Source organism: Heterodontus francisci, chromosome 14 (genome assembly GCF_036365525.1).
Source record: "Heterodontus francisci isolate sHetFra1 chromosome 14, sHetFra1.hap1, whole genome shotgun sequence".
Lineage (NCBI taxonomy): Eukaryota > Metazoa > Chordata > Chondrichthyes > Heterodontiformes > Heterodontidae > Heterodontus > Heterodontus francisci.
Genome location: NC_090384.1, coordinates 93,313,328 through 93,557,120, shown reverse-complemented (window position 1 = coordinate 93,557,120; position 243,793 = coordinate 93,313,328). Strand labels below are relative to the sequence as shown.

Below are 243,793 nucleotides of genomic sequence, written 5' to 3'. Positions count from 1 at the left end.
ACCAAGTATTTGCGTGGTCCAGCTTTGAAAGAATTGAAGGCCATGTCTGTAGAGGCACGAACATTCATTTCATACCATAACCGTGAACCCCTCTGGGTAATGCTACCATGCAGTTATCTATTGGGCAATACAGGCAGGGTCCCAACATGTCAAATGCTTATGGGAGTGTTTAGTGCAGCTGTATTGGGGAGAATATCTAAGGCAAGATTCAATCTTGTAATATGTCTTTACACAAATAACCTGCTGTCCGTATCCAGTCTGGGTATGTAGCCCTTTCAACTGTTACTTTCCATTCAAGCCAGAATCAATGTCAAATAAGATATGTTTACAACTTGATGGAGAGACAACACCACCACCAGCAAGATCCCCTCCAAGTCACACACCATACTGACTTGAAAAGTCACTGTCGCCGGGTCAAAATCCTGAACTCCCTCCCTAATGGCACTGTGGGTATACCTACACCCCAAGAACTGCAGCGGTTCAAAAAGGTGGCTCAGCACCACCTTCTCGAGGGTAATTAGGGATGGGCAATAAATACGTGGCCTTGGCCTTGCTAGTAGCACTCAAATCCCACAAATGAATTAAAAAAAAAAAGCATTGAGGGATATGATATTGCTTAAACACTGCCACCAGAGGAATCCAATAGCCTTTTCTGCTCCTATATTCCTATCAACATCGGCCAAATGACAAATTTGTTCTGGTGGAAATGGTATCATATTGTTCAAACATTTCAGTGGGTATACCCAGTATAGTCATCTGATTCTGATCAAATTGCAGGTTAAGCAAGTTTGCAATGATTACAGGAGGTTGTAATCTGGAGGATTGCTGGAACACCAATGAGAATTTGTAGTCAGTCAGTACTCCTCATGCAACAGAAACTGCTCAGCCTTAACAAAAAAAGTAGAATGTCAAATTGGTCAGTGCACAGAACTCAACTGAGCTAAATCACTCTGATGGAGGGAACATGCATTGGGCAACCCTGTAGTAAAATTAGCCTATCAGCAAATCTAATCATCACATCACACTCTTGTTGATTTTGTTGTAATCTTCACACCTCTAGATGTCAGAATGGTATCAGTTCCTAGAAAGCATTCATTGATATACATAGACCTTTGAAAGGGAGAGAGAGAAAAAAAAAGTGGCTAAAACACCACAGTTGTTGTCCAAAGAAAGAATGGTGTCAAAAATTTGGCAAAGCTTTTTTATTTCCAAGCTGTGGAGATGAAGTTCAATACAGAGAAGTGTTAAATGATTCATTTTGGTATGAAGGACATCGAGAGACAATATAAAATAGAGGGTACAATTTTAAAGTGGGTGCAGGAGCAGAGGGACCTGGGTGTATATGTATATAAATCATTGAAGGCGACAAGAGAGATTGAGAGCATAGTTAATAAAGCAAATAGTATCCCAGGCTTTATTAATAGGGGCATAGAGTACGAGAAAGGAGGTTATGTTGCACTTCTATAAAACACTAGTTTGGCCTCAGCTGGAGTACAGCATCCAGTTCTGGGCTGCACACTTTGGGAAAGATGTGAAGGCATTAGACAGAGTGCAGAAAAGATTCATGAGAATGATTCCAAGGATGACAAACTTTAGCTATGAATATTGATTGGAGAAGTTGGGACTGTTTTCCTTGGAGAAAAGAAGGCCAAGAGGAGATTTCAAAATCATGAGCAGTCGGGACGGAGTAGATAGGGAGAAACTGTTTCCACTCGTGAAAGGATTGAGAATGAGAGGGCACAGATTTAAAGTAATTGGCAAAAGCAACATGAGGAAAAACTTTTTCACGCAGCGGTTAAGGTCTGGAATGTACTGCCTGAGTGTGTGGTGGAGGCAGGTTCAATCGAGGCATTTAAAAGGGAAGTAGATTGTTATATGAAAAGGAAGAATGTGCAGGGTTACGGGAAGGCGGCGGGGGAATGGTATTAAGTGAATTGCGCATTAGGAGAGACGGTGCAGTCGAGATGGGCCGAATGGCCTCCAACTGCACTATACAATTCTGCAATTCTGTGAAGTCTCTTTCTTTTTAAATAGAAATACCTACAAAACCGGGGCACTACCATGAACATTACTACCCAATATTGTTAAAGCTTAATCAGGATTAAACTTTTTTTGAATACAACTGCTGCTGACCACAGGAGGGGAGAAAATGCAAGAATGTGAATGTGGAGTGGGGTCATTTCATAAACAAGGGGCTGGATTTTATAAGGGCCTCAATGTCGGAATCCATGGCTGGGGGTTGGTGTGGGGGGGGGGGGGGGAAAGGGGGACCTCAACACCAGAAGGCCCATCCCATTCTTGCCAGCGGCGAGGCCTCGTGGCATTAATGAAGTTCCTGTCGCCTCCTCAAGTGCCGCCGCAATCTTCATCCCGGCGGACAGCAATGCCGCGCCTTCGAATCCCCGTCCAGGGAAACGAGGTAAGTTTCTCAGTGTGGGAGGGGTGGGAATGGGGTCAAACTCTTTGGATTGGTGGGGGGCTGAGGGTTAAAGTTATTAAAAGGACAGGGGGGGGGGTGGGATCTGCATGAAAGTTTTTTTTGGGGAGGGAAATGTCCAATTAATGAATCGATTCTTCATGGGGGTGGAGGTGAGGGGAGTGAAAATGTAATTCCGTGCTTAACTACACTTTTACACATACTTTGACTTTAAAAATGCAAATGCACCTAAAGGGCTTGTAGCCCTTTAAAAATGGTGCCTGCACCCACCGCCTCTACATCAGGAGGTGGGGGGGTTGGTGGTCTGCCCCGGCCATAATAATGAGCCGCTGCGTATAAGATCGCGGCGTTTCCGCTGAGTAAAACCTGTGCGTGCGGGCTGCCATCTTTTACGGCCGCCACTGTATTTGGCGGCGGCAACATAAAGTCCAGCCCAAGGAATTAAATCCTTGAAGGGACAATGATTTTCCCCTGCTGTGATGATGGCCAGTCCTATTTGTATGTGGAGATTGATATGCAGAGAGGGATAGACATTAAGGATAAACGAGTTATAACTGGTTAATGAGTTGAGACATGTTGACACATCATTAAGCACGTGTCCTATGGAGGGAGTAGAGTAAATATGAAGTGTATTTATAAGAGGTACGCCAATACAGAATAGGATAAAGAACATCTTCGATTAAAAACCCTAAAACTGAAACTTTATTTTTTTCCAGCATATTTTCATTATTCATATTATTGTTTTGCATAGTTGTATAAAGATAAAATTGTCAAAATCATTACAGTACCACTACAGTAGAATCCTGCCATATGGTATAGACCAGGATAAGAAAATAGTTGCTCATAAGCAGACTTTTGTTTTCAACAACAGATTGGTTACATCGTTAGTACACTGATTATGAAAGGAGCAAAATTGGGACATGGTAACAAGCTGAACACAGCAAGATATTGACAAGAATTAAGTTAGGTTGGGTTAATGAATGTACGTGTATGCATTTGTACTTTTTAACAGGATATTACTTCAGCATATTGTCAAACTTAGGATCACTGTTGAACTGCAATTGGGAGTGCTTAGTAACCTTTTCAGGACTATGAATAGTTTTACACAAAAATATATAAACAGGATGAGACTTCTTAAAAGATTTTTCAGAATTCTGAGGTGTCATCTGATTCCCGCACTTTCACATTTTTCAATGTGCATTTGCACAAGTTATACAGTAAAAACACATGTGAACTGGAAACAAAATTTCAGTGCACAAATGATTTAGATTTTTGCTTGAAGAATAAGATTTATTTTTTCTCTCTCCAAAATCTATTGCAGGCAGTGAGGAACAGATCTAAATATAATTTTTTTTGCCAAAGGGTAAAAGATTGTATCAGCAAAACAAGAAAACATGGAAGGCATACATTTCAATTTCAATACCATGTCTCAACTGTAGTCCTCAGTAAACAGAAATATATTAAAATAAAACACATAACTGGTAGCAATGTTATCACTTTCAAAAGGATGATCTAGAAATTAAGAGCTCTCTGGTCTCAGTTCTTTGGTTTTAAGAACTATAGAACAGTTTGCAATGTAATCTGCTCCAGTAGAATGGAAATCAGAATCTACAACCTACATCAGAACAGTGAACTGGCATCTGAACTTCAGTTCCACCAATTTGTATCAGTTTTACACATAACAAGCAATTACTGTGATCACAGTATAATGATCCCTTCCTTCCATCATACCCAGCAGAACTTTTAAAGTCCCCATCTTTAATAAGATGCTTCAAAATCTTGCTTAAAAAAGGAAAACAAATCTATTTAAAACAGTAAATTTTAATTGTTTATGTGCAAACAGTCCTTCAAACTGTAAACCAATGTGTAGAAGAGAAATGGTGCTTGTAACATCCCTCACCCAATGCATTCTCAAATAGGCCACGCTGGTCACATGATCACCAGTCAATGTGTCACATTGAAATTCTTGGATAATAGTTTGGCAATTTTGATTTAAAAAATCAAAACATAATTAAGGGAAATAGTTTACCTTTTCGAAAATAGGAATTCTGCAAATTGTTAGATTTTACTGTATTAAACATTTAGTTCTCCATTCGCTTTGGACATCTGCCGAATTTTGGATTGGTGGATGCTTTCTTTCTTACATTATTTCTGACTTGTTCATTTTCTTTCTTTAATAGCCCCCTGTCAGAGAAACTTCCACCCAATAATGCAATGGTTTAAGATGGAAGACATTCACCTCATCAACAGCAAAGTTATGCACCGTAACTTGATACAACATCCATTCTACACGAGAGTTCCTACTACCAGGGTTATAAAACAAAAACAATTATTTCAAAAATATAAGAGAAAAAATGTTCCCCTGTAATTTTTTTTTTAGGGAGAAAAAAAACCAACTTGCAATTAGACAAAAAGAAATAGAGTAAAGAAAAAGTAGATCTATTTTCCAACATGTACATGTTCAAGGCACCTTTGTAGTTTTATTCAAAATGATGTTGGTTGCAGTACAAAATAAATGGATCTTCTGTGGCTGTCAGACTGAAAGCGGGTAGCAGAGAGGTTGCATGTAAACTGTACCCAACAGTGAGCAGTAAAAGGCGATGCCACACCAAGCATTCAGCCCAAAGCCCAAGTTGGTGATCTTGGGCAGCAAAGGCTATCTGGGATGGGACTGATACAACTACAATACAATAGTTGCAGAATGTACAAGAAGTCTCAGTCTATTTTGTATGGATGCCAGCTAGGCTCAAAATGGAGGCTGTTTTCCCTTGACTTCCACTTTTAAGCTCAATAGTCAGTCTGTTAGTATAAGGGTACTGCCTTATGTTTGGAAATCAACAAGGATTAGATTACTTTGCTGCAATTATTGAAATGAATGCATTGCAAACAAATTAATGGCAGATAGGGATGTGATGTATAATTTGTGAGCAGGTTTGAAGTGCAGCCTCTGGGAAATGTACAAAGGAAGCCACAATTTCAAGTCTTTCCCATTTTAGTATACCTTGCTTTAAAACCCTTTCCAAGCAGGCAACCTTTAAAAGGTTCTTTTACATCAGGCTTCTACATCAAAGAAGGACACATTCTGATAACCCTCTCAGGGGAGTCTTCTATTGACCTGTTCTCTTTTGTGGAGGGAAAAACAGGAACTCTGATAACAACAAGATACCAGAGGCCATTCAAGATTATGCTGAAAAGAGCTACAAGAATTATGGAAGCAGTCTTTTGTGTTTTTGAACACAGTCAATCCAATTTATGCAAGTTTGATTTATATGCTGAATTACATGTTGCCTTTCCTTTTGATTATATATATAAAATCATATCTGTTACTTTTAAATCTAGATAAGTAGTTTTTAAGCCTGTATGAAATGATCTAGCAGAGGATTACTTGTGCACCCTCAGATTATGGGAAAATCCATTTTCCAGTGAGCTATTTACCATATTTCTGGGTTAATTGCTATGTCTGGACTATTCTAACATACCAACAGCGATAATAATTAGGGTTCATAAAGGACTCAGACTGCTTAACCAAACCAGAGACTCACTGTGAACATGAAAAATGTGTTGGGAAAAGCCCAATTGGGCACTCATTTAAAGCAAGATTTATTAATTTCAAGATGTTATTTTTTCTGGAAGGAAATGCAAGTGTTAAATATTATGACCTACCTATTTAACTTTAGTAGTGGCTGGTATGAGGGAAGCTCACGATGGCTGTGTCACCAGAATTTGTGTTGGTAATTAGAAATTAAACTGTAGGAGGTGGATCACAGATAATGGGGACACAAATCAGCAAACTTCTGCATGAGACTCTGGACAGAAGAGCTATACAAACATGGAAAGAAATACATGATCCAAAAATACATTAAGTTGTGCAAAAATAAAATCTATAAGACTACACATTACACCACTGTGGTTAATTACTCAGAATGCATTCAATGAAGGACATTCCATACAGCTGAGATACAGTGTTACAGGTGACAATCCTCTACAGTGAAATTCACCCAGTTAGGATGGATAATGTTCTGCTTTGCAATCATATTTTCTTCAGCTATAATCCAATTACAAGACAGAAAAGAGTTAAAAACACTAAAGTGCTCATTATTTAAAAGTTGCTAATTTTCAAAATTGAAACATAAAACATATGGTGATTTTAAACATTGACAAAGTAGCTTTTATGAAATCTGAAATTACACTTTTCTAATTTGATGCCTACAGCAATTGTGGGTGGAGGGGTTGGTGAGGTGGTCAGGAGATAACAGCTTTGTCAATGGCATCATCTTAATTAAACAGTTATCATGAGATCTGTTTAAGAGAAAAAAAAATGTAACTACAATCTAAGTTTTGTTCGTGATCTATGGGGGAAGAGAGATGAGGTTAAGAGAAAAAAAGAAACAGAAAACAGAGAGAAAGGCGGAAAAGTGAGAGAGATAGAGAGACAAAGGCACAGAGATGGAAGGTCTATTGAAGAATGAAGGGACAGTCTTTTGCTTTAAACAATTTAGTCTCCTGTATCAGAACAGTAACATCCAGAAAGTCTACTGGATGCAATTCTGTCTCAATTTGAAATGGGATCCTAAAACGTGTCCCCACTATTTTTTTGTAGAAACAATTCTTAGAATTAGGGACTTCACAAGGAATTAATCCCCTTTATTCAGCCAATCATTGAATGCTAGTAACCTATCTACTCATAAGTCAGTAAATGGTTTATACTTAATTCAGGGTCTTGCTGGCATTTATAAAAGTTAAGGTGCATGGTTTGAAGCTAACTCCATACATGAAATCTCTTCCTAAGGCCCCTTTGTGAAAACCGTCAGATGGCAGGTTTCATTGCAACGAAAAGGAATTTGGGTTTGTAAAACATCCTGACATTAGTGATCACTGCCATCGAGCTAGCTGTGTAAAACTAGCTGCTTCTCTGCTCATTTTAGCAGTGTTCTGGATGAAGTCAAAAGAACAATGTTGCTATGGAAGGTATTCCAGCATTTTCCATTGATTACATAAATGCTCAAACTAGCAGTAGGGTGATCGGTTAGCGAAGTTGAAATGCAAGTGCCATGCAGCTTTTGGATTATTGCAATCGTCTACTCCAGCAATAAATTACAAATTCCTGATTACTATTGCTTTGCCCACATTTGCTTCCCTCGAAACCACATTACCCAAATTGGACACCCCTTTCAAAATGCAAGCAATGTGTTCTCAACTGATAGCAAAGTTGCTTTGAATTGAAGTTGCCATTTAATTTGTTCAAATTTTAAATAGACTACAATAGAATAAAATATTTTAAATTGGGGTGGGGGTGGAGTGAAATCTGCCTTGACGCAAACAGCTAAGATAACAAAAAGGAGACTCAATTACTAATTAAACTATAAATATTAATAAAAAAGCACAGTACATTTTAATTTCAGCAAAAAAATTAGCTCTAAAGGAAACTGTTTCCATCATCACTATGAATTCTTTCCCAAGCTAATGGCTGTTACTGTTGTACTGTTACTTAGGAAATGGAAAATATCTGAAAAAGCATTCCTGTGGAATGCAAAACAGTGACACTCCCTGCATTGCACTGTGTGTAAAAATACAATTATTTTTAAACAGTCAAATCATGGTCCGCCTCATCTGCAAAGTAGTTCTTGCATCAACATTTTCAAAATGGCAACATGAACAGCAGCAAACTGAAGCCGTCCGCCAAAGGTGCTGTTAGTATGGACCAGTTTTTTGCTGCTCCTTTTAAGTGACACCTTGCCATATTGTGGAATGCCCCAACTAAAGAAACTTAGGTTTACTTTAAAGCATCAGTTTTCTAAATAACTTCCGCTCCTGTATTTATATGTTGGGAGTGGTAAGAATCTGTGCCGTCCATGCAGTTTACGGTTGGCTCTAACGTATATTCCTTGGAGCTTTCATCCATGTTTTCCTCTTTCCTCTCTTTCTCTTGAGAAGAAAGTACCTCCACTATATGCAGTTTGGTCTGTTCTTCTTTCAGGAAGAGATCCACTATTAATGACTTTTCTTTAGACATGCGTTCACTGATTTCCTTTGGAATGTCTGGTATCATCCAGTCCACAAAGTCACTCATAAACATAACCAGGTTCTGTAAAGACACAGGACAGGGGAGGTTAGTAAAATTGTACAGGGAAAGGGCTGATGTCAAGTTCTGGAAGATAAACACGGCTTGAGGAGATCTAAGAGATCAGAAATTAAGTATTTACAACTCCTTTAACCTCAGCTCAACAAAATCTGGCATCAAGTGCTTTGCAATTCCTCAACGCTTAAATGTTTTTGCGCTGCTCAAAAGAGGTTATTTATAAAAACTGTACCACTAAAATTAAACCAGTAAACCTCCTGTACTTGTCCTGACGGTAACTGAAGAGGTTATTAGGTAATAAATAAAGTGAGAATGTGGCCGGGGTGGGGGGGTGGCGGAGGAGGAGTTTAAGAATGAGGTGGGAATTGGAGAGAGTAAAAGAGGCACAACGGAGTGTCAAACGGGGAGAGGGTTTTAAAAAAAAAACAGATTAAGGCGGTTTGAAGAAAAAGATTGGGTTGCAATTGGGGGTTAAAAACAGGGATGGCATTAAAAGATAAGTTGAAACAAGAGGAGGGGAGAAAAGATGGAGTAGATAAAAATCTGAGTGGGTCAGGAATGCAGTTGACCCTGGTGAATAAGGGAAAAGACGTGAAAAACAATTAAAGGGCAAGATCAACTTGGGAGTGATGCAGGATGCATTAGAAACAAAATCAAAGTGGGTCTGGAAAATGTGACAGCAATGAGGATATGGGGCTGAGAGAAGAGCTTGGAGATTTCAGCATCTGGCAGGGCCATTGGGCCAGTAACAATCCTCGAGCAGGACGGGCTCCCATACTTCAAGAGTGCTGATGTAACAAGGTCGTGAGTGGGGCTAGTGTGAAGGTCCCAGTTGGAGGCATAACGATGACAGACAGAGGGAGGGAGGGAGGGCGAGGCAAAGCAGGAGGGAGGGAGGGAGCGGCAAAGTGAGCGGGAGGGAGGGAGAGACAAAGAGAGTAAAGGCCTGCTACTCGGCCCGAACAGCACTACCAATGGTGGGAGGCCTGCAATAGCACAAAGACTTAAAGCTAAAAAATCACATTACAGCCACCTACTGCTGTAATGTGATATAGATTCAGGCAAAGACTAACAACTGCCTGTAGACATTATGTGAATGTCCATGCGAAGATTTACAGAGGATACTGATCTAAGTTATAGATGTAACAAAATGGAAAAATTTCATAAACACGAATTGAAATTATATACATTTCCCCAACCCCCGCACCCAGTTTAAATCACATCAACCCCATCTTTCCACCTCCCTGGGCCTGCCCTCTTTCCACTCTAGAAGGAAAGCTTGGAGGTTCAGGCCATTCTTTCGGGGTTCAACACAGTGTGATCAGCCAATAAGGGCTGTTCTTCATACCACTTACTTGGAAAATAATGACAAAAGCCAGTCTGGCTGCTAAGACAGACCAGAATTCCTTTGACAGATCATATGGCTGAGAAGACCATGGAGGTTCTCTGTAGTCTTTATACCTATGAAGAAATGTATTAAATATCAAACACTGAACAATGGAATCCCATGAAGGCGTGTGTTGAGAACATTGCTTATAACCACTATTGACGGCAGTAAAGATTTAAAATAATATTCAAAGGACATATTGGGATTTGATTAATAATAAGGAACTTGCTTATATCGGACTTACAACCGAGCAAATCTTCCTGCATGCATTCTAACTGCAACTTACATGGAAATTCAGGAGACGAATACAGCACAGAAGAGGAGTTTGGAGGGGAGGGGTAAAAGTGCTTATTTTTCTTATTCTTTTATTTCCAGAATTACAAATTTGTTTTGGAAATTAATCCATATATCATCTACATTTGAATCTAATTTACAAATATCACTTTCTTTGAACTGCACACCCATGTCTTTGTCAGAATTTGCATCTTTTACATCAGACTGAAGGAATTAGCCAACTTGTATCAAACAGATAATTGCATCAACCTCTTTTGATGCAGTGCTTTGGATGAGAGGTCAGATGGGACTAATTGTTTCATTAACTTGAAATCTGTTCACATGATATGGTGACATTGACTTGACTGATGTACTGTCCATTCCCAGTTGTTGAGATGGTGGTGGTTTCTTTGAAACAGAAGCAACTGACTGGCTTGCTAGGCAAGTCAGAGAGCATCAAGAGACAATCATTTAAAATAATATACTGAAAAGTGTAGATAGGAATTGCAGGTAGATGAGACGAGCGAGGTATGTCAGATTTCCTTAAAGACTATTAGTGAACTAGTTTTTAAGTGACAAAAGAGCAGTTATCAAAATAGATTCCAGCAGACAAATAATCAGATTTCTTAAATTCAAATTCACAACTTGCCCATTTAGTAACTAATCCAGTATCGTAATCAGTATTTCAACAGACTTGCTTCATAATCCATAGGAATAACCAAAGCAGTAAGTAAAGTTATCGTAAACTAAAATTTGAGCTTTTTTGACTGTTTGCCCAATGCACAGCTAATGTCTAAAGTAAGCATCTTGATTAATAGCGTTAGTGGTATTTAAAAAAAAGTTGGTTCAGATTAATTTGAATAAGTTAAATGATTTAAAACTTTGCTTTATTATATTCAGTTATTAAAAATATCTCAGAACTCTTTCTAGATGTGAATTGCAAAAGGGAAAATTTACTCTGAAGAGATTCAAATAACAAGACAGAAATTCTACCTGCAGATCTCAACCTTGTGTCCGAGTGCCATTGGTTCAAGTGGCTCTGATCCTTCTTCAAAGTGGCTGATGTTGAAGTAGGACAATGTATTATTGGTGAACCCGTTCAATGTGCCGTCTGGACTGTACAAGTACATGAAGACAAGGCGTGGAATGAAGTCGGAAGTGAAAGAAATCACAAATGCCTGCACAAATGAAAATGAACAACTGTTGTTTTACGATTTATGACCAAATTAAAAAGGCAAATGAAAACTGAATGACCAACCCAAAAAACTTCTCTAAGTTCATGAACCAGGTATAAATTGTAAACAGCAAATTGACCTAGAGTACTTAAACCTAAATGGTCAATCTAGACCCCCAAGCACATACCACAGGTAAACTACACAAATAAATAGAAGCTATAATGCAAAAATCTGCCATTCTGTCCAAACCAGTGTTTATCTTCCATTTACCCACCCTATTCCCACATCCCTTCAGCCTCTTTCTTTATCCATCTATCCAATCTAATCCACAATGTTGACAGTTCCTGCCTCTACCCCTAACCCTGGAAGGAAGGTTAAAATTGCCTTGGAGACACTACAGCCAAGGTTTACTAGATTGATTCCTGGGTTGAGAGGGTTGTCCTGGGATGACAGACTGACTAAATTGGGCCGATACTCTCTGGAGTTAAGAATAAAAGGTGATCTCAGTGAAACATGCACGATTCTGAAGGGGCTCGACAGGGTAGACACTAAGAGGTTGTTTCCCCTGGCTGGGAAATCTACAACACGGGGGCCCAGTGTTAGGCTTACGGTCCAATCATTTAGGACTGAGATGGGGAGAAATTTCTTCACTCAGAGTTGTAAATCTATAGAATTGCTTACCCCAGAGGGTTGTGGATGCTCCATCGTTGAGTATATTCAATGTTGAGAAAAATTTATTTTTGGTCCCTCAATCAAGAGATATGGAACAGTACAGTGGCACTGAGGAAGATCAGTCATGATTGTATTGAGTATCAGAGCAGACTTGAGGGGCCATATGGTTTATTTTTGCTCCCATTCCTTATGTTCTTATGAAATTTCTAGCCATTTATGACCAAATAACTTGGTACTGATGCTACCAAATCAAATCTAGGAAGAATAAACTAAATATTTTGTCATTCAAACTCAACATTCAGTCAGATTTAGATATCTTCAAGTGATCAAATTTACACAAGATTGGGTGGCTAAACAGCAGTCCCTCCAAGCAATCAGACAGGAGTACAGCCAAAATGCTAACACTCCAAGCAAGTTAAAAACAAGACAGCCCGATCAGAAGAAAACAAACATAGCCTTGACATAGAACTGAAAACCTATACCCAATGATATCACTGTACAAATCAAAGGCTTCCTGAATGCTGGCAATCACCACAATCGTCTCCAAAAACATTAAAACTGGAGACTTATGTCACAAGGTTAACTACCTTAGGTACAGTCTTCTTTTCAGCAAGGTTAAGCCTTGATATACAAATGTATGTGTTGTCACCCAAAATGGAAGAGTCCTAACACAAAATTTGTTACAATACATATTGTATTTTATATCTGGAGATGGAACCATAGTTAAAAGATGAGCAAAATTAGAATATCTAACATTTAACTTATTGTAATTAAATTATATAGAAAAAGTAAGTGGAATCTAAGCTAATATTGAAGCCGATTTGATGGCAAAATACTTTTCCTACTGGTCCATGATAATACTTAGCCAATTGTAAGGGAGGTATTTCTTATCCCGAGTCAAAGAAAAGATTTCTCTCTCTATTTCATATAAATTCTGTGTACTATGACACTCAGGCAACCGCCACCCATATTAAATGTTCTCTGATTGTTGGGTTCCTACATCCCAAAAATGAAGGACATTTTCTCTTGTACCTCAGGTAAAATATTCAATACCTCTCCCACATCCATAGGTCACAGGAGCAGATGATACTAATCGTCTGAGCTAACAAAGACTATTTATGTTTGCCTAACTCAAATTCATTGAATGCTGGTGGTATGCATGCAACAGACATTGAGCCTCACAATAGGTTGATGATACAACATTCAAAACACTCACACTGCACCCCAAAATATTGTATCGGCAATATTTCAGTTGGCATTCTGTGGGCACCAAAATGAAAGGCATTTAATCCCATACAATTACATGTGTGCTGTGCAGGCTTTATAGAGAATGGATTTATTGAGTCGAAGTTCTGGTATTAAAAAAGAAACCAACGCTTCTGGAGGCAGCTTGAGGAAATGTAGAAGCACCACTGGAGGCCAGAACGTGAATAGATGAATGAGGCCCAAAGATGGTGCCATCAAGAAGAGTTGATAGCTGTTGATTATTGGCCCAATAGCTTGAAAAATCCAAAATACAAAGATCATCAAAGCCCTGCAAGGCAAAGAGACGATCAAGATGTGATAATTCAGCCACAGAGTTTGTAAGAGGTTGTTTGGACTGAAGATTTGTGATCTGAAGAAACATCAACCAGAGTGGATGGAGTCAATTAATGAGTGGAGAGAGTAATTGACATGAAGAAAGAATGGGGAGTTATGAAAGAGGACAGAGCCCTAGAGTTGCCTGGAATTTATGAAAAGTGAGTAAGAGGATAAGCTATCAAATGCAGCACTGCAGAGACGGGAGAGGAAATGGACTAGCCAAAAGAATAGCCTTTAAAAACAATTCTCGGGATAGGGGCCAACACTGAAGGCCACATTTACTGCCCATCCCTTATTATGCCGAGATGATGGCAATCACTTCATTGGACATTTCAGCATCAAGACTGGAGACATATTTAGGCCAAACCACAAGGGTGACAGGCTCCCTTTTCTGAAGGCTACTAGTGAAGCAGTTAGGTTTTTACAACGTTATTCTGGCACCTGTCTTGGTGAATTTCAGGTGCTAGTCAAATTAACAAATTTACAGAATTTGGTGTTACAACTTTCCATCGTGAGATTTGAACTCTCGGATTCTGGGAGGCTAGCCCACTACCATAACCACTAGGAATCCAAAACCCATAGATTTTTAAAATCAAAACTAACGTTTAAGAGTGGAATCTGCAACAGTCAGTCTTCCTAAGCCAGGAGAATGCAACACTTTTACTGTCTTTGAAAGAGATTAAAGTCGTCTTACAGATGATTCCATTTCATTAAGGAATCAAGCAGAGCGATGCAGCCCTCAATCAATGCTAGCTGTAGTAAAGTTAAAACTCATTCTGATCAGAAGTTGATATCAACGAGTCCAAAATAAAAACAAATATGGAAATTTGGATCCCAACTTTTGTAAATGCTTTGTATAGAGGTGCGCGACGAGAGGCGGCAGGGAGGGAGAAAGCGCTGAGGAGGGTGAGGAAAATGCAACGCAGGACAAATAAACTCGCAGGGCTACGGGGATCGAGGCGACTGCAAGGCTGGTGGAGAGCCGGCATGGACTCAACGGGCTGAATGGCCTCCTTCTGAGCCCTAAATGACAATGACTCACTGCGGGAGGAGGGAAGGAGGAGAATAGATAATAAAAGCCTGATACATAACAGATGAATGCAATCAATATTGATATGATATAGCATGATTTCAACTTAATGGTTTGAAAACATTATGGCCCAAGCATGATATTGTTATGCATTAAGTAAATATCCATAATTTTAAATATCAAATACAAAAAATCTGAGTGCAAAGGTAACTGAAGTCTTTCTATTCACTTCAACTTGCAGAAGTTCTGTACCCATATTTCTGGTTAAATGAATGGACAACAGATCAGATAATCAGCTTAAAAAGTTTTAACAAGGAACCCTCCACTTAAAAGTATTTAAACCTCTATCTTTGGCTGGAAGTACTTCAATGTTGAATCACAGGAGCAACATCTGCTGCATGGGGTTACGGCGGAGATGTCTCAAGTATCATATTATCAAGTATCATATTAAACAGGAGACCTAAAAATGGTCAACATGTTTTAAAGTTAGCCAGATGATATACTGCACCAGAAGTATTTGAATTACCCCGAGCTAACAGGATTAAATTTTCCTCATCAGGTTTCTATGTTCTGATTGATTCGGACAAATCCAATTTTGAGCATTTGTTACATAGCAATGCAAGTGTTCTTGGTGCATCACAGATTCTGTTTGATTAGATGATGAGGTGAATGGAAAGTGAATAAGACATGATATTTTATTCATTTACCAGGGGCAAGGAGAAGCAAGGAGTTTCTCTGTGCAACATGTGTACCACTCCCCATTGAGAATGTTCTGATGACTATGGATCAAAAGTTAGCTGAAGCAAATAAAGCAAAAGGTGTGGAGCTGATTTGGCATAAAAGGAGATAATTGGTGCAGTGCCACAGGAATCAGCACCAAGGCCATTGCAGTTTACAATCTACATTTATACTTGGAAGTGGGAACAGAAGCAAAACTCTCCTAGTTTTCAGATGATACCAAACTGGAAGGAATTGCAAACAATGGTGAGCAAGCTGATCACCTACAGAAGGACTGGGATACAATACCCTTGGACCACTGGACATTACAAGTGATGCATTTTGAACTAACAACATCCTGGGGGTCACCACTGACCAGAAACTGAACTAGCCACATAAATACTGTGGCTACAAGAGCAGGTCAGAGGCTGGGAATTCTGCAGCGAGTAACTCACTTCCTGTCTCCCCAGTGCCTGTCCACCATCTACAAGGCACAAGTCAGGAGTGTGATGGAATACTCTCCACTTGCCTGGATGAATGCAGCTCCAACAACACTCAAGAAGCTCGACACCATCCAGGACAAAGCAGCCTGCCTGATAGTCACCCCATCCACAAACATTCACTCCATTCAACACCGCTTGTGGCAGCAGTGTGTACCCTCTACAAGATGCCCTGCAGCAACTCACCCTGGCTCCTTTGACAGTACCTTTCAAACCCATGACCCCTACCACCTAGAAGGACAAGGGCAGCAGACACATGGGAACACCACCACCTGCAAGTTCCCCTCCAAGCCACACACCATCCTGTCTTGGAACTATATTGCTGTTCCTTCACTGTCGCTGGGTCAAAATCCTGGAACTCCCTTCCTAACTGCACTGTTGGTGTACTTACACCTATGGACTGCAGCTATTCAAGAAGGCAGCTCCCCAGTACCTTCTCAAGGGCAACTAGTGATGGGCAATTAATGCTGGCCTCGCCAGCAATGCCCACATCCCATGAACAAATAAAAACACAGGATAATTTCGCAAATACACTGATCTTGTGATATCTGGTGATGTTGGCTCATTTGTGCTCAAGCACAAAGAACCAGAATGGTGTCACAAGGTGGGACATATTACCTGCCCCATTATGTTGAACAGGTTTATTTTTAGTTCTTTCACCTGTAACATTGAGATGTGGGCTTATTCCTGAGTTTGGGGGTGGGGAGGGGGGGGGGCACAGGTTATTTATTGCTCTTAATTATTCTATCAACTGCATACAAATCCAGCCTCCTTTACAGTACTGGTGCATTTCAAAGACTGCCTTCCTACCTATAATCAAGAGAGTTCTTCTCCCCTGATTTGATCTTGGTCTAGGTCTGGCACCCATCATTGCATCTCTCCATGGCACCTCTTGCTACTGGCATTGCAAGACCGTGGCCTTCAAAGTAGACTTCAATTGGCTTATCTCTTGGACTAGTTTCACTAGCAGAGGAATTTCCCAGATTCTTGCCCCCAAATTGGTTTGGGTTTTTAAATCTGTTTTTTCACCTTTCCTAGATAATCCCATGGTTTTTGGGTGGGATGGGAGTGTATTTGTTGCGATGACACACAAGGTATCACAATTTTGTGGGATAGCTGGATGGAACGGAGGGTCTTTTCTTGCCCATCATTTTTTGTACGTTTTGTCTCCCAATAGTTTCTCGGTATAACTATTTACTCGTTCAAATGAACCGCCTGCATTTAAAGTGGATGATCGTTATTTTTAAATATTCGCTCATGGGATGAGAGTGTCTGAGCTTATTGCCCATCCTTAATTGCTTTTGAAAATGTGGTGGTGAGCTGCCTTCTTGAAGCCCTGCAGTCCATGTGGTGTAGGTACACTAACAGTGCTGTTTGAGAGAGAGTTGCAAGATTTTGACCCAGTGATGAAGGAATGCCGCTATAGTTTCAAGTCAGGATGGCGTGCAACTTGGAGGGGAACTTGCAGGTGGTGGTGTTCCCATGAGTCTGTTATCCTCATTCTTCTAGGTAATTGAGGTTGCAGGTTTGGAGTGTTCGCACCCGGCATCTGTTGCATCCAAGTTTGCAGCTCAGTATGAATGTGGATTGACCAATGTGGATTGACCAATGCATGTTGCCAAGTGAGCCACTTCACTCACCATAACTCCATTTATAATGTGCACACTTTGTCACATGGGTCTTACTGAGCTCAGTTGGAGTGGATGCCTTGAGATGGGGACTCTGCTAAAGCTCTGATGCCCTACAAATGGGTTAACCATAACTATGCGACAATATTCTTTCATCCTGGAATACTGAACAGCTCCAAATAGCTCTTGCTTAAAAGGTTTAATGGTTTATTAAAATAACCTTGAGCTGTTATGGGACAAACCTGTTCAGCTTCTTAGTGTAAAGCAGAGTGAACTGCTAAGATGAGTTCTGCAGGATTGGTAAAACATCATTGCTCTACTCAGCACAAAACTTAGTAGGTTGTCTGCCTGCCCAAAATTGAGGGTGACACGGGTCGTTAAATTTCTTTAAGACCGAACAGTTCATTCAACTCACAATGTTTATAGAATTCTAGACTTTCTATACTGAATGCAAACAAAAAAAAAGGCTCGACTATGTGTTGAAAGTTAGTTTGAATAAGTCTATTATGACAGTAAGCTCATGCTTGGAGCACTATTTCCATTCATCTTCGGTCTCTTAACTTTTTGGAATCTTAATGTAATTGAATGATACATTATTCTAACATTTTTCAAATTGACGGAAACATACCCATGTTTTACATGAATATACATTACAGAAACAGGCCATTCTGCCCTACTAGTCCATGCCAGCATTTATGCTCTACTTGAACTCCCTTCTGTCTTTCTTCATCTAACTCTAACAACATAACCCTCTATTCCCTTTGCCCTCATATGCTAATCTAGATTCCCCTTAAATGCATCTATACTATTCGCTTATACTACTTCCAGTGGTAGCAACTATCACATTCTCACCACTTTCTGGGTAAAGATGTTTTGCCTGAATTCCCTGTTGGATTTCTTGGTGACCCTCTTACAGTGATGCCCTCTGGTTTTGCTCTTCTCCATAAGTGGAAACACACAGGGCTGAATTTTATTGGGGCCTCGATGTTGGGATCCGCGGCGGGGGGGGGGGGGGGGGCATAAAGATTGCCCCGGATGAGGCCCGCCACCGACCTCGATGCCGGCAGTGCCTGTCCCGATCTTGATGGCGGCAGCAAGGTCTCGTGGCAGCCCTCTTCGCCGCTCGGTGACGGGCCCGTCATTTAAATATTCAGTTAAGTTACATACCTTAGTAAATGAAGTTCCCGGCCCCTCCTGAAGTGCCGCCGTCAGCTTCATCCAGACGGCCAGCACTGTCCCACCTTCGAATCCCCATTCGGGGAAACGAGGCGTGACACCTGTGGGGAGGGGGAAGGAGGCAAGTTTATCAATGCCGGGTGGTGGTGGTGGAGGAGCAGGGTCAAACCTACTTGATTGGTCCGGGGAAGGGGTAAAGGTAATAGGTTCCGAACTTTTGAGGGGTGGGGGGGAGGTCATATATACAAGGTAAGTTTTTAAAATGATTTTTATTAACTTTAAATTCACTGTCTCTTTAAGAATTTCAATTGTCATTTAGTGGTCCAAGCCCTTTAAAATGGCATTAGCTCCTGCGCAGTGGCACCGGACGCCGTTGCTGGGGATGGCTCGCACGCCCCCTCCACATCATCGGAGGGGCTGTCCGCCCCGGGAATGTTAATGAGCCACCCGTTTAAGATAGCGACAGCTCCACGGAGTGAAAGCCGCGCGTGCGGGCCACCATTTTATTTACAGGTGCCATTGCATTTGGCGGCGGCCACATAAAATTCAGCCCACACGGTCACTCTATCGAAACCTTTCATAACTTTGAAGGCCCCCATTTGGTCACTCTCAGCTTTCTCTTTTCATGAAAGGAGATATCCACAAGAAACAGGAGCAGGAGCCTACTGTATGGCCTGTTTGAGCCTGCTCCACCATTCAATATGATTGTGGCTGATCTTAGGCTTCAACTCCCCTGTTAATTCTCTCCTGATAAGTATAACCCTTCATTCCTGAAAAGTCTTGTAAATCTTTTTTACACCCTTCAAAAATCACAAGGGGTCTGGACAGAGTAAATAGGAAGTATCTGTTTGCAGTGACAGAAGGGTCAAGGACCAGAGGACACCGATTAATGGTGATCGGCAAGAGAACCAGAGGTGACATGAAGATTTTTTTCTTTTTACACAGCGAGTGGTTAGGATCCAGAATGCACTGCCTGAGAATGCGGTGGTTGCAGGGCTATGGGGGAAAAAGACAGGCGAGTGGGACTAGCTGAGTTGCTCTTAAAGAGCTGGCATAGACGCGATGGGTTGAATGGCCTCCTTTTGTGCTGTAACCATTCTATGATTTTCTTCAGTGCCTCCATCTCCTTTTTAGAATATGGCGGCCGGAGCTATACACAACTGTGCTCCAAGTGTAGTTTAACCAAGATTCGATACAAGTTTAGCATAACCTCTCTACTTTTCAACTCTATCCCTCTACAAATAAATTCGAGTGCTTGGTTTGCTTTTAATGGTCTTAACCTGCATCACTACTTTTATTGATTTGTACTTCCAGATCCCTTCGCTCCTCTAACCCATTTAGGTTCTTATTTTCCAAGTAATATGCGACCTCCTTATTTCCGTTACCAAAATGTAATCATGTAATCTCTCTCACTTCTATGCGGAAATTTGTTTTTATTCGCTCATGGGATGTGGGCGTCGCTGGCTAGGTCGGCATTTATTGCCCATCCCTAATTTCCCTTGGGCGGCACAGTGATGCAGTGGCTAGCACTGCAGCCTCACAGCTCCAGCAACCCGGGTTAGGTTCTGGGTACTGCCTGTGCGGAGTTTGCAAGTTCTCCCTGTGACCGTATGGGTTTCCTTCAGGTGCTCTGGTTTCCTCCCACAGCCAAAGACTTGCAGGTTGATAGGTAAATTGGCCATTGTAAAAATTGCCACTAGTGTAGGTAGGAGAATTGGGGGAAGGTGGGCATGTGAGAGGGAAAATGGGATTAATGTAGGATTAGTCAAAATGGGTGGTTGATGGTCGGCGCGGACTTGTTAGGCTGAAGGGCCTTTTTTGGTGCTGAATCTCTCTATGACTCTAAGACTTCATTTGCCAATTATATGCCCAGTCTGCACATTTGTAATAATGTCATCTTGTATATTGTCGCAACCCTCCTGCACCCGCCCCCCGCCCCTGCTGCATAATTGGTGTTATCTGCTAATTTAGAAATTGCATCCAATTTCAAAGTCTAAATTAGTTAATATAAATTGTGAACATTATTTTTAATGCAGGCGGGTTGGGGGAGGGGTGCCGGTGGTGGTGAATAAGAGACATTTTTGTGCAGTTCAACTATCAACGGCTTCAATTGACAAACCCAACTCTCATCCCAGATGTTTGTCATTAAAATGTCACCCATTTGATTTGAATTGTTTAACACATGACATATTTAAATCTCATGATTAGTATTAAATACTGAGCAAGTTGCAAATATTTTTGATGCAATTTTAAGTCTGTTTTATATCCTGCTCATTATACTCTAGGCTTATTTTAGCCCTGTCTAATTTTGCAGGCCCACTTTTTTTTTCCCCCAGAGTTTTTATTTTCTTTGTAAACTTTTGCACTTATTTATGCCCAAGAATTTTGACTCCTTCGTCACTGCCATGTTCTGAGACCCGAATGATCAGATGCACATCCAGAGCAGATTAAAAAGGATCCTGAAAGATCCTGAAATGCTCCAACACTTAAAAGGTCAACTTGAATTTTTAAAACAAATCTTGCCTGGATTCGACTTTGGATCATTCATATCAGCAAAAGAACAAAAGTTAAGACTTTTATTTATATAGCACTTTCCTGAACTCAGAACATCCTTTACAGACAGTCAATGAAGTATTTTTCAAGTGTTGCCTCTGATGTAATGTAGGAATCACAGCAGCTAATTTGTGCACAGCAAGCACCAATGTGATAATGAACAGATAATTTGTTTTTGTGATGTTGGTTGAGGGATAAATATTGGCCAGGGGCTCCCAGGAGATCTCCCCTGCTCTTTTTCAAAACAGTCTTGTGGGATCTTTTACATCCACCTGAAAGGGGCCAAAAGGGCCTCGGTTTAACATCTCATAAAATAGACGGCAACGTCTGCCTGCAGCATTCCCTCAGTACTGCAGTGAAGTGCCAGCCTAGGTTTTGTGCTCAAGTTTCTGGAGTGGTCCTTAAATGCAAACATCTGACTCAGAGGCAAGAGTGCTAGTAACTGAATCACAGCTGCACTACTCTAAAAACTGAATGGCTGTCCCCTTGATAATTGTGGAGTTTCTGTTTCCTTTCCAATAATTGGAGCCATTTTGGTTGGTGGAGGGTGTGTGCGTGGAGGGAGGGAGAACAGATTCGAGCTATTCCAGTCTTGACTTATTTTTCATGCTTATAATATCCAAGCACATCCGGGACAAAATGGTATTGCACTTGAAAGGCAGCATTACTGTAGAAAATGTGCATGATTTTAAATGTTTTTATTAAGTACAATTTTCTGGGATTAAGAGATAAACTCCCCCCTTCCCATATCTTCAGCCCACCCCCTACAATGCAATAATAGGTTTGGCTACAGCTCAAGTTCTGACGAGCCCCTGTCTCGGTGCACTTTCAGTGCAACTCCTTTCTTCTACAGGTCCTATTTTGGAGTCATCAGCTTTTTGTTTTGGGGGCCATGCCAACTTTTGCAGGCTTTCTGGTTGGGGCCTATATGGGTGATCCAATCACATCTAGTTCATGTACCCAGTTAATAACATGGCTGGGGTTAACAGAGTTGGTTAAACAGGTTGCAAAGTGCTTCATCATTATCTGGATGATTTTACTGGTACTAAACAACTGCCTGCACCTGATCTCAACCCTTTCGAGTGATTTCATTGTTTAAACTCTAACTGATTCAAATTCATTTTGCTGGCCAAGTAATCGTAGGCTGATTTTTATAAATGAGATAAACAGAAACTGTTAACCCTTTCTTTCCCACCCAGTCAAATGCAGAAGTGTTTTCAATGGTAAACATCGCTCAGGGTCCAGCTGGTAAATAGACCTACCTAAGATTTTCATGACTGCTGGGAAGGGGGTGTGGTCAGCTGGTGGGGGTGGGGGCATGGGAGCAAAGCCTACTCCCATAGCTTTATACAGAGCAGATTTGCAGAGAGAAAGGAGTAGTGCAAGAAAACTCAAGATGTTCAGGAGATACAATGATCCAAATCTCCTACCCCTCGCTTAGAACAAAACAAACGATATTTTTAACCGCAAAGTATTATTTCAACTCTTCTGGGAACTGCATATAAAAGATAAGATTGAAGGAAAGGAGAAGAGAAAGGAGGAGGAGATGACAGAAAGAGAAGTTCCAAAGTGTTGTAATTTAACAGGAACATTTTAATTTTTCATAGTTCTGTGTTTTAAGATCTACCTTTTCCCTTACCAGACCTTAAGCTGCTTCTTTCATAGGCCTGTGATCATTTCCGTATTTTGATCTGTGGCCACCCCGACTTGGCTGCTGATCTAAAGGCCTACGTTTTGAGACAGCTAGCAGAGAAATAAGTCAAGGAGAGAAGAAACCAACAATGTACCAAAAGATTTGGCATTTTTCCCAAAGGAGGAGAAAAGGTCAAAAAGCCGTCTTTGTTCCGTTCCCAGTAGAAATTTTGATTTAGAGAAAGAAAAAAAAAAAAAATCACACAGCTACACAAAGCCAATTTCCTTGGAAACATTTCCCTTGTCTACTCGAGTACTCTGCGGTTTGGAATTCTACAATAAATCATTAATGAGTTCCAAGACAACAAATTTTCAGTATTATCATCCAACCACAGACATTTTAAAGGAAAGAATCAGGTACAAATGTTGTACCAGGCTCTTTCCTCCACTCATATTCCAAGTTCTCTACAGAAGCTGCCAGCCATTACAAATACGTGAGACAACACCACAATCTCCATCATTGTCATTTCTCCCACAAGTGACTTGAGGCGTTGTCGTATCTGAATTTGCCAATATGTTCATCCTCACCTCCCTTGATGGAATATTTTGCTAGAATGAGGTGACTTGGCACAATAAACCATTTGCAAGCTGGTGTCATTTACTGCTCAATAGTGATGGTAACTGAACCTCAATGCAATTTGGTTGGGATGGGCTTCCAGTGCCTGAAATACTGAGCTGTTTGAGCTGGTAAACTGGCTGTAACTTCAAATCAATGCAACACCACCAGCTCAAAATGATTTACATCACATTGCTCTCCATTGTCCTTAGCTGCATCACGTGACCAGTTTCACACTAACACTCTCCCATAATGTAGAAAACCCCATGCAAATGTGGAAACACTTCAATAAAGCTGAAGATGTGAACACTGTATATTGAACATTTAAAAATAAAACAAATAAAAGTCAACAGCAGCACCTCCATGTGCTAATAGAAATCTTCAATACGGCACATTGAACTGATGAACTAATACCCGATGTGATGTTAAAACCTAGTACCAGCAACCCAACTGAAACAGATGCCCTTGCCTCTGCAATGCCCAGAGACCAAAAAGACCAAACCATCATGAAACTAGCTACTATGTACAGCAATGGTATATTAATGAGCACAGATATAAGGCAGGTTCCCAATTTTACTAAACCATCAAGTCAGGCAACTGCCATTGAATAAGTAGACCATTACATGGCTTGCTGAAATATATTTATACAATCCTTGGATCCACTCATTCACGTAACATCTGAGTCCCGAAGACCCCACCTGCCAAGAATGAGGCATATTAATTTTGTCACATGAACATTCATTTTAAGTTGTTGCTGGAAGGAAGAGATGACTTGTTTAAAGAGATCAGCAGTGGCTGGAAAACATTTGCATACTAAGAGACAGTGCCTGGAGACAATAGAACGGCTCCCTGATCCAATTAGCCCAAATGGATTTTGATCACCAGACAGTGAATGTGTAAGAAAGCCAGCATTCTAGGGTGTCTGCTAAGACGGAGAATCCACAAATGCAGGAGTTTGTTAAAACAGTTAGTCACATGACTAACCTGCTGGCCCAGGTTTTTTTTTTGAACTGCTCACAGGACAGTTTGGGAGATTGCAACAGAACTTGGAAGAAGATAGCCCCACTCCTGGCTATCTTTCTCTCTCACGAATCTCCAGATCTACTGAAGTCACCTAAACCTCAAGAGAGAAAAGACTCCTACATCGAAACAATTCTTAAAGCGTGTACTGGACCCCAATGAAACAGCAAGACTTACTGGCAATCAAAGACTCTACATCGAACTCAAAGGACTGTAAATAAATCCCAGCTATTGCCTCAGACTTTTCCCCTTTATTGTTTCTACTTCTCTGTCTCTATCTTGTGTGTGTTTATCACGTACGCATGCCAGTGTGGTCACATTGCGTATTCATAGTTGTTAACCAGATTAGAGTTGAAGGTTAATAAACTTCCATCTGTCTTGTTTAAATCTAAGAAACCTGTCTGGTTGATTTCTTTGCCTTACAATTGGAGAGCAGTGAACAAGGATTCAATGAGGGGGAGCTAAACACACAGTGCTTTTAAGATTAAACCCAGTTATGGTCAAATCAGGCAAAGGCTGAGAGGGAACCCCTAGACCCCTTTCTCACCTGGTCATAACATCTGTTACATAGTTGAACCCATTCACTTTACATGTTTCATCACACTGGCTCATGTAGCATCTCTATTTCCAGTGAATTTGTACACATTGTTCCTATTTTTAAATTAGTTATTCCTTTAAGATTGCTCTATTCAAGAACTCTGCCTAGGAAGCTGAAAAAGCTGAAAACATGCTGGAATAATTTGCCCTGCAGTTTTATTCCCTCCCCACTCCACCCATACCCCTCCAATCTCCGCCTCTCCCCCTCCCCCCAACCTTATCCATTGGCCCTGCATGACAACTTCCTTTCATAACGCAAGCAAAGTCATGAACTCTCCACACAGGATGGATGGCATGAGCTTGTATCTCACCATTCGTTCACGGGATGTGGACGTCGCTGGCTAACCAGCATTTATTACACATCCCTAATTGCCCTTGAGAAGGTGGCGGTGAGCAGTCTTCTTGAACTGCTGCAGTCCTTGGGGTGTAGATACACCCACACTGCTGTTTTCTTAGACTTTGTAGCGGTTTTGATACAACTTAGGGGCGGCACAGTGGCGCAGTGGTTAGCACCGCAGCCTCACAGCTCCAGCGACCTGGGTTCAATTCTGGGTACTGCCGGTGTGAAGTTTGCAAGTTCTCCCCATGTCTGCGTGGGTTTTCTCCGGGTGCTCCGGTTTCCTCCCACAAGCCAAAAGACTTGCAGGTTGGTAGGTAAATTGGCTATTATAAATTGCCCCTAGTATAGGTAGGTGGTAGGGAAATATATAGGGACAGGTGGGGATGTGGTAGGAATATGGGATTAGTGTAGGATTAGTATAAATGGGTGGCTGATGGTCGGCACAGACTCGGTGGGCCGAAGGGCCTGTTTCAGTGCTGTATCACTAAACTGAGTGGCTTGCTATTGGCATTTCAGAGGTTTTTTTTTTATAAAAGAGTCAACCACATTTGGATCTGGAGTCACAGGTAGGCCAGATCAGGTAAGGACAGCAAATTTCCTTCCCTAAAGGAACATTAGTGAACCAGATGGGCTTTTACAACAATCGACAATGGTTTCATGGCCACTATTATGGAGACTTGCCTTTAATTCCAGATTTATTAACTGAATTCAAATTTCACCATGTGCTGTGGTAGGATTCGAACCCATGTCCCGACAGCATTAGCCTGGGCCTCTAGATTACTAGTCCAGTGACATTACCACTACACCACCACCTCTCCTGCATATTGAGGTATCAATGCCCTGTGCCACCAAATGATACCTTTCTTAATGCTGTAACCGTGCAATGACAATGAACCAGCTTGCCCTTAACCCAACAGCTGAAGGAGTTACATTTTATTTGACTCAACATAGTTTCCAAGTAAGGTAAAATTATCACTTTCAAAATAGTCAAATCCAAACTAAAGCTGGATCATAAAGATGCATGAACTGACTGGCTCCAGTTCATAAATCTAATTTAAGAAAAGCACCATCAGTCTTGATTGTGTATACAATGTGCCATTATTTATACAAAAGGTATTTTTTCTTCTGCATAAATCAAGTTTAAAACTTTTAAAAAAGGTCTAAAAAGAAATAAAACATGTGGCAGCCATCCCATTACCTTCAAAACAATAGAACTCCCACACATTAGCCTTCATTATTTGAATGTTCCACTGTCAGCCATGAGCAAACATGGGTCAATAGGCTGGCTTCAAATCTTTTACGTTGATTCCACTTACATAAAGTTAACTATGTGGAGTTGATGAACTGATAATTTAGCCCATTTTGCCTTGGTTAATATTTTATTGACTGTAGTGTTGTTTGGACAACTTGTTGATTATGCAGAGCACTGCATTGTGGTGTAGCAGAACATTGGAGTACAAGGGAGCTCCGCAGAGTACTGGAAAGGAGTTTAGTCATTCACTGTATTGAGCTCTAGATCTCAGCCATATTGCTGTAGAAAAGCAGAGAGTGACCAGATTGCTCTTCAATGAACAGGAAGGATTTGGAAAGGTAGCTGTCGTTGTATAAGTGTCGTGCACTTGTGTGCTTCTTAGCAGTTTGCTCAAGATGGGCAAAAATGGAAGCCTAGAGTCAGTTACCATCAGGTAGTATGTGCTTGATGTTGCATAATGACCTCATATAACCACAATCATCTGTACGCAAAATCAAATAATGCAACCAACATAGCTGCTGGAGGTGATTTTTTATGTAGCAACTCACAGTAGCTCTTGTTCTATGTAACGGTATTACTGAAACACAGCTTGCAGAATGCTGAACACTGACAGTGTTACTGGGAAGGCTCAGTGCGGTAGTCTCTATGTCTAGCCTTGGGAAAAGCTACTTCAGATGGCTCTGAGAAAGATTAAACATATAACAGGCACAGAGAGATCCCATTCTCTCAGTTTCACAGATCATCAATAATTAGTTTTCACCCAAAGCTTAATTTGCTAATTTTTCTCATGTTTTTGGACATAGTCTTGCCTCCAGCTTTGTTGTTGTTCTGAGCAGAATATCCTCAAAAATGCCATGCAATGTTTTCATAAAATTGAATGAAAATAATTGGCAGACACAAGTGTTGAGATACTTAGAGCAAATGTACACATTCATAACCAGTTACGTTGGTATTAAACAGTGCGATGGGAAATTCATGAAGTAAGGGACACTTTATCTTTCAAATAAACACATACTTACATTAATGATGACTGCCAACTTCCCAATCCCTCTGAGAATGTTGTACCAGATACCTAAATGCAACAGGAAAACCTTTACTCGCTTTTGCATCAATTTGGGTATTGTCAAGTTTGTTTCATGCTACTTCCCTATATGGCAGCAATATCTTACATTGAATCAATTACTGTCAAAAAGAACAAATCCAACCTGAACTGAATTCTTGTTATTCATTCATACAGGTAGTTACACAACACTGGAAAATGACTCAGCAGGTCAACCTTAGAATATATAATCATAACCACTGATAAAGCTATTACATAAAACAACAGTCAACTGAGACAGCACCACTACTGCATTGTCCATACATTTTGATGGATTCCAACTCAATGGACTAGGTGCCATAGTGGAAGTGCATAATAATGTACAAAAGACCTTAACCTGAATAATTGAGATAGAAAGCCAAAGACCACTCTTCGGGTTTCTTCTGTATTGGATGACAATAAGCTCAAATGTCTCACACTGAACACTGGTAAGGCTTGGAAAATTGTTCTGAGTTTCAAGCAGTAGAAAGTTTGCTCACAGGCTAAAGCATTCTCCACCAACTTCTACTTTGGTAATGATGGTTGGACTCTGAATAACAAGGGTCAGAAAACACTGGTGGGAGTAATTTATAGGCCCCCGAACAGTTGGTATACTGTTGCGTGGAGCATTAAACGAAAATAATTGGAGCTTGTAACAAAGACAATGTAATAATCATGCGGTACATTAATCTTCATATGGACTGGACCAATCAAATTGGCCAAGATAGTCTGGAAGATGAGGTGGTGGAATGCTTTTGTGAATGTTTTCTGGAACAATACAGTGTGGAACAGACTCGGGGTAAAGCTATTTTAGATTTAGTATCGTGCAACGAGGCAGGTGTAATTAGTATTCTCGTAGTAAAAGATCCGCTGGGAAGAAGTGATAATACAACTGAATTCCATATTAAGTTTGAAAGTGACATACTCTAGTCCCAAACAAAAATCTTAAACTTGAAAAAAAAACAATTACACAGGTATGAAGGGAGAGCTGGCTAAGGTTGATTGGGTAAAAATGTATGGCAGTAAATAGACAGTGAGAAACCTCTAAAGGAACAATTCAAAGCATTCAGCAAAAATACATTCCATTAAAAAAAACTCAGCAAGAAAGATCCATTGGTGGCTTACTCAGGAGGTTAATGATAGTATTAGGTTAAAAGAAGTGGCTTATAATGTTGCAAAGAATAGTAATAGGCCTGAGGATTGGGAGTGTTTTAAAAAACAGCAAAGGGTGACCAAAAGTTGATAAAAAGAGAAAAAAATAGAATGAGAGTAAACTAGCCAGGAATATAAAAACAGATTTTAAGCATATAAAAAGTGCGAGCAAATGAAATAAACATTGGCCCCTTAGAGGCAGAAACATGGGGAATGAATAAAGGCAGAGACATTGAACAAATATTCTGTGCCTTTTTTTGTTCGCTTGTGGGATGTGGGCGACAATGGCTAGGCCAGCATTTATTACCCATCCCTAATTGCCCTTGAGAAGGTGGTGGTGAGCTGGCTTCTTGAACTGCTGCAGTCCATGTGAGGTAGGTACACCAACAGTGCTGTTAGGAAGGGAGTTCCAGGATTTTGATGCAGCGGCAGTGTAAGAACAGCGATATAGTTCCAAGTCAGGATGGTGTGTGACTTGGAGGGGAAGATGCAGGTGGTGGTGTTCCCATGTATTTGCTGCCCTTGTCCTTCTAGGTGGCAGAGGTCGCGGGTTTGGAAGATGCTGTCTAAGGAGCCTTGGTGCAGTGCATCTTGTAGATGGTACACACTGCTGCCACTGTGCATCGGTGGTGGAGGGAGTGAATGTTTGTGGATGGGGTGCCAATCAAGCGGGCTGCTTTGTTCTGGATGGTGTCGTGCTTCTTGAGTGTTGTTGGAGCTGCACCCATCCAGGCAAGTGGAGAATATTTCATCACACTCCTAACTTGTGCCTTGTAGATGGTGGACAGGCTTTGGGGAGTCAGGAGGTGAGTTATTCGCCACAGGATTCCTAGCCTCTGACCTGCTCTTGTAGCCACGGTATTTATATGGCTACTCCAGTTCAGTTTCTAGTCAATGGTAACCCCCAGGCTGTTGATAGTGGGGGATTCAGTGATTGTAATGCCAAATTTCCAGTATGCTATGAGGAGGATACAAAGAGGCAGCAAAGAGATATAGATAGGTTAAGTTAGTAGGCAACAAGGTGGAAGATGGAGTATAATGTGGGGAATTGTAAGGTTATTCACTTTGGTGGTAAGAACAGAAAAACAGAATATTTTTTAAAAGGCATGAAATTTCCATATGTTCATAAAGACTTGTGTGTATGATATAAGGGACACAAAGTTAGCATGCATGTACAGCAAGGGGATTTGAGTACAAGAATAAGGAAATCTTGCTACAGGGCTGTTGTGAAACCACATCTGGAATACCTTATGTAGTTTTGGTGCCCATATTTAAGGAAAAATATACTTGCCTTGGAGACGGTACAGTGGAGGTTCACTAGATTGGTTCCTGGGATGAGAGGATTGTCCTATGTTGATAGGCTAAGTACACTGGGCCCAAACTCTCTGGAGTTTAGAAGAATGAGAGGTGACTTCTTTGAAACATAGAAGATTCTGAAGGGGCTTGACAGGGTAGACACAGAGGGGTTGTTTCCCCTGCCTGGGGAATCTACAGCACGGGGACACAGTTTCAGGATAAGATGCTGATCATTTAGGACTGAGATGAGGAAAATTTTCTTCACTCAGAGGGTTGTGAATCTTTGGAATTTGCTACCCCAGATAGTTATGGATTTTTCATTGTTGAATATATTTAAGTCAGAGATAGATTTTTGATCTCAGGGAATCAAAGAATATGAGGAGTGGGTGGGAAAGTGGAGTGCAGGCAGAAGATCAGCCGTGATCGTACTGAATTGCAGAGCAGGCTCGAGGGGCCGTGTGGTCTATTCCTACTCACGTTAAGCACTTCCAGTGAGTGATGCTGAGAGGAACTACCACAGGCAGAATAATGGGCTGTATGGAGCTTTTCTGCTTGCATTTGGTGTTCAAACTTTTGAATTGATACAGAATGTGGAGGTGTAGGAGCAGCTAACCTGTCCCTAAATGTGTTCCTAAATATGGAAATCTGGCTGAACAGCAAGTTCAGTCCTAATGTTGCACAGGATTAATCAGCTGCTCACATGTCCAGGCCCAGGGAAGGGTGCCATGCTCATGGTTATGGGCCAATGTCGAAACCAGGGAATTGTTTGGTGGTGTTGGAGGAAGAGCTAGATTCCTCGAGGGACTATGGCTGTTTACAGGCAGAGGATCTTTCAGGAAGAGGACTTGTGTTTTCTTTAAAACAAAGATGAGGAAGGCAATGGAAAACCATCTCACGTACTCTTTCCCTAGTCATATTGCTCAATTCTCATGGAAGTTTAAAAAAAAGGGAAGCACTTACGAGCAACTAAGAGGAAAGCGCAGGATCGTGAGGCACGAAGAAATGAACAGAGGGCCTGCCCTTAGGCAGATCACTTCTATTACACATGCCCAGTATGGAAAAGGATAGGGAGTCATAAGTTTGGGACATTTTCCCAAAAGGCAGCAGGTACAGAAATTAATTAAAAAAGCTAATGAAACATTGGCCTCTTTCTAAAGGGGACTGAAATAAAAAGGGGTAGATGTTGTTACAATTATACAAAGCTCTGGTTGAACCCCAATTTATAGCATGGCATTCGGTTCTGGGCATTGCACCTCAGCAAGGAGATACTGGCCTTGGAAGGGGTACAGTGCAAATTCATCAGAATGATGATACCAGGGCTAAAAGGGTTGAATTAGGAGGACAAATTGCATAGATGATGCTTGTACTCCATTGAGTATAGAAGATTAAGGGGTGATCTAACTGGGGTGTTTAAGATAATTAAAAAGGATTTGATAAGGCAGAGAGAGAGAGAGAGAGAGAGAGAGCGAGAGAAAGCATTTCCTCTGGCGGGAGAGTCCAGAACAAGGGGGCATAACCTTAAATTTGGAGGTAGACCATTCAGAGGTGATGTCGAGAAGTACTTCTTCACATGAAGCAATAGCAGAAATCTGTCACCCAGTCCTGCAAACCTTGTTCTATGCTTGGCCGACTGAAATTTTCAAAACTGACTAATAAATTTTTGCCAAACGAGGGCCTTAAAAGGTTATGGAACCCACGGTGGGAAATAGTATTAAGATGCAGATCAACCAAGTTCTAACTGAATGGCAGAACAGGGTCGAGGGGCTGAATGGCCTACTCCTGTTGCTAGGCCCAACTTACAAGACCATGCTTTTCTCTTCTGTCAACTAGGTCAACATTGCTAACACCTGCAATTTACTCATGAACTCCATAATTTGAGGGCTTTTAAAAAAAAAAAAATACTTTCATGCAGAAATTTTAGATGTCTTTATTTTTATTCCTGCAAAAAGTTATTTTGTGAGGGTTTTTTTTGTGTTTCACAAGCATTTAAAAAAAAACTTCCACAAGTCACAGCACTCTCAAGTAATCACATCAATGCTGCTGCTAGTTTAAGCAAGGATAATTATTCTAGCTGAGTTAGATAACAGTTAATGTTTTGTTGACCAACCTTGGAATATTGGCTATTTCTAGAACTTCCCAACATATGGTGTATGAAGCCAGAAAACCTGATGGCTGATATCTCCCACAAAGTAAAATCTGGGAATTAGCTTAGTGACTAGTTTCCATGATTTACAGATGCTACTGAAATTTAAACAGCTACTTTTTGTCTTAAAATGTGTTAACTCCTTGTTTACGATGTAATACATCCCAGCTTCAGACTATAGGCAAGTTTCGATTCCAGTGTAATGCAAACTCAGAAAACAAAGTAAATACCAAGGGCCGCCAATCTCCCTCATTTATCGGTTGGAGACTTGGGCGGAGAAATGGCAGATGGAGTTTAATCCGGACAAATGTGAGGTAATGCATTTTGGAAGATCTAATGCAGGTGGGAAGTATACAGTAAATGGCAGAACCCTTAGGAGTATTTACAGGCAGAGAGATCTGGGCGTACAGGTCCACAGGTCACTGAAAGTGGCAATGCAGGTGGATAAGGTAGTCAAGAAGGCATATGGCATGCTTGCCTTCATCGGTCGGGGCATAGAGTATAAAAATTGGCAAGTCATGCTGCAGCTGTACAGAACTGTAGTTAGGCCACACTTAGAATATTGCGTGCAATTCTGGTCGCCACACTACCAGAAGGAGGCTTTGGAGAGGGTACAGAAGAGGTTTACCAGGATGTTGCCTGGTCTGGAGTGCATTAGCTATGAAGAGAGGTTGGATAAACTCGGATTGTTTTCACTGGAACGACAGAGGTGGAAGGGCGACATGATAGAGGTTTACAAAATTATGAGCAGCATGGACAGAGTGGATAGTCAGAAGCTTTTTCCCAGGGGAGAAGAGTCAGTTACTAGGGGACATAGGTTTAAGGTGAGAGGGGCAAAGTTTAGAGGGGATGTGCGAGGCAAGTTCTTTACACAGAGGGTGGCGAGTGCCTGGAACTTGTTGCCAGGGGAGATGGTGGAAGCAGGTACGATAGCGACGTTTAAGAGGCATCTTTTGACAAATACATGAATAGGATGGGAATAGAGGGATACGGTCCCCAGAAGTGCAGGAGGTTTTAGTTTAGGCAGGCATCAAGATCGGCACAGGCTTGGAGGGCCGAATGGCCTGTTCCTGTGCTGTACTGTTCTTTGTTCTTAAGCATCTGCGTTTGTGGGAATATTTCCTATTTCCTTGAACTACTTACTTGCTCTCCTTTCTCTCCCCATCCCTTGAATGTTATTTTAGTTTAATCGATAATCCTTATTAATCTGATCCAGAAAGTTATTTCTTTAAGGTACATGGCTAACAAAATGGAAGAATGGGCTCATCAGGCCGACTCTGCTTCTGACACGATCTTAAATGGGCCTTGCATGACTGACTGGCCTTTTATGATCTATTTTCTTTTCATTGCAGAGAACCAGTACATTTGTCCCTTTGTGTTTACTTCAAAGTGTGCACTTTGAACCACGAGACTGATGAGTCAGGGCTTCCTATTGATCTGATATGGGATACTTAAGATGTTTAACATATTTTCCTAGTCAGACTGATCAGTCGTCACAGATCCACCTCTTCAAACTAAAGGCCCAAATATTTTAGCAAAAGATCAGACCCCTCATCCTTGCTTTAATTAAGTTATGTAATTTATGGTTCCTGTCTAGATTGGCTTAATTAGCAGGGACTTCATCACAACATTTCAAGGTTTTAAGTCTCTCTGTTGAAGTTAATTTACAACTAAAAAAACAGCTATCTGGAAGTAAAACAGAAGTGCTGGAAATAAAAGTAAAATCACACTTGCCGTAACTTTGGAGAGTGGTTACTTGCTCCTGTGAAGGGACCTTTTTCCTTTCCTTTGATCTTTCCACACCATAAGCACACAAGCAGTTAGATGACCTGCTGCTAGGCATTTTATTTTGCCTCTGAAGTGAATTGCCACCTCCCCTCCCCCACGTTTTTGAGGGTAAGGGAAAAGGAGGAAAACTTGTTTTCTGGTCAGTTGAATGCAAAACGAATGAGACTGCCAAACCCCATCCAACGTAACCATTCTGGGTTGCATTGTGATGGGGCTCCTAAATGCTGCATTGCTACAGTAGCCAGAGGATCAACTTACTGGCCCTTGTGTAGGCCCATAAATATAAAAGCAGAAAAAGTGCTCGCAAAGAGTGATATGAGTGGAAAGGAAAGTGCAGGATTTACTGAGCCCGACAGTAAAAAGTGATTGGAAAAGCCCCAGACATTAAATCAAACTTGTTTTTGTGAGTGCAAGTGATCGTTGCAATTGCATCCATTTATTCATCTTGCATGGCGAGGCATTGTAATTCCAATTTGTAAAACCAAATTCCCCGTTAGTGGTATCATCACTACTTAAATCAAAATTAAGCAGCATGAACAAAAGCTTAACAGGATAAATACCAACTATAATTGAATTCTTTAACACCACCTTTTTGAAAAAAAAAACAAAAATGAAAACATTTTAGGTTGGTTATAGTAACACCTAGTTTGTAAATATCATTTGTTTACAAAATAAGTTCTTGTAGTTCAGTTGGACATCATGGATTTTACAGCACAACACAGGCCTTTCGGTCCATCGCACATGTGCTGGCTCTCCTAAAGAGCTGAGCAGTTAGTCCCATTCCCCTGCAACCTTTTTCCTTTTGAAGTTTATATCCAATTCCCTTTTGAAAGTTGCTATTGAATCTGTTTCCACCACCCTTTCAGACAGTGCATTTCAGATCATAACTCACACATAAAAACGTAGCATTTATTATAAGGAGACTAAGTATCTAACTGATCAGTAACAGATATGTCCTAAAATGTGTCTAGTCAGAAACCACAGTCTCTTATTTTCTCTCTAACAATAATAATTAATAATGATAAAATTTACTGACCAATATCCTTTGCTTTTGATGCATTGGGTCTTCTGAGCTCACTGGTAAATTTTTTAGCATCAAGACGAATTTCAATGACGTTGTTCAGTAGTGCAAATAGTGGAGCGAGTGGGAAGGAGGCAACAAACAGGGTCACGAATCCAAACTGGATAACTGCAGAAAGGGCAATTCACATTTTAAGTGTTCAGGATGGCAACAATTTAGCAGTTATGTGTATTCAATAAAATGGAGAATTTAAGTATTGCTGAAAATAGAGACATGTTGTCTAAGCTTTTCGTCTTGTACTCATCAGGACAATCGCAAGAATACCAATGTAAGGGAAAACAACTTATATTACATGCGAAGAGAGTGCTGATTGGTTGGCAAGTGAACTCTGATTGGTAGAGGCATTGCCATGGAGAATGCACCCATTTACAGTGACTGACAGTTAACGGCCAAGCTTACATGGAGAATTACACCAGAGGCTATTGGCTATTTCTGAATAGGATTTTAGTGCCCAAAAAAAAATGCAATGTGCACTAATTTTGACCCAGATTTTGTGACCAATAGCAAAGTGATAGTGCTCGCCACTGAGCTTGAAGAAAGCTACCCACAAAGCTCTAGCGATCTCTGTGTCGTGGATCTGTCCCTTCCCGACATTGGTCTGAATCTGGCACCAAGGCAAAGGAATCTCCGGGTTTCCAGTGATGTCATCAAGCAGGGTAAGCAGCCAATCACATTGAAGAATTCTCTCAGACAACAAACCAGGAAATTAAACACACTGATGATCCTTTCACTAAGTTTTATAAAGAGCAAAATGTGTGTGATTGGCAACATCAAACTTGAAATATCAAACTTGTAAAAAAAATAAATAAAAAATTTGGAATTTATCATACTGGAGAAATTTGACATTCCACAAATAGCGAATTTAGTTTTCCAAGGCCTGAGGGGTTTTCCAGCAATAATTTTGAACTTAATACACCGTTGAAAAATCCAGTTACACCTCATTCGACAGGGTGTAACTTTTTCAAGTGTTTTTACAGCAAGACTAATAGCAGAAGTGTAGAAGTCAACGTCAGTTCAGTGATTTCTAATTTATTGCAATTTGATTGCCACTCGGTGTACTTCAACAGCGTACCCTATGGAAGAATCACTAACAGCAGCTGCTGGATTTCCACGGTTTGCTGTGCATGTGCAGACTCTAGAAATGGCTGTCAATTTCAGAGGAGTAATAATGGCAAATCGTTTTGCTGTCATCATGACTGTAAAAATTGGGCCTTTTAAAAAAAAAACAGAATGACAGTGAATGGTATCAAACAATATAAAACCTCTGCTGTATTTTGCACTGCACAGATAAACCAATATATTTCACACTAGTGCTGTAAAATTTCTCATTGCTGATGGATTGGATGGGCATGGAGAACTGCAAATAAAATGTCAAGCTCAGGTGTAATCTGTAGCTTGTGACAGCCAAAGGACACTATTATTTCTTCAGCTTAACTGTACACAACAGGTATTTAAGGTTAGACATTATGCCAATTCTAAACCCTTGGTCCCTAGGTGTCCAGGTGTGTACCAGTCTGAATAACCTTAGTTCCGAATCACTGCAAGAATTGCGGAATTCCAGGAATCTCTCTAAGATCTTTCTTGTATGATTTACTCATCATTGAGCATTCAGGGATGAATCAGTTGGATTGCTAGTGTTTCAGTGACACTGTAGTTCCCCCTATCATGTGGGATGCTGGTCTGAGACAGGCAAAGTATTGACTTACACATTATGTAAAAGGTGAAACTTAAGAGGGGTGAACTGAGATTCTAAATTTTGGAGATACAATGCAATTCAGTTTAGTCTGATGATTAACACTGAGCTTTTAACCAAAAAAAAACATAGAATTTAACAATTGGAGGAGTGAAAAAAAATCTAGGTTTTTGCATATAAAAAGATTAAATCATGCAGAAGGAATATTTAGGTTATACTACAAGGCAGCAACAAGTGGAAAGGCTCACCTCAACTATAGCTGAGCCAAAGTAAAACCTCTGAAGGAAACGAATGATTAGTTTGATATTTTATCCACTTTCTCCCTTAGTTCAATTCTTTCTCACTTTCAAAACAACAGCTGGCTAAAGCCCACAGGATTAGCATCCCTGTTGCACATTCCAAAACAGAGCATCAATTCAGGTTTGAAAGACAATTTATAAATATTTGGTTAGAAACTCTGGAGAATGTAATCTGTCAGAAAGCTGGATGAGGCGAGGAAGTTTCACAGTTTCGCTGTTACTGGGAAACACTTTTGTGAATGGGCCATCATTAAATAAGCATTGCTGTTTAATATTGTTGATCCAGTCAGCAGAAAGCAGCCCATGGAAGACTTTACAGCTTTCTATGGAAAACCCACCATCGAAACAGGAACGAATGTTGCATTTATAGCGTGCCTTTCATGTACTTGTGACATCCCAAAACACAGCCAATTAATTACTTCTGAAGTGCCGTCACTCTTCTTTACTAAATAAACACAATTGCCAATTTACAAACAGCAAGTCCCACATGCAACAATGAGGAAAACAAGAAATCATATCCATTGTTGATTGAGGGATAAATGGATTCTGGGACACCTCCACCGCTCTTCCAATAGGGCCATGGAATCTTTTATGTCCACTAAACTTGGTTTAATACCCCATCAGAAAGACAGCACCAAAGACATTGCAGGATTCCCTCAGCCTAGAGTAAGACTTGAACCCACAACCATCTAATGCGAGAATATGGCCGAGCCAAACTAAAAGGATTAGTAAAATGCAGTGGGGGTCTTGGCACTCAATTTATATGCATCGTTTAGTTTTGGTGCAAAGGTGATCTTATAGTGGGAATGCACCTTTAAGATAATTTGATGGTTTTGTTCTGAAATTGATCCAGAAGAGAAGAACAGTGGACAGCTTTCTATGTGAGAGAAAGCAAGAGACGTACAAATGTGTGATACTGTTGAAAAGAAGCAGCTAGCTGTTACCATCTTGAAAATTTTAACTTTTAGGTGGCGCTTAGGCATGATTCTCTACACTGGAGAGCTAGTCATCTGTCAGGAATTTCACAAGATTTTGCTTGCTTTGAGAAGAAATCACTTGGCAAGAATTTCTAAGGATGCAGTTTTAATAAGCTACCAGCATGAGAATCTACATGCATGTATAGTGCACCACCTCCCCTCCACCATCCCTGACAGTTATTTTCCAAAGTTAGAACAGACAGGATGTCAGTGTTCACTTCTCAGTACTGTTTATAAAGTGTCCAGAAGGCCCAACAGTGAGATAGAGTCTCACTAGTTAGCCAGAATGCATTTGGGAGTCAGGCATAACAGCACAAGGCACGATTCAAAACCATTTGCTTAAGCAGGTCAGAAGTTGCGCATTGGAGGAGGAAGATTTATACGGCAGTTAACAACCATCCCATCTGCACGTATGAGCCATGGCCTTTTAATACGGTCGAGGGAACAGATTTCACAGAAGACAACTCTCTGAGGAAGATCTAATATCACAGCAAAGTGAGTCAAACTAACAAACTGTGAAATTACAGGCTGTAAATGATTTAATAAATTTCACAAAATGCTTCCTACTCACAACAAATTAATTTTTCATTCAAGTCCTTTGTTTCTCACATTAAAGCGAATAAGCAACAGAGAGATCAACTAATTGGATATTGTTTCCCTTAGTCTTGTGAATTAGATCATAGATATTGTGAGGTCAAGAACCTCTTTCCCACATGTGGTATCTCTGGATTAACATCTGGATATTCAGAGCAAGATTCCAGGAAGCTGGAAAATTGGACCAAAAATAGTCCACAAAAATAGGCTGAACTTTACATTTTCAATTCCAAGCCCAAATGAAGAAGCAAAGATAATGTGAGTACGTGAGTATGGATACATCACACAGCTGGTGCAATATCAAGGGTTTTGATAGAATAAATAAGGAGAAACTGCTTCTATTGGTAGAAGGGTCGGTAGCCAGAGGCCACAAATTTAAATGTGACTGGCAAAAGAACTGGAGGCGAGATGAGAATTTTTTTTCATGCAGTGAGTTACAATGATCGGGAATGCACTGAAAGGCTGGTGAAAGTAGATTCAATAATAACTTTCAAATAGGACTTGAAGTAGAAAAATTTGCAGGGCTATGGGGAAAGAGCAGGGGAGTGGGACTAATTGGATATCCGATTTAAAGAGCCACCATAGGTATGATGGGCCAAATGGCTGCCTATTGGGCTGTATCATTCTAGGATCATATCTATATAACAGAAAACAATATTGTTTTATGTGGTGATAATTACTTGTGTCCTATAAATATAATTACAAAATGGATACAGAGTGAATCCTACTTTAAGATCAATGGCTTCACAATAAGTCTGAAATTTACTCAATAGGTGGGCAGGAATGCAGCACTTCTAACCAATACTTATTGAGAAAGGAATGAAATGCAGACATTATACCAGCCTAACATTATTTAGCAACACCTCTGGAAAAATGGATGTTTACAAATTAAGCAGCTTCCAAGCAGGAGTCCTGCTTAAAAGGGTGAAACCTAAGTGAAATTTGCATGATGTTGACAAGACACTGTCACTGCATCATAACATCAGCTCATCACATTCTCTCCACACTTTTTACGAAACAGGAACAGGAACATAAAAAATTCTGAGACCATTTCACACACATGGAAAACCACACTGTAGTTTAGGGAATGTGGAAAATTAAGTCATAGAAATTAGCACAGAGAAACCCACATTCAGAAAGCTGGCAAAGCCTCATTATGTAGTTGCATTATGGTGTGAACTTCGAGGAACCAGGACCAAGTTGCCACACTAAATGCAGTTTCTGTGCCAGCAAAAGACAATTACATCTGAAATTGGACTTAATAGGATGCCAGTTTTAAACTTTGCTCAGCAGTACACAAGCTCATGAATCTTTAGTCTTAATGGCAACTACACCCTTAAGACAAGCTTTAGAAAGCAATTGGGAGATATTTGTAACACAGCTAAAATAAAACCCCCAAAATAATAAAAGTTACTGAAACAAAATTAAAACTTTGAGAAGTAGATCCAGCAACTCAAAAAGCTGAGATTTCACCACTGCTAGAGGTTTATGTGCAAAATTCAATACAAAACTTCTTTCTCATCAAAAATATTTATTGCTAAATTTCCTAGGACATAACATTGTCCTGTTAAGTTGGTAAATTTCAGTACATCAACTTACAAATTCTACATCCCAAGAAAAGACCATCTCAAATCTTTGCTTTCCCTCAGTTTTGTGTGCTGAAACATTAGGCATCAAATTCTGACTGGTTGCTCTACTGGCAAAGCAGCAATGAAGCTGACCTCAAGTCTGCCCAAATTAGGAGCCCCAGGAGCACCTTTAAAGGCACAACAGCAAAATGGAAGTATATGCATGATGCTCTGACAGAGAGTAGGAGGCTCAGGAAGTGCCTATCTATAAAATAAAATTTTCCAGTCTTTAGCTCCCAATTGTGTCAGCTGCAAAACTCTCTTTTGGAAGGTGTTCAATCCCCTCTGGGATTAATTACCCTTGTCTGCAAGACTTCGGTGGCCTCTCCTGGGCCACATTGGAACTCATGCCAGCTTTCAGCTGGTGCAGATTCCACTGAGGCCTTTAAAGTGCATGCTGGGCAAAACTCCTGGGAACACCCCCAGATAGGCAATGGACCTTGTTTTAGGCAGGGGGAAAGACAGAACAGGGTGAGGCTCTTTTCTCTAGAAAAAAAGAGAAGGCTGAAGGGTGATCTAATTGAGGTTTTTAAAATTACGAAGGGTAGACATAAAGATGATATTTTCACTTGCAGGGGTTAGGGGGCAGGTGGTCCAAAACTAGGGTTCCTAAATATACAGTAGTCAGTATAAATCTAACAAGGAATGTTGGAGAAACTTCTTTACCTAAGGAGTGGTTGGAATGTGAAAGTCACTATCACAAGAAGTTGTTGAGGCAAAAAGCATTGATACATTTATGAGGAAGCTAGATAAACAAATGAGGAAGTAACAGAAGGATATACTGAAAGGGTTGGTTGAATTAGTGTGAAGAGGGTCATGTAGAGCATGAGCACTGGGATAGACCAGTTGGACCAAATGGCTTGTTTCTATGTAATTTTTGCCCTGTTACATTCAAAAACTGAAAATGGCTCAGTTGTAGAATAAGGTGGAATCATAGTACTGGGGTCTCCACTTTCTTCAGAGCCTTCTTCCAACTGATATGCTAAGTTTGCACCAAGGGCCAAGTCAGAATTTTGGGTGTATAATAAATTAGTTTCTTACCTATGAGGATTTTATAAGAAGAGTGATGACCTAAAGCTCAGATGCTCAAATTCAATCCTCCCTGCATCTCTATCATATTAACTTCTCTGCACATTGCAACTTAGTGCATTTCCTAATTTTTTTTTGATTAGATTTAACATTTTACTATCCTGCCTGAAGTTATTCAATGTTTAGGTCCAGTGTGGTGCCCCCTCCCTCCAAATAGTAATTGCTTGATTTGGTGATCTGATCAAGGGCTTTAAAATGTTAAAAAAGATTTGATATTTTCTCTGTATCGACCCTGTTTCCTCTTGTGGAGGAATCAAAAGCAAGTAAGAGCTCGTCAATTCAGCAGCAAAATTCAGAAGCAATTTTTCACAAAATTGTAGAAATCTGGAATTCTTTTCATCAAAACAACATGGATGCAAGAACAATTGGAGAATTCAAGAATGTGATTGATATATTTGTTAGGTAACGATATCAAGGGATATGGAGCAAAGGTGTATAAATGGAGTTCGGATGGAGGTCAACCATGAACTGATGAACAGTAGAATAGGCTCAAGGTGTTCAATGGCCACTCTTATGCCTATTTCTGGTCTGACTCTGTGTTTGATCACATCCTGAAAATACCACTAGCTGACAGATGCACACATAAAAAGGCACCACATTCAAGCTAGAACTATTTAATCGAGAAAACCTAAATGAAGGATCAGGCCAGCAAAGCAGGACACCATTAAGCTTGAAAAGAATAATATGATGAGGCAGATCAAGACATAGTGCTTAGAAAAAATTCCAAAGCCTGGGCTGTAAAGTTTGTAGATTATAGCAGAGAGGAAGGGATGAGGGAGATGAGTTGCTCCAAGGTTATAACGTCTTAGGAAAGCACAATTTAGTATTTATTTACAAGCAGTTTTGATTTCAACAGAGGGGTCGGCGGAGGGGTGGGTGTTAGAATAGTGTCTAAGAGTATTTATACTATTCTAATCTAGACCCAGAAAGACAACTTCTCACTACTGTCACTAACATCACCAGGCGCAGGCTTGGAGGGCCGAATGGCCTGTTCCTGTGCTGTACTGTTCTTTGTTAACATAGCACTGCTCATGTAAAAGGAACATTTCAGCACTTTACAACAGGTGGATCCCAGACAGGACGTAAAGGAAATAAAGAAACGGAAGATGAGAAATGGCATGATGGAGGATATTTCTAAAAAGCAAACAGAGACATAGTAAGTTGAAGCAGTTTTGAGAGGAATTCACACAGATGTGGCATTTAATGGTTGGAGAGAATGAAGCAGAGCAGGTACTGAATGGAGTCGCTACAGATCACTCATTACTAAAGAAATTAACACCTTATGAAAATGACAATGACTATGACTGTTACCTGATTATCTTTCTTTGTGCTCACCAAGATAAACACATGGATGCACTATACTGCAATTTGAAGAAACATACTCACTCATTTCCATGTATTCTGGAGTGAGACCAGCATATGGCTCCAAGTTGTAGTCAAGTTCATATTGCCGGGGTGCCTTGCAATTGCTATCAGTTTCCAGTTTGGCCTCTCTTTTTGCCTTTATATATCGTATTAGTTTCTTCAGTTTCCTGAAAAAGTACAATTCTATTATTAAAACCTGCACATATCTACTGAAATCAGATCCAAGTTTCAACAATGTGGAATGCTGGTGCAGCAAGGAAGATAGGGAGTAGTTTCTTCCCCATCATTTCTCACTTGAGACATTTGTACATACATAATTTATCAGGATGAGGGTGACACTTGCAGGATTGCATTAACTGCCCATCCCTAGTTGCTTACTTACTAGGCCACTTCAGAGGGCAATAAGAGTCAACCAGGGTGTAAACCTGGAGTTATGTAAAAGGTCAGACCTGGTAGGGGTGAGAAGAACCCTTCCCTGAGCGTCATTAGTGAACCAGGTAGATCTTTATGACAAAATGATAGCTTTTATGGTTATTCTACCCTCACCCCTCCTCCCTCCACCCCATGGTGCCAACCCACAAATAATTAAAGTTAATTCAATTCAGTTTTACAACCATGGGATTTGAACTGTGAGCCATTGGAGTACTAGTGCAGGACCATAACCACTACACTGCTGTGCTCTGTGTTAGTCATAGTTAAAGCTAAAAACTGATATAACTTCATGCAATGGTGTGCATGCATGTGGGTGTGGAGGAGGGAAGCAGGTGGGGAGGTGGCAATGAAGGGAGAAAGAACAAATCTGTCTTAGTTGCTCCTCACTTGCCTTCACAAAGTTGACTAAAAAGTTGACTAATAGAGGTTGACCAATGCTTTGGTAGAGGAATGGTGTGAAGTAGGAAGAGCTCCAAATTGATATTGGGTACAAACAAAATATAATAAAATGCAAAACATAAATGGAATAAAACTGCACTTTATACTTGAATACATGCACCTCAGCAGAAGCAAGAATACAGACCAGCCAGAAATCCCAAGAGATAGAACAAAGAAGCAAACCAGGCCATGACTAGTGTCTCAATTGATGTCTAAAGTATTCATTCTAACACTTTTAAGATAATCAGCCTTTTACGTCGTGGTGACTGAGTTGAGGAACAGTGGTTGGGATTTTATCTGGGTGACAGGTTTTCTTAGCCACCAGCTAAAGCACTGGCGAGAGCCCTTTGTTGCCTCCTCTGGGAAAGGCCTGCCATATTACGTGCCAATTAGCCACTTAAGTGGACAGCGGCGGGCCTTCCCGGGGATTAAGGACCCCAGCGACGGAAGTCCTGCCTGCTGAGAGCTGGCGGCCAATCAGAGGCCGGCATTTCTTCAACTGAACAGCGTCACATCAGAGGCGGTGGATGCAGCCGGTACTGGACTCAGGAATTAGGGTGGAGGTCATGGAGGAGGAGAACATAGGGTGATTGGCAGCAGGGGCAAGAGGGTGGCTCTCAGCAGGCCCCACTTCTTGATGCTGGGTCCCTCAATCAGGAACCAAGTTCATTTTAACAAGGGACCATGGCCCCACCACCAAAGATCAAGCCATTGCTTCCAGGACTGTCACTAACCTCATCTCCTCTGGAGATCTTCCCTCCACTGCTGCCAACCTCATCGTGCCCCCAACCCCAAACAACCCACTTCTACCTCCTTCCCAAAATTCACAAACAGGACTGGCCTTCAGTCGTTTCAGCCTGTTCCTGCCCCACTGAACTGATTTCTTCCCATTTCAACTAGGACTGTCTGAGAGATCTCCGCTTCTTCTTTGAACAAAGGCCCAACCAGTCCCCATCCACCACCACCCTCCTCCGCCTGGCTGAATTTGTTCCCACATTGAACAACATCTCAGTTAACTCAACTCATTTTCTCTAAATAGAAGATGCTGGTATGCTTGCCTTTTCATTGGATATGTGGAACATTCCTTGCTCCAGTCCTACTCAGGCTCCCTCCCTCACCTCTTTTTCCAGTACATTGATGACTGTATCGGTGCCGTTTCCTGCTCTTGCCCTGAACTGGAAAATTTCATCAACTTTACTTCCAATTTCCACCCTTCTCTCACCTTCATATGGTCCATCTCCAACTCTTCCCTCCCTTTATTCGACTTCTGTCTCCATTTCTGGTGATAGGCGAACAACAAATGTTCACTATAAGCCCAATGACTCCAACAGCTACCTTGACTACACTTCCTCACGCCCTGCTTCCTGTAAGGACTCCATTTGATTCTCCCAGTTTCTCTGTCTCAGTCACATCTGTTCTGATGATGCAACTTTTCATACCAGCACTTGATGTCTTCCTTTTTCCTCATCTGAGGATTCTCTCCAACTGTGGTTGATGGAGCCCTCACCCATGTCTGACCCAGTTGTCACACCTCTGCTCTCACCCCTTGCCCTCCTTCCCACAGCCACAATAGTGTTCCCCTTGTCCTCACCTTCCATCCCACAAGCCTCCATATTCAACAGACCATCCTCTGCCATTTCTGTCACTTCCAGTGTGATGCCACTACCAAACAAACAGATCATCCCTTTCTACTTCCTTTCAGCTTTCTAAAAGGGACTACTCCCTCCACGACACCCGGTCAACTCCTCAAGCACCCTCCACACCCCTTCCCCCTTCCCATGGCACCTTTCCAGGCAAGCACAGGAGATGCACCACCTGTCTCTTTAGCTCCTCTGTTCTCACCATTCAAGGCCCCAAACACTTTTTCCAGGTGAAACAGCAATTTGTGTGTATCTTTTATGATTTTGTATGCTGTATTTGTTGCTTATAATGTGCATGCTCTACATTGGGGAGGTCAAACGCAGATTGTATGACTGCTTTGTGGAACACCTCTGTTCAGTCTACAAACATGGCCCCAAGCTTCAGGTCACCTCTCATTTTAATTCTCCACATTGCATATTTCGGTCTTACTCATCTTATTTTTGCGTTTGGACAGAAGCTGATCATTCTGCCATTCACACCTCCTCTAGACACATCGGGCTGGATGCACCTGCAGGCTGCCAAGTCGCCACGATCTACCGCGCGGCGGCTCATTTAAATTCCCGGGTCGGCCCGCATTCCCGCCCCACCCCCAAATCATGTGGAGGGGGCAGGGTGTCTGACACTGACAATGGAGTCAGCTGCCTGTGCGCAGGCGTGGCGCCATTTTTAAAGGGCAGCCAGCCCTGCCAGTCAATTTAAATTTTGAAAGAAATAGCTCCCCAAAATGTACAGAATAAAATTCTAAAGCCCCTTTCCCACCCCCTAATGATTGAATGAAGTATCTACCCTTTTCCCCCAAAACACTTAGCTTTGGAATATGACCACCCCCACAAACTGTACAAAGTTCACAGTTCACTCCTTCCCACTATCCCCTACACTCATGACGATTATTTGACCCCGTTTCCCCCCCCCCACCCCCCACCTTTCCCGCACTAGAAATCTCAATTCCCCACCCCCCTCTCCACCAGTGTCTCGCCTGCTTTCCCCAGATAGGGAAGTGAAGGTACGGGAGTGCCTGCCCACTGCACTGAAGATTATGGTGGGCCATAAAAATGGGAACCTCTCGTGACCTCAGTTACTGTTGTAATGCAGGAAACGTTGGAGCCAATTGGCACACAGCAAGATCCCTTTAAACAGCAATGAAATAATGCCCAGATAATCTGTTTTGGGTGTTGGTCGAGGGATAAGTATTGGTCAGCACAGGGGAGAACTCCCCACCTCTTTAAAATAGTGCTGTGGGATCTTTTGCATCCACTTGATAGGGCTGTCTCCTCTCAAAGATAGCACCTCCAACAGTGCAGCTCTCCCTCAGTACTGCACTGGAGTGTCTGTCTAGATTTTGTGCCCAAGTCACTGCAGCGGGATTTGAACCCATGACCACCTTACTCAGAGATGAGTACTGCCACTGAGCCATGGCTGATGCCTATCAGATAAAGAACTGAGGAGCAAGTATGGATAGAATTTGTATGTGGACGTTGTATTATGTGCCAAGGAAAAGGAAAACCATTATGCAAGCCAGGTAATTCTCTCTCACTCAGTCAGTCAACTTCCACATACAAATGAGCTTGCCCAGATGTACAGAGTCACCATTCTGTTTGACAGAATGGACTTGGGGAACAGCATCAAACCAATCATCTTCAGCTGCCAAACTAAACGGACAAAGCTTTGTAAAAATACACATTAACGCCATGCAGCTGATGTGCAGATGTAACTACTTTGTATGTCAGCCTATGATACTTCAGTTATGTAGACAGGTTAGAGAAGCTGGGATTATTTCTTTAGAGCTGAGAAGGTTAAAGGGAGATTTAGCTGACATGCTCAAAATTATGAACGATTTTGACAGTTTCCCCTGATGCACTCTGTTTCCCTGGCAGGAGGGTCAGTAACCAAAAGGACACAGTTTTCAGATAACTGGCAAAAAGAACCAGAGAGGAGATGATGAGAATTGTTTCTATATAAAATGCAGTGTGTTATTACCAACTGGAATGCACTGCCTGAAAGGACAGTGGAAGCAGATTCAATAGGAACTTTCAAAAGGAAATTTGATATATATTTAAACAGGGAAACATTTCCAGGGCTATGGAGAGCAGGGCAGTGGCACCAATGGATAGCTCTTTTAAAGAGCCAGCACAGGTATGATGGGCCAAATGGCCACCTTCTGTGCTGCAAGAGTCTATGATATGGTCACAGCATGAGTAGAGTAGGTTTTAGCTTTTTCTGATGGTTCCCAACAAGTCCAGGAATAATGCAATGAAGCACACTCGATGATCTATTTGGCTAGATGATATCTTGTGGTTTATCTCTGTCTGGATGATGACCTACTCATTGGTATGTGGAGGATGAACTACTGAGGAATAATTTGAGTCATCTAGTTGAGTATTTTCCTTATTCATTCAAAATATACTGATTTAACTGTAAGTGCTGATGATATCACAGGAACTGGCCGGGCCGGGTCACTGTTTGGCAACTTAAGGGAGTTGAAACAACATACACAAGGAGACAAGATTCCTCAGATAATACAGGCAGACGTTAAATCAACTCCTTTGTACAGTGATGCACAGTAACTCTTCTTAACTAGTTTCTCCAATAACATGTCCGCTTTTTAAACAAAAATATTCAATAAAACCCAAAATAAGAAAAGACTAAACAAATAAATGGCTTTTTGTCACTTACCAGAAGGCGAAATCCTGCCTTTCAGAATTCGGAGGCAGATGTTTGGCGAGATGGCACTACTGCCACTGACTTCACCCCACCCCAGCACAAGTTCCAGAGAGGGGCGGGATTTTCCCTGGGGGCTTCAGGACCCGGCTGTCAGCCTCAAATAGGGGTCAGAAGCCTGCATTGTGTGGGGGAAAACAGTCAGCCAACTGTGATTTTCCCCAGAGTGTCCAGACAGCGGGTTTACCATCCAATTCACAACAGTGGGTGGGCTCTACAAGCTGGGGGGGGCCAATAGGAAGGCCTCCAGCTCAGAAGCAGCAGCGTGATGCCTTTTCAGATAAGTGAGAGCGCGCCCCAAGAATGAGGCACCTTCTCTCCAACTTTAAATTTTAAAAAGCCCTTTGTAGCCAGGCCACCATTGTTCAGAGGTGGGGGTGTGGGGATGGTGGTGACGGTCGCAGGAGCCCCTCCTGAGCTGTGTGCGGCTGCAGCTGAAGCCAAGCAGACAGGGCAATCCATACAGCCTGCCTGGAGCGCTGACCACCCCTCCTGCCTTGTTTCTGGGAGGCCGCTAAACTTTCCCTCGCCGCTTACGAGTAGCTGCAGGCAGACTGGAAAATTCTAGTTGGCTTCAGACAATCGGCCTTTAATTAGTTGGATTGACTACCTGCCATTTGTGGGCAGTTGGCCCTATTGCTACCCCACCCCATCACCCCCCCCCCGCCCTCCACCCCCATCTTGCCTCCAGGAAAATGGCCTGGGGGCAGGATGGAGCCAGGGAACCGGCCTGCTGCCTGGCGGTGTGAAATATCACCCATTTGACTTCGTGTCTGCCCCAACTCGGGGCCTAAAAATGCAACCCAGGGTCATGTAGAGTCAGGACAGAGGCCCATGGCTGTAGCAAAGTTACTTCAAGCCCAAGGACCAGATGGGACGAAAGGAAAAGAGGCACATTTTTTTCTTTGTTTAGTTCAGAGACAAATGGGCCACTTAGAAACTGCAGCCAGTCCTTCAATGATCAATCACCATTTGCTTTTGGATGAAAAGGCCCCAATTTAGGGGTACAAGGGGACCAAGGCCTACTCTCACCATACGTAGGTCTAACTGGGCAGTATTTCCAGGGTAGTTCGGGAATGTCTTCAGACACACCCTTGATATGTCCACCGTGGATCCTAAGCAGCACCTGGGTTGCACACTAAAGTACAGCAACAAACCCTCAACACCCTCTTCCACAACTGGGCTACTTGTTCTGCAGAATTTATTCCCCTCCTTATTTAAGCATCAATACAAATCGAAGAGATACGACGGAGATCTGATTGAAATGTACAAAATTTTGAGGGGCCGGGATAGAGTGGAAGTGAAGGGCCTATTTAACATAGCAGAGAGGTCAGTGACTGGGGGCATAGATTTAAAGTGATTAGCAGAAACATTAGAGGGGAGATGAGGAAAACTTTTTTCACCCAGAGGGTGGTGGGGGTCTGGAACTCACTGCCTGAAAGGGTAGTTAAGGCAGAAACCCTCACCTCATTCAACAGGTGTCTGGACATGCACTTCAAATGCCGTAATCTGCAGGGCTATGGTCCAAACATTGGAAGGTGGGATTAGAATGGGTGGATTGTTTTACGGCCGGCACAGACATGATGGGCCAAGTGGCCTCTTTCTAGGTTGCAAACTTTCTATGATTCTATGACAGCAGAGTGTGGAAAACGATTTAAACCTCACAGATGCATTGGCTCGATACTTCACAAGTGATCAATGAATCACGGTGATCTCTGCAAATGAATTATAAATCATACAGCAAGATTCTTCATTGAATGTGCCTTTTCGACCACTTTGGCCAAGTATTAAAATGATAAAAAATTATATAATATACACACACAAATACACGATATGTTAAATAGGGTCTCAATTGACAGCCAGCTTGTAGAATTCACTTGGCCACACTGCCATGAAACCTCTTCCTACACTCCAGTCCACACACAGTCTGTTCTAGGGTCTCATGTCAACTTTATGAAACATAAAAGATAATTAACGGAGGTGACATCACATAGTATAAAGCATGCTAAAAGACAAAAATTTAACCTGCAACAAACATTCTACTGTCGGCATTTTAGGGTAGAAATGCAGCTCAGGAGGTTGCGCAAAATGAACAGTGCGGCATATTTATGCGCCCAGGCGCCTGGTAGTCAGGGCATATAACATGTGGCCAATGCAATAATGCCCTTTATGTGCTGCCACCCAAAACCAATTTCAACCCCATTCACTCTTGGAACAATGAAAATGGTGGACTTGAATAAATGGTGAGCAGGTGGTTTTGTATTTTGCTGATGCATTGTGTTAGAGCAACAGTTTGCTATTCCACAAAGTATTAGGAAGGTTTATGTGACTATCACTCTTCCCATAGTGAACTTCTGCTTACAGCCTTTCCATCGGTGAGAACTGAACTGAGCAGAAGTCACAAAATCACCTTGGGGTTGGACTCATGCAACTTCCAGTGACCATTTACCAAGAGACACTTGCAAAGGCCAGAGAACAGGCTGACCACCCGCTCTCAGCTTGGACATGAAGCCTCTGATGGGAGACCTAAAAAAATGTGGAGGAAGCTTGCAATAGCAGGGGAGAGGGAAAAAAAAACAAAATAGAGGCAAAGAAATATACAACAAGAAGCACATGCTCTTTCAAGTAATTTATCCACAGTCCGACATCCTCTACAAGCATGTCCAGTATATAGTTAAATGCTTACGGAATGCCTATTTCAAACAGGTTGTTCTGAATCAGTTGTTTGCCCAGCATGATGATGCTCAGTTGAATGCACAGTTCCATCAAGCAGCCTCCAGGAGCACACTGGACAAGAAACAGGATAAGAGTCAGAAGTTTCTCACTGTAAAGTGGACCATGATTTTGAAGACCAGTTTTAATTTGTATTTAGAATAAAAATCAATTACTTCTTCCGCTCTCATGTTGTGAAAGATATAGGTATATTTTCCAGGTCGACCCGTGAACCTAGAAGCAAATAATATTTGGGTATGACTCCACTTTTACAATAGAAAGCATACAATGTCAAATAGTAATCAGGTCAAAACAGTCTCAAATTAAAGTGGATTACATCAGTTTATCATAAATCAGTTTTATCTCTACTAGCAGCACTCCCCCAGCCTTTTTTTAAAAAAATATATAAGAGATTCATTCATTCATGGATTTGGGCGTCACTGACAAGGCCAGCATTTATTACCCATCTTTAATTGCTCGAAAAGGTGGTGGTGAGCCGCCTTCTTGAACCACTGCCGTCCATGCGGTGCGGGTACACCCACAGTGCAGCTAGGGAGGGAGTTCCAGGATTTTGATCTATTGATGAAGGTATGACGATATACGTCCAAGTCAGGATGGTGTGTGACCTGGAGGGGAATTTACAGGTAGCGGTGTTCCCATGCGTCTACTGCCCTTGTCCTTCTAGTGGTAGAGGTTGAGAGTTTGGGAGGTGCCTTGGCAAGTTGTTGCAGTGCATCTTGTAGATGGTACACATTGCAGCCACAGTGCACTGGTGGTAAAGGGAGTGAATATTTAAATTGGTGGATAGGGCGTCAATAAACTGGACTACATTATACCCTCACACTTGTGTGGCATGAATATTACTTATCACTTATCAGCTGAAGCCTGGATGTTGTCCAAGTCTTGTTGCATTTGGGCACAGTCAGCTTCATTGAGCTGAATTTTATCAGCGTGATTTCGGCGGCCTTCCAACACGGAAGCACTGCTGCAGATTCCCCATGATATTAGACGCGGGGGCTCATTTACTTGGAGGAGGGGGGGAATGGCCATCCCCGATGACGAAGAGGGGGCAGCTGCTGGTCCCCAGCAAGAGCGTCCGGCACCATTTTTAAAAGGGCTTCAAGCCCTTAGATGAAATTTCAATGTTTAAAGGGACAAGTTTGTTAACGAATTTAAATAAAGATCTGTTCCCACCTGCAATCCCCTCTCCACCCCCTCCCCCCAATGAATAAGCAGTTAGTTTTTTTTTACCCTATCCACCCCAAGAAGTGCGTTTTCACTCAAGACCTTCCCCCTCCGAACTTTATTCCCTTTGACCCCAAGCCCCTTCCCACCATTCCCACAGCCAATAAGAAATGTTTTTCCTGCTCCCACCCCCCCATGCCCCCTGCCCTAATAATTTCAGTCCTCCCCCCTCCCTACCAGTGTCTCGCCTCGGAACTCTGCACGGAGTTCTGAAGGCACACGAGTAGCGGCCGTAAAATTGGCGTGGCACGGCCGCCGGGAGCTGGTAGGGCAATTTGCATTCGATTTAAATTAAGTTGATTATTTAAATGAAGGCCCTGCCGCCAAGCGGCAGGGGTGGGGCTGCGTCAGGGCCTCGCCGCTGCTGGGAATATGCGGCGGGACCTTCTTGGTGTCGTGGGTTGTGGCGGGCCACTTCCACGAGTATTTTACGGGCCTCCCTGCCCCGATCCGTGACATCGATGGGGCTGGTAAAATCCAGTCCATTATCTGAGGAATTGTAAATGGAACTGAACAGTGCAATCATCAGTGAACGTCCCCACTCTGACCTCATGATGGAGGGAAGTAGCTGAAGATGGTTGGGTCTAGGATACTGCCTTGAGGCCACACTTTATAAGATTTCACATTACTTTAGACCACAACTCCAACCCATCCTGACGATATTGGGTTTTCATTGTCTCACTGAATTCTTGCTAGGTTTAGTCACATTTTTGTATGAGAGTTGCGCTAAAGCCACTCACCTGCCTTTGAAAAATGCAACATAAAAGATGGGGGTGTAGGCGTTCACAAACTTCAGCAGAAAAGCCTTAAAAATTAGTTTTTCTTCAAAATTTTTATCTGTTTTGGGAATTTCTGTAGCGGGAACAAAACACAAATGGAATCACTATTTGACAACAGAAAATAAACCGTTGTCAGCAGTATCTGACTAATAAATTACTGCAACATCCCACGTAAATTATTCCAAAGCTTTCCTGGCCAGCCTCCCACCTTACACCCTTCATAAACTGCAGCTTATCCAAAACTCTGCTGCCCATATCCAAACTTGCACCATGTCCCGCTCACCAATCACCCCTGCGCTCGCTGACCTACATGGGTTCTTGGTCGAGAGACGCTTCGAATATAAAATTCTCATCCTTGGCTCAAATCCCTCCATGGCCTCACCCCTGCTATTCTGTGTAACCTCCTACAATGCTCTGAGATCTCCATGCTCCCCCAATTCTGGCCTCTTGCGCATCTTTGATTTCTGTCGCTCCACCATTGGCGGCTGTGCCATCAGCTGTCTAGGCACTAAGCTCTGGAATTACTTCCCTAAACCTCTCTGCCTTTAAAGGCACTCATTATAACCTACCTCTTTGACCAAGTTTTTAGTCACCAGTCCTATTATTTCAAGTGGCTCGGTGTTAAATTCTGTTTGATAGCAATCTTGTGAAGTGCATTGGGATGTCTTACTATGGTAAAGGTGCTATATAAATACAAATTGTTGAAAGCTAAGAAGAACAGGTTTATTTGAATCCCTGTCCTTTTTACTGACCTAATCCAAATGGCCTGTTACCATGCGACACTGATTGCCTATTCATAAGATTTGAGAGCATCCATCATACGTCAAAGTGCCAGGAGTATTAAAGAAAAAGATCAAAACAGTTTTATCCTGACCTGGAGCTTAAAATGTACAAGTAACTGGCAAACTTTTCTCATCAAACAGCAACTAAAATTCGATTGACCTCAGGACCCAATTAAGTCACTTCCCCATAGGAAGCAACAGAGTACGAGCTTTAAAGGGCAAGGCCTGGCAAACAACTAAACATCACATTGTACTCCTCACAGGTAATCTGGAATGAAGAGCAGCTAATGTTTAGAAATAAGGGAAGCACAGTTATCATAGGACCATTATTCTTGGCACTTTCTCACTACCAAGAGCTAACATAACTAGACTGGGGGGGAGGGGGCGGGGGGGGGGAAGAGTGAAAGGAATAGCATACGAGAGGTGTCAGGGCAATGACAGTCTGTCAGGTTTCATATTAGACTTTGTATATATTGTTTTAAATACCTGAACCATAATCAGCTAAAGGCTGAACAATTTTTAAATATCAAATGACAGTACATTTAATTAGAGACTGCCACAAAATGACAATGCTTTACATCAAGTGTAAATGTTAAACTGATGAGTGCATTAAAATAACTTGTTCAATAACAAATCTTCTGTCTGTATTAAATGGATTGTTTGAAAATGAGGTAGTGGAAAGCAAGTTAGACTCTGATCTCCATATTTTTACTTTCCTTTCGCAGAAATCGTGTTACCTCCATGATATAGTAACGGGCCAGCGTTCTGATAGGAGTTTCCACCAATACTCAAATTTTAGCAATTTTAACTATCGACTATTAAAAATTCAGAAGTTCCTTTTTGATCACATTGAGGGAGGAAAGTGACGATTTAACTTCAATCGATATTTCAATGAAATGTCACTACATATTTTGTGCAAACACATGATCAAATACAATGCATGAATGAGATACCAGGTAGCAGTAGTGTATGGAGCAGCATGTTACAGATCACCGAATTCAGGAAAATGGAGGGGAGGGGTGAATTGGAGGGAAAATTGAATTAAGAAAAAAATCAAATCTAATACTATTACTTCAATGAAATAAAGCAATACTTCTGACAGGCTATTCATTTGCATCAGATAATACTCGGCTTTGAAGAAGAGAAATTCAATTGAATTGCTGCTCCAGTAAAGAGAACTGGCACAGATGCAATGTGCTGAATGGCCTCCTGTTTTCTAAACTTCTGTGCTTCCAGTCAATCAGCTTAGAAACCTCATTTGAAAATTGTGCATCCGAAACATTTAGGAGCTAGTACATTATCTAAAGTCTTCTAAGTTTACTGTAGACAACCAAGGGTATCATTCAGAGTTTTGTCCTTACCAATTACTGTCAGCCATCTGGCAATGGAGCCATACACTTCATCCAAAATGAGAATGACCACCAGATTGATGACAACTGCGGTAGCCGTGACGATGACTCTGACATTGGCTTTGACGTATGCGTTAGAGCTCACAGCCATAGCTGCTGCAGTGGAGATTCTGTAGAGGACCACTCCAAAGACTATAGCAAATGTCAGACCAATCTGGAGAAAACAGACAATTTTGGTTAAAAATCGGGAAGGCTTTGGGCCTCAGAAAAATCATTACAGACAAAAACTAAAGTCAACTAGTGTCAAGGGCATGTGCTGATAAATACTGGGGATGAGGTCTAGTTGCTATGTTTACTAGTATTGTAAATACATTTACATTCATAATAATAGCAACTACAGCAAGGGTCCCACTGAGCTGACATTCAGAATTAAATCTTGTACAACTGCAGCAAATTAAAACTTCTAGCTTCCCGAGAATATAGATGTTTGAGAAACAGATTCAAATTGTACCTTATATTGAAATTGTATCAAGTTTCAGTTTATTAATTAAAAGAGTGTTGCATCTAGTGTGCAAAGTCAGCAGCTAAATAAAGTTACATTTACATAGTGGGGTGGCACAGTGGTTAGCACCACAGCCTCACAGCTCCAGGGACCCGAGTTCAATTCTGGGTACTGCCTGTGTGGAGTTTGCAAGTTCTCCCTGTGACCGCGTGGGTTTTCGCCGGGTGCTCCGGTTACCTCCCACAGCCAAAGACTTGCAGGTTGATAGGTAAATTGGCCATTGTAAATTGCCCCTAGTGTAGGTAGGTAGTAGGGAATATGGGATTACTGTAGGGTTAGTATAAATGGGTGGTTGTTGGTCGGCTCAGACTCGGTGGGCCAAAAGGCCTGTTTCAGTGCTGTATTTCTAAATAAATAGTTCTGAGAGACATCTCAGAGAATTTTACTGGGTATTGGATAGCAGGCATCAACTTAAGGTTGGAATTGATCACAGAAATCAGGTGGGAAGAGGTTGTGAGAAAGTTTTTAAAGGTGATGAGGAGAGTCTTAAAGTTGGTTCTCAGACTTGAAAACCCAGCAGAGCTTGGCAGGGGTAATGGGGACGTGGACCGGGGAGGATACTGTGCCCAACAAGTTGGATGACTTGTTTATGAAAAGATAGAAAACAAGGAAGCATTGGACAAGATTCAAAATTGGCTTAGCTGTAGGAGACTGAGAGTGATGACAGACGACTGTTTTAGTGACTGGAAGCCAGTGTCCAGTGGCGTACCACAGGGATCTGTGCTGGGTCCCCTATTGTTTGTCATTTATATAAACGACATAGATGACTATGTGGGGGGTAGGATCAGTAAGTTCGCAGATGACACAAAGATTGGCCCAGTGGTTAACTGTGAGGTTAAGTGTCTTGGGTTATAGGAAGATATAGACCGGATGGTCAAATGGGCAGAAAAGTGGCAGATAGAATTTAACGCTGAAAAGTGAGAGGTGATACACTTTGGAAGGAGTAATGTGACACGGAAGTATTCATTGAATGGCCTGACGCTGGGAAGTTTTGAGGAACAAAGGGACCTTAGTGTGTTTGTCCATAGATCTCTGAAGGCAGAAGGGCAGGTTAATAGGGTGGTGAAAAAGGCATATGGGACTCTTGCCTTTATCAATTGAGGCATAGATTACAAAAGCAGGGAGGTCATGTTGGAGTTGTACAGAACTTTGGTAAGGTCACAGCTGGAGTACTGTGTGCAATTCTGGTCGCCACATTATAGGAAGGATGTGATTGCACTGGATGGGTGCAGAGGCGATTCACCAGGATGGTGCCTGGGATGGAACATTTAAGCTATGAAGAGAGGTTGGATAGACTTGGGTCGTTTTCGCTGGAGCAGAAAAGACTGAGGGGTGACCTGATCGAGGTGTACAAGATTATGAGGGGCATTGACAGGGTGGATAGGGAGCAGCTGTTCCCCTTAGTTGAAGGGTCAGTTACGAGGGGACACAAGTTTAAGATGAGGGATGGGAGGTTTAAGGGGGATTTGAGGAAGAACTTTTTTACCCAGAAGGTGGGGACGGTCTGGAATGCACTGCCTGGGAGGGTGGTCGAGGCGGGTTGCCTCACATCCTTTTAAAAAGTACCTGGAAGAGCACTTGGCCCATAGCCTTGAATGTTATGACATGCCAAGTGCTGGCAAATTAGATTAGGTAGACAGGTCAGGCATCTTTAATGCATCGGTGCAGACTCGATGGGCCGAAGGGCCTCTTCTGCAATGTATTATTCTGTGTGATTCTATGTGAAGTCTATTTGTAAGGTGGTAGAAGTAGAAGTGGGTTTTCCATAGAGAGATGAAAGGGCGATGGATGTGGAAAATGAGGCGACGATGGTGCCGAGGTGAAGGAAAGTGGTCTTGGTGACTGACTAGTTGATGGCAAGGAAGTTGTGCTCAGATTAGAAGTAATAGAAGTACATGCAAATAACATTCACGCCATTAAGTGTGTAACTTTCGTGAATCCAACAGGGGATTATAGAGAATTGATTCCTTTCTAGTTACTGGGAAGAGTGCTCCTTTGGCAGCTGCAATAACAGATTATAGACAACAGTGCCTCAATTGTTGTAAGGGCTATTAGGTTTGTTCCCCTATATTATTTATTTGAATTGTATCTTACATAGATGCAATAGTATTAACACAACATAAGGAACAAAGACTACAAATGACTATTTGACCAATTCAGTCTCATCACTCCCAATACCCTAACTTTCCTTTTACACTATTCAATTGCATTTTGGACATCCATAATCTTTCTGGCTCTGCTACTCTGCTTGGCAGATTTTTCCAAACATTGATCAAATGTATTCTTAATAGTTGTTTTTAGTTTTGCTTTCACTAATTTCCTATGGTTCTATTCTGCAGCCTTACTTTCCAGTACTGATTTTAAATACTATCTGAACATGCGATATTACATCTATCTCGATGAGGTCCCTCTAATTCATTCCAAATTGTAGAGGTCCTTTCAGCTTTTCTCATTGCTCATCCCTATTCCACTTGGGACCAGCCTTGATTCTCTTCTCTGTACCATCTCCAATACTTGTCTATGGTTTTTACAGCATGGTGCTGAATGAAACATCATACTCCAAATTGTGCCTGACTGAAGCATTACAACATCATAGCAAGATTTTAAAAATGTTGTACTCTACCGCTGTAGCTGCATATTGTAGCATATACACCTGATGAGGGGGTTTTAATAGAATAGATAGGAAGAAAGTGTTTCCACTGGCAAAAGCATTGGTAACCAAAGGACACAGATTTAAGATAATTGGCAAAAGAATCAGAGTGCAAATGAGGAGGACTTTATTTTTTGCGCAGCGAGTTGTGATGATCTGGTGACAGGGTGGTGGAAGCAGATTCAAAAGCAACTTTTAAAAGGAAATTGGATATTACTTGATGGGGAAAAATTTCAAGGCTACGGAGAGAGAATAAGGGAGTGGGACTAAATAGATAACTCTGTCAAAGAGCAGATGAGGGCTGTGCTGCATCATTCTTTAATAACACCTTGACTTGTATGTACAATGTAACTTTGTGAATGTGCTTCATGTTACAAGATTCCAAAAATACACCATAAATATATCTGAAATACAGAATACTGAGACTTGTAAAACATCTACATGTATTCTCACCATAAATAGAACAGCGACGATATTTGTTACGTAAGCTGGGGTACGATCCTTCCAAGTCAGCTTCTCCTTTTCAGTCTGTAAATATAAGCAGAACCAATAAAAAAAAGTTAATCCCTGAAGGCTATCTTTCAACTCGAAGATGTGCTAGGAACTTCTGCTCAAAATAAGTCCTTAACTGAATCATGAAGTCCATCAGATTTCACCTGGACAGCAAGGTGGTTAAATAATAGACTATTAGACACAAATGACACCTCATATGTGTCATGGGATCTATACATTAGGACCAAAACCAATGGTCAATCCATTCAAATGACTGATCTATGTCTGAGTGTACTCTGCCATTCATTGAAATTGCTTGACAAACACACACTCTCCAGTGTTTGCACAAGACTTCCTCTTCACTGTAATATTCCAAACAACTTCTTTAAAAAGGCAAGAGTGGAACAGATTACAGAGAATTTGCAGCACAGAAACAAGCCATTCAGGCCAACTGGTCTGCGCTGGTGTTTGTGCTCCATGAGTCTCCTCCCATCCTGCTTCATCTAATCCTACCTGTAAATCCTTCTATTCAGTAACTTAATTTCACCATGACCTAGGTTTTAGTTTGTTTGCACTATATTATTAAATGACCATGTCATTATACTATTGCTTTCATGTTGAAGCAAACTGATTTTGGATGAACATCAACACTGGAGGTGATCTTACGCTCAAACAGATTGAAGTAAAGGTTGATATACCAGTTAGCGTGAAGCCTAGCTTAGAAAATTTACAGCTGGTCCAGTTTTTTTTTAATGTTAGGAGACTCTAATCACTGAAGGTTCTGTTTGCATAGTAAAAAGTACTGACAGACGTCTATTGCTGGACAGAGAGTGATGTGTAGTATTGCTGAGGTCTGTCCACTGTGAATTATTCCTGGTAGAAAAGACGTAGAAAGTTATTGCTTTTGAGACTTTATGTGAGGCAAGTATTGATGGACAAGAAAGAAGACCTCTATCACCATTCAGTTGACGCTGCTTTTGCATTCAATCAATAATACAATTGGAGCCAGAGCATCTCCAGCAATGGCTTCTCTCCCTGCTCCTGCAACATAATCTCCCCGAGTCTCCAGAGGCTTTACTCCCCAACCCCCCACCAACTATATGGTACCACCTGGGAAAGTCATCACATAGATGGTGGTTAACTTCCACATGAGCACTGATGACACCCAGCTCTCCATCCCCTCCACCCCTTAACTGTCTCTGAGCAGTCAGACTGGGTGCATGGTACCCAGTCTTGGATGGACCACATTTTCTTCCAGTTGAATATTATCTTCTTCCAGTTCAGCATCATCTTTGAATGCTGCCACAAATTTCATAAGCTTGCCATTGATTCCATCCCCCTATACTGGACATTGTTTGACACTGAACTAGAATGTTGTCAAACGCTATATGCGGCTGTTAATTTTGTTCAGAACACAATGTATAGTCAGGGTCATTGTGGCATAGAAGGAAGCCATTCAGCCCATCTACTCCATGCTGTCTCACTGTAGGGCAATCCAAACAGTCCCATTCCCCCGCTTTATCCCTGTAGCCCTGCAAGTTTATTTCCTTCAAGTGCCCATCCAATTTCGTTTTGAAATCAACGAGCATCTATGCTTTCACCAGCCTCAGAGGCAGCAAGTTCCAGGTCATTACCACTTGCAGTGTAAACATTCTTCCTCTCATCACCCCCTGCATCTCTTGCCCAAAATCTTTAATCTGTGTCCCATAGTCCTTGTACCATCAGCTAATGGGAAAAGCTTTTCTTTGTTTACCTGTTGTAATCTTATACACCTCTATCAAATCTCCCCTCAATCTCCTTTGCTCCAAGGAGAAAAAACCCAGTTCTCCAACTTAATCTTGTAGCAAAACTCCCTCATCCATAGAATGATTCCAGTAAATCTCCTCTGCACCTGCTCAAGGACCCTCACATCCTTCCTAAAGTGTGGTGACCAGAACTGGATGCAATACTCTAGTTGGGGCCTAATCAGAGCTTTATAAAGGGTTCAGAATAACTTCCCTGCTTTTGTACTCAAAACTTCTATTTATGAAGCCCAAGATCCCATATGCTTTGCTAACTACACTCTCAATATGTCCTGCCACATTCAAAGATCTATACACATGAAACCCATGTCCTTCTGTCCCTATACACTCTTTAAAACTGTACCACGAAGTCTATATTGCCTCTCCCTATCTCTTCTGCCAAAATACATCACCTCACAAATGTTTATACTAAATTCCATCTTCCACTTGTCTGCTCATTCTGCTAGCCTATCTATGTCCTGTTGCAATCGAATGGCATCATCCTCACTATCTGCCACACCTCCAAGTTTGGCATCATTGACAAATTTTGAAATTCTACTCTATATTCCAAAATCCAAGTCATTTATAATATAGCAAAAAAAGCAGTGGTCCTAGCACTGAACCTTGGGGAACACCACTGTCTACCATCCTCCAGTCTGAAAAACAACCGTTGACGACAACTTACTGTTTTCTGTCCTTAAGCCAATCTTCTATCCAAGCTGACACTGACCTTCAATTTTGTTAACCAGCCTTTTATGTGATACTTTTCCAAATGCTTTCTTAAAATCCATATAAACAATTTCCATTGCTTTTCCTTCATCAACTTCAGTTACTTCATCAGAAAATCTAATTGGATTAGTCAAGCACAATCTGCCTTTTACAAATCTGTGCTGGCTCTTCTTAATTAACTCAAATCTCTCCAACTGTCTGATTTTTTCCCCTGATGATTGTTTTAATATCTTACCCACGACTGATGTTAAACTGACCAGTCAGTAGTTACTAGGACTGTCCTTACACCCTTTCTTGAATAAGGGTGTCACATTTGCCACTCTCAATCCTCTGGCACCTCCCGCATATCTAGGGAAGATTGGAAGGTAATGGCAAGCCTTTCTGCTATCCCCACTCCCACTTCCTTTAGCAATCTGGGATGCAAGCTGTCTGGACTGGGTGCCTTATCCACTCATAAGCATAGCCAGCCTTTACCATACTTATCAATTTTCACCACATCCATTACCTGTACCATCTCCATTTCTACCGATATTTTGCCTGCTCCCTCTTCTTCATTAAGCACTGACAAAAAGCGCCATCAAGTATTCTAGCCTTGTCCTACGCCTTTAAGCATATATCACCCTCTTTGTCCCCAATCGGACACACCCTACCTCTTACTATTTACATACTGGTATAAGATTTTTGGATCCCCTTTTATGTTAACTGCTATTATATACTCATTCTCTCTTTGCCAGTCTTATTTTCCTCTTCACTTTCCCTCTCAACTTATTGTATTTGGCCTGGTTCTTGCTTGAAGAATTCACCTGATATGCATCATACACCCTTTTTATTGCATCATATTCTTTATCTCCATCATCCAAGGAATCCTGGCTTTGGTCCAGTTATCTTTCACCCTTGTTGGCATGTACATACCCCTGTACCTGAAACATCTCCTCCTTGAAGGACACCCATATAGCCACCAACTTGGGACAAATGCAACAGCTTCTGTACAGTTCATTTTTATAGTTCTAGCAACATAATGTTACTAGAATACTCAATGTAAAATGGACAATTAAACTAAACACATTATACCTTCCCAAGGTGTGTATTATTGAACACATTAAAAATACAAGTAAAGAATCAAAAATTAGAGGTGAATTCCCACCAATCAAATGCATTGGTTTCTTCCAACAATTTAAATTCTGAAGTAATGCAGCAAAGCTTTCTTCTGGAATATTCTTTTTATATTTGCACATGACGAAATTAATTTAGAACTAGAGGGTTATTGAAATATTGTACAAACAGGCAAAATATTCAACTATCAACTCAAAAATCAGTGGAAACATAGGGTCAAGTCCTCATGATTCATTTCAGAGGTCACGGCGAGTGAGGTAAGATGGAGAACAGGAATTGTTTAATGCCATCTACATTGAAAAAATATTGGCAGGATCAGCTGCCTACATTGATACGACAGATAGATGGGCTACCCCTAGTCTTCTGTTGTTAATTGAGAGATGGTGTTCAAATTCAGAGATCTTTTAATTAGAGTTAGGACAGAGAAATACAATTTGGATTAAGAAACTGGAGAATAAATCCCTGTATTAAATCTGCAAGGTTTGTTTCGAGCTCTCTTTTATCCTTTGGCATGATAAAGGCTTGCAACACAAATACAATCCAAAGTTTGAAGCTTTCTTACTTTGAAATAAACTGGTGGCAAAGAACGACTCATTCACAAAGCCTTTTCCATTTTAGCCCGCCAGCCTCTGCAAAGTTTTCCATCCTTGAATTGCCCCCTACTGCCAGCTGCTGTGCCACTTCTTCCTTCAGCTGAGGATGGGATGGTCAGGAAGGGCACAGATCTCATCCCAGCAATTGAATGGGCAGGAACAGAGGGACCTGGGGTGCATGTGCATCGATCTTTGAAGGTGGTAGGGCATATTGAGAGAGTGGTTAGCAAAGCATATGGAATCCTGGGCTTCATAAATCGAGGAATTGAGTACATACACAGAGAGGTTGTGCTGAACCTTTATAAAGCTCTGGTTACACCACAACTGGAGTGAGCATTACATCCAGTCCTGGTCACCACATTTTAGGAAGGGCCCTCGGGAGGGTGTACAAGAGATTTACCAGAATGGTTCCAGGGATGGAGGATTTTATTTACAAGGTTAGGCTGGAGAAGCTGGGCTTGTTCTCCTTGGAGCAAAGGAGATTGAGGGGAGATTTGATGGAGGTATACAAGATTATTACAGGCTTAGATACGTTAAACAAGGAAAAACTGAAGAACTTTTTTAAAAATGCAGAACTCGCTGCCCATTAGGGTGGTAGAAGTGGAGACAATCAATGATTTCAAAAGGATATTGGATGGGCACTTGAAGAAAACAAACTTGCAGAGATACAGGGATTGAGCGGGGGAGTGTGACTGACTGGACAGCCAGCATGAACTCGATGGGCTGAATGTCCTCCTTTTATGCCATAAATGACTGACTGTTTCCTTGTGCCAGTGATGAAATAAGCCTTTGTCCAATGATGGCCTTTTTTTGCTAGTTTCTCTCCCTCCCTTATTCCATGCCGTCCTCAGTTGGATGTTCCTGCCCTGGCATATTTGAATGACTTGTCAATTCTGTACCTCATTTCAGCCAGCTATGTAGTATTGCAAAAGGAGATGTCACATGCAATCTACAGCACAAAAACAGGCCAGCTGATGTATGCTGGTGTTATGCTCCACTTGACTCTCCTCCAACTCATCCTCATCTAACCCCACCAGAATAACCTTCTATTCCTTTTGCCCTCAATTCATTATGTTATTAGTCTGAGCTACTCCTTAAGGTAGCGCATTCCATATTCTTGCCACTCTCTGGGTAAAAAGAGATTTCTCCAGAATTCCCTATTGAACTTATTAGTAACTGTTATATTTGTGGCTTCTAGTTTTGGTCTCCCCCCACCCCCCCACAAGTGGAAACATGTTTTCCACATCAGTCCAATCAAACCCTCCCATTATCTTAAAAGACCGCACTACTCAGGTTTTTTTTTCTACGGAAAATAGCCCCAGCCGGTTTAATCTTTCCTGATGCTTATAACCTCTCAGTTCTGGTATCATCCTTATAAATTTTTTTGCACCTTCTCCAGTGCCTCTGTATCTTTTTTATAATATGGAGAATGGAATTGTTCACAATACTCCAAGAGTGGTCTAGCCAACGTTCTACACAAGTTTAACAGGACTTCCTGCTTTTCAATTCTATTCCTCCAGAAATGAACCCCAGTGCTTGGTTTGTCTTTTTTTTTTATGGCCTCATTAACCTGTGCCACTACTTTTAGTGATTTGTATATCTGTACCCCTGGATCCTTTCCCTTATTTAGGCTATTATTCAAGAAGTATGTAGCCTCCTTATTCTTCCTACCAAAATGCATCATCTCACACTTAGGGATATTTAAATTAATTTTCCAAATACACACCCATCCTGCAATTTTTAAAAATTAATTATTGCAGAAAGACCAGACGAGATACTATTTCTTCCACAAGCCCAAGCCAAGATAGATGAACGCTACTTCAGGTGAACCTGAAGTACATACATCAGTCAGTATTGTGAATTCAAATACATGTCGGTAGCCACTTTGCAAATCTTGCACTCCAGCATGGTAGTTAACAGATTGTTGCCATCACCTCCCATTTAAGTCATGGGACACTTATTGTCATTACACTTTCCACTAAACTTGGCAATTACATAATGAAGTTTTGTTTAGAGTCCTTACCAGCAAATGCAAATTCAAGCTGTTTGATGTGACCAACGTGTGATATTAAATAAGGACAAACTTCAAAACTAGAAGCTTAGCACATACAAGTCCCTGAGTGATGACGATTACAACTACAACATGTTAAGCTACTACTGGTCAAGCATCACAAAACAGGTCGCATGGTGCACAAAGATCACTAATTACATGCGCAGTGGCAACCAAACTAAAGTGACTGGGAACAAAACTGAATTAAAGGTGTCTATACAATTACTCGCATGCACAGCCATTCTAAATGCGCTGTTTTACCGACTATCAGATACATTTAACAAAGTGAAAAAGTTTTGAAAAATAAAATCCATTAGCTTGTTGAGAAAGACTGGCACTTCAAATGCAATTACGCGCCTTAGAAATTTAGATAAATTTTGATACAAATGCTTCATTCACTCATTTATGGAACAAACGTTTTCATCTAATTTAATGATACATTCTTACAAATGAAAAACTCACGATGGTGAGCCAGCATCTCAGAGAGATAAGCCGAACAAATATCCCTTGAAGATGTTGTTAATTCTAATGGAAGCAGTTCAAACTAATATCCCTAAACAAAGCAAACTATCTTCATTTCTACACTTAGTTTATTTAGAGACAGTGAACTGAACCTGCAAGAGTTGTTTGATGAAATTATATAGTGGAATGTGATAATAGCATCTTAAATTAACCAATATAATTTACTGCAATGAATGGCACTTTATTTTTTTTTTAAATAAACAACCTTGGCCCCATGTCTTTCTGAACAAACTTGGAAAAAAAAAAAGTAGTTTTATTTTCAACTAGTACCAATTTCACCCCAGCCATGGCAGACCAAACTCTGTTTTTCCATTTGTTTGGGTATTCTTCCATTGGTTCCGGTGACTTCTGAGTTCAGGCAGAGAAAAGGACCACATAGGCAGTATTAATTTCAGTCACACAGCATCATCACAGACTAACAAAGGGATCCAATACCAAGCTACTTAAATTATTGACTTTTAGTTTTTTCCTTGGACTCAACATGGTGAAATGTAGGAATCCATTTTTAAACCCAGCATTAGTATCAAACCCTTTCAGGTCAGGTTGAGAATTTTCCAGATGAACAGTGAAGCTCCATCCACTTTCTTCTGTCAACATTCCATAACCCCAACACAGAAAGGCACCTCCAACTGTAACAAGAGTAAATTTTCCCCTTTACTTATGTAGCCAACAGTGAGGCATCTCTCAGTAAGGCTAACAATAATAGGCAGTCTCACGTTGGGGTTGAAGCTGCCAATCTTATTTAATGATGCAGCCAGGGAGAAAACGCTCAATTCAACAGGCTGCAAAGGATTCAAACCAGAATCTCATATGTGGAAGGACAATATTACGACTGACAGTATTGACCAGTCCCTTAATATCAAGTTATTTAATACAGAAGCACAATAATTAATACACAACTACAGTAGCACTAATTCTTTCTTGGAACAATACATCAATCAATTAGAATTGTGAACACAAAAACTCTGGCATTTTTCAAGCAGACTTTTGTAAAAATATTTCATTAAGACTAAAAATAAAATGCAATATTTAATTGTATTGAAAGTGCATCCATACCTCTTCCTTTCTTTGCAGTTCTTTCTTCATAACTTTATTCAGAACCATGGCCTCATATTCAGGCCGTGGATGATCCTATGCATTTCCAAAAAAAAACTCAGCATAAACAAATTGAAAAAACAAATGAAGTGAAAAGCTATATAAAAAGCATTACTAAAAATAGGGCCATTTCTCTCCACTCACCCTCCCCTGCCAATAAATTACCAAAACCACCCTTATTATTTTTCTAGTCCTGGTGTAAGAACCATTATAATCACTAGAGTAATTCAAACTTTACCAGGATGAACCAGCAAAAATTGTCTCTCATCAAACTTCACCAACTTGGAATTGCCTGTGACCACACAAACACGGTTGAGAACCAATGGCTGACTCCTGATTTACATAAATATGTTTGTTATAAAGCCATAACATTTACCAGTCACTGCCCAAAACCTGTGCAGCATTCATTGTTCAACACAAATTATTTTTAAATCAAGAACATTTTCACCTACTGCATTTGGTTTGGTGACACTAGAAGCAATAGCCACCATTCTACTGCCAGCAGGGCTCCTGCCCCTTGTTTTTAGTGAGCAAGAGTAAAATAAACAACCTTCTTAGGTGTGACAACCACTTGCATCAATATCTATGATCCAAGGGTACAAACAAGATACCATAGAGAGAAAACATCAGATAAAACTCAAGTCATGAACTGGATGTCAAAATCCTTAATTCAGATTCTGAAATTACTAGAGGAGAGAGGGAAGCAATCCTCGTTGTGGTTATGTGAGAAAATTTGTTGCAATTATCGTGCTGCATTGGCAGGAGAGCTTATTAAAATATTTTTACATTTGATGCCGAGAGTGGCCAAATCACCAAATAGATCGGAGAGGAACATGTCTCTGAGGCAGTAATGACAGAGGATACAAAAAAAAAAGTGAACTGAAAGCCCTCCACCAGTACCTGCCTCACTAAAACAAAGCCATTTCAGCACTATCCTTTTTATTGGATAGTGTGATGTTAAGAGCTTATGTTATGTTAAGTCCTTACTAAAAATCATGAAAAGGGGAAATTATCCATGAGCAGCAATTAGCACCATCACATCTGCCAGTTTCTAATTAACATAACATTGCTGCACTAGGGTTAGTCATTATAATATTCTTAAGATCCCAATGGAAAAAGGTATTCTGGGAAGACAAGTCAACCTACTGAAATAGTCGAGTTGCCCACAGGAAGAACCCCTCATTCTGGAAGGTAAAGATCCCACATTAAAGAAACTCTTATCGATTACCAAAATTTCCTACAATGGGACATGTCGGAAGAACAGCAAAAGTACCAAAGCTTAAAAATACATTGGATTAAATTCCACCCCCCCACCGGCCAATACAAGTACAATAGAAGCATAACTAGGCAAGCATGTAAAAGATATGCAGAATTTAATTTAAAAAATTTCCAACCTTTAATCGCTCCTTCAGGCAGTCAGCAACAGAAGAAGAAACAAGTATTATTAAACTGCAAAAATTGGTGACAAAAGATAGTTTATTTAATACGAATTTAAGAATTCTTAGAAAATACTTTTGAAAGCTAACCTCCTCCTCTTCAAATCCGGTAAGATCCCATTTGTATATGAGCCTCATTTGGCATCTTTTCCAGTGTTCCAAAAACATGGCAGCTGGAAGCAAAATTGTCCTCTATTAAAATACAGCTCTCAAATAAATTGAAAACAACACAAGGGATTGCTTAATAAACTAAAAGGGGTTTTTGCAAAGAAGAGTTTAAAATCATTCTTGCATGATCCTCTCTCCTCTTGGCGCATGGGTTTCAGTGATAAGACGATTATCCTTAAATGGAAAAACAGAAGATCATTTCTGGGGCCAGTATCATGGTATTTGAAGTATTTTCAGAAGAAGAATGGAAACATGTCAGATAGCTAACTTAGGATGTATTCATATTACAGCTGCAGTCTCAACGTAAGGCCTTCAGTCCTTGACACAAACTCTGTTCCCTCACCACCGACTCCAATATTCTCCTTGAAAATAGAGACTGCACCAGACCTTTCACAATCCTGGTGCCATTTTTGACAAGTTAAGCTTCCAACCCTATATCTGCTCCATTACCAAGATTGCTTACTTCCATCTCTAACATCGCCCATCTCTGCCCCGCCTCAGCTCATCTCCTGCTGAATGATTTTTTTTTTTTTAGGAACAGTTCTATAATTCTAATATGCATACAATTGGAAATGTCCAAGTCTGGCTATCCAGATGCAGTAAATTCCTGCTTTCCCCTATTTCCATAAGCAAGGTTGATGTGGGGATAGAAATGTTTCTTCTGGCCAATACGACACTGATTTGAACATTGCGTCCTTTTAGAAAGAACGGATTCCCAAATCAACAGTTCCTCCCTGCCACGAATATCACAAATTCAACCAATGAGTTGGGGCAGGTCTACTGAACCAACAATTGGGCAGATCTTGTATAAAAAAATTGATGCTTTTGCTAAATAATGGAAATTATTAGTGAACCAGTACACTCCAAACTCTGCTCTCTTCATTGTGGACACATTTCATTTCTCAATGTGCAAATTTTACAGCTATAGTATTTACACCTATCACTTCTTAGGACATATACTTAAAATGCAACCTGGTGAACTGTCCACACACAGAATTTTTTTTTAATAAGGTGTCCTACATGTTGTTTACAATACCACAGCCCTCAGAACAAAGCCCTGCGGAGTTCTTCTAGTTACTAATCCCCAGTCAGAACTTCTCATTTGTCAAATGAAACTGCAAACGTTTTGCTCTTCATTATACTTCTGAGCTTAGATAATACTGGCAGCAGGACACTGGGCCATGACCATCATGGTCCAACTTTGATTCCTTCTCGTGATCAAGCATGACTATGTGCACTGCTTGTCATTCAGAAATGCCAACACCAGTGGACAGCTACAGCATAGATGGACGAGTTTGGCAAGCAGCTAACTAATTAGCCTAAGCTCAAGCGAACCAGTTATTAGGACCAATACTTTTGAAGAAGGTATTCAAACATTTGTGGCTGCGAATTTTGACACAAATATAGCATTCATGATTTTCATAAATTATGTCTATTCTACATGCGTGGATCAAAGATTAAGGATAACAGAATTGGCATCAATCTGGAAACTGTCTTCCACATGCTCTTAGCATCTGTCTGAGGATCAAGGCATTTGGATCCAATTTTAGAATTGCAAGTCCAGTGAGCTGATGGTACTGACTTTTCATCTCGATGTATATGGTGATGGGTCTGCCCCTGTCCTCTTGATTGTCTGATCTTTCATTAGAGCTATGCTATGACCTGATGCCAATATTTAGTTGCGTTGTTTGACACGGATTATCTGATTTGGGCTGAACCAAAATACAGTCCGACCTTATTGATTGGTGGCTGGAATGTTAATCCAGATTAGAAACTTCCTGTTTAAGGTCACTACCACTGGCCTAATTTCATGATTAGATCATGTACATAGTATTCCTTTCAAAATGCTAACAAAAGGATGACAAGATAGAAACCAAGTCTTGCCAATTGAGTACTTTCCGGTCGAGCTAAATATTACTTCTAGTTTTTATTCCTGTTTGAGATCTTTCTGTACACAAATTGGCTCCTGTTTTCCGAAAATGCAAAAGTGACAACACATCAGAAGTAATTAATTGCCAGTGAAACATTTTGGGATGTCCTGAGGACATAGTAAAAGTACAAATTCCTTCCTGCTAAGTTTGACAAATAGAAGAATGCAACAGTAACTGTGATGGAGCGCACAACATTTTCCAATGGTTTTCTTGTTTCCTCATAGACCATTCTTTCAGAAATTAATATTTTGGGATGCAGTTATATAATTTGAGATATGACATATGATAAATGGAGCCTATTTGAGAGGAACAGATGACTTTGGACAATCGTTCCTAAAGCTCTCCACCATGTCCTGCACCTATAGATTAATGGAACGAATAGCGCAGACTATAAACAACCAACTGGTCAAAAAGCCTCTGTATAACAAGTTAGCTCGACTTGTTTAAATTCTTATAAATACTAAAAGCCCTATTTTGATAATATTTAGCACCCGTTGCACAATGCTAGTCAAACTTTCTACTACAACCATCCATTAAAACCATTTGTTTTACTAAGAGTCCATTATCTTACATAAGCTAGCTTTAAATCAACTTCTTTGCACTGTGTAGCTGAATCTCTCGGGAAAAGCAATAGGAATACTTGATGTGACATTCTATTTCTGACTACATGACTCTCAATTACAGGAACATAGAACTGAAACAATATTGTTGCATGGCTCATGTACATGAGATTGAAAGCTATTCTTCACCACAGAACAGGGCAAGACTCAGTGACCAACGTAGATGTTACTTCCCTGGAATTTAAGGGCAACATTTTCTTAATTTGGGGCAAAATCAAGAGCCAGGTCATAAAGAATACATTTACGATTTCCAATCTGAAAATAGTCACCAGAAGAAATCTGATTGGTTGAACACCTTTGTTTTGTCTGCAGCCACAACCTGTCACTTGCCGTCCCACTCTGACCTCTGTCTTTAGCCTCTTACACTGTTCCAAGGGAGCTCAAGGAACAGAACCTCATCTTTCCATTAAACAATTTGCAGCTCTCTGGCCTTAACACTGACTTTGACTTCAGACCCTAACTAACTCCTATTTTCTCTCTGGTAGTACATATTGGCCACATGGGATGAATGTGCTGGCATTTCCAGGTTGGGCGATGGTTGGTTGGTCTCCACAGATGTTGCCTGAGCTGCTCAGTGGGGGAAACTTCCACTGGATAGTCTGCACACTTGGTGCAAGCCTCCTAATTTTCTTCCACCAGACTGCCTGGTCTGTTTTGCTGATTTCTTATGCGTCTGTTTCTACTGATCCCTCCATGGATATCCACACACTGGGTCGTTTAAACATCTTATTTCTCTCATTCTTTCATCTGCTAATACCACTGCTTCCATTTAACCACCTTCTGTCCTGCACTGAAACACGTCTCATAGAAATTAAACAGAATGATTTGTGGGGTTTCGCCCTGCTTCCCTCCCTATTGCTTATCAACTACTGTTCATCTGTAATATCTGTGACAATTAACTCATCTCCTGACTACCCAAAGTCTGTGCACCATCTACAAGCACAAATCTGGAGTATGATGGAACACTCACCACTGGTCCAATAACACTCAAGAAGCTCGACACCATCCAGGACAAAGCATCATACATGATCAGCACCCCATCCACCACCTTAAACAGTCACGCCCTCCACCACCGATGTACAGTGGCAGCAGTCTGTGCCAGCTACATGTTGCATTGCAGCAATTGCCAAGGATCCTTGGACAGCATCTTCCAAACCCACAACCTCTACCACCTAGAGGGACAAGGGCAGCAGGAGAATACCACTACCTGCAAGTTCCCTTCCAAGTCACACAACATCCTGACTTGGAATTATAATTGCCATTCTTCACTGTCGTTGGGTCAATATCCTTGAACTCCGTAACAGCATTGTGGGCAGACCTACACCACATGGACTGCAGCAATTCAGGAAGATTCCCAAAGGCAATTAGGGATGGGCAATAAATGCTGACCCTGCCAGCAACGCTCACGTTCCATGAATAAAAGAAAACATTCCCGTCCCAAGGAACTTAGACCTGAAACATCAACTTCTGTTTCTCCACAGATGTTACCTGACCTGCTCAGTAGTGCCTGCTTTCTTGGTTGCGGTTTTGAGGAAATTCCCTCCCATTTCTGCCCTGTGTTCTGCTGGCAATACTTCAGTCAGTGGCCTTGCGCTGATGGCAATACTTCAGTTAGTGCTGATGACATTGCGATCATGAAGACACATAGAATTTGTGCTTTAGGTTTGATACAAAGCTGGTTTAAGTGGATTTAAATCTCTACATGTGATGAGATCTATATTTAGCTTTTGATTAGAAAAGAGAACAGCTGCTCCACTTAGTCAAATAGATTCTACTTCGTATTCCTACCGTTCTATTGGCTTTTCTTACCATAGACAATACAGAGTAAGCATATTACAGTAAAACAATCTCTCCCCAATATTCGATTCCTAAATAAATTCCTTTTATAATTTATGACTTTACTAGAACTTCACTTTGATTTACTTTTTAAATTCATCATATCATTTATAGAGAGTCATAGGTTGGTTTCCAAGGTTAAAACAGCATTATATTACACTTGGAACCACAAGCTCTCGACAAACACACTAACAATTTACTTCAACTATAAATGTACACTGTCCAAGTGTAACCATCCCACTCCTTGTACTGAGACTAGCCACATAGTGCTAGAGACCACACTTATAATCACGGAATCACTTCCACTTGCATATATTTCTTATTTAAGGATGTGGCTGGACTGATAACCCAGAGGCGTAAACTAATAATCCAGAGAACATGATCGGATCCCACCACAGCAGTTTGCAAATTTGAAATTAATTTAATCTGAAAAAAACACTTTCATTAGTAAAAGGGTTGAGGAAGCTGTTGGATTATTGTAACAACTCAGCTAGTTAACCAAACGTCCTTCGGAAAAGAAACCCGTCATCCTTGCCTGGTCTGGCCTACAGATGTGACTTCCACGCCATTGTGGTTAACTTTCAACCACCCTCTAAAGTGGCCTAGCAAGCAACTTGGTTACATCAAACTGCTTAGTTCGAGAAAAAGGCCACCACGTTCTCAGGACAAGTAGGGACAGACAACAAATGCTAGCCTTGCCAGAGACACCCACATACCAGGAATAAATAAAAGAACAAAAATCTATAACATGTTGTGTTAAACTATTTAAGGCAGGCTTGTATGAAAATGTTCCTTAGATGTGGTCATTTAATACAGGCCAATTCTCTTGCTGCTATACCTACTCCACTTGCACAAGATGGAAGAGGCACCAGCAGATAATTTCACCTGTGCAGTTGGTGTAAAGTCATGTTTGCAACTATACTGGTCTGCTCTGATGTCACAGGAAGTTGTGCATAGTTAGCAATGCCAAAAGAAAAGTAAGTCCACGGCCAGGCCTTAAAATGGTGGATCCAACTTGACCTTGCTACCATTAGCAGCCACAGTTGTTACCTGCACAGAGCAGTAAAAGGATCTTAGCAAAACCCTCTCCAATGGAGTATTGGAGCCTTTATAGCACTGGAGCCCTACATTTAGTTTATAGGTCAGAGGCAGCCTTGTAAAAGGAAGTGGGAAATACGAAGATCATTTTTCGTAAATATGTACACACAAGCTTGGAATCTTCTGAATGCAAAAATCTAAATCTATAGTTCAATATGTGTTTAGACAATTCCATAACCAATGAGTTAGGTCAAATATCATGTTATTGAGGAAAATGAATTCTATTTTACATCCTGTAGTGGGGAGAAAGAATTAGTCCCCAACAGTAGCATCTGACTCCCCAGGAGGGCATTGAACTCACTTGCTCACTTACCCACATGGGAAACACTTATGAGAGAGGGAATAAGTGGAACAGGAAGCATAAGATATGGAAAATGAGGGTGGGAAGGGAGAACAAGATGATTTCTGACAAGTGTAGTGTTTCATTTTGCTGCTACCTCAATTAATTATTTTCTAGAGACATCTCTTAGGTTGACAGCTCCTGGAAACAGTTATGTAACTGCTCTATGGAAAAGCAGGCACTTTATATAATGGCATAGGTTGTGATAAGTAATATGCTGGATAACAGAGACCACGCACAAATAGAATTTCCTCCAATTAGGCAAGCTTCTTGAGGCATGCCATCTTCAGGGAAATGTTCTTTTTTTAAAATGGGAATCCCACAGCAAACTACAGCTCAAGCAGGTATTGAGTGAACTCCAAGGAGGAGGAACAAGGTAAAGCCACATCTTCCAAAAAATGTTTAGACACAGATGTTCTGCAAACATTTGCCAAATAGTTGGGCAAGTGCACAAGGGAGCAGGAAGGGAGTCCATGGAGTAATAAAAAGGCTAGCCTAGACAAGCAAAACAAGCACAACAAGAATGTCTGCACAAAATATTTTTCTGTTGGAGCATCTGGTTGAATGTACAACAGCCCCATTTTTTTTTTCTTGCTGTTTTTAATTTATTCCATCAGAAATATTCAATCAGAAATGGGTTCATATATACCAGGAGATTTCATCTGTCCAGAAATATACAATAATGTACATTTAGACTGTTTATACATCTCAAAAATCGGAATGTGTTTTCATTCCATTTGTGTATGTTAGATGTGGAAAATGATTGGTGCAATGCTATGTCGTTAGATAAATGGAATGTGCCCTCACAACAAAGAAAGGAAGTCAATTCAGTTACATGGTTTGGAGATTATTTTTCACATTCTACACATCAACATTAATGAAATTTATGTTGTATTTCTTGCCATATTAAGTGCACCTACTTAACCCAGAGACAGTGTCAAAACAGATCTTGTGGAATGCAGGAAATCAAAGGAAGTTATCCCATAATGGACATTGCAATGAATTCAGCAAGCAATGAATAGATTAATGCTACCTGCAATTTAAAAACCAAAAAACATTTGATTTACCTTTCCTGGCTTTTCGCTCAGATGGGGATTTTATCTGGGCAATGGACATTTCGACCACTGAGTGAAGCGCCAGCAAGACCCCTGCATCGCCTCCTGTGGGGAAGGCCCACCGCAATATGTGCCAATTAGGCACTTAAGTGGTCAGCGGCAGGCCTTCCCTGGAATTAAGGACTCCAGTGACGGAAGTCCTGCATGATGAGAGCTGCCGGCCAATTAGAGGTTGGCAGCTCTACCGCGGAAGTGGTGGCTGCTGCAGGTACTGGACCCAGGCCACGGATAAGACAGGGCAAGTTGGGTTTCGTGGGATGGGGATCACGGGGGGGGGGGGGGGGTGGCTCTCAGCAGGCTCCCCCCCACCTTTCCCGGGTCCCTCGATCAGGCACTAAGTGCCTTTTAACAAGGGACCCCACCCCATCCCCTGGAGTTGGCAAGCAACCCGCATGGGTTTGCTTGACATGCTCCCTGTGCGGTGACAGGCCCGCCTGCTGCTGGGCTATCAGCAGTGGTGGGATGAGGTCCTTAATTGGGCATTAATAGCCCACTTAAGGGCCTCAATTGGCAGCAGGACGGGAACGCCATTCATAGGCCTTCCTGCCCCCTGACTTAATTTGTGCGGAGACGGGAGATGGTGCGGCTCTTTTCCCTCTTAGTGCCCAACAGTAACTGTTTTTAAGCCCTGAAGGAAATTATGCGCTCCCTAGACCAGCCTGACTTAATTCTTTTTTGAAAGGTCAAAAACCATACAATACTAAAAATCCTCCAATCTTACAGCAATGCTACTCTCGAGGTCAGAAATAGCAATTACAATATTAAATACAATAACCATTTGAAAAAAGATCAACATTCAAAAATTTATTTCACCCTTCCTCTATTCCATGCTTCTTATTCTCTCCGAGTTGAGTATTACATTGTTAACTGGTTAAACATTAAACATACCATTCAGAATCATGAACAGTTTTGATAGAGTAAATAAGGAGAAACTGTTTCCATTGGTAGGAGGTTGATAACCAAAAGGATACAGATTTAAAAGGTGATTGGCAAAAGAACCAGAGGAGACATGAGGAAACGTTTATAAAAAAAAAAAGATGCAGAGTTAAGATTTAGAATGCACTGTCTAATGGGCTGGTGGAAGCAGATTCAAAAGTAACTCTCAAAAGGGAATTAGATAAATATTTGAAAAGAAAACATTTACAAGGCTATGGGGAGAGAGCAGGGGAGTGGGACTAATTGTTCGAGTGGTCTCCTTCTGTGTTCTAACATATGACTATGATACTGGTTTCCTTGCTCATCTGGGCACTCACTGTCCGTTCTAGAGCAGGGGACAACATTTTGACATAAATACGTCCCACGTAGTGAAAAACAGTCAATTGAGGCAGAGGACATTGTAGTTTGATGTAATCAGGACAAATGTGTGACTTTTTTTCTTTGAGTATGACCTCAGGTTGTCTTCTGTTTAGTTATTTTAACTTTGCAGGTTGATCATCAGTAAAATATATTCTTATTGGCAGCAGCGAAGGCAGCACCTGAAGGGATAATTTAATCCTAACATTCTAGAAGAGTGTTGTCCAATAGAAATTGTGGACTAGCTACAGCAATACAATACAATCAGCAAAAACACCACACACATTTCATATGTATATTTCCTGAAACATCTACCTGTTCTTCAGTCACCAAGGAAGTAAAGCACTCAAATAAAAAAAAAGCTCATTCACTCTGCTTTGCGTCTTACCATTTTACCAACACACAAAACAAAGTGAGCATGCATACATGATCACATGCTCACTGACTGTTTTTGACTCATATTTTAGTTACTATCTCAATGTAATTAGCCACATCTGCTTTCCCAATTAGCCACATGTGAATAGCAGCTTATGCATTGGCCAACACTAGTTTAGAATTGAGGGTTTTCATCCAGGTTTGCTCTGGGGTCTCCTGGGAAGAAAACAACCATCTTTTATAATTTACTGAGTGGACAGGCGAGATTGAATCCATATTCATCTAGCGCCCAATGGGGCAATACGATCATTGGTTATTATATGGCGAGTGCCCACTCGATGACTGCCAGTCTAATGGTGACATGAATGCCCTTCATTGTTTCATTGGTGATGCCATGATATAGTTTTTTTTCCAGTCGCCAATGTCACCAAATTGAAGGTGAAGCCAAAAACCATTTAATATCTCAAATACTCATCCCTAGTATTTGCATTAAATGTTTTTCTAAGCACAGAGCTGTTGTAAAAATATTATATTGTGGCTCAACATACATAAAAAAATCAACATGGCGTTTAAAAAAAAACAGCTTTTTGTTTCCCTTGTCATTACAGCAGAGACTACACTTTAAAAAAAAAAGTACTTCATTGGCTGTAAAGACCTGGGGTTGCCCCAAGGAGCATGAAAGGCTGTATGTAAAATGAAATTTCTCTCTTATAAACTCACTTTCCAACCAGATGATTCAATTCATTTGGACACAATTATACAGAACTACATAATTTTTTTTTTAAAAAGAGGTGCTTCACAATCAAGACATTTTCAATATTACAAGCCTTTGCGCTAGTTTACCAAAGGATTTTTGGTAGCTCATTAGGATTCTCCATTCAAAAACACAGCAACCGATGCCTTTATTGCCCTTTTCCAACAAGATCTTAACATAGCACATCCCACTTTTTAATAAAATCTAATGGGAACAAAGCATCTTAGTACTTCACTAAAGCACCTCAAAAAGGAGATTCCATCATTGCTCCAAGGCCAAAGCACACATCCATCAAGATATCAGTGCAATGGACATATACAACATCCTGTAGAGGCAGATGATAGAACAGATACAATTGTTTCCATGCAGTTCAGGCCATGGAATTTGGTTGGGGGGGGGGGGGGGGGCGGGGGGAAGATAAAAGGTGAAGGGCAGTCAGCCAAGACTGAATACTGGTGATGTGGGGATGGGTAATATCCTGGAAATTTTTTTGATTACCTTGGGGGATCAGGGAATATTTACATGAAAATAATTTCTCCCGGGAGAATTAATGGGTGGTTATAGAGTCCCCTATAGAATAGTTTGTGCATGGCCCATGGAAGCAGTGGGTTTTATTTTATTTTCTATATCATGATACTGAAATAATTCTACGCACCATCCGACATGCAGTTGCCAATCAATTCAACTGCTATTCTCAACAGTATTGTAGGGTCTTCGTACTGCTGAGAGTGTTGATTGCAGGCTAAGCATAAAAAATGTCAGCCTGTCTGATGCTGCATAGAATTCCTTCAGCACCATGGCATAGAAAATAAATTATTATTTTTGGAATATAAAAATCAGACAGAATTACAAGGATCTCTGTTGCTTTAAAATATTCTACAAACAGTTGTCTATTAAATACTATGCAGTGCAATTTAGATTTCAACACAATGGACATTTTAGAGTGCCCAGTTAGACTTTCTCCTGCATGCTCTAGGTCAAAAAATATTTGCAGTGTAACTTGCTGGAAGTGAGAGCTGATAACAGTGTGGTGAGGGGAATTGGACATCTGGGACCTCAGTGAATGATGGGACCAACAGTGTCTTTCCTCAACCAACAAACTTTATGGATTGAGAAATAACAGGAAGGGCTGAGAAGGAGGTGCATTAGAGCCAAATCAGGTATGGAAAGAGAAATGGAGAGAGGGAGAGAAAGACTGGATTGAGAGAGAAAAGGAGATCGAAAGAAAAGTAAGAAAGCAAATTAAACTTAAAATTGGACATTTGTAAAATCGATTTTTAAAGCATCTGAAGGAATGAGACTCCACAGTTTAACTTGTTCAATTTCTGGGCCAGAGAATTCGAATGACACCGCATTAACAATTACCACTTTGTTGAAGAGCATAAGTACCTTTTTATTACCAGGTTTACCTTTCTGTGCTGAGTTTGAAGGGCAAATCCAGCAAGTTCTTCAAAGTTGAGAGGTTAGGGAGAGAGGTCATTTGTGTGAAGCACCATACATCAATCAGCAGGTTCTGGAGATTCGCAACTCTGCATATCTCAATTGCCTGAACTTGGTGGCAGATACGTACATTAACAATAGCGTGTGCCGACAACACCATTATTTTTCCAGCACGATCTTGCCCATTACATCTGTGATTTAGCCAGTCTGCATCACAGATAATGACTTACAAACGTGCATCATTAAAGCAAGCCTGAAACAACTACTCTTTGCAATGTCAACGTGGCCAAGAAATTTCCAGTTTTCGGTGCACAAGCCATTTCTTCTTAAAAAAATGTGCACAGAGCTTCCAATCAGTGTGACAACTCAACTGGCAGGACCAGTTTTAATTTTTGAGCATGCAGTATAAGCACATTCCCAAAACCAACAAACTCTGATTAAACAAACATGACCCTAAATGGATCAGTAAACAAATTAAAGCTGAGATAAAGAGCCATAAATGGCATGTACAAATCCTACAGGGAGAAAACTCAGGACTAATATAAGGAACTGCAGAAACATCATACAAAAGGTGATGAGAGAGAGACCTGGAAGAATGTAGCTGCTGAGGCCAACACGTATAACAAAGTTGCTTGCAAATAATGGAGATTAATTTTCAGTTCCTGGATGGTTGGTAACCACAACTCCACACACACCTCCTCTCACACGCACAATTATCTCTTCTCAACTTGGGGCGGTACAGTGGCGTTGCCATTAGCACCGCAGCCTCACAGCTCCAGCGATCTGGGTTCGGTTCTGGGTACTGCCTGTGCGGAGTGTGCAAGTTCTCTCTGTGACCACGTAGGTTTCCGCCGGGTGCTCCGGTTTCCTTCCACAGCCAAAGACTTGCAGTTTGATAGGTAAATTGGCCATTGTAAATTGCCCTAGTGTAGGTAGGTAGGTGGTAGGAGAATGGTGGGGATGTGGTAGGGAATATGGGATTAATGTAGGATTAGTATAAATGGGTGGTTGTTGGTTGGCACAGACTCGGTGGGCCGAAGGGCCTGTTTCAGTGCTGTATCTCTTAAAAAAAACCTGCTCCCTTATCCACCTATTCCCTTCAGCATAACAGCAGCAAGAGGGCAGTCAGAGAAGAGATGAAAAGCATATTTCGAAAAAAAATGAAAGCCAACCCAAAACCAATGTGACACGCCTACTTCAGATTTAATCATGGCATGTTTGGGGGCATCCGCGTAACTGACCATGGAAAGGCAGGTCCATGATTATATTATAATGAGGCACCGCTCCTCCAATTTTGGGAAAAATTTGAATTTAACAGCTGCGGTCCTAGTTTCCCAGGTCTCAGGAAACCCAGCAGCTGAAGGCAGGCAGAAATAGCTAGATTCGGCAGGCCAGTGCTTTTCCAGCACTTCCTATGGGTCAGAAGCACTTGCTCACTCACAACTCCTCCCCCCACCTCAAGTGGCCCCTTAAGCAAACCTGCCATAACCACCAGACCTCCCTGTGCCCTTCAAGAACCACATCCCACCACCCCCACAAACATGATCAGCCTTCCTCCCAGCTATCTTCAGATCCCCACACCATGATCGCTTCCTCCTTGCTGACACTCTGAGCCTCTCACTATGCCCCATTATTTAACCACTGGATATCCCGGAGTAGCAAATATTTACGTTCCATGTTTCCCAGCCGCAGACACATGCGCCCATTCGCTCCCCCCAAATATAAGGGCCTTTATTTCTGTGATGTTATGTGCATTTTAGGATAATAGCGTAAATTAAAATAAATGGCCAGCCCAAGCTGCATGCCAGTCCCAGTGTTGAATGAAGTTTAATTATTTTTCGCTGCTTTGGGTTCCATTGCTTTTTTTTGGAGAAGGGAACAAATTTGAAAAATAAGATTGCCTTCAGTCTGCAGAGTTCTTAGCTTCAGTTGGCCGATGCAATTCTTCAGCATTAAATGAAAGTAGACAACCACCGGAAGACTAACGTGGTCCAGAGTAATGAAAGCCACTGTAATGGCTGTATTGGATTACACGTCAAACCTACAACTTGTATGCTGAGTGCCAGCTAGCAAATGAATTTTTCACATCACTGCACTAGTGTGTCTCCTGTGCTCGCGACCAGTACATAGCCACGAACTCAAACAGGTCCCTGCAGGTCATTGCATACTTAAACTCAGGTGATTACATAAAACAAACACACAGCAGCAACATCCACTTATAAAATAAAAAGAAATCCTTTCACTTACCCTATTGATGGCTCAAGAGCAAATATCAGCACCAGAAACTTAGCTGATCGGGGCTATATGACAATTGATCTCAAATAGAACTATGTGGAAACAAATTTACATTTTCCAAACTCTGATTTTTGTAAGACAACAAATGTGATCAAGAGGGGGGCAAATCATTTACTTTATAGGTGCACAGTAGCATTAGGAATCCAAAACCTTTTGCATCATGCACTTAGATAGCCTGCAGGCAGACTAAAAGACAACCTAATTGGTGTACAAAATTAAAAATAATACTCACTACATAGTTGCTTGTCTATTAAATGGACATTAAAGCTTGTGAGCATCAGTATGTGATGATTACCAAACACAGAATAACTATGGGGATTTCTATTACCACAAAATTAATTGGCCAGAGGAGGCAGCTAAAAGGGTTAAGGGAATGGAGCTCCTACAATATGTACAGGACTCTTTCTAATCCAGTGTGCAAGAAACCCAACAAGGGAGGATTTGCTACTGGATCTGGTAATGGGAAACCAGAGTGGATGAGAGAAATAAAAATTGGGAAACATCTAGACAACAGTGAGCACGGAGTAAAACAGCTTAGGATAATTATTGAGAAGGACATAAGCATGACAAAGATCATGTGAATAGATTGGAAAAAAATGATTTTGAGGAGCTTAGAATAGAACTTGGGAAAATAAAATGGACAACGATATTGGCAAACAACAATGTAGAATGTTACGACTGAGGCAGGAGGAGTGCATCGTTTATTCTTGCTCCACTTCTCCATGTGTCACAACATATATATAAATTTTCCCACTGACAGATACGGTCAATCATATAATCTATTTTTCCCCAGAATAAAACACACCAACCAGGTTTCTTTAATAACCACAAAAATTATCAGTTTATTATAAAAAAAAAGTCTTAACCAGTAATGAAATAATGAAACAAAGCATAAACACACAGATTTAAATTTTAAAGTTCCCTTTTAACCTTAGACACACCCAAACACGCATACCACACACACACACACACACACACACACCCCAATTGGAAAAATAAGAAGGGATTTTTGGTCAGAGCTGTTACAGACAAAAAACATTTGGGCTGAATACTTGCACATTCTTGAGGAAAACACAGATGAGATATGTTGTGTTCCAAAACTGGCATTCAGTCTAGCCTCTGAGTGCATGTAGACAGGTCACTGGGATCTTTTAGAACAGCTCTTTTCAGGCAGCGTTGAGAATTAATTTAGCAGGCTTTTCTTCAAAGACAGGAGACGAGATGAGTAGACACAATGGAGTTCTCAGGGTCTTGTCGAAGGGTGCTGGAAAGCTGAGCTGGGTTGTGGTCTTCTCTCCTTCCTTGGGAATTCTCTCCTCCTTCTGCAGGTTTGACTCTTTAAACATTCAGCAAGAATCTGGTTTCTTCCTCTGACACTTCAGCAGCAGCAGGCACTAACTTTATCTCATTCCAGAAAGCAAACACTGACACTACAACCAAAGGCTCATGAGTTTGCTGCTCTCTCAGGTGAGCTCTGCCGCTCCTGGGCTTGTCCTGTCAAGGGGCGCGCGACTGCCACATCTCTGCACGCATCTTCCCCAGTTACCAGGGTTTCTGTTGTATTTTTAACTTGAGTCATATGACAATCAGTAAACATTGTTGCCAAAAAAGCTCTTTGTGTCTTCTTGATGACCCTCTTGAAAAAAAACTGGTCCAACATTTCTTCAGTTTGGCTATGAATTTCCTCAAAAAATATTTTAAACAAAAAGCAGCACTTTCATAACAAGAACAGCAATGGGAAACATTGTTCAACAAAGCCCAGGAAAAATATATTTCACTATTAAACAAAAACAACCTACATACTAATGAGATGAATACTAATAGATGAATAAAGATGCAAGGGAAATATCAAGGGTAAGGAAAGGGACCCACACCAAATAAGTGGACAATTGAGGAGATCATGACAAGGGAAAATATGAAAAGACTAGGACAGAAGTCAAGAAACTACTCGGAACTTGGAGAGGAAGTATGGAATTAAATTATACAACAACATAAAATATAGTAAAGTATTTTACAGGCAAATAAAATAAGGAAAGTCAGTATGGGAACAGGGCCATTAAGGGATAGTCAGGATAAAATCACAGGCAGAAATATTAAATAATTATCTTGCTCCAATGTTTATGATCAAGTGGATGTGACATCGGAAGATGAGATTTGAAATGATATAACCATGTTTAAACTTAAAGGGGGATAAATATTAAATTACCTGGTCAAACTCAAAGGATAAAATCCCTGTGCCAGACAGATTGCGTCCACGCATTCTAAAAGTATCTACGGAGGTGATAGAGGCACTGCTGCACATACTTAATAATTCATTAGAAAAAAGGTGTAATGCCAGATGACTGGTGGATAGTTAACAATATGCCTATTTTTAAGAAGGGAAATAGAACATGTCCAGGGATCTATGGACCAGTCAGCTTAACATCGGTAGTTGTAAAAATAATGGAATACCCATTAAAAGGAGGAAATAGAAAATCAACCAAAAATAATCAATAATTAACATGGATTTCAAAAGGCAAAGTCTTGCTTGATCAACCCTATTGAGTTCTTTGAAGAAAGTAGACAAGGGTAATGTAATAGATGCAATATATTTAGATTTCCAAAAGGCCTTCAATAAGGAACCGCATAACGGACTAACGAATAAGGCAAGAGCATGAGGAGTCAGGGGACGAGTAGCAGAATGGATAGCTAGCTAGCTGGCTGAAAGACAGAAAGCAGAGAGTAGGGGTAAAAGTGTAGGTATTCAGAGTGGTAGAAGGTAAGAGGTGGGGTCCCATAAGGATCAGTGCTGGGATCACTGTTGTTCAGAATTTATATTAATGACTTAGAGCTTGGAATCAAAAATATAAATTTCTAACTTTGCAGATTATGTTAAATTGAGAGAGATAGCCAATAATGAGGAAGATTGCAACAAAATTACAAGACGACATTAATAAACTGCAGAACTTAAACAGATAGGCATGAGGTATTGAATTTTGGTAAGAAAAATATGATCATATATTACTTGAAAAATAAGAATCCAAATAGGATAGAGGAGCAAAAAGGATCTGGGAGTACAAATCCACAGATCACTAACCGTAGTGAGGCAGTCTGTAAGGCCAGACCAAAAGCAAACCAAGCACTAGGATTTATTTCTAGACGGATAGAATTGAAAAGCCATGAAGTTATGCTAAACTTGTATCCAACCTTGTTTGGATCACACTAAGCACTGTGTATGTCTCTGGTTGCCATATTATGAAAAAAAGGATATATAGGCACTGGAGAAGGTGCCAAAAAAAAAAAAAAAGGTTTGCAAGGATGATCCCAGAACTGCAAAGTTATACCTATTGACAAAAAATGAACAGCTAGGGCTCTTTTCTCTTGAAAGAGAGAGAGAAGGCTAAGTAAGGGGTGACCTAACAGATGTCTTTAAAACTATTAAAGGTTTCGATACAGCTGACCTAGGAGTGCTTCCACTTGTAGGGAAGAGTGAAATGAAAGGCCGTCAATATAATAAAGTCACCAGGAAATCTAATAGGGAATTCAGAAGCAACTTCTTTACCCAGAGAGTGGCAAGAATGTAGAACTCAGTACAACAGGGAGTAGTTGAGGCGAATAGCATAGATGTATTTAAGGGGAAGCTAGATAAATATGAGGGAGAATGGAATAGAGGGTATGCTAGCTGAGTTAGATGAGGAAGGATGGGAGGAGGCTCGAGTGGAGTTGAATGGCTTGCTTTTGTGCTGTATACTCTATGTATTTCTAGGTAAAAGTAGAGAACACAGATAACTGTTTTCCATAGACTAAATATTTTTACAGTTTTACACCAGATAAATTCAAACTTGATCCAAATGTGCTTCCAACTTACCAAACCACTTTTATGTTGTATATAATTTTTGATCCAAGTATAACATGATCTACACCCAGTTTTTAATTCTCCTGCAGACTAGCTGTACTCAATCTACTGCCAATTTTTTTTCCAGGACCCTGTAGCACTTTTTTTTTTTTAAAAACACCTCTAATCACCTCTGCGCAAGTCCCTTCTTTAACTTGTGTTTTCTCTCGTTTTATTTTGCTTTAAATTTAACGGCTACATGAATGATAAATGGGACATAGTGCAACTTGCAAAATTGGACAGTTTATCAAAATCAATTCCTGGCATTCAGTATTACCTTTAATTTTAATACTTAAAATGGATAAGGTTAGATAAGGTTCCTTACCCCATAATGCCATAAAAATGGAATAGAAAACTGTTGCGGGATTATCAAACAGATGGCTTGCTCGTGCTGTGGCACAGGTAGTGCTCAGCTTCCAGTAATTGCACGTTTTGTCACACAGTGGGCACATTGTGATATTGGTGCGATGGTCACACATTTCCATGCTGTTGTCAGAGAGAGAAGGAAAAATACAAGTTATCTTGTTGAAGTTCATTCAGAAATGAGATGGGCTTAAAATTGAAGTGCAGTCATCTTTAAAAGGCCCGGTAGACACGATGTAGTTAAAGTTCATTGGATCCTTTGATAGCAATAGTCCAAGGATTTGACCCCCAGAGACCAAGGCTGGGTGATTGGCCAATGAAATTTGTTAACTGGCGAATAGACTTTCATAAGACCTGAACCATTTTTAGGACCGGGCCTCAGTTGCATTGGGCTGGCAAGTTGCAGCTAGCAACCAAGCTCCCCAGCGCAGTCTGCTGGACCCAGACTGCCCCATTATTAGGCAGGGCATAGGGAGGGGGACCATAAACTGGGCTACTCCGGGCTGGGTTCGTATGGCCAGAGGAGCACTCTGGCCCCTCCTAGCCCCAACTAAAATGAAGGGGATTCTCTTCAGCTTGACCTCTTATTGATACCGGTGGGAGCCTGCATGGTGCCTGCTCCAACTAGTTCAGTCCCAAAATGGCCATGAGGGACCTATTATCAAACCCCCAACCTCCATTTTAAAATTAGCCTCCCACCTGATTCTAGGATCCACACTGTCCTCCCCAGTGTACATTGCCGCAGCCAGAATGACGCCGCAATGGGGCAGTCTGTCATTGCCCACCATTTTGGGGGAATTACCACCCTATTTCTGCTGAACAAAAGGCAGACAATTCAGCCCAGTTTTAACCTCATCGTTAGTGTTTTCAGGTACAAGACTCCAAATAATCAAAAAGCATAGCTATGTACAGATTTCAAGTCATAATGGGATTACTGGAATGCAATATTACTGCATGCTACTGTAAAGAAAATCTCAAATTATTTCAATCAAATGAGAGAGAGCCCGTTGGGTGCTTTAAATGTTGATCACTCTCAATCTTCCACTGTTATAGATATTTTATTCATTGTACCAATACTTAAATAAAATGTTAGGGCATTTAGAAACATCATCCTGCCACTGGAAGTAATAATCTCATTTAGTTTTGCTGATTAATTTCCTTCAGTGACTCATTCATGCAAGGTAACATGTTGAGGCAATTCTTGTACGATGGACAAAGAATATCAGACGAGCGGAATTCCTAAAATATCTAGATTAAAATAGATTAATAAATTGGAACGGTATTCTAAAGTTATTAGTATTTGAAATAGGCATTAAGGGACTCTTCTTTCAATAACAATCAAAGGAAACGTTTAAGACAAATACCAACCAAAAAATTGAATTATTAGATGGAAATATATTAACATTTACTTTGATGTGTTGGATACTGTTGAATGATTATATTATAGTGTTACAGACCTGGGACTGTGATGTCCTTACCTGTAGTAACATGATTACAATTCAAAACTGATTGCGATATATAACTGCAGGCAATGAATTGGCATCAATTGACCCAGTCGAGCCGAATGGCCTGTTTCTGTGCTGTAAATTCTATGTGATTCTATTAAGCACAAGTTTAACTAGAAACTCCAATCAATGGAGGATGGATCACATCTTAAAAAGTCAAACTGGAACTTGTCCTACACTGATTTGAATTGCAACTTCAGTTCTGAGTGTGTAAATAAACTGCTCAGCAACAAATAATTCTTGTATTTCTGCAGCATCTCATCAGTTTGCAACATTGCAGCAGTGCTCCACACAATGAATTCCTTTGAGGTGCACTGGCAGCTCTGCAGTGCAATAGTTTTACAATCTAAATAGCAATTATAATTGCTCAAAAACACATCTCCTCTGCTTAATGCAAAACAAACCTTTGTTTTAACAGGATAAATCAATTTGCGGCTAAAGAAACTTTTGAAGAGGTCACATTTGCAGAAGAGGTGAAGCAAGAGACTAGTCCCGTGGGACAGGCTCAGTGTGTGTAAACCATTTGAGCTGTAGGTTTGCATATTTTCTTTAACTAGGAAAACTGAAGCTATTTCCTTTTTAAATCAGCTATTAATATTTTGGGTGAATCCTTGTGCTAGGATGAATTATACCAGTACTGGTGAATGGACCATTTTTTGTTTAACCCCATTAGCATCAAAGGCTCCCAGGTCAAGTGAAGCAGAGTGGGTTAAAAGTCTCTATATTGTGTTTTAAAAACAGTTATTCATTCCGACCTTTAAAGACTTTCCTGTTTGTGGCTTTTTCTGAAGCAGTTTGGTAATTTATTACCTCTTTTGCTACGTTAGGGGCAGCTTTCTGCTGTAGGTCTTTGCTTTGTAGAAACTGGGTTAAAATGACCCAAGATCATTGCAAATATGACCATTAAAGCTGGTAGTCAAGAGGAAACTTTACACAAGACCAGGCTAGATTCAAACCTATTTTCATATGTTAATCCACTGTCATATTCAAATTCTGCAACGGATTTAAACACAAAAAAATGCATTTTTAATAAAGGACCTGCTTCTTGAATTCTGCAGCTAACGTTGGAAGCAGTCGTGAGGAAAACCTATTACAGGCTTTGATCTATACTGAACTAGACTGTTTTCCAAATCCTGCTTTTTACTGGATTGCTCTCATTATAAAATCCAATCTAGGATCCAAGGTGGGCATTATATAGAACCCCAGATAGATACAGCACAAAAGGAGTCCATTTGGCTCATCGAGCCTGTTCTTTGAAAGAACTATGCAACCGCAGCACTTATAATCCATGTTTTCTCCAAGAACCCATACTGTCCTATTCCAGATCGCCAGGCAGTGAAGGATAGAACTGGAGCCAAGCTCTACACTAGTTTATAAACATTTATTTACAGAGATACACATTACAAACATGCATCTCCAAACCCAACAACTACAGTTTCAGTCTGCTCCTATTTATAGGAGCACAAGTGAATTCCCACCACCTGGATACAATTAAGCACTCAATTAATACACACTTAACAAGACTCTAACAAAGAATGGGGTTTACTCAGTGTGCATTTGCTTTAGGTAATGCAACGAAAAAGCAGGTTTACAGTTTACCCATTTTATATTGACAGCTCTTCAAGATTTTTAACAGGGTATTTTTAAACAAAAAATTAAATTAATTTGAAAGCCCCCAGACAAAAATAACTGAAAAAGACATGTACATAATTTTTTTTAAGTTCTAACTTTACCTGGGAATATTCTCATTAACAGTTGCACAGCCATACAGGAACACTATGATCCCAACAGTAGATGCTGGAATCAGCAATTGTGTGTATACTCCAAGCCAGGCAAAATAGAAGGCAATCTTCTCGCCAAAGTACTTTCTGAAAAAGATCAGCTTTCTATTTCAAAATTTCAGTGATTTCCAAATGAGCATGATCATTAAAAGTAAATGCAATCAAGATTCTATCCTCAAATGTAAGTAAACATACATATAAACGAACAACAGGAGCTGAGGAACTAAAAGTTGTAGTTAAGCACGATTATTTTTAAGTCTATTGAACCACAGATGACCATTTTCTCCTCTTTCCATTCATTGCTCTGGGAATTTCCCTCATAACTGCTTGACAGGAAGGTGGGAAAAAGTAAATCATGGGGATGTTGAGGCAACAGACTAATTTGCTTTACAATGCCATCGATCCAGAGATAGATACCATCTACCCAGAGATAGAAAGCTTTATTACCAAGTACACTTTATCGACTGGTCCAATTGAGAAATTTTGACAGAACCCAATAGAGGCAAGAAGGTCTATGATTCTCAACCAGACAGGTTACCCAAGATAGGTGCAGAAACTCGAGACGAACAATCAGAGCATCCTTGTGACCTAGCATCATTACGTCTTTGGAATTTAGACAGGGCTGAGTTTTATTGACTACCCCCCACCCGACGTCAGGGGTCATGACGGGGGCGGTGGAGACTGGAAAATCCTTCCGGGACAGCCCACCATTTGCACATACTGGAAGCTACATATATTAATACGCAGGGCCCAGTTATTTGTAGACAGAAAGAACATGTACACACATTGCGCCAGTTTCAGCTAAACAAAATAAGTGACAGCCATTCACGGGTTTATTCCTCAGGGCAAGGCCTTAATTAGAGTCAAGCTGCCTGGTTTAAATTTCAAACAAAGCTTGGCAGTTAGCTTTTAGTCACCATAAACTGGTGCATTCTCCATGGCAACGCCTATACCAGAGTCCATTTGCCAACCAATCAGCACTCTCTTCTCATACAGTATAAATTTGTTGTTTCCAGTACATTGGTATTCTTGCGAATTGTCCTGATGAGGACAAGACGAAAATCTTCGACATGTCTCTATTTTCAGCAATAATTACTTAACTCGTTGTGATGGCCGTCCCATGTAGATAATCCGGCCAGTTGCCAGAAGTCACGCGCCATCGGATCGCTGTTTGGAGATCCGAGGCGCAACACTGGTGGGGAGGGAGAGGAGTGAAATTTTCGGCAGTGGGGGGGGGGGGGGGGCTGGTGGGAGAAACGGAGAAGCCTTCTGCTATTGGCTGAGGGGATGGTGGGTCAAAGGTAACGAAGCTCAGTGGCGGGGTGGTGGGGAGACGTTCGGCATCAGAATAAAAGTTTGTTTTTGGGGGGGGGGGGGTAAGGGAAATTTATATATTTTGAGTACTCATTGGGCTTGGCGGGGTGGGGGGTGGGAGAGGGGATTCAAATATAAAATTTATTTAAATTTTTCACACACTGGGACCTTTAAAAATTTAAATAACCTGTCAGGGCTTGAAACCCTTTAAAAATGGTGCCAACGCCTGCATGGTGGCACTGGACATTATTGCCGGGGATGAAGCACCCGCCCCCTCTACGTCATCAGCAGCAGGGGGCGGGGGTGCCGGGTGGAATATCGCAGCGGCTTTGTGGCACACTTTTTGAAGCTCGCCGCTACTATTAAAATTCAGCCTTTAAATGAATACGTGGGATATTGAAGATAGTGAGTTTTATTTATTTATTTAGAGATACAGCACTGAAACAGGCCCTTTGGCCCACCGAGTCTGTGCCGACCAACAACCACCCATTTATACTAACCCTACAGTAATCCTGCATTCCCTACCACCTACCTACACAAGGGACAATTTACAACAGCCAATTTACCTATCACCTGCAAGTCTTTGGCTGTGGGAGGAAACCGGAGCACCCGGCGGAAATCCACGCGGTCACAGGGAGAAAACTCTGCACAGGCAGTACCCAGAATCGAACCCGGGTCCCTGGAGCTGTGAGGTTGCGGTGCTAACCACTGTGCCACTATTTTCAAATAGCCCTTCAAATAAAGATTAGTAGGAATTCAGATGTTATTCAAGGAAAAAAAAAAATCTAAACTCTTACAAGATTCAGATGTTTCTGTCCCTTCAAATGGCATCATAAATAAATAAAATGTTACTGCACATAATCAATTCTTCTGAGACATCACAAATCACAAACACGCAAGCAATTAGCATAGCAAACGGTATGTTAGCCTTTATTGCAAGGGGATTGGAGTACAAGAGCAAGAAGTCTTGCTGCAACTATATAGGGCTTTGGAGAGCACACCTGGAGTACTGTGTACTGTGTAATTCCTTACCTAAGGAAGGATTCACTTGCTTTAGAGGGGGTACAACAAAGGCTCACTAGATTGATCCTGCCAAGAGGATAGTGAGTACTATGGGCCTATAACAGAACATAGAACATCATCTCTGGAGTTTAGGAGAATGAGAAATTATCCCACTGATATGTGTAAATTTCTTAGAGGACTCGACAGGGTAGATGCTGAGAGCTGTTTCCTGTGGCTAGAGTGTCTTGAACTAAGGGTCATAACCTCAGGATAAGGGATCGCCGCATAGGACTGAGGAAGAGGAGAAACTTCTTTGGAATTCTCTACACCAGAGGCCTGTGGATACTTAGTCGTTGAGTATATTGAAGAATGAGATAGATAGCTTTTGGACATAAAGAGAATCAAAAGATGTCGGGATAGTATGGGGAAAATAGAGTTGAAGTAGAAGATCAAATCAATTTTATTGAACAACTGAGCAGGCTTGAGGGCCTGCATTGCTGACACTTGCTCGTGTTTCTTATGTTATATAGCTGTCACAGTAAAGTGTAGATGGGAGCAGAGTGTTGCAAAGGAACGCTAATAGATTAAGTGAGTGGGCAGAACTGTGTTAGATGGAGTTCAATGTCAGAAGGTATGAGTCCATCAACTTTGGACCCAAGAATGATCGATCAGATTATTTTCAAAATGGGGAGAAGCTAGGAACTGTGGATGAACAAGGAGATTTAGGGGTCCAAGTACAGAAATTGCCAAAAGCTAGTGGACAGTTGCAAAAGACAATTTGAAAAGGCTAATGGAATATTCACATTTATCTCTAGGGGTGTGGTGGGGTGGAACTAGAGAGAGGTGGAAGTTATGTTACAGCTACAGAGAGCTCTACAGGTTAGTCAGCATCTGGAGCACTGCATTTAGTTCTGGGTACCAAGCCTGAGGAAGAATATATTGGTCTTAGATGGAGTGCAGTACAGATTCGCCAGAATGGTACTAGGGTTAAATTATGAGGACAGTTTGAGTAGACTAGGCTTGAATTTAGCAGATTAAGAGGTGATCAAACTGATTTAGAATGATCAAAAGAATTGATAACCGAGGGAGAGAAACTAATTTCTCTGGTTGAGGAATCCAGGACAAGGAGGCGTAACCTTAAAATTAAAGATAGGCCATTCAAGAGTAATGTCTGCAAGCACCTCGTCACACGAAAGGTCAGTGAAAATCTGGAACACTCTCCCCCAGAAAAGCTAGTCAAGGCTAGCTTAACTCAAAATTTCAAAACAGAGATTGATAGGTTTTTGTTAGACAAGGGTATTAAGGGTTACAGAACCAAGGCAGGTAGATGGAGCTAAGATACAGATCATCCATGATCTAATTTAATGGTGAAACAGGCTCGAGGGGCTGAATGGCCTACTCATTTTCCCATATTGACAGTTTTATGCTGAAATTTGCACACCTTCATCATTAGTGGTTATGTGGTTAGGCCATTTTGCCTTTAATTTTTTGTTAACATATCCATCTAATTTCCAAGCTGTTGCAGTCGCTTGGGTTTGAAAACACAAGTTTCCCTGGTGGTCCACAAAGGCTCACCCTGGTGACTCCTTGCATGCTATTTTCTCTTTCCCATACTTTGGATTCAAACGCTAAATCTGAACTCTCAACCTTCAGCGTACAAGCCTACTAAATTGATTCCAGCACTTCATAAAGCATTGAGTAAGCCACACAGAGTACAGTTTACTTCCACAGCAGATAACATGTCTCTTTTCGTAGCTGATTGGGGAAAAACAGGGGTGGGCAGGGTGATCCAGACACTTGCAATTTAATGGTAACAGAGAGAAGCTATTTGTGCAGAACCAGTGACAATTATAAACTAAGGAAATGGAGAGATAAATGCTACCTCGGGAATGTTACCCATATCAGTGAATATGGAGTCAGTGCAAGTGCTCAAGGGAGATACACAGCTTTTAAATACAGAGAGAACAGAGGGATGCTTGGATCTGAATACTTATCCAGACATTCATTAATTATTGCTCATAAGTATAAAGCTTATAAAAGATTATAAAAGGTTACATTCAGTTTCTTTCCCCTCCACTTTTAGGTGTTCATTCAGAGCACACCCTGGGTACTGAACCTATACACTTATATAGCTGAAGGTGGAAGCTGAGAAAAACATACTTTGAAAATGGTGATAATCTTGCAAAATACTTTATCAAAGTTGAAAAACCATTTACTAAAAATAGAGATGGCAATGAAAATGATTACATTTTACAACACACAAAATCATTTATTCATGCTTTTAAAAGACAATTGATGTTGTTTATTAGATAAACAAACCATCTCGTTGGAGGACTCTCTCTCCTTTACATGGCAACAAAATTATAAATTGTTTACACTCACATTCATGATTTTGCCAGTAGTGAGGAGGAGATCTTCCCCAATATTGTATATTGGCAAAAACAAAGCCACATTTTTGCAGTCAGTCATCATTTAACTGATCACAAGTTCCTTACCTAATCAGATCAAGTGGCTGGTATTTGTAAAATATTCCATAACTAGCCCATTCTTCATAGAGAAGCTGAAGGAGAAGGTATAAAATTAGTCTGTAATTCAGTAACATTTCCTGTACAAGATAATAAACCAACACACATTTCTACTATTTGAATCAAAAGTTAAAGGCTCACATTTTTCTATGTAGCAGCCTTATACAAAGGGTATGTATGCACCTATTACTCCCTATCTGAGCACACTACATTCGCAGGGAGACACCAACATGGTTTAAAGTTCTACAGCCTGGGGTATGATGGCTCAACATGATTCAACATGGAGTGAGACTTGGCGAGAACCTTTTTCTAGTTGTACTTACCCATTTGTAAAATGTTTAGAAGTGGGGTGGGGGCCGTGCGGGGGGGGGATGTAACATTTGACGTGGAAGCATAAGCATCAGAGTATAGGGACATGAGTAGGCCAGTGAGTCCCCACAAAACAATATTATTTATAAATTATGATAAAATCAATCATCCTTTCTGTATCCATTCTTCTATGCACGAAAAGCATAATGGAGGAATCATCAATGCGACATATTATTTTGATAAGCTGTATTGTACTAAACATTATGGCTGTGCAAGGACACATGAAAACACAACTTGGCAGTTGAGCAAAATTTTAACCTGGACATCTGTACAATGAAGCCAATTCCAAAAGGATGTTAGCTCTGCAATAATTGAGAGAATAAAAAAGCAACATTTATATGCAACTTAAACATGAAGAACATCCCAATGTCCTTCACAAATAGAATTGATGAAAACCGACACCAAGGCAAAGGAATAAAATTAGTCATAATTGAAAGTTTGCTCAATGAGATGGGTTTGAAAAGATCGAGTCAGAGATTTGGGCAAGAAGTTCCAGAGAAGAGGACCAAGGTGGCTGAAGGTTCTGCCACCAGTGGTGAAGCAATGAACTGGAGATATTTAAGCAACCTTGCAATTCTCAATTGAGTCTTGTTCCCATGTAGTCTCGGTCTGGAACATGGCGGAAATTTTTAACTGCCAAGCTGGCCTGGTCCTTGAAGACCATTGTTCAGTCTGGTCATGATGGAGTGTGCTGTCAATGCACAAAGATTGATCTCACAATCTCTCTCCTCAAAGTTCACAATTCCTGAACTGAGAGAGGAGGGAATAAGCTCCACAAGAACCTGCTGCGGGAGTGATCTCAAAAGGTTAGAGGTCAATCTTTAAATTTTTATTAGTGAGGGAAATTTCCAGATTGACAGCTACCGGTGAACCTCAATGTGCAGGTGAAAAAAATTGTAAAAACTACTTTTCTATGAAAAAGATACTTTAGGCACTTGGAGTATAAATTATGTAGTAAAAGATTACTCTCAAAAACTTTCACATAACTATATTTATTTGAGAAAATTCAATGTTAAAAAGCTAGTAGGGTGTTAACAATGTACTCAGATTTGCTTCAGGTAAATGTCCTCAAGTAGCCTGTTCTGAAAACTGCATTTGGTCAGGGGCATGTTTGTATCACAACAGAAATTGCAGCATGAATCCTGAATGATGTACAAAAGCAATGACATGGCCGTGCCATGGACCGTGTATCTGTGTGCAAATCAGATTGCAGAATGTTGTTTGCACAACACTTCTAACAGGAAATGCTCCCTTTAACAAGCCAAGGTGACCCTTAATATGCATAAAAATGAATCGTCACCATGAAAATCTTTTTGAGCAGGAGTCCGGCAAAGCTTTCGAGGACGTCAAGCAGTCAGGCGTCATTAGTCTTTTGCACTTGAAGATCAGAAGATTTACATGACCTTTGGTCTTCATTTATTTTGTGGGAAGATATTTTAAACTGAGAACAGGATGAACTTCTGACTGTTCTATGCAAAGATGCATCTCCAAAAGAAAAAAAATCACAATGAACTCTTGCCTGAGAACATTTACATATACATGACCTTTTGAGAGAGTGGCTGTAGTCATACTGGTCACAACAATAGAGTTTAGAGCAGTTCACAAAATAATAAAATTTCAACTCAAGTATCAAAATGTTTTCCGATGCATTAAACAAGGTCTTTAACAATTCCCATAGGAAACTTCAACGCAGGAACCAACGAATGCATCAAAAATGTATCTAAATGAGACACACAGATTACCACAAGAACTTGGATGTCAGTATAATGAAGCATCACTAACTTCCTGCAGGATATTTTAGTCACTTGAGAAAACCAGCTGGAGTAGTTACAATGGAAAACAAATTTAAAAAAAACTTTCAGCAGTTAAAATGCCATAAAAGGTGAGGTGGGGGTGGGGGAAATAAATCACCAAAAACCTCACCACAATGAGCAGAGTTTAACTGAACAAAATATGTTGCTAAGTAATTAATTTGAATGTTAAAATAAATTATTGACTTCACCTGTCCAACACTGCCTATTCTGTCCTTTTGGAATTACAGCTTTAAGTATCATGGCAGATTAAAGAGCCTGAATTATGGAGGAGGAGAAAAAAAAACTATAGTTATAAAATCTGTTCTAAGCTATTGTATCTGGAAAATGCCGAAGTTAAATGAGAGTTTTTTGGAACAATTTGTAGACTTTTGTCCAAGTCAGAAGGTTGTAGGTTCAAGTCCCACTCGAGGACTTGAGCTCCAAATCTGAACTGACATTCCAGTTCAGCACGGAGAGTGATGAAGATATACTGTCAGAGGTGTCGTCTTTCAAAGGAGACATTAAAGTTGGGCCATTTTTTCATTTCAGGTGGACATTAAAAGATCCCAGGACGCTATTCAAAGAGGAGCAGGGACGTTTTCTGTGTCCTTTCTTTATTCACTCGTAGGACATGCATATCCCTGTCAAGGTCAGCATTTATTGCCCATCACTAATTGCCCTAGAGAAGATGGTAGTGAGCTGCCTTCTTGAACCGCAGTCTGTGCAGTGAAGGTATACCCACTGTGCTGTTGGGGAGGGAGTGCCAGGATTTTGACCTGGCAACGATGAAGGAACAACGATATAGATCCATGTCAGGACTGTGTTGAATTGCAGGTGGTGGTGTTCCCATGTGCCTGCTGTTCTTGTCCTTCTGGACAGTAGAGCTTGTGCATTTGGTCAACATTATACCCTCAATCACCTCTAAGTCTGCCAAATGATGCTTCACCTCCCGAAGGACGTGGATGAGCTTTCCGGACGTCGATGGTGGGCACTGAGGAAATGGCTTATTACCTGCACCAGATTCCACCCCCCCTCCCCCCCCCCTTTACCCCCCTTCCGCCCCCCCCACCCCCGTCCCCTTCCCTGCTCCACCCTCTCAGCTCACCCCCTCACAACCCCGTCCCAGCCCGCCCCCCCCTCACACCATCTTCACCCCGCACCCCCTTCCCCTGCATCCCCCCCCCCACCCCCTCCCTCTACCCCTCCCCCTTGCAACCCCTCCTCCCACCGGCACCATCCTACACCTGTGTAGGGGCCCCAACAACCCCACTGCCTTGTGGGCGTCTCGGGAGAGACCAAGGCTAAGGGAGTAAACCCTAACAGAAAATCCGGAGCGGAACCCCGTAGGCGGTCATGTGTCACCTTTGGCATGTTTCCGGCAGTTCCTGCAGCCATACTGGTGCCAAACGTCGTGTCCTGCACTCCTTTGGACCCCACCAGAAAGGCCAAGAGGGGGGTTTTGACGACTGGGCAACTCTCAACCTCCATAAATTTGCCCAGGCATGCGCCATGGAGAGGTCACTCCATAGTTGCCTCACAGCGACTGAAACAACACGGAAGGCAGCAGTTACGGGTTATAAGTCCAGATAAATTGGCGTAGAAACTGGGAGCCACGGGTTGCCTTTGTCGGTGGGAGAGGTCATTGCACCTCACTGGACAGCTACCGCCCGCCTCAAACCGGGCAGCCCCCGGTCAATAAGGTTCTGTCCCGCCACAGTCTGCCTGCTTCAATGGGTGCTTGGAGCTCAGGGTCATTGCCCGAAAGGTGGACTGATACACCGCACCAAACAACATGAAAAAAGGAAAGAAGGTACCAGCCCTTCGCTTTGCAAGCTGGAACGTCAGAACTATGTGTCCTGGCCTGTCGGAAGACCTTACACAAATCAACGATTCTCGGAAGACCGCCATCATTAACAACGAGCTCAGTAGACTCAATGTGGACATTGCAGCACTTCAGGAGACTCGCCTCCCCGCGAGTGGCTCTCTAGCAGAGCAAGACTACACCTTCTTCTGGCAGGGCAGGGATCCTGAAGAACCAAGACAGCATGGAGTGGGCTTCGCCATCAGAAACTCCTTGCTCAGCATGATAGAGCCTCCCTCAAATGGCTCGGAACGCATACTGTCCATCCGACTGCTCACCACCTCTGGTCCAGTACACCTACTCAGCATCTATGCTCCAACACTCTGTTCCGCACCTGAAGCTAAAGACCAGTTCTATGAACAACTCCATAACATTAGCAGCATCCCCAACACCGAACACCTATTCCTGCTGGGGGACTTTAATGCCAGGGTTGGGGCCGACCATGACTCATGGCCCTCCTGCCTTGGGCGCTATGGCGTTGGAAGGATGAATGAGAACGGGCAGAGACTGCTTGAGTTGTGTACCTATCATAACCTCTGCATCACCAACTCGTTCTTTCACACTAAACCCTGTCACCAGGTTTCATGGAGGCACCCAAGATCACGTCGTTGGCACCAGCTAGACCTCATTGTCACAAGGCGAGCCGCCTTAAACAGTGTTCAAATCACACGCAGCTTCCACAGTGCGGACTGCGACACCGACCACTCCCTGGTGTGCAGCAAGGTTAGACTCAGACCAAAGAAGTTGCATCATTCCAAGCAGAAGGGCCACCCGCGCATCAACACGAGCAGAATTTCTCACCCACAGCTGTTACAAAAATTTCTAAATTCACTTGTAACAGCCCTTCAAAACACTCCCACAGGGGATGCTGAGACCAAGTGGGCCCACATCAGAGACGCCATCTATGAGTCAGCTTTGACCACCTACGGCAAAAGTGCGAAGAGAAATGCAGACTGGTTTCAATCTCATAATGAAGAGCAGGAACCTGTCATAGCCGCTAAGCGCTTTGCACTTTTGAACTACAAGAAAGCCCCCAGCGATTTAACATCCGCAGCACTTAAAGCAGCCAGAAGTACTGCACAAAGAACAGCTAGGCGTTGCGCAAATGACTACTGGCAACACCTATGCAGTCATATTCAGCTGGCCTCAGACACCGGAAACATCAGAGGAATGTATGATGGCATGAAGAGAGCGCTTGGGCCAACCATCAAGAAGATCACCCCCCTCAAATCTAAATCGGGGGACATAATCACTGACCAACGCAAACAGATGGACCGCTGGGTTGAGCACTACCTAGAACTGTACTCCAGGGAGAATGCTGTCACTGAGACTGCCCTCAATGCAGCCCAGCCTCTACCAGTCATGGATGAGCTGGACATACAGCCAACCAAATCGGAACTCAGTGATGCCATTGATTCCCTAGCCAGCGGAAAAGCCCCTGGGAAGGACAGCATTACCCCTGAAATAATCAAGAGTGCCAAGCCTGCTATACTCTCAGCACTACATGAACTGCTATGCCTGTGCTGGGACGAGGGAGCAGTACCCCAGGACATGCGCGATGCCAACATCATCACCCTCTATAAAAACAAAGGTGACCGCGGTGACTGCAACAACTACCGTGGAATCTCCCTGCTCAGCATAGTGGGGAAAGTCTTTGCTCGAGTCGCTCTGAACAGGCTCCAGAAGCTGGCCGAGCGCGTCTACCCTGAGGCACAGTGTGGCTTTCGTGCAGAGAGATCGACTATTGACATGCTGTTCTCCCTTCGTCAGATACAGGAGAAATGCCGTGAACAGCAGATGCCCCTCTACATTGCTTTCATTGATCTCACCAAAGCCTTTGACCTCGTCAGCAGACGTGGTCTCTTCAGACTACTAGAAAAGATCGGATGTCCACCAAAGCTACTAAGTATCATCACCTCATTCCATGACAATATGAAAGGCACAATTCAACATGGTGGCTCCTCATCAGAGCCCTTTCCTATCCTGAGTGGTGTGAAACAGGGCTGTGTTCTCGCACCCACACTTTTTGGGATTTTCTTCTCCCTGCTGCTTTCACATGCGTTCAAATCCTCTGAAGAAGGAATTTTCCTCCACACAAGATCAGGGGGCAGGTTGTTCAACCTTGCCCGTCTAAGAGCGAAGTCCAAAGTACGGAAAGTCCTCATCAGAGAACTCCTCTTTGCTGACGATGCTGCTTTAACATCTCACACTGAAGAATGCCTGCAGAGTCTCATCGACAGGTTTGCGTCTGCCTGCAATGAATTTGGCCTAACCATCAGCCTCAAGAAAACGAACATCATGGGGCAGGATGTCAGAAATGCTCCATCCATCAATATTGGCGACCACGCTCTGGAAGTGGTTCAAGAGTTCACCTACCTAGGCTCAACTATCACCAGTAACCTGTCTCTAGATGCAGAAATCAACAAGCGCATGGGTAAGGCTTCCACTGCTATGTTCAGACTGGCCAAGAGAGTGTGGGAAAATGGCGCACTGACACGGAACACAAAAGTCCGAGTGTATCAGGCCTGTGTCCTCAGCACCTTGCTCTACGGCAGCGAGGCCTGGACAACGTATGCCAGCCAAGAGCGACGTCTCAATTCATTCCATCTTCGCTGCCTTCGGAGAATACTTGGCATCAGGTGGCAGGACTATATCTCCAACACAGAAGTCCTTGAAGCGGCCAACATCCCCAGCTTATACACACTACTGAGTCAGCGGCGCTTGAGATGGCTTGGCCATGTGAGCCGCATGGAAGATGGCAGGATCCCCAAAGACACATTGTACAGCGAGCTCGCCACTGGTATCAGACCCACCGGCCGTCCATGTCTCCGTTATAAAGACGTCTGCAAACGCGACATGAAATCGTGTGACATTGATCACAAGTCGTGGGAGTCAGTTGCCAGCATTCGCCAGAGCTGGCGGGCAGCCATAAAGACAGGGCTAAATTGTGGCGAGTCGAAGAGACTTAGTAGTTGGCAGGAAAAAAGACAGAGGCGCAAGGGGAGAGCCAACTGTGCAACAGCCCCAACAAACAAATTTCTCTGCAGCACCTGTGGAAGAGCCTGTTACTCCAGAATTGGCCTTTATAGCCACTCCAGGCGCTGCTTCACAAACCACTGACCACCTCCAGGCGCGTATCCATTGTCTCTCGAGATAAGGAGGCCCAAAAGAAAAGAAAAAGAAAAGAATACCCTCAACCAATATCACAATAGAATTATCTGACCCCTCATCCCATCGCTATTTGTGGGAGCTTAAGTATAAGTTGGCAATTGTCACATTTGTTTACACAGCAGTTGCGGCCCTTTAAAAAACGGTGCATGCAAAATGCTTTTAAGATGCTTTTAAGGGGTCACAGTCCTCAACTGGCTGTTAGCAAGATTGAACAGAAAGCACTGTTCACCACGTGCTAACATCATCGTGTTCATTACATTGAGTTTCCATCTTTCCCCTCAATTGCCCTTTACTGGGCTGATTAAGTTATTTCTGACACTATGATTTTACTTTCCACTGAACTCAATGGGAGTATAAATAGAGATAATCAGATCTTGTTGCTTCCCCGGAGGACGGGTTGGGTTAAAATTGCCCCTCCTGTTGGATGCGGTTTCAGCACAGCCACTTTAGTCAGTCATTCAGTTCTACCATGATATTCAATAACTACCATACCATTCAATAACTACTAAATCTGCTGGAATTGTGCTTGCCCATTTAACATTAGAAAACTGCAGTGTGCAGGACAGTTCAGAGTACTAACATTCCCTTCCAGATTTATAAGCACGGTGTCTGGACAGTGGTAAAGTGAACTGTAATCATTGAAAAGGCTGAAGATGTAAAGTAACATGTAAAGAATTAAAGGCACAGTTTAGCATTTCTTTCTCGTTTGAACCTGGATCAACTCCATTTGGCATTCATATCAAAAGTAGTAACATAGCACCTTCATTTGTGCACAACTCACTTATCCTTCAGCACAAACCATACAGAATTGATGCCGGGGGCATCAACGCCATCAGCGCAAACCAACAAATTTCTACACTGTGCCAGATCTTTCCACTGAAGTTCACAGAACAATAGGCAAAACTCTTTGGGAGGCTCGTTTCCTAGTTTGAAATTAAAAATCTTAGCAATATTTTTCAAGTCAAACAGAAAATCAAAATGGACGCGCTGAAAGAAAAATCAGCTGCTGATAGGTTATGAACCTGTTGGCCTAGAACAATTTCAACTCTCAATAATTTACCCAGAGAACTTGGAAATGGGAAAAAAAAGTTCAAACAAAAAAGTCAAAAAGTAGCAATCTTTTATTTCCCAGTAAATAATAAAAAAATAACTGGCTTCATTCCAGTGCAAGTGAAGGTTTACAAAGTGAGTATTCCCAGCTGTCGAGCAAATTTTGGGACAGTAGGCCATTCCCTATTGTTGAAATAATGACATCACAGAGTAATATTTGGTACATCTGTTACCTTCCTGCTTGTAATTTGTGGTGGGCCTTTGGGGGTTGGAGGATGGGAGAGGGGAAATATATCTGTTTATAAGTTTCAACTTTTACATTTACACAGGATTAACCAGGGTCTCATTTTGCTCCAAGATGACATATTTGACATTGAAACATTGGAACAAGAGTTTTCTTGGTAATTTTATACTTCTGTTGGGCAAACCTGCAATATGACAAGTTACTGTTGGTGATAGTCTAGTCAGCCCTACTTGTTGACTGAGCTTGGGATTGGGATTCTTCCCGATAACTCTGCAAGCCAATGTGACCAGACCCAACCGGGCAACCAATATGAAGCTTACCACTGCACGCCTTTACATAGTGCCATTTAACATAGGGGAAACAATCCTAAGGTTTTAGAGATTTTTCCATACAGGAGAAAGATCTAAAGTACTTATCTAAAGACGCTACAGGGGACATCGTGGTCAGTTACCCGACTATGCAGGAGCTGGAATTGTAACTCCATTCAGATGTCAGAAAAAGATGTTGGTAATCTGACAAAATATAGGCCAGAATTTTACAGCCCCCACACGAGCAGGCTGGTGCCAGGGGATGGTTTGGGGGGTTGGGGTGGGGGGCGGGGGGGGGGGGGGGGGCGCCATTCTCGATGTCTTCCCGCTCCCGCTGCAATTTTACGCGGGGCAGCAGCAGGAAATGGCCTGCCCACCCCAGGCCAAACAAGGTCCTTAGGTGGCCAATTAACTGCCACTTTAGGGCCTCCTCCCACCACTGCTGGTATTTTACCAGTGGCAGTCAGGAGCAAAAGCCTTCTTGCGGGCTGGGGGTGCCCGCATGAATCGGGCACACTGTGCCCCATGGAGGATACCCCCACAGCACAACACTCCCTCACCGCCAACTGATCCCCCCTTGCCTGCCAGGTCCTGGCCGATTTCTTGGGGCCGCGCCGGAGATAGTTACCTTGGTTCCGGGGCCAATGTCCATGATCCTGCTGACGCTAGGTGCAGTCCCAGCAGTGGCCACCGCTCCCAATGGTGCTGCTGGGACTAAGAGCTGCTGGCCTGCAGTTCCACTAGGCAGGACTTGCTGCCTCAAGGAGGTGGAAGTCCTGCCCAAGGCCAATTAAGGGCCGGGGGAGAAAAAAATCCCGGCGTGGCTCCCCAGGCCCAGCGGAGGCGGGCTCACCCCCAACTTTTCAGCCGGTGGGCGGTGCCTCCCGCCCAACATAAAATTCAAGCTTGTTTGCAGAGATAACTGCAGCTCCAATTCATAAGCATTTTATCCTGAAGATCATATCCTTGTTTTAGAACTGGTGGTCCATAATTATTTCTCCTGGGGTCTTTCTATTGTGTTCTCCTACTTCTTCTGATTCTCTCCCCCGCCCCCTGCAACCCTTACTCTCCCTTCCATCCCCAGTGTTATGACAAGACTGTGGCGATCTGTTTATGAATGTAAAGATGTTTGGATAAAATGCTCTTACCCAGAATAGCTTTGAGGATCTTCACCGGACTATGTAGAGAAATGTACTTATTTAGAAAACACAATGGGTAAAATAAATTATACTTTTTCATTTTTAATGACTATTCCAAGCTTACCATAGTACACTTTTTCCAAGGGATCAAGGAGATTGAGCAATATTTAAGCCATTTTTACTGGAAATGTAATAGGACACGCTAGAACCATTTCCATAAAATCATTTCTCTGTATAGTAACCCAAATATATTTAATCCAGCTGGATTTGATGAAGATTGAGAAAACAAAGCATACACGCAGAACTTTAAAAACAAAATGACCCATTAGGGTGAAAAATAAATAAAACAAAATAACTGGAAAAGTTCTAGGAAAGGCAACAAAAGTAGTTTGGGGAGTATTAAACTCATATGGCCAGGTGCTTTTAAATTAGCTGATGCACAGCAGGTTATGCCCAGGGTAGGTGTGATTGCATGTTATATATTAAGCCCCTTTACCCTGGTGTCAGTAGAATGCTTACACCACCAGTTCCCAAAGCACAAGCCTCGTACAGCTAATGCTAACCCTAATATAAACCTGCTGGCTTCAGTAAATCAGGCCACTGCACTTTCTAAAACTGCGTCTTCCCGGCATCCAAATTTAGCAGCTTGCTGCTGGCTCTGTGCTGATCTTCCGAAGCAGATGGTTTAAATACCCCACCAACACCAATATAAGGGCAGCTGACTGCAGTTAAATAAAGTATTTAAAAAGCAGGAGAAAATAAATCTGAATGAAAATCCATATTGGCTGTGGTGTGGGCATGCATGTTGAACCAATATAAAGCAAGAATGATCCTTTGGTTTCCTCAATCCTAGCCCTCCATAAGGTACGACAGTGATCAGACTTGGATTCCTTTCACGTGCTCTGCTCATCCAGAGGCAACAGAGCAGTCTACAGCAAACAAGAATCAACAATGGATGTTCATAGGCTTGTAAAATTGTTGGTTTGCATGACAATTAATGGATCAGCAAAGCCATTTCAACCCATTTTAGTTTACCCACCCTGAAGGGCATCAAGTCATGGCTCAGTTAGGAGCACTCACCTTCCAGTCAGAAGGTTGAAATCCCATTCAAAGGGCTTGAACACAAGATCGAGGCCGACACTCCAATGCAGTACTGGGGGAGCACTGTGCTGTCGGAAGTGTCATCTTTTAGATGAGATGTTAAACCAAGGCCCTCTCAGGTGGGCATATTGAATATGACCAGGAGAGTTCTTCCCCAGTGACCTGGCCAACCTTCAGCCCTCAACCATCATCACAAAGAGAGATTATCTGGCCATTAGCACATTGCTGTTTGTGGAATCTTGCTGTATTCAAATTAGCTATGTCTCCTACAATACAGTAACTACACTTCAAAAAGTAGTTGTTGGTTGTAAATTGCTTTGGGATGTCCCGAGATTAGAAAGATTATATATAAATGCAAGTCATTCTTTAAATGACCCAAAAATCCTCCTACTGCAGCATCCTAAATGACTAGGGATTTATTTCTATGCAGGGGACCAGCGCAATTTTTGATTGAACTCTGAAGGAAACTTGCCTAAATTTGCCTTTTACTAGTTTCAGCTTGTGATCCATTGGCTTACATTTGCAATTTAATTTTTCCACTTTACCCTAAGGCTTTGTAAGTCCAAATCATTGTTGCACTGTACGTTGCAGCTATGAGGAAAGATTTGATAGGCTAGGGTTGTATTCCTTAGAACAGAGGAGGCTGAGGGGTGACTTAATAGAGGTGTACAAAATTATGAGGGTCCAAGATAGAGTAGACAGGAAGGACTGGTTTCCCCTAGCAGAGCGGTCAATTATCGGGGGCACAGATTTAAGGTGATTGGTAGAAGGATTAGAGGGGACATGAGGAAAACCTTTTTCACTCAGAGGGTGGTGGGTGTCTGGAATTCACTGCCAGGAATGGTGGTGGAGGCAGAAACCCTCAATTCTTTTAAAAGATACCTGGACCTGCACCTGAAGTGCTGTAACCTGTGAGGCTATGGACCAGGTGCTGGAAGGCAGAATTTGATCGGGCGGCTAGTTGTTTTTCTTTTGGCCAGCACGGACATGATGGGCTGAATGGCCTCCTGCTGTGCTGCAGTTTTTCTATGGTTCTACGAGTCATGTAATCACAGAAGCTTGGGGCACCCCTCTCAGGACTTCCTCATTTCTCCCCCCCCCCCCATATTCTAATACAACTCTAACAGGTATCTGATCATTTCTACCATACAGCCAATTTATTTCATTGATACCCAAGATTTAATCTGAATCTCTACAGCTTTGAATTTAGCAAATAGCTTTTCATGAGAAACTTTGTCAAATGACTTCGGGAAGTCACATCGTAGGGCTCATCACAGACCACTTCCTTAAAGAAGCCAAGGAAATTGGGAAAATCTGCTTGATTATTCTAAATCCATGCTGAGTGCTGTTAATTAAGAAATTATTGCACAGAGAATCTTCAAATTTATACGCAAATAAAAAAAGGTCCAAGCATGGACGAAAGAGCTGAACTGAAGAGGTGAGGAGAACGATTGCCCTGGATATCAAGGCAGCATTTGACCAAGTTTGGCATCCAGGGGCCCTAGCCAAATTGAAGTCAATGGGAACCAAAGGGAAAACTCCACTGGTTGGAGTCATACCAAGCACAAAGGAAGATGGTTATGGTTGTTGGAGGCCAATCATCTCAGCTCCAGGACATCCTCAGGGTAGTGTGCTAGGCAAAACCATCTTCAACTACTTCATCAATGACCTTCCCTCCATCATAAGGTCAGAAGTGGGGATGTTCGCTGATGATTGTACAATGTTCAGTGGCATTTGCAACTCCTCAGATACTGAAGCAGTCCATGTCCATATGCAGCAAGACCTGGACAACATTCAGGCTTTGGCTGATGTGTGGCATGAATGTTACTTGCCACTTAAGTGTCAGGGATCTCCAACAAGAGAGAGAATCTAACCATCTCCCTTTGACATTCAACAGCATTACCATCACTGAAGTCCCCACTAACATCCTGGGGGTCACCATTTATCAGAAACTGAACGGGACCAGCCACATAAATACTGTGGCTACAAGAGCAGGTCAGAGACTGGGAATTCTGTGGTGAGTAACTCGCCTCCTGACTCCCCAAAGCCTGTCCACCATCTACAAGGCACAAGTCAGAATGGAAAACTCTCCACCTTCCCGGATGAGTGCAGCTCCAACAACACTCAGAAAGCTCGACACCATCCAGGACAAAGCAGCTTGCTTGATTGCAACCCCATCCACCACCTTAAATATTCACTCCCTCCACCACCGATGCACAGTGGTAGTAGTGTGTACCATCTACAAGATGCACTGCAGCAACGCACCATGCCTCCTTCGACAGCACCTTCCAAACCTGCGAACTCTACCACCTAGAAGGACAAGAACAGCAAATGCATGGGAACACTACCACCTGCAAGTTCCCCTCCAAGATACACACCATCCTGACTTGGAACTACATCGCCGTTCCTTCACTGTTGGTGGATCAAAATCCTAGAATTCCCTTCTGAACAGCACTGTGGGTGTACCCACACCAGATGGACAGCAGCGGGTCAAGAAGACAGTTCACCACAACCTTCTCAAGGGCAATTCGGGAAGGGCAACAAATGCTGGCCTTGCCAGCGATGCCCACATCCCATGAAAGAATAAAAAAAGGAAATAGTTTCTTTGGTACAGTGGGTGATGGGGGAACAATGACAAGGGATCAATTTAAACGTTGTCACGAAGATAGAGAGGAGGGGGGTTTGGAGAATTTTTTTTTTCAACGCAGCAAATTGTAGGAACATGGAATGCTTCACTGTAGTTGCTGGTTCAGGCAAAGATCATTACATCCTTTAAATGGGAAAATTGGGAAAATTCTTGAAGCAAAGCAAGATGTGTGGCTATGGGGAGAGCAGGGCAGTGGAACTAGGTTTAGATTGCCATAAGAACCAATATAGACACAATGGGGCTGAATAGCCTACTTCTATGCTGTAAACCTCGAGGATTCGATTATCTTACATGGGACTGAAGCAAGACCAATAGGGTCGACAGGTACCAGCATATGATTTGTTGCCCTTTTTAGATATGGGCACCACACTGGGGGAGTGGATTGGAAATAGGCCACTGCCCATTGCCTCCCTCAATTGTCGTCACAAATCTCTCCAGAACCCATTTAGGCCTTTGATCCGAGATATATATATAAGCCATTAATCTGGCATATTTGAGGGAATATTGCTCATGTGTCTTACCTTAGATTATTTCCTCTCAATATTCACTTCGGAATGTTTACCATCTCATCCTCATCGGAGCGGAGCCTGGTTTCATTTTTTATGGTTCTTGCCTATTTACTGATTGCTGTCTTATTACAAAGTAAAAAGTCTCCCCTTCCCACTTTTGATTAATCTTTTGCCCGGTCCTCTCATGTTCTTATATTCAATCCACTGAATACCTAATTTTCTTCTTGAAGATAAAAGCAAAATACTGCAGATGCTGGAAATCGGAAATAAAAACAAAGTGCTGGAAATACTCAGCAGGTCAGGCAGCATCTGTGGAGAGAGAAGCAGAGTTAACGTTTCAGGTCCGTGACCTTTTCATCAGATGATGTGAATTGCAATTTCATTAGGACAAGATGATCTGTTTTCGCTGAGGGACTTGTTGATTAAGGGATAAATATTGGCGAAGACACTGGAGATTTGTCCCCTGCTGTTCCATGAAAAAATGTCATGGGATCTTTTACATCCACCTGGGAGAGCAGACAGGGCCTAAGGTTTTGCACTCAGTTCACAGGAGTGGGATTTGAACCCACAACCTTCTGGCTCAGAGGAAAGAGTGCTACCAACTGAGCCATAGCTGAGACTATAAACCAGTTGGACAACTAAACAATTGATATCTGATCTTGTATAAGGAACTGTTTCAAATATATATGCTCAAGCAATATGTATACACACTTACTAAAGGAACATTTATAAATCTAACTATTTTACTTGGATATACTCTTCAATGACTGTAGATGCACTCAGCACATTTTAACTGGCATTGCCCCTTAAATTCTTCTAGATTAATAGCAATGGAAGGAGGAGGAATGTTGGCACTAATCAAAGACAAATTACTAAAAAAAGAAATGGAATGGACAAAAATAACTAGAATGCTGGTCATTTTGAATGTACTTGCTCTCTATCCAGCTCATGTGTTTACAGGATTAAAGATCTTATAAAATTAACATTGTCTGGAAGTTGGAACTTAGTTGGCTATTTTTTGTAACAGTGAAATTTACAAGAGCTCCAAGTTCATATCCCCTAATCAAATGAATTTTGGGAGACCTTTCTTAAAGCTTCAATTCACCACCAACTGCTCACCATTTTATAATAAACTTTTGCTTTCTAAAAATATTTTACATTCTACCACATAGCCAGTTCAACCATTTTAAACATATATACATTACACAATATATTTTGTTGCTACAGAAGTAATGGTTATAGTTACTCTGAACATCAATACAACAAAAGGAAAACCATAGAATTAGACAGAAATGGGCCATTTGGCCCAACTGGTGTGTGTTGTTTATGCTCCACACAAGTCTTCTCTCCCTAATTCATCATTTTTTTTTTTACTTCATCTAACCCTATCAACACATCATTCTATTTCTTTCTCCCTCATGTACGTATCTAGAGTCCCCTTAAAAGCAACCATGCAGTTTATCTCCAATTACTGCAAGTCCCACTTCTTACCGCTCTTGGGTAAAGAAGTTTCGCCTGAAATCTTTTTTGGATTAATTAGTGATGAACTTGTATTTACGGCCCTTAATTTTAGACTTCTCACACGTGGCAGTATCTTCCCTACGTCTATCACAGAACTGTTACAGTGCAGAAAGAGGCCATTTGACCTATCATGTTTGCATCAGCTCTCTGAAAGAGCAACTCCCTCAGTCCCATTCCCCTGCTTTCTCCCCATAACCCTGCACATTCTTCCTTTTCATATAACTGTCTAATTCCCCTTTTGAATGCTTCAATTGAACCTGCCTCCACCAAGTTCTCAGGCAGCACATTCCAAATCTTAACCACTCGCTGTGTGAAAAACATTTTCCTCATGTCACGTTTGCTTCTCTCACCAAATACTTAAAATCTGTGCCCTCTTGTTCTCAATCCTTTCACTAGTAAGAACAGTGTCTATCTACTCTGTCCAGAACCCTCATGATTTTGAATACCTCTATCAAATCACCTCTCAGCCTTCTCTTCTCCAAGGAAAACAGTCCTAACTTCTCCAATCTAATCTTCATAACTGAAATTCCTCATCCCTGGAACCATTCTTGTGAATCTCTTCTGTACTCTCTCCATGTCTTTCCTCACGTGCGGCGCCCAGAATTGAACACAATACTCCAGCTGAGGCTGAATTAGTGTCTTATACAATTTGAACATAACTTCCTTGCTCTTGTACTCTATGCCCCTATTAATAAAGCCCAGGATACTGTATGTTTTATTAACTGCTCTCTCAACCTGTCCTGCCACCTTCAACGACTTATGCAAATATACACCCAGGTCCCTCTGCTCCTGCACCCCTTTTAGAATTGTTCCCTTTATTTTATATTGTCTCTCCATGTTCTTCCTACCAAAATGAATCACCTCACATTTCTCTGCATTGAACTTAATCTGCCACCTGTCTGCCCATTCCAACAACTTGGCTATGTCCTTTTGAAGTTCGACACTATCCTCCTCACAGTTCAAAAAGCTTACAAGTTTCATATCATCTGCAAACTTTGAAATTGTGCCCTGTACACAAAGTTCTAGGTCATCAATATATATCAGGAAAGGCAAGGGACCCAACACCGATCCCTGGGAAACTCCACTACAAACCTTCCTCCAGCCCGAAAAACATTTATTAACCACTACTCTTTGTTTCCTGTCACTCAGCCAATTTCATATCCATGCTGTTGCTGTCCCTTTTATTCCACGAGCTACAAGTTTGCACACAAGTTTGTTGTATAGTACAATATCAAATGCCTGTTGAAAGTCCATGTACACCACATCAACAGCATTGCCATCATCAACCCTCTCGGTTACCTCCTCGAAAAACTCCAGCAAGTTAGTAAACATAATTTTTCCTTAGGAAACCCATGCTGTCTTTCCTTAACTAACTCGCATTTGTCCATGTGACTATTGATTTTGTCTCCATAGTTATAACCGCTCAGTATATCTTCTTTGGCCTTCTTGTCTCGAGAGACAATGGGTAAGCGTTTGGAGGTGGTCAGTGGTTTGTGAAGCAGTGCCTGGAGTGGCTATAAAGGCCAATTCTAGAGTGACAGACTCTTCCACAGGTGCTGCAGATAAAATTGGTTGTCAGGGCTGTTACACAATTGGCTCTCCCCTTGCACTTCTGCCTTTTTTCCTGCCAACTGCCAAGTCTCTTCGACTCGCCACACTTTAGCCCCGCCTTTATGGCTGCCCGCCAGCTCTGGTGATCACTGGTAACTGACTCCCACAACTTGTGGTCAATGTCACAGGACTTCATGTCACGTTTGCAGACGTCTTTAAAGTGGAGACATGGACAACCGGTGCGTCTGATACCAGTGGCGAGCTCGCTGTACAATGTGTCCTTGGGGATCCTGCCATCTTCCATGCGGCTCACATGGCCAAGCCATCTCGAGCGCCGCTGGCTCAGTAGGGTGTATATGCTGGGGACGTTGGCCGCCTCGAGGACTTCGGTGTTGGAGATACGGTCCTGCCACCTGATGCCAAGGATTCTCCGGAAGCAGCGAAGATGGAACGAATTGAGACGTCGCTCTTGGCAAACATACGTTATCCAGGCCTCGCTGCCGTACAGCAAGGTACTGAGGACACAGGCTTGATACACTCAGACTTTTGTGTTCCGTGTCAGTGCACCATTTTCCCACACTCTCTTGGCCAGTCTGGACATAGCAGTGGAAGCCTTTCCCATGCGCTTGTTGATTTCTGCATCGAGAGACAGGTTACTGGTGATAGTTGAGCCTAGGTAGGTGAACTCTTGAACCACTACTAGAGCGTGGTCACTGATACTGAAGGATGGAGTATTTCTGACGTCCTGTCCTATGATGTTCGTTTTCTTGAGGCTGATGGTTGGGCCAAATTCATTGCAGGCAGCTGCAATCCTGTCGATGAGTCCGTGCAGGCACTCTTCTGTGCGAGACGTTAATGCAGCATCATCAGCAAAGAGGAGTTCCCTGATGAGGACTTTCTGTACTTTGGTCTTCGCTCTAAGATGGGCAAGGTTGAACAACCTGCCAGCTGATCTTGTGTGGAGGAAAATCCCTTGTTCTGAAGACTTGAACGCATGTGAGAGCAGCAGTGAGAAGAAGATCCCAAACAGTGTATGTGCGAGAACACAGCCCTGTTTCACGCCACTCAGGATAGGAAAGGGGTCTGAAGAGGCGCCACTATGCCAAATTGTGCCTTTCATATTGTCATGGAATGAGGTGATGATACTTAGTAGCTTTGGTGGACATCCGATCATTTCTAGTAGTCTGAAGAGACCACGTCTGCTGACGAGGTCAAAAGGCTTTGGTGAGATCAATGAAAGCAACGTAGAGAGGCATCTGTTGTTCGCGGCATTTCTCCTGTAGCTGGCGAAGGGAGAACAGCATGTCAATGGTGGATCTCTCTGCTCAAAAGCCACACTGTGCCTCAGGGTAGACACGCTCAGCCAGCTTCTGCAGCCTGTTTAAAGCGACTCGAGCAAAGACTTTCCCCACTATGCTGAGCAGGTAGATTCCACGGTAGTTGCTGCAGTCACCGCGGTCACCCTTGTTCTTATAGAGGGTGATGATATTGGCATCGCGCATGTCCTGTGGTACTGCTCCCTCGTCCCAGCACAGGCAAAGCAGTTCGTAGAGTGCTGAGAGTATAGCAGGCTTGGCACTCGATTATTTCAGGGGTAATGCCGTCCTTCCCATAGTCTCCATAGTTATAACCTCTCAGTATATGGAAATTAATATAACCATATTGAAAAGAAGTTTAATGAAAAGTGTCTCTATATTGTAGAGTATACTTTACTGAACATCCAACATTACAGTATCTCAGTGCAGGCCATTACTGGAATGAGGGTTAAAGTAATAATATTTAAGTTCATATCCCATTGTAGCAACAGCAGCAGCAGACTTCACCTGGTGGGTGCTTGGAACTCATAGCAAGTTAGCGTATTAAAATGAATAGTTAGCCAGGGTAGCATTTTCAGAGTAGCAAAAACAAAGCAGCTTACAAAATGCTGAAGCCTTTGCTATAAATGTTACATGAAAAAGGGGGCTGGTTAATTTTGAATACTTTGCAGCCACTTTATTGACACTGCTGCATGTCCTTGTCATATGTTATTAATCTGGGCCAACACAAGATTGATTGAACAGACCTTTTTGAATTTGCACAGCTCCAGTTGGGTTAGGAAAACAGATCACTAATAACAAATTCATATTTTCTAAAATGCTCAAGTTAGGATACATGTCCTTAAATGCCTTGCCCGATTGGAATAATCACTTCGGCTCAGAGACACTGATCCGGGAGGGAGGAGGTGGCAAGACTTTCTGGAGCCCAGACAAAACAGCATACTTCTTGAAAAAAATGTTAGCTTACATTAAGTTAAAGTATGAGAAAAACATGATTTTGCTTGGCACATTGCCAAAAAGTCTTTGTGAATGTCTTTAACCACATTTACTTCCAAATGCAGTTACTGTGGGGCATTGAAGTTTTAATACAAACATCAACCTTAGCATTCAGTTCATTCCCATCATTTGAATAGACTGAAGACTGGTGGAGGAGTGCCAAAGTTTCACAGCCAGCATCTGTTTTGTGCAGATCATTTCAATGAGCACAAGTTAACGGTTATGACAACAACCCAATAATTAAGCACACGTCTGCAATAAACCATGTAGGAGGAGCTGACTGGTACTTGGGATTGTTTGAATTCTTAGTGCCATGTTTTTTTCTTCCACCAGGCACAGCCTGCTCCACTTTGCCAGTTTTCATATTTCCCTTTCATCATCCTGAACTCCCATTCTTTTAGCGATTCACACTTCATACACATCTAGTTCTTTAATTTGTCCGATTATCTCAGGCTTGTACCTTTTCTGCCATTTAAATCATCTCTTTCAACTTTACACGTCATCAAATTCCTTCCCATGTGTGTGTTGTCTCCCATATCCCCTTGTTCTGTTCCTTTCTAAATGCTGTTAATCTGCAATACCCTCTATTCTGATGACATTTCTACACTAGAAACATTAAGTTGATCGTTCGCTCCACAGATGCACCAAGTGTTTCCAACATTTTCTTTTTTCCTAGATCAGAAGCCCAACCAGCCCCCATTCACCACCACCCTCCTCCGCCTGGCTGAACTTGTTCACAGACTGAACAACTTCTCCTTCAACTCCATGCACTTCCTCCAAATAAAAGGCGTTGCTGTGGGAACCCGCATGGGTCCTAGCTATGCTCGTCTTTTTGTGGGATGTGTGGAATATTCCTTTTTCCAGTCCTACTCAGGCCCCCTCCCTCACCTTCTTCCTGTACATTGATAACTATGTCCGTGCCGCTTCCTGCTCTCACCCTGAACTAAAAAATTTCATTGACTTTGCTTCCAATTTCCACCTTTCTCTCACCTTTACATGGCCCATCTCCAACTATTCCCTTCCTCGCGTTTTCTGTTTCCATTTCTGGGGATAGGCCATCAACTAATATTCATTATAAGCCCACGGACTCCCACAGCTACCTGGATTGCACTTCCTCACACCCCACGTCCCGCAAGGACTCTATTCCATTCTCCCAGTTTCTCAGTCTCTGTTGCATCTGTTCGGACAAGGCAACCTCCTATGCTAACGCTTCCGATAAGTTTTCCTTTTTCCTCAGTGGAGGATTTCCTGACTGTCTCAGATCTATTTAATGCACTTCTGCTTTCACCCCTTCCCCTCCCTCCCAGAACCATGATAGGGTTCCCATTGGCCTCACCTTCCAACCCATTAGCCTCCATATTCAATGAACCATTCTCTGCCATCTCCAAACATCTTCCCCTCCCAACATGCCGAAGGAACCATTCCCTCCGTGACACCCTGGCCGACAACACGGTTTTCCTATAGTGCATCTTGTAACACCTGCCCTTTTTCCTCCTCCCTTCCCACCACCCAGGGACCTCAAACACTCCTAAGTGATTTACTTGTACTTATTTCAATTTAGTCTATTGTATTTGCTGCTCACAACATGGTCTCCTCTACACTGGGGAGACTAAACGCAGACTGGGTGACCGCTTTGCGAAACAGTTCCATTCAGTCCTCAAGCGCGACTCCAAGCTTCCTGCCACTTGCCATTTCAATTCCACACCTTGCTCCCACTCTGATCTCTCTGTCCTTGGCCTGCTGCAGTGTGCCAATGAAGCTCAACACAAGCTCGAGGGACAGCAACTCATCTTTCGACTGGGCATTTTACAGCCATCCAGCCACACTGAGTTCGATAGTTTTTGTTCATAACCTCCACCTCAATTTTTTTTTTCTAGTATTTACCCCCACCCCTCCATTTCTTTAATTCTTTTACTCGGTGTTTTGATGACTGTTCTGCTGCTATTTACAACTCATCCATAGATATCTTTAGTTTCTTTACTTGGCTTTCTACCATGAAACCTTTTGTCATTTCATCTCTCCTGCTCTCCACCCTATCACAGACCTTCCCCTTTTGTTATTCTTCCCCCTCCCCGCTTTCACTTGTTCAAAACCGAATCCATTTCTAACCTTTGCCAGTTCTGATGAAAGGTCATCAAACTGAAACATTAACCGTTTTTCTCTCCACAGATGCTGCCTGACCTGCTGAGTTTTCCCAGTATTTTCTGTGTTTTTTTTAATGTATGTATTCATCTGCTCCAAACACAAAGTTCTTTTTAAACTAGAAAAATACATGGCCCAAAGTCCCAGTAATCCTTGGAACTGTATTGGGACAGATGCTAGTCTACACTGGTATTGAATCATTTAATATTGTATACTACAAAAATATTTAACGAGCTGTAATATGCCAGCTGCACATTTCTTTGTATTTATTTGTTCATGGGATGTGGGCAATGGCAGGGCCAGCTTTTATTGCCCATCCCTAATGGCCCTCAACATGATGGTGAGCCACCTTCTTGCACTGCTGCAGTCCATGTGTTATATGTATACCTACACTGCTTTTAGGTAGGGAGTTCCAGGACTTTGATCCAGTGATGAAGAAGGAATGTTGGTAGATTTCCAAGTCAGGAAGGTGTGCGATTTGGAGAAGAACCTGCAGGTGATGGTGTCCCCAATTGCCCAATGCCCTTGTTCCCCTAGGCTATAGAGACCATGAGTTCGGAAGATACTGTCAAAGAAGCCCTGGTGAGTTGCTGCAGTGCATCTTGTGCTGCCGCCGTGTGTCAATGGTGAAGGGAGTGAATGCTTAAGGTGGCAGATGGGATGCTGATCAAGTGGGCTGCTTTGTCTTGGATGGTGTCAAGCTTCTTGGAGTGTTGTTGGCGCTGCACTCATCCAGGCACGTGGACAGTATTCCATCATATTCCTGACTTGCGCCTTGCAGGTGGTGGGCAGGCTTTGGGGAATCAGGAGGCGAGTTACTCATTGCAGAATACACAACCTCAGACATGCTCTTGTAGCCAAAGTATTTATGTTGCTGGTCCAGTTCAGATTCTGACCAATGGTAACCCCCCCCCAGGATACTGATAGTGGGGGACTCAGCAATGGTAATGCCGTTGAATGTCAAGAGGAGGAGGTTATAGATTCTCTCTTGTTGGAGAAAGTCATTGCTTGGCACTTGTGCAGTCCAAATGCTACTTGCCACTTATCAGCCCAAACCTGAATGTTGTCCAGGTCTTGCTGCATGCAGGCATGGACTGCTTCATTATCTGAGGAGTTGCAAATGGAACTGAACACTGTGAATTATCAGCAAATATCACCACCCCTGACCTCATAATGGTGGGAATGTCATTGATGAAGCAGCTGAAGATGGTTAGGCCTGGGACACTGCCAAGCGGAACTCGTACAGCAATGTTGCAATGTCCTGGATTGAGATGATTGTTGTGGTTGTTGGAAGCCAATTTTCCTTCAATTCCTCTCACATCCACAGCCTGGATATTCCTAAAAGCTAGTGCACAGACAGAAAGAGCAATCAAAAAGGCAAATGGAAAGTCAACCTTTATCTCAAGGAGGCTGGAATAAAAAAGGGAGTAAGTAATTCTTCAGTTTTTTTTATTTTTTCATGGGATGTGGGTGGCGCTGGGAAGGCCAGCATTTGTTGCCCAACCCCAACTGCCCTTGAGAAGGTGGTGGCGAGCTGGATGATGTCCCAGTCAGACTATTTTGAATTCAGTTCCGTTGAAGGCACTGTACTTCAGGATAGATATATTGGTCTTGGAAAGATATACCAGGGATTAAAGGGTTTAATTATGAGGTCAGTTTTTGTTAATTGTATATCAATTGTTTTTAATTATATGCAGGTGGAGGGCATTAATTGGGGTCTTACTTGAGCACATGTAGACATTTACTGAAACAGTGTGGGGGTTGAGTTTGGAGATAGAAGCTTGTAATTTGTTTCACTCAATAAATAGGGATGAGTAAAGATTAGCTCCTGCATCATCCTTCACCAACTGGCATTCTGGACTGTAACAATTTGCATAAACGTAGCTTGTATTTCCTTGAAGTTACAGGTGACCTAATTGAGGTGTTGTAATAGGACAAAAAATTCAATAGCATACATATGCACTCATTTGTTCAGGGAAGGTCATGTCTTATTAACTTGATAGAGTTTTTTGAGGAAGTAACAGGGAGGATTGATGAGGGCAGTGCAGTGGATGTGGTCTACATGGATTTTAGTAAGGCATTTGACAAGGTCCCACATGGCAGACTGGTCAGTAAAACAAAATCCCATGGGATACAAGGGAATGTGGTAGGTTGGATCCAAATTTGTCTCAGTGACAGGAAACAAAGTAGTCGACGGATGTTTTTGCAAATGGAAAGCGGTTTCCAGTGGCATTCCACAGGGCTCAGTGTTGGGTCCCTTGCTGTTTGTGGTATATATCAATGATTTGGACTTAAATGTGGGAGGCATGATTGGAAAATTTGCTGATGACACAAAAATTGGTCATGTAGTTGATAGCGAAGAAGATAGCTGTGGACTCCAGAATGATATCAATGGTTTGGTTGAATGGGTGGAAAAGTGGCAAATGGAATTCAATCCAGAGAAGTGTGAGGTAATGCATTTGGGGAGGGCAAACAAAGCGAGGGAATACACAATAAACGGAAGGATACTGAGAGTTGTAGAAGTAGTGAGACCTTGGGGTGCATGACCACAGGTCCCCGAAGGTGGCAGGACATGTAGATAAAGTGGTGAAGAAGGCATATGGAATGTTTTCCTTTATTGGCCGAGGTGTCGAGTACAAAAGCAGGGATGGGACACTGGAACTGTATAAAACACTGGTTAGGCCACAACTGGAGTATTGCATACAGTTCTGGTCACATTACAGGAAGGACATAATTGCTCTGGAGAGAATACAGAGGAGATTTACAAGAATGTTGCCAGGGCTGAAAAATTGCAGCTTTGAGGAAAGATTGGATAGGCTAGGGTTATTTTCTTAAGTCACCCTTCAGCCTCCTGAGGTGTACAAAATTATGAGGGGCCTGGATATAGTACTCAGGAAGGACCGGTTTCACCTAGCAGAGAGGTCAATTACCAGGGGACACAGATTTAAGGTAAGGGACAGGAGGTTTAGAGGGAACATAAGGAAACCTTTTCACCCAGAGGGTGATGGGCATCTGGAATTCACTGCCAGGAACAGTGGTGGAGGCAGAAACCCTTGAAGATCTGGATCTGCACCTGAAGTGCTGTAACCTGCAAGGCTATGGACCAAGTGTTGGAAGGTGGGATTAGATGGGACAACTAGTTTTTTTGGCTGGCACGGACACAATGGGCTGAATGTCCTCCTTCTGTGCCATAATTTTTCTATGGTTCTATTTCTTCTGGTGGACACAATTATATATCAACTGTAAGAGCAATGCAGCCCCATTGTACATCAACAAGAAGCTCCTGTGGTGCACATCTGGAAATTGATTCCTTGCCCCATCTGGGTGGTCCCACTTCGCTTCATTCTTGAGTCAATGTCAAGCCCCAACTCCAGTTTTATACTGTAGCTTCTTAGCATAAGCGCAAAGCTAAACCACTTTGCGCTGATGCTCCAGCTTGCTGTGTAAATGCAGCTTACTCAAATTGGTGCAATAGGGAGACTTAGAACAAAGATACCCATAATAGGCAAAACAAAAAACAGTAATACAGTTAAAGCAGGTTATACTGGTTGTGAGCTAAAATGCTGTTCCCCCTAGATTCTCTGGAACTGAAGAAAATAGTATCAAACCAGCTGTCTCTTGGCATTTTTCACAGAAGATGATTTTGGCAAGGTTGTAGTCATCGGTTGCAGGCCCGCTGGTGGCTAGTCAGGCCTATCAGTGACCGGCAAATTCTCCCACAGTGGGTACAAGTGAAGGTGTAGTCACTGCTGGGGACAATTGGATCGATCCTTCTCCTTTTTTCTTTCATGCTGGTTCTTCGCTCAGTCTCAAAGGTGTCTGTAGCCCTCCTGATGTAGCATCTTCAGGCATCACGATCTATGGCCTGCGCTTCCCATTGGCGATGGTCGATGTGGCACACAGAGAGGGACTTCTTCAGGGAGTCCTTGAAACTTTTGCCTGGAGCCCATCTGTTCCATTTACCAGTGGTCAGCTCTGCATACAACACAATCTTGGGCAGGTGACTGTCGCCCATCCAGGCAGCGCAGTTGGCTTTGCAGGAGGATGGCCTCGATGCTGGTGATGTTGGCTGTTTCCAGGACTTCAATGTTTGTGATGCAGTCCTGCCAGTGGATCTTGAGGATGCCACGGAGGCAGCGCTGATGGAAGCACTCTAGAAGGCATACATGACAGTGGCATAGGATCCATGACTCAGTGTCATACAGAAGGATGGTGAGGACTATGGCTTTGTACACTTTGACTTTGATCTGTGCTCGGAGGCTGTGGTTGCTCCACACACATTTCTAGAGTCTACTGAATGTACTGTTTGTTTTTGAAAGCCTATTGTCCACTTCCTTGTCTATGGTGGCATCAAATGAGATGATGCTCCACAAATAAGTAAATTGCTTGACGGCATTCAGCTCGGTTCCCTCGATGACAATGCTTGGTGGTCTATATTCTTCTTGTGGTGCAGGCTGATGCAGAACTTCAGTTTTCTTTAAAACTGATTTTTAGTCTGAAGAGCTGTGCTGCCTCGGAAACATTTGTTGTTATACATTACAGGTCTAACTGACTGTGGGCCAGGAGAGCACGGTCATCGGCAAAACGAAGTTCACCAAGCCAGCTGTACAACACACCTTATGCCAGAGTTAAGAACTCAGTGTAGAACTCAAGAGCTTTGTAGTTACCATAAACTGACTGATATAAAAAAAAGTACACTATACTGTGAGACATGAGCACCTTGAAACTAATCTGAAGAGTTTTATAAAAGAAAATTGAATTAAAAAGTCCAATCAATCCCTCACATATCCACAGCCTGGATATAACCCCTTCCATCGGGAAAAGAACCTCAGTGTCTCCTCCATTACCACAGTGGCTACACTTCAAAAATACTGCATTGTCTGTGGAAGGGGAGAGCCAACTGTGCAACAGCCCCAACAAACAAATTTCTCTGCAGCACCTGTGGAAGAGCCTGTTACTCCAGAATTGGCCTTTATAGCCACTCCAGGCGCTGTTTCACAAACCACTGACCACCTCCAGGCGCGTATCCATTGTCTCTCGAGATAAGGAGGCCCAAAAGAAGAAGATCCCGAGGTTGTGAAAGATGCTATATAAATGCCATTTCTCTTTCTATTTTTACACACAGCACACTGGATTTTGCATCCTGTTGCTAGAACACTTGCAGCAACAAGGGCATCAAGGTTCTGGGCACTTGAGCAGTCATTATTCTGCTCCTCTTTCAAGAGTTAACAAATATTTGCTCCTTTGCGTCAATGCACTCAGCGAAATATTAACAAACTTGAACTTGTTTTAACTGGAGAAAATAATCCAAAATCTTTAAACTGCTGCAAGACATAGATGCTGCCTCTGTTCCAAGGTAAACCTAGAACCAGAGGTACATTTCAAACCTCGAAAGGGGCTAAAGATTAGATGTTCCCCATTTTCCCCTTGCTTCTATCTCAAGAGACATGCATGTGTGGAAGGGATGTGCCAATGAACCTCATCAAAAATGAGCCATGCAAGTCTTTGATCAGGAACAAGATTGGAAGTTTGCACTGTAGTCAGCGATGATTGAGATCCACTGTCTACTGTGATTCCCATGTTGCTGTGCCTGGTGAGGCCAGCATTGAATAAGCAGAGATTTGGAAAGTGACAATTAAAATCTTCTGGAACTTTACTTGATTACCATTGGGGATTGGGGAGTGTTTTTTTTGCAGAACTTTTCCCTCAGGAGATTAAACAGGTGATGTATGGTCCATGATAGGTAGGTAAAGTGTCTCATGGAAAGCTATACCTTGCTATATGGTGAAAATGTTTAATCAAAATGCACATTACTGAAAAGTCACCTTGTTTAATTTGATTAGATTACACCCAAGAAATACAACTAGAAATATCTGTTCACCCCACTTCAATAGATAGGCTGCAGAGAACAATAACTTAAATGGCCCAGGTATAAAGGGCTATGAGCTCTGTGCAAATATGAAGCTTAATCTCTACAATCTAGTGGGGTGCCCAAGGTGAGGACCTCACGAGTTATAAAAAGTCAGATAAGATGACCAGATCGGATGAATACGTGGCAGAAAAGATGGTGTGAGGGAGAGGGTTTTAGATTCCTGGGACATTGGGACCGGTTCTGGGGGAGTTGGGACCAGTACAAACTGGAGAGGTTACGCCTGGGCAGGACCGGGACTGATGTCCTGGGGGAGTATTTGCTAGAGTGGTTGGGGAAGGTTTAAACTAAAATGGCAGGGGATGGGAACCTTTGCAAGGATTCAGAGGAGGGGGTGGGGTGGGGGAAATCAAAGACAAGAACAAAAGACAGTAAGGGAATGAGAAAAGTGATAGGCAGAGAAATCAAGGGCCAGAATCAAACAGGGCCACAGTGAAAAATAGTGGGAAGGGGACAAGTAATGTTAAAAAGACAAGCCTTAAGGTTTTGTGCCTTAACGCGCAGAGCATTCACTTGTTTTTGAAGTAATTTTTGTTTTTGAAGTAATTGCGCAAATAGATGCAAACGGGTATGATATAGTTGGGATTACGGAGACATGGCTGCAAGGTGACCAGGGATGGGAAATGAACATCCAGGGGTATTCAGTATTTAGGAAGGACAGACAAAAAGCAAAAGGTGGTGGAGTTGCATTGCTGGTTAAAGAGGAAATTAAAGCAATAGTGAGGAAAGATATTAGCTCTGACAATGTGTAATCTGTATGGGTAGAGCTGAGAAACACTAAGGGGCAAAAAACATTAGTGGAGGTTGTATATAGACCCCCAAATTGTAGTGGTGATGTTGGGAATGGCATTAAACAGGAAACTAGAGACGCGTGCGATAGAGGAACATCTGTAATTATGGGTGAATCTAATCAGCATTTAGATTGGGCAAATCAAATTAGACACAATTCCGTAGAGGAGGAATTTTTGGAGTGTATTTGGATGGTTTTCTGAACCAATATGTTGAGGAACCAACTAGAGAATAGGCCATCCTAGACTGGGTATTGTGTAATGAGAGAGGAATAATTGACAATATAGTAGTGAGAGACCCCTTGGGGATGAGCGACCATAATATGTTAGAATTCTTCATCAAGATGGAGAGTGATTTGGATGATTCTGAGACTAGGGTCCTGAATCTTAGAGGCGCGAGTTGGCGATGATGGATTGGGAAACGTTACTTAAAGGGACGACGGTGGAAAGGCAATGGCAAACATTCAAATAGCGCATGGATGAACTGCAACAATTGTTTATTCCAGTCTGGCGCAAAAGTAAAACAGGAAAGGTAGCTAAACCATGGCTTACAAGGGGCATTAGATCCAAGGAAGAGGCATATAAATTTGCCAGAAAAAAAAACAGACCTGAGGATTGGAAGCAGTTTAGAATTCAGCAAAGGAGGAACAAGGGATTGATTAAGAAGGGGAAAATAGAGTACGAGAGCAAGCTTGCGGGAAACATAAAAACTGACTGTAAAAGTTTCTATAGGTATGTGATGAGAAAAAGATTGGTGAAGACAAATGTAAGTCCCTTACAGTCAGAAACAGGGGAATTTATTACAGGGGACAAAGAAATAGCTGACCAACTAAATGCATACTTCAGTTTGGTCTTCACAAAGGAGGACACAAATATCATACCAGAAATGTTGGGGAACACAGGGCTTAGAGTGAGAGGAACTGAAGAAAATCAGTATTAGTAGAGAAATGGTGTTGGGAAAATTGATGGGATTGAAGGCTGATAAATTCCCAGGGCCAGCTGGTCTACATCCCAGAGTACTTAAGGAAGTGGCCCTAGAAATAGTGGATGCATTGGTGGTCATCTTCCAAGATTCTATGGACACTGGAACAGTTCTTACAGATTGGAGGATAGCTAATGTAACCCCATTTTTTAAAAAGGGAGGTAGAGAGAAAGCAGGGAATTATAGACCAGTCAGCCTGACGTCGGTAGTGGGGAAAATTCTAGAGTTCATTATCAAAGATTTTATAGCAGAGCACTTGGAGAACAGTGGTAGAATCGGAAAGGGAAATTATCCTTGACAAATCTACCAGAATTCTTTGAGGATGTAACTAGTAGAGTTGATGAGGGGGAGCCAGTGGATGTGGTTTATTTGGACTTTCAGAAGGCTTTTGATAAAGTCCCACATACGAGATTAGCGTGTTAAATTAAAGTACATGGGATTGGGGGTAGTGTATTGCAATGGATAGAAAATTGGTTGGCAGACAGGAAACATAGCGTAGGGATAAATGGGTCTTTCCCCAAATGGCAGGCAGTGACTAGTGTGGTACCGCAGGGATTGGTGCTAGGACCCCAGCTATTCACAATATCTATTAATGATTTAGATGAGGGAACTAAATGTAATATCTCCAAATTTGCAGATTACACAAAACTGGGTGGGAGGGTGAGTTGTGAGGAGGATGCAGAGAGGCTTCAGGGTGATATGGACAAGTTAAGTGAGTGGGCAAATGCATGGCAGATGCAGCATAATGTGGCTAAATGTGAGGTTATCCACTTTGGTAGCAAAAACAGGAAGGCAGATTATCTGAATGGCTATAAACTGAGAGAAGGGAATATGCAGCGAGACCTGGGTGTTCTCATACACCAGTTGCTGAAGGTAAGCATGCAGGTCCAACAGGCAGTAAAAAAGGCAAATGGTATGTTGGCCTTCATAGCGAGAGGATTCGAGTACAGGGGCAGGGATGTCTTGCTGCAATTATACAGGGTCTTGCGGAGGCCACACCTGGAATATTGTGTGCAGTTTTGGTCTCCTTATTTGAGGAAGGATGTTCCTGCTATAGAGGGAGTGCAGCGACGGTTTACCAGACTGATTCCTGGGATGGCGGGACTGACGTATGAGGAGAGATTGAGTCGGTTAGGATTATATTTGTTGGATTTCAGAAGAGTGAGGGGATAGAAACCTATAAAATTCTAACAGGACTTGACAGGGTAGATGCCTGAAGGATGTTGCTGATGGTGGGTGAGTCCAGAACCAGGGGTCATAGTCTAAGGATACAGGGTAAACCATTCAGGACTGAGATGAGGAGAAATTTCTTCACCCAGAGAGTGGTGAACCTATGGAATTCACTACCACAGAAAGCAGTTGAGGCCAAAACATTGTATGCTTTCAAGAAGGAGTTAGATATAGCTCTTGGGTTTAAAGAGATCAAAAGATGTGGGGCGAAAGTGGGAACAGGTTACTGAGTTGGATGATCAGCCATGATCATAATGAATGGCAGAGCAGGCTCGAAGGGCCAAATGGCCTACTCCTATTTTCTATGTCCCCAGAATATTTCTTCTAAGGTGAATCAGACCAATAGGCCAACATATATTTAAAGAGAAAATTTACAACACATTAGAAAAAATGTCTACTGAAAGGTGGCGGATTTTTGGTTGGATACTTGGGTTGCAAGTTAGAATAGCGGAAAAGCAGCTTTGATGGGTCAAATGGCCCAATCCCTCCTAAATGCTCTCTTATATTCTTTATTGGATATTTTGAAAAGGTCTGAGATACAAGTAGCAGCTCTCATCCAATAACTAAAGATTGCTAAAAGACAGAGGAAGAATCTGCATTGCAGGTTGCCATGGAGGGAGTGCAAAGAGGATTTACTCGGCTGATTCCTGGGATGTCAGGATTGATCTATGAGGAGAGATTGGGTCGACTAGGCCATTATTTACTAGAGTTTAGAAGAATGAGAGGGGATCTCATAGAAACCTATAAAATTCTAACATGTCTAGACAGTCTAGATGCAGGGAGGATGTTTCCAATGGCTGGGGAGTCCAGAATCAGGGGTCACAGTCTCAGGATACGAGATATGTCATTTAGAACCGAGATGAGGAGAAATTTCTTCACTCAGAGGGTGGTGAACTGTGGAATTGTCCATCACAGAAGGCAGTGGAGGCCAAGTCATTAAATATATTCAAGAAGGAGATAGATATATTTCTTAATGCCAAAGGGGTCAAGGGAAATGGGGAGAAAGCAGGAATAGGGTACTGAATTAGACAATCAGTTATAGATCTTTTTTGAATGGCAGAGCAGGCCAAGTGTGATCTAACCAAGGTTTGATACAAGTTTAGCATAATTTGTTTACTTTTCAATTCTAACCCTTTAGAAATAAACTGGAGTTCTTGCTTTGGCTTTTTCTTCAAAAAAAAAGGTCTGTGTCACTACTATGATGTGTGCATTTACTCCACTGCACCATTCAGATTCTCATTTTGCAAGTAATCAGTGACCTTATTTTTCTTATTAAACTGCAATATCTCACACTTACCCATTGATTACCCATTATATGCCCATTCTGCAAGTTTATTAATGATCTTGAAATTTGTTGCAGCTCTCCTTGGTATTAGCTGTCCCCCCTCCAATTTGATGTTATCTGCAAATTTAGAAATTGTTTTTGATTGCCACCTTTAAATCGCTAATATAAATTGCGAACAGGGGTCCCATCATTGATCCTTGACGGACCCCACTTCCCACATTCTGTCACTGATTAGCTACCCTTCACTCCTACTCCCTGCTTTTCGTTGTTCAGCCACCCGGCTATCCATTCTGCTTATTGTCTGTAAGCTCTGACCACATACAGTAGTCTATTACATGGTGTATATGACAGGATCGAAACTAAAGTGGAGAGATAGTGTTGAAATGTAAAGCTGGCCATGACTCAGAAGACTGAAGGATTAGGGAGGGATGAATGGACTTAGATAATAGGAACTTTGATAACTATGGTAAATTTAGCTCAAGTGCTGGTCTGAGATTTTCCAATATTTACACTGTTGCAGACTTTGGATCTACTTCAGTTACCATGCATTCTGGGTGCCAATGTAACATGTGGAACACCACGTCATACTGGTGCTTCCTACCAATAACTGGCATAGATCATTAGTCTGTTTTACTGTCACAAGGCTCAGATTTAAGCATACCAATACTGATGCCACATTAGAATGGAGGCTACCATGAAATGGTAAAGATAGTGGCACTAGATTATGCCCATGCCAGACCACATTCTCTGGTGTCCAGTTCAGCATGTGCTTACTCCAAAATTAAATGTTGCAGTATCAAAATATCCCTATTTCTGTAGGTAAAGTCTCATTATAATACTGGAGTTCCATTGTAACCTGGAATTGAGCAGATAGAATTCGACATTTTATGTCAGATTTACAAACCTCTGTAAATCAGCCACAGTGATGGAAACAGAGCTTAACATGGTACAATCCTACAGTGTGCTTTTGGTATCCCAGAGAAATTATTTCAGCATAAGGCAAGATTGTTTCCCCTCCACCAACATTGAGCTTTATCTCTAGATTGCCCAGTATTAGTATTCAAAAACCGAAGAATGCCTGTACAATTCACATACCATACAGAAATTAGCGAATGTGCTTGAAGCTATTTTACTGTAAAATATTGAATGGTGGTACCATTCATAGATTGAATAATGGTCAAGCTCTTCACAGTAAGACAATACCTCTTAAAACAAGAGTGACTTGTTTTCAGCAATATATTGGCTGAAATTACTAAACCGATTAAATGTTTCAAATTCAATTAGAAGACAGTTCCCTCCTCAAACACTTAAGGTTACAAATTCCAACACAAGCATTGTTATAATATTTCAAAATCCCACTTACCTTCCTGTCGTTTAGCTCTATGGAATCACCTACATAATGACCCTATAGAAAAGCAAAGTAGATGGCTTGAGTTTGAAGAAATTGATTTCATTTTCCATCTCTTCTCCAAACAAGCAATAGTAACTTTTAAAAAAAAATGCTTTTTCAAAAGCTTTTACATTTAAGAACTTTCCAAATTTACATTTGGCAGCTAAATAAAAGATACAGCTGTGGGGAAGGCACACAAGGAACACAGTGATAAATTGTGCGATTTTTCTGCTAACAGTGATGAAGCAAGGAGCAGAATTAAAAAACCTGCTCCAGGGGTTTCAAAAATTTACATGCAGCAAATAGGAGTAACAGTGTGAACTTATCCTTCAAACATGCTGGAGAATAAAAAGCCTGGAAAAGTGTTTACTAATCCATGAGGCTCAAACTCTTGAGGAGGCTCCCACTTTACATCCACCCACAATGAACAGGTGCAACCAACAGCAGATTGGTTACAGCACCAAGTTTAAATTCAAGTGTAACGAAAACACCCCATCACCCGAAAGAATGACAGCTTGAAAACGGTTTTGAAACAGGTAGTTGCATTTTGGGTTTCTGCTAATTCTGAACCCAACAGTTGTTTGGCAAAGATAAGGCACTAATTATCTTCGACACAAATGGTCTCATTTAATTCTAATCTGACCTTTAGCTAGGATTTCATCTAGCTTTGATCTGTCAGCGCTACCCACTTTCAACATTTTGTACAGGTCACTGTGAGAACCAGTAACACAAGCCTCACTTCATTCAACACTTAACATATTTGTATCACAAGGAACGCAACACAGTTTATTGCCCATTGCATCTATTACAGCACGGTAATACTTACAACATTCTCCCTGGAGTACAGTTTTAGGTAGTGCTCAACCCAGCGGTCCATTTGTTTGCGTTGGTCAGTGATTATGTCCCCTGATTTAGATTTGAGGGGGGCGATCTTCTTGACGGTTGGCCCAAAAGCTCTCTTCATGCCATCATACATTCCTCTGATGTTTCCGGTGTCTGAGGCCAGCTGAATATGACTGCATAGGTGTTGCCAGTAGTCATTTGCGCAGCGCCTGGCTGTTCTTTGTGCAGTGCTTCTGGCTGCTTTAAGTGCTACGGATGTTAACTCGCTGGGGGAACTGTACTCCAGGGAGAATGTTGTCACTGAGACTGCCCTCAATGCAGCCCAGCCTCTACCAGTCATGGATGAGCTGGACGTACAGCCAACAAAATCAGAACTCAGTGATGCCATTGATTCTCCAGCCAGCGGAAAAGCCCCTGGGAAGGACAGCATTACCCCTGAAATAATCAAGAGTGCCAAGCCTGCTATACTGTCAGCACTACATGAACTGCTTTGCCTGTGCTGGGACGAGGGAGCAGTACCTCATGACATGCGCGATGCCAATATCATCACCCTCTATAAAAACAAGGGCGACCGCGGTGACTGCAACTACCGTGGAATCTCCCTGCTCAGCATAGTGGGGAAAGTCTTTGCTCGAGTCGCTTTAAACAGGCTCCAGAAGCTGGCCGAGCGCGTCTACCCTGAGGCACAGTGTGGCTTTCGAGCAGAGAGATCGACCATTGACATGCTGTTCTCCCTTCGTCAGATACAGGAGAAATGCCGCGAACAACAGATGCCCCTCTACATTGCTTTCATTGATCTCACCAAAGCCTTTGACCTCGTCAGCAGAAGTGGTCTCTTCAGACTACTAGAAAAGATTGGATGTCCACCAAAGCTACTAAGTATCATCACCTCATTCCATGACAATATGAAAGGCACAATTCAACATAGCGGCACCTCAAAAGACCCCTTTCCTATCCTGAGTGGCATGAAACAGGGCTGTGTTCTCGCACCCACGCTTTTTGGGATTTTTTTCTCCCTGCTGCTCTCACAAGGGTTCAAGTCTTCAGAAGAAGGAATTTTCCTCCACACAAGATCAGGTGGCAGGTTGTTCAACCTAAGAGCGAAGTCCAAAGTACGGAAAGTCCTCATCAGGGAACTCCTCTTTGCTGACGATGCTGCTTTAACATCTCACACTGAAGAGTGTCTGCAGAGTCTCATTGACAGGTTTGCGGCTGCCTGCAACGAATTTGGCCTAACCATCAGCCTCAAGAAAACGAACATCATGGGACAGGACGTCAGAAATGCTCCATCCATCAATATTGGCGACCACGCTCTGGTAGTGGTTCAAGAGTTCACCTACCTAGGCTCAACTATCACCAGTAACCTGTCCCTAGATGCAGAAATCAATAAGAGCATGGGAAAGGCTTCCACTGTTATGTCCAGACTGACCAAGAGAGTGTGGGAAAATGGCGCACTGACACGGAACACAAAAGTCCGAGTGTATCAAGCCTGTGTCCTCAGTACCTTGCTCTATGGCAGCGAGGCCTGGACAACGTACGTCAGCCAAGAGTGACATCTCGATTCATTCCATCTTCGCTGCCTCCGGAGAATACTTGGCATCAGGTGGCAGGACCGTATCTCCAACACAGAAGTCCTCGAGGCGGCCAACATCCCCAGCTTATACACACTACTGAGTCAGCGGCGCTGGAGATGGCTTGGCCATGTGAGCCGCATGGAAGATGGCAGGATCCCCAAAGATACATTGTACAGCGAGCTCGCCACTGGTATCAGACCCACCGGCCGTCCATGTCTCCGCTTTAAAGACGTCTGCAAACGCGACATGAAATCCTGTGACATTGATCACAAGTCGTGGGAGTCAGTTGCCAGCGTTCGCCAGAGCTGGCGGGCAGCCATAAAGGCGGGGCTAAAGAGTGGCGAGTCGAGACTTAGCAGTTGGCATGAAAAAAGACAGAAGCGCAAGGGGAGAGCCAACTGCGTAACAGCCCCGACAAACAAATTTTTCTGCAGCACCTGTGGAAGAGTCTGTCACTCTAGAATTGGCCTTTATAGCCACTCCTGGCACTGCTCCACATACCACAGACTACCTCCAGGCGCTTACCCATTGTCTCTCGAGATAAGGAGGCCAAAGAAGAAGAGAAGAGAAAAGATTACTTACATCATGTAAAGGATAGGCTGCAACGTAAACTCCACTGGCCAGAAGACTGGTGATCCCTGTAATAAAACAAATGCTGGTTTAAACATAGGAGAATGCAAGAACAAGGTTAAGATCTTGCCACACAATAAAAGCTGCAGTCTCATAACTGAAGTGTTCCCATGTATGGATAGGAGCTAAAGGAACCCAGGTATGAAAGAACTATTGTCAAGGTATTTACCCTTTTAGCTCAGGGGTGTGGACCACATATTAGAATTCCACAGCGTGGCAGGAAGTTCTTGCCAAACACGGCCAAAACACACGATGAACGGCACAGGTCAAATCATACAAATACACAAACTACATCTTAACAGTACCAACTTGCAATGTTATGTGGCTTCATGATAGATGGTGCTTGGACAGATTCAGCACATTGGTCTCATCGGTTGTCTTAGTGTCTATATAGATAGACAAATTATAGAACTGCATCTTTAAAATAAAAAAATAGGGACAAGGAGAGAAAGCTTCTTTACCCATGCTGTATTTTGCTCTGGTGCAAGTTGTTCTTTTTAAAATTTCATAAACCTAGGAGAGAAAAGAGCAAGTATATTATTCCATGATGAAGCTACACTATTGCTTTTTCTGTTATGGGTCAAGTGTTACAGATTACTTAAAGCACTCCATTACATTGAGATGATTAGGTCTAACAATCCTAGTGGTGTAGGTCTATAGTTTTCAAATCAAATTTCCAAAAAGTAGATTTCAGAGACTTGGGACATTTATAAATATTTCATCTTTAAATCCAGTTTTTTTAATTTAATTTTTCCCATGGGTTTCTACATGAGAAAGTTGTTTTCCTCAGTTAAACACCTCACTTTTCAATATTAGCTGTAGGTACTCTTAGTCCCTGCACAGCTTCTTCAGATGGCTTGATTAGTACTGTTAACTTGATGTGTTGGAGAACCATCATTCAAAATTCAAACTGGTAGCATTTTTCTTTCAAATAATGCAATAGCTATTGTCAAACATTTTTTCTCCATTTATTTACACTGATTGTAAAATAGTATTTATGCCAGTTACATCAAGCAAGAGAATATTAGGCTGGATTTTGCAGTCAGTGCTGAAGCAATGCCGCTTGCTGCTAATTGTAAAGAAAGCTGCCTACAAAGATCTAGTGACCTATTTACATGGATTTACCCTTTCCAGATGGCAGTTTCAAAGGTGCCAATGCAAAGCATCTGGGCATCCAGCAGCTGTGATGTTGGCAAGCAGGGTAAGCAACCAATCACGTTGCAGTATTCTCTCAGACAACCAGCTAGAAATCAAAAGCACTGAATGCCTTCACTCTTAATTTAACATTTCAGATAGCAAAATAAATGAAGGTTGGATTAAGAAGTTAAAATACCAAAAAAGTGGAATTTTATCATAACGGAGAAATTTGACATTTCACAAATATAAAACTTAGCTTGTCTGGCTCAGTGAGGGTGCTTAGCAGTAATTATGAAGTTAGTATGCAGTTAAAAACCCAGTTACACCTGATTCAACAAGGTTTAGCTTTTTCCATGGGTTTTTACAGTGAGCCGAACAGCATTAAAGTGGAAGTTTTTGTTAATTTACTGATTGCTTACAGATTGCACTCTGAGGGGGAAACCACAATAGCACATCCTCCGGGGAGGGGGACCACAACAGAGCATCCTTTGGTGGAACAGAGAATCACTGACAGCAACTTCTGGATTTCCCATTATTCTTGAATGTACAAACTCCTGAAGTTATCATCAGTTTCAAAGGAGTCATGATGGCGAACGCTGACAATTTTGTCATCATTAGTACGTCAAAATCCAGGCCATTCTTGCCATCAGCGATGGTTCACATTAAACTGTGAGGAAATTACTATTCAGAACGTGCTTGGCTCTGCACTCGGAAAAAGGTGATGTCACCATCTTTGTTCTCCAACATCTGACATCTCCTCAATTAGATGCTAGAATGAGCAGCACAATCCCTTGTGCCATGATATCTGTGAATGTTTAACCTCATTACTATTGCATAACACGGTGACTAAAGAAAGACTTCATAGAGATTTACTGTTAGGATCAAGTTAACAGACTGATTAAACTGAAATATATGCGGAACTATAAAATGATTGGAGTAACTCTTGCACAGAATTTGCAAATTTCATTCCGATAGTTGCAACTGTTTAATTCTCGGATGCACATTGTAAATAGAGAATTCATAAACTTGCCAAGAGATTAAAAATAAGAGATTTACAAGTTGCAGATTTAGATAGTTTGAAAGCAAAATACCAGGATCTCAACTTCCTGTGCTACTTGACACATGCATGTATCGATTTCCCCTTATTCTTCAGCGATGCCAGTATTTGTGATTTTCAACATTAGCAATTCAACGATCTGTCCAAATGAAATTAAGATTTGGCCAAATAGGCAAACTAGAAAGCGTAAAGCAAAAGTTCAGCTTTCTAGTGAATAAATGAATTATTGCCTCAAAAGTAAAGTTAGAAAGTAAAAACAAATATACATGTCCAAAAATATCAAAACAAAACTGTCAACTGAAGGCTCGATTACAAAATAGTTTCAGTAAAATAAAAGCACAAAAAAGTCATAGCACCAAGTTGTCTACTCAAATCAGTCATAATTGTTTCACATAAAATAGTGCAGAATATAGGGATGGAATAGGCCAAATACTGGAGTAGGACAAGTCCAGACAGTCAACAAATTGCCAGAAGGAACTGATTTAACTATGATTTGATTAGAATCTGATTACAGTGGAGGGTTTTTGTGGGTTGGGGGTGGGGAAGAGTCACGGAGAGAAGTAAACTTGGCAGACAAAAAAAGGGAGAGATTGCTGTGAAGATTAACCAGTCACAGGGTATGGAAGGCTTTTCCAGGCAAAATTACTTTTCTTTTAAAAGGCTATTCTCTCACATGATTCTGGAGTCTGTACTCAAGAAAGTGGCCCATCTATTCTAAGGCTTCTGACAATGCTGCTGGGAAAAATTGACCACTAGGTGTAAAAACACAGCCCTGTAATGACTGCATCCCCATGAACTAAGCAGGAATCTACTGGTCTGTTCTCTTGTAGTTTGTTGGAGGTAGGAGTGTGAGGAGACGAGAAAAGGCAATTAAGGGCAAATACAAAACTGGTCACAAATCCGTGGTGTAGTCTTCTGGTATATGACCAGCTAAAGATAAAGCAAATTCAGAAATTGCACAATGCTGCTCCTCGACATGCATTAAAGAAAGGATCCAGAGTGATAGATATACTAGAGCTGATAGTTATCAACTAGAGGAAGTGGCTTCTAATTATGGTATGGCTAAGCATAAGATAATATTCATAGACTAGATTTCAAAATAACAAATTTTACACAGAGTGTGGACAGCACCAACAATAGGCAGAACAGTATAGAACCTCAAGACATCATCTAATGGAGGAGTCCAAGATGATTAAAGGATTTGATGAGGCAGATAGAGAGAGAAAATGGTTTCCTGCGGTGGGAAGCCCAGAACAAAGGGCCATCACTTTAAAAGGTAGAGTTAGACCACTCATGGGTGATGTCAAGAAGCTCTCCTTCACACACACTATTGAAAATCTGGAACTCTCTTTTCCAAAAACAAAAAGCTGTGGCAGTTAAGCCAATTGAAAATTTCAAAACTGAGATGGTTAGATTTGTGTTAGGTAAGGGTATTAGGAATTATGGAATCAAGGTTGATCGATGGAGTCACGAGACAAATCAGCCATGATCTAAATGAATGGCCTATCCTTGTTCTTACGATCCTACGAGGAGAAAAAGGTGAGGCAGCAAGAGTTCACGAAAGGCCTAATGTTACTGGAACGATTGAGATGTGAGATTGCAAGTTACAAAAAACTTGAAGCAAAGGCGAAAACACATGGGATCAAAGAGGATGTGGCAAATTAGAGAGAACTGCCTTTGACAATAAGAGAGGTTAATCATAAGGAGGACTATTTTAAAACTTCTTTGGGATTAGTAAGTGAGGCCCATCGGGATCCGATCTGCAACCTTTGCTAATATTACTAATGCCCAAAGATACAGTAAACATATTTACATTTCTTGAGGATCTTAAAAGTCCGTGGGAAAGCAAAAGCATTTTGAGAAAAGGGATATGGTCAAAGGAAATAAGCAGCCCAGGCTGATGAATAACAAAGGGAGGTTCATCTCTGACTAGTGTATGGCAATGCATATAGATGATAAATATAGTAAAATGGATCTTAAGTATGGGTTTAAAAATCTCACAGAACAAACAAAATGACAACTAATCAATTGTGATAACACCTTCACAAATACAACTAATTACATGGGCTGGAAAATTCAATGGATATGTCCCGATTCAGATGATACCACAAACATAGAAATTTCTTAAATGTACTCATTCCATATGTGAAAGAAGCCACAAAGCTCACCGTAGCAATGCCTTGATTATAAAACTTACCTGGGTGTAGGGTGTAAAATATTTTAACAAACAAAACAGCCAATGAACTGCACATCAAAAAACACATTACTTATTTGATAGAGTAAAACCTCCTATAAATAACTTACGAAAAAGCTGGGAAACAACATTACAAAAATAGCTTTTCCCAATTTTTCTTTTCAACAAAAACCAATCCAAAAAATACAATCCCATATGGTAGCAATCATCATCAAATACCCACAGAACGCCTACTACATAGCTTCCTTGTTCCAAAGTTTTTAAGTGGGGACAGGAAGATAGTTGACCTGTGAAAACTATGGCTTTCTAATAATCTCCAGTGTCTGCTGCAAGGAGTTGTTCACTGTCTCTAAAAGGAAGCCAACAGAAGAACATTAGTCTAGTCTGCTTTGCAAGCAATTGAACTAAGGAATGAGAAGTGAGAAAGGAGAGAAAACAAAGGGAAGTGATAAGGTACTTCAGGAAGGAATTAATTGTGAAGCCAACTAAAAACATACTCCCAGCATGTGGTCCACTATTTTAAGATAGTCTTGACTGAAAGCATCATCTTGGATTTCCAAATTTTAATTTATCCATCTTCAGAGACTCATTAGTTAAGCTCATTTTGTAGGCATGAATCAAAGCTCAGGCTGACCCAGAATCTCCATTCTGACAATCTCAAGGTACCTTGTATCCCGCAGGAGTGTCTATCAGAAAATGAATGAGACAAACAAACAGCCATAGCTAATCATGACACTGGACTGGTTTGCCTTAATTTAGCAGTTGACACAAATTCAAGCATGGCCTTCAACAGAGTTTGGCTATGTGGGTGGAAAACTATGCCTCTTGGCAATTGCCACATACTTAATGAACAACAATTATTCCCTTTTAATTAATGTCCTTGTTTAGGCAATAAGGCACAACAATATTTTGAAGTACAAGGGATTGCTTTTACAGTGTATTTTTGAGTACAGTTTGAAAGAACAAATGACTAAAAAAAACAAAATAACTCATAACAAAAAGCAGAAATAACTGTTGCTAGATTCTTGCTTTAAAGATTTGCTGTGTATAGAGGGTCAAAGCAAATGGAATTTTTTTTTTTGGGGGGGGGGGGGGGCGGGGGAAAGAGCTGGGGGAGGGACTTTCTTAAAGAATTGACAGATCAAGAACAGGGATTTTTCATGGCATTTACCATGACTCAGTTGGTAGCACTCTCGCCCGAGTCAGGAGGTTGTGAGTCAAGATCCACTCCAGAGACTTGAGCACAAAAATAGACGGATAGTCCAGTACAGTACTGAGGGAGGTGGTCATCTTTCAGATCAGATGGTAAACAGATGCCCTGTCTGCTCTCAGCTGGACATAAAAGATCCCATGGTACTATTTTGAAGAGCAGGGGTGTACTGGCCATTATTTATCCCTTAAATCAACATCACTGAAAAACTGATTGCTGTTTGTGGGAGCTTACTGTGCTCAACCTGGCTGCTGCATTTCCTACATTACAACAGTGACTATACTTCCAAAGTACTTCATTGGCAGTAAAGCACTTTGGGACATCCTGAGGTTGTGAAAGGTGCTATATAAATGCAAGTCGCCTTTTTACATCTAAGGGTGTATGGCCGAATCATCTGGTTTCTTAATGCTTCCCATTGTATTTACCTTTAAGTTTCCTTTATTATACTACCAATAATCTAGCCTGTTTCTGAAACTACTTAATCAAAAATATAAATTCAAGTCATTCTGATCATTCTATCCTCTTTTCAATGCTGTAACAACTATATGTCTGCACATGCACAATAGTTATATAGCCTCCAAAACATATCAGTAATCTTTGAGGCACAATTTGCCTGTTGGCCAGGCAGTTCGTTGCATGAGGGGTACTCATTACATACTGATCATAATTACCCAGATTTTCCTTTCAAAATCATTGTGAGACTAATGGTGCTCAATGTTATTCATTCACAAATGGTACAGCAACTTCAGGCAAGGGGCAGGTGCACAGATAAACTTAAGTATCCAAAAGGTTGCTGTTTTGCTGTCAGCTTTGCAATACTGGCATCTCTGTCTGGCTCACATTGAAAAGCGTTAAGTTGCTGCATTTGCACTATAGATATGAATGAAACTCACCACAGAAAGTTAAGTCTTGTTCATTTCAGTCTACCTACCCGTTTAAATGGAGTAGTTAGCAAACAACCTCTCTGACACTGAAAATTAATGATTACAAACTGTGGTGTTTCATTCCTTTAAGGCTTAATCAGTCCTTGTGCTCTTAATTTCACACTCCATCAATCAAATTGGTTAAGGAGATACAGAGTAGGAGAAATTGTATCTTAGAAGAACGCTGTGCAGGCACCAGCTCACCGTACTGGCTGCCCCTGGGGAAAAAAAAAATCAAGGCATTGTGCTGCTAGAAGCAGCACTACATGAATGAATTTCCCTCTCTCAGTTGCTTGCCCTGCTCACTCAAGTCCCAAATGCCTAGTTTCCCCTGGCTCACACTTCCAGCAAATTGCCACACAAATTTTTTTTTTTAAATGCCTAAAACGTCATTATCAACATGCTGGGGGTCACTCTTGATCAGAAACTTAACTGGACCAGCCACATAAATATTGCGGTTGTAACAGCAACAGTTCAGAGGCTGGGAATTCTGCAGTGAGTAACTCACCTCCTGACTCCCCAAAGCCTTTCCATCATCTACAAGACACAAGTCAGGAGTGTGATGGAATACTCTCCACTTGCCTGGATAAGTACAACTCCAACAACACTCAAGAATCTCAATACCATCTAGGACAAAGCAGCCACTTGATTGGCACCCCATCCACCACCTTAAACATTCACTCCCTCCACCACCGGTGCACAGTGGCAGCAGTGTGCACCATCTACAAGATGCACAGCAGAAAATTGCCAAGCCTCCTTCGACAGCACCTTCCAAACCCTCAACCTCTACACCTAGAACAGCAAGAACAGCAGATGTATGGGAACACCACCACCTGCAAGTTCCCCTCCATGTCACACACAATCTTGACCTGGAACTATATTGCCACTCCTTCAATGTCGCTGGGTCAAAATCCTGAAACTCCTTGCATAATAGGACTCTAAGTGTACCCAGATCACATGGACTGCAGCAGTTCAAGGGCAATTAGGGATGGGCAATAAATGCTGGCCTTGCCAGCGACGTCCACATCACATGAATGGATTAAAAATAAAAGTGCAAGGGCAAGTTTAACTGACAGCAGATACAGTTAGATTCCCTCCTAGATTGTGTTGTTCGCCACTGGGGATTTCCTTGCTATTGACTTAAAACACAAGTGTTGATGGACACAGAGCGAAGGTGCACAGATATAAATACACAGATATATAAAAACAAAATCCAAATTATTTCATTGTTTCAAATTTTACATTCCAGCATGCAATAACTATCAGTACTGGGGTTGGGGTACAACAAATCCTTTTGTCGTTCTCATTTAGCTGAATGTAAATACTCATGTATTTTTCTGGTGGCATTGACATTGTACAGTTTAATCAATCGGCTTTTTAATATTTCCCATCATCAGCGTGATGAAAGCAAAGTATTCACTGAGTATCTCCTGACAGAAGTGTGAAGTAAATACAGTGCACAGAGGTTCTATGCAACTCCAGTAAACAAAAATTATTTTCTCTTATTGCACAACTCTACCTGGCTATTATTACTTACATCAAGGCAGTATCACACACTATCTTTTGTTCCCAAAGCTTGATAGCAGAGAGTACATAACTATGAAATTTAATGCAAAACTGCAGTACTTGCACACAAACACACATGAATATACACTCTCCCATTGATTAGATGTTATTGGAAACCACTGCCGTCCTATTAGCCTATTTCAAAATTGTCCCAATTCTGTTGTACTTTTAATCTGTACCTAGAATGCCTCACCTTGATGGACACAATCTGTTCCAAGTCTCCAGGTCAATGATCAATTTTGGACCAGGAGCTTTATCCAGAGCTTCCACTAAATCCTCCGTGTCAATTTCAGCTATCATACTGTACTATTATACTAGAGTGCTGATCCTGGTACCAAATACTTCCTATGATGCCACAGAATATGGCTAGCGCTTCTGATCTTGCTTCAATAGTGCCTTTGAACATCTAGCAATTGGAAGCATATGTGTTGGCGGCTTTAACAAAAAGTCCAACTTTAAGGTGTCCATGCTTTTGACCAGATTAGTTTGTATAATATATTCATGTAGTATATTTTATGGGGGGGGGGGGGGGGTGGGGGGGTGGATTTTGATCCAGCAGGAGCTAATCATTGGTACAGTGCAAAATGATTATGAGCAACTCTTGTACTGTTGCATTCTGAAAACTGGCATTAGACATGAGCCAACTACCTCTTAGAATCTGTGCAGTTTTCACACACAAGCCTACCTGGCATTTGATTCCTAAAAGCAGATATGCCTTAAATTACTGATGGCCTGGAAACCAGCTCATTTCAATTGCAATGATATTGGAAGTTAGTGAGGGCATTGGAACATGGATGAAAAAGATTCAACTGATGCCAAGACTTTGAAATCTTAGGGTTTAAGAGGCTTATTTTTCAATAAAAAAACATTGGTATAAGATGGAATCCATAACATGGCATGAAAACCATGATAAATCTTCACAAGATACATCTAGGCAATGCCAATGCTTGCCAAATTGCTTTCTTGCTGACGAGGTGACTGTTTTGAGCTCCTGGATCATGCTGAACATTATGCACTGGACAGACAGCTTCATTTGCTTTCTTTCCTTACTGATGACATGTTTTTCATTGCATTTGACTTGAGGTTACAGCAGTTTGCTTTGCCAGACCATCAGCTGCTACCTGGAGTAAGTCCTCTACCAGCTTTCCTCATCATGTTCACTTGTATTTTTTTGGGATAAAGTGGCAGGTCCAAGAGATCACTGCAACAGCCAGCATAAACAAGTCCTGAGTCTTGAACAGCATCAACATTCCTGATCTGTTATTTAAAATGGCATTTTTGGGAGGATGCAGGGGTGCAGCAAGGTGGAAGAAAGAAGGCCGACTGTATGAATGTAAAGCAAATGATTAACTTTGAGGATTCCAAATCCACAAACTTATAAATAGCCCTTATCGGCTGTCATCAATAAAGTGGGGTCATCATTGAGATCACTACTGACTAAGGAAAGAGGACCTTTATGGTTTCTGATTGCTAGCCCTGAGCCAACCTAAAACAGTCTTGCTTGTCAGAAGGTTAAGGTTTCTAGCCCCACTCCAGGGATTTCAGCATATTGCCTTGATTGACAGTGGTACTGAGTGAACGCTGCACTATTGGAAGTGCTGTCTTTTGGATGAAATGTTAAAGAGACCCAGTCCTCAGGTGGCTGTAAAAGATCTGATGATGCTATTTAAAAAAAAGAGTGCTGCAGTGTCCTGGCCAACAACTCTCCTTGAATTACCACCAAAACTGACTAATCAGGGTCATTTATCTTCTTGTTGTTTGTGAAATCGTGCTGTGTGGAAATTGGCTGCTTCATTTCTTGATGTAACAGCAACTGTACATCAAAAATAATTCATTGACTGTGAAGCACTTTGGGACATTCTGGCAATGTGAAAGGCGTTATATAAGTTAATTTATTCTTGATTTACTTTGGACAGAATACATGAATTGCTATAAAATTTAATGCATGATTATGAAACAAATGCTGGGCAATTTTTGTTGCAAAATATTGAACTGAATATTGCAGTTCATTCCTTGAAATAATTATACCACTCATTCATTCATTAAATGGAATTAAAAAGATTCTCTCCATGTTACATTTTGCAAAAACCTAGATGAGCAGAGTTACTTTTCTAGGAAAAAATTTGCATTTTCTAGGATGTAGGAAAGTATTTTCAAAAATACAAGAACCAGCTCAACCATAGCGGACACTCATACACTATTGCAGTCACAGACTTGACCAGGTACATAAAATGCATGCACAATATAGATGAACCTCAGGTGAATATCTTTAGGGTACTGACGGCATGATCCCAGTGAGAAACAAGAGCACTACATATAGAGTCAGTAATGGCACAGGAGGCCACCATTTGGATCAAATTATTGGCTACCACTCCTAATGTCTTTGTTCTGCTCAGTGCAACTTTCCCTCACACTTTGTGTAGCACCTAGGGATATTTTTCTTAAGTTAACCATGTAAATTTTTAGTGTTCATTAGCATGTATATTTTTGTAAGGATGTATTTCCTTTCCATATTGCTAAACAATTGCTCACCTGGTTCTAAAAATAAAACTGCCATGCCCAAAAACAAAAAAGGATGAGATCTTGGAAAGTGGGCAACATCTATGTATGACTCATTGAACATTTTATAGCTGCCAACACCACGAATCAGCATAAATTAGTATCTCAGATGGGAACTCTAATTTGAGATGTTTGCTTTCCAATCAATAGTAAAGTTAAAAATATGACCACTACCAACCTGTTTTTTGCAGCTCTCATGAGTACATTTTCCAGAGACTAGGCCTGAGGGGGTAATGTCCTCTGTCTTTTTTTAAAACAAAAACTTATGGCTTATTCTTCAAATAGTAGCAACCAAATTACAGGAGGACATTTTCTACAGATTAATCCTTTCCTCAGCATTCTAGTATGGTTATTTTACACCAGTGCTTCCACTTCTGGCCTTTTTAAATGGCCATTTCTCGTAGTTTGGGAACAGTAATGTCTTGTTCCCTGATAACCCATCCTTAGTCACTAACATGGCTCTGATCACGTTTCATCTTTGTCAGCTGTGATTGAGAAGATTCTGCCGACAAGATAGTCTACCTAGAAATGACCCACCAACCGAGGATAGAATCTTTAGGAGAAATGTAATAAATTGCCACATTCACATTCTAGTTTGGCCATTCATTTATTCCTGTTCCTTTTCACTCATACTCTCCTAAGAGTCCCAGGACATCCATTGTTAAATAGTTTTGCCTTTATGACATTTCCCTCTTGACCTTCAATGAACTGCGAATGCATCATCCTCGATTTTCCTGTACATCATAGAGGTGAAAGAAAAAGCAGTGGACGGAGAAACTGTTTACATAAAACACGTCAATATAAACTACTTCTTCCAATGTAGATAAAATTCAGTAAACATCTCCTAGCTATCCGGAAACATTCTTATTGCCATTATTTTTTTTAAAAAAATGTATGTAGATCTCTATTTTAAGATGCGCTTACACCAAAGGATGCACATCTGTCATGTGGATTCTCTACGAGACCAGGCAAGACAGAAGATTATCTCCGATCAGTAAACCAAAGCCATCATCCTGTTCTGGGCAATCAGAATTTCAGACCCTCAGTTAGTCAACCTTCATGTCTTACATCCTTTCATGCAGCATAACCTTACACTGGATTTTTCCCTTTTAGATATGACAAGGCATCAGTTAGAAAACCCATATTAATCCCTCATAGAAAGCACAACAAATGTGCTCATTTTATTTAATGTGCCACAAATTATTTACATACAAACTTGATGCACAGGAAAAGACCACCTGGCCTATCTAGCCCATCCCATATAATCGTGATGCCTTATCCATCATAATGCAGACACTCCCCAGCTACCAATGATCTAATGTTCTAGAAGAGGTAGAAAACGGAGGAAAATCCAGGCCAATTAGACAAATCAAATCTGAAAAATTCCTCTGACTCCTTTAGGCAATCGAAATAGGTGGAGAGATCACAAATGACCCCATTTATATTACAGGATACTTACCTCTTGGCTGGAGTGATCACCAGCTCAGGCAAAAACAGGTCTCGCTCCCTCATAAAGAATAGATTGAATCTGCATTCATTACATGAGCCAGCAACCTGCTCCATAGGTCCATTATTCTCTGGGAAAAGTACCACCTTACATCCAACTTTGTTCTGCCTTTACCCAACTTGTAAAGGTGACCCCTGATCCTACCCAAACTTCCAAGTTGACATAATTGGCCCACATAAACACAATATAGTCCTTTGATCAAACTTTCCTAGTATCGACTTTTCCAAAAAAAAAAAAGAGTGGAGCTGTCTTTCAGCCTATATGGGTAGCTAAGATATTTTAAACCAAGAACCAGTCTTATGGTCTTCCTCCGCACTCTACCAAACCTCAATATCCCCCACCATGTGAAGACATGAAAACTGGACACAGTATGCTAACTGAGGTCTAAGCATATCATTACTCTCAAGTTGGGCAATACTTTTGGGGAATGTTCCCCAGTTCTAGCTTCACAGTGGTCTGTCAGCAGATTGCAATGCTTATTTAGTAGACATCGGACAATCAGATGTTGGTGGTAAGACATGTACTATTTTCATAATACATGCTATAATCTTTCTACAGGAGCAGGTAGATGGACACAATGTGCCATTTCCACTAACAAAGTTTTACAGCATAAATGTTAGAAAAAAAAATAAGGTGCAGGGGATCAGTCATATCAATGTATTTTTTTTTCAAAGCTTTTTTTTTAAAAAAGAGGAAAGCTGATGTAGCCTTACCACAAGACCTGTCTCACTGACCTCATCTGCATTCACTTTCCACTTCAGTTATGTTCTGCTTGGGCTAAAATGCTAATTTTGTGAATAACTTCTCACTAATGGACCACATCTGAATTCACTTTCTCTGATGTCAAGTCAGAGTCCACAATGTAGACTGAACAATGGTATTGAACAGTTTACTGGACCACAAGCTCATGATCAACTTGCACTTCTTTATCAAAAAGATGAATGCTTTTGGGATATCAGAATTACAGAATATCAGACTATAAAATTTATACTTCATATTTCTATTTTCTTTTCCTCTTGCTCGAATTATTTTTTCAAGCTATAAAATTCCCTTCTGCTTGTACAGATGATCCAGAGAATGGACAGCGACAAGACATGCCAACTTTCAATTAATCTACGCATTGGTTGGAGTTCAAGACTTGGAACCTAACCAATGCTGAAATCAGAGAGTACATCAGCTGAGACACCAATTCAAATCCTGGCTTTCCAAGCCAGAGTCAAATACACTGCACATCTTGTTTTCTAACTTTTCTACACCCAGGCCCATCATTGGTGGGCAAGGTTTTATAAACAGTAATCGGGGGCGGGGAGTGGGGGAGGGGGGGGGGCGGCGGTGGTTGGTGGTGGGGGGGGGGTGGTTGGTGAAAATCAAACAACAGGCATTTGGAAAGGTTTCAGTTAATTAAGGAAAGCCAGCATGGATTTGTGAAAGACAGATCATGCTGGAGAATTTAAATTGAATTTTTTGATAAATGAGCAGAGAATGTCGATAACTAGATCCATATAGACAACATCCGTTGTATCCTTAGAAAGAGAGTTTGACAAAATACCACATAAAATGCTGGTTAACAAAATTGAGGCTCATGGAATAGGAATGTCAGTGTCAGCTTGGACAAAATAAAATTGGCTTAAGGACAGAAAACAGTCGTAAATGATTGTTTTTTTCAGACTGGAGGATGGTAGACAGTGGTGTTCCCCAAGGTCCAGTGCTAGGACCACTGCTTTTTTTGATATATTATAAATGACTTGGATATTAGAATACAGGTAAAATTTCAAAATGTGCCAATGCTGCCAAACTTGAAGGGTTAAAGACAGACAGTGAGGAGGACACCAATCTACTGTAACAGGAGAGATAGGCTAGAGAATGGGTAGATGAATGGCAGATGGAGTTTAATACAGAAAATTGAGAGGTGATGCATTTCAGCGGAAGGGGAGGCAATATAGACCAAATGGCAAAGTTCTAAAGAGTGTGCAGAGACAGAGGGACCTAGGGATCCATGTGCACAAATCTTTGAAGGTGGCAGGACACATTGAGTGTGCAGTTAGCAAAGCATATGGAATCTTGAGCTTCATGAATAGAGGTATGGAGCACAAAAGCAGGGAAGTTATGCCGAACCTTTATAAAGCTCTGGTTAGGCCACAACTAGAGTATTGTATCCAGTTCTGGTCACCACACTTTAGGAAGAATGTGAAGGTCCTTGAGAGGGTGCAGAGAAGACTTACCAGAATGATTCCAGGGATGGGGGATTTTAGCTACAAAGTTAGGTTGAAGAAGCTGAGGTTGTTCTCCTTGGAGAACAGGAGATTAAGGGGAGATCTGATAAAGGTGTACAAGATTATGAGAGGTTTAGATAAGGTTTCCATTAGCTGATGGTACAAGGATTAGGGGACAGAGATTTAAGGATTTGGGCAAGAGATGCAAGGGGGATGTGAGGAAGAACTTTTTTTTTTAAACAAGGCGAGCAGTAATGACACAGAACGCGCTGCCAATGGAGGTGGTGGGAGCGGAGACAATGATTTCAAAAAGATAATTGGATGAGCACTTGAGGAAAACAAACTTGCATACTATGGGTATAGAGCAGGGGAATAGGGTTGACTGAATTGCTCGACAGAGAGCTGCATGGACCCTTTGGGCCAAATGTCCTCCATTTGTGCCACAATGACTCTATGACCCGTCACAGAGGTTGCCTTGGGAGAGCTACATGAATGGAGAGTACTTCAAATCATTTAACTATTTCAAAAAGGTGTTATTTGCCGCAGGGATGAGCACGTGGGCATATGATACATTTTACTAAAAATGAAATGGAGCTTGCAAGTTATTAGTGACCTAAATTAAGCTTCATAATAAAGTTTCAATACTCACTATTGTGCTTCTTGTTGTACTGGTGAAAAAGTTATCCCTATCTGAAAGATCAAATCTAGGGCGAGAAAAAAAAAAGAGCAAATGTAATTAAACAAAGCAGCAACATTTATAAACTATCAAGCTATACTCTAAAATCATGATAGCAGTCAAGAAATTTTCATACCTGCAGCGTCTGTGGGAAATTGAGGGCTGTTGTCCCTTTAAAGAGTGGCCACCCTTGTGCTACTATTTGGCCCTCAAATCAGTAATACACAGGACTCATTTTGAATTACCTTCCTTAGGACTTTGACCACAAAGTGATAATGTGAGCAATACAAAAAGAAAACTCCTCGGACAACCAGACAAGAGCGGCAATCAGAAAAGGAGAGGAAATGTATGGGGGTTGAACTTTTTTTTTTAAAGTCAGCCAGTCAGAGAGACCATAAATAATTGTCTTTCATTCAACTTTTGCATCTATTTATGATAAAGCACTAACAAAAAAAAAAAGTGATGATGGATTAAGCCATAAAACGTTTAGGTTTGGAGTAAAACAATATTGTGTGTCAGTTGCATCAAATAAAGACATTAATGCACGAACGAAAGCTAACAAGTTGGTTCCAGGTACCTGTCTTACAAACAATGTTGGGGAGCAACTCAATGTGTTCACTCCAAAGTTCAAAGTGGAAGGAGCTCCAATTTCTCTTGATTTTTGCCTTCCCAAAAGAAGATACATGCTTCTGACTAATTTGCTAATTTTGCCTTAGTGGTGCATGCATCCAAGGTTTTGTTCCCATGGGGAACAGAGACTGGTTTTACAAATGCTTTAGCTTACAGCCTGTGCAGATCCTAAAGTTCCCAATGTATCAAAGTCCTTTAAACACTTCCTTTAAATATAACAAGGACAATGAGGCACATCAACTTTCTGCCCCGTGATTTTGAGGCAACCTGAACAATTTTTGTCGAAAGTGGATGCAGTGGAACAACTACAAACTGTACAAAATAAACAGTTTTAAAGACAAGAAATTGAACCCATGAATTCCTGTCATCTTACAACCACTCAGTCATATTTGATGCCTCCTCAAAATCCCAAGGACAGAGAATGGCGCAACCTTTTGGCAGCGTGGCAAAATAAAAGAAAATGGCCGAGTACTGGCAACAAAGCACGAATGAGTAAGAGACCTCCACATCCAAAGAAATTTCTGACAGTGTAGTGGGTTTCTCCAAGACATTCTGCAATGCCCTCTCCCCCCCCCAAAAGCAGGTGATGGCCAAACTTAATTGTATACAAGTTAGATTCAGAAAATGCGGTCCAATCTGAAAATTGTGTTTTTGTGACCAACAGAGGAAAGTGATTTAAATATTTACAAAAGGAAAATAATTAAAAAAGATATTTAAAAATATACAACCAATAGTTCTTTTAGGTTGCTGGCACAGTTGTGCTGGGCCAAATGACCTCCTTCTGTGCTGTAAAATTCGCATGAATTTATACTTCATTCTGCAATGAATCACTGAATTTGGGATGTTCCCTTCCTTTCTAAATGTTTCATCAAGACACTCCATAATAAATATTGGGAATATTCCATTCAATGTAATATCTAAGTTAATATGCATTTTCCTTCAACAAAACTACTCTCTTAACTAGACCAGTCCTCAAATAAACTGCAGGAAACTACTGTCCTGGTATGGTTTTATTATTGTAACTGCAGACTGCATTCTGAGAAATAATCATTTACTTCACATCTCTAAATATTACTACCTGCTTTCAAGCAGGAAAACACTTTAGCCATTTCAAAAGTAGCTGCAGCTTATACATTTTTAGGCCAGCTAGTAACAGTATCAGTTATACTCCATCCATTCACACATATCTTCATAATAAGAACTTAGTGCATAACCCATACTGTCCTATTCTGAGCATGGTTTACTGAAGCCACCTAGTTATAGTAGACCTGGACAACAGTGCTTTACATTGCACCCATAATCAATCCATTCCCAAGATGGGTCTGGTTAACAGTTACCAGTTTGCTAACGACCTATGTCAACAAGTGACTCTTACTCCAGGCAGAAAACTATGAATCAAGGCAAAAAATTGAGGTTCCACCCCACCTGAGCATCCTGGCTATTCAAATGGACAGCAAAGATCCTGCGTGAACAGGGAATTACCCTGGCGTCCATGCCAACATTCCTCCCTCAACAAAGCACCATCAAAAATATGAACTGGTTATTTGTTGGATCCTGCTATGCATAAAACACCTGCCAAAAATTGGCCTATGTAACTGTCGCATTTCAATATAATCTCTACAAAGTACATTAAAATGTTTAATTCATTCATTCGTTGGTGTCATCATCTTCCCAGAAGGTTGACTGTCGTGGATCTCCACCTCTCTGTCTGTTTTGTGCTGTCCTTATACATTCTGCATAGGTCTACAGCATCCAGTCTATTATATCTGTATCCATTTTCTTCTCTGCTTCCCTCTGCTACATTTTCCATCAACCTTTCCTTCCAATAATTGTCTGCCTACCTTCTACTCTAATGAAGTGACCAAAGTATTGCATCTTTCTCTTTGGTGTTATGCACTAATTTCCTCTTTTCTCCAGCCAGTTCCAGCACTTCCTCATTAGTCTTTCTGTCTAAGATATGCGGAACATCCTCCGATATGTCCACATCTTGAATGCTTTCAACTTATCGATGGTCTGCTTGTTATCCATGTCTCTGAGGCATTTAACATAGATGACAAAATGTAGCACCTCAGCATTCTTTTCTTAAGTTTCAGGGTCAGTTTCTTTGGTGTAACAAGCCCTTCATTCTGACAAAGCTGGGCTTAGCTCTTAATTCTCCTTTGGATCTCACAGTCAGATCTCCCATCATCCCTGATAATCTGCCCAAGGTATGTAAACCTTTTCACTTGTTCCAGGATTGAGAACATCATGGATAGCATGTTCAGCGAGGTAGTCACACCGCAGGTAAGGGCTGCACAGGCAGAAAAGGGATGGGTGACCACCAGGCGGAGTAGTAGGCGCAGGCAGTTAGTGCAGGAGTCCCCTGTCGCCATCCCCCTCTCAAACAGATATACCACTTTGGATATTGTGGGGGGGGGGGAAATGACCTCCCAGGGGAAAGCACCAACAGCCAAGTTCGTGGCACCATGGAGGGCTCTGCAAGGGAGGAAAAGGGGTGGGAGAGCAATAATAAGGGATTCTATCGTAAGGGGTGTAGATAGGCGTTTCTGTGGCCCTAAACGAGACTCCAGGATGGTATGTTGCCTCCCTGGTGCTAGGGTCAAGGATGTCACGCAGCAGCTGCAGGACATTCTGAAGGGGCAGGGGGAGCAGTCAGAGGTTGTGTTACACATTGGTACCAACGACATAGGTAGAAAGAGGGATGAGGTCCTGCAGCAAGAATTTAGGGAGCTGGGTAGCAGATTAAAAAGCAGGACCTCAAAAGGTTGTAATCTCTGGATTACTCCCTGTGCTGCATGCCAGCGAGTATTGGAATAGGAGGATAGAGCAGATGAATGCGTGGCTGAGGAGATGGTGCAGGAGGGAGGGCTTTAGGTTCCTGGATCACTGGGTCTGTTTCTGGCAAAGGTGGGACCTGTACAAGTTGGAGGATTGCACCTGAACCGGAATGGGACCAACATCCTTGCTGGGAGGTTTGCTAGTGCTGTTGGGGGGGAGGGGGTGTGGGTTTTAAACTAATTTGTCAGGGGGATGGGATACAGAGTGGAGGTACAGTAGGGGGTGATGCACAGCCAAATATAGAAGAGAAACTAAGTCAGTCTGGAAGGTAGAGCAAATATAGACCTGTTAAGGCACAAGTGAAAAATGCAAGGCTGGATTGCATATACTTTAATGCAAGGAGTCTTACTAATAAGGCAGATGAATTGAGGGCATTGATTAGCACACGGGATTATGACACTATTGCTATCACAGAGACATGGCTGAGGGAGGGGCAGGACTGGCAACTCAATATTCCAGGATATAGAATCTTCGAGCGTTATAGAGGAGGGGATAAAAGAGGAGGCGGTATTGCACTGTTAATCAAGGAGTCAATTACTGCAGTAAGGAGGGATGATATCTCAGAAGGTTCCTCAAATGAGGCCATATGGGTAGAATTAAGAACAAAAAGGGGGGGGGGGCAATCACTTGGCTGGTTGTGTACTACAGGTCTCCAGTCAGGGAGAGATAGAGGAACAGGTATGTAGGCAAATCTCAGAGAGGTGTAAAAATAATAAGGTAATAATAGTAGGGGATTTCAACTTATCAAATATCAACTGGGATAGTCTTAGTGCAAAAGGCTTAAAGGGGGAGGAATTCTTAAAATGCATACAGGAGAGCTTTTTGAGCCAGTACATAGAAAGTCCTACAAGAGAAGGGGCAGTACTCGACCTAATCCTAGGGAATGAAGCCGGACAAGTAGTAGAAGTGCCAGTGGGGGAGCATTTCTGGGATAGCGACCATAACTCTAAGATTTAAAGGTAGTTATGGAAAAGGACAAAGACGGGCCAGAAATAAAGGTACTGAATTGGAGGAAGGCCGATTTCAATTTGATAAAACAGGATCTGGCCAAAGTGGACTGGGAACAGCTACTTGTAGGAAAGTCTACATCAGGCCAGTGGGAGTCATTTAAAGAGGAAACAGTGAGGGTGCAGAGCCAACATGTACCTGTTAAGGTGAAGGGTAGGACCATCAAGTCCAGGGAATCCTGGATGTCAAGGGATATAGAGTATTGGATCAGGAAAAAAAAGGAGGCTTATGGCAGATTCGGAGCACTGAAAACAGTGGAGGCCCAAGAGGAGAATAGAAAGTGTAGGGTGGTACTTAAAAAAGTTATTAGGAGAGCGAAGAGGGGACATGAAAAACATTGGCGGTCAATATAAAGGAAAATCCTAAGGCGTTTTATAAGTATATTAAGGGCAAGAGGATAATCAGGCAAAGAGTAGGGACCATTAGGGACCAAAGTGGCAATCTGTGTGTAGAGCCGGAGGACATAGGTGAGGTTTTAAATGATTACTTTTCATCTGTTTTCACTGTGGAGAATGACGATGTAGGTGTAGAGATCAGGGAGGGGGATTGCGATATACTTGAACATATTAACATTGAAAAGGAGGAAGTATTAGATGTTTTAGCAGGCTTAAAAGCATATAAATCCCCAGGCCCAGATGAGATGTATCCCAGGCTGTTGTGAGAGACAAGGGAGGTGATAGCAGGGGCTCTGACACAAATTTTCAGATCTTCTCTGGCAACGGGAGAGGTGCCAGAGGACTGGAGGACAGTGAATGTGGTACCATTATTCAAGAAGGGTAGCAGGGATAAACCAGGTAATTACAGGCCGATGAGTCTAACATCAGCGGTTAGGAAACTATTGGAAAAATTTCTGAGGGACAGGATTAATCTCCACTTGGAGAGGCAGGGAATAATCAGGGATGGTCAGCACGGCTTTGTTAGGGGGAGATCGTGTCTAACTAACGTAACTGAATTTTTTGAGCAGTTGATGTAGTCTACATGGACTTCAGTAAGGCTTTTGATGAGGTCCGCATGGGAGATTGGTTAAGAAGGTAAGAGCTCATGGGATCCAGGGCAATTTGGCAAATTGGATCCAAAATTGGCTTGGTGGCAGGAAACAGAGGATAATGGTCGAGGGTTGTTTTTGCAAGTGGAAGCCTGTGACCAGTGGTGTACCACAGGGATCGGTGCTGGGACCATTGCTGTTTGTAGTGTACAGTAATGATTTAGACGTGAATATAGGAGGTATGATCAGTAAGTTCACATATGACATGAAAATTGGTGGTGTTGTAAATAGTGAGGAGGAAAGCTTTAGATTACAGGACGCACTGCAAGATGCACTGCAGCAACGCACCAAGGCCCCTGAGGCAGCACCTTACTGGTAAGATGGGTGGAGCTGTGGCAAATGGAATTTAATCCTGAGAAGTGTGAGGTGATGCATTTTGGGAGGGCTAACAAGGCAAGGGAATATACAATGGATGGTAGGACCCTAGGAAGTACAGATGGTCAGAGGGACCTTGGTGTACTTGCCCATAGATCACTGACAGCAGCAGCACAGGTAGATAAGGTGGTTAGGAAGGCATATGGGATACTTGCCTTTATTAGCCGAGGCATAGAATAGAAGAGCAGGGAGGTTATGATGAAGCTGTATAAAATGCTCATTAGGCCACAGCTGGAGTACTGTGTACAGTTCTGGTCAGCACACTATAGGAAGGATGTGATTGCACTGGGGAAGGTGCAGAGGAGATTCACCAGGATGTTGCCTGGGCTGGACCACTTCAGCTATGGAGAGACACCGGATAGGGTAGGGTTGTTTTCCTTCCAACAGAGAAGGATGAGGGGGGACATGATTGAGGTATACAAAATTATGAGGGGCATTGATAGGTTAGATAGGAAGAGACATTTTCCCTTAGCGGAGGGGTCAATAACCAGGAGGCATAGATTTAAGGTTAGGGCCAGGAGTTTTAGAGGGGATTTGAGGAAAAGAAATTTCACCCAGAGGGTGGTTGGAATCTGGAATACACTGCCTGAAGTGGTAGAGGCAGGAACCATCATAACAATTAAGTAGTATTTAGATGAGCACTTGAAATGCCATAGCATACAAGGCTACGGACCAAGTGTTGGAAAATGGGACTAGAATAGTTAGGCGCTTGATCGCCGGCACAGACATGATGGACCGAAGGGCCTGTTTCTGTGCTGTATAACTCTGACTCTATGACTTGTCCATTTACTTCCCTGCTTCCTGCTTATCACCATTGTCTTGGTTTTCTTCACATTCTTTCATCTAGAATCCACACTCCTTGCATTCACTTCATTCACAATTTCCTGTAGTGCCTCTTCTGACTCTGCAATCAGTGCAGTGTCATTTGCGTACCTCAAGTAGTTAATGTTCAACCCACCAATATTGCAACCTGATAGATGTTCTATATCTCTGAAGATAGTTTCAGTGTACAGGTTGAACAGTATTGGGGACACAACACAAACCTGACACATTCTTCTTTTGATTAGGAAGCTGTCTGACAAGCCGCTATCAAGTCTCATCACCGCTGATTGCTTCTAATATAGATTCTGAATTATCCTTTTATCATGTCAATTTCTAGCTTGTTTAAACACTCCATTATAGTCTTATGGTAGACTTTATTTTTATTCATTAATGGGGATGTGGGCATCGCTGGCCAGGCCAGCATTTATTGCCCATGAGAAAGTGTGACGAGATGCCTTCTTGAACTGCTGCAGTCCACAGGCGGTAGGTACACCCATAGTACTGTTAGGAAGGGAGTTCCAGGATTTTGATCCAGCGACAGTGAAGGAACAGTGATATAGTTCCAAGTCAGCATGGTGTGTGACTTGGAGGGAAACTTGCAGGTGGTGGTGTTCCCTTGCATCTACTGCCCTTGTCCTTCTAGGTGGTTGAGGTTGTGGATTTGGAAGGTGCTGCCTAAGGAGCCTTGGTGCGTTGCTGCAGTGCATCTTGTAGATGGTACACACTGCTGCCACTGTGCGTCAGTGGCGGAGCGAGTGAGTGAATGTTTGTGGATGGAGTGCCAAACAAGCGGGCTGCTTTGTCCTGGATGGTGTCGAGCTTCTTGAGTGTTGTTGGAGCTGCACCCATCCAGGCAAGTGGAGAGTATTCCATCACACTCCTGACTTGTGCCTTGGTGGACAGGCTTTGGGGAGTCAGGAGGTGAGTTACTCGCCACAGGATTCCCTGCCTCTGACCTGCTCTTGTAGCCATGTAATTATATGACTATTCCAGTTCAGTTTCTAGTCAATACTCAGCCCAGGATGTTGATAGTGGGGTATACAGTGATCGTAATGCCTTTGAATGTCAAGGGGAGATGGTTAGATTCTCTCTTGGTGGAGATGGTCATTGGCTGGCACATATGTGGCGCAAATGTTACTTGCCACTTATTAGCCCAAGCCTGAACATTGTCCAGGTTTTGCTGCATTTCTACATGGACTGCTTCAGTATCTGAGCAGTCACGAATGGTGCTGAGCATTGTGCAGTGAACATCCCCACTTCTGACCTTATGACTGAAGGAAGGTTATTGATGAAGCAGCTGAAGATGGTTGGGCCTGGGACACCACCCTGAGGAACTCCTGCAGTGATGTCCTGGAGCTGAGATAATTGGCAGTGGTTAGCACCGCAGCCTCACAGCTCCAGCGACCCGGGTTCAATTCTGGGTACTGCCTGTGTGGAGTTTGCAGTTCTCACTGTGACTGCGTGCGTTTTTGCCGGGTGCTGCGGGTTTCCTCCCACAGCCAAAGACTTGCAGGTTGATAGATAAATTGGCCATTATAAATTGCCCCTAGTATAGGTAGGTGGTAGGAGAATATAGGGAAGGTGGGGATGTGGTAGGAGTATGGGATTAGTGTAGGGATTAGGATAAATGGGTGGTTGATAGTCGGCACAGACTCAGTGTGCCCAAGGGCCTGTTTCAGTGCTGTATCTCTAAATAAATAAATAAACACAACCATCTTCCTTTGCACTAGGTATGATTCCAACCAGTGGAGTGTTTTCCCCTAATTCCCATTCACTCCAGTTTTGCTAGGGCTCCTTGCTGCCATACTCCGTCAAATGCTGCCTTGATGTCAAGGGCAGTCACGGTCATCTCACCTCGAGTTCAGCTCTTTTGTCTATGTTCGAGCCAAGGCTGTAATGAAGTCAGGAGCCGAGGCACCCTGGCAGAACCCAAACTGAGTGACACTGAACAGGTTATTGCTACGCAAGTGCCTCCTGATAGCACTGTCGACGACACCTTCCGTCAATTTACTGATGATTGAGAGTATACTGATGGGGTGGTAATTGGCGAGGTTGGATTTGTCCTGCTTTTTGCATACAGCACATACCTGGGCAATTTTATATATTGCCGGGTAGATGCCAGTGTTGTAGCTGTACTGGAACAACCTGGCTAGGGGCACAGCAAGTTCTGGAGCACAGGTCTTCAGTACTATTGCTGGAATGTTGTCAGGGCCCATAGCCTTTGCAGTATCCAGTGCCTTCAGTCGTTTCTTGATATCACGTGGAGTGAATCGAATTGGCTGAAGACTGGCATCTGTAATGCTGGAGACTTCAGGAGGGGACTGAGATGGATCATCCACTCAGCACTTCTGGCTGAAGATTGTTGCAAATGCTTCAGCCTCGTCTTTTGTACTGATCATCATTGAGGATGGGGATATTTGTGGAGCCACCTCCTCCAGTTAGTTGTTTAATTGTCCACCATCATTCACGATTGGATGTGGCAGGACTGCAGAGCTTAGATCTGCCCCATTGGTTGTGGAATCGCTTAGCTCTATCTATTGCATGTTGCTTACGCAGTTTGGCATGCAAGTAGTCCTAGATTGTAGCTTCACCAGGCTGACAACTCATTTTGACGTATTCTCCTGGCATGCCCTCCTTCACTCTTCATTGAACCAGGGCCGATCCCTCGGCTTGATGGTAACGGTAGAGTGGGGGATATGCCGGGCAATGAGGTTACAAATTGTGGTCGAGTACATTTCTGCTGCTGCTGATGGACCACAATGCCTCATTGATGCCCAGTTTTACATTGCTAGATCTCTTCAAAATCTATCCCGTTTAGCATGGTGGTAGCACCAAACACAATGGAGGGTATCCTCAATGTAAAAGGTGGGACTGCATCTCCACAAAGACTGTGCAGTGGTTACTCCTACCAATACTGTTAAGGAAAGATGCATCTGCAGCAGGCAGATTTGTGAGGACAAGGTCAAGTATGTTTTTCCCTCACCACCTGCCACAGACCCAGTCTAGCAGCTATGTCTTTTAGGACTCGGCCAGCTCGGTCAGTAGTGGTGCTACCGAGCTACTCTTGGTGAGGGACATTGAAGTCCCCCACCCAGAGTACATTCTGCACCCTTGCCACCCTCAGTGCTTCCTCCAGGTGGTGTTCAACATTGAGGAGTACTGATTCATCAGCTGAGGGAGGGCGATAGGTGGTAATCAGCAGGAGGTTTCCTTGCCCATGTTCGACCTGATGCAATGAGACTTCATGGGGTCCAGAGTCGATGTTGAAGACTCCCAGGGCAACTCCCTCCTGACTGTATACCACTGTGCCACGACCTCTGCAGCTGTCCTGTTGCTGGGACAGGACATACCCAGCGATGGTGATGGTATTGTCTGGAACATTGTCTGTAAGGTATGATTCGGTGAGTATAACTATGTCCAGCTGTTGCTTGACTAGTCTGTGCGACAGCTCTCCCAAACTTTGGCAAAAGCCCCATGTTCATAAGGAGGACTTTGCAGGGTCAATAAGGTTGGATTTGCCATTGTCATTTCCGGTGCCTAGGTCGATGCCGGGTGGCTCGTCTGGTTTCATTCCTTATTGACTTTGTAGCGGTTAGATACAACTGAGTGGCTTCAGAGGGCATTTAAGAGAGACAACCTCGTTGCTGTGGGTCTGGAGTCATATGTCAGCTAGCCCTGGTAAGGACAGCAGATTTCCTCCCCTAAAAGGACAATAGTGAACCAGATGGGTTTTTCAACAATCGACAATGGTTTCATGGCCATTAGACTACCTTTTAATTCCAGATTTATTTCTTGAATTCGAATTCCACCTTCTGCCATGGTGTGGATCGAACCCATGTGCCCAGAGCAATACCCTGGGTCTCTGGGTTGCAAGTCCAATGACAATACCACTACACCACCGCCTCCTCCTCTGACTCTATCAAATACCTTCTCAGTCTATAAAGCATATATACACCAGGTTTTTGTACTTGCAGATATCTTTCAATCACTACTCTCAAGTTAAAGATGCCTTCTCTTGTTCCTTTCTTTGGACTGACTCATCTATCTCTGCTTCTATAGTAGATTAATCATTTTTGGAAAGAAATGACCAAAATCATTTTCATCACATGGCTCATGAGGCTTCTTATCCTGTGGCCTGTATACCCGAGGGCTTTTGGTTTCTTTGGGAGCTTAATGAACACTGACTGCATAAGATCCACAGGTATAAATCCTGTTCTGCAAATTTTTGTTGCAGAGGTCTGTCAATTTCCCAATGCCAACATCATTCAGGGCTTTCAGGCATTCTGTTGGTATTTCATAGATTCCAGGTGCTTTCTTTGCTTTCATCTTTTTGATCACTGCACTGACTTCTGCCTCTATTATCTCTGGTCCTTCTCTTCCCTCTGATGGTACCAATTCAGCTGTCATCATACAGCTCGCTGATGTACTCCACCCATCATTTCTCTACCCTTTCTTTTTCGAAGAAAAGTTCACCTTCCTTGCGGCTGATACAGCCACTATTTGTGGCTATTTTCTCCCTGTGCTTTAACTTTCTCATGCTCTCATATTATGCCTTTTCTCCAGTTCTTCTATTTTCTTGCAACGGTCTCCAGACCATCTTTCCTTGGCCACCCTAAATGCTTTTCTTATCTGCATTTCTATTTTGTCATTTTTCTTTATTGTCTTATTCTGTCGCCTTTTCTCCATCGTATCTAGTATTGCATCAGTCATCCACTCTTGATGTTTCCTCCTCTCTTTCTTAGGGACTGTCTTATTTACTGAGTATTTCATGCTCTGTTTCAACCTGTCTCAATGCCTTTCTGTTGTTTTCTCCTCACCAAGATCTGGCACTGTCCCTTCCAGAAGTAAAGCGTGATAGTAACCGCCACAGCATACTTCTTCATCACATCCTCCTCTCTCAGTCTAAGTTGGCTTGATCTTTCATGGGATTCCTTTTTGGAATTTTCAGCCTGATCATCTTCATTGCAAGCAGGCAGTGATCTGAATTGATGTCTGCACCTGGGTAAGTGAAGCCATTCTTGATGCTGTTCTTGTACCTCTCATTGATCATCAGAAAATCTATTTGATTTCTGTGAACATCTGCTGGACTCTTCCAGGTGTACAGTCTTCTGGGGTGTTGTTTGAAGAGTGTATTCAAGATGACCAAGTAGTTTTCCTCACAGAACTGTATCAGGTATTCACTTCTCCTGCTCTTCGTACCAAGTCCATAAGCTCCTACCACACTTCCATGCCTCAATCCACTGATAATTTGCATTCAAATTGCCCATGACTATCAAGATGTCTCCAGTCTTCACATGCTTCAATATCTTTTGCACCTCCTCATAGAATACTTTCGGTTCTTTATCACTGTGATCCTGTGTGGACCCACATAGTTGTAAACACACAATGTTCATTGGTTTCCCTTTAAATTTTGCCATAATCACTCTCTCTGATATTGGCCAATACCCCTGCATTGTTCTTGCTACCTTCTTTGTTATTATTCCAACTCCATTCTGCTGTTCTCTACCACCCAAGAAAATCATCATCATCTCCTTACCTTTGTCTATTTTCCCAGATTCCGTCCATCTAACTTCTGCCAATCCTAAAATATTGATGCTGAGTCTTAACATCTCTTTCAAGCAGTTGTCTATTTTACCTCTCTGGTAGAGTGTCCTCACATTCTATGTTCCGATTTTCAAGAGTTCTTATCTGGGTTTGAGAGTAGCATCATCAGATGGTAGCCTTTATCTGAATTTGGACTGCCCTCGCCATTCATCCTGCTATTCCTACTTCCCAGCAAGTCCTCTTCTTCCCTGTTCCTATTTACAGTAGACATCTCTGCAGGGGACCCGGGTCTGCCTACATTACTAACACTGTTTAAACTAGATTCCATGACTAACTATGGGTGAATGCTTGGTGAGTACCCTGACTCGAAGGTTACTAGCCATTTGTCCTTAATCGTCATGACTCTGTCCGAGATGGGTCACACATTTTGCTGTTGCGCCTTCTGAGCCATTGACTCTGAATAGTAAGTTCTTCTGCCACCAGTCCAGGCTTTGAGCATTTGAAAAAGGTGACACCCACCTGTACAGCATCTTGTGAAGTTGCTGTTCCCCCTCACTTTGTCCAGCACGCCAGCCAAGGTGAGGTCCCAGGGTGTGCACCAGCAGCTCCTTGGAGGCATAAGTAAGAATTGCATAGCAGTGGGAGACCAATGCTCCTTGTCCACATCCATAACATCATAGACGAGGGGCTGACAAGGGTACAAAGGGACTACTCCTCACATACTACACCAATATGGTGCTATAGAAGCAGAAATCTAGTTTTTCCGCCAAAAGCTTCGGAAGGTTATCTGGCAGATTGGAGGTTAGACTGGCGCCAATTTCAAAACCACAATTCATAATGTACTGCACAACTGAAGCTGCCCTGAATAATAATAATACTAGTTATTTACAGTTATCTAATCTGTAGTTTTGTAGTGTTTCGAAATTGCAATTGTATTGTGCATTGTGTACTCTAGAAGCTGCTGTAGAACATACATGCCAGAAAAGTGAAGCTGCTGCAGTCTTTGTCTCTGTTATTGCTTCATATCTTATACCAAACTCAGCTAATCCTCACTGACGTCCCGAGGATAACACATAACCCAAGAAGGAAGCATAGAATTTACTGTAAATTATAGGGCAAAGCACAGTGAAGGCGTGATTTCGTTTTTTGGCAGCCCTTCAGACCATTTTCTGGAGAACAGCAATTGGAGAAATTGAAGCAATTATATTCCTAATTAAGTTGCGTCCACTGGCTTCAGCAGGTGGCCAATTAATATTCCAGCATGCCTCTCATTATCATATTACAACTGCAACTGTTAAAATAGGAACAGGAATAGGCAATTCATCCCTTCAAATTGTTGCACATTCAATTTATTTATGGCTGATCTTTACTTCTACTCTGTTTACTAGTTTTTATTCTATATCGCTCAATACTATTTACCAATAATAAAAAAATCAATGTCAGTCTTGGAAATTTCAATTGACCCAGCACAGCTATTCAAAATTTTCACTACCTTTTGTGCAAAAAAAGAAAATGTTTGCAGATTTCACTCTTAAATGGCCTAGCTCTAAATTTACGTTTCCGCACTGCTTGTTCTGGATTTCCCACTAGGAAGAGATAATTTCTCAACAACTAGACACTGCCACCACCAGCTGTAACATTTGTCAGATTGAAAAGCTTCTGTAATCAATTCCAGGTGTCCTATGAATTGAAAACTATGATATTAGTTTGTACTATGTTTGGTTTAGCCCAGGCCATGTCTAAGAATTAACCCCGATCACGTTAAGTTGCTTACGGGAGAACATATAGGTTGATCACTACACCTTATTATTCTGGAGGATACCACACCATTAAGCCCACTTCACACATGCTAAACTTTTTATAACAGAGAACTGGACCAAACACAAAGCAATAGAAACAGTACTAAACAGCACAAGAACTTGAATTAGTGTAAGTCATCATTATAGCTTCTTCTACAATTCTTTTGGATCAATCAGCTGAACCTTCCCTTTCCATGGTACACAATCCAGAGTCTTGAAACATAGAACAAAGATGCTGGAATTTTATGATTTTACGCCCCCCCGCCCACAAAGAGCAGGAAGGTAGCGGGTGGGGGGGGTGGGGGGGCGGAAAAAGAGGCGGTGGCGAGGGCGGGGGGAAAATGAGTGTAAAATGGAACAGGAGGCTTGGGGGGCCCTTCGCGACCCGCTCCCGTCTCCACCACCTCTTTACGCAGGACAACGGCGAAATATGGTCCGCCCACCCCAGGCCCATCAAGGCCCTTAAGCGGCCACGGGGATTTTACCCATGGCTGGTTGGGCAGCCCAAGAAAAGCAACCTGACAGAAGCAGGCAGCTCTCTGATGGCGTGGGGTGGGGGAGGGGGGGCTCTCATGATCGGGCACTCTGTGCCCTATGGAGGGCCGCCCCCGCTGCCCCAACATGACCCTGCCCCCTCAATTGACCACCTTTGCCTTGCCGGGGCCTGACCAATCACCCCCAGCGAGGCACCACAAACTTGCCTTCGTTCTCTGGGCTCCCCAACATCTTCATTGTGAAGCTGGGCTGCAGTCCCAGCAATGACCACTGCTCCCGTTGGCACTGCTGGGACAAAAAGCAGCCAGCCCACTGATTGGCCAGCAGCTCCATTAGGCAGGACTTCCTGCCTCAAGTAGGTGGAAGTCCTGCCTCAGAACAATTAAAGGCTGGGGAACTGTGAAATGTGGGTTGGGTCCCCAGGTGAGGTGGAAGCGGGTTCGCCCTCTTGTCCGCTGAGGGAAAGGTCCTGACCATAATATTTCAAAAGAAAAATTTTAAATGCACAAAGTATATGGACTTCCTCTTATGGACAGAGCTTGATGTGACCATATCAAAACATATTACTGAAAAATTCACCTGGCTTACATCTTTTTCTTCTTTGATGATAGTCTTGCCAATTAAGCATCAAAGGCTTACTACTGAAACAATGATTATATAAAATGCTATTGAAAAGTTAAAAGACGTTATGAGATTTAAGCACCTATCAATAGCTATAGACCTCTAAGTATATAATTTCATTTCTACCTGGATCCAAGCACTCTATCTTAACCCATTTGATCAAAAGAATTTTGCTTTTCTCACCACCCATCTTCCATTTTGTAACTGGCAAAGAAACAACCTCCACTTTCAAACCCGAGGTGTGCTTCAATACTATAAATTCAGGTCCTTCTTTCTTTCATTCGAATGATATAAAACTAAAAGCCAAAAATTCTGATTTTGAAATGAGCTGTTGGAAGTCAGACATCCACAAGATATGGATTTTGTAGTGGACTAACATAGTGTTGAACCCTTCCAATAGCCTTTGAACATCACCATTCCTCAAACCAATGAGCACCATGCCGTGGCCCAATATCCTAACCATGCTGCTTTATTTTAGTTACTGGAGCAAGTATAATTCCTGCACGATCATGACATCAAATTTGAAGTTGACGTGGCTGAATTATACTGGTTGAGGACCTCGGATGATTCAACTCTTTTCGCACTGTGAAACATGCACGTGCATGACATAGGAGCCAAAAGAACAGGAATTGTGATTCTTTCCCCCTCCTGAAGGCAGTACCTCAATGCCATACTGCAAGAAGGCAAGGCTAGAAATTACTGTTGCATTCACAAGATGTTTCTCAGTATGCTTTTTCAACACAGGTATAATTTAGTTAACACCTGCAACAGCAGAGGAATATTATATGAAGGCTTTAAGATTTCAACTGCTAATATCATTACTAGTAATGTCTTGGCTACCATTAAGTATGGGACAAGAATTTTGGATAGACTGTTTCGTCTGATTGTTTTTCATATCATTTTGGATTTAACACATGACTGCTGTTGCGAGCAGTGCTATTGCTTTGGGTTTCCAAAATCAAGAAATGCAAAGACATTGCTTAGCTGAGGAGTCTTTTAAAGTTCTCTTCAATCTATGGCTTTTCTTGCTGGCTGGTTTTATTCAAAATCAAAAAAAGGAGATTCCCTTCCTCCCCCACTCAGATTTTTAAAAAAACCGTGTCGATTAACTCCTTTAAAAAAAAAGGAGCTACGAGAAGAGCAGCATTGGTTAAGAACATGATTGATAGGTATAGAAACATATCAGCTTTGAGACAGCTCATCTGGATCAAATTACAACAACTAAGGTTGAACTGAAACTTGTGCTCAATAACCTATTATTGGTCAAAAAGAAGTTTCAGAGTTTTAGCTATTTTGAAATGTTTTCCCCCTCCTTCAGGGAGATGGAGATGAAGATGGGCAAAGCTCATTGGGCCAAATCTCCCTGAGAAAATAATGTACGATGCCTACCATTATTAATGTGCAAATAGCAAGTTCAGAGGAAGAGGAGATACGTTGCAAGTTGCAAATCTCGAACTTGCTGATTGACTTACACCATTAGCCTTGCACAAATGGGATCTTGCCCCTAGCACCGCCCTGTTATTTTTTTAAGAACGTGCAAGATTTGCACATTAACTATACTGTAGAGAGTTAGGGCTGATAGTCAAGAGCGCAAGTGTCCTTTTAACGATGTTAATTAACATTGATTGCCATTGCATTAACAATCTCTCTGCCCAGAAAGGAAAATATTTAAACTGTTGGGTCTCATTCCCACATGCAATCCTTGGAGCTCAAAAATTATTTTTTTTTTTTTAAAAAAAGATTTTCTTAATTTTCCTTCGTCTCATAATTCAATCTCTTTCCTTCTTTCTCCTGCTGTACCTGATTCACCCTACTTTTCAGTCATTCCTCTGTTCCTTAACCAAATGAGATTTAAGGATTGAGCACGAAGATAGCCTCTTGGTCCTGTCGTTCACCAAGATCACAGATGGCCCATTGCTCTAGTGAGCCATTATCAGCTCACACTTCCAGCAAGTTACAGTGCAATTTATATTTGAGCTGAAGGTTATTGGAAAGAATCTAACAGCATGAGGTCCCTGCTCCAGCAAGATCCAGCCCACTATATAGATAGCAAGTGGCAGGAGTAGTTTTGATGATTTTTCTTTTTGTTCTGTAGTTATGTTCTCTACTTTGGTAATAAGTGAGATGGCATGGAAGCCGGGAGCCCAAATGCAAGATTCTGCTATCAAGTCTAGAGGTAGCTAAAGCCAACTATTGACTTACAAATGATGGGATTCTAAACACCATACATAACAAGTTAAGAGGAAAAGATCTGAAGCATTTGTTCAACAGTGAAAGTTTAGGTCTCTGGAGCCATGAACATTAGCCCCCAAAACACCAAATATCCTACTGACCAATACAAAGTTCTCACACAAAGTTACTTTGGTGCCAATATTTACCATTTTTATTCAAGGTTATGATAAATGTGATATTTGACCATACTTAACTATTCTGTCTTAATCAAAATAAATGCCATGGTCATTGGCAAAATATTTATCCTTGATTAGCTTTTACAACCTTACATACTTAAAATCAGAACTGTACTATAACTTGCAAGCATTTCAATATTCAACACAGTTTAGCAATTTTCAGCCATCTCTATTTTAATTTGTTTATAATCTTGTATTCACTGCATTCTATAAAGTATGGACAGTAAAAAAAAAGGAAAATTAATAACCTTTGCACAAACTAATGGATTGAATTCCTCTCTATTTTTAAGACACTTTTAGAATAAAATCAAAAAGGAAAAAGTGGACTAAAATAGAGCATGAACTATACTAGATTTAAGAGTACTTACAAGTGTTTCTTCTCTCTGGAGAATGCATAGGAAAGGTTCTTGAATGCAACATTGTTGGGTTCTTCCACTTTTGGTCGCAATGGTGAAGTAATTTTATGCACGATGTTAGAGATTTTGCTGAGGATCCCGGTTTTCTGCTTTACTTCATAGACCTGGAGAATTAGTAGCAACAAATGAAACTCAACACTTGTCTGTGGCAATTATGTACAACTGAGATACCATCTTATATTGTAAAACAAAATATGCCCAAGTAAATTAGTATTAGGACAAATGTAGCAATATTATTGGCTTCCCTGATGACAAAGTTTCAGACAACAAAGGCCTGAATTTCAAGGTCGTAACAATGGTGCAACTATCAGTGTTTTCTGTCATTACTCCTCTCAAATGGACAGCAACTTCTTGAGTTAACCCTGGAAATCCAGAAGTTGCTGTTGGTGATTCTATGCATCTCAGAGGGTACATTGTTGAGGTTCCTCAGGCTGCAATTAGAAATCATTAAGCTGACAAGAATATCCACTAATGCTGTTAGTCTCTCTGTAAAAACTCCTTAAAAAAAAGTAATACCTTGTTGAAATGAGGTGTGACTGGGTTTTGAAACGCTGTACTAAGTCCATAATCACTGCTAAACTGCCTCACTGGCCCTGTAAGAGTAATTTTATATACTTATTGAATGTCCAATGTCTCCATTCTGATAAAATTACACATTTTAATTTGCTTTAAAGTTTGATATGCTAGATTGTACTTTAATTCTCTGTGAATGGCCCATTTATTTCCCTATCTATAATACTGAAAAATTAAGTGAAAAAAAATCAGTGGTATTTACTTCCTGGTGGTTTGCTGTGAGAATACTTCAACGTGATTGGCTTGCTTACTCTGCTTGATGACATCACTGCTGCCAGATGCCAAGAGATCCCCTTGACTTGGCACCAGATTCAAACTAATATTGGGAAAAAAGAGGGCAAAACCCACGCTGCAGAGATCACTAGATCTTTGGTGGGCAGCATTCTTCAAGGCCAGTGGCAAGCACAATCGTTTTGCTGCTGGCTGCAAAGTCCAGCCCAATAATTTTTCATTCATGAGGATGTTATCACGCGAATTTCAAATGTAATTTTTTTGTAAATCGTGTTCAGATTATGTTTTTAACAAGTACATTATCACATTTTTCAGACAGGCTCTAAAATTTTTGTTGTCTTTCATTCAGTAGATTTAAGAATTCTTTTTACTTTTGCCAGTCCAATTTATAACATATTACCAGGGTTTTGGTTTGTTTGTTACTGTTGTGGAACATTCCCATCAGGAATTTAATTAAAACACTACTCAGCAGCTAATCCATTAGTATTGATCTCATCTAAATTTAAATCATAGTTTAATATCAGAACTAAATCACAGAAGAACTTTACAAGAGATTTTTAAAAAAAAACTGATAAGGATTCATCATCCAAATAAACATAAGTCAACAGTCTGATTCAGCAGCTCACTGATAAACAGTTTCAGGGCAAAAATCACTCTTGTAGTCAAACATTCCAGGCTAAGAAAACCTTTATTCGAAAAAAAATTGCTGGTCTCTTTCCCTCCATTTTTGCCCCCTCAGCCTTTTATTGCCTTGTTCTAAGTTTGTAATTAGTGCATTTCCATGCTGATTTTCTTTTTTCTTCAAAGAACGATTATAATCCTTTTATAAATAAAGATCATTCAGGTTGCAATACTGCAGAACACCACTGATCTGAGTCCTGTAGCTGTAGATTGCCAAGCACAGTTGGCAGGACTAGGGATGTACTGCACGTGGCGAGCATGCTCACTCAGACAGCCGTGACGATATGTGCTTATTTGTATACATGTGCAGAGCTCAGATACCCAGCAGATATCCATTAACATTAGGGGAGCTCAGGTAACAGGCTGTGTTATCAAGACATTTAAAAAAAAAAGACGTGATAAGAAGCACAGAATAGTACAACACAGTAGGAAGCCATTTGGCCCATCGAGTCTATGCCAGCTCTTTCAAAGAGCAAATCTAGTCAGTTCCACTGCCCCACTCTTTCCCCAAATCCATGCATTTTTTTTTTCCTCCAAGTATTTATCCAATTCCCATTTGAAGGCTACGATTGAAACTGTATCCACCACCACTATCAAGCAGTACATTCCAAGTCTTAAGGAGTTTTTAAATGCAGCTTTGCTGTGCACTGGAGTTATACTCCAGAGTGTGAAGTGCACGCTGTGGGAATTGCCAGCAAGGGCTGGGGGAAGGATGTCATACCACAAGGCTTTGGTGCACTCAAGAGTCAGATCAACACCTGAACTACACTGTCGCTTGTATTGATATATACCCAGAGCCACTGAATTGAAGTAAAACTGGCAATCGAACATTAGTCTTGTTTGTATTAATACCTGGTATGCACAATGTAAATGGTACAGTTATTATTGAGATTCTAATGATTATTTATTTACTTAATTTGTTGACGAACCCAAAATAAAAAAATCATCACACTGCAGTAGCATTATTCCAAAAGAACACTTTATGGGCACTTAAAGTCAGGTCACCACCATTGACAATAGTATATACTCTATCAGATGTCTAAGTTTCATACAGATCTGCATTACTCCCTTAAATTCTAGAGAGGAGAAACTTCATTCTCTCCTCACACACAGACATCTTGATGAGTTCTTGTACATGTGGAAAACTAGCCACTGGAGACTGATCTAATCCAACCATGCACAGCATCTTCCCATATCCTCCCTTGTATCAGATCACTGTATAGAGGCCTTCGAACCATGAACAGTCCCTACATCCAGGATAGATCCATCTATATATGTTTGGAGGGAGATTTGTCTGGACCAAAGTTTTAAAAAAATATATCATTCAGGTTGCAGGACTGTTTGCAGCTGCAAGGAGTCCATTTAAATAAATTCTGAATCCAATGTTAAGTGTCAGTTGTGACTCGGTTAGTAGCTCTCTCATCTCTGAATTAGAAAGTTGTGGCTTCAAGTCCCACTCCAGAGGTTTGAGCACAAAAATCTAGGTTGACATGCCAATGTAATACTGAGGGAATGCTGTATTGTCAGAGGTGCTGTTTTTTCAATGAGACGTTAAACCTGACTGCCCTCTCAGGTGGTCCTTAAACATCCCATGTCACTATTTCAAGGAAGAGCAGGTGTCCTGATCAATGCTTGTGGCTCAGTTAAAAGCAGATTTAACATTGGCATTTGGAAATATCCAAAGCAGTCAAAAGGTCTGAAATATACATCTGATCAGCAGGGGAGTGAAACTGACCACTATCAACATCTCACATTGTTGTTTGTGGGAGATTGCTTCCTACATTACAATAGTTTCTCAAAAGCTCATCATCATTGGTTGTAAAGTGCTTTGGGACATCCTGAGGGCATAAAAGCGAGACATAAATACAGATTTTCCCTATAGTGAAGGAAGATCTCTACAAACAAAATAAAAATGGACAAACCAAGTTGATTTCCTTACTTTCCGCAAACACCATTTAGTTTCATTTTAGCATTTTTAACTTACCATATGCACTTTCCATTGTTTCCTTATGTTCTTTGTTATTAATATTTATCCTTTCCCCCCTCAGCACTCATAATCTATTACTTAGCCTTTCTGAGTATTATAATCAGGTCTTTTTGTTGACGTATGTTTCAAAGACAGCAAGGAATGCGTGGAACGAGTCCAAGGAGGATTGCTGGCAATAGGATCTCCCAAAAAAGCAAGACACAAAACAGCAAAGCAAACAGGGGAGACCTACAGACGAAGCCAGGAATTGCCTGAATGCTGTGCCAAAAGCTGCCAAGACAGCTGGAAAATAAGCTCCTACTCAGTTATCTCCCAATATTTGTTCATGCAGAGTGCATGTGCACACAATATCAGCTTTTGGGAAGAGGAGAACTGAAATCTGGGATCTAGTGTGTATATTGGAATACAGGCCAAAATGCACAAAATATTATATCCTTATTTAGAGCATATACCTTTGGAATGATTAATCACAATAATAGTGAACAAATGCTAAAATAGATTTGTATGATCTTCCTCTGTCTGCCATTTTAAACTAGTCAATTCATATTGTCTGCTAACTTGGCAGAGAGACATTAGGTGTTTGCCCTCAAGTGGTCAATAAAAGATTCAATAAAGCTAGCTGATCATGAGAACGAGCTTCTTTTGAAGCGTGGACCTGGGTCTCCATGTGATGGTATAGCAACACTCATGACTGCCTAGGAGATCAGGCAGACTTGCAATTTGCATCAAGTAGTTATGGATCTAGGCTCACATTCTATTGAAAAATTAAAGGAGAAAGAAAGGGTCTGTAGCCAAGTGCCACTTTAACCCAACACCTTGTATTGATTGGCTGTTAAAGTAGTACACAAGAAAGTGAGCGGATATACAGCCAAATAGAAATGGGTAAGCATTAGTATGTGCGTGGGCCATGTTACTTTAAAAATCAACATTTTATTGGGAAAAAAATGTCAAAAACATCTTTCCCCAATAAGGGTTTTACAAAACTTCTGATACGTTACACAAATTGTGGGTTTTAAAAAAAAAAAACCATAGCTCTTCACCTCTAACAAGAATGAAGAACTGAACCACAACATAGGCCCCAATTCATATAGCAACTACCTGCACTAAAAGGAGACCAAAATCTAACATTATGTTTGGATGCCAGATCCCTCAGTAGCAGCAAAGTGTGGCAGCATTCTTGTTCCTTTTAGTGTTAGCAACAAAATCTAGAAAACTTACATTCATATAGCACCTTAAACCCTTGGGATTTCCAAGAGTGCCTCAAATCCATGAATTACTTTTAAAATGTACAGCATAATTTTGTCGGCAAATAATGGCAATTCATGCAGAACAAGATCCCATAAATAGGGACTGAGAGGAATGCAGGTTTTTAGTGGTGTTGGTCAAGGGAGAAATGTGGGCCAAGACACCAGCAGCATGTATAGCAAGAAAGATGAGAGGACTACTTTGGTTTACAAGTACTTTCTTCATCTCTCCCTCAGAACTGCGTCGATGCTCATTATTAGTTTGAAAAGTCTGCAAATAATAAATACATTTTTTTAAATTGATCCCAAGAGCTCCTGTTGAAACTTGGACATTAATTTAACAAAAAAGTAGTGCTAGGACTTCAGGTATCCAACCCACCAATTGAAATACATTACCTCAATAATTAAGGCACCTGGATATCTTAAAATGATAAGCTCACCTTTTTAGTGGGCATCTTAATCTTGAGAAATTCTGCCTCTCTGCAAAGCACGTGCCATGGTGCATGTATTTTCACAAATCCAAGCCCGTAAGCTTTAGTCTGGGAGAGAGGAGAGAAAAAAATTGAATTACCGCAATTTATGAAAAATTAGCCCGTTCTCAATTACTTTCCTGATGGAAAACTCTAAATTTTGTCTTGCATTGCTGTCCACTTACAACTATCCTGGGGCCAATTAGTTCAGCAATTCTCCAATCATGTCAAGGCATTTTCAAACATATACTCCATTTGTCACTACATGTCCACTATATGAGAACGGTTACACATCTGTCTGGGGCTTTCCATCATTAACTGTGCATTACTTCAGAAATTATTGGAGGTCATACTGGTGATGTGCCTATTCTCCATTGTCTCCCCTCCCCACCCTTGTTTCCTTACTTCTTCACCTTGCCCCAAAAATGCTCAAAGTTTTAATTTAGATGTTCAATGGGTAATTAAGCATTGGTAATATTATGACAGTCTGTTTTGCACTGAACATGAAGGTCAACTCCAGCACAGATAGATGGAATGAAAGGATAATGGTTATGGGAGAGGAAAACAAACTCAAATAGCTTTGGTCATTTTTCAATGGATGTAAGTGCAGTAAAAAAAAAATGTACTGTATTGAAATCCTAGTTTGGCAATCTTAATGAAGCCATGAGGAAAGAGTGAAAATACGTACACCACTTTAATCTAAATGGAAAAACTTGGTAGATTACTCAGTGGATATTCCTGCTCCCATCCTTCCCAACTAGATCCATGAAGCTGCATAATAATCCTGACTTTTCTACTGTCAGCATCTATTTATTCCCTCCAAAAAATCATAACCTGTCACTCTCTCATAACTGATGATTAGACTTCAACCTTTTAATAATTAAGTTACAATAATGAAGAAAAATGCACCTGTTTCACACCAATTGTGCAAGCGTGACAGGAAAGCTTACATTCGGATAGGGAAGGAGCAGTAGTTATGCGCAGCTAAACTCAACAGCACATGTACCATCCATTTTCTTTTCAAAAAAAAACAAATGGGCATATAACAAAGTCAAAATGGATCAAATTCAGGTGGTTTGTAAAATAAAATTCAACTGGTTCAATTTGAGTTATTTTGGGTTTGAAACTCAATCTGACACTTGCCCTGCTAATCTGCCAGACACCACAATTGAAGAAGGAGGAAATAACCCATTCTTCAGGACTGTCACGCTTCAGGTCAATGGAGCATAATAGTTGACTTGCTGAATAGTTCGCTGGTTAGCCAGTGTGACTGAGTGACTTTTGATATTGTCCCCACCAACAGGTGACGTTTGTCTTTTTTTTCACGACATTAGTCAATTTAACTGAGTTAGGTTTATGTTCAAAAACTAACAAGGCAGTTTAGGAACTCACTGACAACTGTATGCTACCTGAATCTGAAGTAGGGTGCATTCTACATCAATATTATACACGTGTGCCAGAGCTTGAAGATTGATTGAGAAAGACAACTCGCTTACCAACAGCAAACTTCTAGAATGAGGTTATTCTTCCAGTATTAATATATTCAGCAATGCACATTAATGGTGGAAAACTATTTAGCATCGGAATCATGATAAGAGTTTCACAAATAACCACCACCAACACCACACAAGACAAAAATACCAACCATCAATCTACAATCACAGGAACGTCAGCTATTGAGACACAGTTAGGATACGATGGGATGAATAACAGCAATAACTGATATGATTTGTACTATTTGAAGCAACAATGCTTTGATGTTCAAAATTCAAGTCTATTTTGTTGCCTCATTTTGTGGGAAGGAGCTGCACAAATCAAGAATTTACAAGCTTAAAAGTCAAAACTATCGAACCAGTGTGCTTTTATTTTTCCTGTTATTCACCCAAATGACTCTTAACAAAAATGATGAACTGGGTACTCCTCATATGAAGATCCAACATTTTCATTTATGACTCTCTTTCATCTCAAACTCTAACATTCCTGGCAGACTGAGAAACAGATCAAACAGGAACATGTAGTAAACAGTCAAAGGGCCCAGCATCAACCAAACTTGGTCATTCCAATCAGAGGCAATTCACAACAAGTCAAAAGTTCAAACTCTGTCTTGGAACTGGAAGTACAAACACTTCACAAAAGGATTAATGTATCTTACCGTAGTACCAAGGTTATTCTACTCTTACAAAATCTAACAGTAAAACTATTTCACCCACTCCAACTTGTATGGAGCAAATTGAGTAACCCAAAATTTAACACTTGCACAAATACACATGACTGCAATTTTAATTGAGATGAAAAAAAATCTTATATCCAACAGATAATATTTTGCTAATGAAACATGATCACTTCAAATATTTTTGGCTCAGATGCATCTACACCCACTACAATTGTATTATTTAATGGCACATTCTTATGTTTGGAGTGACAGAGAACTATGCTTCAGTGCTAATTAATCCAAATTGCACCCATACTAAATTATACATTCATTTGTTCCACAGAAGAACAATTCATTAGTCAAACAGAAGCAGAGTCTGCAGCAGCTGAGGGTTTACCAAATTTGGAACCAAAGTTGGCAAGATGCCTTCAGCAACTAACATTTGTAACATTAACTTGCTTGTACAGCAAGACCTTTTAAGTGGTCAGGACAGACAGAATCTTTCCCCCCAGATGAGATTTATGATAATGAGCATGACAAATATTGTACTGCTATTTATTCAGTTAATATATAATCGAATGCTGGATGTGACCAACAAATGGCTGCTGGAACAGTCCCCTCCCCCAGTGTATTTCTTTTTAAAATTGGCACCATGCTAAAGATATTATGTATACACATTTGAAAAACCAATATATTTGAATAGATGGGGCTAATAAATTGTGAAGCAGTGCCATCAGTAATACACAGACAACAAAAGCTGAAAAATATGGCCAGCACTCCAACATCAATGCAAAATACTGTGGAGAGATAACTTACCCCTTTCAAACCATGAGTAAAGTGACGCACCTTTAAAATTTAAGCTTCTTCCAAGTTCCACCAACAAGAATAATTGAAATGTGATTAGGGACTCAGTCACATGAATCCCCGGGTCTGCGCTGAGTGAATTTACATTACAGATAGGACTTTTGACAATTGACCTCATTATCCACTGAACTGCGATAAAAGCTAGGTCGCCTGCTCCTGTTACGAGGAGGTACATGGGATGGTGTATTCTGGGTGACATTAGGATCAAACATGGCTGAGATACCCACTTTGGCATTCAGTCTAAACTCAGATATGAAGAATGCCCACTTGAGAAGAGTTACTGAACGAGGGGGAAAACTTGTACTTGTGCTTGTAGAATAGAATTGGTAACTCAGCATTGCTCCTACAATCCATGTCCATGAGCATTTTAACCAGCAGGACTGTAGCCATTTTTTAAAACAAATGGTTTCAAACAGCTGTGTTCCTCAGGTGTAGATCCCAAATGGATTGTGTTATGGATCGCATTGCAAGGGTTAATGTTAACATTTACTGTTCACAGAAAAGAGGCAGACATGTTTGGAAGACAGGGCATGGCTGCTCTCCCAGCTCAAGAAAGTCACATTTGCCACAAGCTGGCTCCATAACCTCTCACATATTTGCCCTGAACTGTCAACAACAGCTTCATGTGCCTGTTTACAATGGAAAACAGGCCCTTTGTAAACCCGCACTGAAAAAAGGAGCCTCTGGCAGCAAATTTCCACTGCAATACAAATGGAGAAGTTTAGAATTGTGAGAGTATTACCAGTCAGAGGAACTAACTGAAGCTTAGAGACAGCGAAATAATGAAATACATGGACATCTCAATTTAGACAACAATACATGTCCTTGGATGATAAGTGGTTTCTGAAAGTTGGTTATTATTTATGAACTTGCCAAAGCCTGCTGGAATTGGGGCACGTCCCTACTTTACCAGGCAAACAGAAAATCTACCCAGGTGGATTTCCAGCTGTTTGGTTTGGAGATTCAAATACGGTGATGGGTTTCCATGTGTGTCAGACATCCAGCTAACCAGTTTCAGTGATGTTATACTCTCCAGTACTAAAGGATAAAAAGGTAATTACTTCCTAAATACGTGCATCCCACTCCCATTTGCATTCAAATACAGAGTCGTCTGGCTTTCACATCAGGTTAGAAAAGCTGGTAGTCCTATTGTGCAATTATACACCAGAATTAGTTACTGCCTTCAGCAGAGATTAGAAAGGGTAGGAAAATTGAAAGTCAATGAGTTAGCACCAAGTACCCAGTTCGCAATTTACAAGAATCATTTTACCACTAATCTCATTTATGAAACGTACAATCAGGAGAGTCATGCAGTATACAGCTATCTACACAATGGCTAATCACTACAAAGACTACAACTATCTGCGTTACATCACATTGCTATGCAATTGCTCCTACCAGTTGCGGATCCCCATTCAAATCCTGCTGCATGGATGCAGAGCTATTAGCTCTTTTCATTACTGGACTGGACTCACAGCTGAGATCATTCTGAGCATCAGGAAAGCAGCAGTAGGGGAATAATATAAAAAAGACAAACAATATACAAGACACATAGTGCTTAATTAAGTAAAATTTCAAACACACACACACGAGAAAGTGAGAAAGCAATTAGAGGGAGAATCAAATTCTTGTAAAATAGCAGAAGCAAACTGTACAAATAAGATATACAAAAAAAACTTGGACTGTAAACCTTGGTAAAATCTGTCATTCACGAACAAAAAACCCATCAACTTGTATACCAGCTGCAATTATACTAGAAGTGCTCTAACAGAATCATTGCAGTTGCCGAATGTATACAATGGGCAATATTAGCGAGCTCAGCTGTGGCATATGTTCGATAGTGCCGTATATTCCAAATCCATTAAAAATACTTATGGGTTCGTACAAAGCATTTTTGTTTGATATCACCATTAACCTTTTACTATTGACTTTAGGTTCTTTGACCAGGAACAACTCAGCACAACCAGCTGCTGGGTGTGCATAGGGCTCTGCTTAGAATGATCATGGGATTTTATTCCCTGTAGTTAACTTGTGTACACGAAAGGGGATAGAGAAAGAGAATGCAACCATAACTACCCATTTACCAGAGGTAAAAAAATAGTTAAACATGAAATAAAAACTCTACATTTATGCAAGATATAAACTGAATGATTAAAGATTAGATCACAGAAGTTCAATGGGTCAACTATTTGATTTCCTTTAATGAAAAATGTATTGCACCATCCTGTAATTGTGTTCCAGAACAAGATCTGGTTTTATCTGTCTTCCAATGTGCGCCCCTAGTTCTTGCTGTATTTGGGCTTGGGCATTTACTTGTCTATTTCCACATTCATTTTGAACACTCTCCTCTCGGGTTCTATAGGTTTTTCCTTCCCCATCTTTCCTTTCTTCTGCATGTCTCCCATTCTGTATGTCTTACGCACATTTCCTCTCTCTACAACTGTCAGCCTCTCTCTTTGTTTCACACTTGTTATCTCCTTCTCATCTTAAACTCTTATGGAGATCTGGAATCAGACTTGGGGTGGGTGGTCTGACCAGCTGATAGCCACAAAAGTCATCTTCTCTCTCCCTGGATATGGTGGAGGGAAGAGGATATCTGTCCAAAGCAGAGGGCCCAGTCTGGGCTAGGAGAGATCAGAGAACCTAGGTGGAGAGGTTGTAATGACCAGGGCTTAGGGCTACAAGTAAATAGGGCACTCAGGCCAGGGAATAAGCTTGTGAGAAAAAAAGAATCGCTTCATTAATAGCTGACAGAGAAGCAGCATTAACTGGCAAACAGCCACATAATAAATACAACATTAAAATGGATTTTGTAACATTAATACATCTTCAACTCCATAGATAAATCAAGAGGTTTGCTTGCAGAGTAATGAAAATGGAGGAGATTCACAAGTTCAGAGCCTGGTATTGCTAGAAATTTTGATTTAAAAAAAAAAAATCTGATGTCTTCCGTGGAATATAACAAACAGAAGCAAAAAAGGAGCTTTGGAATACTCCTTGTCAGTAGATATTGGTTTTATTTGGAGCAAGTGAGTGAGTGCAGATTGCCTGTCCATTTGTAGATCAAACCAGATGGTTTCAGCCACACATTGAATGTGGAAAAAAAATTTAAGATAAAAAGTAGGCTCAAAGAGCTTGTGCTGTGGCCTTAAAAATATAACGGTTTAAATATTACTGAATATATCAATTCCTTACAGCTATCCACATGACCTCAGCCTAGGAAGTGGGGGAAAGTGTCAGGAGAAAGGGGCAACAGATCATGAAAAACACAACCATTGGCCCCAGGAAGGGGGAGGCAGAGGAAGGTACTGAGGTCACATTGGGGAAATCTTTACTGGAGAGGGAATGCTCCAATAAGCCATATGCTTCCAAAGAACATCGCTGTAAGAGTAGGTGGCAATGCCCATGTGAGTCCAACTAACCAAGCAAAATATTTATAAGGCTGTTAACAGCATAGATTATGATCTCTGTAGACCAATCACAATTAGGAAACTGGATGGTTCCATTAGATTGCTACCAACTGCAATATTTTAATTCGATAGGTAGGGCAGGTATGCATTCAGGAAAATTCCAGATGTTGGATGGTTAGATTTCATGTGAGGAAAGTGGGGTCTCTGGAATGGTATTCTACCTCAGTCTAATGTAGCACTATCACAGTTACTGGTTTTACAAGGGATCCAAAACATGCATTTTGCATCTCAAGTAATTTCAGAGTGCAATTGCTGTGCAGTAGGATGTTTATGCAGATCAAATGTAATAAACGATAATAGTGGAGCACTGCACATCTCTAACGAAATACACTTCTGCTCATGATGCTTGGAGATCCAACATGAGCAAACGCAACATGGAAATTACTGTGCACAGCATTAGTGGATGCACCCTACACTCATTTCAAAATTCCTCTTACTTTGTTGGAGATGTTAACCCATTGCAATTATTGGTACAGTGACAGGGCTCACAATTGCATCAAGAGAGCCTTACTTCTGCCATATAAGCATAGATATTTGTAACTATACTGTGACATAAGTGAGGATGATTGGTCATTTCAGTAGTATGGGAAATGCAAAAGGATGTTGCTCAATTGTACTGAGCTGTTGAAAATACAAAGAGATTACTTAGGTCAGAATCAGAGGCAATAGTAATAGAAAAGGCTCAGCTAAATAATTACCTTTCTAGTGCTTTGCGAACTTCTATATGCTGGTTCAAACAGTTCTATTCTGCATATTCCATGTACATTATCAAATTAGAGTACCACCATCTTGCTAATCATAAATGAGCTACACAAAAGCATATTTAAAATATTTCCACAATAATTAAAAGTTCTCCAAAACAAATAGGTTGAGAGCTTCACACATTTTTTTTTATTTCACATTAATATTATCTGAATAGCTAGACCTGAACTCCTCCCACCTCAGCAAACTTTCTCCCACTTAAACCCACCTACCCGACGGCAAACATCCCTCAAAAAGATGGATCACAACATGCTTAAGAGCTCTGCATTAACACAGAACAACGCAATATTACCTCTTCATCGCTTTCCAGTTCCAAACCAGATTCTAGGAGGTTTAGTTCAAACTCCTCCCTGCGCAATCTCCTGTCATCCTCTGGGAATTCTGACGGCTGGAGAGGAGGCTCTGTGTCTTGTTCCTGCTGACGGCTCCCTATTGAACCGCGGTGGCGTGAGCTTATCCCCTTGCGGTTTGATTTCTTATACTGATATACCAACACATAATCCACGTGACGCTTTCCATCTTGCAAATACAAGCCATTTGGCTTTTGAACATCCTGGTCTGTAGCGAGGTTATTCAAAATCTAAGACAAACAAGGGGAAAAGAAAATAATGATTTCATACTGAAGCTTGGCTGTTCAAAAAATCACATTACTACTGGCTTAGTAGGTAGATGTACTGTGGAACAGAGTTATACAGAACTGAAGAATCACCTGGCACAGGCTCTTCAGATCGCTCCATGACATTGCTCCTCCCCATCTCTAACCTTCTCCAGCCCTACAAGAACTCAGTGTTCCTCCAATTCTGGCCTCGCCTGCATCCCCAATTTCCTTCACTTCACCATTCGTGGCAATGCCTTCAGCTGTCTAAGCCCCAAGCGCCTCTCCACCTTTATAATACTGCTTAAAACCTGGCTCTTGGACCAAACTTTGGTTATTTGTCCTAACATCTCATGTGGCTTGGTGTCAAATTTTGCCTGAATACACTCCAGTGAAGCACCTTGAGACATTTTGCTATGTTAAAGACACCATCCCTAGACAACTAGGGATGGGGCCGTACTGGACCTGGTATTGGGGAATGAGCCTGGCCAGGTGGTCGAAGTTTCAGTAGGGGACATTTCGGGAACAGTGACCATAATTCCATAAGTTTTAAGGTACTTGTGGATAAGGATAAGAGTAGTCCTCGGGTGAAGGTGCTAAATTGGGGGAAGGCTAATTATAACAATATTAGGCAGGAACTGAAGAATTTAGATTGGGGGCGGCTGTTTGAGGGTAAATCAACATCTGACATGTGGGAATCTTTCAAACGTCAGTTGATTAGAATCCAGGACCAGCATGTTCCTGTGAGGAAGAAGGATAAGTTTGGCAAGTTTCAGGAACCTTGGTAACGCGGGATATTGTGAGCCTAGTCAAAAAGAAAATGGAAGCATTCGTAAGGGCTGGAAGGCTAGGAACAGACGAATCCCTTGAGGAACATAAAGACAGTAGGAAGGAACTTAAGCAAGGAGTCGGAAGGGCTAAAAGGGGTTATGAGAAGTCATTGGCAAACAGGATTAAGGAAAATCCCAAGGCTTTTTATACGTATATAAAGAGCATGAGGGTAACCAGGGAAAGGGTTGGCCCACTCAAGGACAGAGAAGGGAATCTACGTGTGGAGCCAGAGGAAATGGGCGAGGTACTAAATGAGTACTTTGCGTCAGTATTCACCAAAGAGAAGGACTTGGTGGATGATGAGCCGAGGGAAGGGAGTGTAGATCGTCTCAGTTATCTCATTATCAAAAAGGAGGTGGTGTTGGGTGTCTTGCAAAGCATTTAGATAAGTCCCTAGGGCCTGATGGGATCTACCCCAGAATACTGAGGGAGGCAAGGGAAGAAATTGCTGGGGCCTTGACAGAAATCTTTGCATCCTCATTGGCTACAGGTGAGGTCCCAGAGGACTGGAGAATAGCCAATGTTGTTCCTTTGTTTAAGAAGGGTAGCAAGGATAATCCAGGAAATTATAGGCCGGTGAGCCTTACGTCAGTGGTAGGGAAATTATTAGAGGGGTTCTTCGGGACAGGATTTACTCCCATTTGGAAACAAATGGACTTATTAGCGAGAGGCAGCTTGGTTTTGTGAAGGGGAGGTCGTGTCTCACTAATTTGATTGAGTTTTGTGAGGAAGTGACGAAGATGATTGATGAAGGAAGGGCAGTGGATGTTATCTATATGGACTTCAGTAAAGCCTTTGACAAGGTCCCTCATGGCAGACTGATACAAAAGATGAAGTCACATGGGATCAGAGGGGAGCTGGCAAGATGGATACAGAACTGGCTCGGTCATAGAAGACAGAGGGTAGCAGTGGAAGGGTGCTTTTCTGAATGGAGGATGTGACTAGTGGTGTTCCGCAGGGATCAGTGCTGGGACCTTTGCTCTTTGTAGTATATATAAATGATTTGGAGGAAAAAGTAGCTGGTCTGATTAGCAAGTTTGTGGACGACACAAACGTTGGTGGAGTTGCGGACAGTGATGAGGATTGTCAGAGGATATAGATCTGTTGGAGACTTGGGCGGAGAAATGGCAGATGGAGTTTAATCCGGACAAATGTGAGGTAATGCATTTTGGAAGGTCTAATGCAGGTGGGAAGTATACAGTAAATGGCAGAACCCTGAGGAGTATTGACAGACAGAGAGATCTGGGCGTACAGGTCCACAGGTCACTGAAAGTGGCAACGCAGGTGGATAAGGTAGTCAAGAAGGCATATGGCATGCTTGCCTTCATCGGTCGGAGCATAGAGTATAAAAATTGGCAAGTCATGCTGCAGCTGTACAGAACTTTAGTTAGGCCACTTAGAATATTGCGTGCATTTCTGGTCGCCACACTACCAGAAGGACGTGGAGGCTTTGGAGAGGGTACAGAAGAGGTTTACCAGGATGTTGCCTGGTCTGGAGGGCATTAGCTATGAGGAGAGGTTGGATAAACTCGGATTGTTTTCACTGGAACGACGGAGGTGGAGGGGCGACATGATAGGATAAATGGGTGGTTGTTGGTCGGCACAGACTCAGTGGGCCGAACAGCCTGTTTCAGTGCTGTATCTCTAAATAAATAAAAAAATAAAGTATAAGCGGCATGGACAGAGTGGATAGTCAGAAGCTTTTTCCCAGGGTGGAAGAGTCAGTTATTAGGGGACATAGGTTTAAGGTGAGAGGGGCAAAGTTTAGAGGGGATGTGCGAGGCAAGTCCTTTATACAGAGGGTGGTGAGTGCCTGGAACTTGCTGCCAGGGGAGGTGGTGGAAACAGATACGATAGCGACGTTTAAGAGACATCTTGACAAATACATGAATAGGAAGGGAATAGAGGGATACGGTCCCCGGAAGTGCAGAAGGTTTTAGTTTAGGCAGGCATCAAGATCGGCGCAGGCTTGGAGGGCCGAACGGCCTGTTCCTGTGCTGTACTGTTCTTTGTTCGTTTATATTAATCCAAGCGGTAGTTGCTATTCGCAAAGTAAACGTCAACCCCAATATCACAGGTGCACCCTCCACTGTACCAGTATAAATGTTTCCATTTCCTGCATTAGTAAGTTTCATGGCTGTTCTGAGTGAGACGACCCACTTCACATCAAATGTAGCAAGTTGAGGCACAAAGAACTGGGCTAACAAAGCACCCAGAGAGCCAAGGAGGATATGAAAACCTTCACTCCACTTCCCTAACTACTGTTGTGCACTGGCTTCAATCTCAGAGCCTACAGCTGAAAGGATAGTGTGTTAATGGAAGCTTTTTTTTAAAGCAATACCTTAAAATACAACAGTTTACACATCATATATCTTGACTTTTTAGTATGTCACTGTGCTCTGGTCCTGCCCAGCTCAAATAACTGAAGCAGCACCACACTGGCTGGAACAAAAAAAAAGAGACTTGTTAAACTGTCTATTACAGTATCAGATTTGCATATAAATCAATGTGACGGAAGTTTTGCTTGGAACAGTAAAGGGAATCAAACTTGCTTTTTTCTGCCATAGACTGGGATTATCATATATTGCTGGGAGTAAATATTTACTCAAGAATAATTGAACATATGCCAAAAATTAACTTTGGCTCATATCTAATTATTACTTGCAATAAATAGACAATACCTCAGTAGCGACAATGAGTTTTGACAGCTCTTTCAAGGGTTTAAAAAGAGACCTGAAATTCAGCACCACTCAGGGGATACTCTGTTAATTTTATGGGTACATAGCATTTGGTACAACCTGTTAACTGAAATATGGTGTGCTCAGTAGTGAATGGAATCTGCAGAGACAAATTTGTGGAACTGCTTCAGTTACAAGCAAGGTGGCTCCAGATGTTTAATTGTATTCCCATGGCACAATATCAGTATGACATATTTTGATGGTCAAAGCAATGATTTCAGTGATGGGGAACAGAAAATTGCTGTATTTTTTGTTCCCCAGAAATAACCAAAGCAATCCTTGGTCACATATAGTACATCAGAGTTTAGAGTAAAACTGTCTCGACAAATTGCCTTATTTTAAAAAAAAATGCACCATCTATCGCACCAGTATGGATTTTACCCATTTCCAACAACTGGCCCTGCCATATGATAAACATACAAATTATTTGATTGTCCATGTTGCAAGGTTGCGCTCACTAGGAACAGACTGGGGACAGTAATCTCATTTCATATTGCACTCTCATAACCAGAGTAAAGACTTGAATAGATCTACAAGTCCCAAGGAACCATAGAGTTGAACACAAGGATGAACAGGAAATAGTTAAAATGTAAAATACCTATTTTTGGGGCTTTAAAAAAAAATTAACAGGGAGGAGACTAGATATATCAATTATCAAAAACACATTGTAGGAGCTGCAGAACTTGGTCTATAATAAAACAGAGATTTCAGATAGACTGAAGACCAATAAATTCTCCAAATCAGATTAGCTTAATCCTAGGGCATTTAGAGAGGCAAAGAAGGTTCCCAGAGCTGGAGAAAGAGAAAATACTTCTCATTTAATAAAATATACAGCGTTGCCACGCCTGATAACTACAGATCGATTTGCTTGATCTCAGAAAACCTATGGAATCAATAATCAAAACCAAAATGGAAGGGTACATGTAAAAAATAATGTTAGCTGCCATTTATTACAAGGCTTTAGAAGGGGTAGATTTTGCCTGACTCTTTTTGAGGTAATGACATCTTTAATTAATGGGGTGGGTAGAAGGAGAGGGAGTCTTACTACCCAGTATACCTTGACCGCTAAAAGGCTCTGGGTAAATCATAGCATGATCTTCCTTTGTAAACCCAAAGCCAGCAGGTCTCAAGATCAAGACTTGAGTTCGGATTGTTAACTGGCGAAAGGGAAGGAAGCGGAAGCTAGTAAGAGAAGCTATGTATTCATGGTGGACAAGGGGAAGGTATTGAGTGGGGATTTTCCAACGGGACCTGTTTCTGGTTATGTCTGCGACCTGGAATCACAAGGCAGTTAAATCCACAGGTGACAAGCTGGTGGAGGTGAAGAAGAAAACTTAGATGCAACTGCCAGATCTTACAATGGAAGCACAGCATGGTTTACATATAGGTTATCAGGAGGAAATTCAATATAGGCCAGTGCAAGATATTGCATAAAAGAAAAAAAAAGGTATATGAATTTTATGAGTGGGACAATATTTGTCAAAGGGAATTTGAGAGAGATCTAGTGGTGTTAGCTGATGCATTGATCATGTCTAAATAGCGAGATGGCAAAAGAAGCAAAAAAAAAAATTCATTCATGGGATGTGGGCATCACTGGCTAGGCCAGCATTTATTGCCCATCCCTAACTGCCTTTGAGAAGGTGGTGGTGAGCTGCCTTCTTGAACCACTGCAGTCCATGTGGGGTAGGTACATCCACAGTGCTGTCAGAAAGGGAGTTCCAGGATTTTGATCCAGCGACAGTGAAGGAACGCCGATATAGTTCTAAGTCAGGACGGTGTGAGACTTGGAGGGGAACTTGCAGGTGGTGATGTTCCCATGTATCTGCTGCCCTTGTCCTTCTAGGTGGTAGAGGTCGTGGGTTTGGAAGGTACACCTAGAGTACTGCATATATTTGTGTGTCATAAGGGGGCCATCCATGCCCTGGAGGAAGTGCAGAGGACAGCAATAAGGCTGATCCTGATATCAAAAGGAGGAGCCATGGAAATGTGCCTTGATAAACTGGGATTTTAATTTTAGAAAAAAAAACACACTGCTTGAAGACCCTTTTAGAGTTGGACAACATATTTAATACAATAGAAAAAGTAAGCACAAAACAATAGGCCAGTGCAACAAATCGACAGGGCACAGGCTCAGTGATGTAAATAGCAAATTTATGACTTGCATTAGGAAGTATTTCTCAACATAGTGGATGATTGAGGTCACTGCACTGGATTCATCTGAAAACAGGTAGCTCCTCCAATGAGAAAATGACATGTCTCTTTATTCTTGAAGGGCGAGGTCATACATGCTGGAAAGCACTCAAGCCTCTTGGAGACCTTATTCCCTTCTGGATGGGATTCAAACTCAAATGTCAACAGCTAAAAAGTTTCAGCTATAAACACACTGCATTATTCATTTGAAGAAAAAAATAGCAGCACAGCTAATGCATTGGAATGAAGATCTAACCAATGGGTTGAGTTTACACCCCCAACCCCGGGGCGGCACAGTGGCGCAGTGGTTAGCACCGCAGCCTCACAGCTCCAGGGAGCCGGGTTCGATTCCGGGTACTGCCTGTGTGGAGTTTGCAAGTTCTCCCTGTGTCTGCGTGGGTTTTCTCCGGGTGCGCCGGTTTCCTCCCACAAGCCAAAAAGACTTGCAGGTTGATAGGTAAATTGGCCATTATAAATTGTCACAAGTATAGGTAGGTGGTAGGGAAATATAGGGACAGGTGGAGATGTTTGGTAGGAATATGGGATTAGTGTAGGATTAGTATAAATGGGTGGTTGATGTTCGGCACAGACTCAGTGGGCCGAAGGGCCTGTTTCAGTGCTGTATCTCTAATCTAATCTAAACTTGGCGTGGATGCCAAAAAGATCCAAAAGCGAGACCTGACGTGGCGCTGCGGCAAAGTAAAGTGAAATTTCCCAATACATTTTGATCTCAAATCATGCCAGGCCACCACTCGAGAGCCACACTATAACTTCAGCATTGGTTCAAAGTGAAACTGCCAGACAAAAAATACATCTTTAACTCTGCAACATAAGATGCTGTCCACAGGAATGAAAAAACACTTGATTTCCTGGACAGAAGTGGAGCCATTCTGATTTATGAATTGATAGGAGCAGCTATCCCATTACCCCTCTCCTCTTTAACCTATATTGGCTCCCGGTCCAGCTATGCCTCCATTTTAAAATTCTCAACCTCATTTTCAAATCCATCCACGGCATAGTCCCTCTCCATCTCTAACCTCCTACAGTTCGCCAACACTCAGAGATCCCTGTGCGCCTCCAATTCTAGCCTCTTGCGCATCCCGAAGTTTAAATTGCTCCACCATTAGCGTCTATGGATAGGCCTCAAGCTCCAGAATTCTCTCAAGCCTCTCTGCATCTCTTCTCCTTTACAAAGCTCCTTAAAACCAACCTCTTTGATCAAATTTTTGGTTATATTTTCTAATACATCATGCGCTTGGTATCAAATTTTGTTTTACGATGCTCCTGCAAAGCACCTCGGGATGTTTTACTACATTAAAAAGGTGCTATACAAATGCAAGTTGTTGTATTAAATTATGCAACCATCTTTTGAAAACAAGCATCAATAAAACATAAAATACCCTGCATCGGCCTCAGATATTTAGAATCATTAATCGCTGCACTGCATTCCAGAATAAAGTGTTAAGAATAGAGAAACTAATCAAATAAAATTTCTCACACCAATCACTCTAAATTGTGAGAGTAATCACAAAGCACAACATGATGTTTTCAGTTTTATGTTTAAATTAAAATTGGTGGGTGCAGTGAACAATTAATATTTGCCTCCCAATCTTGTATGGGCACTAGAGAAAACCATGAAGCGGGTTATTTATCATCGAAATTGTGGCTCTGCCCGCCGAACTTCCAATTTATACATTATCTCGACCACGATATTTTACATTACACTAATGCTACATGCAACGTTGAAAGAACTTTACAGTCTCAACAACATCCCATGTACAATCCACTTTTTAAAAAATGATTCAGTATTTCCAGCTACTTTCTAATTAGTGATAAAGTCAAATATCCTCTGCAGTTTATGTAGTTCTCACTAGTACTGGCAGGTAACAAGTACTCACTGTATCTTTGTAGTTCTAACTTTTCCTGTTCCCTAACAATGAAAGCAGGTAGTATAAACAGCAGATGCTGACACACATCCCCATAAAAAGTACAAATTGGCAATGCACAGGCTAGTGCAGTACAACTGGGCATTAAAAACTTAGAACCATCATGTGTGTGCAGAATGAATACAGTAAAATCATAAATATCTGTAGTAACAATACTGCTTGGTAATGATCACTTCATATGGTATATAGTATGGTGTTTACTTCATTGTCACAAGAAGCACAAACCATTGGTGAGTTTAAAGCTTAAACAAATGCAATTAGCTGGCCAAATTACTGCAAATGTTAAATTGTTTGAAACATCAGCCACTCACTTCATGCTTGTCAGTAGTTGGAGAAACATATGGAGTGATATAATTGTGCTGTCACAGATCAGCCATGTTCTGGGTCAAGTGCCCTAGCTATACTGTACAGTTGACACTGGTACATGGTGAATTTTGTTTGTACTAAATAAGTGCCAATACAAAGCTAACCTTGTTCATTTGTAGAAATTCAGTCTACAGGCAGTAAGGCGGCCAACTGGGAGAGTAAAGTCTACTATAGGAACATCAAACTGGATTGGATACTTGTAACTTCATATATAATTGTTGACACTGAAATAAATTACTTAAATTTTGACTTGTAAATTCTTTGTCGGGGGAGGGGTTGCAGCGGAAGGAAGGGGAAAGAAGCAACACGTTTCTGAATTAATACTGACCCTGGAGTTGAAAATGTGTACTGATGGAATTGGGTCTCAATATATTTTTACAAATCACAGCATTGTTACAGTGCACAAGGAGGCCATTTGGCCATCATGTCCACATTGGCGCTCTGAAAGAGCGATTCCCTCAGTTCCATTCCCCCTCAACCCTGCATATTCTTCCTTTTTATATAAACTGTCTAATTCCCTTTTGAATGCTTCAATTGAATCCGCCTCCACCATGTTCTCAGGCAGTGCATTCCAGACCTTAACCATTCGCTGTGTGAAAAAGTTTTTTCTCATGTCACTTTTGTTTCTCTTACCAAATACTTCAAATCTGTGCCCTCTTGTTCTCAATCCTTTCACGAATGGGAACAGTTTCTCTCTATCTGTCTACTCTGTCCAGACCCTCATGATTTTGAATACCTCTATCAAATCACTTCTCAGCTTTCTCTTCTCCAAGAAAAACAGTCCTAACTTCTCCAATCTATCTCCATAACTGAAATTCCTCATCTCTGGAACATTCTCATGAATCTTTTCTGTATTCTCTCCAATGCCCTCACATCTTTACTAAAGTGCGGGGCGCAGAACTGGACACAATACTCCAGCTGAGGCCGAATTAGTGTCTTATACAAGGTCAACATAACTTCCTTGCTCTAGTACACTATGCCCCTATTAATATTAATAATACTGTATGCTTTATTAACCTCTCAACCTGTCTTGCAACCTTCAATGACTTATGCAAATATTCACCTAGGACCCCCGAGCTCCTTTACCCTCTTTAGAATTGTACCCTTTATTTTATATTGACTTTCCATGTTCTTCCTACCAAAATGAATCACTTCTCATTTCTCTGTATTGAACTTCATCTGCCACCTGTCTGCGCATTCCACCAACTTATCTATGTCATTTTGAAGTTCTGCACTATCTTCCTCACAGTTCACAATGCTTCCAAGTTTTGTATTATCTGCAAACTTTGAAATTGTGCCCTGTACACCAAGGTCTAGGTCATTAATATATATCAGGAAAAGCAAGGGTCCCAACACTGATCCCTGGGGAACTCCACTGCAAACCTTCTCCCAGCCTGAAAAACATCCATTAACCACTACTCTTTGTTTCCTGTCACTCAGCCAATTGCGTATCCATGTTGCTACCATCCCTTTTATTCCATGAGCTACAAGTTTGCTCACAAGTCTGTTATGTGGCACTGTATCAAATGCCTTTTGAAAGTCCATGTGCACCACATCAACAGCATTGCCCTCATCAACCCTCTTTGTTACCTCCTCAAAAAACTCCAACAAGTTAATTAAACATGATTTTCCCTTAAGAAATCCATGCTGGCTTTCCTTAATTAACTCACATTTGTCCATGTGACTATTAATTTTGTCCCAAAGTATTTTTTCTAGAAGTTTTCCCACCTCTGAAGTTAAACTGACTGAACTGTAGTCACTGGGCTTATCTTTACACCCATTTTTGAACAAGGGTGTAACGTTTGCAATTCTCCAGTCCTCTGGCACCACCCGAGTCTGAGGAAGACTGAAAAATTATGACCAGTGCCTCAACGATCGCCACCCTCACTTCCCTCAGTATCCTTGGATGCATCTCATCTGGTCCTGGTATTTTATGAACTTTAAGTTCAGGCAGCCTACTTTTCCTCTATCAATTTTAAACCCCTCTAGTGTCAGATTTACCTCCTCTTTCACTATTGCCTGGGTTGCATTTTATTCCTTGGTAAAGACAGATGCAAAGTATTCATTTAATACCTCAGCTTTCCCCTCTGCCTCCATGTGTAAATCCCCTTTCTGGTCCCTAATTGGCCCCACTCCTCCTTTTACCACCCTTTACTATTTATACGGCGATAGAAAACTTTGGGATTTCCTTTAATGCTAACTGCCAGTCTCTTTTCATGTTCTTATTTGTATTTTCACTGCCCCTTTGGACTCAGCCTGGTTCTCAATAGTATTTTCTACCTGGCAACTGTCATAAGCACACTTTTTCTTCTTTACCTTAATCTCTGTCTCTTTTGCCATCCAGGGAGCTCTGGATTTGTTTGCCCTACTTTTTCCCCTTCAAGGGAACATACCTTGACTGTGCCCGAACTATCTCTTCTTTGAAGGTTGCCCATTGTTCATCTATTGGTTTTCCTGCCAACTTTTGACTCCAATTTATTTACCCCAGCTCCTTTCCTACCCTATTGAAGTTAGCTTTCCCCCAGTTAATTATTCTTACTGTGGATTGCTCTTTGTGCTTTTCCATAGTCAGCCTAAACTTTATGATACAATGATCACTATGCCTTAAATGCTCTCCTGCTGATACTTGATCCACTTGGCCCATCTCATTCCCAAGAACCAGATCTAGCAGTGCCTCCTTTCTCATTGGACTGGAAACATACTGTTGTAGAACATTTTCCTCAACACCCTCTAGGAACTCTTGCCCCTCACTGCCCTTTACACTACACTATCCCAGTCTATGTTTGGATAATTAAAGTCCCCCATTATAACTACCATATAACTTTGTACCTCTCTGTAACAAAGTTAGCGATTCTCTATCAAAATGATCCCTCACCTGTATATGAAGAATTAAGCATGTTTAATTTAGAGCAAAAAAACATTCAAACTGCATCTCTAAACAACTAAATCCAAACAGAACTCACCAAGTCCAAATTTCAACCCAAACTCGCCTGGATTTATCTTCAAAATGTAGTTTGTTACAGGAAAAAATCCAAGGAGTTGATAATTGGATTGATTTAAAAACAATATACATTTGCATAGTGAAAAACATATGATGGGGAGGGAGAGAAAAACAAGGAGATATCCACTTACAATGACCTCCTCAGGTGGGTTCACGTCGGTTAGTTGATCCTTCTCGCTTGGAATCTGCGTCCCTGGATCCTTCTCGCTTGGAATCTGCGTCCCTGGATCCATCTCGGTTGGAATCTGGGTCCTTGGATCCATCTCGGTCAGTGGCTGGGCAGCTGGGTCCTTGCTGGTTGGGGACTCTGTGGCCGGAACCTGTTGGGTTAACGGTTGAGTTGCCGGATCCTTATCATCTGCGGCTTCCTCGGTACCAACACTAAAATTCTCAGGTGGGTCTGCTGCCATTTTCCCCAAATTCAGAGGGGTTTTTTTTGGGTTACTGTTTCTATCTTATTAAATTGCCATGTTAAAGAGGATTCACACTCAACCTAAACAGCCAGACGCGCTAGAGTTCTGATTACCACTAGTTACTTGAGAACTAGTTCCAACTCAAAGCAGCTCTAATATTAGATCAAAATCGACTTTCGGTGCTAGTCATCAGAGTTTCTGGAAGCATTCTCCGTAATCCAAGATCCTGAACAACCAACTCTTCCCTCAAACACTTGACAAAAGGTGCCGACGCAATCCCAGCCACTGAAACCTGCTCCTTGCAGTTAATTGAACAATTAGCATCTGCTCATCATCCACCCACTCTATTAACAGGGCAGATTACATTTCTCTTGAGAACTCTTCGATAACGCGCTTTCCATTGCACAGATCACAAACAGAAACACATAATACCCTGCACAAATAAAATAGCAAACTAAGCTGAGTTGGCGTCTTCAAGTATTTCAAAAGAGCTTTTCCTTCCGAATTGCAAGCTATCAACTTATCTAAGTTGTTCTTTTTGGAGGGATGGGGACCTCAAACAATGACATTAATTTTCTGCTCCCTTTATATTGGACCAATGTGCTCAGTTGCTTTTTGCAGTATGTTATGTTATTACCCAGTTATCTGCTGATTAAAAACAAGGTGAGACCTCAGTGCATGTCACCTGATGCTGTTATTCCTCACATCATGTCGTCAACATCTGTTGTACTCCTTCAGCTTGCCTCCAACATCGGCAAAGTTAATGCCGACACCAATGAAGTAACTAACACTTAGGCAGATACAGATAACACATAACTTTTCTGTTCCTTCGAAGATACATGCAGAATTTCCAAAGCCACTCCTCGAGACACTGAAACATCACAGAAGTCAAAAATATCACAAGGCGGAGAAAAAAATACCTCCAAAGCTTATCAAAAGCAACACAATTCCCTTTCACTATCAAAGCCAGACTTCTTAACTGTCGAATTAAACAACTGCCATACTGATGTCTTTCATAGACAGCCAACAGCAGCAACAGTCCTGAATAAGATACCTTGAACAGGTAAAGCCTAAAGGGGGTTCAAGTGACCATCATAAAAGCTCCTTATGTTACCCCCTCTTGATTCAAGACATAAACTAAACTCCATGTTCTACAATGCACTGCCTGAAAGGGCAGTGGAAGCAGCTGCAACAGAAACTTCAACAAGAAAATTGGATATATACTTGAAAAGGAATCATTCGCAGGACCATGTGGAAAGAGTAGGGAAGTGGGACGAATGGGATAGCTCTTTTAAAGAGCTGCCACAGGCATGATGGGCCAAATGGCCTCCTTCTGTGCTTTAAGATTCTATTGTGCCTCATATTTTGTTCTCAGCTATAAAGAAATCTATAACTTTCCTGAGGCTTTCCTGTAACATACTTTAAAATAACCTGACAATACCAGTGGCATCACTCTCTGCAGGTGCCTTGTTTAAATAGCACGCAGCCGTGAGAGGGAGGTTTGTGCACTAACAATATCAAGGATATGTTGAATGATAGAGGGGAAGGCAAGATTTGACCACAGACACTAGCCATGAGGATGTCATTCTGCTACACCTGTCCTGCTGCTAATGTCCTCCAGCAAATGAGGCCTGCCCTTATCTAACATAGTGGTAATATTACTGGACTAGTAATCCAGAGACCTTGACTAATACTCTGAAGACATGAGTTCATGGCAGCTGGGGAAATTTAAATTCAATCAATAAATCATAATAATGACCACAAAACAACTGGATTGTCATAATGACTTGCAGGGGAGGATATCTGCTGTCCTTACCTGGTCTGGCTGCATGTCACTCCAAACCCACATCAATGTAGTTGATGCTTATCTGCCCGCTGAAATGGCCTAGCAGGCCACTCAGTTGTATCAAACTGCTACAGAAAAGGCAAATAAGAATAAAACTGGACAGACCACCTGGCATCAATTTCGGCACGGGAACTGACAAAGGCACACACTGCCCAGTTGCAAAGTCCTCCTCACCAACATCTGGGGACGTGAGCCAAAATTGGGAGAGCTGTCCCACAGAGTAGTGGAGCAACAGCCTGACATTGTCTCTGAATAATACCTTACAGCCAATGTCCCAGATGCCTCCATCACCATCTCTGGCTATGTCCTGTCCCACTGCAGACACAGTTGGAACAGTGGTATACAGTCAGGAGGGAGTGGCCATGGGACTCCTTAACATTGACTTTGGATCCCATGAGGTCTCATGGCATCAGGTCAAACACGGGGAAGGAAATCACCTACTGTCCTCTCTTACCTGATGAATATATGTTCCTCCATGTTGACCACCACTTAGATGAAGCACTGAGGGTAGCAAGAGCACAAATGTTTTCTGTGTGGAGGACTTCAATGCCCATCAACAAGAATAGCTTAGTAGCACCACTACTAACCAAGCTGGCCGAGTCCTGAAGGACATAACCGCCAAAGCAGGCCTGGGGCAGGTGGTGAGAGAACCAACAAGAGGGAAAAAGCTTCGTCCTCAAAATTCCACCTGTTGCAAATGCATCCATGACAGTATTGGTAGGAGTGACCACTGCACCGTTCTTGGGAGGCAAAGTCCCAAGTTCACACTGAGGACACCCTCTTGCATGTTGTGTGGCACTACCACTGCACTAAATGGGATAGGCTCAGAACAGAACTAGCTGCTCAAAACTGGGCATCCATGAGGCACTGTGGGCCCTCAACAGAAGCAGAATTGTATTCACCAACAATCTGTAACCTCATGGCTTAGCATATCCCTCACTCTACCATTATTATCAAGCCAGAGGGCCAACCCTGGTTCAATGAGTAGTGTAGAAGAGCACGCCAGGAGCAGTACCAGGCATGCCTAAAAATGAGGTGTCCACCTTGTGAAGCTACAACACAGGATGACATTTCAACTATACACAAAGCTAAGCAATCCCACAACCAATGAATCAGATCATAGCTCTACAGTCCTGCTATATCCAGACATGAATGGTGGTGGACAATTAAACAGCTAAGCAGGGAAGGAGGAGAAGACAGTGGTTGGCGATGTCACTGAACTAGTAATCTAGAGGCCCAGGTTAATGCCCTGGGGACACAAGGCAGCTGGTGAAATTTAAATTTATTTAATAAATTCAAAAAATTAATAATACAAAAAACCTGGAATTGAAAGCTAGTTTCAGTAATGGTGCCATGAAACTATAATTGATTGTCGTAAAAACCCACGACATGGCTGAAGCATTTAACAACCATCATCAGCCAGAAGTGCCAAGTGGATGATCCATCTCGGTCTCCAGCATCACAGATGACCCTGGTACAGGGATGTGATGTTCCCCAGAACCTTCCTACAACTTGTGGTATTAACTGTGTTATTTTATCAATCTGTCAATTTGAATAACTGCATATTTATTTTAGGGTTGTATTTAGGACAGACTGTATATACGTTTGTTAATCAAGTCTTGCTTCTCGCAGGAGGGGCATTTATTGATACAATTAACTGTTAATGCAAAATAGGATACGATAACGGGCCCTGCCATACAATCAAACACATCCTCCTATATACTAACTCATGATACTAATCTTAGCAATTAATTTATCATCTGGCTTTTATTTTTAAGCAATATAATGTGAAAGAAAAGGTCTAGTAAACCATACCTTAATATCTAAGAGAACATATTTGAAACACTTGAAGTGGAGGGGAGTTAATGTGGTAAAGCACTCATTCTCTCCTCCCACACTCTCCTCTCTCCTCTAAGCTACACACCTCTGCAGCTGCAAAGGTCAGTAGTCTAATCCACTCTTAACTGGCCTTCAGAATGCTTGCACAACTGATCCAATTTTCCTTCCCACTGCAATATGGCTGGCGTTTGTATAGCTGTGCTTCATAGCACCTTTCAGTATTCCACTATCTTAAAATGAATATCGCTGAGTAAACGTAAGGCAATAATCTAATACACTGTTCAAATGAGATTTATAACCTGCTCAAACACAACTCGCAATTTTTTTAAATTTGAACTAATTGTTCTGAATGCTCGAAAATGGACCCCACTACCCAAGCACAGTTCACAGTGGAATCATTCATATAAAGATACGTAGGGATAGGATTCCCTTTGGACTCGGAGTTTAAGCATGGACATGTATTTTGACTGTACAACTCAGTTCTATGGACAAGATTACAGCAAGAATTGTGTGTTGTTGGAGGAATCTGCCTTGACGATGGACCGAATGGCCTTCTTCTGCACTGTAACAATTCTGTGATTCTATGATGCTGGGCACGAGGATGATGAAGTTTAGCAACTGGGCTAACTATGGAGTGAATAATGGATTAGTTGTTGAGTAGACAGTTGCTTTATTCCGTGAACCGTGAATAAAAAGGCAGTAAGCCTGATCAGGAACTTCTTCCCTATTGAATATTAGGCTCTGAAAAAAATTAGGTATATTTTATGGTTAAGAATACAGCAATGTTCAAGTCCAAGGATTGATATGCTTTCTCTGCTTGTTGTATACTGATGGGTGTGCTGAATTAAGAAAGTACTCTGTGTTTTGTGCTTTACAACAGTTTTCTCTTGTTTACAAAGCGAGAAAAAATAACATTGACTATGCTACAATATAGGGGAGTGGGGCAAAGAAGAAAGACTATCATCTACCCGTGGGTTACAAAAGCTGCTTAAAATGTTACAATGTTTTTGAATAGCAACTGCATCAAGACCTGGTATATCATTATAGTTTCAAAAGACAATAAAATGATTCAAACATTGTTGGAGTTCATTGTAGTGATAAATTTATCATTTTACTGAGGTTCAAAAATAGATCTACTCACACTGCCTAAATCCAAGGATACAATACTACCAAGAATTACATACATGCTTCATAGTGCTATGAATCAGATAGATACTCAATTCATTCCTACAGCATCATTACTCTCTCTTCCAGAAAGAGCCAGCAACAAAGAGGCTCAAGTCGAGGGGCAGCTTCTTACATACTGTCCAGCCCCTAGACTGCAACCCCCACAGCTGCTCCCTTGCTGATTAGTCAACACATCTATAGATGAAGGCACACGAGTTGTCTAATGACCCAGAGGAATCCCTCTCCACAGGAGCCAATGAATCATGGCCTACTTGGCTGTGTCTCAATTGCTGCAAGGTTGGTGTTGCCCGCTGCAAAGCCCTTATGCAAATGTAGGGATACAGCCTAACGAATTCTATTGACTGTGACTGTGGAGAGGCATCCCAAACGATGAACCATCTCCTAGAATGCCCTCTACTACCAGAGCCATGTAGTCCTGAAGATCTGAATGTCTTCAACTCTTGAGGCAGAACGCTTGTGACACAGTGGCTAGGGAAGGTGTAGTGACATGACAAGAAGACCAGCAGGTTATAAAGACCATTCAACCTCCTTCAGGTTAGATTTCCCAGATTCACAACCAATATTCATCAGGATGTTGCCTGGGCTGGAGCATTTCAGCTATGAAGAGAGACTGGATAGGCTGGGGTTGTTTTCCTTAGAGCAGAGAAGGCTGAGGGGGGACCTGATTGAGGTATACAAAATTATGAGGGGCATAGATAGGGTAGATAGGAAGAAACTTTTTCCCTTAGTGGAGGTGTCAATAACCAGGGGGCATAGATTTAAGGTAAGGGGCAGGAGGTTTGGAGGGGATTTGAGGAAATATTTTTTCACCCAGAGGGTGAGTGGAATCTGGAACACACTGCCTGAAGAGGCAGAAACCCTCACAAAATTTAAGAAGTATTTAGATGAGCACTTGGAATGCCATAGCATACAAGACTACAGGCCAAGTGCTGGAAAGTGGGATTAGAATAGATAGGTGCTGGATGGCCGGCATGGACACAATGGGCCGAAGGGCCTGTTTCTGTGCTGTAGAACTCTATGACTCTATATTATCCTACCTTTTCCATAATGCCATTAACTATCTAAAAGCTGTGACCTTTGCTATGAATGCCATCTGTCAACCCATTATCTTGGCAGGAAACTAGTGTCATGGCACTGAAATGCTGCAAAATTCCCATGCCACCTCCATTCCACCTGCTGATGTGTGGAATTATTGATTTAAAGGGACAGGTACACTGAAAACCAGAACTGGTTTCAACATATTTGGTGTTCTTGGCTAAAACAGGGTGACATTGTGCAACACCACCAGGAGAACTACAAGTACCACCCCTACAAGGAGGCAGTGTCCTATCTAAATTTAAAAAGCACATGACGGTAAATATGGGTTGATGATATGATCAATGTACTGCATTGCTACTGGTTACTGAAACCTTCAAGTAAACCAGTGGGCACTGTGTGCTCATGGTCCACAGTTACTTGAGTAGAAACTAAAGGTCACACAGTCGGACAGTCACTTTGCAGTGATCTTAATTGTCCTGGACCTGTGCATGATAAGTTTCAGTTGGGTCAAGTCAATACCAATTAAATTTCAGTCATTTCAGGGGAAAACTCTAAATTGGTACATAGACTATAAATTTGTACTCATTACCTGGCCAGAGGCATAGCACCCCTCTCATTATAATTGCCATACCCTGTTTCTTCATTATTATTGTTATTGATTTATTTATTCTTTCAACTGACTATTTTGTGTAATTACTTATACTATTCAATAATTTGTCTGGTTTTATATTCGAAATTGGAATGCCCAAATATAGTGGGACAAATCACTCCCAGGAAATCTTAATTTTTACTACAGAAAATAAAGTAAGTTTCAGCAGGAATGTATTTGGGGCATTTATTCTCATGAGTAAGAGCGATGCATGAATGCTCCAAGCAGCTACAGGTTATTTGTCTATCAGCATTAAAAAAAAATTGAGTGATTTCTTGATTAGAATTATCAAACATTACAAACAAAACAAAATCAAAAATTGATTCATCCTGTTCCTTGCAGTTCATGGAACTATAGAAGTTTGCAGCACAGAAATGTGGGCCATTCAGCCCATTGTGTTTGTGGCAGGTCTTTGATAGAGCAATCCACAATGAATCCCACTGCCTTGCTCTCTCCCCAAAGCCTTTTGTTTTCCTTTGTTTCAAATATTTATCCATTTTGTTCTTTAAAAAAGACAGAATATTCTGTGCGTTACCTACTCCTAGAAGCAAAGTAAGCCAGGCTCCAACAACTCTGGGTTAAAAAGGAACAACTCTCCTAATATCTCTCCATGTCCTCTGAGGAGATTTCAGATTGATTGCCTTTCATTACTGACTCCTCAATCAAAGGAAATAGTTTTTTTTTTAATCTACTAAATTAAATATTAACTTTATCTGCTCTGTTGCAAATATTGCCACTGTCTCAAACCTCTCATCATAACTATAGTTTCTCATCCCTGCCAGATTCCACTTTTATGAATGTCATATTCCATCTGTATTATTTATTTTTATAAATTGCTGCCGCATCTAAGGTTAAAGAAAGGCCCCTTTTCATGGAGATAACCCTTGTCTGTAAATCGGCTGCACTCAAAGTATTCCTATCATAAAACCCTCTCAGAAATCACTTCCAATTGGGTAGACAACAGGCCAGATTTTATTGTTTGTTTCCTAAATCCCCTTAAACCCATGGTGTCATCACCTAGAGGCAACTTCCTCCTATTCATAAAGTTTATAAAAAGCATAGGGGAAAAAATACATGCTAAGGGCCTGTTCACCATTTGTTGGCATTGGTGATGTGCTTGTGAACCCTTTTCACAACGGCAGTTACTGCTTTCTTTAACTTAGAGATAATTCAGAGAGGATTATAGCCTTTGTCTAATCAATTTGACACCAATTTACAGATGAAGCTGTCTAAAGGATACATGTTCCTCTATGTATAAAATAACTAATATGCTACTAAACTGTCATTGAAAAGCTGTGAACATTTAACTAAATACATTTCCTTTACCTGTGCAAATATGGGAAAATGTTACACCCTTCCATGGTTTCTGAGCTTGAAGGCCATGACCGCTGGGTACCAGTGACAATCGGATTCTCATTGAATGCCATTAATGCCACAATATGATGTTAGTTGATTGGGGGCCTATCATATTAGTGGTGCCCTCAGGGAAGGCACTTGCAGAATATAGCTAAGGCACCTGGTAAACCTCAGTGTCACCCTTTTAAAATAGTCCCATGCGCCTTTTCCTGTTGCTTGCCACGCTGCCGAAGCCTTATGCACAGCCGGGTAACCTTAGAAGAAGATCACGCAGGGCCCACTGGTATTCTTGAAGCTTTATGTGACTGGTGGGCACGATTGATGATGATGCTCAGGTTTTAAAGCAACATTACAATTGCCATTTTAATGTGACTAACATTTGTGGAATGGCACACGGAGGGGCATTTTGTCCGAGTGGTGATACTGAGCTGGCCAAATACCACTTTACTGGCCCAAATTAAAATAGTCCCGTCTGCCAGCATGCCTTTCAAGTTGACAAGAAGAGCAATTGAAATAAAAAAACAGAAAACGCTGTCAATGCGTAGCAAGCCTGTCAGCCTCTGTAAAGAGAAAAGACTGGTTCGAGTTCTGGATGTAGACCCCTCATCAAAACATTTACAGCCGAAAGGGTAACCAGTCTTTTTACAGATGTTGACAGACTTGCTGTGAATTTTATGGCATTTACTATTTCTATTTCAGATTTCCAGCATTTTCTTTTTATTTGTACAAGGAGAGCAGCTGGCCGAGATTGAACTCACCACCAATGCCATGCTATGCCTAGCCACTAGGTGGTGTGTGTGAGAGCAGGCAGGAACTGATTTTTATCCTTTCCTGTGGGCAGCAAACACTTGCTTCTTATAGCCCAGCCTGTGATTGAGAATTTATTAACAATAAAAAGTGGCACAGTCCCTTGTCCTACTGCTCAATAATACACTGAGTCCTGGCAGACTGATAAGCTTTCATCTTCATGGGCTGCATAGCCTCAGGGCCACATAAAGTTCCAAATTGTCTTCCCAAATAATTTGCAAATATCTTTCTGCTTGCTGATACTAATGGTCCATGGTGTTCCAAATTTAGGATCAACCTCAGCAATGAGGCAGCAGCCCTTTCCAAAATTCCAGGCTCACAATAACCAGCCAGCAGATAAGAAATAAGCACAAAAAACAACTCTTACAGTTATGTAGCGCCTTTAATGAGCTTCACAGGAGCATAATCAAACAAAACAATTGATGCCAAATAGGGAGACATTTCCATCTTTCATGAATTGATGGTGAATCAATGAGAGTGTAAGTTAATTTCTTAGCCTCACTTGGCTGTTTTGCTAGTTTTGCTGATTCAACCAAACGTACATTTCAGGGAGAAGGACACAGTGGTACTATTAATGAGATAATGAGAGTTAAACCTATAAATGACACTGTGCATGATCCTCAGTGCACACGCTAATTGTGAAGTAAAGTAGAATAATTTGGTTCCTGCCCACTAGTGCTGATTTCTTTTCCCCTCATTTGTCACGGTTCTGGAAGGTATTCTCAGGAAGATGTTGTTGGACCCAGTAGTATTACTTTAATAAAAGTCAGCTAATTTCCACCTTTAATAATAATTCCTGTACCTGTCACTTTGCAAATGTTGTGCCTGTAGACTGTTCATTTAGTGTCAGCCATGTCTCACATGGTCGCATTCTCGTCTCTGAGTCAGAAGGTGTCAGGTTCAATTCCCACTGTCGGACTTGAGCACAAACATTAAGGCTGACACTTGAGCACAGCAGTGAGGGAGTGCTGCACTGTTGGAGGTGCTATCTTTCAGATCAGATGTTAAACCGAGGCCCCCATCTGCCCTCTCAAGTGGATGTAAAAGATCCCACGGCACTATTTCGAAGAAGAGCAGGGGAGTTATCCCCAGTGTTCGTGTCAATATTTATTCCTCTATCAACATCGCAAAAACAGATTATCTGGCCCTATTATCACATTACTGTTTGTGGGAGCTTGCTGTGTGCAAATTAGCTGCTACGTTTCCTACATTACAACAGTGACTACACATCAAAAGTATTTCATTGGCTGCAAAACACATTGGTGGTCATGAAAGGTGTCATATAAATGTGAGTCTTTCCTTTTATTGTTTCCTGGAATCATAGAACGATACAGCACAGAAGGCTACCAATTGGTCCATTGTGCTTCTTTGGAATTGCTGTCCAATTAGCCCCACTCCCTACTTTTTCCTCATAGCCCAGTGGTGTGGGTTCAAATCCCACTACGGCAGCTAGTGGAATTTAAATTCACTTAATTCATTTTTCAAAAATCTGGAATTGAAAGCTCGTCTCAGTAATGGTGCCATGAAACTATCAATTGTTGTAAAAGCCCATTTGGTTCACTAATGTCCTTTAGGGATGGAAATTGGCTGTCCTCATCTGGTCTTGCCTACATGTGACTCCAAACCTAGTAGTAAAAATGGAAATTGAGTTTCAAAGGTTAAGGTTCAGCCTGTGAATGTTCTCCTTTGAGTAATGGTAAAGAATAAATAAGATATAATTATAACACTACTCAAACAAGAGAATACAGGAGAATCTTAGGAAATAAAACGATGAATGCTCAAAGCAAGATATAAGTATATTTATAGTTTATTCAGAAGAGAGATTCAAGGAGGGAGAGAGCTGTAAATTACAGAAAAGATTGGAGTATAGTCTACAGTTCCTTTTGATATGAGACTGGTGCTAATACTGACAGTTCCTATAAACTGAGGATCTTCTTCAGTTGGCTGAATGTTATGTGTAACAGTGATATCACACTTTAGTTTAAGACGGAGTTTCTGCTTCACATCAAACAGACTTCAATACAAAGTGGAGTGAGGCTACCTCCTCCAGTACCCTGACTGTGGATTCCAGCTGCATTTACACCTTAACCACATGTCAGTGTAAAGCAAAAGAATTTTGTCTTGGTGTTATAGCTTTAGTATGAATTGTAGGAACAGTGCCCTCATAATTCCCAGAGGCGTCTTCAAAATTGAGTTTTCAGCATTCCAGTTGAACTCCGGGTAAACAGAGCTAATGTTGAGAACCATGGGCATTTCAAGAGTGTATTTTGTATAATGAATCCAAAGGAAGCTTTCACAGTTAGCAGCTGGTTCTGATCAATGGTGAGAACTAAAGTTTGTTGAGGCTGAATGGAGGGTTATGCTTTGCTGACTAAGAAATTTCCTAGGCTAACTATTCCTTATCTTCTCCTGTCTTCTAATTACTATTTAAGTCTAGACAAAGTGGAAGGAGTTTTCAAAACATGGACAGGCCTGGCTTTTCTCAATTAATTAAAATCAGCACTCATTGTAATGTCCCCCGTAAGGTATTGTCACCAAATAAGGGAATCCTCGAAACAAGGATTGTTGAAATGAGATAGAAGGAATTCAAGAATCATTGGTATAAAAGATGGAGACTTTTATGCCAAGGATCAGGCAAACAAAGATACTGGCCAGAAAAGATGGATAGAAGTCTTTTGACAGAGAGAGGATAAATGAACCAGCCCATGTCCGCATCCAGCAAGACCTGGACAACATTCAGGATTGGGTTAGTTTATTTTAATTTAGAGATACAGCACTGAAACAGGCCCTTCGGCCCACCGAGGTTGATAAGTGGCAATTAACATTTGTACCACACAAGTGCCAGGCAATGACCATCTCCAAAAATAGAGAGTATAACCACCTCCCCTTGACATTCAAAGACATTATCATCACTGAATCCTCCACCATCAACATCCCAGGGTCACCAGTGACCAGGAACATAACTGGACCAGCCACATAAATAATGTGGCTACAAGAGCAGGTCAGAGGCTGGGTATTTTGTGGCAAGTGACTCACCTCCTGACTCCCCAAAGCCATCTACAAGGCACAAATCAGGAGTGTGATGGAATACTCTCCACTGGTTTGGATGGATGCAGCTCCAACAACACTCAAGAAGCTCAACACCATTCAGGACAAAGCAGCCACTTGACCAGCACCCCATCCACCACCAATGCATCATGGCTACAGTGTGTACCATCTACAAGATGCACTGCATTGACTAGTCAAGCCTCCTTCGTCCTGAATCTGGACCTAAGCATTTGAGAAGAAGGCAATATCAAATCTAAACCAACCTTCCTAATTTTTTTGTCCAAAACATTATTGAGGATAACATTAACTTGGAGAGCACAGCTGTTGTTGAGTTACTGTAATACTCTTTAACTGCCATCTGTAATCTCAGCTATTAGTTCCATCAGTTAAAAATGTCTAAGCACTCTGAGCACTCTTACTGTTTAAAATTAAGATTGTAATTGTATGATTTTAAGTGTTTTAATAAAGAAATATTAGTTCATGGTTTTATTTCCTGTTTGATGGCTATGCCAAATCGAGGTTAACTCATTCACTCAGTAGCTTATATAAGTCCTAATAAGCATTGGTAGAAAAAGTATGAATAAAATTCAACTGGTTGATGTAAGATATATTCTTACAGAATGCATCATAAGACTGTGCAAATCCACAAAACAATACTTGTTTTTTTTTACTAATATATTTATAAAATGCCTTACTACTCCTTTTACTACTTTTTCCCCCTCACACTTTGTCATAGTTTTTTTTATTCCATTTGTCACAAATCGTTTTATTTTTGTACTAAAATCTTGGACTTCTATGTGTTCCAAAAAAAAAATGAAAAAAGGATTTTGCTCAATGAAAGACACCTGCAAAAATAATTGGAATTCTTGCAATATTTTGAAAGGAAGTTCAGAACAATTGTTGAACCTTATGGGTGTTTTGAAAGGAAGTTAAACTTGTAAAAGGACAGGAAGGTCAGCAGTTTCAAGGAAATCACAGGAGTTTGACCTTTCTTCGGAGCAGCTTTAGAACCGGGGGAATCACAATTCAGGAAGGTTCTTTTTTCACTTCGGACCCGTTTAAAAGCCTATGAATTGTACACAGGGCAGGCATTTGAAAATCTTTACTTGACCTGCCTGGAGCAAGAGAGAAAAGACCCAGAAAAGTGTTACCTCTCTCTGTCAAGGAGACTCGCATCTCTTGAAAAGGAATCCTGCATTTGAAAGGTGGCAGATTCCGGTTGCCTCCAGTCTCTGAAGAATTTCTGCATCCAGTGAGATTCCTGCTGCCTCCTGTGTTCTAAGAAATACTGAAATCTGAAGAATTCTTCTACTGTTAGACTGCAGCTTCAAAACCCAATCAGATCTGTTGCTACACCCCTGATGGAAGACCTATGTGATGTCTGCTGCAGTTAAATTGCTGTGAACACCTACTCATCACAGACTGTTCATCAATCTCGCCTGGAGAAACTTCGAGTGGCATCCGACTGTTCGACTCTGGGACACCACACCATACCGAAAACATCCTACCAGAACGTGAAACTCAATTACTTTTTTATTATTCCTTCTATTCCTAAGAAACAGTTGTAATGCAAAGCACCCTTTTAAAATGGGTTAACCATTTCTCTTTGAATGTATGTGAGTGTACATGAGGGTTAAGGGATTAAGGAGTTTTCTCATATATATAGATTTATCTCATTAGTAGTTTAGACCTATTATTTCTTTTCTACTAAATAGTTAATGTTGTTGTTATTTAAAGAAACCTGGTTTGGTGTGCTTTATTCTGGGGGGGAGAAATACAGTGTTTAATTTGGCTAGTCTTCAGTAGGTGGGAGACTTTATTTGATATGCTATGATCTGTGGAATTGTGGGACTGAATTAAATGTGCAGTACTCCCGCCTTGGTCATAACACATTCTTAATCTCTTTTTTTATTTTCTCATATTCTTCTTTATTTTTTTTGAACGAGCATGCTCAATCCTCATCTGTCTAAATTCTTCCCTAATCCAATATGGCCTCCCCGTTGTTTATATGTACCCCAAAGGGCCCTGTGATTTGCAATGAAATCATTCATGACAAAATGTTTGGATACTATAAGTCCAACTGCGCTCCCCACCAGGTATCTGTCCTTTTTAAACATTATAAAGAGTTTGTCTCCATTAGCATTAGGAGATGTGTTCTATCTTTGTTAAAGTTTTGTTAAAGTAAAGTCTGCTTTGCTTGTTCTGATGATCCTCTGGTAATGCAAAAAATATCTTGCTATCATACCATCAGCACGGATTTGTTAAGAGAAAGTTGTGTCTAGCTAGCATGATTGAATTTTTTGAGAAAGTAACAAGGAGAGTCGATAAGGGTAGTGCATTTGATGTCTATATGGATTTTAGCCAGGCTTTTGATAAGGTCCCACAGGACAGACTGGTCATGACAGTAAAAGCCCAGGGATTCAAGGCAAAGTGGCTAGTTGGATCCAAAATTGGTCCAGAGGCAAGAAGCAAAATGTAATGATTGATGGGTGTTTTTGTGACCGGAAGGCTATCTCCAGTGGGGTTCTGCAGGGTTCAGTACGAGGTCCCTTGCTTTTTGTGGTATATATCAATGATTTGGACTTGAATGTAGGGGTATAATTAGGAAGTTTGCAGACGATACAAAAATTGGCCATGTGGTTGATAACGAAGATGATCGCTGTACACTGCAGGAAGATAGCAATGGAATTGTAGGGGAGGTGGTGGTGAAGTGGTAATGTCACTGGACTAGTAATCCAGAGCCCAGGCTAATGCTCTGGGGCATGGGTTCGATTGAATTCAATTAACGATGGGCAGGGACAGGTATATACCGCAGGGCAAAAATTATAGCTGGGGGAAAGGAAATTATGATGCGATTAGGCAAGATTTAGGATGCGTAGGATGGGGAAGGAAACTGCAGGGGATGGGAACAATCGAAATGTGGAGCTTATTCAAGGAGCAGCTACTGCGTGTCCTTGATAAGTATGTACCTGTGAGGCAGGGAGGAAGCCGTGGTTTACTAAAGAAGTTGAAGCGCTTGTCAAGAGGAAGAGGAAGGCTTATGTTAGGATGAGACGTGAAGGCTCAGTTAGGGCGCTTGAGAGCTACAAGCTAGCCAGGAAGGATCTAAAGGGAGAGCTAAGAAGAGCAAGGAGAGGACACGAGAAGTCATTGGCGGATAGGATCAGGGAAAACCCTAAGGCTTTCTATAGGTATATCAGGAATAAAAGAATGACTAGAGTTAGATTAGGGCCAATCAAGGATAGTAGTGGGAAGTTGTGTGTGGAATCAGAGGAGATAGGGGAAGTGTTAAATGAATATTTTGCGTCAGTATTTACAGTAGAGAAAGAAAATGTTGTTGAGGAGAATACTGAGATTCAGGCTACTAGGCTAGATGGGATTGAGGTTCACAAGGAGGAGGTGTTAGCAATTTTGGAAAGTGTGAAAATAGATAAGTCCCCTGGGCCAGATGGGATTTACCCTAGGATTCTCTGGGAAGCTAGGGAGGAGATTGCAGAGCCTTTGTCCTTGATCTTTATGTCATCATTGTCGACAGGAATAGTGCCGGAAGACTGGAGGATAGCAAATGTTGTCCCCTTGTTCAAGAAGGGGAGTAGAGACAGCCCTGGTAATTATAGACCTGTGAGCCTTACTTCGGTTGTGGGTAAAATGTTGGAAAAGGTTATAAGAGACAGGATTTATAATCATCTTGAAAAGAATACGTTCATTAGCGATAGTCAGCACGGTTTTGTGACGGGTAGGTCGTGCCTCACAAACCTTATTGAGTTTTTTGAGAAGGTGACCAAACAGGTGGATGAGGGTAAAGCAGTGGATGTGGTGTATATGGATTTCAGTAAGGCGTTTGATAAGGTTCCCCACGGTAGGCTATTGCAGAAAATACGGAAGTATGGGGTTGAAGGTGATTTAGAGCTTTGGATCAGAAATTGGCTAGCTGAAAGAAGACAGAGGGTGGTGGTTGATGGCAAATGTTCATCCTGGAGTTTAGTTACTAGTGATGTACCGCAAGGATCTGTTTTGGGGCCACTGCTGTTTGTCATTTTTATAAATGACCTGGAAGAGGGCGTAGAAGGGTGGGTTAGTAAATTTGCGGATGACACTAAGGTCGGTGGAGTTGTGGATAGTGCCGAAGGATGTTGTAGGGTACAGAGGGACATAGATAGGCTGCAGAGCTGGGCTGAGAGATGGCAAATGGAGTTTAATGCGGAAATGTACAAGGTGATTCACTTTGGAAGGAGTAACAGGAATGCAGAGTACTGGGCTAATGGGAAGATTCTTGGTAGTGTAGATGAACAGAGAGATCTTGGTGTCCAGGTGCATAAATCCCTGAAGGTTGCTACCCAGGTTAATAGGGCTGTTAAGAAGGCATATGGTGTGTTAGCTTTTATTAGTAGGGGGATCGAGTTTCGGAGCCACGAGGTCATGCTGCAGCTGTACAAAACTCTGGTGAGACCGCACCTGGAGTATTGCGTGCAGTTCTGGTCACCGCATTATAGGAAGGATGTGGAAGCTATGGAAAGGGTGCAGAGGAGATTTACTAGGATGTTGCCTGGTATGGAGGGAAGGTCTTACGAGGAAAGGCTGAGGGACTTGAGGTTGTTTTCGTTGGAGAGAAGGAGGAGGAGAGGTGACTTAATAGAGACATATAAGATAATCAGAGGGTTAGATAGGGTGGATAGTGAGCGTCTTTTTCCTCGGATGGTGATGGCAAACACGAGGGGACATAGCTTCAAGTTGAGGGGTGATAGATATAGGGCAGATGTGAGAGGTAGTTTCTTTACTCAGAGAGTAGTAAGGGCGTGGAACGCCCTGCCTGCAGCAGTAGTAGATTCGCCAACTTTAAGGGCATTTAAGTGGTCATTGGATAGACATTTGGATGAAAATGGAATAGTGTAGGTCAGATGGTTTCACAGGTCGGCGCAACATCGAGGGCCGAAGGGCCTGTACTGCGCTGTAATGTTCTAATTCTAATTCTAATTCTAATCAAGCTAGACTAATGGTGCCTATGAAACCATTGTTGATTGTTGTAAAAACCCATCTGGTTCACTAATGTCCTTTAGGGAAATCTGCTGTCCTTACCTGGTCTTATCTGCATGCGACACCTGCATGTGACTCCAGACCCACAGCAATGTGGTTGACTCTTAAATGCCCTCTGTAATGGCTGAGCAAGACACCTAGTTCAAGGGCAATTAGGGATGGGCAATAAATGCTGGCTTGGTCAATGACGCGCACATCCCACAAAACAAATAAAAAAAAGGACTATTCAAGTGGGTGGAACAGTGGCAAATGGAGTTCAGTCTGGACAAGTGTGAGGTTATGCATTTGGGGAAGGCTAACAAGGCAAGGGAGTACACAATAAATGGTAGGATACTGAGAAGTGTAGAGGGACAGAGGGACCTTGGAGTGCATGTCCACATATCTCTGAAGGTGACTGGACTGGTAGATAAGGTGGTCAAGAAGGCATATGGGATACTTGCCTTCATTAGCCAAGGCATAGAATATATGAGCTGGGAGGTTATGCTGGAACTGTATAAACACTGGTTAGGCCACAGCTGCAGTAGTGCATGCAGTTCTAGTCACTGTACTACAGGAAAGATCAGATTGCACGAGAGAAGGAACAGAGGAGATTTACAATATTCTATGATTAACGGAGTAAATTTATGCCTGTATTAAGTCATTCAGTTATATACCATCAGAATGGGTAAGTTTTCGAAGTAGTACATAATAACTTGAAATTTAAAACTGTACTAACCAATATGAAATAGTTGGCAACTGTGGTAAAAGTGTGGAAAGCTAAAAGAAAAGCATATGCATGTCAATACTCATTTTGTAACACTAGTATTACTGAGGAATATTGGGCTGCATTTTAAGACTCCGCCGCCGAAATAGGCAGCGGGCGTAAAAATGTGACCCGCGCGCACGGGGACCATGTCGCGGAGCCGCCACGATTTCAAACGTGGCGGCTCATTTGCATGGCCGTGGCACCTGCCCCCCACGATGATGTGGAGGGGGTGGGTGAGCCATCGCTGGCAACAGCGTCCGGCGCCGATGTGCAGGTGCCAGCGCCATTTTACAGCCCTCAATGTACATTTAAAATTTAAAGCACCAGTTAATGTAAAGTTTGCAAAAATGAATGAAATGACCTTGCCGTGCATTCTTCCCCCCCAGTGGCATATCACAACATTCCTGCCTTTTCCCTCCCGGAATTCCTATATTGAAAATTTGACCTCCCCCTCCCCCCGACAAAAAAGTTCGGCACCTTTGTCCTTTACTCCGTTCCATCACTCCCCTGACCAATCCGCGGCATTCTAACCCCGCTCCCCACCTCCCACACAGAGGAAAAAAGCCTCCTCCCCCTCCCCACAGGTGTCGCGCCACGTTTCCCCAAACGGGGATTCAAAGGCAAGGCATTTCCAGTGGCAAGAATGAAGCTTGCAATGTGCTGGAAGAATCGCTGCGGGCTGCCTGGTAAATAGGCATTAACATATTTTAATGTGGGTCCCGTCGCCGAGCGGCAGGGCAGCCACCACGAAGCCTCGCTGCCGAGATTGGTACGAGGCCTGCCGCTATCGGGGTCGGTGGCGGGGCTCCTCTGTACCAATCTTCATTGCCCCTCTGCCACCCGGCTCAAGAAGAAGCAGTTCTGCTTCTCCCGGGGGCTTTAAGCAAAATCTAGTGTAGTCACGCTGTAGAGAAAATTCTGAGCACTGAGCAACTGGCAAACGCCCATGCAGCACAATTGTTCAAAAAAAAATCATTTTGTAACTTCATTCTGGTGGTCAGACCTTTTCTGATGATCGAGGAAAGTCACTTCGGGGCAGTTATCAGAAAGCCACATTGCTGATCTGAACGGGTCTGAGTTAGAGCATGGCTACCCAACCCGAACCTGACCGGGCCCGATGACATGTGTCCGATTTGGATTGGGTCGAGTCGCTCTTCCGGGTCCGGCATTTGGGCTCGGGTCAGGTCGGGCCGGGTCAGACACAATGACAGCCAGGACGTCAAGGCAGGAAACGTGCATCCGGACTCTGCACTAGTCTGCAGTGAGCGATTCCATTCAAGGTAGAGCACAACCTCTTTAATATAATCAACTTCATTCCGGTGGTCGGGCGTGAGAAAATGTCAAAGGACTCAGGGAGGGTCGGGCTCAGGTCGGATGTGGTTCTGTTGGGCTCGGGTGAGGTTTCAATTGCAGAACCGAAGAGACCTTTAGTCTGAGTGTACTCAACCGGAGGGGAAAAAAAGCCCTTTGTCTGTAGCAGCAGCATTTGTACTTGCCACTGGAGGAGCTACTACTTCCAGAAGTGACTTGTAATGATGATCACTTTGGTCAGAGGCTGCAGCACTCCCTCATTTCCTTTACAGTGCAGCACTAAAGCTGGGACTACTATTAGGAACTGTGCTGTACAGTGAAGAGGCTCTTTGATTGATTCAATGCAACCTTATGGAGCCCTTACATTTTCCATCTGATCCATTCAGCTGACATCAGGAATGTTGCCTATGACCAAGGAACAACTTACAATTGGCATCTTTTTCATCCTTTAATTCCCATCTAAGGCCTTCAAAGATCTCAATAGTCAGTGTTAGCTCAGTGCACAATATGACTCTATCTTAACTCTTTGGTTTACACAGAAAAGTGCATTTGTGGCTACTGATGAAAGGCTATAATTTCTTTAATTGTAACAAAGCAAATGGAACTTCACTTAGAGTATTTTTTTATTCATTCATGGGATGTGGGCAACACTGGCTATGCCAGCATTTATTGCCCATCCCTAATTGCCCTTCAGAAGGTGGTGGTGAGCTGCCTTCTTGAACCGCTGCAATCCATGTGAGGTAGGTACACCACAGTGCTGTTAGGAAGGGAGTTCCAGGATTTTGACCCAGTGACAGTGAAGGAACAGCGATATAGTTCCAAGTCAGGATGGTGTGTGACTTGGACAGGAACTTTGCAGGTTGTGATATTCCCATGCATCTGCTGCTCTTGTCCTTCGAGGTGGTAGAGGTCGCGGGTTTGGAAGGTGCTGTCTAAGGAGCCTTGGTGCGTTGCTGCAGTGCATCTTGTAGATGTTACACACTGCTGCCACTGTGCGTCGGTGGTGGAGGGAGTGAATGTTTGTGCATGGTGTGCCAGTCAAGCGGGCTGCTTTGTTCTGGATGGTGTCGAGCTTCTTGAGTGTTGTTGGAGCTGCACCCATCCAAGCAAGTGGAGAGTATTCCATCACACTCCTGACTTGTGCCTTGTAGATGGTGGACAGGCTTTGGGGAGTCAGGAGGTGAGTTACTCGCCGCAGGATTCCTTGCCTCTGACCTGCTCTTGTAGCCATGGTATTTATATGGCTACTCCAGTTCAGTTTCTGGTCAATGGTAGCCCCTAAGATGTTGATAGTGGGGGATTCAGCGATAGTAATGCCATTGAATGTCAAGGGGAAATGGTTAGATTCTTTCTTATTGGAGATGGTCATTGCCTACACTTGTGTGGCACGAATGTTACTTGCCACTTATCAGCCCAAGCCTGGATATTGTCCAGGTCTTGCTGCATTGCTACACGGACTGCTTCAGTATTTGAGGAGTCGCGAATGGTGCTGAACATTGTGCAATTAGCAGCGAACATCCCCACTTCTGACCTTATGATAGAAGGCAGGTCATTGATGAAGCAGCAAAAGATGGTTGGGCCTAGGACATTACCCTGAGGAACTCCTGCAGTGATGTCCTGGAGCTCAGATGTTTGACCTGCAACAACCACAGCCATCTTCCTTTGCACTAGGTATGACTCCTACCAGCAGAGAGTTTTCCCCCGATTCCCATTGACTCCAGTTTTGCTAGGGCTGCTTGATGCCATACTCTGTCAAATGCTGCCTTGATGTCAAGGGTAGTCACTCTCACCTCATCTCTTGAGTTCAGCTCCTTTGTCCATGTTTGAACCAAGGCTGTAATGAGGTCAGGAGCTGAGTGGCCCTGGCGGAACCCAAACTGAGCATCACTGAGCAGGTTATTGCTAAGCAAGTGCAGCTTGATGGCACTGTTGATGACACCTTCCTGATGATTGAGAGTAGACTGATGGGGCGGTAATTGGCCGGGTTGGACTTGTCCTGCTTTTTGTGTACAGGATATACTTGGGCAATTTTCCACATTGCCGGATAGATGCCAGTGTTGTAGCTATACTGGAACAGCTTGGCTAGGGTGTGGCAAGTTGTGGAGCACAGGTCTTCAGTACTATTGCCGGAATATTGTCAGGACTCATAGCCTTTGCAGTATCCAGTGCCTTCAGTCGTTTCTTGATATCATGCGGAGTGAATCGAATTGGCTAAAGTCTGGCATCTGTAATGCTGGGGACTTCAGGAGGGGGCCGAGATGGATCAACTCGGCACTTCTGGCTGAAGATTGTTGCAAATGCTTCTGCCTTATCTTTCGCACTGATGTGCTCGGTTCCCCCATCATTGAGGATGGGGATATTTGTGGAGCCACCTCCTCCAGTTAGTTGTTTAATTGTCCACCACCATTCATGACTGGATGTGGCAGGACTGCAGAGCTTAGATCTGATCCGTTGGTTATGGGATTGTTTAGCTCTGTCTGTTGCATGCTGCTTATGCAGTTTGGCATGCAAGTAGTGCTGGGTTGTAGCTTCACCAGGTTGACACCTCATTTTGAGGTCTGCCTGGTGCTGCTCCTGGCATGCCCTCCTGTACTCTTCATTGAACCAGGGTTGGTCTCCTGGCTTGATGGTAATGGTAGAGGGGGGGATATGCCGGGTCATGAGGTTACAGATTGTGGTTGAGTACAATTCTGCTGCTGCAGATGGCCCACAGCGCCTCATGGATGTCCAGTTTTGCATTGCTAGATCTGTTCGAAATCTATCCCATTTAGCACGGTGATCGTGCCACACAACACGATGGACGGTATCCTCAATGTGAAGGCAGGACTTCGATTCCACAAGGACTGTGCGGTGGTCACTTCTACAAATACAGTCATGGACAGAAACATCTGCGGCAGGCAGATTGGTGAGGACAGGGTCAAGTATGTTTTTCCCTGGTGTTGGTTCCCCCACCACCTGCCGCAGACCCAGTCTAGCAGCTATGTCCTTTAGTACTCGGCCAGCTCGGTCAGTAGTGGTGCTACCGAGCCACTCTTGGTGATGGATATTGAAGACCCCACCCAGAGTACATTTTGTGCCCTTGCCACCCTCAGTGCTTCCTCCAAGTGGTGTTTAACATGGAGGAGTACTGATTCATCAGCTGAGGGAGGGCAGTAGGTGGTAATCAGTAGGAGGTTACCTTGCCCATGTTTGACCTGATGCAATGAGACTTCATGGGGTCCAGAGTCGATGTTGAGGACTCCCAGGGCAACTGCCTCCCTACTGTAGAGCACTGTCCTGCCACATCTGCTGGGTCTGTTCTTCCGGTGGGACAGGACATACCCAGGCATAGTGATTGCAGTTTCTGGGACATTGTCTGTTCGGTATGATTCCGTGAGTATGACTATGTCAGGCTGTTGCTTGACTAGTCTGTGGGACAGCTCTCCCAACTTTGGCACAAACCCCCAGATGTTAGTAAGGAGGACTTTGCAGGGTCGACAGGGCTGGGTTTGCCGTTGTCGTTTCCGGTGCCTAGGTCGATGCCGGGTGGTCCGTCCGGTTTTATTCCTTTGTATTGACTTTGTAGCGGTTCGGTACAACTGAGTGGCTTGCTAGGCCATTTCAGAGGGCATATAAGAGTTAACCACATTGCTGTGGGCCTGGAGTGACATGTAACCCAGACCAGGTAAGGACAGCAGATTTCCTTCCCTAAAGGACATTAGTGAATCAGATGGGTTTTTACAACAATCGACAGTGGTTTCATGGCCATCATTAGACTAAGATTTTAATTCCAGATTTATTAATTAAATTCAAATTCCACCTTCTGCTGTGGTAGGATTCGAACCCATTTTTCCAGATCAATACCCTGGGTCTCTGGGTTACTAGTCCAGTGATAATACCACTATGCCACCGCCTCCCCTTGTGTCAAAAGCACATCCTTATAAACATATAATCTGCTTTTTGCTGTTGGCTGTATTCATCAAGTTTTTGTGAGCATGACGGATTAAGCCAGTTGCACTCTAGTTGGATCATAAATATTAATAAAACATATATAAATCATACTGTATATATTTGTGTTATATTCATACATATCACAGAATTGATACAGTGCAGAAGGAAACCATTCGGCCCATTGTGCCTGGTCAGCTCTCTGAATGAGCAATTCACATAATGCCATTCCCCAGCCTTCTCCCATAACCCTGCATATTCTTCCTTTTCAGATGACAGTCTAATTCCCTTTTGAAAGCCTTGATTGAACCTCCACCACACTCTCAGGAAGTGCATTCCAGATCCGAACCACTCGTTATGTGAAGAAGTTTTTCCTCATGTCACTTTTGCTTTGTTTGCCAATCACTTTAAATCTGTGCCCTCTCGTTCTTGATCCTTTCACAAGTGGGAACAGTTTTTCCCTATTCACTCTGTCCAAACCCCTCATGATTTTGAATACCTCTGTCAAATCTCCTCTCCTGAGGGAGTGCTGCTGCCTCTGACCAAAGTGATCCACATTACAAATCATGTGGAGGATAGTGTAGAATTTCAAAAGGACATTGGCAAGTTGGTGGAATGGATGGTTTAGTGGCAGATAAAGTTCAATGCGAAGAAATGTGAAGTCATTCATTGTGATAGAAAGAACACGGAGAGATAATATAACATAAAGGATACAACTCTAAAGTCGGTGCAAGAACATAGAGACCTGGGCTGCGCCCAGAGCTGTACTTCAGCTGAAGCTGAACTAATGTCTTGTACAAGTTAAACATAAATTCCTTGCTCTTGTACTCTATACCCCTATTAATAAAGCTCAGGATACTGTATGCTTCATTAACCATTCTCTCAATCTGTCCTGCCACTTTCAGTGACTTATGCACATATACCCCCAGGTCTCTCTGTACTTGCACCCCCTTTAGAGTTGTATCCTTTATGTTATATTATCTCTCCGTGTTCTTCCTATCAAAATGAATGACTTCACATTTCTCCACATTGAACGTCATCTGCCACTAGTCCACCCATTCCACCAACTTGTCTATGTCCTTTTGATGTTCTACACTATCCTCCACACAGTTCACAATGCTTCCAAGTTTCGTAACATCCACAAATTTTGAAATTGTGCCCTGTACACCAAGGTCTAGGTCATTAATATATATCAGGAAGAGCAAGGGTCCCAACACTGACCCCTGGGGAGTTCCACTACAAACCTTCCTCCAGCCCAAGGAACATCTATTAACCACCACTCTCTGTTTCCTGTCATTCAGGCAATTTTGTATCCATGTTGCTATTGCTGCATGAGCTATAATTTTTCTCACAAGTCTGTTGTGCAGCACTGTATCGAATGCCTTTTGAAAGTCCATGTACACCACATCAACGGTATTGCCTTCATCAACCCTCTGGGTTACCCCTTCAAAATACTCCAGCAAGTTAGTTAAACATGATTTTCCCTTAATGAATCCATGATGGCTTTCCTTAATTAACCTGCATTTATCCATGTGACTATTAATTTGGTCCTGAGTTATTGTTTCTAGAAGTTTCCCCACCACTGAAGTTAAACTGACTGACCTGTAGTTGCTGGGCTTATCTTTACATCCTTTTTTGAACAAGGGTGTAACATTTGCAATTCTCCATTTTTCTGGCGCCACCCCTGAGTCTGAGAAAGACTGGAAAATTATGGCTAGTGCCTCCACAATTTCCACTCTCACTTTCCTCAGTATCCTTGGATGTATCTCATCCGGCCCTGGTGCTTTATCAACTTTAAGTATAGACAGGCTATCTAATACCTTCTCCTTATCAATTTTAAATTGTTCTAGTGTACTAATTAACTCCTCTTTCACTGTGGCCTAAGTAGCATCCTCTTCCTTAGTAAAGACAAATGTAAAGTATTTATTTAATAACTTCGCTATTCCCCCTCCCTCTATGCATAAATCCTCCTTTTGGTCCGTAATTGGCCCTACTCCACCTTTTACCACTCTTTTACTATTTATATGCCCATAGAAGACTTTGGGATTCCCTTTTATGTTAGCTGCCAGTCTCTTTTCATACTCTTTCTTTGCTTCTTTTATTTGCCTTTTCACTTCCCCTCTGAACCTTCTATATTCAGCCTGGTTCTGTATTGTATTATCTACCTGACTAATGTCAAAAGCATACTTTTTCTTCTTCAGCTTCATCTCTATCTCTTTTGTCATCCAGGGAGCTCTGGATTTATTTGCCCTATCTTATCCCTTCAAGGGAATATACCTTGACTGTGCCTGAACTATCTCTTCTTTGAAGGTTCAGCTATTGTTTGTCCTTCCAACCTTTGATTCCAATTTATTCGGCACAGATCCATTCTTACACCATTGAAGTTGGCTTTCACCCAGTTAATTATTCTTACTCCAGATTGTCCTTTGTCCTTTTCCATAACCAACCTAAATCTTATGATACAATGATCACTGTCCCCTAAATGTTCTCCTACTGATAAGTGATCCATTTGGCCCATCTCGTTCCCAAGAACCAGGTACAGCAGTACATTCCCTCTCGTTGGACTAGAAACATACTGCTGAAGAAACTTTTCCTGAACACACTCTAGCAACTCTTGCCCCTCTCTGTCTTTTACACTACTACTATCCTAGTCTACATTTGGTTAACTAAAGTCCCCCATTATACCTACTCTATAATTCGTGCATCTCTCTGTAATTTCCTTGCAAATTTGTTCCTTTTCACCACTTCCACTAGTTGGTGGCCTATAGATTACACTGAGCAATGTAATTGCACCTTTTTTGTTCCTTAGCTCTAGCCAAATAGATTCTATCCTTGACCCCTCAGGGATATCCTTTCTCTCCAGCACTACAATGCTCTCCTTAATCAATACTGCCACACTCCTTTTTTTCCATTTCCTATCTTTCCTGAGCACCTTGTATCCAGGAATATTTAATACCCAGACTTGCCCTTCTTGGAGCCAGGTCTCTGTTATAGCCACAATCTCATATTTCCACATGTCAATCTGCGCCCGTAACTCACCAATCTTATTAACCACACTCTGTGCATTCATATACATGCACATTAATCCTGATTTAGACTTTATTACTTTCTCCCTTACTTTGACCCCACCTAATAACTTAATATTCCCAACTTTAGTTCTATCTATCTCTCCCAGTATTCTGTGCACCTTGGTATTCCTGTCTGATATTTCCTCCTGGTTCCCACACCACTACCAAGGTAGTTTAAACCCTCCACAATAGCACTATTGAATAAATATTTCACAATCTAGTTTCAAAGTATCCTTCCTGAGCTGTGAAATGTCTAATGTTCTGGTTCCGAGTGATTATATTGTGTATTGGCAGCTTTAGTATTTAATGTGTCAGTCATGCTCAATGGGCCGAACACTCGCCTCCAAATTAGAAGGTGTGTACCGCAAATGCATCTGTCCATGACAGTATTGGTAGGAGTGACCACCGCACAGTCCTTGTGGAGACAAAGTCCCATCTTCACATTGAGGACACCCTCCATCGTGTTCTGTGGCACTACCACCGTGTTAAATGGGATAGATTTTGAACAGATCTAGCAATGCAAAATTGGGCATCCATGAGGCGCTGTGGGCCATCAGCAGCAGCGGAATTGTACTCAACCACAATCTGTAACCTCATGGCCCGGCATATCCTCCACTCTACCATTACCATCAAGCCAGGAGACCAACCCTGGTTCAATGAAGAGTGCAGGAGGGCATGCCAGGAGCAGCACCAGGTACACCTCAAAATGAGGTGTCAACCTGGTGAAGCTACAACCCAGGACTACTTGCATGCCAAACAGCATTATGATTCCTTCAATCATAAGGTCAAAAGTGGGTATGTTCGCTCAATGTTCGGCACCATTCACAACTCCTCCGATACTGAAGCAAACCCTGTAGAAATGCAGTAAAACCTGGATAATATCCAGGCTTGGGCTGATAAGTGGCAAGTAACATTCGCACCACACAAGTGCCAGGCAATGACTATCTCCAGCAAGAGAGAATCTAACCATCTCCCCTTGACATTCAATGGCATTACCATCACTGAATCCCCCACTATCAACATCCTGGGGGTTACCATTGGCCAAGAACTGAACTGGAGTAGCCATATAAATACCATGGCTACAAGAGTAGGTTAGAGGCTAGGAATCGTGCGGTGAGTAACTCACCTCCTGACCTCCCAAAGCTTGTCCACCATCTACAAGGCACAAGCCAGGAGTGTGATGGAATACTCTCCACTTGCTGGATGGGTGTAGCTCCAACAACACTCAAGAAGCTCGACACCATCCAGGACAAAGCAGCCTGCTTGATTGGCACCTCATCCACAAACATTTACTCCTTCCACCACTGATGCACTGTGGCAGCAGTGTGTACCATCTACAAGATGCACTGCAGCAACGCACCAAGGTTCCTTAGACAGCACCTTCCAAACCCAAACGACCTCTACCACCTAGAAGGACAAGGGCAGCTGATGCATGGGAACACCACCACCTGCAAGTTCCCCTCCAAGCCACACACCATCCTGACTTGAAACTATATCGCCGTTCCTTCACTGTTGCTGGCTCAAAATCCTGGAAATCCCTTCCCAACAGCACTGTGGGTGTACCTACCCCACATGGACTGCAGTGGTTCTAGAAGGCAGCTCACCACCACCTTCTCAATGGCAATGAGCCATGGGCAATAACTGCTATCCTAGCCAGCAATGCTCACATCCCAGGAACGAAATAAAAAGTCCTTTTTCAGAATGAGCACATGATCTGGGCTGACATTCCAGTGCAGTACTGAGGGAGTGCTACACTGTTGAAGGTGTTGTCTGTTTGCTGAGACAATAAACTGAGGGCCCACCTGCTCTCTGAGGTGAACAGAAAAGATTCTGTGACACTGTTTTGCAGAAGAGGAGTTCTCCTCAGTGTCCTGCCCAATACTCATCCCCCAACCAGCATCAACACAGATTCTGTGGCCATTACCAGGTTGCTGTTTGTGGGAGCTTGCTGTGCACTGTGCTCCTTCGGCGCAACATCGAGAGCCGAAGGGCCTGTACTGCGCTGTAATGTTCTAATGTTCTAATTACAACAGTGACTACACTTCAAAAATTGACTAATGCATTTTGGGACAGCCGAGGTTGTGAAAGGCAAATTCTTTCTTTACTTTACATTATAGGACTAGATGAGCATAATACTTTCAAATGTACCAAATGATGGAGTGGGTTGCCCAAGTTTAAAGACTGAATAGTTAAACACAATTAGGCTTTTCTCTTTCCTACCAATTCCTGCTAAATGGTTGAACTTTCAATTGTTACAATCTAACCCAAAACAAAACCGAATAATTTATAAATCTAATGCTCGTTAATTTAATAAGAGGCACACTCAAGCTAACAAGATAATTACAGATTCGGTCTATCTTATTTCATTCAACCAGAAAGACCCTACAATGCCCTCCATTGCAGCATCTAATTGTTTCTTTGGAGCTAAGAAAGATAGAGCAGAGTATTTTCTAAAATTGTGAGAACGTAAGAACTGTGGAGGAGCAGAGAGATTTAGGGGGCCGTGTATAGAAATCACATCAAATTAATTGACAGGTGCAAAAAATATTACAAAGGTTCATAGGATGTTAACCTTAATTTCAAATGGGCTAGAATACAAAGGGCTGGAAGTTATGTTTCAGTTGTATAAAACTCTGGTTAGACCACAGACTAGATTTTTAGCCACCTCCCCCCGAGGCTGGGAACAGCAGTGAGCAGGTGTGGAATTTTGTGCTGCTTGCCTACATGCCGGTTCCCTGGCAATCCACACCTGGCCATTTTTGAAGAGTCGGAATGGGGGTGTGGCAGGACTACCCAATTGACCAAATTACAGGCCTCTGAAGGACTTTTAATGGAAGCCAACTGGGATTTTCCAGTCAGCCTCCAGGTTTCCGGAGGCAGCAGGGGACATTGAGTTGCCTGGAGGTGGCTTCCTAGTGGCAGACCTGTGAGCCAGCTCCCTGCCTGCCTGGATGCAGCATCAGCTGCAGGCTGCCCTGTAGCGGGGTTCCCAACCTCCACATCACAGTGGTGGCCCGGCTGCAAAGGCCATTTTTAATTTGAAGTTTGAAAAGGTTGGAGAGAGGGCTCCTCCATTTTGAAGTGTCCTCCCCTCACTTAATTGCCATGGCACCCTGCTGCTTTCAAGCTGGAAGCCCACTGATTGGTCGTCATTCTTCAACAGCCGTGATTTTATCTGGGCCATGTGGGTCTCAGCCACCGGCTAAACTCCAGTGAGAGGCCCTCGTCACTTTTTCTTTGGAAGACACACCGCGTTACGTACCAATTATGCACTTAAGTGGACAGCAGCGGCCTTCACCGGGATTAAGGACTCTGGCAACAGAAGTCCTGCCTGCTGAGAGCTGCCGGCCTCTTTTACTGAGCAGTGCCACAGCGGAGGCTGCTGCTGGTAATGGACCCACCGGAGCTGCTGGACCCAGGCCACAGGTGAGTCATGGTGGGAGGGGTTTCATGGGTGTGGGTCGCTCGCGGGAGAAGGGGTTGTCGAGGGGTCAGCAGCAATGGCATGGTGTTCTCATGCGGAGCCCCCCTTTCCGATGCTGGGTCCCTCGATCAGGCACTAAGTGTCTTTTAACGAGGGCTCCCCCAACCCTGGAGCTGGCAAGCAACCCGTACGGGTTTGCTCGGTGTGCTCCCTGTGCGGCGACAGGCCCACTCACCGCTGGGCTAATATCAGCAGTGGCAGGATGAGGTCCTATATTGGGCATTGATTGCCCACTTAAGGGCTTCAAATGGTGGCAGGGCAGGAAGGCCGATGTGGGCTTCTGACCTCCATTTGAGCCTGATGGAAGGGTTCAGAAGCACATGGCGAAAATCATGCCGCATGTCTTGTGCACTACATTCAAGAAAGATATATTGACCTTGGAGTGGGTACAACACAGATCCACCAGAATGATACCGAGACTAAAAGAGTTAAGTTCTGGGGGAAGGTTGCAAAGACAAGGCTTGTATTTCCTTGCGTGTAGAAGATTAAGGAGTGATCTAACTCAGGTGCTTAAGACGATGAGAAGAGTTGATAAGATAGAAAGAGAGAAACCATTTCCTCTGGAAGGAGAGTCCAGAACAAGGGGCAGAACCTTAAAGTTAGAGCTAAGCTGTTCCGGAGTGAAGTCAGGAAGCATTTCTTCACGCAAATCTGGCACCCAATGCTCCAAAAAACTGCTGAGGCTGGGGTTCAATTGAAAATTTCAAAACTGAGATTGATAGATTTTTGTTAGGCGAGGGTATTAGGGGTATATAGAACCAAGGCAGGTAAAATTGAGTTAAGATACAGGTTAGCCAGAATCTAATTGAATGGCAGAACATGGTCCAGGAGGTGAATGGCCTCCTCTTGTTCTTATGTTCGTAACTGATTACAGGCTTTCCACTGCCCTATCTGGAAGTCCAGTTCATGTCTTGGTCACTCAGAATGCATTTACACTGCACAGAGGAGCGCAGATATTTTGGAGGGATGTGGAGCTGGAGGAGATTACAGAGAATAGGGAGAGGCTGAGGCCATGGAGTGATTTGAAAACAAAGGTGAGAATTTTAAAATCAAGATGTTGTTTGATCGGGAACCAATATAGGTCAGCGAGTGTGATTTGGTGCAAGTTAACACATAGGCAACAGAGCTTTGGATGACCTCAAGTTTACAGAGAGTAGAATGTGGGAGACCAGCCAGGAGTGCATTGGAATAGTCAAGTCTAGAGGTAACGAATTGTTTACAAGTTCACTGTGGATATGTAGGCCATGATTACAAGGCAAGAAAGGATTTGAAACCCAACCACCTGCTATGAGACTCACTTTCAAGTTCCCAATGCAATGGAAGATCAGATTGCTGCTTTGACTCTGTGTTCACAGCATAATACATTGAACGTACAGAAACAAGCCACTGATCCATGCTGGTGTTAAGGCTCCAACATCAACAACAACTTATACTTATATAGCACTTTTAACATAATAAAATGTCCCAAGATGCTTCACAGGAGCAGACTACAACAAAGTACGACAGAAAGCCACAAAACGAGATATTAGGTCCGATGACTAAAAGTTTGGTCACAGAAGTAGGTTTTAAGGAGTGTCTTAAAGGAGGAAAGTGAGTGGAGAGGCAGAGAGGTATAGGGAGGGTATTCCAGAGCTTAGCACCTAGGCAACTGAAGGTGCAACCATCAATGGTGGAGGGATTAAAATCAGGGATGTACAAGAGGCCAGAATTAGAGGAGTGCAGATATTTTGGAGGGTTGTGGGGCTGGAGATTACAGAGATAGGGAGGGGCGAGGCCATGGAGGGATTTGAAAATAAGAATGAGAATTTTAAAATCAAATTGTTTCTTCACTGGGAGCCAATGTAGGTCAGTGAGCACAGGGGTGATAAGGGAATGGCGCTTGGTGCGAGTTAACACACTGGCAGCAGAGTTTTGGATGACCTCAAGTTTACAGAGGGTAGAATGTGGGAGACCAGCCCGGAGTGCATTGGAATAGTCAAGTCTAGAGGTAATGATGGCAGGAATGAGGGTTTCAGCAGCAGATGAGCCCAGATGGGGTGAAGTCGGGCAATGTTATTGAGGTCGAAATAGGCGGTCTTAGTGATGGCATGAATATGAGGTCGGAAGCTCAATACGGGGTCAAATGTGACACCAAGGTTGCAAACAGACTGGCTTAATCTCAGACAGTTGCCAAGGAGAGGGATGGAGTCGGTAGCTAGGGAACAGAATTTGGAGCAGAAACCGAAAACTATGGCTTCAGTCTGCCCAATATTTAATGGGAAGAAACTTCTGCTCATCCAGTACTGGCTGTCGGATAAGCAGTCTGATAATTTGGCAACAGTGGAGGAGTTGAGATAAGTGGTGGTGAGGTGGAGCTGGGTGGCATCCACATACATATGAAAACTAACACTGTGCTTTCAGATGATGTCGCTGTGGGGCAGCACGTAGATGAGAAATAGGAGGGGGCCAAAAATAAATCCTTGGGGGATAGCAAAGGTAACAGTGCGGGAGCAGGAACTGAAACCATTGCAGTCGATTCTCTGGCTATGATTAGATAGATAGGAATGAAACCAGGTAAGAGCAGTCCCACCCAGCTGGACAACGGTGGAGAGGCATTGGAGGAGGACGGAGTGGTTAAGCATGTCAAAGGCTGCTGACAGGTCGAGAAGAACAAGGAGGGAAAGTTTACCTTTGTCTCAGTCACATACTATGTCATTTGTGACTTTGATATGAGCTGTTTCAGTACTGTGGCAGGAGTGGAAACGTGATTGGAGGGTCAAAGATGGAGTTCTGGGAAAGATGGATTTAGGAATTGACAACACATTCAAGGACTTTGGAGAGGAAATTTGTGGATGGGATGGTAGTACTGCAATGATGGTGGAGTCAAGGGGTTTGTATTTTGAGGAGAGGGGTGATGTTGGCAGATTCAAAAGAGAGAGGGACAGCACCTGAAGAGTCAGAACCGTTTACAATATTGGGTAACGTGGGGACTAGGAGGGGAAGTTGGATGGTCAGCAGTTTGGTAGGAGTAGGGTTGAGGAAACAGGAGGTGGGTCGCATGGGCAAGATGATCCCAGAGAAGGCATGAGGGGAGACAGGAGAGAAACTAGAGAAAGATGCGAGTTCAGGTCTTGGGTAGGAGTGGGGGAGCATTAGTTGAAGTTTGGCCAGGTTGGCTAGTGGAAGGGCGAGACGTGGCAGAGGCAGCTGATCGGATGGTTTCGATCTTAGTACAAAGAAGTCCATGAGCACCTCATACTTACTATACACTCATATATCAGCCTCCATCAGCTCTGTTCATCTTTTTTTTTTCCTTTGGCCTCCTTGTCTCAAGAGACAATGGGTAAGAGCCTGGAGGTGGTCAGTGGTTTGTGGAGCAGCGCCTGGAGTGGCTATAAAGGCCAATTCTAGAGTGACAGGCTCTTTCACAGGTGCTGCAGAAAAATTTGTTTGTCGGGACTGTTACACAGTTGGCTCTCCCCTTGCGCTTTTGTCTTTTTTCCTGCCAACTGCTAAGTCTCTTCGACTCGCCACACTTTAGCCCCACCTTTATGGCTGCCCGCCAGCTCTGGCGAATGCTGGCAACTGACTCCCACGACTTGTGATCAATGTCACAGGACTTCATGTCGTGTTTGCAGACGTCTTTAAAGTGGAGACATGGACGGCCAGTGGGTCTGATACCAGTGATGAGCTCGCTGTACAATGTGTCTTTGGGGATCCTGCCATCTTCCATGCGGCTCACATGGCCAAGCCATCTCAAGCGCCGCTGACTCAGTGGTGTGTATAAGCTGGGGATGTTGGCCGCCTCGAGGACTTCTGTGTTGGAGATGCGGTCCTGCCACCTGATGCCAAGTATTCTCCGGAGGCAGCGAAGTTGGAATGAATTGAGACGTCGCTCTTGGCTGACATATGTTGTCCAGGCCTCGCTGCCATAGAGCAAGGTACTGAGGACACAGGCTTGATACACTCGGACTTTTGTGTTCTGTGTCAATGCGCCATTTTCCCACACTCTCTTGGCCAGTCTGGATATAGCAGTGGAAGCCTTTCCCATGCGCTTGTTGATTTCTGCATCTAGAGACAGGTTACTGGTGATAGTTGAGCCTAGGTAGGTGAACTCTTGAACCACTTCCAGAGCGTGGTCGCCAATATTGATGGATGGAGCATTTCTGACGTCCTGCCCCATGATGTTCGTTTTCTTGAGGCTGATGGTTAGGCCAAATTCATTGCAGGCAGCCGCAAACCTGTCGATGAGACTCTGCATATACTCTTCAGTGTGAAATGTTAAAGCAGCATCGTCAGCAAAGAGGAGTTCCCTGATGAGGACTTTCCGTACTTTGGACTTCGCTTTTAGACGGGCAAGGTTGAACAACCTGCCCCCTGATCTTGTGTGGAGGAAAATTCCTTCTTCAGAAGACTTGAACGCATGTGAAAGCAGCAGGGAGAAGAAAATCCCAAAAAGTGTGGGTGCGAGAACACATCTGTTCATCTAACTCTCAGAATAATCTTCTATTTCTTTCTGCCTCATGTCTTTATCTAGATTCCTCTTATATTGCATCTATGTTACCTGCCTCAATTACTCCTTATGGTATTTATCATTTCGACCTCCCTTTGACACTACAACTGGCATGCTACCATGGTAAATACCCATTAAATGTGGAACCAGTGCACAATGCAGCATTCACTTACCATAGATTCTTGCTGGACATATCCTATATCTTCAATTCCTTTTATATTGATAATATCAACTCCTTTATCATCTGTTGGTAAAGGACAGTGCAGCTCATTTTGTAACATTGTGGGATTATTGAATGCTTGTATTTTCTCCTCGGACTCGAGCAGGACTGCAATGTTCCTGTTATCCTCACCCTTGGTTGTATCTAAAAGGGGCAAAAATCAGTAAAAAGTGAGAACGTATAGATCCAATGTTTGCTATATTTTACAAAAATAAAATTGTTCAAGTTTAAAAAATCTTCATCTGAAAACCTATTCACAGGTTGCTGAAATTATCTTACAGTAAGTAGTTAAGTGCTCGTTCGAAAATTGTACCTGGAGCCAAGCTTTTTGATTATCATTATGAGGCATGCACTATAATTAATGCTGACTACAAAATGTGTCGGAAATGAAAAAGAAAGAGTTGTGGGTAAAATTGGAACAATCACTCAGACAGTTATGGGTGTTTCTGATAAATATTAGAATTATGCTTCCATATCCTAAAACTATATTTATACAGCCTGAAGATTAAAATAAAATTGATCCATATCAAGGCACTGGGGAGGCAAATATGTGCTGTGAGAATGCTGTGTAAGTTCTACTGTTTATTATTGGATGTCACAGTGAATTTCATTGAAACATACCCAGAGCAGCATGTGTTTAAACAGAAGTATCTTATTAGAATTAGAATTAGAATTAGAACATTACAGCGCAGTACAGGCCCTTCGGCCCTCGATGTTGCGCCGACCTGTGAAACCATCTGACCTACACTATTCCATTTTCATCCATATGTCTATCCAATGACCACTTAAATGCCCTTAAAGTTGGCGAATCTACTACTGCTGCAGGCAGGGCGTTCCACGCCCTTACCACTCTCTGAGTAAAGAAACTACCTCTCACATCTGTCCTATATCTATCACCCCTCAACTTAAAGCTATGTCCCCTCGTGTTTGCCATCACCATCCGAGGAAAAAGACGCTCACTATCCACCCTATCTAACCCTCTGATTATCTTATATGTCTCTATTAAGTCACCTCTCCTCCTCCTTCTCTCCAACGAAAACAACCTCAAGTCCCTCAGCCTTTCCTCATAAGACCTTCCCTCCATACCAGGCAACATCCTAGTAAATCTCCTCTGCACCCTTTCCATAGCTTCCACATCCTTCCTATAATGCGGTGACCAGAACTGCACGCAATACTCCAGGTGCGGTCTCACCAGAGTTTTGTACAGCTGCAGCATGACCTCGTGGCTCCGAAACTCGATCCCCCTACTAATAAAAGCTAACACACCATATGCCTTCTTAACAGCCCTATTAACCTGGGTAGCAACCTTCAGGGATTTATGCACCTGGACACCAAGATCTCTCTGTTCATCTACACTACCAAGAATCTTCCCATTAGCCCAGTACTCTGCATTCCTGTTACTCCTTCCAAAGTGAATCACCTCACACTTTTCCGCATTAAACTCCATTTGCCATCTCTCAGCCCAGCTCTGCAGCCTATCTATGTCCCTCTGTACCCTACAACATCCTTCGGCACTATCCACAACTCCACCGACCTTCGTGTCATCCGCAAATTTACTAACCCACCCTTCTACACCCTCTTCCAGGTCATTTATAAAAATGACAAACAGCAGTGGCCCCAAAACAGATCCTTGCGGTACACCACTAGTAACTAAACTCCAGGATGAACATTTGCCATCAACCACCACCCTCTGTCTTCTTTCAGCTAGCCAATTTCTGATCCAAAGCTCTAAATCACCTTCAACCCCATACTTCCGTATTTTCTGCAATAGCCTACCGTGGGGAACCTTATCAAACGCCTTACTGAAATCCATATACACCACATCCACTGCTTTACCCTCATCCACCTGTTTGGTCACCTTCTCGAAAAACTCAATAAGGTTTGTGAGGCACGACCTACTTTATTTTTAAAGACTTTTTTTTCTCTTTGGAAGTGGATCTCTGCTTCTTGCAGCTTGTCAAAAGGAGGGAGGAAGGAGGTTAAAAAAAAAGTTGGGTTTCAACTTACTGTGAGGAGACCTCAAACTTTGGTCTCGGTATGTTGTGAAAATGATGGGCTTTGTCACAGTATATCATGCCATGTCAAATCACTGATCCTAACTCGAAGGGATAAAGGAAGAAGGTGCAGTTATAGGGTGCTTCACTCTTAATTGTATAGTAATTGGGTATTTAATTGCATTCAATTGGTGGGCATTGACTGGGGATTCACCTGTAATCCTATATATAGGAGCAGGCTAAAAACTGGGGTTGCTGGATCTTGAGGTCCATGACATGCAATGTGTGTCTTTATAAATAAACTCCTTTAAGCGTATAAAGACTAGGCTCCAGTTATATCCTACACCATCTGGCTATCTGTATTAGTACATTCACAGGAACGTTACCAGTCAAAATCTGAGACTGAGCCATATCCGGAGATAGTGGGACAGGTGACCAAAAACTTGATTAAAGAGATAGGTTTTAAGGAGTTACTTAATCTACCAAAACAGATTAACTGAACATTCAGCTCATTGCTGTTTGTGGGAATCTATCGGTGCTGAGAGGCTGTTTCCCCTAGCTGGAGAATATAGAGCTGGGGGTAATAGTCTAAGGATAAGAGGCTCGCCATTTAGGACTGAGATGAGGAGAAATTTCTTCACTCAGAGGGTTGTGAATCTGTGGATGCCCAGTCATTGAGTATATTCAAGACTGAAATTGATAGATTTTTGGCCACTAAGAGAATCAAGGGACAAGGATAAGGCAGGAAAGTGGAATTGAAGTAGTTGATCAGCCATGATTTATTGAATGGTGGAGCAGACACGAAGGACTGTATGGCCTGCTCCTGTTCCTATTTCTTATGTTCTTATGTACCATGGCTTGACTTGGTTTTGAATGTCCATTGCCCAGTAGTGCCATCCTGAAGTCACATCCATTCCAAGCATGAGTCATTGTGGGCTGCCATCAAGTGGGATACAGGCATAAGTGAAAGATTGAAAGCAGAAACGGGTCACGAAATCAGCAGGATCTCGTGCTCGAACTGATTTCTGCAGTTCATTCTGGGTGCACTGATGAGCTACTTCTCTCCAGCAATGAACCAGTCTGGTCTTCTCATAGTCATCTACGTCAAGGTCTTTCCAATGGGAATGTGCCTGACTTGCACTCAGCTGCTTCCAACAGCAGCAACACTGTGATCAGAAGATTGTAGGTATTCAAATCGATTGACAGAGTTATTCAAATAAAAACACTCAAGGATGTAGAAGGTCAGGGATATTTGATTAGATTGCAAAATAAAGGGACATGATTATGAGATGAAATGGATTACATTTAGGCACAATGTGCTACCTCACTGAGAGTATTGTCAACTGTATAATAGCTTACTAAAGAAAGTTGTAGGGGAAATTAGCTTAGATCCATTCAAGAACAAGTTGGGCAAGTATCTTGAAGAGAAAAACATCATCAGTTAAAACTCTTACAGAAGGACAAAGTTCTATATGGACCTATGTTGCTTTATGGCCTTGAGATTTTCTGTTTCTCCATGTGACAAAACCATAGGCACAAGCATGTATCTTGTTACTGCATAGAAGAGCATGTTGTAAATTCTGGGAAGGTACTGCATGCAAAAAGACATTTTACAGGCTAGCAGCATGCTTAATTTTGCCCAGTGATCTAATTTTTCTTTGGCAGAAAATTGTTATTACTATTCCAAGTCTTGACATTGAAACTATGATATGAATTTTTAATGGCGTATTTAATTCTTGCTTTTGGCCAGTACACTTATTTAATGTTCTGGCCAATGGTCTAGGTTTCTAAAAGTTGGCTCTGTGATTTATACATGAGGGACAGTATAGGTTGGAGTGCACTCAGTGGACAATTAGAAAATACACACATTCACTGGGGAATTCTGGTCAAAATGCTGATCAGGGATATGGAACAGGCACAGAGCAATCTTGTGCACATGTCAAGCGGCAAATAGCAATAAACAGCAGCAGAAGACATCAACTGGAGTTGTTGAAGATATTCTTGGCCTTTACTGTAAGCAGACATAGGCTATGATCAGTATCAAACAAAAGCGACAATTTGCATTTTTGAAGTGTCTTTAATGTTACTATTAGGAAGGCGTGGCCCAAAATTTGGACAAGAGGAGGATCTTAATGAGGGTCATAAAGGACGAGAGAGAGATGGAGCAAGGATGATTCAGAGAGAGAGTTCAAGAATGTGAAGCTCAGCGGCTGAAGGCACAGCCACTATTGATGGGTGAAGGGAAGAGGGGTTGCATAAGAGGTCAGAGTTGGAGGTCCACAACCCTCTTGAGTGGGGGATGGTTTCTGTTGGGAAAGCTGGAAATTCAAGTTTCCCCACATGCATAATTTTGACTTGACAGATTCCCTGCCTGGAAGTCACCCCGATTGACCGACTTAGGTTCCCGTTGGGGAGAGAGCACTCTGAAGCAGGCTGCAGCTTCAGGTAAGTTGCCGCTACTCCTAGTGGGAGCATGGATTTGGGTTCAAGGCCCAACTATGGGAGGGGTTGGGGAGGGAGTCCGATCCCTGAGCCCAGGGGGCAGCCATTCCCCAATGAGGGGGTTTAGTGGTCTGGTTTGGGGGGGAGCTTAGGGAGTTATGGTGTAGCACTTAACTTTCCCCAAAGCTGTCCTCACTCCCTTCAGCTGCGCAAGGTTGCTTATGCTGGTTTGCTGGTTTGCGGAGGTGTAAGGCTTGAGGAGATTACAATTGCAGAGCATTTCAATCAAATTAAATATCTGTGCTGTTAAAAATATCTGTTGCATGGTCACATTAATAGCTTTTCTCATACTTCTAGTAATCCAAATACAAGCCATCTCTTGTATAGTAGGGTGAGGCAATGTATTCACTCGGTACTGTCACTTCTGAAATGGTACCAACGCAGCAATGGCAGAACAGCAAACAACAATGTACATTTATGTAGCTTCTTTAATGTACAAAAAACATCCCAAAGGACTTGACAGAGAAGTGAAGAAAACAGACAACAAGCCAAAGGAGTGATGATGAGGGGTGATCAAAAATGTGGTCAGAGAGTGGGGTTTAAAGAGAATGACATGCAACTACAATGGTTCAAGAGGTGGAACAGAATGTCAATCATCTGACTGAATAGATGGTGATGAATGAGAACCATGGCAAAGGGAGCAAGAGTGGAATCTGGTTGCGTGGCAGTGCTCACTGTTGAATTGTATGAGTGACGTGGCCTTGATGAAGTGCTTATGAGAAACAAACCAATATGGCTGATTATCCTAGATGCTTATCTATTATAGGTACCTTACTAGCAATTACTACTAGAAAAAGCAAACCAGCATGAGCAACCTTTACCTTCTGCTGTGCCCAGATAACATCCGTGTTATGATCAGGTGAGGAGGGGGTCACAGGCTCCCCTCCTGTGCTTCCTTTTATTTGACCGCAACAGGGTTTATTCCTTTTAAAACAGTGGATGTGCTTACCATTTCAGTGAGTGTTTTACCTTTTACCTTTGTTGTGATCATAAAGGAACCAATTGGGCAGGTTTTCTTGAGTTTAAACAAGAAAGAGATGAGTTTATTATACCTAGTAATCTAAACCCAATCTAAATAAAATAATAAAACTACACTGCACATTCATACACACACACACACACACTAGTACGAGAATCACACACACACAAATGGATTACAGAGTGATGAAGAGTAGATTTGTGGTTGGATTAGAGTCCGGAACAAATAAAAATTAATACACAGTCTGTGGGGTTGGGTGATACCATTGTCGTCTGACTGAAGTTGTGTTCTTGAGGTCTTTGGCTGGTAGAAGCGTATTTTGTGGCTGGCCCACCTGGTTCAGCACTTTCCTGGCGGCAGAAGTGTAGGTGGATTTCTTCCCCTGGTGTCTTTGTCTTGGATCCAGCACCCAGCAGCCAGGCTTGGCATGCCCCACCATGCCTTCAGGAGAGAGAGAGTGAGACAGCCCTTCTGGCTTCTGCCCAGAATGAGTCACTGGCTTGTCTGCTTTGTCCAAGGGAAACTCCCAGCTTTCACAGAGATGGACAGACAGTCACATGACTGCCTCAGTGCATTGTCTGGAACCTTCTAATGAGATTCAAGTTTATGAATTCCAGTCCCTCAGGCCTCAGGATGTTACCATTTACACATGGAAGAGTTGGCCCTGTCAAGGTTAATGTCCCAGGATGGCTTTGAATGTCTTGCTAATGAAAGCAGTCTCCTGTGGCTCACTCAATAGAGTAAGCTATTATTTTGGGTACAGGCTCATAAGACACATGTCTCCTCTTTGAGACCTTGGAATGTGCAAGGTGTTCAATTGCAAATTGCAGTGGCCATCTTGGCTGCCAGTTTGTTTTAAATGTCAACTGTAGAATTCCAGCTCTTTTTGTTTCATTAAAAGTTTAATGTAGGTTTCCAATCGATGAATTAAAAACTCCTCCTTTAGCATAGCAGGTTTTATTCTTGACACCTCCACATCACACGGAATGAAATGTGACCACAGGAACATTTCATTGCAAAGTAGTAGAAAAAAACAGATCACAGACATTCATTCTCCAACACTCGCTTCTCAAGTTTGCACAGTAATCTTAGAATTGCTGCAGCTGGCATTGTCTGCAATTGCTATTCTGCTTTAATTTTTGTCTGGAATGGTTCTGTGTTGGGTATTGTGTTGTCAAATGGGTTTAAAGTTTCTCTAGCCTCAATTTGTAATACCTTGGGAATGTGCATCTCAATAAACATGTGGTTGTTGGTGAAGCATGGGGTATGCAAATTTCTATTACTGCTTGTGATGAGTCCTCCTGTGTGTACAAGCTTTAACCCTTCAACTACTGTTTCTGCAACCCATGGCTTTAAACTCAAGTTCCAGCACCTCGATAATTTTCCTCTCTATAGTGACCGTGGGTAATAAATTGTATTTTAGCCCCTGTAAGGTGTCTGAGATTTCCTCCGGGCACTTGTTCTTGCTAAGTTCTGAATTGAAATTGTTGGGTTTGATTAGCTTTGGATTTGGGACTTGATTATTGGGTTTTTCAGTGGGTAGCTCTACACTGACCTCACTTTTAGTCTTCTGGTGAGTTACACAAGTGCTGTTTACTTTAGGGCATTCTCCCTTCCCTTCACCCTATACTGTGGGGAGGGTCTTTTTTTCTAATCTGCCCTATGTCCTCTGGGACCTTAATGTTCGCAGGTGTCTGTCCAGCTTTCACTGCACTCCCCTGCGGCACTTCAACTAGGTGAGGCATCTCCCTCTGCCTTTTTGGAAACTTTCCTTGTCCCTGCAGATTTCTGTAAAGGTTGTTGGCAGACTTGCTAGTGCTTCTCTTTGTCCTGCATTTAAATAGGGGAGTGTGTGTTCGAATTTTCCTAACATTTTGGGGTTGGCTATCCGACAGTAGGGGGTTCCATTTGGGAATCTTCCCGGCCCTCCTCTAACATGTCCTCCTGTCCTTTTTGTCCCCTTCCTTCCTGATGGTCTGACAGCCCTGTGCTTGTCTGTCCCCTTCCCGGCTGTGATACTGTTTCAACATGTTAAGGTGGCACAGCGTTTGTTTTTTCCTTCAGTCTGGGGTGTCAATTAAATAATTTACCTGGCCATTTCTTTTTGCCACTCGGTATGGGCCGCTGAACCGGGCATTCAGGGGTTCATCCTGAATTGAGAGTAGTACCAATAAATGGTCTATGCGTCGAAATGTTCTGGCCTTGGCATGTCTGTCTGCTTGCCTTTTCATAGCTGTCTGGGAGGTCTTTAGATGCTCCTGAGTCACTGTACAGGCCCTTGTGAGCTGCTTCCAGAACATGGAAATGTAGTCTAACATGGAAGACTCATCCCTATGTCCCAAAAAGTGCTTCTTGATTAGTTCAAGTGGGCCTCTCACCTCGTGTCCATAATCTAGTTCAAAGGGACTAAAGCCAGTGGACTCATTGGCTGAGTCCCTAATGGCAAAACAGGAGAAACCCCAGCCCTTTGTCCCAGTCATGGGGGTACTCGTAGCTGTATGCCCTGATCATTGTCTTTAGGGTCTGGTGGTACCATTCCAAAGCCTCTTGTAACTGTGGGTGGACGGCTGAAGACTTTAGTTGCATTATGCCCAAATTACCCATGACATTTTGAAAGATCCCAGACATGAAATTCGTGCCCTGATCCAACTGGATCTCAGCAGGCAGCCCATATCAGGTAAAGAATTGGGTTAGCCCCTCTACCACTACCTTGGCAGATAGTTCTTAGGGGAATGGCCTCTGGGAATCGGACAGCCACATCCATAATGGTGAGAAGATACTGGTCGCCCCCTTTTGTTTTTGGCAGGGGTCCCATACAATCCATCAGCACTCTGCTGAAGGGCTCCCCAAAAGCCAGTATATTAAGGGTGCAGGTTTTATTGCAGGTTGGGACTTCAGCACAACCTGGAACATGTGGCAGGTTTTACAGAATTCCATTGCGTCTTTCTGGAGTTTTGGCCAGTCAAAATGCTGTCTTATGCAGGCTTGGGTTTCTCTTATGCTGACATGTCCAGCCATTGGAGGTTCTTGCGCTATTCTTAGTATTTCCTTAGGGTACCTCGGCAGCACCACTATTGGTGAACCACTGTCCGCTTTTCATCCGCAGGTCTGTGAGGAGGTCTCCACTTCCTCATCAGCACCTCATTCTTTAAATAGTAGCACTCAGGGACTCCCTCTGCTTCAGCTTCGGTTTGGGCAGTCTGTGCTAACTTCTTTAATACTGTGTCGGCTTGCTGAGCCTCAACTACGAATGATCTGTTTAACCCATCCTGTGGGTCCTCTAACTTCCCAAAGAAGGTTTCAGATAACTAGACAGTAGGGTCATCTGACTGCAGTGCCAGTTCAGCCTCGGACCTCCTTTGGCCACGGACCAAGTCACCACACAGTCAGGGAAAATGCCAGGGATCTTCTCCTGCAACTGCTCTGTCTCCCTGACCTCTTTTGGTCTCTCTAAAGCTACTGGGAAAGCTACCACCTTCGCCCCCACCACATCCTTACCCAGGAGCAGGTCCACCCCGTCCACAGGCAAACTAGGGACAATCCCCATGGTTACCAGTCCTGAAACTAGGTCACAGTCCAGGTGCACCCGATATACACGTACGAGTATACACTGCCCTCCAATACCATTCATTAACACTTCAGCATTCACTGCACTCTCTGGGGGAAAGGTCATGCCTTTTCCCAGCAGAAGGGATTTGGTGGCCCCTGTATCCCTAAGTATGATTATGGGCTTGCTTGCCTCACTTGAAGGGTATGGAGTCACTTTTCCTTGGGATACAAAATCCTGGTAACCCTCAGGGATTTTGCTAAATTTTCCCACACTCATAGCAGTAGGTTTACTGGGTCTTACTGCTGCAGTTAAAGCCACAGCTTGCTCTGCTGTGCTGTCCATCAGGGCCCTTGTCCTGCACTGGTCAGGTGTGCCCTGATTAATCCTACAGGATCAGCTCGAAGGTGACGAACCTTGTTACAATGGAAATACACAGGTCTTCGGGTGTCACTCCTGCTCTCAGCACCATCTTTTTTAGCCTGAGGAGGGCACCCTGTGTGTCCAGCTTTCCCTTCTCTCCCATAGATGTTCAGGCTCCTATCACCTGCCCACCTCTTATCCTTTTTGGGTTTGTGTGGGTGACTAGGGAAAGGTTTCCCTTGGGGAAAGGGCTTGTGTACAAGTGTAAATTCATCAGCCAGGATTGCTGCCTGCCTGGCTCTTGGAACCTTTTGTTCCTTTATGTGGGTTTTAATGGGAAGGGGGAGTGTGTTTTTGAACTCCTCGAGAAGGATCACCCCTCTGAGGTTTTCATATGTGGGCTGTAGCTTGAGTGTCCATATCCACTGGTCAAACACAAGCTGCTTAACTCTTTCAAACTCAAGCTAGGTTTGTTCAGTCTGCTTTTGGAAGGTTCGGAATTTTTGGCGGTATGACTCTGGTACTAGCTCATATGCACTCAGGAATACATTTTTAGTCATCTCATAGTCTGATGACCTCTCAGCTGGCAACAGTGAATAAACCGAAGTAACAGAGTCCAGCTGTCTGCCAGCTATTTCAGCTGTCTTGCAAGGTTTTCAAAAATGACGAAAAATGCTTCCACGTCCCCATCATTGAACTTTGGAAACAACTAAGAGAACTTTACGAGCTCAGCACTCTTTCCTGACTAGCTGTGCCTTCACTGTGTGTATTAGGTCTTCCCCTAGTTAGTTTGAGTTGCCTTAACTCCCTTTGGAAAGCTCTTTCTTTTTCCCTTTCATCCCTTTCTTTTTCCCCTTCTTGACTCTCTCTCTGCTCCTTCTCTCTCAGGAATTCTAACTCTAGTCTCCTCTGTTCTAGTTGTATCTTAGCTAACATTACCCTGTCTGTTTCTGATACTAAGCCTGTCTCCTGTTCTTCAGTTTCAAGTGCAAAATAGTTGGCCACAAGTTTTAGGATTTTGGGTTTCTTAGCTTTTGAACGGAAAGTAGTCCCGAACTGCCCAGCTATATCCCTCAACTCTTCAAAGACAGGGCATTTAACCTGTCCAAAGTTACTTCGCTCTGGCTTAGGAAGGTATTGGCCTCGAATGTGAACATGTTAGTACTCTAGTAGTGAGAACCACAAGAAAACATATTGAAGTTTTTTTTTTTAATTTTGCTCAGGATCAATTTGATTTCCCACTACCAATTTCTCATTTGTCATTGTGTTACAATCATGGCTTGAGCCCTCAAATTTCTGTTATGATCAGGTGAGGAGGGGTCATAAGACTCCCTTCCTGTCCTTCCTCTTATTTGACCACAACAGGGTTTATTCCTTTCTAAACAATACCACTTGAGTGCATGTTTTACCTTTTACCTTTGTTGTGATTTAAAGGAACCAATTGGAGAGGTTTTCTTGAGTTTAAACAAGAAAGAGGTTAGTTTATTATACTTAATAATCTAAACCTGATTTAAATAAAATAATAAAATTATGCTGCACAATCACACACACTCACACGAGAATCACACATACGCAAATAGATTACAAAGTGGTGAGGAGTAGATTTGTGGTTGGATTAGAGTCCAGAACAAATAAAAATTAATATGCAGTCTGTGTGGTTGGGTGATTCTGTTGTCTTCCAGCTGAAGACCTATTCACAGTTATATTTATATTTACATATTGTTGTAACATTTCAGTGTATTTCTTTCCTCCTTTTGATATGTATACCCTTGCTTCAATATTTTCAGCCTTTACACATATTGGAGCATATGAGACAGAAACAAGTACAAGAGCATGGAGCATAGAACATACTTAGAATGTGAAGAGTGAGCAGAGTGGACAGAAGTAATTGCTAGAGTTGTGTATGAAGGACAAGCTTTAATTAGTACAAGACGATGACTACATCATTTCCAGATGGTAATGGTATCTGAATTCAATACAGACATATCAAATAGTATTTTGGTTGTACAGAACTAGGGTATTGCTGAAAACAGAGATATTTTGTTGAAGCTTTACATCTTTTCATCAGGACAATTCACAAGAATATCAATGTAAGGGAAAGCAACAAATCTATTCTGTATGAGAAGAGAGTGCTGATTGGTTGGCAAGTGGACTCTGATTGGTAGAGTTCTCAGCAATACAGATATATCAAATACTGCAGGGCAGTGAAAGCCACTGAAGAAATTATGAATTTACAGGGCTATTTGAAGCTTAAATACTGTTAAATTTATCAAGTCAACAGGCCAGTTTGATTATTCAGTGGTCCAGTCACTCTGCAGATTATGGTATTTGACAGCTATTAATGGGAATACAGATGAGCTAAATGATTCTCTGGATCACCCAATCTATGAAAATGGCTATGGAGATTTTCAAAAAGTAATATGAGAGATTATTTTTATGTGAGAATTTCAGTGACTGTGTTGTCCTAGGATGTTACTTGAGGCAATGGAGACTTGGGGGTGAAAATAAAAGAGGAAATAGGAAATATGTATTAAAATTAGGAGTCAGAGAAACAAAGAAAGAACAAGAAAGAAATAAAGGGAACAGACAAGGAAGATAAAAACAACACATTAACTGCAAGAAATAATGGAAAGAGATTTAGAAGAGGGAAACAGTGATAGAATAAAGTTATATTATAAATGTGATTATACACAGATAGAGAAACTGCTTCATTGATTCTCAACTTATTCTTTGTGTGTTCACATTGGCTCATGTGTACAATGGTAATATAAGATTTACTGGAATGTTTTAGGAACAAAATAAATTTTGGGAGCATGAAAATGTCATTTGGCCCTTTTCGGTTAATCTCAGTCCTACTTTCCCATGATAGCTCTGAATCTCATCTTTCTCCAAAAATGTAACTAGTTGCCTTTTGAATGGTGATTTAAAATTAGTTTCAATATAAATAAGAGTGGAGTTGTGCATTTTGATAGGAGGATTAAGGGGGCCACATCATCTTCGGAAAGTAATAGTCTAAATGGGAGAAAGGAGCAAAGGAATCTAGAGGAACATATTCCCAAATCTTTAAAAGTTGCAGTGTGGGTTAACAAGGCCATAAAAATGCAAACAAAGTAGGGGGTTCACTTCTAGAGGAATAGAATTGAAAAGCAGAGAAATTATGTTAAACTGGTATAGAACCTTGGTTCGGCTACATTGAGAATACAGTGCACCATGCTGGAAACCATATGACATAAAGGATATAGAAGCATTGGAGAAGGTGCAAAAAAGATTGACAAGGATCATACTGGAACTGAGAGGTTATAACTACCAAGAAAGACTGAAAAGGCTGGGCTATTTTCTCTAGAAAAGAGATTAATGTGGTGACCTAAAAGAATTCTTTAAAAATATGAAATGGCTTTGAAAGGATAGACCTTCAGATGTTTCTACTAGTGGGGAATCCAAAACTAGGAGACATTAATATAAAATGCTTACTCATAAGTCCAATTCAGAATTCAGGAGCAGCTTCTTTACCAAGAGAATGGTTGGAATGTGGTGTGTGCTACCACATGGAACAACTGAGGAAAATAGCACAGATACCTTTAAGGAGCAGCTAAATATGTACATGAGGGAGAAAGGAATAGAAGAATATGCAGGTAGGGTTAGATAAGGTAGGGTGGAAGAGACTCCTGCAGAGCAAAAATACCAGCACAGCCCAGTTGGACTGAATGGCCCATTCCTGTGCTGTACATTTGATGTAATTCTATGATTACATTTATGCTATTTATTAGTGACCTACCTTACTAGCTGAATGGAAGATAACAAACACTTTTCATAATATAATCATTCCTTTTTAAAAAAAACATCAAAAACAAATCATTGGAAAATAATTCATCGATGTGCTATGTAAGAACCTTGCACAGCCAAGATACAAGACAAACACCCAATTTATTCCACTCACATACATGGCCTTCATAATTCACAGGTAATGTTACAGATGAAGAACCAGATCTATTTCATTGGCAGAATAAACTGTATTCCATTGTGTGCGCTATTTATACTATAGCTCGGGTCTCTGGAAGCACTGGGCATCACCAAACCCCTGTATATGGCCCTGTGACCACGAAATGAATGTCAGTGATTTGGTGCTAATAGTCTTTATAATACGTGACAGCAACACTCTGGCACTCACAAAGCAGTGGACAACCTCATCACTGGATCATTGCACAAGTTATTTTGTTTATAGTCCTCAGAACACCAGCAGAACCAATTTAAAAATAGATCTGAAAGACTATCTTTCAGAAACATTATAAACATAAACCAGTTGGGATTCCCCTTGGACACATTTTTATCCAATGGGCAGAAACTAATGTCAGTTCTTTGTAATTCAATCCCTTTGGCTGTCTGATTAATCTAATATATCTTTGGATAAATATTACATCAGTTGGGACCCCAACATCCCCACTCAGTTTTCAGCTTTTATCTTCCTGCAAAACATTTACAGACAGGTGAGTGTTACCGAGTATTTTGGAAGAATTTAAAAAAGCGATATTGAGACTCTTGTTCTGGTGTCGGGGGTTTGTCCATTGCACGCGGGGTAATGGACATGGGAAGAAAGTGAACCCGTACTTAACCAGGCGAGATTTTAACTCACTCAAAACCCATTCACTTACACAGAGTTCTTTCGTATTCTTTAATCAAAGATGCAGATGCACATTAATCCACAAACACGCCTGGATATTTTCTCAATGACATTATTGTTTGACACGGTTACATTAAGTGAATGGTCCATGGAGTAAAGAATCCTGGCATAACACGATCTTATACTGGGAATGTTGATGTTGCCTTTTCTAACAAAGTCTAATATATTGGATCTATGATTGACGATAAATTCAAACGTCCTTTCAGTGATTAGGAGCCAACCTACAATAGATTAAAAGTCTTGCCGACAGCACCCACTTCCCGCAAGCATCACACGCTCTTCTCAGCGCGCTGCAAGCATCGCATTCAATCATTGGCTTCAAATGAAACCTCAATGAATCTGAATTGAAGAGGTAAAGAGCGCAACAGTCAAACCGAGGATCGGCCTAAAAAGACACTGGCCCCAAAAAGGCATTTTATGTGACATAAAAGGGATTTGATGGAGTAAATGAGGATTTCCAGAGGGCCAGGATCGGTAACCAAATGACACAGATGGAAGGCGACACGAGGAAAGATTATTTGACACAGTGAGATCTGAATGCACTGACTTTAAAAGAGTGGTGCAAGCAGTTCAATAGAAACTGCCAAAGAGAATTGGATACACAGTTGAAGGGGGGAAAAGGCTATGGGGCAAGATCAATGGGGTTGGATTCATTGCATAACTCTACCAAAGAGCTGACACAGACACGAAGGGCCGAACGGCCTCCTTCTGTGTTGTATCATCAAGCAAGATATCCTTTCAATGCCAGAAGAGAGTTGCTACTACATGTACATGAATAAGTACTTGGTAAGATTTAGGTGCAGTTCAGTTAATTTTTGCCAGTGGATGCCAATATCCTCGCATTGACATCGAGAATAACGGGACTATCTGCTATTTATGACATTCGCCAAATTCCTGGAATGAGGGGTCAGGACGTCGCTTATTTATCGTATTTGATACAGGCGTCCACCATGTGCTGACAAATAGATTCACTTGAAGGGAGTCGATGAACGTTTGACTATTCGTGCTGAAAGCAGCGACTTGGAGTGCGGTTTCCATCATCTAACGTACAAAAATGCAACACTGTGTCTAGGAGTCACCACAGCAACCACAGTCGGGGAGAATTGGTCCACTGTCGACTGATAGGGTAAAAGCGGAGATGCTTCTCCGGGCTCGGAGAAACATGTTCGAACATGCGGTTCGCTGGCTGGAGGCTGGTGGAGTCTCGATATTTACGTCCGTGCAATGTGAAACTCTCTGATTTGCTGCATTAACCCAGCAGATGGCCAATAATTCTCACGTGTTCTTGTCAGTTACTTAACAGCAAACGATACATCGCAGCCCCGTGATAGCATAAGAATATACACAAGGAGGTTCCTTAAGCACAAATTTATATGAACTTGCTTTGCTTTGGTGATAGCCCCCAGAATGGGTTCCTCAAGCCAATATTCCACCTTCCCACTGAGCATAGTCAGTTTCAGGTCAGTTTCGAGTACCAGGGATTAAGGGAGTGTGGGTGAGTGATATGTTGATACGGCAGAAAGTGGAGAGAACAAATGGTACAGTTACTGCTCACCCTAACTCTTGGCCGTAAGGATGCCTTTAAAACAGCCCGCCGGATGGTTGCTACAATTTAAAACATGGGTAAAACAATCAAACTGGAAAGGGGGAAAAATGAGGCACAGGATGGTGCGTTTTCTTATGTTATAGACTAGTCTTTCTGGGAAAAGTGACACCTTCAACCTGTTACCTTTCTCACAAAGTAAAGCAAAGCAATACCATAGGGTCTGACAACCAACCGACTCGAAATATGTTGTACTGAATTTATAATGTCCCTTTAAAGCATGAACTCAAGGTTTTGCGTAAGTGCAGGTTAGAATTAGCCAGTTAAAATCACTCTGTACGGAGCACAGCTTTCGTTTGCAATGTCATAAAACTCACATTAAGGATCCCATGCGCTTAGCTCAGGAACAATGCGAACAGCACCAGGCAGCTGCTCTGTGTCAGGCTCGCTGCTGCTGCTTAGTCCGGGAGAGCCATCCTCCCTCCGCCGACTGCACTTTCTAAAGTGTTCAATGTTACTTTTAGAATCGGGCTCGGTTCCAAGTCCTGTCTGGCAGTTTAAACAAGCAAACTTGAAAGGGTGAAAGATCCCTTCCAATCTTCGTGGGAATGGAAGGCAGAAGGCAGGACGGGGTTTCCCGACCCTCTCCATCGTCAAGGAGGACTGGCATTCTCGCTATCTGTTGACAATTGCCATTAATCTTTCATTTGTTTTCAAAAGTTACAATCTACAGTAGTAAACCTCACTGTCCGTTTAGTACATTTAAATAGCGACAGGACATTTGGTAAAAACATTGTTCTGCCTTTCATCCTACTCTTTCAAAGAGCGGGCACAGACGCGACGGGCCGAATGGTCTCCTCCTCCTGTATCATTTTATACCCTGATAGCATCAGACATTACTCAAATAATACAACCCCCTTCCAGTTATAGCTTTTTAAGTGTTGAAAATGAAGAATTATAAACTTCAATACAATAAACACAAGGAAGGTTTTATTTTATATCATCAGTTATCAGAGAGAAAAGTTTGATTTAGCAGAAATTTCCGTTCACTCGTTGGCTCAGCCACTGTTTTAGCAGCAATCTCTGTCACCTGTTAAACGCAACCGAACCACACAAGTCATTTGTAGTCAGTGTTTTCTTGGCAGGGAGAGCCACTGCCCTGTATATTCACTGCTCATTCAATGGTTTGAACTGGAAGTTGACGATGTGACAGTGGGCACCGTAACGACAAGATCAAGATAAACAACGCGGACAAACAAAATATGAGCACCAAGTATTTGCAGCGGGCGTCGAGGTTTCGCTCGGTTTTCGCCACCTTTCTGTCAATTTCGCTACACCTGCAGGAAGGGGAGCAGAAAGTTGCGAATTGTGACTTACCTCTCGCTCTGGTTCGCTGCCCGCAAATTCTCTGCATATCATAGCCATTCCTGTCCATGGCGATCTCCTGCACCTCTTCTTCAGCCTTTTGCTCCGTGCACTGGGTGACAGGAAACAGTGAGTTCCCTTTTTAAGGTTTGTTCTTCTGCATTACACACACACACACACACAACAACAACCTTTGTACGCGCCCCCCTGGTGTTCTGTCTCGCCACTCCTATTATTTGCGAACCCCGTCCAGGAAGGAGGGGGAGGGAGGAAGACACTGGCACTGGGCGACAGCCTTCCTCACAGGGGCAACACGCACCGCACCGTCTCCAGGGACCTGAGAGATTTTTCCACTCAGTCACAATTTTCTACAAACATGGTTTTTTTAAAAAAACCGGCCCTCCTGGCCAGAAATGCCACCCTGACCAGAGGCCCCACCATTGGGTGGCACTGTCGGCCGCTCGACCCCTTTCACCTGCCCCCTTGGCAGCACTTGCTTCCTGCAGTCACTTGAGAAATCCAAATAATTGAGAAGACTTTCGTGGTGCTGCTGCCTAGCACATGTGTTTCTGGGTCACGGAGACCCTGTTTAATCTCGCCTTGTAAAACATAAAATAAACATGTTGCAAGTGCGCCGAACTTAGATAAACACGAAAGATTTTTTTTTTGCCAACTTAATTGCATCGAAACTCGACATTTTATGCAACCGCCTTGCAAACAAAAGATGCACGAGTTTGGATATGTCCCTGCTCTCCTCAGCGCGCTTTCCTCTCTCGGCACCATAAGCAACCTTTCTCCCTCCAAACCCGATCTATCACTGAGGAAAAGTTCATGCGATACAAAAGTCTGCGGCTCCCTTTTCCAATTAGTTACAGCGAACATGTAGTCAGACTTCCCAGCTGAATTTCAGGGGTGAAATGCCCTGTTATATTCATTTAGAAGGACTTCATGTCTGAGCTGAACTCACAGAGCACACCTGATACCGCTACAACCCCAGCCCTGAGACTTTTAACATTCAGAATCTCACCATCTAAACAAAATAAGATACAACAAATGGGAGGTCATCTCCGGTGAATGAAAGTGGACACGGGACACACTCTAGCCCAAGCTGTGGCTCTTGTGCTGAGCGACAAGGGAGGTGAGTTTTGTATTAGACAACTGAGAGCAGATCAGATCGCTTAACTTCATCAGGACCATTCCTGGTCTTTGGCACCTCCTCGGCAGAAGGAGCCACACGAGAACCACAACATCGGGGAGACGGTGGCAATGTCGCTAGACTAATAGTCAGGAGTCCCAGGCTAATGTCCTGGGGATAATAAAAACAAGAAATGCTGGAACCACTCAGCAGGTCTGGCAGCATCTGTGAAAAGAGAAGCAGAGTTAACGTTTCCCTTCGGAAGAAGGGTCGCTGACCCGAAACGTTAACTCTGCTTCTCTTTTCACAGATGCTGCCAGACCTGCTGAGTGGTTCCAGCATTTCTTGTTTTTATTTCAGATTTCCAGCATCCGCAGTATTTTGCTTTTATTTTAATGTCCTGGGGATATGGGTTCAAATCCCGTCATGGCTGGTGGAATTTAAATTCAATTAATTAATTAATAAAGGAAGTTAGTCTCAGTAATGGTGCCATGAAATTACCACTGATTGTCGTTAAAAACTCATCTGGTTCACTAATTCTTTTTAAGGAAAGAAATCTGCTATCTTTACCTGGCCTGACCTACATGTGATTCTAGACCCACAGCAATGTGGTTGACTCTTACCTGCTCTTTGAAATGGCCTAGCAAGCCACTCAGTTGTTAAGGGCAATTAGGGATGGGCAATAAATGCTGACATTGCCAGCAACACTCACATGCCATGAAAGAATAAAACTTGCATTTATATATCACCTTTATAGGAGTAACATGTTCCAAAGTGTTTCACAGGAGAGTTTCAAACAAAATTTGACACACAGTCACACAAGTAGAGGTTAGGACAGGTGACCAAAAACTTGGTCAAAGAGGTAGTTTTTTAAGGAGCACCTTGGAATCATAGAATCTTACAGGACTGAAGGAGGCCATTCAGCCTGTCATGGCAGTGCCAGCTCTTTGTAAGAGCTGTCCAGTTTAATCTCACACACCAGCTTTCTCCCCATAACCCTACAAATTAGTCCTTTTCATGTCCATGTCCAATTGCCCTTTGAAAGATCCTATGGAATCTGATTCCATATCCCAAATCTTAACAAAACTGTGTGAAAAAATTCTTCTAATTTCCCCTTTTGTTCTTTTATCAATTATTTTAAAGCTCTGACCTCTGGTATTGGTCCACTTGCCAGAGGAAAGTTTTTCCTTCCTTGCTCTATCAAAATCCCTCAGAATTTTGAATACCTGTATTAATATTTCCCCTTAACCCTCTGCTCTAAAGAAAACAATCTCACCTTCTCCAATCTGTCCACATAACTGAAGTCTCTCAGCCCTGGTATCATTCTGTTAACCCATCTCTGCACCCTCTCCCAAGGTCTTGGCATCTTCCCTGAACTGTAGTGCCCAGAATTGTACACAATGCTCCAGCTGAGACCTAACAAGTGATTTGTAAATGTTTACCATTACTTCTTTCTTTTTGTATTCAATGTCCATACATACAAAGCCAAGCATCCCAAACTGTTTCTCAGCCACATTATCAATTTGCCCTGTCACCTTCAAAGATTTGTGAATATGTACCCCAAGTTTCCTCTGCTTTTTCACCCCCCTCAGAATGGTACTATTTAGATAATACTACCTCTCCCTGTTGTTCCCCCTAAACTGCATCACTTCACACTCATCCACATTTAATTGTATCTGTCACGTGAATGCCCATTTCAGCAGCCTATCTACATCCTCCAGAAGTCTGCTAATATTCTCAATATTTACTATGTTGCAATGTTTTGTGTCATTCACAAACTTTGAAATTATACTCCCTATACCTAGGTCCACATACGTTATATATAATGAGATAAGCAATGATCCCAATATCGATTCCTGGGGGACCTCTCCGCATACTTCTCTCCAGTCAGAAAAAATATCTGTTCACCACTACACCCTGCCTCCAATCCCTTAGATAATTATGTACCCAAGTTACCACTGTCCCTTTAATGCCATGTGCTTCTATTTTCTTAATTATCTGTTATGTGGTACTTTATCAAATGCCTTTTGAAAGTCCATATATACATTTATTCCATTATGCTCATCAATCCTCTCCATTACATTATCAAAGAACTTAATCAGGTTAGTCAGACACAATTTGCCATTAACAAATTTGTGCTGCTGTCCTTTATTAACCCATACTTATCCATGCGAGAATTAGTTTTGTCATCGGCATTGGTCTCTAGTAGTTTTCCCGCCACTGACATTAGACTGACTGGCCTGTAGTTACCAGGTTTATCCTTCTCCCTTACTTTAAACATGGGTGTAACGTTTGCAATCCTCCAGTCCTCTGGCGCCGTTCTTATATCCAAGGAGGATTGAAAGATTGTGGTCAGAGCTTCTGCTATTTCAGCCCTTGCTTCCCTGAGCAACCTCGGATGCATCCCATGTGGAACAGGTGGCTTGTTAACTTTGAGTGATCCCAACCTATTTTAGCCCCTCCTTTCTATCAATTATTATCCTCTACGATATGTTTACTTCCCCCAGCACCCCCCCCACCCCCTCCACCCCCCCCCACCCCCCCCCCACCCCACCCTCCCCTAGTTGCAGTTCCTCTTGGGCTGCAGCATGGTTTGGAAATAAAGCACAGGCAGCAGGGAGGGGAGGCAGAGTGAAATGGGAGGAGGAGGGCTCTTAGTTAGAAGGCCCTACCCACCAAGGGATTTTTGGGAGCACTTCTTGGACCTCCACTTCAGCCAGGAGCAGTGTCTGAGGCTCCTGCATTTCACCAAGGAGATGGTCACTGAACTGTGCCATGATCTACAATCCAACCTGCAGCCTCACAGCAGGGTGAGGATGGTGCTGCCAGTGGCTGTAAAGGTCACTGTTGTCCTAAATTTCTACACCTTCCAGGTAGGAGCAGGTGATATTAAGAAAGCTCACAGTTCACTGTCCATCGCTGCATCAGGGAGATGACAGATGCCCTGTATAGAAGGAGAGGGGACTTCATCATCTTCTCACTGACCAGAAAGAAGCAGGAGTAGAGAGCTGGTGGATTTTCCAGACTGGCGGGATTCTCAGTGGAGCAGGATGCAAGCGACTGCACGCATGTGGCTCTGCAGGCCCCACATGTTAATGGAGAGATGTTCCATAACCACAAGGGCTACCACTCTATCAACGGACAGTTGGTGTGTGACCACACCCAGAAGATCCAGCAGCCACCATGCAGTCATTTTGCATCAGTCAGCTGTACTCGCCATCTTTGACCCACTATGAGGAACCAGAGGCTGGCTGCTGGGTGACAAGGGACACCTGCTCCACAGCTAGCTCATGAATCCCCTCTGCCACCTGATCATGAGAGGACATCCCACCTATAATGAGAGCCCTGTAGCAACCAGGAACATCATGGAGCAAATCATTGACGTGCTGAAGCAACAGTTCCACTGCCTGGACAGCTTGGGGGTAAGTCCTTCATACTCACTGGATCGTTTCTCCAAGTCTGTGATGGTCTGCTGCTCCCTCCATGACCTTGCAATCATGAGGGCACATCCCTTGCCACCAGACATTTTGGAGGCCAGCTCAGAAAGAGGAGGAAGAGGAGGAGGCAGAGTGGAAGAGAGGAGACATCCTGGATACTTTTGATCTGGACGGGATGTCCTTGAGAAGATACTCAGACTCCAGTTCCCCTGAGATGCCATCCCCACATCACAGTTGCTTTACAATTCCCCACCTTTCAATCTATGTACTATGGACCATTATGGTATCCTCTTGACCAAAATCCTGAAATAAAAGCCACCAACAAAAAAAACATTCCATAACACCTTTATCCAACAGTGTTTCCAATAATATACACAAATTTGAACTGTTCACCTACATTGCCTTTGTGACTGTCATGTGGCTGTCCTAGTGCTCCTGTGCAATTCTACCCCCATGTTTGCAGAATGTCTGGTGGAAGGCTGCTGAATTTCACTGGGGGAGACTGCAGATGGCCTTTCAGGATGCCCTTGAGCAGCTTTGGGTCTTGAGAGCCTGGCTTCAGGCTGAACCACCTTGGCATGGGTGGCAGCAGTGGGGGTTGGTTGGTTGAGTGGCAGCACAAGGGCAGTGGCAGAGTGGCAGCTACATGCGCCATGGAGCCACTGCCACTCCGGCA

The 243,793-nt window shown here is 42.1% G+C and overlaps 1 protein-coding gene across 3 annotated transcripts; it reads right to left on the bottom strand.

Annotated features, from left to right (window-relative positions):
• Positions 1-3,156: 3,156 nt before the first annotated feature.
• Positions 3,157-238,737, bottom strand: ano1a (anoctamin 1, calcium activated chloride channel a). 3 transcript variants are annotated; one of them, XM_068046540.1, is made up of 27 exons: positions 238,558-238,737; positions 221,528-221,718; positions 175,735-176,022; positions 168,165-168,263; positions 162,961-163,112; positions 144,981-145,035; positions 130,427-130,478; positions 129,918-129,973; positions 126,892-126,933; positions 93,567-93,631; positions 88,708-88,842; positions 85,432-85,592; positions 68,058-68,140; positions 67,926-67,937; positions 66,493-66,567; positions 65,707-65,784; positions 58,610-58,684; positions 54,957-55,158; positions 52,775-52,886; positions 50,966-51,023; positions 50,764-50,864; positions 42,870-43,015; positions 35,159-35,311; positions 27,685-27,737; positions 11,170-11,354; positions 9,872-9,977; positions 3,157-8,522 (listed from the first exon to the last, which is right to left on the bottom strand). In XM_068046540.1, exons 1-27 carry the CDS (start codon positions 238,613-238,615, stop codon positions 8,232-8,234), a joined length of 3,084 nt encoding a protein of 1,027 aa, XP_067902641.1. In that variant the 5' UTR covers positions 238,616-238,737; the 3' UTR covers positions 3,157-8,231. The 3 variants fall into 3 exon arrangements, with proteins under 3 accessions (XP_067902641.1, XP_067902644.1, XP_067902643.1); XM_068046543.1 differs by lacking the exon at positions 238,558-238,737 and adding an exon at positions 237,558-237,655; XM_068046542.1 differs by lacking the exon at positions 65,707-65,784.
• Positions 238,738-243,793: the final 5,056 nt, after the last annotated feature.

Bases quoted from the DNA above. Each gene is read 5' to 3' on its own strand.
- ano1a (XM_068046540.1), bottom strand. From the start codon at position 238,615: ATGGACAGGAATGGCTATGATATGCAGAGAATTTGCGGGCAGCGAACC. The intron at 145,036-162,960 runs GTAAGTACTCTT...TTCTCGCCCTAG, and splicing joins TCCAGAGAGAAGAAACACTT to ATTTGATCTTTCAGATAGGG. The intron at 35,312-42,869 runs GTGAGTATGTTT...CCCTTTCTGCAG, and splicing joins TCCAGAATACATGGAAATGA to TTATCCAGTTTGGATTCGTG.